The sequence below is a fragment of the Ciconia boyciana genome, chromosome 6 (genome assembly GCF_034638445.1).
Source record: "Ciconia boyciana chromosome 6, ASM3463844v1, whole genome shotgun sequence".
In the NCBI taxonomy this organism is placed as follows: Eukaryota; Metazoa; Chordata; class Aves; order Ciconiiformes; family Ciconiidae; genus Ciconia; species Ciconia boyciana.
In genome coordinates, this window is record NC_132939.1 from 43,121,268 (window position 1) to 43,351,994 (window position 230,727).

The window sequence follows — 230,727 nt, forward strand, 5'->3', positions numbered from 1 at the left end:
TATACTGGAATAACTAATGTTTAGCCAAATCATATACTTGGAACCATGCAAAAGCAAAAATTTTACTCAGTTTTACCTGTATTATCATGCAATTGGGAGAGTTTTTTCTGTAGAGTATGTTTAGCCACTTGCTCGCTTGCTTTTTTGTTCTTTTTATTTTTCCCCCAAAGTTGCCACTTTGTTCTCTCAGGGTTTGGCTGAAGTCAGAGAAAAAAATTCATTGGATTTCTTCATAAAGAACTTCCTTGGACTTTGAATGGCACGCTAGGTTCTCAACTCTAATTTCTGTAAAAAACATATGGCTGAAAAGATAAATGTGAAGAATGCACTTATTTGTGTAAATGATAGCTTGCTAGTGAGTTGTTCAGTCAAATGACATAATATCAATAATCTCTACCTTTTTCTCAGTTGACTATGTAAAAAAGAAGTATAACATATATGTAAGCATCGACTCATTTTAATGCACTGAGTAGATTTTGGGGGGATAGTATCATTCCTTTTCTTTCCAAACGCTGTTTTGAAAATCCTTCATTTCCGTAATGCAAACAAACCATAGATCACTTTTTTAAAGCTTACAGCACCCAGCAAAAACATTTTATTTATCCAATTATGCATTTTATAACTTACCAATATAGCTTTTTTTCACCTTTTGCCCTTTCTCCACCACCTTGCTGAGCCAATGTACTCCTTTGATCATATATCTTTATTTAGACTTTAAACTATGGGAGCAAAGACAATGTGCTGGTTTTATCAATCCACTCCAGCTGTGGGTAACTAACATTTGGTCTATGGTCTTTTACTGGCTGTAAAGTGCTACGCTCAGTTTTTAATAACATACTCACTTATAAATAACATACTTCAGTCAAAAAAAAAGGAAGAGATAAGCAGATGATTTTTCACAACGCATTTCATTTTTCTTTCATTCTAGCTCAGTTGTATTTCAACATGCTTTTAAAAGCAGTTCTGTAATCACAAGGATAGGAAGTTCCTTATTCTGCAGCTGCTGGCCACGTTCAACACTTGTTGCTTTCATGAGTCACAAATAAAGGTAAAGAATCAATCCCTGTGGTCAGTGAGTTTTTGGTATAGTCACATTCTCTGGTAGTTTCTTAATAGTCTTAACCCAGGCATTCCACAGTTGCAAATGCAGGCATAATCTTTGGGTCTGTTGCTATCACAGAGGGCAGTAAGTCACAGCCGGAGCCTGCTTCGCCTATTGCTAAGGTTAAATAACACCCAATACAGCAGGGCCCATCCCTCAACAAAGCCCTCGGGGAGCACTGAGAAGTTTCTTATATCATTAGAGTTATTCTACAGAAAGGCATTCCATCTTCTTCATTTTTTTTTCACAGTTTAATAGGATTTAGACATGCAATTCTCACTGCTTTTAACAGATATTGCATGTTTAATTTCCATGCAACTCCAGAAATTAAGAGATATGGTCCTTTAAAGTTTACTTTAATCATATCCTATTTTTTCCCTCTCAGAAAAGGCTATTAAAGGTATTTAAGCTGATAACCTTATACTAGTGGGGAAGAACTCTGATCTCATCTGCTTTGCAGTGATGACCACATATGATTGGCCTCTAACCTGATTACAAAACGATAAAATGATGTTGTGAAACCACTATTCATTTCCTAATAGTGTCTCTGAAACCAGCCTAAATTCTGAGAGGATTGGTACTGCATTTTCTTCCTTACAGTTGTGGTGCACAGGATACAGAGTATTGACACTACTGTAATTTTATGACAGTAAAATATGCTGAATTTCTCACTGCTAACCAATATTTAGAATGAATGATGACTGACGAATGATGTTGAATGAATGATGGGTGAATTTGCTATCTTTTGCTACATATGCACGTTGTCACTACTGGAGTGATGTATGGCATTTTACAATAGATTTAAATATCCTGCATCAACCTGCTTGAAACCTGGATCTGAATCGATAAGATATTCTTTATGCAGTCAAATTTAAGACTGAGAACTCTCGAACTGCATAATACTAACCTATCATTGACTAAGTTTGCATTCATCTTATTTGAATTACTTATATTGAACACCTCTCTGTCCAGCTGATGAGTAGAACCAGTAATTTCAAGGATGTTACTTTATGATTTTGTTATATGATTATACAGTCCTAACTTTTTTTTTGGTAATACTGAGATTAGACAAACCTGCTTGCCTATTGAAAGAGATCCCATGCAGTGCAGTTTCTGTTGAGGAGCACATGAAGAGAAGTTGGCCCAGTAGCTGATCTGGGTTATTTAGTCAAAGATTACGGTGATGAGCCAATCTGAAACATATAATTCTGCTAAAATACAGACCATGTTGGATTTTCATGGAGTCATTAATTCGACAGATGTGATGACTCACGACTGTGACTAGTATTCTGACTTACTTATCCATTTAATATGAGACTCCTTTGGCCCCTGCCTTATTTTCTTCTGTCCTGCTACTCATCTCTCACAGAGGGCTTTAGGAAGGATAAGGCAAAGAGATTAACTATCTAGGCACTATTCCGATGGTAGATGCCAAATAAGAGCAGAGTTGAAGAAGCCAGTAGCTGGCTCGACGGGGACTCCGGATGTCTCCCCGCTTGACAACACACGGGTGAGTTGTGGTGTGGGCAGGCAAAACAGCCCCACCACGATGCTCCTGCACATGCTTAGACCCTGGCCACCAGTTCAGCCCAGGTAGACAAGGGCTGGGGTAAAGCGGTAGCTTGCCCTGAGTACAAAATAAGCTGCAGTTTTGATTTCATGCTTTTGCAGGACACTGCTTTTCCATAACTGCTTGTGTTAACAGGGTGCTGGCAGAGTGATCCAAGCCTGGTGTACTGAGTCCTTAAGCTGGAGGGGAGCCCACCATACTACGTCATGGCCACGGAATATATTCCTTAGGGGAATGCTGTACTCAAGGGAGATCCTTCGAAAGGAGAGCTCCTGAGGCACAGCCTACATGGTCATTCTCCCTCCCACAGATCCAGGGACAGGCATCTATTAGGTGGACACCACTGTCCCACAATGCCCATATTGGGGCCTCACACCCAAGAGAAAGTGAGATACTGACAGAATTTCTACATTTCTTAAAAGTCAGGCACTCGTAAATGTGTTTGGTTTATATAAAGCATGCATGTAGAGCAGAACTAAAGGAAAAACAACTTAAAAGATGGTAAATCCAGTGTGTGCTTTGGTCTTGCTGGCTTTGGAAGACTTAGGACAGCTGGCAAGTTAGTAGGATTGTTACCGTAGAGTTGCTAAGCATTCATAGCAAGGAAGAAAATGCAAACCTTTTTGTTACCGGCACCGATTTCATGCAACAATTGATAGAATGAAATTGTTAAAGATTCAGTAACTTGTGAACTAAGAACTGAAAATTATTTCAGTTGTAATTTCCAGTCATCCAAGAAGTTCTTAAACAAAAAGCAAAGGCAAGACTTTACACTCCTAAGACCACCTTCACACATGGAAGTTATAGTACCTGAGACCTCATTCAGTACAACCCCACAGCGTGGACACAGATATAATATTGTAAAAATGCTTGTATCCACATAGTTTATTGTTCTATAGGAACACTTTCTAGTGATGCAATTTATCGTTATGCAGCTCTAAATGTACCCATGTTTAAGGCTGAATTGGTATAAACATCTCAGGCTAAAATACTTTCAAAAAGTTTGCACCCTACTTATCATAATTACAGAATGTCATAAAAATTGTATGTAAATCCAGGTTTACAGAGACAGTAACACTTAAAACAGCATACCAACCATCCCTGTTGTCCCCCAGAAATCAGAAAGTTACTTTTAACTGCAAGCTTCCTTTAGGGCAAAACAAAAGGTCACCTAAAGCTCTGCCTAGTCCCGAATGGATGCAACGGGTTAGACCCCTCCTTTAAAAAAAGCTTTCAGTTACCCTCAGTACCACTGACTCATCTGAGGTCCAGTGACAGAAATAGAGCTAATAATGAGAAAAAGGAGAAAGTGTGCAAGACGGTTCTTTTATACCCTATCTCAGTAAGTACCTAAAGTCAGTACCAAGGAGAAAGATTTAAAGGGTCAGATCAGGTTTAAAATTGCCCATGCCTTCCCATCACTGCCCTGAACTACCTCGATTTCTCTTTTCTTATGTCTGTGAGTGGGTGTGTTGTGCCTCTGTGACAAAACTAAAGTTCAGTGAGAGAATTTCCTGCTTCGTAGATAGGTTTTTAACCATGCAAGGCACACGCATGACCTCAATTCTCCATTTCTTGCCTGTTGTGCAACTGAGAGTTTAGCAGCAAAGGGAGTTACAACCTCGGCATTATCTAATACTTGTGCATATTGCATGTGCACATGCTTGGAGAAAAATTTTTAACAGCTGATATAAGTTGAAATAAAACACCTCCCCCCCCCAATAATACTTCATTCACACAGTCTGAAGGAATCTCCTGGACAATTTGTTATAAAAATCAGGAGGAAGAAAGGGAAAAGTATACCAGGAAACACAGCTCGGGTCCTTGCTGATGGTCGGATTCTCAATGAGTTCCACAACAGCCTGTGACTACAGCCCATCTCTGAGGCCAACACATATGAATTCTTCTTAACGTTCACATAAAACCTGGTTACAAAAAGTTGTGACTTTCCAAACGACTTTGCAGAAGCAAATAGAAGCAGTGCTCTTTCGGCTGGCAAAGCTCGGTCCGACTGTGTTAATGAGTAAATGCTGCCAGAGAAGTTTTATTTGCTGCTGTCAATTTGTATCTTAGCGATAGGCCGACGCTGCCACCAGCTCCACGGGCTGGCCTGTCAGTAGGATTTGGACAGAGTTTGGTGCTAACTGTGGGATCTGGAAGAAAAACACTTTTGGGACCTACATGTTTTCTGATGAGTGTGGAGGAGGCCAGAGCCACTTCTACGGCAGCCGGCTTTTATCAGCCGGGGCACCACTGCCGTGCCTGCATGATGGAGGGAGCTTCCATGCAGGGCTCCTGGCTTCCCTGAGGAAGGGCTGGACATCTCGCTGTTTTTGTGCCCCTCCTCGCCGCTTCACGCCTGCCTAAACCATGAGTAGTTCGCTGTTGGTGTGGGGACGGGGACATCCATCCACCAAGGGGCCTTGAGGCCCTCAAGCCACCAGCGCAGCGCACGTCTGGGCGGCAGGCTGCAGGGAGGAGGCCAGGCTGGCAGGGCAGGCCGCTGCCTGAGGCTCTTCGCCCCGTGGGCGCCAGCCTTGTCAGCAACCCGGTCGCGGGCGCTGCAAGCCGGGGCCGCGGCCGCGCCTGGGGCCGAGGCCGCGCCGGGGCCGGGGCCGCGCCTGGAGCCGGGGCCGGGCGCGGGCCGGAGGCAGGCGGCCCGGCCGGGGCGCCCCCTGGCGGCCGCGGGCGGGGCTCCCGGGCGGTGGGCGCCGCGGGGTCTGTGGGCGGCAATGGCGGCTGTACGACGAAGCCCCTCGCAAGCCGCTCATGGGGGGCAGCCTCGTGGCAGGCGGAGTGTCCGTGCCCTCGCCTGGAGATAAGGCGGCTGGTTAAAGCTTAACCCGGGCAGGCCGAGGAGGTGAGCGTCGGCGGGAGGAGGTGTTCTAGGGAAAGCCCTCACAGCTTGTCTGACCTGTCTTCCAGGGGGTGCGCAGGAGGCTGAAAGTCGCCGCTCCCCAGGCCGGCTGCCCGAGGAGGAAGGCTCGGGGTTGCGGCTGCCACAGAAAGGCTGCACAATCCATCACCTCGACCTCCTCCACACCCGCCGGTGTGTGTCTCCCAATGGCAGGTTGGGAGCCTGGGCAGCTGTCGGGGCTGGCACCGGCCCTGGCGCAACCATCGTGCACCAGCGGCCCACCATGAAGTAGGTCACCCCTGCCCGAAGGAGGCCCACATCCCTCTCCACCTTTTAGGCCTTTGCCGAAATAGGGTAGGAAGTGTCTTTTGGCTCCAAGCCACGTGAAAGCTTTGAAGCGCGTGGGTTACGGGCACCGGGTTTGGCCACCCCTTTGGTCGATGGTGAAGAAGCGGCTCTCGGTTTGGCGCCATGAGCTGCGCTGTTCCCCGTACACCAGCCACATCACGTCCAGCACTCGGCATTGGTGTGCAGTGTATTTAAAACCTCTCAGAAATGAAGAGGTCCTTCTGCTGAGAGTCGTAAAATGTAATCAGTTCCAGTGGGGGTTGAACAACAAAATGCTGCTGGGAATAATTTGGACTTTGTTTCTTCAGTTAAACCAGAATTAATCTATATAGCTAGTCTTTCATATTTCCACGGTGTATAGACCTTGTGCATGTGACCATCCTTTTTTGTAAAATTAAGTCTGTCCCTTCTGTCCCTTTATTTTATAAACTATAAATTCATAAGGACTTCGGGAAGGATAAAAGCCCCTGTAAATTGTTACTAATTGTTACGGTTTCACAGTGTTAGAGAATGCAGGAGGGAACTTTCCTGACTCCTCTTTTTTTTAACAGTCTACTCCTAAATCCTCCTCTTAGATGTATCATGAGCTTTGCATGCAGACCAGACCATGAACTAGTTTAACTAGAGTTATTTTGGCATCAGTTTAGCTGCTGTGGTGGGAACTGTCACGTGGACACACTGAGAAACAAGGTGTAAATGTTATATTAGTACACTAACACAGGGTTTTAAAGGTATTTAGTTAAGTAGGCATAAAAAGTGATCTAGATGAGCCAGCGCAAGCTTTGTGCGTAGACTAGTTTTAGCATTATTTGGAATTAAGTTCCTTTTGTCTGGAGTTTGTCTGTGTAGGAACTCTGCCTAATTCTATATCAGATGACTGGTGTAAGTTTATGCTTGTCCTACCAAAGGGAGATTTGTCCTGAAGTATCTGAAATATGTGATATAATATGCTTTCCTCCTACAGTATTAGTAAAGCTAAAAATCCAGCCTTATCAGCTGACTTACACGCTATTTTCTTTATAGTTAAATGTAATTTATTAATTCCTTTTAGATAGCAACAGTCATGTATTTCAAGACATAAGTATTTTCCCCATACGAGTATGTTCCAAAGCCTTTGCAAAAGGTCTGTGAGAGGAAAAGCTCATTAGTGTGATTGAATTTCTAAAGCAGTTAAAGGTAGACTGAGCAGTAAGATGAAAAAGTATCCAGAAGTAGGGATTGTTACCCCCATAAGTTCAATCATACTAAAATTACTCTTTAGTTCATGATGAAACGTGGTTATTTTTTCCTAATAAAAATAATATGGATTAATATGATCTGCAATTTTTTTGAAGGAGTAAGTGAATACACACACACACAAAAAAAACCCCCTTGTGGGCAGGATCTTTAAAGACTCAGTAGTGTTTAGTATGTCAAAACACTTGAGCACCTGTAAGATCAGAACCCAAAGGCCTACAAGCAAGGATGCAGCACCTGGGAGGGTGATTAAGGTAAAGTGAAAAATGCTTACATGGGTCCTATTGTAGTTGCTATTTAAATAATCCTATCTGAACTTAACCATTGTACTAAAAAAATAATCAAGCCTTGCAGGTTACTTGTGCTTATGCAACTTGAAAACAAAATCTATCAGTTGAGCCAGGTCCTTGGCACTACTCCAATAGTTCAAAACAGGTCTAGAGCCAGCTTAACTGCCTTGGCCATAACTATTTTCACTTCTCCAGGAACAGCTCTGCAGGGCATAGACCCACTGAGAGAGCCCACTGAGACAGCCTACACTTCCCTACTTCTGCCCTCTGACTCCCAGAACATAAGGAAGGAAGCAAATGGCGTGGGCAGCATGTACCCGCTCTGCAGTGCTTCTCTGCCTCGGGAATGCTCCCCCTGGGCTAGGAGCAGCTGATTATTTCTTTAAACAACCAAACAAACCCCAAGATAGTTAAACAAAATGTTCACTGTACATTTCCTTTTTTTTCCTTTTTTTTTTTTAATTCTTCATCTTTGGAGATAGGATAGAATCAGCATTGAGAAACTATTGGTTTTTTTAATGTCAACTGATAGGGTTCGGGCATGTTTACTTTTCCTTGGTCGCTAGTGAATCAGCCCAGGTATCATTTTAGAGTTCCTGTTGCTTGTTTTATACATATACGCTCTCAAGCTTCTGTCTGGTGAGGAAGTAATGAGAATTTGTGGAGTAATAAAAAAGAGTCAGCATTTTATAATGTTGAAAACTGTTAATAATCAACATCAAAAGGCTTTAATCTGTTGACAGTCATATACTTGATTTATACAGCTGGCTGCCCTACTGGCTCTTCTTTCAGGCTAACTGGAGGGTGCTCCGAGATACGTGTCTTTGTACAGTGATAACTCTGGAAACATTGAAGCAGCAGCGATCCAAAGCAATGGGTTGAATCTGAAGGCCTGAGCAAGAAGTAGTCCAGGCAGTATGTGTGATTTTCCAAGGTTGATGTGAATGAATTAAGAGCAAAGGCACTGCCTCCAGGAGCCAAAAAAAAAACCAACCCCAAAACAAAATGAAACAAAAAACCAACCCTCTGTCTAGCAGTTGCCTAGAGCAAGGGGACAGAAATTTTGTTTTTGTGTTCCTGTTGCCTAGAGTCATGTAAAACCTTTGCCCTTTTACAACTAGCTACAAATCCTAGCTCTGACTGGGTATTACCCTGTGTGAGAAGGAACAAGAAAGAAAAGAGAGAGAAAGAGCCCTTTGGGGCTTTGAATGTGCCCGAGGGCCAAGCACAGGGTTTGGGAACAAGAAATTGCTTACTGTCTGTTTATTTACAAAGACTTTAGAGGAAGGGCTAGAGCTGGTACTACCCCTTTGTCCTCCTGATAGACATGCTAATTCAAAGACTCCAATAATAACTTCTAAAGCCAGGAAGAAAATGTTATTTTCCCCTTTTATGACAATCAGATGTTTAGTGGGAGGAACACTCAATGTGCATCTACGAGATAGGTGATGCCAGTTATGAGGAAAAGAGGACTTCACACCCTCAAACTAAACTAGCTTAGTTGCCAGTACAGTAAGCAGCCTAAACAGAGCAGAGATAAGTTCATAGTCATTTAAAGTGTAGTAGGTAACACATAAAAAACCTTATCTAGAGACACCATAAACTTGCAGGGCTTGCTTAGCAAAATGAAATGATGGCTAAGGTTCTCCAAATGGAGGCTAGTCTCTTTCCAGGTTTGACGGAGAAGGGAAGAGAACAAGGACACCTGGAAGAGATGCTGATTTCAGCTCGTTTAAAGCTGCTTCACTGGCATAAGTGATTATCATGTCCTGTCCTTTGTTTCTGCATGTGCACGAAACCCTGTTTCAAAGAAGGACTGTCATCAGTACAGTATTTTGGAAGGTCAGGCAGCAACAGCAATGAAAACATGACAGTCAAAAAATTAAAAGGCAACACAGGTACCTGTTTGGAAGTACTCTTTTCATCATTTCAGCACTCACCTTCTAATTTGCTCCATCTCCGTATCGCTTCGCATGAACTTTGTCTCATGAAAAGATAAGAAAAAGATTATGCGTGAAATGATTCAACTGACTCCCTATTCTGACACTCCACAAGGAAAGTGGTATATAAATGTTATTTGTACAATGTGAATTTCACCTTGCTTTTCACCGCCCAATTTAAAAAATATTACATTTATAACATTTCTGTTAATGTTGCCCTTTTCAGCTTGTTGGGTTTTTTTTTATATCTTTGAACATGTTACAGTTTCCTAGAATTTCTAGTTCTAGAATAATTTAGATCATTAGGAAAAATAAATTGCTAGTATTACTTTAAGTGCATCCTTATCAATCAGAAACACAGTTCAGCGTTGGACTGTCATATACAGTTTTACAGCAGTAGTGTACATCAAAAGTTAGCTTGCTCTGATGTTATAAAAAGTTTTCCGGGAGAAAGAAGTCACAGTTTCTTGTGATATTTATAGTATTTAAGAATGCTTTAAGTAACTTGTAATGGCAGATGCCATCGGGTACTCTGTCGTAAGTGGTTTTCTTATTCATAACAAGTAATGCATATTATGGTACGTTTCAAGCTAGGCCCACATTAAACTTTGTAGAAAAAATAAAGACCATGTCTGTATTGCTGTATGAATTCCATTTGGATTTTGTTAATGCCGCATTGTATTTTCATTTGTGTTTTGAATAGAGCTCTTAAGTGGTGTTTTTAGCCATCAGTTTGGTAGTATAACACATGATGGACTTCAATGCATTATGTTTAAAGCTCCAACACAGCTATCGATGGCACATGCTGAATGGTGTTACCATGGGGTAGAAAATGGACTTGTTGCAACAGGACTAACCTTTGAATGTCTTGGGCAAGAGGCCCACGGAGTGAGATTCCTGCTTTTCCAAGTGCTGGCTCCTTTCTCCCTTTCACAGGAGGCTACCTTCTCCCACCTCTACTAAGCAGCCTCTCCCCAGGAGTGCATTCTCTTCCCTCAGGATACATGGTTGTGGATTGCTGTCCCAGCAAACAGGGAGATGGCTACAGCTCATCCTGGCTTGGGTTAGAGGAGCAAGAGGGACTTGGAGGACCACTGGGAACTCCGAAAAGCTGGGATACCAGTTCTGGGGTCTAAACAAGCTCCCACTGCTCCAGAAGGATCCCGGAAGTGGAGCTAACAGTTGGCAGTGCACTGGAAAGACAGAGTTAGGAATTATTGACCTGTAAGTGATAGGATCAATTCACAACACAATAAGTCTTCCTAGAACAGGACCAGGCCACGTTCTACCAAAATTTGCCTGATTTGACCAGATTTAATGTTTTGTTCAAGCTTCTCCAGGCTAGAAAGCCCCACTCCCTTGGAAATGACGGTGACTTCTCACACTACATGTGTGAGGCTCCTAGCACGACTACAAGAGTTTTTACTTTCTTTCAAACAACACATTTCTGTCCTGTATGCCCCAGTCCCCCTTACTGTCTCTGGCCTTACCTTTGCTTCCAGCCCTGATCCCTTCCAACTTCTGCTCGTAATCATCCAGTCATAAACATCCATTTTAACACATATTCTCAGCTGCCAGCTTGCTTTTCTTCTTCTAGGATGGCTGTGGCCATTGATTATTCAAAGTTATACTGTAATTGGCAAGTAACAAGTGATTTCACAGCTGTTTAAAAACTTCCAAGAAAATAAAGTTGGAACTTCAGGGGCATGCAGATAAAAATATTTACAGTCGCTGTTAAATAGGTTAAAAAGTAGGTCATTCTTCTTTTTATTTCTTCTCTTTCCTCTGCCATTTAACATCATGTGTGAGGATTTTCCTTTTGTTAAGTTACACATCTGCCTTAATCAGCACTTCTCTCCCTTCTCGTAAAAAACAAATAAACTGGACTGGGAGCTTCTCACATGCTCTCAGTTGAGGCCTCTAGTCCAAATTCCATCTTAAGCACTGTTAGTATGATCCTCACTGGGAAGATGTAGTTCTGCTGATTTCTGGATTTTTTTCATTGTTTTTTGTTGTAATAGTTTTATGTAGAACTAAGCAGATAAGTCTCTGCGTGGTGTGCCTCGACACGCTACTTGAGTCACTCTGGCTTTGCTGAAGGACTGAACTGACACCCGTCTTGGGTTACTGCTCTATTCGTAGCTGCTGAGTCCTGCCTGCCACTGTCGTTCCACAGCCTCATAACTCAACAACCTGTCCCTTTTCCTGTCAACACCGCATTTCTCTAAAGAATGCTGTTGACCAAACAAATACCTGCAGAGAGGATGAGACTGCCATTGCATGTGTAACTTTTTAAAAAAGTCAGTCATCTGCTGAGGTGGTGAGAATTTGGGGAATTCTGTGCTATAAATACACAGATGTTTATACTACATGTACGGCTTGCTTGTGGACAAAGCCAGCACTCAGGAGACTTCAGCACATAGAGAGAAATATAAATAGGAGGTGTTTAGTTCTGTCCTAGTGAATTATGTACCAGACACAGAGACTGGGGATTCTGAGGATTATTTCTGAAAAGTCGAGTGTTTGAGTCCTACACTGTTCCTAAGTGCCCTAAGTGAAGCAGGGGCTGAAAGAAGAAAAGTCAGATTCCGGTGGCAAAGGAAATTTTTATATTGCTGCTAGCCTACGGTTTTCAGTTAATGCCTTTAATTATTCTTGAATTGTATCATATTAGGCATGGCTTATTCAGGTGTTTCTCAAGGGCAAAGAGTGTTTGTTTCAGCAAAGTGTAAGGGTTACTGAAAGAATGACTCCCAGCAAGTAATAATTCAGTACAGAAATGTAGATTTCACTCAGAGGAAACTATTTTTAAGATGTGTCATCACTGACAGAACAGACTTTGGTTGGTATAAGCTAGTTATTAATGGCTTTCTGATGTTAGGCACGGTATAGGTCTGAATGTGATTAAGTTAGCAGGAATTCTGCCACTCTTTGGTGACAATGACGTTGAGTCCTGAACTGAAAAACAGGAACATCTTAGCAAGAGAGTAGCTATTCTGCATAATTCAACTAAAACATTAGAAGTTTTCAGGGTGAATGGAAAGAGCAGACCTCAGCATGAGTGATTAAAAAGAACTACAGTTGTTAAGATCTAATTATTATGCAAAGATTGAGAAGCTTAAAAAATCCCTAATGTTGCAGTTTACTATTATCAGCCTTTTGAATACCTTATTTTTAGGTGATGGCGTGATTACCATCTAACCATGAAGGCAGCTCGAATTCCTTACAATACTGCTTTAGCTGTTAGTAATACTATCAGCCCTAGCAGAATCCCTAAACCTAGTTTTCAGCATATTAGTACACGAATAATTTGTTTCTCAACTGTTACTTTGAAACATATTGATTTTTCAGCCTACACGTGTTTTTACTTGTTTGTGATCTTATCTTATTCAAATTTCAGAACCACGCAATTCACCGCTAAGATAAAGAATGCAAAATTATCCACCCAGTTTGGCTTCAGACAAACAAATGCAACTCCACGCAAACAAAGGGACTTGTATCCAAGTGTTATTTGCCTGTGTTCTTAATATTTCAATACTCTGTGGAAGAAAGCAAGTTGGGTAACAAGCTGTTTTGACTTCATATCCAGTACACTTTCAGGTTTCTCTAGTCTCCAAAGCCAAGAATCCAGTCTAAAGATGCCACAAAGCTTCAGCATGCTTAAGGCAAGGCAGTGCCGTGCTTTTTTACGATCTTTGTTGCCATACTTTGGAATAAAATAAAAGTTTCGCTGTAGATAAAAAGAAAAGCATGTCTGAGACGTAACCTAAATCTTCTACGCCTGTTCCATATATGATTTATGCTCGGAGGAAGGAACCTTGGGTTGGAGCTGGTTAGATTTGCTTTTTCTGCTGAAACATGCTCTGAGCTTGAAGCATTTTATTGGAAGCACCCTGCTTTGATGAACTTTGAGCAATCAAAGCTGAAGCCAAGCTCCCCAAAACGGGGCACCGCCACACCGGCTGGGTCTCTGGTCTCCAACCCGGTGGCAAATGGTTTGTGGAGACTCGGCATCCAAGTCATCCATCTCAATACCGGCTGACACAACTTCCTCAAAGAGCAATCTGTGACTTTTCCAGGAAAAGCTAAAGCCTCACAAATGTGGATGTTGGCATGCGACTGTTGCTCTTGCTATCATGTAGGAAATAGGGCCAGCTTTGTAGAGAGCAGCTTCTTGACTGCTCTGGGTTATTAAACTGGCAGCTTGAAAGTAAGCCTCCTGCAGCCCCAGAAACCTCCTCCTGAGAGTTAGCAAGCCTGAACTGCAGCCCTGTGAAGGACTGCACTTTCTAGCTAAGTAAAACTCCTTTTGATTCCTTGTCTTTTAGTGCGGTTTCATTTTGGAGCGACTTGTTTGTCCCCATCAGTACCAGGGGGGACAGGACCTGACTTTTCAAATAACTTTTGTTTGTCCCCAGCAGGACTAGACACTTCTTGCCCATGTTATGCAAGGCTGTCCTACCTTACATGTGACAAAACTGTTTGTCAAGATCTACCACCACCCTTCTTTACAGACAGGGCCGCTCTTTCAGTCCTGACTGAATGGAAAGTGTTTGCCAGTTTGTGTGTTTTATTTTAATTTCCTCTGCACAGATCTGGAAACTGCTTGCCTATAAATACCTTATAGGGTGCTTGGGGAACCACTGTTCTCTGCAGGGACTAGCTCATGTTTTCAAATCATATCTTGCCATAGAAACAGACAGGGAACAAAGGATCTGAATTGGATTTCTCTGCATCAACATCTCAGTCATTCATTCAACCAGGTGGCAAACCCTCATTACAAAATAAAGGCTGCAATCCAAAATGAATGCTACAGTAAAAGCAGGACGCCAAAACTAAAGGGTTCACAGTTTAATAGAGATAAGCAATCCCTTCCAAACTAAAATAAGTAGTGCAGTGGTACCTACTGAATATGAAAATAAATTTTCAAGTCTTACTATAAAAAGTTTTCCAGTCAATTCTGAATGCGTTTCAGACTGGTCTATGAATTAAAAAATGTACATTAAAACAGAGACCAGAATGTGTGACTGAATTCTGATTCAGTCTTTGCAACTGAATTCCAGACATCATAGAATGAATTTCAAGATGTTATTCAAAGCAATGGAATACGTATTTTAAAGTGAGCTTAATCTTGCCCAGATTTTGCACAAAATCATTTGGAAATGTGTGCTATTGCAATTTTTTTATTAGACCTTAATCTGTTACAGTATTCAAAAAAGCTATTGGAAATTAAAGGCTATGATCCTGCAAATATCACCATTAACGTTAATAAAACTACCAGCATGTTATTAGGGGCTGCTAAATGCCAAGAATTAATAAATAAAAGTTTGCTTAAAAGTCTTTGCTGAACCGATACAAAACTATGTCAGCATTAACAATAAAATTGTTCAGATTTTTAGGATGCTATTGAAATTATAATGAATTTCTGAATACACAGATCAATCAAAAGAACCAGTCAAAAAAATTAGGGGTTTGGGAAAGACTAGACCTTTCTTTGACAATATACCACACTAAAATGCCTAGAACCCCTGCAATGGATGTAAAAGATCTTCTGTGGTACATCTCTCTGTGCTCTTGATCAGAACAAGAGACAAAGAGCATTCCCAAAAAATTCACCATGTGTTTGACAGCCCTTAGTGAAGACTGAAGAAAGACTTTAGAAATCTGAGTTTGTCCAGGCAGAGCACACAGTTTCTATCAGCTTTAGTAATACTTGTAATAATAAGTCTCGTTGCATTATTTTAAAGATTATTTAAGAAACTTAATCTATAATAGTAGTTTATAGTACTGTCATTCCTGGGTAGGAATTACTAATTGCTTGGTGCTGTTAATAGATGTTAGCTAACTGGAAAGTGTTGGGGTGATCAGAGAGAATGTCTGTAGAGAAATCATTTTCTTATCTCTCGCTTTGCTTAGCCCTTGTCCCTGTTTTGTGCAAAAGAGTAGTGGTAACATTTCGTTCCTTACCCTCATTACTCCACAGAATTATTATTTTGTGTCTGATAATCATTCAGCCCAGTTTGTACCTCGCTCATGACACTGGCCCAATAAAAAGGGTGGTAGGAGCATTCTGCCAGAAGGTGAGGGAAAAGAGCTATAGAAGGACTACCTAAGTGAAAATGTTTGAAAGTCAAAGGGAGGGCACATGTTTGACTTCACAAAAGAAAATGCTGGTTTCTGTTGCAATGTTGGTTACACAATCACATAAGGTTTTATTTTTAAAAGCAAGTAAAAAAATTATAGTGCATCAGCTCCTCAACTGGTGTAAATCAACATCGTTTTATTGACTTTGATGGAGCTATGTCAATTTATACCAGATGAGGATTTGGCCCACTGTATGGAGATATTTTTATTTCTCTTCTCACTCTATCAGTTAAGGAAAGGGTAATAATCAGCAAGCTGGAAACAATTATGTGTGTGTGAGGAGGGGGTAGTTTCATAATAGCTAACTTGATATTATTTCCTGTAAAATGCATCAGGAGAATAGAGCCTGGAGCCTGCTGACCAGTTTGTTTTCTAAAGAAATATTTGTTCAAATCTGTTTATAATGATTTGCCAAGCGATGGGCAGACTCGGCTCAAGCACTTGCCTTCCACTGACACCAGAGGTGGCAGTTCTGGTGCTGACCAGGGCACCGAGTGGCAGCTGGCGAGGAAAGACTTGGGCAAGATTTGGCTTTCCTTTGCATCCGCGTAAATCTGGAGTAACTCTACCAAAATCAGAATAAATATTCTCTATTTACAACAGTGTGCCTAAAAGCAAAATTCGGCAGAGTTTTCAACTAGGCATTTATAAGCTGTTTCTGGCAGCAAATAATAATGGGGGAGGGGAAGATTATTCATTGCAGATGCTTTGTAAGATTAACAGAGGCTTTCTGGTGACAATAAAATCTACTAACATAGTCACTTTTGGAAAATGCTTTTTAAAATGTGATTTGAGGGAGTTTTCTGTCATCCTTTAATTCTTAGAGCATTTCACGGTGGTAAAAAGTGCTAACCAAGACCTCAAGTGAAATGATCTAAATTGTTCTCTACCCTGGCGAGGCAGATGAGTCCTGACCTGTGATACCAAGTGGGCTAAAGCTATTGATGGGAAGCTGAGATTTCTAAGAAATCATTTTGGATAAATGTGTTTCATAAGGTTCAGCTTTAATTATTGTTAAGCAGCCACACATTGACAAGGGAGCTGAAGACAAACTAGTCACAACTAAAATAAATTTAAAGATTTATCAAATTATTTTTAAGTCATAATGCAGATTATTCTAAAGTACCAATGCTAGCACTATTAGCACTGAAGTATTCTAACCAGCTCTTGCAATATAGCTCACTCATCTGTTATCTTTGCTCTCAGAGATGATTTAAACATATTTTTGTAATGTTTTTAACTTACAAATATCATTAAAATTACTTCACACCCTGTTAGAGTGGATGCAGTTATACTAGGTTAACAGTGCTTCTATCACTGTAGCTTGTACCTGTATGGCTACCTCTTTCTGAACTGATCTACAGTTAAATTAATCCCAAAACCAGCATGTAGGCGAACCCTTAAACATTAGCAGACAACTCATAGAAGACTGGAGAATACGCAGTTCAGAAATTACTCTGGAAAGTGCATAAATGCAGTTCTTGCCCCGACTACGGAGAGCCCCATGGAGCTGTGCAGCCCTTCTTCCCCGCACCGGCCCTCTCCAGCCCTCCCTGCTGTCTTTCCCTGAGAAAGGTCACGTAGCCTATCAATCATGCTCTTGTCTTTGATTTGCGGTATATATATATATGTCCACCGCTTCCTGGATCCTTTTGAAGCAAGGAACAACGAGCAACTTTCCAACGAAAGAGTGGGTTTGCTTATTTGGGGATTCTTTTTTTAATACCTCAAATACAACCTCCTTAAAACCAACATAAGATAAGGCACCATTTCAGCTAGGGCAGGTGGCAGCGTTCTGACATTGAATTTAAATCCACTTTCCATAGTGAATATGTAACTTTAGGTATAAGCCACTGTTTTTTTATTCTGGATGTTGTTACAATGCATCTTTCGCCAGTTTTGTTACTCAGCTTTTCAGCTGCTCATGGAAATGCATGGGGTGTTTTTTCCCAGTAAGTTTCAAATGTAGATGCTGTTCTGCACTGAAAAAGACAACGGCAGGGTCATTATCATCTTTTCTAGTGAGAACATAGAATTGAAAAACAAGTGCAGTATTGTAACCAGCACTATATCTTGATTGATTGAATTTCTACAGTTATGTGGATTGTATAAAAGAATTATTCTATTTTTTTATAAACACATGCAGATCCTTTTTACTATTTAATATCTTGCACAAAACATAACTGCTTACAGACAGTATTCCTAGAATCAATACCGCAAAATCAATTCACACTAAGAATAATTTAAAAAGGATGAGAAAACTTTGAGCATGACACATCAGTGAAATGAAGGTAGGCTCTTTTCATTATTTTTCTGCTTCGGTTTTAGATCTTTAAAGAAAAAAAATGATGAAAAGATCATTTTCAACTCTGGTGTGCTCTCTGAAGATGATGTCCCAGCTGATTTTGATGTGGACAGAGATTATGACTGAAGTCAGGAATACACAGAAGATTAAATCCTAAACCGTAACCCTGTTTTCGTAGAAACGTATTAAGGAAACAAAATAGAATGACATACCTAAACCAAAGCATTTCTAAGTAAGGCATCTGTCAGATTTTTCCATGAGGTGTAGGCAGTTTAAGATGTGCTGTGATAGTATTTGAGATATTGTTGCATTTTAGTATTGCTCAGCTTTCAGGGTAAGGGTGGTCCAAAGCCTGAAGATGAATTGCAGCGACAAGCTGAGCCAGGAAAAAGGTTAATATTACAGTAACTACCAGTTCATATGTGTCAGCTAATCTTTAACTTGAGAAAACACTGGACGAGGTCATCATTAAACCAAGTGAAGCTTGAATGTATGAATGAGTTTGAGTTTGGTGTCAAACTACACAGAGGATCAGGTATTACACCAATATCTGATCCTGTACATATTACTGGAGTTAGTGCTTAGCACAGCAGAACTTCAGGCTGTAAGCGCAAGTTCGCATGGGCAGTATCTGTGGGATATGGTGCATCCCTGTTTGGTCTTGATCAGGGACCAAGATAATCCTGTCACCAGACAGAACCGAAGTCTGCTGAGAGATCTCTGAAAGGCACCTCTCGGGGTCCTGCAGGAACCGGCGCTGATCACTTGCAGCTTTATTCACTCACTGTTACCCGGGCACAGGAGGGAAGGGACCCAAGTGCCAGCTGAAACCCACGGCCGGGCAGGACTAGGGTAAAAACTGACAAACTACCACAAGTTCCCTTCCAAGTGCTCTAGCCTGATCTGAGAAGAAATATTAATCACATCTCTACTGTCTAAAATAGAGCTCAGCTATTCTGAGGTACGTATTTAAGGTTCTGGAAGCCTCCTAAGGTTTTTTGTGGGTTGTTTTGGGTTTTTGTTGTGTTGTTTTTTGGTTTGGTTTGGTTTGGTTTTTTTTACTACACATGTAGTTAATTGGTTTACCAGTTGGAAAAAAATCTTTGGAAGCAAGAGGCATCCACCTCTTTTTGATCATCATATTCCCATAGATATTATGAAAACTGGAAAAAATAGGGCTGGAAGGGATCTCTGAAGGTCATCTAATCCATCCTCCATTCTAAGGCAGGTTGAAACAGCAGAGATGAAATTGCTGGAATATCTTCCCTCGCATTATCTGTTTCTAGTGTGCAGCCTGTCTCTGACTCCACTACCAGGTTTTACAAAAAGAATTAGTGTGGGACTTACAGCTCCCCGGGGAAGAAATGAAAACAGGAGTGGAAGTAACAGAATGACTTCTAAAATGCTGTTGCTCAGCTTGGCCTCCAATTGAGTATCAGTTTAGCAGAACTGTTAATTAAAAAGATTTAATTTGATTACTCTGGTTAGTCCTGAAATTTAAGAAGCTAGTGTCAAGGCCCACAGAGCCTGAGACCAGCTACAGTCTAATTACTAGGCTGGAATTTTTTAATTACTACAGATAAGAGTATTGGGGGAAAACTGTCATGATTCAGAATTCAGAAACCACATCCTCCCAATTTTCTAGCCATCCCACTCAGCCTCTGAGAGGGAGTGTTGAGAGTGTAGTAAGTGGAGGCAGATAACCACATCCCCGGTCTGCTGTCATCCTCAGACAGCAGAATTTCCGATGTGCCTTCTGGTTAACAAAGAGAAGTGATGAAAACAAAGAGGATGTAAGTAACCTCACTCGTTAACAGGTGCCTGCACAATAATTACTCGTAGTTGACCTTTTGCCTACAGGCAAAATTTCCATTGGCTTTTTAGCAAATTTCTGCCATGTCTCCACTTAGAAAATTCAAGATCAATCAGCTTAAGGCATGAAGACAACATGAACAATTTAAGATCTCTTAAACCCTACGCAGATCCTCTCGTTCAGGAGCAAAGGCTCTGCAGAGCTCTGATGGATCTCCCCTTCTGAATGTCACCCTTGTCGAAAAAGGTTTAAGATACCGTAGTCATGAGAAGGTACTGTCTCTTTTGCCAGGTAGCAGAGCAGGATTCAGGCATGTGAGGGACATCCTCGTTTACAGCTTGGTGTCTTGGCACAAGCCCACCTTTATTATTGGCTTAGGCCGAAACACTGGGCTGTGAACGGGAAGAGGTGAGGTGTGCTACCCATCCTGTTCTGCTACGGGGGGAAAAGTAGCAAGTTGGTTGTGTTAATGCATTAAACTGCCTGGCTAGATTTGGCAGAGGGTGCCTGTCCAAGTTTTCGGTTCGTTACAAGCAGAGCCTACTACATAGCATCAAACTAAAGCCGCTTGATTTGTAACGGAAACCTCCATCTTGGGACTGAACGCATTTTAAGGGCTCTGACAGATGGGCTCTGTTGGAGTGAACAGCAGCGATCTTTAATGCTTTACCTCCCCCGTGTCTGCTGTAACCCTCTTCCAGTGCTGTCTGGCCCAGCAGCGGGGGAAATGAGAGCAGATGCTGACGAGGGTGGTTTCGCCGCCGAGTCTGGCCTGGGGACCGTGCGAGCTGAGGCAGCAAGCCCCTGCTTTGGCCACCGCTGGTGCGGAGGCAATGACCCCTGGCAGCGAGGTGGAGGAGATGGGAGGTAGGCAACGTGTAGCCGTCGCTGCTAAACCTGACAGAGTCCAACCATGATGTCTCGTGCTCAGATGATTTGCCAAAACCTTATGTAGCCACCTCATGCCGGCAGCTTCTTCACACACATAATAATTTGACCACAGTGAAAGTTTTTGCTTAAAGCAAAGTGTAAGAGAGTGCTGGTGCAGTGCAGGCGGAGAGCAGAATGGATCTGAAAGCCCTTTCACAGCTTTGATCTGAAACTCTTTGGGTTCCAGTAAACCCCTTTTGCCCTGCCAGCAGCAATCCCCATAGGAACATGAACATGGGCCCAGTCTCCTCCCTCTTGCAACACCCACCCCCCTTGCGTCTGGGCATACCTGCCAAGTTTTGTGCATCTCTATGTCTGGCACCTATGCAAATTAAGCAATCTGTATCTAATTTATATGTGGTCATAAATACGGCTTCTGAAAAAACACTGGCTTTAGGGGTGGTTAAAAGTGTTAGGCTGAGCCTAGGCTTCGCAGGGAGAGCTCCTTCAAGTACCAGGGGGTGAGCGCAGGGGAGATGGGAAGAAGCCTTCTCGCCAGCCAGCCTGGAAAGAGCAAGTTTTTGTGGAAAACACAGGTAACAGGTGAAGACCAATGAGCATAGCAGTGGAAGGGCAGAACTTGAAAGAGGGCTGTTCCCCACGGAAGGAGGAATGCTAGCTGCTATCCCGTGCTGCATCCACATTAGGTGCTGCCAGTCCTCCGTTGGCAGAGCCCTCCTCCTGCCAACTGGCTCCTTGGCCCCTCTTCCCTCTAATCCACCTCTTCCTCTGCCTTGGATGCCCAGTGCCTTAAAACTGCCCTGGGAACAGGGAGCACCCGGAGGAGGAAGGGAAGGCTGTCTGCCAGCTGTGCATCACCCCAGCTCCCGGGGACAGATGCCGAAACCACAGGCCACACCAGCCTCCTTGCCTGGACCAGTTTTCCCTAATTCTTTCAGAACAAGTCTTGCTGCTCCCGATTTCTCCTGCTTTTCCTTCTCGCCTTGCCCCTCTCCCACCTCACAGAGAGGCTGGCTGGGAACCAGCATCCAGGTGAACCAGTTTGGGCAGAAAGCGATCCCAGTCTGTTGACCTCTGTACTCCAACTCCCCTTACTGAGGTGTGGGGTAATGGGACAGTCCGTGTGCATTTCTGAAAACACTGTAGGAAAAGTAAAGGAGGGAACGTGATTGGGAGAAGTGGGATGGTTCTGCAAGGCAGGGGAGAGAAAACTGGCTGGGTCATGCAAGAAGCAAAGTGGGAAGCTGTGGGGAGAGGTCCTGACTTAGCAAACCCAGTGGCTCCAGCAGCAGAGGGTTGGGCTTTTCAGGGCTGTGAGCGATGGGAAGGGCTCGGCTATGGTGCAGCACTAAACAGGGCTCATCCCTAGGCTCAGGTCATCACTGGGGCTGTAGGCTTTACCTCTTCTCTCTGGGGCACCAAGCAGTATATTGCTACTGTCCCCACCAGACGACCACTAGGCTGCTCTGGAGATGCTGAGAAGTTGGCACCGTGTTTCTCCTACGCTGTGATCACCATAGTGAGGCGAACCTATTCCCATGGGCTGAAAATACTTGCTTTGGAGCCTAGATAGTTTTGCCAGTTAATCTAGGCTGTGAGCATGGATGTCATCCACACATACAGGATGCTTGGCTGCTCTCCTCCCTGCCAGGGTCCTTCACCACCACTAAGGCCTCCATGGGGAGGGGGGGAATTAGTTTCTGACCAGCTGTGTGTCTTCTCCACTCCCTTCATGCCCTTGCAGCCACTCGCAGGAAGGACAAAGGAATAATCCCAAGTCTGGATACCATAACAGTGTAGTTACAAGACAGTAAAAAAAACATAAATCCATATTACTGAAAGGCCAGTAGCTCTGGGTTGAATGGTCTGCTTCTAAGTCTCAGTAAAATACCTCTTTCTAGCTACTAAATAAAAACTCGTCCCTGTTGTTTGTGAGAGCTAAACCATATGTACAGTTATGATGAAATGCGGGTGCTGCAACTAACTTCTGTTAATTCAGAGCATGAATATCAACTCAAACCAATGAGTGGTAAGAGGAAAAAACAGTAAAACATGTAAGAACATCCTTCTGTTACCAGAGAGTTTCAGGGTGGCATCAACTGTTCTGAATACAAAGTTTGGGCAAAATAGTTGACCAGAAAAAAAAAAACACCAAACAAAACCAAACACAAAGACAAAAGACAAAACCAAGAAGGGCAGACCACAGTGGCTCAGAGAAAAAGGAATGCAGTGCTGGATTGTATGTCATAAATGTACTGTACAAGAGGATCAATTTGAAAGGGATTGGAAAATTTCACGGAAACCATCTTGTTATCTATGTAAGTAAAAACGAATCTAATTGTCTTGCTGTTCTCAGTTGTGCTGTTCCTGTGAGCAAAACCCTCTCAGAACTGAACAACAAAGCAACTCATTTTAAGGTTTCTCTTACCTGCCAGAAAGCCTGAGGAGGGTGGGAAGGAAGAAAATAGTAGCCTTAAGAGGTGCTTTCAGCCTTCTAGACATTAGCTGGTCGAAGAGACCCTGGGGTAACTGCTAACCAGCTCATATTTGGCTATTCTGCAAGTTTAAGTATTACTTATTTATTTTATTAATAAGAGCAAGCAAAATAATACAGATATGGAAGAACTTCAAAGGTAGCTTAAAGCCATTTTTGTACTTTCTCCCTCAGCCCACACCTTTGGCTGTAGCTCAGGATCTGAGTATCTGTGCATAAATAGGTTTAAAGATCCATCTTCAGAAGTCTCGGTGCTCTGAGTTAAAGGTGGAGAGCCAGATATTCAGCTGATAAGAACTGAGGGAAATTCACTGAAGTCTTGCGCACATGGAGTTACACCAGCAGGCATCTGAACCAGCATGCTCCCCTTTACTTTTATCTAACAATTTCCGTGCTCAGCACCCACAGCAGCTCTTGTAAAGGGAAGACGCTTAAATTGTGCAGACTTCGTGCAGCACAGAGACTCTACAACTCACTCGGTTACCTGATGGGAAGGGATGAGTGGCTTGTAGCAACCTCATTTGCGGGTACCAGACTTCTTCTGGCACCTGAGCTAGCAGGTCTCCCGTTCCCACACGTGCCTCCGAGGCACTAGTTCCAGGGCAGCAGCACAGCGTGCCTCACTGCGGAGGAACACCAGCATCCGAGACAAGGCACGGAGCAGAACACAGGCTAAAAACCTCTGCTAGGCATGAGCTGAGGCTCCTCTCCAAAGCTGGCACTCATCAGGAAGCAGTAAGCAAGAGCCCAGGGAGTAGGGGTTAGGAAACAGCCCTGCAGAGAGGCAGGATACAGCAGAGCTGGCAGTGGCCAGGGACGGGTCAAGAGGCAGGATCAAGCCAGTGGGTAAGAAGAGCTGAGAAGGTAAGAGCCAGGACAGTGCGGTGGCAGCAAGAGGTGGCCCAAAAGCAGGAGCTGGGAGGAGAAGACACTGTACTCGGAGCCTGCATGGACAAAACAGTAGCTACATCTGAAAGGTAGCTCCCCAGCTATATCCCACCACTGTGCGTGCACAAGTAAGGCGGCAGAGGTAGCACTAAAAGCTGGTGTAACACCACCACAGCTAAATGTCAGCAGTAGCCTAAAGAGGGAACTTCACTCTGAAAAATGCATAGCTGTGAAATCCATAGACTAAACTGATGTCTGCTTCTATTAGTACCAAAACAGCAGTTTGACCTAAATAGCAATTTCTGTTTGGCGTTGAAAGACAAACAGGAATAAGGTCCAAAATATGAGTCATTAAAAAATAAAAAAAGCCCAACAACATGTACTGTACTCCACAATAAGCCCCTTCCTGAAAGGGGGCCAAAAGCTGTACATATTTTGGAGTCTTCTCTTCCACAGCAAATCTTAGTGCAGCTTCAGAATTTTTGGCTGACACCTTGGTGACACTGAAATAGAGTCAGTCTACAAAGGACAGATTTTAACTAGGCAGTGGAGGTCCTTACTAATTCCAGTAAGTGCATTAGAATTACAGACTCGGAGTATTGCAACACCACATGCTGTACTTACACGTGCGGTAGTTTTGATTATAATGCTTGAATGCTTACTGTGACCCACTCATTGCCTGGCTCTTTTGGATTTTTTTGCCGATGACCTTCTGGGTTATTACCCCGGCAGGAACGGAGCTCTGGCAATGACCTACCAGTCATTGGCCCAGTCTTTCTAACATGCCCAAGTGGGAAAGGATCAGGGAGAATGTCTGAGATGCTCTTGTGCAGACTTCTGAGAGACACCCCTAGTACACATACGTAGCGTAATAGTTCACGATTACTTGAACTTAGTTCAAGTAATCGTTTTCCCTAATTGTCACAGTTCCTAACTGGAATGTACTTACTGTGCAAAATGCTTTCAAAATTACCCAGAAAATGTACCAGTTTATGCACATCCGCAGCTTGCACACCTTACGCAGGACTGAAAGAAAACATGCAGGCATCTCCTCTCTCTAGTACAGAATACTGCTCCTCAGCATCCAGCCCCAGTTAGCGCTTTTGCAACATCATGCTTAGTTTCATTTTAAGACACTAAGCCTCATGTTTTGTTAGCTTTCTGTTTAACTTACTACTAAAATTGTTAAATTTTCTTTTGTTTGTTTCTTTGTTCAAGCAGTTGGAAGCAGGCAGCTCCACCCAAATTCTTCTTTTCATAACACCAGTGCCCTTGCAATGTTTATCTGTGTGGCAGCTTGGTGCCTGTATTCTAGTGACTTAAACGTTTTGCCAGGAAGCTGTCAGTGATGTTCCCCTCCTCCCCCCCGTAAATTGCGTACTATTTATCTTTTTAATGTCATTTTTAAAATGGAGACTATTTCTTTTAACAGCTGTGTGTATATTTTCATGCTCACAATTGTAAGTCCCTGAATATATTGACCACAAAAAGTGCACTCACCGATCCTACAGCAGAACATGTGCGTGCAATTACGTCATTTACACAACCACAATAACGACACAAAATTCAATGCCCCATCTGGAAGATCGGAAATAATATTTCCTTTCTTCTACCTTTGTCCACGTACATAGTAGACTCTTGAGGATAAGCAGAGTCTCATTCCCTGGGTGGATATATATACACACATACACAATACACATGCTCACACAATACTTCAGACAATCGGGGTCTGATCTCTGCTGGGGCTGCTAGCAACTCTGGTAAAATATTCTGCTTCAAATTTTGTCATGAAATCTCCTGCCGACTTTCCCCATCCTTGCTATTTCCAGCCCAGGCTGCCAGTTCTGGCCGGCTGCCCTCCGTGCTCCGGCAAACCTGGGGAAGCGCAGCTGAGCAGAGGCAGGAGGAGAGAGGCAGAGCCTCCCCTCTCCCCCACTTGCCCCATGGGCCTTTGGTGGGGCTTGGGGCAGGTGATGGAAAAGCAAGCCCTCATTTTCACACAGAAAGAGCCAGATCAGGAAAGGACTCTGCTGCACCCTGTGATGACAAATGAAAACTGCTTTCCTCTTCTTTCTGTCCCATCAAGTGGAAGGAGAGGAACCTCCTGAGAAGAACGAATCCAAAGATCCCTGAGAGAGGGTCTACAGGTAAAGAAGTGCCACAGCTGCAGGAAGGGCTGGGATGTCATGCAGCAGAAAAAAAGGGGGAGATGTGCAAAATGCTTAGTAGAAAAGACTTGCAACTAATAGGGAACTTCTGGGCTTGGGTTTTTAAGATCTATTTGTTGGCATTCCTGAAAGAGAGAAGTGGGGAATGACTCCAGCATGTGTTCACATAGGGAACTCCAATGTTACAAGCTACAAGGGACGCTGGAGGTGATCAGCTCCAAGCATACTGCTACCTTGTTCCTGTCGGAAAAGACTCATTCCTAGGGCCACACAAACATTTCATTTTTTTAAATGTGGCAAGCTGCCTTGACTTGCAGGAATTAAAACCAAAACCATATGTATATTTAAGCATGACGTTGCATCTCTCTTCCTACCTCAAAACACTGTGCCACATTAATCTGCTCTCAAATAACGTGTGGAAGTACAGACATTTCCAGAAAGAGCATTTAACATGCATTTGTTGGCCAAGCAGCATTGCCTCCTTCTCCACTTACTTCTACAAATACGTGCCCCTCTACTGCAGAGGGCTTGTGACAGCCCAAGGGCGAATTTTGAGAGGCCGCTTGTCAAAATGCTGGCAACGAGCAGTGGCATTGTGCATGCCAAGCTGCCGCTTTACTGAGGTGGGGGAGCCAGAGCCGGGGTCTGTCACGATGCCTCAGAGATGAGGTGGAGCTGGTTCTGCCCGTTTCTCTGGAGACCCTACCAAGAATTCCTGGAGAGTGCAAAGCAGCCCCTTAAAAATGCTTCCATCATTACTCCAGTCAGCATTGACCCTTAGAAGTTGCTCAGCTGAAGTTACTGGCTGCATCCTCTGTTATTGTCTTCCAGTAACGGAGACAACATGCCGGCTGCAGCCACGGTCAGGTGGAGCTTCTGTGTGCCTCCTGCTGCACCACGGGCCGGTCCTGGCACTGGGAGCACGGAGAGAGAAGATGGCTGAAAGGAGACAAGAGACAGGAGAAACCTAAGAAGGAGAAAGAGAGGAGGACATAGATTGTGAGGAATGAAGGAGATGGATTTGGGTTTTTTCAAGCTTGCCTCACTGTCAAGTCTTCCCAAGCATGGGTCATTAGACCCTTCCAGTACTGCTTACTGGGAAAAAGCACACGTGGGAAGTGACTCACCTTTGAGAGCCAGGCTCCCCACACCAGGCATTTGATGTTTTTTTAAAAACACAATCTTGAGTGAAAATATTTGCAATGTTTTCTGTCTGCAAAGTCAATCTATCATTCTTACCCCTTGACAGTTTTTGCCCTATTACAGTGGATCCAAAAAGTCTTCTTTCATTTACTGAAGTAGTTGTTGATGGACTTAAATTTCAGATAGCTCGTTCTGCAGAAGCCAGAGTACTACAGGGAAAGTTATGCTGGTAGGGAAGAGTGGAGCCGCGTTCCGTGTGTGCCAGAAACTCCTGGTGATTACAAGCACTGCAGATGCGCAGCTCCCTCAGATTAATTTGTTCTAATTCAGGCCTACAAATGTGAAATTTCATGATATACGAGTCGTTCACGACCACAGGGTTTCAGCGTCATAGCTGGGGTTAGGACCTCCATCAGGTCATACACAGAGCCGTCTTTCACGGGAAGATGTAGCACACCGGCCGTGCAGCCCAAGAGCTGTTTGGGGCAGCAAGCAGCTCAGGGGCTGGCAGATTGCAACAGCCACCGTGCCATCTGCAGTAGCTGTCACGGAGCTGCCCTGCATGCAAAACCAAAAAGATGGGTACCAGTGGGGGTTTGTTTCTCCACCCTCCCCTCCTCCCAACACCGGTGGCCATCTGACAGCACGGACAGTGTAAAAACTGAGGGCCCTAGGAAATAATTATTTATGCATTTTCAACCCTGTAGTGTGGTTAATCTAGGCTTCCTTTTCAATGCTGTCTTGTGAAGAAAAGGGCCAGAAAGTTTATCTCAGAGAGGTACTGGTATTTTCTTTGCCTTTCAGGTCTTTTAAATTAGGTAAGTTTACGAAGAACAGCTTGGCTGTTTAGCACTTTTTATATGAGAATCTCAAAGCAATTGATATTCAATTAATTCATAACCTTGCTCTGATTTTGGATTTGTTATTCCCATTTGCACTGTAGACACTGAGGCAGAGAAAAGTTCAATCATCTGCCAAATACCGCACAATACAGCAGTAGCAGAACTGAGAACAAGGACTCGGCATGCTGGATATACCCTTGGCAGCTTTCTCGAGCCAAACAAGCAAAACCTGAGTTGAGGCAATACACACACTCTCGGAAGGATTTCAGCTGACGTTCGAGGCCTTCTGAGCCTAGAGAGGGAGGACTGATTTGCCCACTTTCACACAGGGTTTTGCAAACCTCCTCACACCTTATTTTTGCTACCCTTGTGTGTGGGAATCTGTAACAGGACTAAAAGGGGCCAGATAACAAAAGTTAAAGCTGGAAAAGGGACAAATTCAATTACTACCATCTTTCACACACTAGTTGTTTCTAGCTCTTCAGTAGACAAGTTAAGCAGCTCATAACATCCTTAAGAACGGCCCTGTGAAGCCAAGTTAGGAAGAGATGTCTAAAGGGACAGAGAAGTATTTCTGAGTATCAGTTTAACAAAACCAAACTGAATTACCACCACCTCTTCTCTGTGAACGTGTCGGGGTGCGGGTTTAAATCAAGGAGCTGTTAGGGGCAGGAGACGAAGACAAAAGTTTCAGCAGCTTGAACTCACCTCTTGAGTTTCCCCTGATGTCGAAAAAAGACAGGGGGAGCTTCCCTGTTGCATATGAGCTCCAGATGCGTGCATGCTATTTCCAGAGTCAGAGGATACAGATGTCATTAAATATGCTGGTGATCTGCTCCAGTCTATTGAATTTTTGTATCTGAGATCAACACCCAAAAAAAGTATTTGAAGACTCAGCATGAAGAGGGGAAACAACTACAATAAAAGCTATAGTTCCCGTATTACCAAAACAAGGTGCAGGGCACAGACGATACCCAGTGTCGTAAGCCTGACAATTGATTCGGGAGATCTTGCAGGACCTCTGGAAGAAGTAAGCAACATTCTGACATGGTGTTTTCTCCTCACATGATAGTAGGGTTATGAAGTAGCTTTTTAAGACTCAGTTTTCCTTTTATAGCAGCCTATTTATACATTCCAAAGTCAGTCACAGCTTCCACTGTACTGTACTGATTACTATAGTGCTCATTTCCTTATTCTGAATTGCACATGCATTTCTTTTCTCATCTTTTATTCTCTCCTGGTTAGATCTATTAGCCTTGCATTACCTCCACCCTGTTGCTTAGCCTCTCTGAGGTTCCCTTTCTAGGGGCATTTGTCTCATTGACAACTAAGTGATCAACAGTTCAGTTATTGTACTTTAATAAAATAAACATTTTAAGAAAAGCTTTCCATCTTTGTTCATTTTTAAATGCATGAAGCATAGATTCAACACAGTATTTGGACAGCAGTTCAGTATCACTCAAGTTAAAACATCCTCCTCCGCTCCAAACAGACCATGAAAAATAACACTTCTTAAAACTCACTATCCTTTCTAAAGTACCATTTACTTACTATGTTCATGAGTGCCTAATGGCCACTGCTCCTTTTTGCTTACAGCATATAGTATCAAGTTCACTGACCTGTAAATCATTTGAAGACTGAAATCCAATTTAAAGTTTTCCCATTTGCACTAGACATAAGTTTGGTAGAAAACTTTTAGACAGTAACAATGCTTCTAAATTCGCAACGCACTTACTCTAAAACTCCCGAAGTTAATATTTTTGCACTTGGATTGTTAATATTTGCTAAAAACTGAAATATTCTTCAGCTGACTAAAAGCTTCACATCCTTAAAACGTAAAATCTAAATATAAATGTGGTGGGCGTATGTGGATCTTTTCTCTCTGAGGAGGCTCTGTTACGAATTTCCAGTGTTTTACGCCACCACCAAGCCTCTGCTAAGCCGTGACACCTGTTCAGAATTTTCAGCTCCTTAACCCCTTATTACACTTCCTACCATCCCCAGCAGAAGTGCAGAAAGTGGAATAGAGTTCTGTCATCCTGGACTTGCTGTATTCATTCTCAATGGCTCCTTGGTGTCTTTTGGTATTTTACATTAATAGCCACCTTAAGGACAACTAACTAAATGGAAGGACTTGCTTTTCATAACTGATGCCAGCAGATGCTCTGGTTAGCAAGCAGACCCTGGAAAGAAAACCTACAAATTCCCTAGGAGGCACATTAAAGATAATATTGTTAATAATAAATATTATTACTGATAATAATAAATGGTCTATACCAAAACAAACCAAAACAGCAAACTCTAATGTACTGCAGCTTTTAAGTAACATTATGCTAAATGCATTTTTATCATTCACATTAATAATGAATCGCTATTCTTAGGTTTGATATATTTAGCAAGCATTAGCAGTGCACAATGCTAGTGAACAAAATTTTTTTTTTAAAGTATTTTTTTAAGTATTTTTTTTAATAGTATGTAGCCACTCTTTCTAACATTTCTGCAAAAATTAAACTGTAAGGATATCTCCTAGTTAAAAGTCAATATACTCTGTTGAGACAGAATGCCTCCGTAAGAAAAGCTGTTTCAAAAGACTCTTTTTCATTACAAACCACAGATATGACTCAAATTAATCACAATTAGAATTTTGACCTGATTTATTCACACAAATCAATCCAAATTCATTTTAGATCCAAAATACATGATATTACAGAGATACTAGTAAATTTTTCCAGGTACTAGAGAATCTTGTATAAATGTATTTGTTCAAGCGCTTCTCTGTCAACATCCTTTTCCATATACACATCATAGTTTAGCTGCATCTCTTCGACCCATTGGCTGAGCTGTATATCTGTCTGAAACAATGAAAACAGATCCTTAAATTAACACGATGTTGAGAAACATAGCAGGAGTTTCAAGGTCAGTACAACACTAAGAAGGCAAGACATAATAAGAGAGATTAGTCATTCCAAATTATGGAGCAATGATAAATTCATTTCCAGAAATGCCATTTAACTTAAATAGGAGAGAATAAAGATAACTTTTAAAAATTACCTCAAAAAAATTTAAAAATAGTCTAGATATTTTGCTAGCATGTTACAACTGCTTCTGTATATGCATTTGTATAAGCCTCAAGCATCCTGATCAGAGGGCAACATTCTGACAGAAGTGTTGAGGGAGCAGCTAACTGTACCGTGGAAGAATCACAGGTACTTTATTGTTTTACACCCAGGGAGTATTGTATTAAAACTACAAAGGGCTTCTCAGCTGCTGTGTAACTATTGCCTGCTCCAAGAAAAGGTCAAATGACACCATTGCTGCTCCTGGGGCTGAAGATCTTTTTCACCCAGGCAACAAATGATTCAATTTCTCTAAAGCAGACTACTGTGGCGAGCAAGGCACTTCATAAATAACCTTGTCATGTATGATCAGCATTTTGTTTCCTAACTAAAGCCAGCCCACATAATTTGTCTAGGTATCATACACATAACAACTGTAATCTACCAATGACCTGTGGCAGAATGAGCAGAGGTTGGTCCATCGGAAGTGGTTACTACTCAGGGAACAGCACCAGCAGCACAGGGCGTTCAACACCTTTGAAAGTTGCACTGTCATCGTGTTTGTTTCCAACTGCAATTTAAAGCTATGTCACTGATCCAAGATGCCTGATGGTAATCACTTGGCTAGTTGGGAGACCACATCTCTCCCTAATCTGTACTTCTAACAGCTCATACTGGCATATTATGAGTCATTTTCTATGCTGACGGCAGGTCAGAAGACAGAGTATCCTCAGGGATGGTCCTTCTTTAATACGTCCCCTTCTCCCACTGGCTTAACAAAATAGTTTGTCATGTTTCAAGGCAACATGCAAATATAGAGCTAAATAGAGAAAACATTTCAAGGTTTTGCCTCTAGAAGTTTATAAATACATCTGTACTTCTGAGGTTCTACCCTTACACCTGGAAGAAGTCTGATGGAAGTGGATATCACAAAACTTACATCATAATATGGCTTTGCTAATGTTTTGTGGGGTTTTTTTAACCTCACAGCTAAGGTATTGTTAATAATACACATGATAATACAGTGATTCATGCAGCCTATTGATATAGGCTGAGATTTCCATTTTACAGGTGGGGACAATCAAAGTACAAGAATATGTGTTGGTGGTCAACCCGGAAATAGAATCCAGAGTCCTATATCTTTTAATCTATGCACAAAATTACATATCCTTCCTCACAGCAATACTGGCAAGCAGCTAACCTCAACTACAGAACTGCCATTTTCATAGAAAGTGACAAAGTGTGTTGGCTAAAACTGTCTGAGGGAACTTACCTGGAGCTTTGAGAGTGATTCTTTAAGGCTTGGAACTGTCACTAATAAGGACCCTCTTTTCCTTACGTTACAAGCAATAAATTCCCAAGCTCTGGAATATATTTAAAAGTAGGTCAGCAATTTTTAGGAAAAACCCCCACATTTGATATAAAATGAATCTAACACTTTTACAGTTTAGTGACCAGAGGTAGACTTAGCTTAAAGACTTGCTACACACGCTTATCAGTCACTATCAACATCTAAGCAAATATCTTTGTGCAAACAAAATCAAGTTTTGTATTAAAAACAGAGGGAATATATCGTCTTACAATGTTAGATTTTGTAACTTTTTAACTCTGATACATACATGCATGTCATTTTGTACTGTCAGCACCTTCACTTTGGACTAGGATTAAACATCGACATTTGGTTCCTTTAAACTTTTGGTTTTGAAGAAAATCCAGTCTCTGAGCACACTGTTTTATTAAGCTTAGCAACAAGCTGCTCTTTACATACATACTTTGCAGTCGTGACAAAATACTTATCTTAAGACATTAGCAATTGGAGTATTTAAATATAGCCCCCAGCATTCTTTTTTTCTGATTTTGCAAGTCAGATCATTTCTCACAGCACGGCAATTCAGACTAAAAAGAATTTAATTTCCAGCATTCTTCAAATGTCATTTGTCTTCATGGTACTACTGCAACATTAAACCACTACCCCTGAGTTCTTGAAGAATCAAATGAATCCTCAGTCATGTGCCTGGAAACAAATCTCCTCGCAATTTGAAACACCCACTACCCTTCACCCATCCACTCTGTGCCTCTCTGGTTGACATTACTGCCCGGTATCAAGGGCAGTAGGACAAGCCTTAGCTGAAACTGCTAGCGAATGTCAGACTGTTGGCTGGGATGGTGGAGACACAGGCACCCCTTCTTTTTGACTGCCCATTCTAAAGGCACAGTAACTTTGGCCAGTAAAGTTATTTATGTTTTAAACTGATACTGCTGGATTAGCAAAAGCTCATCTGTGAGCGTCTTGTACCCAAAAGAGAAGAACATTAGCCACGTGTTTGTTTGCTACCACATCCTTATGAAGATGTATTAGAAATATCATTAATAACCATGTTTTGCAGTGCATCTATATTAAAGCTCTGACATCCACAAGTCAGTGACCTGTCTTCTTTCTGAAGATTAAGCTTTATGCTGATATAGTAATTTCAGATCCTTTAGCAGCAAGATACTATTTTAACAGATCAGTGCAAGGATTCAGGGCAAGGTTTGGGTAAACAAAGCAGCAGTGTTTAGTGGGTTTAACAACAAACAACTGCCATAACACCTTAGCAGTTAAGTATAACAATTAAGCGTAGGCAGTTTAAAACAATTTCCTTCTGTAATTTATGTATGTCACTTCAAAAAGCACAACCTTAAGGTTTTCCATAACTCATAAGGTTACACACACATTGCCAAAGAAATAGATTACTTGTTTGGACACATAGCTTACCTGGCCTGTTCCTGTCTGTCAAGAAAATATTCAAAGACATTATTCATTACAACAACATCAGCCTTCTGAAGAAGTGAAGCCTGAGTACAGATGTCTGCGTGAACCACCTGAAGGAGAAAAATTTCACAAGGCATAAATTAATTTAAGAGACAAATACAGCCTTCAAGTAGCCATGAAGCCTGTCAGCCTAATACAGCACCTGCTACCACCATTTTGAACCAGTAACAAAAATGGGTATTTCACTGGCTTCATAGTAGATAAAACTGAAGTAAATAACCAGAATAAGCTTTAAAAATCAGATTTATCTCTTCTAATTAAAATACTCAACTCATTACGTTAAGTGAAATAAACTACATCTGACTTTTGGTCTAGAACACTGTGTGCCATAAAAGAGGAGATGATGCATGCGATGGCTGTTACATTTCATTTACCTATATTTTATCACAAATGCTCATTGATTTCTGGAAAGGAGCTAAGCTAGCTAAAGTTTTTTTGAGGATCTCAAAATGTGAGAAGGCATCTCACAGGCTCAGTGGGTTACTAAAGGATTATAGCTATAAAAGACACTATGGACCCCGGTTTGACAGCTGAATTCTCACGACATATATTGGGACTGGGAATGCTGGAAAGGCAGGATGCTCAGTGGCACTGGAGGACAGCAAGTGCTTTACCTACTAAACAACTGCCTCTCCAGACAGCACAGGAGCTGGTTTGATTTCTTCTACCTTCACCTACCAAAAAGGTTATTAGCACATCATGTCATTTTCAAACAGGTGAGATTATAGTGACAGGAGAATATGGATGCTCATTAACACCCTGACAAGATGTGTTTGATTTCTTCTTAAACATGGAGAAATATATCACATCCTAAATCTGAGGAGAAACATAAATTGGAACATCTTTTGAAGGGATAAGGGAGAAAAAGCCAATCTGAATATTACTTGCATTCCACAAATTTTTTTGAAAGTGCATCCCTATACCTTGAAAATGGACAGAAAATCTGAAAATCTTATTTTCCTTCCTGTCTGACCTACTACTAGGTTGTGCTGGGAATATACTAACCTGATGGATTCAACATTTCACATTTTGTCAAATCCTTGCAATATTGGACAGATGTAAAAAGGAATTCTTAATTCTGACAGGAAAGCTGAATGTTTGTATAGAAGATTAAAAACACTTATCTGTTGAAAAACATTTTGCCCACTTAATATATCAATACTTGTTGGAAGGGTAAATTATGTATTCCTCCTCATAACAAGCACACAAAGCATGCTGTTCTGATTGACAGAGGAAACAGATACTACCACCCCTGCAACATGTAAAGGTTCAAGTGCGGAAGAGATGATGAGTTGCCACAGTTTATGACTCCAGTTCACGCTACCAGAATGCATTATAGCAACTGCAATTATAGCCAAATATTTCAATATCAGTAATAACAGAAACAAAACTCTACCATTCATAAAAAATTAGGCATCACGGCATTTCATCTTTGAGAGATATATTCCATGGGTTCTCTGCAAGTGCTCCGACTCTAACAAACAGTTTTATCTCCTTAAACACATGCCAAGTTGTTCACCACTGCCTGTAGTGAGTGGAAAGGAAGCAACTGTGTTCTTGTACCTTACCCAGAACTAGCAGGTTAGTGTTTGAAGGCCCTATCTCATTGAGAAATAGGGACAGTTTAGTCATCAGAATGACTGGTCAAATTTCTACTTTCACCTCTAGTGTGTGGACATCTGAACTATTTATCCACTAGTTCATGAAAGATAAGAGCTTTTTAGGACAATTAAGATTGGGAATAATTTATCTTAAAACAGTGCACCGTAAACTGTAGCAGTACAGGAGCTGATTAAGAAGAAGTTCAAGCATTCAGGCAGCAGAGAAAGCAGACAGACCAGTCAGGCTCCCATCAGCAGTCCTAAATACAGTAGGTCCTGGTTGTCAACTCATGTCCTCTGCGTAAAGCCACTGCTAACTGCAGATTAAAATGAAAGACCATAAACTGGGGTGGTAGAGATATTATGGATACAGGCTTGACTGCTGCCCTGTTACACAAGCAACAGCCTTCTGCAGTGAGGCAGGACAGACAGCTAGGGGCAAAACATGCCTCAGCTAGATCTGCCAGAACTCATGTATCGGAACCCAGATTTGCCTAGACTGTAAGTGGATTTCGATCACTATGTCTGAGGCTAAGGAGACATTTTACTTTCCTCTCTTATCTTCAAGGGGCAAAAATAACAAAAGCACAGAATTTCTGTACAAAAAACCTGAGCAGCAGTCCTTTAATCCAAACACAAGTGACTGGTGGACTATTCCACCAGTGGACTTCTTGCAGCACAAGAAGTCATGATTAGCACTAAACTTTCTTAATGCCCTACTAATGGCAGTCCTAATATTTTAAGCCTCAATTCAGAAAGATGCTTAAACTACTGGGAAACTTTGAGCATGTGTTGATGTTTCCTTGACTTGAATAACACTTAAACCTTAACTTAAAATTACTCTGCATTTACAGAGTAGGTGACCATGCTGACTAAAGTGACCTAAGTACCCCATTCTCCCCAAACACATCCTCATTCCTATTGGGGAACGTGGGACCACATAAGCATGGGTGGCTGCACCATGAGCCAGACCCAGGTATTGCTCCAGCCAAAACACCACTTTTTTGCTGGGTTCTTTTTGAGCTGGACCAGTTCCCTGACCTGCTTGGCTGTGTGCTGGCACAACAGAGGGGGCAGCAACTGATTTTAAAACAGCCCTGTTGCCCAATGGAATACACACCAAGCCTTTCATGATTACAGGCAATTTCTGAATTGAGGTCTCAGGTTTCCTAAGATCTGTTGAACTGTTTACTTTCCTCCCAGCATCTAAGTGTTTGCTCAAATGGCAAAAGATGCTGAGCAACTTTCTATGTACTTTAACAAACCAAATGTTGACCAAAGAAACACAAGGTTCACTGAGAGATTTAGCCACTAAAGATATCATTCCAGCCTGTCCTTTGGAAACACTCTAATAAAAATTCAGAATATCCTGAAAAAACATCCATTATTTAAGAAGGGTCTCTTAAAAGTTTTTCAAATTTGTGTCATAAATTATTATCAGCAACTGGATTCTGACTATTTTTCAAGCTGGTATATATCTCTAGAGAGGATTCATTTGAGGGTGAAATAAAAATCTAAGATTGCAATGTTCAAAGCAGTGTGATAACAGGAGTCACATGACTAAATTAGCATCTAATGAGACTCAAATAGCTAAATCCTCAGGCACTGCTTTGAAAACGTATTATTTTCTTATCTTTATGCTCTGAAATGAATACTTCAGCAGAATTACAAGCTGTGAAGGAAAACCAAAAAGGCTTATAATAAAGAATATACAAGGCTGAAAAGCATGCATATAGATCTCCAGCTCCACTGAATTAACTTCACAAAGTTCCTAACTGCACTTTCAGTCTCATCACAATAAGGTGTTATGAACACAAAACATATGCAAAAACCAAAGGTTATGGATAAACTGTCAGCAACAGGGATTGAACTGGGCAACCCAATGATACTGCTTACCCTCTGTTAAATATTTTATGTTTATTATTTCTTTCCAGTTTAAAACTGGTTACTTTAATTCCCAAGAAATTACTACACCCAGCAGTTTGTGTGACTCCATTCAAGAGCACATGCATACAACACAGGATTAAAGTCAGTATTCTACCCATCATATTCTACTTACCAACTTTTGCTGGTAACAAAATAACTGGTATTCCCCAGAAAAGGAAAAAAAAAATTTCATTAAAATAGTAGTAGTTATTTCCATAATGGGACTAGAGAAATGGTTCCCATAATGATATCACATTGTTTGAAATTCATTTTGCTTGAATGGTACATATGGAAGGTACATATGCATTGACATTCCAAGAAAGGAAATACCAATAGCCATAAGCCCTTTAGGTGTTCTTAGATGCAAATTTGCAAATCCTACAAACACCTTTCTGCTAACATTAATGAAACACAGACATTTAGTTTTGTTATTCATGACAGAAACTCTTTATACACTCAGTTTCATGGAAGTTAGTGGCAATAACGTCATTGATTTCACTGGGAGAAACAGCTAAGATATATCTGTTTCGCATGAGCCAGTAGGTAGGTCCATTCAGGAAAAAGGCTAACCGATTCAACACATGTTATCATATTTTGATAATTTCCCTCTTCCTCTCTGAGATTTTTTTTTTCCTAATGCAAAGCCTTTGTTTAGGGCCAAAACAAGCAAAGGCAACAACTTCTTCTCAGAATGCTGATTTACCAGCCACTCACATAAACAGGATACCTAGTACACAGTGGTTAAAAATATACACACTAAACCATATATTTAGTTACCTTTATTCTGTCAATGAACTGGTATTTTGTAATCATCATTTCTTGCAACTGGCAAAAGTCTGCATTCATTTCTACTCCATACAGTTGGGAAGCTGAGCTATAAAGATAACCCTACATTAGGAAAAAGAAATGTAGTAACTGTGATGGCTTTAAAACAAGTTCAAAAATTTCAATTAAAATGGAAAAAATAAAACACAGGTTAAGATTAAGAAAGCATTTTAAAACAGCAAGTTGAGAAATGTCTTTCAGTGTACGTGACATTTTTCAGAGTTAAGCCCCTGATTTGTCAATTCCCTCTTATTCCCTCACAAATTTTAATAAGAGATCCAAAATGACACGCCAAAATAATAAAAAGAAAAGGAAAGCTCCAACTTCACTTCAGTTGCAACACAGATGGAAAATGGTCAAAGAAGGAAAAAAACAGTACAAACCAAGTTACAAAAATAGTGTGAAATTTTCCCACATTTTTGTTTCTTGGAAGAATGGAAGAAGAAAATAGCAAGAGAAAAAAAAACAACCATGAGACATACACATAGCCAAAGTGAGTGAAAATGGAGGACAATGTACCAGTAATATAATGGGATATTTTGGTACAGAGTCTTTGTTAGCACCTCTAAGTATTGTATTACTGCCACTTTCAGGTGCTTCATACAGGTACATATGAAAAAAGATAAATTATCCCTTAATAATAAGCCCAAAATAATGGTTAAGTTTTGGACTGAGAGTTTGGAAAGTTGTTGGAGATGTTAGGAAAAAAAAAGTACAAATACTTAGCCTACAGGGCCCTAATGAAGATATTGCTTTAAGTGCCATTGTCTCCACTGAACACCATAATTACACTTTGCCAACAATGGCAAAGGCAAACAAATAATGCTAAAGATACAGATTATCTGAGGTATCTATGTACTACAATCTAAATATTAAAGTTTTCTGAAACTATTCAACTCAGTAGAAAAGCAACCTGTGAAGGTGAAGTCACGCCTCCTCCAATACAAGCCAAGAACATGATTAAAAAGGAGAACTCCTTTTTTAAAATGTTTCCCCTGCTTTATCTTGAGACTATCTTCCACTATAACAATACAAGCATTTAAGTACTTTAAAACAAATTCAGGCTAGCAAAAGTGTTACCATTTAAGGACCCAATGCTGCAAATATTTACGAATGGGAGTAACTTTCCTCATTTGAGTAGTCCCAAAATTAGATTATTCAGATGAGTAAAATTACATGCTCAAGCGTTTCCAAGATTGAGCCCTAAACAGCCATTGACTTTTGTAAGAAAGTTGTAATGTGTGTTTTGCATTGCTGTTGGCCATATGTTGCACCAGCCATGCCAAAAGCAATCAAAATTGCACTCAAGTTTCTCGATGAAGTATTTTATGTGCATTTTAAAACGCAGAGCAGGACAATATGTTTTTGGAGACAAATTCATATCAAAGTCTTCCTTTGTATAATTTAACAGTTTGTCAGTTTCATAAAGGAATTTAACATAAGTGATCTATATATAGACATGGTCAAGACATAGAGGACAAACTTACTTACGAAGGAGAGAAGGAGCAGGAACTAGCAAAAGAGCAGCATGTGTGACAGCAATATGCTATTCTGTTGGACAACAGACTTTTCCTCTCCATAAGCAAGATCATTTGTATTCCCTCTTGTGAGGAACAGAACAAGAACTGAAATTGCTAGTAAACAGCACCTTATACTGTTCAGAGTCAGATCAGAGGTGCCTCTCAGAATGACCCGTCCAAGATGGAGTAACAAGAGTAGGCAGTCAGAGAAGAGGGAAAATGTTTGTCACAGTAATAAAATATGAAGTCCTGTGCTGGAAGTTACCGCAAATAGCACTGCACCAAGCCTGGAGCCAACGTCAACCACTACCTTTCCTGTCAGGTCAGGCAGTACATGTTGATAAAGAAACTTCAGTTCCATGAGGGAAAAGGAATGCGAAATAAACTCTGGGAAATAAGAACAGAACAAAGATGTTGGGTGGGCAGTACTAACTACTGTGTTATTAACCAATGAAATATTAATCTGAAGAGTTATCATCACTGAAAACCTGTATGGCTTCCTGCCTGAACTAGTGTTGGGGACCCTGGAAAACCAGGGTTTGCAGATTGGAGGTAGCCTGGCCAGTAGTCTCTCCTGAGTCTGGGGATTCCTTCCCTTACATGGGGAATTTTGAAATCCTTCATGAAACTGAATTACCTTTTTCTGCACAGTGACATATATTAAAGAATACAAAACAAAGTAACTTGGAATTAAGTGAAAAAGGAAACATGGTACCTAAGGCTCAACACAATTAATGCAAACATTTTTATGGGCAGACATATTAATAGCTTGAATTTCAACTCCCAAGGTTTTAAGGAACGGAATGTTCTCCATATAAACCATTCCCCCTTCAATGCCTGTGTTATACTGGCGACAGCACTGATCTGTACCACACCACACACAAGCTTTAAGGCAGATGGTGCTTTCTACCGCTTTTCAGCATGTGAGAGGAGACCGAGGCTAATGCATGGACTCCTACAGTATTGTCTTCCTCCTGCATCTTCCTCTTCAGTGGTACATAGCCCTGCCTCTTCCCTGCCCAGTTTTTGTGGGCAACTAGTGTCACTCATACACTGCAAATTAATTCAACTTACGTGTGTAGGAGTCTCCTTCCATTGGTTATGGGAAATAATTCTGGCCTATGTACTGCACCAGTCTGGACAAAGTCCTCCATCAGCTGGATGTTGTTGTGTTGTCCAGCTGAGTCACTGCACAAACCAGTTTAGTTAAACTGAATTTGTTTTTCGTGTTCCCAAAAGAGCACTTACCTAAAGATGCAGTCTTGTATGAGCCACACTCTGTGCAGTAGCTCCTACTCATTTTCCCCTCCTCACACAATGAATCAACAAAATCATCATCATAAAGGAATGCATCAACATGAATCATGGGCAGTGGATGCTGGTGTATCTGAGAAGAGGAACAAAACTTAAGAAAGGCAGAACCAAGCCTCTTAATTTCACTTACACTGTTACACAGTTAATTGTCCCACCATCCTACCTTTCCCAAAATCCCTGAGGTCCCAGTTTTTCCCTACTCAAAAGTTACAAATCAAAATTAAACCACAGAAATGCTGCATGTAAACTGGATCATCAAATTCCACTGAAATAACCAGTAAGTGGAAGTCAACAAAGGAAAGCAAGCTGGTTTCAATAGCTGAGTACGAGACCTGCTGTGAATTTTGTCTCCTTAGTGCTTGCTTGGCTGTAGAGGAGGTACAGGGTAAAGGAAGCTTTTTCTCTTCCACTTCAATGAGGAGAATGTAACTTAAATTTAGGAGAAAGGGCAATTTTGCTTCTGAACTTCAACTGTCTGAATATTTTCATCTTCATGCCTTATGCCTCAATCTAGAAACACCCCTGATTAACACGGGTGTCATTTTCAATCAAAAGCATACCAGTTGGGATGCCTGCCTTCTCATCATTTCAAGGGGTATAATCTTCATCCTCCTACTCCTCTCTCCTCCCTCTCCCAGGCTTGCTGCATGTGGCCAATCCACTTTTCCCATTTAAGAGCCACACACCACTTTTCTAGGAAATGCGTTAACTTTCCACCTATACTGACAGCTGAAGGAGAAAAGGTGCTCTCCCCTCCCACAGGACTCACAGCCCACCTCTTTCTGAGCCATCAGAATCTGAAAGGAGCTGGAAAACATTTCTGGGCTGCCCACATTATGGCAACAGCGAAACACTGGCCCTGTACTTCTGTTTTCTTTAAGGGGGCTGTTAGAGTCTATTATGGAGCTAGCATTAAAGAATCACTGTGACAGGTGCCATACCACACAGAATGAAAGCTATGCCAAATAACTTATGATCAAAGTATTAAGAACTATGAAGCAACTTTCTTGGGGTCACACAATCATGCAGCAACAGACCTGAGAACCAAACTGAGATTACCTATACCTCAATTCAGTGCTCATTCTCTATTATGAAATACTACTACTAAAACTGAAATCAGCATAGTCCCCAAATAAATTATGTGGTTCAGCAAAAGGAGACCATAACAATTAGCTTACTTTCTGAATAGCTTGATGTTCCGAATTAAACATTGCCTCGATGGGTAAATGGTTCCGCAAATCTTCAGCAATATTTTTGAGCACAACATCATCGTTACTCACCACAAGCTCATCAAAGTCATCTATAAATCAAGACAAAAAAAAAACCAACCCTGAACAATCACATGTAGATCATGTGGACTAAGTGATGACCAGTACAATACAGTTGCAAGATATAAACAAAACCAGATGAATAGGGTTTTTATTGGAAATGCATTTTTCAGCCTTTGTTAGCTTTTTCAGCCAATGACAGATTTGGATTGTAATAACTTTGCCACTTAAAATAAACGTAGTGCTTTTTTGAAATCTCAAATTATTTTCATATTTATAAACTTATAACTCACATATGATGGTCTGGGCTGCCACCAAAGTGATGCTGTTTCAGCTTAAGATATAAAAACATCAAAGATGTTTTTGAACTATTGGAGAAATTACAAAACTCATAGTTGCCTGAATGCAGGCTTTTTTTTAATACAAGTTTCTTTTTATACATACCATCTTTCTAATAAAGTGGTTACAAAAAAATCAGGGATAATGCACAGTTCAACAGTTCAACTCACAACACATTTTACACAACTTAAACTATCAAAATATTTCAAATGTGAAAGAAAATAGGAATAGAGGTAAAGCAGTACGTTTTTGCAAAGCTACACTGTAAATTATTGCTATTTTTCCAGGATATCCCTGCATTATTTTAACACCTTTTTTTTTTTAAGACATCTAGAAAAAAGATCGAGCAGGAACCTTGGGAAGTCACCAATCCTTTCTTCTTCCAAGGCTGAATCAATAGTAAGTGTCACTACTTCTCCAAACTATTATTTTAAAAAAGATTGTTAATGCTGGAGACTCCACAACCTCCCTTAGCAATCTATTCCAGTGCTTGACTACACTTACTATTAGAAAGGAATACTTTTCTTAATAACCGATTTAGATTTCCTCTGCCACAATTTAAACTCAGTACTCTGTCCCACTCACAATGGAAAAAGAAAAGTTTGTTCCTCTCCTGTATATAGCAACTTTTTACTTCTTTGAAGACTTATCATGTGCCCCATCGGTCTTCTTTTCTAGGAGAAACAAGATCCACTTATCCAGCCCTTTCCTGCATTCTTTCTAGAGTCTGATCATTCTCATCACTCCCCTTTGGATCTTCTGCACTCTCTCATCCTTTATGACCTGCAGCACTGAGAACTAGACACATTTCTAGTTCTAAACACACTAGCTAAAGGTTTATTTGCACTAACCAGACTTTTCACATCTTGCAGCCAACATCCTGCTTACACACCCCAGTTTCATGTTAGCCCTCTTCCCAGAGCATGATGTTCCTAACTGACATTCAGCATGAGATCTGCTGTATGGCTGTACTCTGTTCTTTTTCTGTTACGTTTTCCTCAAAAGGAGGACTGGATGAAATTCCTTTTTGTCTGGACATCTCACTGCTCTGAGGGTACTGAACTGATTCTAAATGAAGGCACATCTCGGGTCAAAACTACATACCTGTAAAAGAAAGAAAAACCACACAACAAGAAGCAACCACAAACCTAATCCTGAAAAATATACCAAACCCATCTATTGATTCTTGTCTGAAAATAGACGTTTGTTCTTTCTTCCCCACCCCTTCTGGTTTGTTTCTTGTTCTATTTAGACTGCCACCATGTTGGGCAGGGAGTGTGATTTTTACATACATGTATATCACTCACCAAAAGAAGATCTGACAGCTTTTAGAGGTGTTTAAAAAAAGTTAAGGTTTGTTAGCATTGCTGTCCCAGGTGAGAACATTAGTATAGACAAGACTGATGGCAAGCAGGTTCAAAATAAATCTATAAAACATGCTACAAGTTTCTCTGTGCTAATATACTTAATCTTCCCTGTGGAACACCGGCAATGCTAGGAACAGTGAGAAATTATAAGGCTAGTATAAGAAACAGAGACCAGCTAAACTTCTAACTATGAAATGCTTCTGAAATGCTTTTTGCTTAAGCACTGCAGTGAGAACAATATGATTAAAGAAACCCTCATTCACTAGTGCAAAACACTCTCTTCTTAGAGTATAAATGTAAATGTTCTTTCAACACATCCTAAGACTGACTCCAACAGATAATACTGAATCCCCCATAGTAAGCAGCAGAAACTGTAAATCATCTGTTTGTCATCATCATTGGTTTATTATTTATTAAATGGGTAGCAGTAACGCTCCGAGGCCCTGATGGGCACAATACCATTGGTAGTTGTTATATGACAGAAAGACAATTTGCTGTTCCAAAGAGCTCACAGTTAAGTTCTCCAGAACCTCAGCTCCTGAAGAGATGCAGACTTTGCACTGAGGACACAGGAGGGATAGAGGCGGCAGCTGCAACAGCAGCAGCACAAACAACACAACAGGTGCAATGCAGCAGCTCCAGCTTGTCAGCATTTTAATTTGAAACCTCTAATGAGCACCCATCTCCTGTTAACCTCACGGTCCATCCAACAACTTGCAGATTTCTTATGAGCATCCCAGAAGCAGTGAGTGATTTTTCTGATCAGCTAGAGAAGATTTCTACGGACGTGACACAGCACAGAAGTAAACCCAGAGATTATGGTAAGGGAAGGTGGACAGATTTAACTCTTGCTTAACTGGGACCGTCAGCACCACGACAGCCCCTCAGAGTGCAAAGGAGCCAGTTTGCTGAGGTGGACAACATCTGAGGAAGCAAGAAGGAGAAAAATCGTGCTACAGACAGAACGAGAGAGTAGAAAGCTGATATTAGCAGCTGTACAGACCAGTGCCTGTGGGCAATAAGCCCCTACATCTGGCACATGCTTTAAAACAATACTATTACTATGCAAGAGAGCTCATCCAGCTGTTATACTGCCTGTTAAGAGTATCAGATTCATATATAGCGTCTAATGAAATGCAGGAAGTGTTCATAGACCACCAGGCCAGCCACATCACACAGCAAATGCAGAACTTCAGCTCCCTTTCTCCCAGAGCTGGTGCGTCAATAGGATCTGCTCCCTCATGGCCTGGGTGACCTTTTCTGGCCAACATTAGCGGTGGACAGCTCTCTAGGCTATTCAGTGTCCCAGCTCTACAGTAGAGAAATGGATACTTTCAGTGGGAGACGGGTAGCACACCCCTCTTCCTCAAAGCCAGAATAGCCCTTCCCCGCCTTGATTTCCATTTGTACAATACTGGTCACAACACTGACCATCTTACGTGGGGCCCTCTGAGCTCTTCTTACAAAACAAAGTATGACACACAAGAGTTCTTGTGGATGCTCTGTATGAAACAGGTCCTAAAGAAAATCTCACAACACATGCAGCTCAAACGAAAAACTGTTGAAACACTGATACTGAAAAATAAATGATTAATGGAAATGCTCCTTCCCAACTATCAGTTAATACTGTAAAGCATAAGCATGCAGGAACAAAAAAAGAGAAGGAGGTTTGAACACACTCCTTCTGAGATGACAAAATGGCAGCTTCAGCAGAAGCTGCGCCTGCAACGCTCTGTGCTTTCATGTATACTCTGTGACTGAACTCAGATGCCGAGTCGCCTCATTCCTGTCAAAGCAAGAAACAGCAACAGCTACCACAATAACTAATTTACTTTTGCAGTATGTAAATATTTATAGATTGCCATCAAGTACAGAACACAGGTGCCAAATATGAAAATACACATCTCTGCCTCTGCCGCTACAGTTTTATCAACTCCACCCTTGTGTTTAACAAATTGTTCGCTCTTGAAAATCTCAGTATCACCTTACAAGGGATCTTCAAAGCAGAAACAAAAATAGAAAACTATTTTTTGATATCATTTTAGTGCCTGTTGTATATATGAAATGGAGAGTGTGAGAGCCTAACCCCTGTGTTCATTGAACAGACAACTAACCAGGAAAGAACCATACAGTTCATGAAATACTGCAAGATGAATCACAATCATTTGTTTATGGAGGAAGTCTGAGTGCATAGTGTTTGTATTTTACTTCAAAAACCGGTTCCACTGGATCTACTCAACATGCATTTATAAAATTTAATTAACACACTGCAAAAAGCCTAATTAACACCCTGGTGCTGCTCAGCCTTTCTATGGCAAATATAACACAAGCTAAGAAAACATCACAAAGCCTCACACAGGATAGAGAGCACTGCTATACCAACATCTAAACATCCTGGCACTGCGAAATACATGATTGACGACAAGCAATGTATGATTTCCAAATGACAACAGAAGATTACATGTCACGTGAGAAGAAGAGGATTTAGCAAAGGCAACCATAACAGCAAGCACCTTATGGTCTTCTAGATATATATTCAGACTCCCAGAACTAAAAAGCAAATATTAACATACATGTTACTTAACACGAGGTTAATTTAATCATTCGGTGTCTTTTAATGATACTGAACAAACAGGTCAAGGAGGAAGTCCCACAGGTCTAAAAACTTATTATCTCCTTTTTTGGCTGAACAATTTGAGAAGCAATCTGTCACCTCAGTATACCAACTTCTTCAGGAACTCTAAATACTATTTTTATCCTTAAGCACACTTAGCTATTGGTAGAAAGTAATCAGGTTTTTCAACAGGAATATAACCAGAGCTTATTTTATTAGTCCTTTAAGTCTTTTACATTCATAAATTGAAAGAAGCTTCAAAGTCAAATTTTAAACAAGGTAAGTCACGTACCTATTTTACAATCACTAGTTTTCCCCACCATTATTAAGTTTCAGTGACTAACAACTCAGAAGTACTTGGTATTCTTGAGACCTCTCTTGCAGCAGTATCGTTTGTCACAACAAAGGAAGTTCATGCCAATTCCCAAAGTTGGTGATTCATCAAATTACAGGTAACATCCCATTTTAGTTTACCAAACAACAGAGTAGTGGAAAAGTTTTTTGGTATGGCATAATTTTAACAAAGAAATACATTCCAGTTAATGTGGCTCTGCAATGCTATCTTGATCTCTTCTGAAAGGATGTTTTACTTGGATAAATAATTTCTACCAATTTGGGTATGAAGCTTTGTACTAAATTGCCTTTTCACACACACACAAAAATTACATACTATACTTGTTACATTGCAGAAACCCATGCTTTCATCCTTTTAAAGAGACTTATTCCACTTAAGTTCTACCTGCAGTGACAATAGTACTGAAAGGAAGCATTAAAGACCATTTCCTGTAAAAGAATCAAGATTTTTCTTATATTATTTCCTATTCTTGTCTTGTGAAAATCATCATCTGATAATTTTACCTAGCAGGTCTGGGAACACAATAATGCCTAGATCATAAAGTACATAATAGAAAGAGCTGGACAAACTTGGTCTGTTCCTAAGAGTATGATGGGAAGAGTTTCTTCTCCATATGCAGAACACCGCACTGAAGCAGCATGTCCACCATGGTCTGATTAAGTTAATTTTGTTGGATACTCCTCCCTCACTGCCTGTTAAAAGCCTGAACTTACAGCACTGACTGCCCTCAACTTTCAAGTCACAAGACTAAATCCAATCTCTTAAAAAGCTGGTTTGCTCCCAGTAAAAGTGAATCCACAAGAAAAAAATTAATTCGTACTTAATTATATGTTGTTTATCCTTAACTCAGAGGATTTGCAGTGGTTTATTATTCAATGATTGCTTTGAGTAATACATCACCGTATGAACAATCAGCAATTCAGACCAGTAAATAACTTTGAAATCTTAGCTTTATATTTAAATATTTCTGATGAAATGCATAGAATGGAAAAAGTTTGTAAGATTGCTTTATTTTACTCTTACATGACTGAAAAAAAAATTTAAAAGATAGTATTAGAACAGTCAGTTTTAGCCCTGCTGAAAAAAATATTTTTTAAATATCTTAGACTCCGCGACAGCACATGAAAGACCATAAAGCGTCTTTTTATCACCTTATCTGTGCTTCACTGACATGAATTGAGAGACAGGCTTTTGTAATCTGCATTAAAGCTCTAAGTGCAGCAAAAGTGTTCAGTAGTTGCCAGTAAGTAGAGTGGTTTGGTGACTTTAATCTCAAACTTGAAATTAGGATTCCTGTGTTTACTTCCTCTGATTCCTGTATCTCTGCTCATGTATACAGATAGCTTGATCAATTCTGCTTTCACCACTTATCTTCTCCAGCACCCATTCTTACCAAATGCAACCTCTACTGCTACTGAAGATTCTTAAGAGTTTGGGCAGTGGAGGAGCGAGAGGGAATATGACCATGCACACATTCATATAGAATCTATACATCAAATGCTGGGACCCAACTGAGGGGGGATCTTCAAGGGGGTTTCCCCAAGTGGTTTGAATTAGCTCTTGGGCTTCACCCAAGTTTTCTTAGCCAGAACTTCTGGAATGTGGTTATTGCAGAAAGATATTAAAGCATTAATCATCCTATTATTAAAAAGTTCAGTTAAGACACCAAAGGTTCCTGTTATTCTTTCCAATTCTTATTATTTCATTTTGTTTGAGATCTAAGACTAACTCAAAAGAAAAGCTGGAATGCAAGTCACCGTGAAATGACGTACATTTCACTGCAGTGTGTGGGAAGAGCTAGCTGATTGCGAAACAGCAAAGCAGTGTTGCTAAGCAGCTGCCTTAAAACAGTAATGTCTTCTCCCATCATACGTAAAGATTTGGAATTTCTAAAATTCGCAATACCAAAAGAAAAAAAAAAGCATGACTGGTTATTTTATTCTGGATCTGTACAAAGAAGAAAATTAATAGCATCTTGCACACATTTACATTCCCGTAATTACCAAGGAAGATTAGTCAGAAATCATTAGAGTGAGAACTTGTTCAACTCCTCTCAGTTCCACACACATAAGAGTCTTTACTTTAGATAACTTGCTTTACTATAAAGTAATTTGGCTCTTCCATGGAAAAGTTTCTCAACAACATTCCACGCATACAGCATGCGAGTCAGAAAACACCAACTAAGTTAAATTAATAAATAAGGCTGTCTTTGCGACAACACTAATCCTAAAGGGCAACCACTATATGCAGGGCTTTACTCTAAGGCTGCATGTACACTTTACTTGAGAGAGAGGCATGAGGGAGGAAAAAAGCCTGACTACAGCTAACACTGGAATCATGCCCAGTTCTCCTCAGCTGGAAGTAAAACTATAAGCTCAACATCTTGACAGAAACAGGCATAGGATGGCAGTAGGAGGTGGGGGGGAAACCCACACACTACAGAAAAACAACTTGTCTGTGAGGATGCCATTTTTGTTTCCATTAATCCTACCCTTGTTTGCTTACAGTTTTTTCATTCAGAATATTATCCCCCGACCCCTACAACTTTTTTTCTTTTGTTCATCAGAGGTTTTTTTCTTTCCTACATTGGTATTGCCAAAGACTAGGTTTTTCTTTCTGTGTGGTACAGAGATCTGGTAACTTTTTAGCATCTCCCATAAAACTGTTTTCTCTCTGCACAGAGAGAACCCCAAATTCCCCATCTGTATTCAGGGTACAGCAGCAGAAACCTCAGTACCAGCTCCTCACTATCCTCTGTCCAACCAGTATTAATTATTACAGCACTATCTAGGTGTTACAATGGGCAGTATAATTACTCAAACGCAACAATTCTGCGGGCAAAAAAACCCACAGTAAAAGTTACTCTCAGTATGCAGCCACAGAAGCAGCTCAGAGAAACAATACAAAGAGAAGTGTCATCAAGTGTTGCATTGGGGACATCACCCAAAATATTTGCAGCTCTGAGGAAACTGCAAAAAGGGTAAAGGAATGTGACCTGCTGGACAAATGCCTCTGCTTACTTACTGTTCGATGCTGCAGGAAAATAAAACCAGTAAGAGAGAGAGGTATCTTTTTTACTCCAGTCCTGTACTCACTCAGGGTGAAGAAAAAGAAAACAGGAGATAAAACCAGAAGGACACAGCCATTCAGAAAAAGCAGAGTAGAAAAACATGAACAGGTTAGTGGCCCAAAGAGGCAATGAAACATACCTTAACTAGATAACAATGAAAAGTTCTTACAGATAGGCACAAAGCTTTCTAATTCCCTGTCCTCTACCAAATACTTACACGTACACATATATGTACATTAGAGGGAGACTGCAGCACCTCAAGATAGCACAAAAATTGGGCAAACATTAATACTTTTACTTAAAACATCACAATCAACAGATTCAGAAATTGTTAACTTCTACAAGCAGTAGCATGAGACCAAATTCTGTAGGCTCTAAATTTCTCCACAAATGTGGCAATCTGGGAAATAAAATTAGCCTAAGTCACACATGTCCCAGATGACACAACTGGGAACAAATATGGTTACCTAGAGCTTTATACTGCATCAGCACTTGGCAAAATACAATCACAAACTGTAAGGAAATGACAATGATGCAGATGCCCAAAGTGCAACCTCATTTCTCAGAAAATAAATCAATAGCATCCTGCCAAGACATTAACAATGATCATTTTTTTCTGAAAAAGAGAGAGAAATTAGTATAAATTATTATCAGAGCACAAGCCTGTAAACAAAGACCATAAAATATCATGGATAGTGACTACAAGAATCCTAAAACAAAAAGGATTCTGAAGATGGCCTGTCAAGGAGACTACAGAGATGAAATTATATTCATTACTTCAGCTGCTTGATCCTGATTGCCCTACATATCCTGTCTACTCTGTCCTCTGATCTGCAGCATATGAGCTAAAAAGCCATTGAATGGCAACTACACAACTAATTGTGTTAGTTTTAAGATGATGTACATAGTGAAGCAGCAGCAATCAGCATTGATGCAAACAATATAAAAATAGAAGGACACAGATTGCTCAGATGTACCAAGCACAAAGTAGTTCGAAATTTGGAACCTGATCTACACTTTAGCTTGTGCCTTAATTATGAAGAGTAAATATGAAGCAAGGATATATATTTCCTTTCACTGAAAGACCTCAGCACAGATCTAGATCATTAAAATTCAGAAAAAATATTTGAGAGATCATAATCTAATAAGGGCTAGGAACCATAGCATACCTGTCTTTCACAGAAACTACCTGTTAGAATTTTTGGAAGCTGTAGCATAAAACCAAAAATTTTAAGTGTTATTCATTGACAAAGGATTTCTGTAAGTCTACATAAACTATGCCATTAGCTAAAAATTCCTATGGTGGAGGTAAAGTACCATCGTAGAATCAAAGTGGACAAAATAGCAAGTATGTGTTTCCTAACTGAAACAGTTTAGCATTTTCAAGTTTCACTAGTAAGTTCCCATGTGCTTTACTGTATTTGTAAAGGAGTCAGTAGGCTGAGAAAGCCATATATGCACACCACACAAACTAATATAGCGCAGAAGGAGCTCTAATGATTTACGTTAAGCAAACAAGCAATATGAATGATTGCATATGAAATTCAATGAGATTTTTAAATTAGAGCATATTGGATGGAAGAAAAACACTTCTAACAAGATTATTTACAGTAACCCAGGCACCGTTTAGCAAGCAGAGCATGCTACTGCATCCAGACAAGGACTCAAAAAGGAAGGGATGAAATATTGCTTATAGCACATTGCTCTACCATTATATCTATATGCACATATGTGTAGACATCTACGTGTATATATATGTGTACATACACACACAGAGAAAATAAAAATGTTTAGTTACAAGTAACACTAACTACACCCATCGCACTTCAGCCTTCAAGTCTTAAGGAGTCCCATCTCTGCTCTAATTGTGAAGGCGGGCTCGCAGGTGCTCTGAAACATCTGGCAATGTCTTTCCTAGGAAAGAGCCCGTTGGGGTGGGACGGCTGCGTGCCCACCGAGGGTAAATGCTGTGTTCCCGGCTGGTTCGTTTCCCAGAATGCAAGCAGAGGGCCCACTCAGCCAGAGAAGGATCTTTCCTGCCTCTCTCCATCCGAGTGGCCATGGGAGCTGCAAACCACAAGGCAACGGTGAGTTTGCAGTTCTAAGTACCTGGGTAGCTGGCCTTTGTGCAACAGTCCCCGTGTGTTTGCTGATGAAGATGTTTCTACCCTAAAGCAGAGGTGCTGGAACAGAAGACCTGAACAGGAAGAACAACCCTAGCACAACAGAGCATGACTTGGGGAAGTAATGTATCGTATGACAATTTTTTCCCACCCAACGCATGATCACAAGGGAGTGGGTTTACTGTCCCAACAGGCAATGACTAATAAACAGGACACACATCTATTGGCTGCTTGAGACTGGATCAAAGGATTCGGGGGGCCTTCAAGACTCATATCTGCAATGGCAAAATGCAAATATACCCACAGACTAAGCAGCATTTAGTCAGTTTATTCAGCATGGCACTATGTGCCTACAGCTTTAGCGCACTGCCTATATTCAGGTTTTCCATGTCATCTTTTTGTTCAGTTGCAAATTAGCAGCCTGTGCACTGACCCGCATTTCCTTTCTTTATCTGTCATGAGATGCTTGATTGCAGCATGTTGATGAAATTATACCGAGGCGCAAACAAGAAAGTAAACAGAAAGCTATGTTAAGATGACATTAAGTGGGGAAAGCAGTGTTTGCAAATTAGCTCAAACCGCTATTTTCAAGTTTCTGAAAGGTTGCTGTGAACATGTGTGAAGTTGAACAAGACAAGACTAACGTCTAAAAATCTCTAGATATGCCAGGAGCGGAGTACCTCCGTATGACCTCTGACGTTTCATGCTGGAGAGTTTAAGAGGTTACCACCCCAGCTGCCTGTCCTGCTTTTCCGCCGGGAGCGCCTGCCTCTGCAGCCAGCCGGCAGAACAACCGCGAGCCTGCACCTCTGCCACGACACTCGCAACCCTAAGCATGCCATCAACTCCATTTCTGACAGACACGACAGCCTGCTGACTACGGCGGCTGAGAAACGCGGGCCGGTGCCAACGGACAGCTTGGGGCACAAGCAACCCCTGCTTACAGACTCGGAGAGGGCGGGCGGCGTCAGACGGGCTGCCTGTGCCGCGGCTTCAGGCCTGCCCTGCCTCCCCGAGCACTGCAGCCCACGCCGGCTGTGCCGCCAGCTCCCGGCGGCGGCCCCGCTCCCGGGCAGCACCCTCGCCCCGGCCAGGCCGCGGCGGGTCGCAGCACGCCAGGCGGCTCCGTACCGGACGGCCTGGGGCGGGGGGCTGCCGGCCGGCACCCGCCTAGGCGGGCCCTGTCAGCCTTGTGCCGCCGGCGGCACCGAACGCCTGCCCGCCGAGCGGAGCGCCCCAGCCCGGGCACGGCTCCCCTCCGCCCGGCGACCGTCAGGCGGGCACGCGCTCGGCTCGCGCGCGGCCCCGCGGGGGGAGCGACGCCGCTCCCTCCCCCCGCGGCTGCCGCACCACCCCCCTCGGCCGCAGGCCGGCCGCCGGCCCGCCACCGGAGGGGACGCCCGCTCGGTGCCAGCAGCGTAACGGAACGGGGCAGGCAGGCCGCAGCGCCGGCAGCGGCTCGCCCCGGCGGGACACGGCTCAGGCCCGCTACGGCCACTGGGCCTCCCGCCGCGATCGGGGCCTGCCCGCGGGGTCCCGCCAGCTGCCGGGTGGCGGCAGCGGCGCCCGGAGCGCAGCGCCCGGGCCGGGCCGGGCCGCGCTTACTGGTGTTGCGCATCCAGTGCAGCAGGCGGGGCAGGTCGGCAGCGCACGTGCCCCGCACGGCGGCCAGCACCGCGCGCCGCGCCGCCTCCAGCTCCATCGCGCCGCGCCGCGGGGGGGCGCCGCCGCCGCCTGACGCGGGCGGGGCCTCGCGCCGCGCCTGCGCGGACCGCCCACCGCCTTCCGCCGCCCGCACGTGCCCCGGGCGCAGGGTGCCAGAGGAAAGCCCCGCCCTCCGCGCGCGCACTGCGCACACCTACCCGCTAGTGCGCATGCGGGAGGGCGCCACCGCCCGGAGGGGGCCTTCACGCATGCCCGGTCTGGCCGTTAAAAGCCCTCCCTCCGAGCATGCTCAGGCTGCCGGGCCTGCTGCTGGCACCGTGCCCGGCCCGGCCCCGCCCCGCCTCCCCGCTCGGCGCAGGAAGGCCCGTGAGGGAAGCCCTCCCCTTTCCCCGCCTGCGGCCGCGCCGCCCGCCCTTAAGCCGGCGCGGCGCAGTTCCTAGCGGTGCCGCGGGGCTCCGCCGGGTGCGGGCAGGCTGTTTCCCGGGGCCACCTTACGGGGCAGCGGGCGCGCGCGCGCCCCGGAAGCGGAAGCGAGCTGCGGCCCGCGGGGTGAGGGCGAGTGGTGACGTTTCCCTGGTCGGCGGGCAGCGGCGACCGGTGGTGTCTGGCGGTTGCCAGCGGCGGCTGCGGAGCGCTGGGCGGCCTCGCCGCGGCGGGCTGGGCTGGGCTCTGCCCGCGGGCCCCGCACCGCGCTCTCGGTGAGTGCTCGGGCTGCCGCCGCGGCTGGCGCGAAGCGGGACCGCGACCGGCGGCAGCTTCTCGGGGTGAGGCGGCGGCCCAACCCCGGCGGTGCTGCGGCGGGGAGGGCGGGCATCCGGACCCTGTCGGCCCCGGAGAACGGACGGCGGGTCTGTCCTCCGGGCGCGGGGCGGAGGCCGGGCCGCGCAGGGGCCTCCGGTCTGCCGCACCGCGGCTGGGCTGCGCCGCCCCGGCCCCGGAGGAGCGGAGCTCTGGGGCTCCTGGGCGATCGGGCTATCCGCGTCACCGGGACGGGACTCGCCCAGCCCCGTGCCTGGCCCGTTGGCTGTGGCCAGCTCTGGATGCACAGGGGGAAAGGCAGGGGCCGGGCACCTAACTAAGGCTGTGCCTTCACCGTTTTTTTCCTTTTCCGCGAAAGAGAGGGCTTCAGGCCGTAAGCAGGATAGCCGGTCCCTGCTGAGGCCCTGGGGGTGCCTTCCTGCCCTTCTGTCAGATAATTTTAGAAGGTGGAAACCAGTAAGTTGGGGTTGAGTGTCGGTGCAGTAGCTCAAGCTATTTCCACCTGTGAATCAGCCTTTTTTTCGGTTGTAGTATTAGACTTTATGCCGATCTTAATCCGTGTATGTATGTATTTTTAATATAACTTTATTATACAGACTTTAAGTATTCCTTTTGCTTATTATCTTCTAAACAGCTGTTAAGTTTTAAAACAGCTGTTTAAAGAGATATTATCTGTTAAAGCTGTTGCCTTCTAAAATTCTGTGCATTGAAGAGTGCTGCTAGTTTAGCTAGACAAATTTTGGTTAGAGATTTATACTAGATGGATAGGCAGTCTGTTTCTTCAGAGTTATTTCACTGCTGTTTTGCTGTGACTTAAACCCCCCCCCACTACTTCTGCTGGCCCTTTATTCCTGAAGTGCTTGCCTTTCAGCAGCAAGTGAAGCTGTCTTGGAACTCTGCAGTAGAAGGATGACCTGGGAGCTCAGTGCGGAGGTGCCCAACCTGCTTCTCCTGAAGGCAGCTTGGACTGTGTAGAGCTCACGGCCTTGCTTAGCATGATGCCTGCTTGATACAGCCTGGCTTGTTTACTGTGGGGCCCTGCCAGATTTAAACCTGTTCAGTGTGTTGGCGGGGTGCTGCGTTAAAGCTGAAAAGCTCTTCCAGAACTACAGATGCTCTGAATGCAGCATATACGCATTCTGCAGTGCAGTCACTGCTAATGCCCTTCTGGCTACCTGCCAACCCAAGTTGGCTACCTGCTAAGACAGCTTATGTGTCTTTTTGTCCGTAGTGTGGCTCACAACTTGGATGGACTGTACGTGAAAATTTACATTAATTTCTGTAGTTGGCATCCCTTAGTAATTCTGATGGCTTATAAATCCTTAATGTGCTAGAGAAAGCAGTTGATATTAAAATGCTTAAACTCATCCCTTTAGCATAGTATTTAGTATTTGCATTATTCTGTTGTAAGACTGTTGGAAGAAGCTTTTGGAGTTCTGTAGGGAAAACATTCATTTATTAGGACATAATTAACTTTCTGTATTTAGAGGTCCATAGAACTCTGGAAGCTAACTTTAAATATTGAGTGTTCACCTGGCTGCTGTATGTTGGTCATCATATCAAATTTCTTATCTCTCGTATCCAAGTGTTCTTGTTAAGCTTTGTCCATGGCTGCACTTTTAGCAGCTCAGAGCTTACTGAGATTCAATGCTCTTTTTAAAGGTGGCTTTTTTGCACTATTGTGACTTTAATGGGAAACGAGCTTGAAAAACATTTTGAATGTCTGTTTTGCTGACACCCTTTGGTAGATCATATTGATGATAATGCTTTTTCAGAACTATTCTGCAAGAATGTGACTCATATGCCCTGTAAGGAAAACTTGGAGTTTTCCCACCTCAGATGTCATGTAGAAGTCCTCTTGCAGCAAAATAAGAAGATGAACATCCATATCTGTTAGTGTACTGATCTGCAAATATGTTACAGGCAGAGTTCCTTAGGAAGCAAAGTCTAATTTTTTTATGAAACATTGAGTTGGCATGGTAATGTATGTCTCTTCGAAATTGCCTGTACATACAATGTACATTAAATCTACAATGTGTAAATGTATTTATTTGCATCATTTGCTACATCTGAGGCCTGTACTTAGACTGAATTTATTTATCCTACATCTTCTGAAACTTCTGGAGACTTTGTTCTGCGTTGTGGCCTCAGTATCAGAGGGGTTGGACTGGTGGTCTGTTTTTTTGATTTTTTTTCTTTTTTAACCTGCCAACTTTGTGACAATATTAACTTTCAATTAGGCAAAGCAGTCAGGAGGTTGGCTGACATGGGTGACTTGTTTTATCTACTTTGGAGTGTATCTTTGTACTTATTTATAAACACATTGTAAGCCTTGCTTTTTGGGGCCTGTACAGCTAGTAAATCTCAGTGTGTGTATAAATGAGCTTCTGTCTTACCTAGATTGGAGCCCTCTTTCTTAAATTAAGTAAGAATATAGCTAATGTATTCATTTTACTAAACGGACCAGCCTTTCTTGTCTGTTTTATTCTCTACCCATTTGAGGGAGGAGAGGGGGAAGTCCATAAAATCTTGAAAACTGTCAGCTACTTTGATTATAGAGGCTCTCATTATTGGGAAGTTTGCTTTCAGTTCTGAAAGGAGGAACTCAAATGTGAGATTCTGAATTCAGCTGTCAGCAAGGGAGTAGTTTCAGTTGGGTACGAGAAAACAACTGTGAAATTGGAAGATAAACAAGAAGAATCTGAAGTGCTCCATTTCAGCAGTAACTATGGTGTTGCAACTTTTTTGCTCTTTAGACAAATTTTGGTTTGCCCTTTTTCAGAGTTTTAGATTGCTGTTTCTGCCATGTGTTCTCCTGAATATCTCACCCCCTTTTATAGGAGGTGGAGTGGTTTAGAATGTTGACTAGACTATGCATACCCTCCAGAAATTAATTTTTTATGGTTTGCTAACTATGAGTTGCGGTATACTTTTTAGGGTTTTATGTAAGATTTGTGCCTGTAGTGAACAAAAATAGTCTGGTTCTCCAATAAAGCTGTTAAACACAATGTGAATTTTGCTTATTAAAATACAAGTATGTTTGTAGGGTTACTGAAGTGGGAAATTGTTTGATTTAGTGTAAGGTAGATAAATAGAACTGTTCAATGATGTTCAATTTTGCTAGCAAAATATTTTGCTTGCGATGATCATACTGTCTTTTCAGGATGCAGAGCTTCTAGGCTGTTCTGCTTGATTTTATTGTCATGTAGCATATTGCCGATAAGATAAAAAGCAGTTAGCATTCTTTCTGGAAGCCTATCTGGACTGTTTTTTCATGGTGAATTCAGTGCACAAATATTCCAGACAGTGAAATGCTTCCTAATTGCAGTGTGGTACCTCTGTCTTTAACTAGGCCATCAGGATAGCCTAAAATTAACTTCAGGCCAATATTTGCTAAAAATAACTCTAAAAAAAGTAAAACTTGTGTGCTTTCTGGTATGCAAAGCAGATTTCTTAACCCAAAAGATACTGGAATAATTAATTTGTGAAGGCATAGCTTCAACTAGTTTTAAATTTTAATTTTTAGTTGTTTTCCAGATTCTTCTGAGTTGTACTTGAAGCCGCCAAAATGGTTCTAGCAGATCTTGGAAGAAAAATAACTTCAGCATTACGCTCACTGAGCAATGCAACGATTATCAATGAAGAGGTATGTAGTATGCATATGTGATGGCACTGACATTTAGAAAGCAAAGTTCTGGGAAGAAGGTCTCAAAGGCTGATGAGAAGCTTGAAATAGATTGATGTTATCCCAAAGCTCTTTTCTTCCTTCAAGTAAAATTTCTAGCTAGAGATTTTAACCTCCTGATAGTACTGCCAGAACTTGGAACCAGATTTAGACACATATAATCACTTCAGGCATAGTGGGTCCCATGGCCAAAGGGTCCTTGAGCTTGGTGGCTGTATTTACAGAGATTAGCGTTCTGAGGAGGTGAACGCTGGAGGAGGCAATACATGCCTAAGTTTGGGTGGAAGGCAGGCTGTGAGACTATGTGGAGTGCTCTGATTTATGTGTGTGTGCACAGCCAGACTATAGAGTTGTATGGTAGGCTGCTAGAAGCTGAAACATAGAAGAACAAATAGCTTTCAATGTAAACTTTGCTGTCTGAGATGTGAGGATTATGTCATGTTTGCTGCCCTTATATTCAAGCCAATACAGTTTGTGGTTCTGGAAGCTGTTTGACTTGGTATAGTCTGTATTTTTTTAATTAAGAATTTGAAAGTATAAATGTTTTCTGTTATATGGACTGAAAAGCAAGATGGAAAACTGATGTGATGGTTTAGAAGTACCTCTGAGTAAATCAATTGCTAGAAACTCTTTTCAAGTATGCAGACAGTTGGCTTAAAGTAACTAAAAGTAGGCTTATTGAGGATTGTAGGGTTGGAACTTGTGCACAGAGGAAAGGTTTTAACAAATCTTCAGCTGGGAGACAACAAATCCTTAACTGAATCAAATATAGCCCAGTTAATTCTTTTTCAGCAGTAGAAACTTTTCTCCTGCAGGAGCTCAAGCTGTGCAAATGAGGCCATTTATGCAGGTGTTACTTTCAAAAAATCTTTTTGTTCAAGACTTTTTGCTTTGAAAATTCTCAGAACTACTAAACTGGGTTCCTGAGGCACCTGTTTGCCTAAAAGGCATACCCCAGAGCAGCAGTCCAGTTTCTGCTGAGAATGCAGATAGCAGTGTGTCCATCTTGCATTTAAGGAATACTTTTATTTACAGAGATTGCGTTGTGTTAAGAGATTGTTTTGTGGCTTTCTGTTACAGCTGTCTCTAAGGAGTATCTGTTGGGAGGTTTAGGAAGTCTTGCTACCATACGAGCTGCTGTTGTCCTTAATGCAATAGGAATTGTTCTGTGTTACTTTGTTGCAGTGTGCATATTACAAATTGAGGACCCTTGTTTTCCAGTATTACTCTTTGAAATTTAAATTGTATTTCCATAGGAACAAATGCATAGACTTTTTTTATGTGGTAGTCAATATAATGATAGGACTGCATGCATTTAATTTGTAAAAGCCTTGGTTATATCATAAATATACTTTCACATTCATATTTTGAACTAATACTGGCCTAGTCAATACTATGCATTATAAAACCATTTTTCCTTTATACTCCAAAGGTTTTAAATGCTATGTTAAAAGAAGTATGTACAGCATTACTGGAAGCTGATGTTAATATTAAACTTGTGAAGCAACTCAGAGAAAATGTCAAGTAAGTGAAATAATCAAAATGCATTTAACTTCTAATGTTTGTAAAAGTTGTAATTTGAGGTTACAGAAGAATAACTAACTTCTTTCTTTATACAGTTTTCTTAGGCACACCCAGTTTACCTTTAACAGGAAAATACACTTTGAACTAAATGTCTAGCCAATTGCATCAAAAGAATCTTTGTGAAGTTTAGTCAGTTATTGCTGTTATAGTCTTGTTTCAAAAAACTGTTGCTGTCGTCAGAGTGGTATGATAAACAAGTTCTTTGTTACTTCCTAGACACCTCATCTTCACATGTTCTGTGCTGGATATAAATAGATCTGTGTATATGACCAGTACTGTTACCTTGGCTATTTTCAGATGTGTAATTCAAGTAGATGCAAGTCTGAAAGATGCAAGTATTTCAGAAACCTGGTTTTGTCCTGCATACAGAAGTAATGTCTCCAATGCATGTGTCTTTTTTAAATACATCCTATCTGAAAACTCAAGGCAAATCAGAGTGCTGTTTCAGTTGCAAAGGCTTCATTTATTACTTGGTTAAAGTGATGCTTTAAGTTATACTAGTGTTTCATGGTTTTCTTAAACTCAGGTCTGCGATTGATCTTGAAGAAATGGCATCTGGCCTTAACAAAAGAAAAATGATTCAGCATGCTGTCTTTAAAGAACTTGTTAAGGTAGGACTTAAATTCTGTATTACATCTCTTTTCTTGTACAGCCTGGGCTGTGGAAGCAGTACAGTAGCAAGCCAAGCTTTATGGTGATTGTGTGGTACCTACAGTTATGTTTTCTGTTGTAAGGCTACTTACTACTACAAACACTAGTATTCTTCTGATTGAAACTGCTTCCTGGGTATCTCTCAGACTAACTTTGACTTAAGCTTCAAGTCCAGCTATTCTTACTCTTTTTAATTGAAATGTAAAGACAAAATAAGGGTAGAGTACTATTAGCTTCTGGACTGTCTTTGGTTGTCCCAGGAACATGCCTTTGCAACCCGAGTGAAGATTTGTTCAGACTACTTATAAGCCTTTGAAAAAGTGTTAAGTAACAACCCAGCAATTCATGGCAACGTTTCTCTTTAATCTGCCTGCTTGGCCAAATCAGCACCTAGGTGTCAGTATTCTGTCCCCTTTCCAGTTAACAGTATAGTCTTTTGTTCTTCTGTAGTCTGTGCCCACCCATATGATGGCTCTCTGGAATGTATGTACCTTCTGCTCATTCAACAAGTGAGGCAGTAACCCTAAAAAGTCTTCTGTACTGTAGGATTCTTACCAGAAAAGGTTCATCTTGAGCAGTGATGGTGGGGTGGAGGTCATGTTTCTGTGTTGGTTGTTATACTTGTGCCATATATACACACCACCCTGACTTTGGTGCTTGGTGTTAGAAAGAAATTAACGCTGTTACTGTTACAGAATTATTGTGCATAACGCTATATACTATAGATACCTTGCATGGGCTGTTGCTGTTCACTGTAAATCAGCAAGCATCTAAGCCAAATTGAGACTAGAATATGCAAAAATTGGCTTGCTCCATTGAATATCAAGCCAGGCACCTAGCATGACTGTGACACTGACTGTTGTGTGCTTCTGAAATTCAGATCTGCAACATATATTGTACTTTGTTCTATAGCTTGTAGATCCTGGAGTCAAAGCATGGACACCTACCAAAGGAAAACAGAATATTATAATGTTTGTTGGTTTGCAAGGAAGTGGTAAAACAACGACCTGTTCAAAGGTAACTTGTGCTGAATCTGTTTGCATGGCTTTTTTTCTTGGGGGGTGGGAGTGGTCATTGGAATCCTTTGGCAGGATTTGCTTGTGGTCTGTGCTGTTTATATTAGTACTAGGAAAGTACTATTAGGAAAGTACTAACTGTTTACAATGTAGAGATATTTTTGTAAAGTGGTTTCTGAGACGGGATGAACGTCCAATTCTTTTGGGGCAATTTATGGCTTGTAGGACTTCCTTTGAGATTTTTTTTTAAACTAAACTATTGATGAGATGATACTGCATATGAATAACAATGATTCTTTCTATTCCTCGCTTTCTGGGTTTATCTGAGATAGGAATGGAACCTATCTCATTCCACTACCTGTTTAGGGGAACCAGTGGAAGTTGGCCCCTGTGTTAGATATCTCAGTTAAGTATGAGTGGGTGCTATGAAACCTGTTCTAGCTCCAAATTAATTGAGGAAATTTGGATTTGTATTTTTAAGGCTAAAAAGGAATGCTCTGAATTGACACTTAACCTATTTATGATGATTGTTGGGAGGAAAAATTATCCTGTGGAAAAAGACTGATGCATCTTTCTTTTTTTTGTCATCTGTTTGAGGTTCACGCATAGGCTATACCAAATGTATCACTGCTCTGATTTCATAAGACTTCCCTAGTGCTTCTATAGGTGAACTATATTTTGGAAGTTTGTCTTTGGTCAGTCAAATGTTCTGTGAATGTACATTGTACCAGTGAAGCTTAGTATTACAAGAAAGTAAGGATTCCATCCATTGCTTAAAAACATGTCCTTGCATTGGAAATATCTTTGTTCCTCTGAAAGTACAGAAACAAAGAGCTGTACAAGTTGTAGTCATTACAGTACTTAATATTGAAGGTGATTATTGCTTTGAGTAGTTTCTAAAAGCTAGTCCTATCTGCAGTATTAACAGTAAGCAGAATTCAGGAGTTAGTAAAATGGGAACTGGAATTATTTGTTGTCATTCCTAGCTCAGGAAACTGAAATCAGAAGCAGTATCAAGCAGCTGTTTTCATCTCGCCATTAATAATTATATGTATAACATACTCTTCTAAATAACGGAGATGCTAACATTTGATACTTGTACAGTGTTACTAAGTGGGCTCAGTTATGGGAAGGCTGGCTTGACTTTTTGTCCTCTGTATGTACTTCAGTGATTTATAAGCTGTTATATGGTGTCATGCTTTCCAGTGGGATTTTGGTGTAACTAGTTGTTTTGGATTTCTTTTCACAGTTAGCATACTTCTATCAGAGGAAAGGTTGGAAGACGTGTTTAATATGTGCAGACACATACAGAGCAGGTAATACAGTCTTTAATGATGTGGTTCTTTATCTCGAATACTTACAGATTTTTTTAGTCCCTTGACTTATACCTGTCTTACAGGTGCTTTTGACCAGTTAAAGCAGAATGCCACAAAAGCAAGAATTCCCTTTTATGGGAGGTAAGCATCTTTCAGAATCAGTTTGGAGAATGATTCAACTCCAACGAACACTTGTCCTTATTGAACATCTTGCATTAAGCCCCATTCAGTGTTGCCTAATTACTTAGATTTTATTATAGTATTTGCTCTGATCAGATGAAAATTGCGCCTCATTCAGTATATTGTCTGCCAGTAGTAGCAGGTAGGGATAGTGTAAGAAGAGATCTGGGGGTTAATTCCCTAGAATGCTCTGTGTATAACAGTTTAGAGGCCTTTACCAGACGCATTCAGACTTTCAGAAGTATCTTTACAGATCAAAGGATATGATATTTGGACCCTTAATTTTTATTGTCAAGTAGGGGCAGCAGTGTACCTAAAATAGCTTTTATAAAAGCCGTAAATAACTTTCCCCTGAGCTTCATTGGAGGTGTACTATCTAGGTGCTCAGTTAAATCTTATTTCAGAGAAGGACTAGTAGAACTTAGTGCAGTCTTCAGCAGGTGAGACAGTCCTTTGTGCTTCAGTTCACTGAATAGTAAGGGCAAATGGCTTAGGAAGGCATATTTTTAATCAATTTTTGCTTGACATGAGAGGAGGTCCCTCTCTAAGTCCAGGTAGATTTACAGTTAACAGGTTTACAGTCAAGTAATGAAAGTTTGAGTTAGTTTCTTTGGGAACAAAGAATTGCATATATAAATATATATATATAGGGATGTTTCTCTTTGTGATCAGTTATACAGAAATGGATCCTGTAATTATTGCCTCAGAAGGTGTTGAGAAATTTAAGAATGAAAACTTTGAAATAATCATTGTTGATACAAGTGGACGTCACAAACAGGAAGACTCTTTGTTTGAAGAGATGTTACAAGTTGCTAATGCCATAGTGAGTAGTTTCAAGAAATACAATAACTTCTGTTATAGTAATTTAAATACAATTCATTTATGTTTATCTCCTAATGTTCTGTGTGGATTTTGCTCCTCTGGAATGTGTCAGTGCTTTAACTCCTAGAATGTATTAGAAATTACAAACAGATATGAATAAACAAGGGCTGGATGGTCAGTGCTTGATAGTTCTGTGTCAGTTTTAATTCTTGTATCTGTAATTCGAGGATGCTTGCACATAACTAGACTACCGTTCCTGCTTTAACTTTTCCTTTTCAGGATCTTTGCATTGAGAAACTATATAAAAGAACCAGTCTGATCTGGTTTTCTGTAGCTACATTTTCTGTGATTGTCACGAATAATTGCCCTGAAACAGAGAAGATGATTGGATAACTTTCAGCAGTTTTGATATGTAAATGAAGCTGGTGTTTCCTGTATGGGTTTAAAAAGTCTGGCTATTTTTTTATTCTGTGGCCTTGCATGACAATATGACACTTCCCACACAACTTCTGCTAATGGCTTACTTGCTTTCAGAGGAATGGATGTCTTAAAGCTCTTAATGTAAAACTGAATGGAAGATGTTGTTAGCCATTAATTGCTTGTAGATACTAATTAGCTTATTGGCTCAGGTACTGGCTAAAATAACTCAAAACATAAGTAGTAACTGTAAACCTATTAAATTTTAATATTCTGTGTTGTAGCTAAGTCTTTCACATAGTAACACAGTATCAGTTTTCAAATGATCATTAGACAATACTGTTCATAAAACAGTTGCCCTTTCATTTTAAACTGCACAGCCTTTACATAATTACTGTTACTGCAGTAAGTTCTGCTACTGAACATGATGCACAAGCACTGTTTAAGAAAGCAGGAAATTATTTTTTGTGTATCTTTCTTTTCTCCTAGCAACCAGATAACATTGTTTATGTGATGGATGCTTCCATTGGCCAAGCTTGTGAAGCTCAAGCTAAAGCTTTCAAAGATAAAGTAGATGTAGCTTCTGTTATTGTTACTAAGCTTGATGGACATGCAAAAGGAGGTGGAGCTCTTAGTGCGTAAGTATTGTGATATAGTAGTGTCCAACATCTGGCCACGCATGGACAACCATGAAATATGTTAGTGTCTCAGAAACCTGTCCTGTGAAAGTGTCAGTGTCACACTGCACAGAATCTGAGATTTAAGTCAGTAACAGTTACGTTCCTACCCTACTTCTGGTGGATAAGATCACCTGTTGATATTTAATGTCAGTCAGAATCGAGTGTTATGATGTACTTCCAATACAGTAGTGCGTATTATCATGTCAGACTACTGTTTTCTGAGACTAGCATCAAGCAATTATATTTATTGTATCTTGCATATCAGGAGTTTTTACCAAAAATATAAATTTGGACTTAATAGATACAGCTTACCTGAAAAGTTCTGCTTCTCATTCAATGCCCAAGATTTTTTTTCCCAAAAGGGGAAAAACTAGCTAGTCAGATCCAATGGCCTTAAAACTGTGATGGAAATCAAACTTATGGATTGCCAGTGTCCAGCAATTTGGTAAAAAAATTAGTCTTCAGTCATACTTTCCTAAATTCCATTCTTCATGGACTTCCTGTGTGCTGTATCTTGACAGACTCTGACTAGAAAATGTTACATTTTATCTTCAGCCTTATATGATGGCATGTCAGACGAATCTCCAGCTGCGTTTCAATTATATAGCTTATATGGAGCTGAAATATATTTGTCAAAACAGTCAGAGTTAACTGACACAAACTTACTAAATCACTGTCTGACTTTGATCGTAAGTGTTAGAGTTCTTCAACTGCCATATGTATTTTGCTGTTATTTATAGCGTAGTGATGGAAAAATAAACTTAAGAGCAAAATGAAAATACCAAAAGCTTGTTGCAGTTGTCATGCGCTTGTATGTGTTAAGTTTGCCATGTTAGTTCTGTACTTTCTGTAGAGTGGAAGCTGAGTTCATCTAAAAGCTAGTGTCAATGATTGATTTGTGAAAAGGTTCTGATTTTTATTATGGCTAAGCTTTTTTTCTGTGTTGAAAATGAGATTGCTGTCTGTTGTAAGAGGTACCTTGAAGAAAAAGTAATCAATGCCTGTCTCATCTGACCTCCCAATATTAGGATAAAATGGAGATGATTTATTTTTCTTTCTTTCCTCTCAAGTTTCTTACTCAGCAATGAAAATAAGCAACTTCTGTTTCTGTTGATTCTTCAAAGCAGAGTTTGTATTTTAAAGTACTACTCAGAAACATCTTGTCAGCTACTCCCAGCTACCTATCCTAGATGCTGGATGTTTTTGCATTAATAGTTTGAGGGAGTAAGAAAGATACTTCAGAGAGGATGCATTGTGTTGATGATGCCTAGCCGATTATGTTAATAGGCGGTACAAAAGATGGGTGGTTTTTGAGAGGCCATTTCATAAAATATATTTTACTGCAGAGTTGCTGCCACAAAGAGTCCTATTATTTTTATTGGAACTGGCGAACACATAGATGACTTTGAACCCTTTAAAACACAGCCTTTCATCAGCAAACTTCTTGGTATGTACTGTGTACAACTGTACTTAAAAGACACTTTGAATTGGATAATAGAAAATCAAAGTGTAATTATTTTTAATGCCAACTTTGGAGCTTTTTTTTCCAGGTATGGGTGATATTGAAGGATTGATAGATAAAGTAAATGAGTTAAAGTTGGATGATAATGAAGCACTCATAGAAAAGCTCAAACATGGTAAGTTATTCCCAAGGCCTGAATACCAGGTGTATTACCATGACCTAATCATGGCAGATTATTTCGGGGATGTAGACTGCTGAGTTAATTTGTGTTATATGTAGAGACAAGTAACTTGTTTCATGTGCATAGTGAAGAATGGTTATTCTTTCTCTAATAAATGTGGCAGGCAAGTAAATTGAGTTACGGTTTTCGAGTGATGAGTCTGACAGACTATAACTGTCTATAACTGCAGAATAATTAGCTTAGCTCTTAAGTGTGTGCCATCTAAAACAGTTTAGCCATGTTAATAGTTGAAGAGGTTTGTTTATCTACTTATCTGTGCGGTATAGTATTTACCTTGTAAATATAATGAATAATAATTGAGAAAGGACAGTAAGACCAAAATGCTAGTGTGATTTTTGCTAATCTTTTTTTTCGTTGTACTTCAGGTCAATTTACGTTAAGAGATATGTATGAACAATTCCAAAACATCATGAAAATGGGACCATTCAGTCAGATCTTGGTTAGTTATCCCCAAAATCACTTTTTGTTGTCAGATTTTCATTTATATTTGACAAGCTTCTGCTGTAAACTTAGAACCCTTCATTGAAACTGGTGCTAAAGTCTGTGCTTTATGTTTTTCAGAAAGGTGAAATGATTTGCCTACTGCAATAATAACTGCTGAACTAAAACTTTTTGTCCATATTTCTTAAAGTTAGCTTTGCCTGTTCTGACACAGTTTTGTTTTCCATTTTTAAAATAAGGGTATGATCCCTGGTTTTGGAACTGACTTCATGAGTAAAGGCAATGAACAGGAATCAATGGCAAGGCTAAAGAAACTGATGACTATAATGGACAGTATGAATGACCAAGGTAAAACAAACTTCACCCTATTTCTTTTCTTTTCTCCTCTGTTGAACAAGCTTATTTACAGAGATCTTTTTGGTAACAATTTGCACATAAGGCAGCATCTACAGTGACAGAAAATGATGAGGAGCATTTATCACTCTTAGAAACAGCAAAGACTACATGTGTCTCAAACTTTCTCACTAAGTCTAAATATTTAAAGAGATACCTTTACAACTGCCTGTTGCTGCTCTATCTTGTGTAGAATAGGTGGGATTTTGAAGCATTCTATTGGAAATAAATGTATTTTTTTCATACTGTAATTAAAAAGTGACATTCATCTTTAATTTGTCATTGCTGTCTGTCTTCCTACCCACCCTCAAATTTACTTGGTGACATAGCCTGGTCTCTGGAATACAAGGTGTGTTGTTCCTAATCCCCACCCATAAGTGTTGCAGGAGAAGTATGCTCTTAGCCATGTGCTAAACACATTAATATGGCTTAAGACCAAGTATGCTGAGAGCATAATTTATTCAGGTGACTTTTTCTATTGTGGTGATTAACATAGGAACATAACAGCTTTTTAGTACTATTCCCCATAATATTATATCTCAATTATTTATGTAAAATTCTGCATTGTCACTTCTAAAACTAGTTTTTTGTTCTCTGGCTCAAAACTAAATTCCCCACAATAATGAGAACAAGTTTGCTACCAGCTGTAACAGATTTTAATGTCAGTAACTGAATGGATTTTTCTTTCCCACACTGTAATTGCAGAACTTGACAGTACAGATGGTGCCAAAGTTTTCAGCAAGCAGCCAGGAAGAATCCAAAGAGTAGCAAGAGGTTCAGGTGTTTCTACCAGAGATGTTCAGGAGCTTTTAACCCAATACACTAAGTTTGCACAGATGGTGAAAAAGATGGGAGGCATCAAAGGGCTTTTCAAAGGTAAAAAAAAAAGTAAAACATTAATTAACTCAGTGGGGAGGTCACTTGATGTGTGAACACAGAGGAAATGTAAAAATGTAGATTAGCTGTTGGGAGAAGAGAAAGTGAGTTGTAGTTCACTCATTTTCATGATGGTTGAAAGCTCTTATGTAACTGGTAAGAGCCACACTGTTCTTCATGACACTAATGTGTAACTTACCAGTGAAAACTATTGTATTTTTGGCTTTAATGTAGAGTTCATTACTACTACTATACTGACACTTTAGTCTGTTACGTAGGGTGCAGGGACTGTTGATCCTTAAATACTTTTAAGTGGCTGATGTAACTTTTGATCATGGATTTGAATCTAGAATTGGGAGGTAAAACTTGGATTTATTTTATTTTTAGCCCCATATATTAATCCACTTTCTTAAGATTGCTTCTTTCTTTTTTTTTAGGTGGTGATATGTCAAAGAATGTAAACCCATCTCAGTTGGCCAAACTGAACCAGCAGATGGCAAAGATGATGGATCCAAGAGTTCTTCATCATATGGGTACGTGTTGGCTTTTTACGGCTTCAAGAGAGGACTACTGGTTACGGTGGAGCATTTGAAATATAGAAGTGAGGAAGGTGATGTGAGAATGTGTGCATTATATATCAGTATTAAGTATTTCTAGGTTTTCTAACAAGAATCAGGAAGTTTAGTCCCTATGTTATGAATGCTTTGCACTTATCAGTGCTTAATCTAGTCTCTTCATTTGGATTCACCTCTCAAAATGAGCAATTGGAGTGGTATCTGATGAAATAGTAAAGTGATGACTTGAAGCATGACTGTGGTAAAGCAAATCTATTCCTAAATTTCCCATCCCTTCTAAGTTTTGCCTCAAATAATTAAATTTGACAAGAGCAGCTTTTAAGTAAAGACTCCCATACTAGAACCTTACAGATTTATAATTGTCATTCCTTCAAGGTTTTTTCTTTTGTCTAGATCTTAATGCACAGGTCACCTTAAAAATCTACTTTAAGCCTGGTGTTTTGCAGACCTTTCTGTAATTACTCAGTTGTCCATTTTTGATAGCCATTTAAACCCGGCTTGACAGTCTTGGGCTTTTGCATTTGTATATTATTGAAATAACATGTGTGCTGTAATGAGGCCTCAGAAGCAAGATAGCTGTGCTTCAGAGTTAACTAACACATCCATGTTCTCCCTTATTTTCTACAGGTGGCATGGCAGGATTGCAGTCAATGATGAGACAATTTCAACAAGGTGCTGCTGGGAATATGAAAGGCATGATGGGATTCAATAATATGTAAAGAAGCCTTAATAAAAATGGACTTGGTTGGCCCTTCGTTGCAACTTCAGTGAAAGAATTTGCTTTCTTCCTTTTTACAGTAATGGGGGGAGTGGTCTTTTGAAATCCTATTCAGGCTTCTCAGTTTCTACATCTAATTTCTGAAAACTATTTTTGCTTAAAGTAGTTCCTCTCCACTAATACCTGATGGCACAAAGAGTAATTCAATTTAATAAAACAAAATCATGATGTAAAATTTTAATATTTAGAGACACTTTTTAATTGTTTACATCAAATGGCAGCCATTATATTTGTAAACAACCCTGATCTTTGGTTATAGTAACATAAAATGTCACAAATATACTGTAAAATAAAATATAAGTGGTTATAAACAAGGGAATGGCCTGTTTCTTCAGTTCTTTCATGACTGTCCTTTATCAGTATGTAATGAGATGAATTCCTTAGTTTGATTTATTTCTAATGACTGTTGTAACTCATGTTTGTTTGGCATAGATACTATAAGAATAATCCAATATCTGAAATGTGCTGTTGCTGCTCAGGTGTTCTCCTTGGAGATTTTTAGAAGGTGGATGTGCTGTGCTCAGGTTTGTACATAACTTTGTTCTCCATAATTTTATCCTTCTTTCCCTATATGTAAAGAATGAAGTGGCTAAAAACATACAAGTATGCGGATACTGAGCTGTCTCATATACTGAAGATCATCTTCATACCAGGCTGCCAATTAAGCAGTTCTTCTGTTGTGGAAATAATTTCTAATACATACTAGATGGAATTCTCTGCTGGTACTGAACTTAAAACAAAACAGACACAGATAGCTGTATCTGACAGAGCATATTGCCCCAAGTCAGCTACAGTCTGATTTTGAGTTCCTATAGCATTTCTTCTTTTAATATTTCAGTTTACTGTGTTGGTCTCAGAAGGGTGGAATCTACAAGCACACTTCAGAAACTAGGTAGACCAGATGAATCTTGAAATCCAACACATCTTGGCAAATATGGTAAGATCTTTCACCCTTATCTTAAGAGGGTATATTACAAATTTATTTTAATATACTGCAGAGTGCTTGGGTTGTAAATGGACACCCATCTCTGTTGCTTAGATAAGATAAAAAATTAAATGCAGTAACTAAAAGAAGGGTGTCCCTCTGTCAGCCAGTTCTTTGAGAAGGTGGCAGCTTACACAGTGGACAGTGAATAGCTTATATAGGTAACTATGCTTTTGTGCTAATAAAACATAAATGTGCTGTAACTTAGTTTATAATGTGGAAGTATCTTCTGTGTGATTAGTGGTATGTGTATTCAATGTATGGAGGATGCTGAAAAATCTTCAGGTACGCCATTTACCTACAGCACTGCATTTTATGCATAGTGTTAGTCTGTAAAAGGATCAGTTAAGCTGGATCTTGGTATTTTAAATGTAACAAAAGAATGAGTCCTTGCATATCACCAGCTTGTGGGGGAGCTGTCACCAGCTACTGAAGTGGTGTGTGTTTACTAAAACTGTTTATTTTTTTTATAGTATTCTCAGTTCTTGAGCAGTACAAACCAATGCAATATACAAAACCATGCAGCAAAGAGTAGCAAATAAATCTTGGTTTGGAATGCAGTCGGTAGGGGAGAGTGGATAGTTAAGTTGAATGCTTTTGATGGAAATCAAAGATGAATAGGCCTATTGAGGATGAACAGTGAAGCAGTGTGCTTCTGGACAGGCTCAGACTGTCAAGTTACCAACAGTTAACTCTTTCTGTTTTCAATTCATTGCATACATTTAGTTTTAGTCTTTAGTTCACCATTTCCAAACTACTACCACTCTTACCAGACAGGAAGAGAGCTGTCACTAGCTGTGTGTTGGCAAGGGCAAGTTCAGAAAGCATTTCCTTTAAAGTATAAGATGTGTCAATTGTTATTTCTAAGGTATACACTGGAATAAACAAATAGCAGTATATTGCTCTTAACATGCCAGGTAGAAAAGACTTTGGAGCCTGCTTGGAATAATTGCCTAAAGATCTCAAGTTTAAAAAAAAAAAGGTTCATGTTGGAGGCACTTAAAAGGGGAGTTCAACTGTATAGGAGTGCCTATAAAATTCTTTCATAGCTTCATAGGAGGAGAACAATTTTGGAGCATGTGGGCAATTTTTTTTGTTTGTGGATCCTGCAGAGCACAATGTGTAGAAGAAAATCCTAAAGTTCTTGCAGGAGAAGAGAAGCTATTGTGTTCTATGTATCTTCTCAATTTGGCATTCTGAATTGGAGACTTAATTGCATCAAGCTAGGAGAGGCCGTGTAAAACACTGCCAGCAAGTGCCGTGAGTAACAACTCTCCCAGCAGCATTTTCTTGCATTAGGCTTCTCATACTCATCGTCCACAGGATCTCGCTCTGTTTTGCAGAAAAGTTTTCTCTGGCATACAAGAAGCCTGAAAAGTTAGAGGCAAATAAACTTCACTGGAAATAGAAACCTGAGGTCTATCTTTCTGTGTATATCTTAAACTTGTCTGAGCAGCAGCAACAGCTTTCAGTTGTCTGCTGGTTTGGTGTCTGGACATATGGCTAAATGAAGTTGTTTGAGACTTGGAGCAGGTAAGGAAGGGTTTAGGTAATTGTAGCGCCCGGGGAAGGCCACTAGAAGGAGCCATGGACAAGAGTAATGTACAAAATAAGCTCAACTCTTTATTTCTGTTTTAGATGTGCACCCTTATTTCAAAATCAGTGACATCCTGCAGTCCCCCTTTTCTTTGGTTACAGGATGTTAATAAGCTTTGACATCCAGCCCACTAATATAGAAATAGGTATCTGTTGCATGTTTACTTTTTCGGAAGATGGTGGGTGGCTCTGTAAAAGTGGGAAGACCTTCACCAGCTGTGGAATAATTGTGTATTGTTGGTGCATGCTTTACCAGTTTGCTGCCTTTTTAAGGAAAATCCTACCCATAGGGGTAGAACAGCAGGTTTGATGGAATTTGTTTACTCCTTCAAGAAAGAGGAGGACCTTGGCAGTTCAAATATAAATATCCTCTTATTGCAGCTAGGGCAAAGAATGCATGTAGTCCATGGCAACTATTCTTAAACCTCTGCTGAGGAGCCTACTTAGAGGAAACAGTTACAATGGTCAATAGATAGCTGTGTGATAGGAGCTGGACAATTAACTATTAGCACGCACAAATAGCTGTGGAAAGACACAGGCATGGGTTAAGTCTTTACCTCTTAGTACTTTCAATACTGATACCTCCTAAATCTATTAACTTGTCTAAATTGCAAATGCTAATTGTTCTGGGAGGTGAAAGATTAACTTCAACATTGCTCTACTGCAATTACAGCAGCTGTACAGTAAAGGAGAGCAAGTTGGCTAGCTGACAATTTAATGCTGCTCTTTAAGAGCTGCTACCCTATTTCAACCAGTCCTTACTAAACAGAATGTAGGCTCTACTAAGGGTAAGAGGTATTTATGTGGCCTTAAATTAGTTTGTTTCTTTGCAGTTTTAAGTAATACCTCATTTTAACATACAAAGCAGATGCTCAGTCCTGTACTCTAATCTTTCATTCTACTCTAATAGTACTCTAATCTTTCATTCATGTGTTTCTGTAACCACACATTCAATAGTACATTCTGTGTGTCAGCCCTTTTCATAAGGGGAACATTTTCTGCCTTGTGCTAGTATAATTGTAAATCTGGTATGTCTGTACTTTACCTGGGACTTTAATTTGTCATGGGATCTGGATAATGCTTTGATAATATGACCAAGACACCATCTATGCTACAGACTGTAATTCTTTGGAAGCTATTCTCAATGATACAGGACTGAAGCATGGCTCTTGCTGTCGTGTGAATAAGTGCATGTTACAACCATTAGCTCCAACCTTTAAAAAAAAAAAAAAATTACTTGCTCCTCAGTCCCATAGAAAGGATGTTTTAAATGCTTCCACCTCCAGCTGTTTTCACTAGTAGCTGGCATTGGCTAATGTGCCTTTTGCCTAGGTCTGCCCTGGTCCCTTGTTCAGGCTGGGCTGTCACCTGCAGTAAGGAGGCCTCAGCACAGACTTGGGGGAAAAGGACTCCCAGCTCTCTGCTGGAGCAGTTGTGCAAACCAATTATCTGACAAACACTTTTCCCTGCCTGCTGGGAATAAACGTTTACTTTCTCACCCAGACACATCCCAGGGGCCAGGGCACCCTTGGTTTGCATTTCTTTCTTGTTCTGTGGTTTGTCCTTTAAAATCCATTTAATTGCCTGAGCCAACGCCAGGTACTGAAAGGCTTAGGAGCCTCCCCCTTCTCGAGAGAGGACTCTCAAATACTGTCATGTAACTTCATGCGCTTCTCAAAATATTCTTCTGTTATTTTGCAGATTTTTTTCAATATTCTAGGAAGACGATGTGTGTATTTCCTCACAACATGCAGAGGTTTTCCCTCTTTGTGGAGGGGGTATGCTTCCTTCTCTGTGGAGGTTATGGCTGTGCCTGGCAGCCCGGCTGCCTCTGGTCTCTTCCTGGTCTCCCTCCGGGCTCCGGTCGCTGCCGGCCGTGGAGAGAAGAGAAATGACCGAGGCCGGTAGCGGCTCGGTCCCGCTCCCGGGGTACCCACCGGGCGCCTCGCCCGGGTGGGTCGCGCTTATGACCGCGGCCAGCCCCAGCGGGGCACCACCCCTCGGGGCGCGGAGGGGGAGCGGGCGGCGGCCCAGCAGGCCGCGGCGGGCTCCAAGCACCGCCCCGGCGGGCGGTGTGACGGGCGGTGCCGCCCGGCTGCTCGCCTCCCTGGGCTGCGGCGGGCCCGCTGCCGCCCTCCCCCGGCGCCTCGGCGGGCGGGAGGATGGAGCAGGGGCTGTCCGCCATCACCCTCTACTGCGCGCCCGCCGCCGGCCCCGCGGCTGCCGCCTGCGCCATGGAGCCTGAGCAGGTGAGCGGGGCCGGGGCCGGCGGAGCGGCCTCTCCCGTGTCCCGGTAGCTCCGTCGCGGGGCGCGGGAGGAGACCGCTTCCGGAGGAGGGCGAGGCCCCTCGGGCCGCGGTGGGGCGGGCGGCGGCGCTGGGGTCCGGCCGGGGCGTGGGTGGCGGCCGCGGCCTGACCCCCCCGCGGGAGTGGGGGAGCCCCCGGCGCGGCCGGTGCTCCGCTGTGGGTGGCGGGGTGCGGGGGGCCTGGCTGCCGGCGGAGGAGGTCGGTCGGTCCGTCTGTCTGTCCTTCCAGCGCTCTGTAATTACCGTCAGCACGGTGGGCACGCGCGTCTCAGGTGTCCCCTGTTCACCGGCAGATAAAACCTCTTACAAACGAGCCTGATAAATATTAAATTGAGGCAGGTTTCCTCTTCCCTCCACGCTGTCAAGTTCGCGAAGGCGTTGGAGATGGTCAGGGACACCAGCTCTTGCTTAGACTGGAACCTGGTGAGCTCTCCTGCCCATACAGATGTCTCTTGCAGTGGCCTCGGCGTCACGCTGAGTGTTTTTATGCACTGCACCTTCACTGCTCATGGTGCCTTTCCAGGGCTTGTATTCCGAGGGTCTATTTTCTTACAGACGTCCTCTGACTCTTATTTTGTTGTCTTCTGTTTCAGAAAGACTCATGCTGTTTAATTTCAATTGAAACACAAGGGTGGAAAGTCAAGCAATATGAAAAAAAAAAACCCAAACCAAACCAAACAAACCCCCCAAAAAACCCTTGCCAAAAAAAGTAACACAAATGAAATCAGTAAGGCAGGCAAGATAGCATGGATATAAATATTTCTCATTAACTATTACCAGCCTTCCAGTAACTAGCACTATCAGGGCAGTAGATCTGTGCAAATCGAATTTTTCGTCTTTCTGAGGGAGAGTGGACATCACAGACTTTGGCATTTTGGGTCATAAGCTCTTGTAAGGATACCTGTGTCTGACATTAAAAGATGCCAAAGTCAATAGTCTGCTCTCCCTATTACTTTTTGCTTTTCTTCTTCCTCTCCTTGATGAAACTTTATGTTATTGCATCACCTAATATTAGTTGTGTGAGCTCTCCTAGCTTACCTGCAGGTGTCCTGGTACACCTCAGCCTTAATTGTAGTGTGTTTATTTTGACATTTTGGTTGTGGACTGAAATTCCGTTGTGCTGGATATTGTACCAACACTGTCAAAACGTGCCCTGCTATCTCTCTGTCTCTGGCCAAAGGGTGAGATAAGAGAGTGGGTGTGAAGAGGGTAAACAAGGAGCAGCAGTTTCAGGTGAGGTTTGCATGGGTGCCACAGAGCCAAGAAAAATTCCAACAGGGCATCTAAAAGAAAAAGAAAGTTGCTCTACAGTGTTGACAGAGTACCTTCAGAGCGTTAGCTGGCATGGCAGAAAGCACAAGGGTGACTGGCCTTCCTGTCTAATAGTTGCTGGAGTAGAAGCCAAAGTAAATACTTTTATGGCATGAGGTTAAGACAAATGCTGAGTCTTTCAGAGACATATAATGTGTTGGAGAGGGACGAACCTGTGGAAAAAAATGAGGTGGCAACCTGACCAAAGCTGTGGAGAAGAACAATCTTTGTAACAACTGTAAAGGAAGATCAAAAGTGTAAAGCCTCAAACAGGAGATACTGTAACGTTTGAGGTATAAAGTGAGTCTGACTGACAATTCTAGAATAGATCTGCATTGCCACAGTTTTGGAAAAATAAATAAAATTTACTGATGCTGGACTTTCTGCTTGCAGCTGGGAGAGTTGGCTTTTATTGGTGTTGTGCATGTAAAAATTAAAAGGACAAATGCTACAGTGATGACTAAACCCGCATCCAGGTTTGTTGACTAAGTAATAACCAAAGGAACAGCTGATACATATTATTTTATTTAATAATTTAGGACTGTGAACCAGATTACTAAGGGAACCAGATTCATCATTCCTTGATGAATCCTTACTGTCTTGAACTACTGCATTTGTCTGAAACTCTGCACCATGACCAGCTACACAGAGCTGCTTACTGTAGGTAGTGTACGTGGAGTGTGGGATGGGTGTGCAGGGAATTAAAGCCTGCTTTTTAAACTTTAAATATTAACTACAATTTTTTTCTAAGTTAAAATATTTGAAGCATTTGAGTTAAACGAGCCAAAATCAGATGAAGAGGCTGTGCCTTCAGAGGAGCTCTAAGGAGAGGCTCGTGTTGCTTGCTGTTATTAATCACAGTAATATTTGTGATGCTGTGTTGCAAGAAATAGTGCTCTTCAGCACTGTGACTAAAGATGAAAAATGGCATCATTGTACGATGCCAATAAAGGAGCGTAAAATGTTCATAAAAGGCTGATTCTGTGGTGCTCTTTGCTCCAAAAAATACGGAACTGACTCACAGTAAGTGGCACCCGCTTTTGTAGCAGCAGCAAGGAGTGCTCCTTGTGCTTAGGTTTCACTGTTTTCAGCATTCATATTTTTGTAGCTTTGGTGTTCTGCTCCTGCTCTGTTCCCAAGGCTGAAACACAGCAGAGAGAGTGCGCTGGGCCCCAGATAGTCAGTTTTGTCATTCTACATGAAAATGTAATTCCACGTCAAAATGTAATGCTGTTTCAGCTGAATTACCCCATTGAAAACTTGTCATTTGATTCTGCTGTGCTCCTCCAGGAAAACGTCTGAGAAGTGCTATGGTAGCTAAAGAAATGCTAGAGGAAGCTGAAATGACTTGCAGTTTTGAGAAGCAGTGGTACAAGGGCTGGGAGAGACGATGAATGTGTGCGCTCCCTCTCCACACTGTAGAGCTCAGCACGTGGTCTTTACCTTCCCTCCCTCCCTCTTCTCTGTGGGCACGAGAAAAATCTGTGCCTGGAATGAAGGAAGCTGTGCTGCTCCCCACGGCCCCCTCCTGCCCCTCTCTGCCATGCCCACTGGCTTTCCCAGCTAACCGAGCCTGTTTGCATTGTAAAGCTAATTTATGTAATCTAGCATAAGAGATGGGAATGGTGATGCTGTGCTTGCAGTGATTATGGGATGTCTTACAACTATGTGATAAAATATGTATTTTTAGAAATAATTTTGGATGGTCTCTGTGGAGACAATTAAGGTTGCACAGATAAGAAGTCGAAAATTGGAACGTGCCCATTTTATGCAACCTGAATTCTGTGTACACGTACACATATCTCATTCCTTATGATATGGTTTTAAGTTACATGAGCTCATGCGTTTTTGAAAACCTCTGTGGTAGATTAAAAACATGTGGCTGGCATTTCCTAACTTCTGTGTCCTTCTCTGCATGACAGAAGTGTTTTCAAAACAGTTTTATGCATGTGATGCAATAATATCTAAAAGCTGTACCAAGGTGAAGGCTCTGTTCTGATAGATGCAATACCAAACCTTACTAAAATTCTCTGGCCACAGGAGTTACTAGCCTAAAGAATTATTGATTGGTCTTTGAACTAGAAGTAAATTTTTTTAATGCTTGTGACCCAAAGGCTGCATTGTAGTATTCAGCAGCTGGAAGAACAAAACCAGACATTGTACTTCTCTTTTTATATGTCCTTAGCCACAAAACTAAGTGTTGTTCTTTTAGCATGGTCCCTTGTACTAATCGTGATTGCTGATGAAAGCCTACAGAGGCAAATTCCTTGATGTGTCTTTTTAAAGCTTGAGCCTGGCTGCTTAGTTACCCTTCATTCAGTTCTCTTTTGTGCCAGAGGTGTCTGTCTAAACTTGCAAAAAGGTGGCTACAGCCTATGAACTACTTGATTAATTTCACTAGATACTCATTCCAAAACCAACGATAGTTTTAAATATTAACACTTATGTGGTCATCAAATTATTTAAAGAAAAGTGTCCTGTTAAGAAACTCATATGTAACACAGTGCTCCTTCGGAATAGATGTTTTTAATACCACCTGGCCATGCTGAAGTGAAGGCATGTACCTTTTTGTTATTTGTAGTGAAGAGATCAGTTTTTACATATCCGCAAACGATAATGTTTCAGTCTTATCTTTTACCTTCAGCCAAGCTCTTGCAAATGTCCATTGTATACGCTGATCAATCCAAATATTTTAAATATCTCATGAAGTTTTTTAAGGGGGAACTTTTCCAGTTCCAGAAGCATGTACTTGAGATAAAGATTTTTTTTTTTTTCTTCTTTACAGCAACTTGCAAATGGAGATAGAGGCTTTGAGAATGTGGAGCTGGGTGTCATAGGAAAGAAGAAGAAAATTCCAAGGAGGGTTATTCATTTTGCAAGTGGAGAAACAATGGAAGAATATAGCACAGATGAAGAGGAAGATGAACAAGAGAAAAAAGACCTGTTGCCACCTGTAGATCCTGTAGGTATTTTACTTGATAAATTGCTACTTCTGGTTTACTGAATAACTACCCACATTTTATAGTTTCATTTTTGTGCCACAAATCTGGTTTAGTATTTAGTATTAAAGATTCCCTTAGTTTGATTTGCTCTAGGGATTGAGAAATCTGTGAGAAGTATTCCTGAGAAGTTTTGTCCTGGAGTCCTCCACTTAAGCAGCCCTATTAATTGGAAATGGGTTTAATTTCTTCACAGTCCTAGTCTGTCCTCTCCAGCATTTCCCTCTCTAATAATATTTGCTTGGTGTCTCCTTGATTTGTACTGTTGCTGAAAAAAATGTGCAGGGAAGGCATTTGTTTCCTTATGTTTGGTGACAGTGGAGAGTTGAACATGTAATTTAGTGTTACCATACCAGCAATTTGATATAATTAAAAGAGTATAGAACGGAAAGAAACAGATGACTTGCAGAAATAAAGGAAAACTGATGTAATTCATGATGTATCAAAAACAGGTTTTAAAGGACCTGCTTAGTCTCTGTATGTAATGTTCATCTGTCTCGTAAGCCGCTAAGATGTTGCTCGACCTGTGAATGGAGTCTCCACTTACTGGTCCAAATTCCAGTGGAATTTCAACCCTTAAAGCTGTCTCCAGTAGTGTGTATTGTAGCTGCTAAAATATGTTTTCCTTTTTGTCAATGATTCTGGATCTATACTTAGAGGTAAAACGAAATATATCATCTGTTTTATTCTGTTGGTGTGTCTGACAAACTATTCTGTAGTGATAGTGTATTTGCAAAGCTTGCAGCCGTGCATGCCAGCACTGATGGCAGCAGCTCCCTGCCCTCTGGCAGTCAGTCCCAGAGAAGATCCGCATCCATCTCTTCATGTCTCCACATCCCCAGTCTCACGTTTCTTTTATGGCACCCCAACGAACTGGCGTCCCAACCACCTCTTTTCTCTACCTTCCTACAACAGTTCTTACCCCTACAAATTGGGTCTGCAGTCCTATTCCCTGCCTGCTGGCGGGGCTCCCTTCCTGGCCCTCTCTAGGCTTGGTTGCCTGTACTGAGCTAGAGGTGGAGACTCTGAAACTGGCTGGGTCCTTCCTGATGTGCTGGAGTGCGGTCAGGCAGCCCGCAGTCGTTGCTTTGTGCAGCAGCTAGTCCTGCCTGGTTGCACGCTGGAGGCAGATGCCGGTGTAGAGCTGCTTGTTCCCATGCTTCAGATAAGAGTCTTTGCACGCACGGAAACTGGTGCCCTGTTTTCTACTTGACGTTGCTGTTGAAATGAGTTCTGCACCGTGGTTTGGGAATCCGTGATTAAGAAATGTTGTGGTTGAAGCTCTCTATTTACTGTACAGTGGTAGGCCCTGTATTTATTTATATGCATATCCATCCTGGGAGAGCTTGGCTTTGTTGAAGGGACTGCAGTGAAGACTTTGACTTTCTGCTCATTCTCTTCTGCAGAAATGGTGAACCATGCAGGGGTTTGCTTTGGGAAGGACTGTCAATCAGTTCTCTTTTCCCCCTCTGTAAAATGAATTTATCTTGAAGAAAAAAAAAGTGGTTTGAGGACTGAGCTGCAATGAGGCTGTGGGAATTCAGCTTGGATTGGGGTTCCTAGTGATTCACAGGTGAAGCTGCTGCATTTCATCTTGGATGGATTGATGATACCGCTATCTCTTTCTTGCTAGGCAGTTCTTGTATACAACAAAAAGTAACATTAGCCTGCGAGCAGGTAGGATATCATCAGTATAAAATACACCTGAAGTTTATAGATAGAAAATAAATGTATTGTACTCACAAAAAATGAGTAGATGTTAAGCTGTCTTCCTGGGTGTTGGGGTTTTTTTTCCTCCCTAAGGATCTACTTGAAGAAATGCAAGAACTGTGAAACTTGCTGAATATTATGGTTATGTTCAGGTATCTTCAGAGACAGATCTGTTCCCCACTGTGCAGGTCATGTCAGATATCCATGGACGTGTAAGAGATTTTTTCCCAACTATAATTAGCAGGGGACCAGATCTGTATAATTTTTCGTGCCATTTCCTCTCAGTAGAAGAGTTCCACTGTGGGGCAATGATGGAAGGCTTGGGAGCCTTGATGTACGTGTTGTGAGGCCAGAGGCATGCACACTGCTGTACAAATGGACACTTAACTAAAGAGCCCTCAAACGTGCCCAACAGCCGGGAGTGCTGTGTGATCGTTCTCCTGCTTTCCTAATATGGATTTTTTTTCGGAATACCAAAAAGTGTATTGTATGGCACAGTTAAGATTGCCTTATTCTCCTTTTATAGTTTATGCAAACCTTAATTTTTATTACACTTTTTAATAAAAGGACCCTCCAAACCAGAGTAGTTTATTGTGGAGCACAATATGCCTTATTATGCATTGCTTTTTACCTTGACAGAATAAACTTGATTAGACCAAGGGTGGCTGTTAAGTGAAGTTTACCTTATCTGCTGCATGCTTTGTGTATCCCAGCTGAGCCAGTCAATTGAAGAAATGTTAGTCCAAGCTGAGCTTTGATGTTTTAGCCAACAGCTGCCTTAAAAATGTTTTTATTGTAAGATTTCTATAAAAGCAATTAAATAGTCAGTTTGCTGAGACCAGCATGTCTAAAACTTGTTATCTCAGTTGGGATACGAAAAAGTATGTTGCAAGTAATAGCTGTTTCTGGTCCAATTTATTTTTAGAAAAAGCACATTTAATATTTTGAATAGAAACTTTGCATCATGAAATTTCAAAGCTCAGCTGGTATTGGCATCCTGGCAGCTTCTGAATGAGTTTAAGGGAAACAAATATTTTGCTGTGTTGTAAAGAAACATCTTCAGTAACTACCTTGGTTTAATTGTGTTTTAGAGCGACACAGACAATGACAATGTCTTTCTTACTAAGCAAAGTAACATGTATATATCCTGGTAATATGATAACCAAAGCGCTCAGTGTGATAGACTGCTGCCACTCATAACAAAAATTCTCAAAAAGAGAACTGAGTCTTAAATTTTGCTTTGAAACAACGATTCTGATACTTCTATAGGTCAGCACTCAGTTCTTTAACATTCTTGGACTGGGGTGACCATTCTGTTGTGTTTTGATTTGGTTTGTGGTTTTTTTTTTAAGAATGAGTTGAATCCAGAACACAGGGTATGCTTAATAAATTTTTCTCTGGATTTTTTAGATAATAGCATTCAGTATTATCTGAGTGTTCTCAGACTAAAATTCGAATGTTTTAATAACATAAATGCTTTAATTTTAACAGAATCTGCTATTCTGTCCTAAAATTTAGATGCTTACACTTTATATGTAAATCTCCTTTTGCTTCTGTCCACTAAAACTTTATTTTATGGTAATTAAATTTCTCTAACCTGTTCTAGAAGATAATCTTTCTGTTTATCCCTGGAGGGCCACTCGCTGTAAAGTCTTTGTTGCATTCACCTATTACATGAGTAGGCAGAAAGTGGAGCGTAAGTCTTTGCAGAGCAACTGTAAGCAATATAACTGTTGGTGATAACCTTAGAATTCATCCTGAGAACATCTCTGCGACCAAGCTCTGGAAGAGATTTAATTTTATTAACCTTTATGCTGGTTTTGGCTGGGATGGAGTTCATTTTCTTTATAGTAGCTAGTATGGGGCTACGTTTTGGGTTTGTGCTGAAAACAGTGTTGATAACACAGGGATGTTTTAGTTGTTGCTAAGTACTGTTTGCACTAGTCAAAGACTTTTCAGCTTCCCATGCTCTGCCAAGTGCAGAAGAAGTTGGGAGGGGACACAGCCAAGATAGTTGATCCAAACTGGCCAAAGGGCTTATTCCATACCATACAATGTCATGCTCAGCATATAAAGCTGGGGAAGAAGAAGGAAGGGGGGACGTTCGGAGTGATGGCGTTTGTCTTCCAAAGCTTCTGCACGGAGTAGGATTAGTTTGTGCTGAGCCATTTACTAACAGTCCTGTTCATGTCACCTGAACGGTTCAGGTTTTCTCCAGTACCTCTTCTCACCTCACATTCACCATTCCTGCTTCGATCTGTGAGGTGCTCTGGGAAACCACCTAAACTTCCCCTGAGGAGGGGGGGGGGGGAAGGATTATTCCTTGGATGTGTTCCCTTGTTCCTGGTTGTTCTTGGTGGTTTACTCTCCAAGCTATCTCCTTTCTCCTGTTGAATTTGAGTGAAATAGCTTCTCTCATAGTTTTATATTGCCTTTTGAGACACTTGAAAGAATGTTCCTTGTTTAAATTGAGGGGACTGGCAAAGCCTTGCTTGGTGGGGGTGAAGAAGTGTCCGGTTGGGCTTTGTCAGAAAGCAGAGGTTTCCATGAAGCTGAACTTAGAAGTGCTCCTAAACATACCAAACTGTTTTTTAATTGTGGTGGGGGAACAGTAGAAATAGACAGAACCTCTGTGGCCGCCAAGCCTCAGATGCTCCCTCGTTTGTGTTACCACAAACATGTTAGAATATTCCGTGTCTGAGTTACTTCTGTCACATGGAAGTTCAGCTTGTCTTTTCACTCTTAAATGTTAAGGGGGCTCTTGTAGCATCTTGCTTACAGCCGCACAGCAGGCCCTTGTTTGTCCTGCGCACTGTGTGAATGCTTTTTAACCTTGTCACCTCATTATGAAGGATTGTACAGAGCCTTGTCAATGCCATTAGTTGCACCTGTGGCAACAAGCTTTTCCAGCACGTTTCTTGACTTCTTCAACTGAACAAACTCCGAAATGATTGTCGCTAGCCTGTCTGCCAACTGAGCGTGTAATCAGCAAGCTGGAGGTGCTTTTGTGCAAGCAGGAGAGCAGCTGGTTTTGCTTACGCTTTTACCTTGGCAGGACATTTTCCATACCCACTGCCAAAAATATATAGCATCTGGCTTTTTTCAGCCTGCCCAACTTGAGTTTCTGGCTTGACAGACGATTTCTTGCTGCACTGATTTGTAGAGGCTATGCTTGGAAGCACTGCAGTCTAGTAGCTTGTATACGTGCATACTGAGGCTATACCAACTAGTCTCTGTAGCTGTATTATTTACAGTAATATTGATTGTCCTGTACAGATATCTATTAAATAAGAGCACAGAAAATGGTTACTATCAAACAGTTTTTAGCAACAAGTTATAAATACATATGTAACTGAGTGGAGCTAATGGGTTTCGTTTAATAAAACCTGACACTTTTAATTGCTACTTTCCACAGGGGAAGTACCTCTACAGAGATCTTCACTGGGGGGAAGTACATAACAAAGAGCTTGCCTCAATACAGTAGACTGTTAACTATAAACATGTTTTAGTTCACTATGAAATTTGAGTTTGCCTTTTCACAAAAGTGAAAGCCTACAGCCGTTAGGTTGGAATCTGCTTTTCCCCTTCTCCTTTTTATTACATGGCTTGTTGTTTGGTTTATTTTTTTTAAAAAAGAGATACAGCCTCTTTCCTTAGTGAAGAGGATAGCCTATGTATGCCCATTAATTTCTAAATTTTCTTTAAGGTCCTGTGTGTAAGTCTCTCAATTTGTCTGGAGGCTGCAGTACTTCCTCTGTGGCGGTGAATACACCATAGTCGTGTAAAGGGCAACTCCCCCTCCTCGTCTTCCCGGCCAGTCCTTCCTAAAGAGTCTGTATCCCTCCACTGCAGCACTCCAGTCATGCCAGCCATCCACTGCATCTCTGGGATCCCAGCGAGATCCCAGCCCTGCAGCTGCACGCAGATCTCTAAGTCCTCGTGTTTACTTCCCACGCTGCATGCCTTAGTGTGCGGGCACTTCGGAGAGACTTTCTCACTTAGATGCAGATGCTTGAGGTGACCCCACTTGAGCCCTGTTTTGTTCATTTTGTGTTCCTCGTTCACATCACCCCAGGCCCTTTACTTGTCAGCCTGTCCATTGCTCCCTCGGAGGGCTGCGGTAACTCTCTCCCTCCCTCATCGTTCCTGGTTTTGTTCTTCAGGTGCAATTCCAAATGATAATTCGTATCTGGTTGTAAATACTTGGAAGCAGCCTCTTGCTCAGGGACCACTTTGAAGGTTTGGTTTGCTTTTAGACAGTCTTTTGCAGTTCTCTCATTATTGTAATGAGAGACGACTCGGTTAACCCGCTTCTCAGCCTGATGGAATTCAGAACATTATGGAAAGGTCTTTCTAGTTATGGGAGTTACCTTGGGATTTAGTTGGATGCTTGTCATTTCCCAAGTCTGGGAGTGGGAAACAAAAACCAGTGAAACAAATGTGCCCAGATGTAAACGTGGTCATATTTATATCTTACGGTGATACCTTGCTTCATGTATGTCTGGTCTAGACTTATTTTAAAGCAAAAATATTGTGGTAGCTGGCAAACAGGAAACATTGCAGATCTTTCTTCTCAATCTGTTTGAGCTTTTGTATGTATTATTATGTGCCATGAACATACAGCTATATGTATTCATACTACTCTTGTTCTTACAGACAACGCTCACATGGGGGCCCTACTTGTGGTTTCACATGCTGCGAGTTGCCACATCAACCTTATCAGGTATTGCTTTATTTAATTCTTGGGTAAGCCAGTAAGGGAACATTGAAAGTTGCTTTGACAGACTGTAAATCGTCTTCGTGAACTACTGGCCATTTTTTCAAAAGTATGAATGAACTCGTGTTTTAATCTGTGGAGGTGTACTCTCTTGCCTTAGGCACTTTTTTTCTTTTTTTACTTTCAATCAGCAACTCTTGAATGGAAGAACGAACAGCAAATACCCTTTTGCTGAACACTTTTTCCCCCTTTTTCTCCATATGGAGATGGGTGGTGTTGGCAAGGGAGTGCATCAGCTTTCTATTGGGTTTCATATGGAACCATTTTATGTGATGTTATCTGAAAAGAATGCTGATTGGAGTAACTAAACTGACAGGTTTTATGAAGAAGACAACTAGAAATTATCCCAAGAACACATCTAGTCTTGTGCTTTACAATGGACTTCTGAGTTTACAAAATAAACAAAAATAAGACTATTGTTAAGCGTCTTAAACTCACTGCATAGAAGTTTATTTGACCTGTGGACTTCATAAAATTTTGTGAAGTTCTAAAAATGCTTGTCCTATTCTCTGTTCTTCCCAAGGTGTAAAGTATCTTTATTGTTTTTTTGACAAATATTGTGGAATTTCTGTCATTGTACACCTAATTTTGAATATTTTTAAAAACTATTGGTATTCTACTCTATAAATTAACTTATCCTTATTTTTAGAAACACTTTTTCTCTAATGTACAGTGTAATTCTATTCCTTGTCATATCTGTTCTTCATACACAAAGGTAGATGCTGCTTTTTTTTTAGAAGTCTTTTATGAATTTGAAATTAGTACTTCCTTCTTCCCACTTCAGTTTTGCCTCTTACATCTGTAATTTGAACTGGTCTTTTGCATAGAGCTCTGGATGCCAGGATATCTATAAAACTAGTTATTGTGAATATTAATTGAACCATTCAATTGCTAACTTCTAACTTGTTTTCCCTGAAGATGACTAACTCGTTTGCATCCTTGGGGCAGATTTGCAATTTGAAGTGCAACATATTTGACTTCTTGCTTGCCTTTGCTGAAGCAGCAGCGCTGTAGCCATCATTGTGGTAAAGAGACTGACTGACACAAACCCATGTGTTCCATACTTCAGACTGTGCGCTACCTGTTCTAGCAAAGTAGTGCTGCATGTAGCCTCTGGCTTGAAAATTGAGACAGCTGAAACCTAAATATTTTATGAATCCATTAGTATGCAACACAGAACATTGTTAAAACTGCTACTGACTTGAAGTATGCATGTATCAATAAATAACTCACTAGTTTGCTGGTACCATTAGACTGAAGTGCCAATACAGTTGGTAGCCATGTGTTTTTGTCTAACCTTAATTTTCAGTTGAAGTTCAGTTAAAGGCTTATCCTTTAACTGATCCCCTAGCAAAACAAACATAGACCCAAAGCTAAAACTAGTATAATTCAAACACTACCACCATCTAGATTTTCATTGATGTCCATGTTCTTCTCCTTTTCTTGATTCTTTATCTTAAAAAGCAATTACTAGTATATTGAGCTAATAATTACATGTAAGTAGATGTAGCAGATTTTTATTTTGTCTTTTGAGTGAAGTAGGACTATGGAAAACCATTCAGGAAAGATGATGATACCTTTTAAAATAAAACTGTGCTTAAGAATTTTCTTCTAGATACTAATCGTATATAAACCTCTCTTTATTTTTTAGTATGTGATTTCCTTGGGGAAAAGATTGCATCTGTTCTGGGGATAAGCACACCAAAATACCAATATGCCATTGATGAGTATTACAGAATGAAGAGAGAGGTATGTGTGTGAGAGAGGGTTCTTGCACTCTTTTTCTCACAACTTGCCTTCCCTGGTATTTTAAAAAAATTGAAATTTGTATTCCAGCATTAAAGTGAAGTTTTAGAACCTCTACTTCAGCTTGCCTGCAGTTTTCATTGGACACATGATTAGTGCTTGGTTATCCATCAGCCTTTTCTCACCAGCTCATCAGTCTTAGAACTGGCTGGGTCCTGACCACAGCTCTATTTGCTTCTCTTGTACGATCCATTTTAAAGTCAACAGCGTGAGAAAGCTGGATGGAGCAGTTACTGGACACTGTAAAGAGGCAGCTGCTAGGAATATGCTTTTCAACTCTAAACCTTGTTCAATGAAGTGTCAAGGGTAAATTGAACATGATGTTACCATTTGTTCTAAACCATAACTGGAAATGACTGATGGGTGGCCAATGCTTTATGCAAAGAAACCTTAATAATCTTTATTTGGAAGAGATGGGAAATGTATTTAAAGCTTTGCTGCTTATTTTTTATTTTTGATAGCTCTTTATTATTAAGAGCTGAAAAAGCTTTAGAGAAGGTAGACCTATCACTATTGCTATGGACTAAAAACTGCTTATCTAGACATGTACATTTTTTTCTGTGTTTATTTAACACAGTTTAATCGTTCACTTTTGGCGATTATTATTTTTTTTCCTAATGGGAATTCTGGAATATACCTCATCTTATGATCAACTAGTGACTGTTTTCTAGTGGAACAAGTGTCCTTGCCTTGTAATAGGAACTGGTATGTTCTTATGGAAAGACTTAAAAGTGAATGTAAGTAAGTGGTAAATAGTAAACAGTAGCTTACAAATCTGGTTATCTATTTTTAGGAGGAAGAGGAGGAACAGGAAAACAAGATGTCAGAACAAGCAGAGAGACAGCATCAGGAACAGCAGAACAAGCCACAAGCTGAAGCTCCTGTCCAGACAGACCAGCCTGAAGCAACAGCATGCACTTCATTCGTGAATGTAAACTTTGAAAATGAGGGAGATTGCCAGTCTGTCGGGGAAAATAAAGAAGAGGTAGTTCCTGTCCTTCCTTAAGTGTAAAGCTCTGTATAATGTAGGAAATAGGAAGTGTCAAGTGTCACAATCTGGCTATAAGAAGCAGGAAAAATAGGATTATACTTGTTCAGTGAAATACAACTTCTAGCATTCGTATTGATCAGGAGAGAGCTAGGCGCTGTCTGTTCAGTCTGTCTGCCTAATAAAGGCTGAGGCATTCTGCCAAATTGGCACTTCAGTTAAAATGAAAATTGCACTACAAACATTTGGTCTAAAATTGAATGTGTGGGCTAATATCCGTGTAAAGCAAGTAAAAATGTCTTTTCTTTGAATTGCTGTGTCTCTAACACCTGTGGATTGCAGATGGAGTGCTGTTTCCTATTTCTATACACCTATTTCTGATTTGCACATTGTTTGCAACTCGGCTCTCTATGACTAGATTAATAGGAATCAATATCCTGTAACTCACAAGTCATTATAATAGTGTCTGATTTCCCCTATTTATTGTCACTATTGTATGCATGTATTTTTTTTCTGTTGTTGTTTAACACAAAAGATGCTAGATTTAATGTTAATTAGATTAAAGGGTCCACTGACTTTATTATAAAAAAAACTTTAAAGGAGGCTGTAAACACCCTTAAGAACTTACTAACAAGTACCAGCACTCTTGGAGGCAAATAGTGCTCAGCTGCTCCATTCAGTGCTGTAGCAAAGTACAGAGCTAACATCAGCATACGATGTTCTCACTCCAAGTCCAAGAATTAAGAGACCCACCTGCTTGAATACTTCACATGCTCTGAATGGTCCTGGGAAATAAACTAAAGTCTTGCTAAATTATACTGAATGCACTGGACACTGTGTATGAAAACTTTTTTGGACATAGATTACCTGAGTCAGTGTACCTGATTAACCTAAACAGACTATTTGTTTAATGTTAAATTACCAGTAAGGGATGTGCCATTGCAGATGTTTTCCCCCCTCTAGCACAGAATACGTAAATAACTAGAAATCACAAAACCAAAATTATGATTCCTCATTTTTCTTAAATAAACAAAACACTTCGTTGCAATACTGCAACAACAGTAATTTTTATTTTTGTCTAAGTGAAATGCACGTAGCTCCAGAGCTTTTAAATAGCCACAAATACCAATTAAGGCTATTTTACTGTGATGACTGTCGTTCTACTTGTAGCTTGTAAAAGGTGAATGGTTTACTTTGCGACAATCAGATGCCAGTGCCCCAGTCACTCTCTGTAGAGAATTATTGTAGATAAAGGAGCAGAGAATGTGCACTAGTTACATGAAACATTACTTCTGTCCTTGAGACTTTAAAAAAAAAATTTAAAAAAAGTCTTCAGTGAAATTTTGTATTGGGTATCATCACATGTCCCTGGCCTTGGTCCCACTACCAACTAACTAAGGAGCATGGTGTAACATCAGAGGCCAGGTAACTTGGCTATTAACTTGCAGAGTTCAGTAGTTCAGAGTTCAGACAACCCTCTGCCTGAACTAGTGTCCTGTAGAGCCCAAATTCCTTCTCCTCTCATCTGCTGTTAGCACTCCAGCACTACAGAAAATCTTCTGAGGAAGATTCAGTATCAGCTCTATTCCATCTGTTTTGATACTCTGTTCTTTGCCTCTTTTTGAATTGTAAGACAGAGGGTGCTGACAGCTGTGTAAAATCATTCCTTAGCCCTGAACATCTGCAAGGGAGAGCTTGGTTCAACACCTGGGGGATACACAGAAAAACAGCTTGTTGGGAGTTCTTACACTGTCAAAGATAGAAAGCCTCACATAGCTGAAGAGTAAAACCTTTACAGCTGAAGGATGCTTTGCTTTTCTGCCAAGGAATTAATGTCAGTTGTGTTGTTTTTTTTCCCCTCTCCCTAATATCTGTTGCATAAGAAATGCTCTCACTGCCTTGGGTTTAAACTTCTTTGTATAAAATACTGTATTACTCACTGTGCCTTAACTTAATCCTTCCTTCAGTTTTTTGCAAACTGTATGAAAGTGGTTACTTTCATAATGGTTTAATTTTTCTGTAAATGCATTATCTGGTTATTTTATATTTAATATAATTTTTGAACTGGAAGTTGGCCATGGCTTTTCCTTTAAAACTGTGTCGTCTTTGAAACTTTATGCCAGCACACACGAGCGTGTGCCTGTTCACTGTTTTCATCTTTACCGAGTCACACATCCTGGTGGAATATTCAGGCACTGAAATCCAAGATAGCATGCTACACCCACTCCTTCCTTACAATCTCATGTAGTACTTGTTAACATATGCAATGTGTTCAGCACTACCTCAAACTAATAGATAATGCAGGATTGCAACCATGTCTGGCCTGGAGCTATTGTAATTTCATCTGAAAGCTGAAACATTTCTACAGCTTTCTTAAAGAGTAAGAGAGTTTTACTGCTTTAATTATTGCTGTATCTCAACTGTACAATTAGGTTACATAAAATACTTGCACAGGAGGTTAAGTTGGTGAAAGCCTTTATACAGGTGTTTGGATTAGTTTTAACTAGACCTAAAGCTAGTGCAGTTTTATTTCTGTTAATGCAACTCTTAAGAAGTAGGTAACTGTTCAGTCAGTTCAACAGTTATTTACTTATCCTTTCTGTTAAGCACTTAAAGCTGGACACACACAGAAGAAAAAAGCCTAAGCTCTTTACCTCTTACTGAAGACTTTTGCATTTACAACAGAATGCGCAACAGTGCTATCATTAGAGGAAGCCACACAGAATGCAGTGGGAGGCTTGGGATGGCTGAGTGGATACAGGCCAGTGCTGAAGATACCAAGAACCACAGTCCTTACTTTCAGGGTAAATTCACATTTAGAATAGGCTATTCAAATAAAAATAGGGCTTGATACACAGGGAAAATGTCCAAAAATATTTATTAAAAAAAGATCATTTTTGCCTCTTAAGTAACACTTGCTTTTTTGGCTTCGGAAATTAGTTCTGCAATTCCTGTACGTACCACATTTTATATTGGGGGGGGGTGTGGGCGGAGGGTGGGTTGGGGAAGGGGAGAGAAGTAAAAGGGAAGAGGCATTGATTCAGATCATGAATGTTTCCAGCTTCCAACAGTTGGTGCATCAGATTCAGATATCTCTATGGATACAGTCTGCTCCTGTTCAAAGTCACGTATCATCAACATCAGCAGCGCTGTCATTATCACTTGCCACAAGGACCTCTCTGTTCTCGTATGTCCAGAACCCATTCAGATCAATTAGAATGCTGGTAACAGTGTCTCCTTGACTGCTATTGATTAAGTCTTGAAGGGATATTTTGTAAGGATCCTTAGGCTTCACCATATCAAAGATTTCATCCTATGAATGCAAAGTTAAAATTAGGGAACGGCCCCCGCACACACATTAGTGAGCAGAATAATGGCTACTTCATACCATACACAGAATGATCTTTGGGTAACTAGTGCCATCCACACCAATTTATAAAAAAGCTGTTAAGTCCTAAACCATTTAAGATACAAAGCACAATAACTGGCTACAGACAGGAGCAGTGTGCTCAGCTCCCACATCTCAAGTAAGAATTTGCTTTTCTGGGGAGGCTTTAGCCTCAAAGTAGCAACATGAAGCTCAGTTCGCTTGTATGAGCTAAGTTTTATAGAAGCTCTTCCACTTTTTTTTTTTTAAGTACCAAAACTGCTAAAGGTAGAGTAGGCAGTAATAAAGAGTCTTATATACAGGTTTTTTAGTCACCAATCCCCCACACCCCAAGGGATGACCCTGAACCATAAAACAGACATAGCGAGTATCTTCAAGTGTAAGGCATAGCAACATATACTTAACAGGTACTTTTGTCTATTAGTAAGAAAACTACTAGAACAGTTGCATACCAGATTTCTTGCAGAGCAACTGCTGAATAGAAAGACATTTTCAAACCTGTAAGTAGGACAAGTCAGATCATCTCTACTACTCTGCAAGTAAATATACAACAACCTAGAAACTACGATATAACGTAAATAAATTACAAAATGCTTATTCAAATATTTCACGTAGGACTCTCTTCAGTAAAACTAACCTTGACATCCTGAAAAGAAACTGGTTCTTGTCCATGGATTTTCATTTGTTCCTGAATAGCCTAGAAACAAAAGAAAAGTTAGGAATACATAGTGCAGTATTATCCTGACACTGTATGAAACTTTTTTAATGCTTCTGCATCTTAAGCTGTATTGCCCTGTAACAAAGCATTCACGGTACAGCTTGCAATCAATTCTCTTCCACAAGTGAGGCAGGGTTGAGTTAAGACATAATCAATGACACTCATCTCTAGGTTCACAGTTCTTAGTCAATATGACAAGAATCCAACTTTCATTATGACCAGTGCTTGAGCACTCTGCAAATGGGATAGGCAGACACTTTAATATTATCACTCAACACTCAAAGCTTAAGACAGTAATACACTCAAACCAGAAGGTTCAGTTTTCTGACAAAGTGTGAAATACAGACTAGGGAAAAAGAGAAGGGAAAAGACCAACGAGCAGACAAAGCAGTCTATACCAGCAGGCTATCAGTACTGGGGGCTAAAGCACAGCTGAGAGGAAAGGCTTGAGATGGGGATTAATTCACCTGGAGAACAGAAGGCTGAGGTGGCAGGGGAAAGCTAATGACTATCTTCAACTACCTAGCAGGTGGTTAGAGACAACACACCCGGACTCCTCTTGGAGACACACAGTGGACAAGGACAAGAGGCAGTGGACAGCGACTGCAGCAAGAGGCATTCCAATTAGACAACGGTGGGGGAAAGGGTGAGGGGAGAAAAGTCTTGTCAGTCAGGGTAGTTAGACACAGGAACACCTTGCCCAAAGAGGCCGTAGAGTCTCCCTCCTTGAGATAGCCAAAACTCACGTAGACAAGGCCCTGAGCAACATGACCTAACCACGAAGCTGGCCCTGCTCTGAGCAGATGGTGGGAGCAGGTGACCTCCAAAGGTCCATTCCACCCTAAATTGTTTGATGGTTCCAAGGCACTAAAAGAAAAGAGGTTGTGGGGTTTTATTGTTGTTTGTTTAAAAAAAAAAGAAAAAAGCCTTTCCTTTTTAGAAAAGGTCTTCCACGTAAGAAGTCTTATTTTTACAAAACAAGATGGTTGTAGTCACTATCAAAGTTCACATTCAACTGGAGATTTCTTACAATATAGAAATAATGTGGATATAAGATTATGCTCTGAGCAGGCCTGAATACTTTACTTAATGAGCTGAATGAAGTATGTCATACTTGTTTGTCATACTTTGAGCACACGGCTAAGTACAATTACATTGTTTGTTTTCACAGTTATAATACAAAGATCCACATAAAGAAAACTGAAGTGCTTGTCCCTCTGTCTGAATAGATATCACTGAAGGGATCTTGTACATGAAAAAGGCATCACACTCATAACTCAGCCTAAACCATCCACAGCAAAAATAATATTTTACTGCATGACATTCCCCTTCCCAAGATACCTCAGGTATCTATTAAAAAAAACAAGACAGAACAACAAAACATCCACCCCCCCCAAACCAAAACCACCACAAGCCAGAAGAAAAACAAAAAACCACTCACACACAAACCACAATTTAGAGGAAGACTTTACAAGCCTCAGGTTAAAATTAACAGCAACTAAAAAAAAAAATTTAAGCTTATTTTAAATCTATTCTGGGAGCAACAGATAAAAATACAAAATATGAAAAATGCAAGAAGCTTTTGGCAATCAGTACACTGAATGAAAAATCCCACAGCTGTACAGGCCCATCACTGCATTTCATTATTTTCATTTCTTCTACTGAATTTTAGGATTACAGTGGAAATTACAACCATGGGCAATAACCAGTTAGAACCATCATAAGATATTAAAATAGGTAATCATTAGGCAATGTTAGGACAATTTCAATTTAAAAAAAAAAAATCAATAGAAAATATTTTTCCTAAACGAAATCAAAACAGTTAATTTCAACCTCAGATAAAATGTTGAAAATACCTTTTGAATTCTTTCCAAGTTTTGGAATTTTTTTTTAATATTTTAAATCTTCTTAGAAGTAGTTACTAGCCTCCCAGTGGGTATTGGTAATTTAAAGTGACTCCCTGCAGATCTGCATGCAGAAGCACACAGGCTATAACACTATAAACACAGAAAATGGCCTACCTGTATAAAGAGACTTACCCTAAAGAAATAATTAAGGGAAAAGACATTCAGGTATCCTTTGTTCTCTATATCAAGCAGTTTGAAAATATATTGCAGAGCTGCAGGCTCCTTTCTGTTTTCTAATGCAAGCACAAAGTCCAGGTAGGTTTTATAGTCCTAAAAGTAGATACAATCATGTTTATTACAGTCTTCTTTCTAAATTGATTTTGCAAGCAGGAACTTTATAATTGGCAGCTATTTCATTGTAGGGGATCAGTCTATTTTCTGAAAAAGACAACATGAAACAGAAAATGGCTGCTACCTCTACCGTGAACAGAAACGTTAGTTTTTAATGGCTGCTGCTGATAGGAAATCCTGCCATTTTAGAGGTAAAATAGGACTCCAAGAATAAATCCAAATTAAATACGCTTTATATTCTTTTAAACAATGTTTAATACATCTTTAGACTGCTGAACATACCCAAGTGGTGAAGAAAAACCATATAAAAAGTTTTTATTACCACAAATTAAATGTCCAGTGGCAGTAAGCCTACTGTTATCAAACAGTGGTCATTATCAAAATTTGTTACGTTATCAAACGTTATCATAACGTGATCACACTGTGATCACCTTGCTGTTAAGAAAATTCATTTTCTAATTTGCTGCATGGTCATTTGTGTGCACGATGATAAACAAAAAGTTACTTTACCTCAAGCTACTCTTTATTTTAAAGATACTGATTATGAGACAGTTCCTATCTCAATAAGCCCAAGCTTTTATATTGTGAACAAAGTGAAAATATGATTACCATTTCACCATCATACGTCAGGCATTCCTGAAAGACACGATCCAAAAATATGTTGGTCAGAGTCCCTGTTCCATAGCGGGACAGTTCTTCTTTGCTCAGCATGCCATTGTGATCTTTATCAAGGTTTAAGTACTGGCCTAGGGAGGAGATAGAGAGGGCAAAACATAATATACCTATGTCAGCAAAGAACTGTTTCAACAGAGAAAGAAAATTTAGCACTTTTTAAACATTTATTTAATGGTCACCATAAAGTTAATGCAGTTAAGTGGGAATATGCTAGATCCACAATAACATACATAGAGCATCATAAATGAGCACAGAACATGGGAGGAGGAAAAGCGGGATTCCCATAATGAGGTGTTAATAGTTATACTCTAAGGTAACAGCTCAAAAGTAAAGGCTGTGTATACAGAGAATAGAGAAGACTAAGCGCACATTATTTTTAAACAGATCTGCTGTAAGCATGAGAAGAGAGCTAAAGGTGATGCAAAAGCATGAATATAGAACAGTCAAAACAGAAGGTAACAGAAGAACCCTGTACTCTGTGCACCAAGCACAAAATGTGGTGAAGAGCAACAGTGGAAAACCAAAACTGTGAAGAAAGTCAGGAAGATATACTGAAAGGATGGCTACAGGAGTTGAAAAGGCAAGTTACCAGGAGGATTTAAAGAGACAAAAGTAGAGAAAAAACAACACTAAGAATGTGACTAAGTCATACAAGGCAGAGAGAAGAGGGGAAAAAAAAAGGGGGGGGGGGGGGGGGGAGCATTCACATATAAAGGAACCTACCATAAACTCTTAATGCAGAAGGAGCAGAAAACCAATTTGTTTCCTGACTTTCTTTAGAAAGTTCTTCATCCCTTAACTAAGTGAAACATAAAGTTAGAATTCCGAAAGAGTAAATTAAAATACAATAGTATATGCTAAGAGATCTTTACCTCCAGTAAGTCATCCAGGAAGCTGCAAGCTAAAATATCCTGTATCTTTATCTTCCCTGCAGCAAGAAAAGGAAAACACCTTTTAACAGTCACCCAGCCAACATATCCACTTGACTGTTCTCATTTAGGTGGTTCTACTTAAGAAAGAAGTATTCCGAGCAGGAAAAAAAAGGTATTTTTAAAAAAACAAACCCAAACAAAACCAACTTCTAACATCACGGAAAGGCTGTAGTTTAAGAGATAAAATAAAAATAGCTTTTAAAACAACTGAATAGAACTAGCCTGATATTGGCAGAAGAGGAGTAATTCTGAAGCCTTAAAAGCCAGAAAACTAGATTAAAAATACATGTAAGTGTTCAATATCAACTGAAAATGTAAAATAAAAAATGCAAAGAAAGAATGCTTAAAACATTTGTTGGAATAACAGAGTCTCTTAAGTGATGTGGTATTTTTACATCTTCAGAAACTACAAGTGTGACACAAAGCTAAGGTGGCAGAATGCACTTCTCCTGTTGTAGCTTTGACTGGTGCACAGACACTGCACAAACAGCTGTGTGAAATAATGGCATTATAACTTCACACACACCCTCTCTACATGTTTGTAATTACCTCTGCCAGAGGCTACTGCCCACACAACTCTGACGTCTTCGAGTGGCACAGCCAGATCTTGAAAACACGTGCAGTTTGTGACTTAAATCAAAGGCATACGAAAAAGAAACTGTTGTCCAAGGGAGCTACATCTGTAATAAGGATTAGCAGCCATAACTGCAAACCTTTCCTAATGAGTTTACATGGTGCACACAAATTTAATCACAGGAGAAGCACATCACAATAAGCATTCTTGAACATTTCCACAGCTCTGTGGATGTTCTGCCAAGCAGTTCTGTTGTTAGTTGCTGTGTTTTCTATTCACTCTCAACACTTATAAAATTAGCACTGCTAATGATGCATTATGATGAAACAATATCTTGTTTGTCAGTTTCTATGAGATACCCATCAGTTGTGGTACTATAGAGTTATCTCAGACATTCATTAGCTGTAGGAGTAGATTATTAGACCCACGTGAAGACTCATGGTCTTCAGTGGAGATTAATCTTCAAATACAAGATTGCTGAACAAAAGCCTACAAAGACAACTACATATTACTTTGAAAACACAAGTAGCTTCGGTGGAAACATTTTAAAAGTGAAAATACTCCCACATATTTAGAATTTTGAAAACATGGGCCTACCTGTTCTGAGAGGATCCAGAAAGAAGAAGAACTTTCTAACTGCTGTGCAAACATAGAAGGAGTAAAAAGATTTTTCTAAACCATCCAGTTGTGGCAAAGTGGGGATGAGTTCCAAAATATAGTTTTCTAAATCCTGCAGAATTAAGAAAGAAAACAAGCTTTAAACACGACTATTGTTGCATGTTTGCTATATTCCGCCCTGGCTTTCAAGTATATTTTGTTAAAAATACAATCCTGCAACAATGCATGAAAGAGCATGAAAACAAGCAAAAAAGCATCTGTCTCTGTGCAAGAAATCCTAGGTCGTATACATACACATGTGATGCCATGACTGAAACAGTCTACAAATAAAGCAGAATGTTAACAAAGTAGATGATATTTACACGTAAATATAAATGCATTCAACTGTACCTTTTTCAAATACCAATGCATAACTCCTAATTGGATTATCCTATTGCTGAATATTCTTTAATAGATCTTTAAATAGAGTGGTAACTAGAACCTTCTTATTTATTTTATAATATTAACTCCTGTTAGAACAGGAGAATAATTCATTAAGGCCCACTCTAGCCATCCTTTTTGTGATTTCTACTATATCCTACTAAACCTAGTAAAGTGCTAATGACATGAAACCTTGATATCTATGATCTCTTCAGAGAATCACCCATATGTTAAAAAGGCTAGAAGCACTCTCACCACCAAATCTCTAGAATACAGAGCTTGCCATTTATCCAAACAAATGTGCCATCCCAAATCTAGATTATGATATAAGCTTTTATGAGATAAAACTGGAAGAACATTGGAGCCTTTCTGCTCTGTCATTTCCATAAAGACAGACATTAAGTTAATCAAGAATTTACTTACTGATTCTCTGAGGTAGCCTTGTCCTGCCACATCATATAAACTGAGACCTATTCTTGTCTGATGAAGCCATACTGTAAAACAGAAAACAGAACTACAATGCAAGAAACCTAGGGGGTTTTTGAGGCCTCACCAAAATTTGAAGTTATTCTAAAGGCCACGAGGCACTGTTGGATGTTAAGTGCCTCTCTCCATTTCCCATTTTTCTGAGATTTAAGCAAACCCATGATATGTACCAGCCCTGCTTAGAAACGCCGTTTCAGTCTCTAAGTTGGTAAGTCACTGGCAATACATGGTATGCTGTGGCCAAGACTGCCTTATAATAACTACACATGAGAAACAGCTGAGCAGACACCACATTTTATCTGGTACATGGAATCATATGGATTAGTTCTCTCTCGCCAACCTAGAGATATGTGCCACAGCGCATTTTCACTGCATTAAAAACAGCTGTACAGTGTCATATACAGATTGCTTGTCAGATTGCTACAGTCCCTTGTGCAGCACAAGACGCTGGAGCTACAGCCAAAGGTCCTGCCCTCACTTCTTGGTTACAACAGGAGAATTAGAATAGTACAAGCATCTCTTTTTGCAATGAGAAGCCACATTAATCAGACAATCTACAGGACAATGTGCTTGAGGCCATTGTTAAAGCACAGTAACAGAGATGGAGTACAGATTAGGCATAAAAACTATTATTCACACACTCCATGTTAAATTTCACTTCCATTTTATGAAGAAACAGTTTAAAAGTTCCTCTTATGAAATACGAGCTGTGCTTCATACCAACATTCATCTCTTCAAGGTAATTGTTTGTCCAGGTGGTCTAAGTATCACTCAGAGATGACAGAGGTTATACGGTGAGGCTGTTTCTTTGTTGGCTGAAGTTTAGAGGTAAGTGCATCGTACCCCTGAAGTGATTCAAGACACTTTTACTAGGCTTGAGTTGTTTGGACAAAGCCAACAGACTCGACCCCCTTTCCTCCTGAAGGGGGAGCATTACTGGAGGCAGATGGTGCTTTGGGAAATGCTTCACCATTATTCAGTTATTAACTTCACCATTCTCTCGTCCCCTCCCAAAAGGGCTGTGTCATTAGGAAAGAGGAAGAAAGGCTGTAATCCATGGACTGTAGGAAATCCTCCAGCTGGAGACAGGAAGGAGAAAGACAGAATGCTACATGTTCGGCACAAGTATGTGAGTGCATCCAGCTATTCCTAAAACTTTAACAAACATATAAAAGAAAAACCTAAGAGCTCATTAATGAGTTCAGCTGGTTAGAAAATACCATCATACACCCAAGGCACAGCAGTTTAAGATGTTTTAAGCTCAGGGTGATATGGCCTCTTCCCTGCTCCAGCATCACTCTGGAGGCTGACTGCTCCGCTGCATGAGCTTCATCAAAACAAGGCGAGATGTGGGACTTCGCTGCCCCAACTTGGAACAGCTCAAGCAGCTGCAGAGCAACTCCCTTCATCATCTGTTACTTTCCTCTCCTTTCAGTGCCACACTGAAGGACATTTAGCAGTAAATACAGATGGAAATCACTAATTCCAATCTAAAGTATTAACTGAAAGTTCCTACATGAATTTCAGTCTTTTCTTCCTTTAATACCTGTCCTGGTCTTTAGCCCTCATACGGAACGCTGTACAACAGGCCATAGGAACTATCTCAGCTACTGCACAGACATGCTACTGGGCTAACTTTATTAGGCAATTCCAATGCTGTAAGCTAGCAAAAACAAGGATTCCTATTCAACTGACCCAAGAGGGACTTGCAAACAAACACTGTGATGGGACCTTATGTTGGCCAGAATCTGAAAATGAAATCTGATTGAGATGGGACATGTCAAAAGGCTTCCTGTCTCTAAATTTGGTGCATTTGGTTTTGGTTGGTTTTTTGGTGGGGGTTTTTTGGGGTGGGGTTTTTTTTGTTTGGTTGGGGTTTTTTTAGGAAAAAAAGTATCACCATAAATACACAAGACTTAAAACTTCTGGGTGAAACAAATGAAATAAAGAGCTCTGGAAGAATCGCTGTTGTGTTCATCTGGGTAGGCTTTTTTGAAATGCATACAATTTTCACAGACGTCTTCACAAGTTTCCTGTCCTGCAGCTTTTGGGTTTGCTGTTTGTTGCAAATGGGCCTATTACTCCTTTCTTGCATACTCTGCACATCTACTCACCAGTTTCCTGCTCAACACATCTCTCATCCCTTGCACCACAAGATTTTAAGTTAAACAAGCTGAGCTGCCCTGGGGAAAGGTGTCATTCTCCCCTCCTGAAGGCTCTACCAGACCTAAGAACACAGTAGCCAGGGGACAAGGCAATGAAACAACCCTCCTTTCTGCTAGCCAGCCTTATCTTCTTAAACAAGATCCAATATAGTTTTTTTAAAAAATAAAACTGCATTTTTCAGCTCAAGTGGTTATTTATAGTAAGGCTGAAAATATGGTAAGGCTATAGTGACAAGCACAAGAACATATTGACATATTTGACAAGCACAGTTAGAAAACATAGATAACACCACTCTGTAGAAGTAAAAACAAAGCAAGCTGTCTGCTGGACAGTCTGATCACAGTGGTTAGGATCACACTTGCCACATAACTTTACTGTTTCGCTCTTCACAGTATTGCCTGAGTAAAGGAAATCAGAATGACAATATATATAACAAACAGATCAAGCATATCTCTGGCTGAGAGGAAAGGTGGATTTCAGAGGTAGGGTGAACACCCACCTCCTAGTAACCGGAAAAAAAAAAAATCCCAAGCTTCCAAGAAAACAGCATTAGCAATCAAGAGCTAGATCTCACTGCTGTTGAAGAGAACATCAAGTAATTAATAAAGCTTAAAATAGCCTTGAAAATAAAACAACTTCTCATTAACACAGAAGAAGCATCAACTAACCTTTTCGCATGACATAATTGAAAAACTGCATGATAGATATCCTCCCATAAGGATCATTATGGAGTAATTTAGCAAAGATCTTAGCTGTGAAGAACTGCCTGTAAAACATAAACACAAAGCTACTTCTATGCATCTGATTACACTGCACTGACAGATCCAGTTACAGTATCCAAAACGTACAGACACTAACAATATAGAATGTGTTCTGTGTATTTAAAGACATTAATTTGCTACACTACACCCATCAAGTGTGATCCTACCAAGTAACAATGGTAAACTCAATAAAAAGCAGCTGCCTTTGCTGCTCATAAGACTCTTCAGTGATGTGGAGTTCTGAGAGCTTTCATTCAATTTAATTTCTCTCTACTACAATGTATTTGGTAGCTTCCAATCTTCTACAATGATATGCACATAAGAGGAACTGCCAGTACTGACAACTAATCTGCTTCTGCCCAAAACTCAATCACAAAGCTATGTGCACAACAGCAGTCTCCAACAGGAGCATAAAGAAGGAATATTCACTATATGCTGTACACAGAACATCTGGTGGAAAATTTTCCATTAGAAGATATTAGGGAAGGCTGGACAATATCACTGGAGACACAATTTCCTCTTCAAATACAAAATGTGCTGTTTACTGGCCCCTAACATCATCAAAATGGTCATGCTGGTAAGAATTTCTTCTTCAAAAGGATGCAGTACCCCTCTTGCAGACATCTCTATCAAAAGTTCCCTCAGAGATGTAGGGCAACACACCTTTGCAAGGATGCAAAGCAAGTAGTTCATCAATAACTACAGGAACATGATTTTATCTCACCATTAAACTGTTTCCATCTATTTTAGCAACTGAAAGCTACAGCAGCACTTAGGTTTAGCCAAAGTAAGCATATACAAGAGAAGAAAGCCTTACTTGCATTTAGGTCCAGCTTTTTCACCGACTTTCAAGAAGTTCTCATAGTTGATCATTGCTTCTTCCCCAATCATTGGTGATGTCTGATGTTTGTCCAGTAGAAACCATAGATTCTTAAAAGGCATTTATATTTGGTTAAGAAGGTATCTCTCTAGATATGTCAATGTGCTTAAGACAGAGCACCTAAGAAATTCAGCAAAAATGTGGTTTTGCTGCAAGATTATCTCAGTTAATCAGTACATATTGCAAGTCAGCCAGAAAAGCAAGTGGTATTTCCACTGTTCTAAACTGGTGTTAAACACACACACTCTCTTCTCTCTCTCTCTCTCACTCACTAGGATTTCTAGGGTCACATTCATTTTGTCTTTGCACTGCAGTAAACTCAACCAGCTTTGGAGTCTCTCTCTGTGATATGTAAACAGAACTTATTTATTCTTCTGGGCCCACTAGGGAAATTGTTGGAATATGCTGGAAAACCAGAAGCCAATGATTTAGTCCTCATATACATCATAACAAGCAAGCTTTACACTGATATTACCAGCCCAAAACTACGCAGCACTTCAGCTTTAGCTAGTATTTCACACCCAGCCAATATGCCCAAATACAAAGCACCTTACCACAAAATTCTGTGGACAGACAGGAGATACTCAAACTCTGCAGAAAGAGGAAGTCTTGTCAGAACCCATTACAAAACATACAGAAAATATTTTCTTACCTGCAGCTCTTCATTATCCAACAGCTCTCTACTTTTTCTTTGCAGAAAGACTGCTCTAGATTCTTCTCTTAATTTCTGAAGCAAGACTTCATCTTCAGCTGGCAGCTAGAAACATTGTGGCACTTTAATTCTCTGTACAGTGGTACCATTCAAAAACTACACATCTAGGAAGTACTCTTAGGTAGTCCTGACTCACACACTCTGATGAAGTTGTTTACTTGACAGAAAATAACAACCTATCTACCAGAATGCTGTATGGTACCTGCTTCTTCTACAGGGATATCACTTGCATACTCTCTCAAACTATTTCAATATTGAAATATTTATTTAAAGCAGGACATCTTTAATGTGAGAGACAAGACCTGCCTCATACCTGATAACCCATCCAGTAAGCACTTTCCCACAGCTGCAAGATAGGAGGGCTCACATAAAAGACATTTACTACTGTGTTTTTACTCAGGAGAGAGCAACACTCTTTTGTGGTAGGCCTGACTCTCAAAACTATAAATGTCTACTAGACTTGTTTTGGCCAACAAAACAGATGGAAGAACACTTAGTATGAAAGTTCTGCCAATGTTTACATGCAAAACTGTACAGCACTACAGAACTTGGATGGTTGCATACGTATTCATCAACTGAAACATAAGTACTTGAGAACTTCATTGGCAGAAACTCATGATCCTGAGGAATATGGGACCATGCAAGGCTACACAGCAGCTGAGTGGTCAAGTTGACAAGTGCCAGCAATATCAAGATGTCAAACTTGTGCTCCCGTATTCCCCCATCCCAGTCTGATTAGTCTCACACATAAATTGCTGGACCAAGCATTTCTGCCGGATGATGCAAGCAACAGACCTATCGGCAAGACCAATGACCCACCATTTTCATGAAGCAGCATCCCATCGTGTCTAAACAGAAACAGGAAGATACGTATTTATAACACTGGTATGTCAAAATTTAGTTAAAACAGGAAGTTTCTCTGAAAGAGAAAGAGGACTTCCTATCTTCAGTAAACAGCCAAGCCTACTGCCTGATTAGCAAACTATTTCATGGCCTTTGATGAGATGCTTAGTAATTATTTGAAACTGCTGAAATCCACAATTGTATAAAACAAAAATTACGCTTAGCAATCCACATCATTCAGATTTCAATCTACTTAAGCTTCTGAAGCTGAAGTGTCCCTTTGAATAAGCACAACTTTCTTTATGACACAGAATAGCCTCTTGTTGAAGTTAATCTGGATACCTCACTTACCCTGTAGTAAAATCGTGGTATGTTCGTATATGACGTATTGACGCTTTTTCTTCCTCCTTTCCATTCCATGTAATACTTTGTGAACAATTCCATTTCTTCATCTTTTAGCTCTTGTTCGCTCTTTTTGGCTGGTTAACACAGAAAATAATTTTTGTGTTGTACTCCACACAGAGTTTTAATGTAACAAGGAGCTTGAAAAAAGGAGTTAATGCTGAGGATTATACAGCTATGCTGCTTAGTAACACAAACACTAGGTGGAAATGAATGGAGCACAGGCCTATTATGTAAATTATGTAACAGATACATCGAATATGTCACATATATATTCTATTTGAGTATCTACCAAGCACCTCTTTCAGTAACAGTAGAGTCTGCGACTGTAACAGACACATGGTTACGACTGACAAAGAAGCAGCAGCACTCTTGTTTTACAGGGGCAGCACTGTTTAAGATACTGCTTACTGCAAGCAGCAGCATAAAATCACCCACCTTCACTCTGTGACATTAGGGATATCATCACACGCCTGCACAAGCTCTCTGTGGGCTCACTTACGAATAAAGAGTTACCAGCCAAAGCTGTCAGAGGAGTAAGCACTACAGACAAACTGGCCTTTACAGCAGCATCGCCCACACGGCTCCTCAGTGCTCCGCAGCCTGCTGTCACCAACCCCTACCATAAGGGTGTTTGTTCCTCCGCAGGACGAGTCCGAGCCCTGCCTGGCCCCCGCGGCAGCCCGCACACGGGGAACTAGAGCAACACCGGACACGCCGCCGCCCTCCCCACCACCCCGCCAGGCCTGACCCCGCACCCCCTCGTCACTGCCGGCACCGGCGGCCGCGCTCACCCACGGGGAAACCTTCCCTGCCCGCCCCCCGCCAGGCCGGCCCCGCCTGGGGCGGCCCCAGCGCTCCGCGGCGGCCGTCACCCCGCGGCGAGGAGTGCCGCCGCCGCCCGCCCCCGGCCCCGGGGCACTCACGGGCGCGACGGGCGGCCAGGCGGTCCCGCAGGCTCCGCTTCCAGTCCATGTCCCCCGCGGCGGCCGCCCCGCGCGCCCGGCGGCACGTGACCGCCGCAGCCGCCGCGCTCCGGCGGGCCGGCTCCGCGCGCATGCGCGGTGCCCCGCCCGACGCGCCGGACCCCCGGAGCGCCGTGCCCGCAACCGATATGGCGGAGCAACCCCATCCGCCCTAACAGGGCGCGCGGGATCACGTGCCGACCAGCCCAGTGAGACGCGATTGGCTCCAAGTCCAGGCGCGGGGCTGGCAGCGCTTCCGGGCCAGCGGGAGGCGAGCGCCCTGGCCGCCCTGTGGTCTGCTCTGCCGTAAGTGCCGTGTGGTCGCCTCTGCCCTGCCGGCGCCTCGCAGCGCCGAGGTGCCCGTGGCTGCCGCGCACCGGGCGAGGTAGGCGCGCTCGGGAGGGGTAAGAGCGCAGCTTGCGCTGGGACCGCGCTTCGTGAGGCTCTGGCGGGGTGAGGGGGGGAGAGAGAGGGAGGCTTTCCCAGTAGGCAGCGCGCGGCTGAGGGCCGGGCCGCGCCGCTGTGCACGCTGGGAGTTGTAGTGTACGGGGCCGCGGCCGGGCCGGGCACGCGGGGTACCGAGTGAGGGGTGTGAGGCCTGCCGCGGCCTCTTCGTGAGCCGCACCAGCTGCTTACCCGGCTGCCGGCTATCCTCCCGATACTTAGGTTTATAAGCTAACGTTTACGTCGGATTTCACGGTAATTACTGCCAGTGGTGTTGCTCTGCCTCTTTGGCAGTGGCGTTACCAAGGGTTTACGATTTACGATTGGGGAAACCAGTTGAACGGAAGTTTGTCACAGGTTGAACGGTATGAGGGAACCAACGTAGGAATCCCGTGCTGGGACTGCCTGAGGGATCAGGATTGGGATTCCTGGCATGAAATTGTCCAGGTGCCTTGAGCTGTGTGTTTGCTAGCATGCAAATGTAAATGACAGGAAAGCATTGAGCAGGTCGTGATGTTGCAGTGTTATTTTTAATTTTTATTTTTAGGAAGCCTTCTGACTCGACTTGGATAAAGGCAGGAAGAAAAAAACCTGTGCTTTTTTGCCTAGCTGCGTCAGAGTTGCCTGTCTGCGTACAACATACTCAGTACTCATCTTTACAGTAACCAAAAAACAGAAACAATAAGCTACAAACCTGCAAAGCACCTTCTCCAGAAAGAAAGATACCCTCATTTTGGATGAATGTTCTCACAGTCTTAAGAGATTGATATTTGTGAAAAAAGATTTTACTATTTTTTGTTTTCATAAGAGGCAGAAAGGACTCATAGAACAAGCATTTTGAAACTGAAGCTTGTACAGCTTGACAGCCCTTGGGCTTTTATAATAAACGTTCCCATGCAAACTGCATTTTCCATTTTATAACTTTGTTAGATACAGTGAGCTAATAGTGAGATAATTTCTTCTTGTAATGGCACTCTTTTCTCAAACTAGTCAACAGAGTTTTCAGGCTTTGCTATGGAAATGTCGTATGTTCTGGCCTGTTTCAAGATGCCAACAACTGTTTGCTGTCTCTTTCAACATCCTCGATAAGGAAAAGGTTAGCTATTTCAGTTTTATGACGTCTTCCAGCACTGCATTACCAGTGGATCACAAAGGAACTGATGTCTTTCCTACCAAGAAAAGGTCTGAAATTGATTATGAAGAAGAAAAAGGATGGAATGAGGAGACTAAAGACGTATCTGAAGGGAAACTCCACTTTTCTTCGTCTGTTGGAGCTCAGAAGAAACAGTTAAGGAGTAAAGTTCTGTCAAGACATAAGTTCAGCAACATACAGCCACCAGAAAAACCTTTGCAGGCTGAGGAATGGAACAGGCTGAGGGAAAGCTTTCAATCACCTGAAATATTTGAAGAAGTGATGTTTAACAATATGGTCAGGTGCAACAGCCCCATCGATGTGGCTAAGTCCTTGCTGACCCATGTGGCGAAGAGTAATGGTGACATTGCATATAATTTGTTGGTCAAATATCTGTCATTGTGTGTCCAACAAGGGCAGACTTCAGAAATTCGTGATGTGTATGATATAATGAAAATCAGATTTAAGACTTTAGAAAGTGGGGCTTACAACCTTGTTATCAGGGGGCTGAGTAATTCAGATCAATGGAGAATGGCCTTGACTCTTTTGGAAGAAGTAAAAAAGATCATGGTTCCCTCACGGACAAACTATGAATCCTGTATCAAAGCAGCCAGCCGTCATCAAGAAATGAACCTTGCACTTGAACTTTACCATGAAATGTTGGCTAAGGATTTGGTCCCAACCTTTGATGTCCAGCAGGCCCTTTTTGACTTCAGCAGGGGTATGAAAGGTGCTGAGTTACAAAAAGAGCTGTTTGGTATCCTCTTATATCTGAGAGAGAACCAAATATACCCTCACAAAACATTTATGCGGAGTATAAAGCTATGGTTTGAAAGGTAAATAATGTTTCAATAGCAAGCTCCAGTTCACGAGGATGGGATTCAGATTATTCCACAGATCAGCTCTGATCTCAAAATCTCATTTTGGTTGTTGTTTCTCCATGAGAGCCACATTGTCATGAAAAGATGCATTTTATTTTTGCTCCCAAATTAGTGTAAAAGTGTAAAATTCTTACTGATTTCACCTTTTCTTGAAAGATTTTACCTGTTAAATATTATTCCTTGGTAGAGAAAGTAGGAAATTGTGATGGGTCATGACTGTCCAAAATATCTGACTTCATCTCTTTCTGGGGTTGGTACGTAAGGAATATTGACAGGTGTGAGGGTTTTTCCTATAATCCCTCAGAGTGCAGAAGTAGTAACTTATTTGAAAATCAGATAGTTTCTCTCTGTAAAGGAAAGAGGGAACAAATTTAGCTTAGGTTAAGTGAAGATTAAATGTTGACTTTGTATAGACTAATAGGAGAGGAATAATCTTAATAGGAGGCTCTTTGTTTTAGCACAGTATTTAGCAGGCCACGCAGTTTGTTTTCATGAGTAGTAATGGTCAGACTCCACAAACTACAGCTAGTTATGCTGTGCATGCACAGTGTGGTTCACCTGAGCCTGCTGCATATTTGTCATGCTGTTGTACGTGAGCCCATCTATGACTTTTTTTTAACTGTTGGCTTTGGTTTATGTAAACTACACAGCCATTTTACAAGTTAGTCTTCCTGGATGGAAAATATGGAATGCACTACCATTATTAGAATGGTTTATACTGCTGTCCCCTAGCTATTTTCTCTCCTGGGAACAGCTTGGGAGCAGACAGAGTAGGCTTCAGTTGAGATGAACTGGTTTAGTGGGTGAAAATCTGTCATGGGGTGCTATTTTCCCAGTGAGTAGAGAAGGACTTATCTGTAGGTGTGCGCTGCGTGCGCAGGAAAGTCGGCATAATAAAAAGTCCTTGGCAAGGAGACTGCAGAGGCAGTCAGTACGTTGAAGAGCTATGTATTGCCTGTATATAGTGGCAAACCAATGCTGCAAGCTGAAGCTAGACAAACTCCTGTTTGTATCTTTAATACTGTGTCTGACTGTTAGAACAATCCATGAAAGATTGTGGTAGACTCATGTTTTAAGATCGATGTTGAGTGTTTCCCTGAAGGAAGTAGTGTTTCAAACATGAAGAAGAAACAAAGTCTGTAATAGAGGGATGGAGCTAGGTGATCAGTTATCCCATCTGGCTGCTTATCTGTGAACCTGTACAAAATGCTCAGTTTTGCCTGTCTGTTCCAATTGCTAGTGCTGAACTTGTTTAGGCTGGTAGTTGAAAATAAATAAGCAGTTTATGTGGAGTTCCCGAAAAGAAACAGAATCTGATAACTTCTAGCACTGTTAGTCTTGCAAAAACGATGCTGATGGGGAGGTAACTTTTGCTGATGAAGGAAACCGATGGTACAGTAAGCACAGAAGTGAGCTCTCTGAGTGTAACTGAATAGATGTTAGTTTTAAAAAATTATTTTTCTGAAGAGCAGACCAGCACTGACTTCCTAGTAGTGAGTAAAACCAGATCCAGTACAGAGATCTGAGTGTGCAACAAAGAATCACAGTAGTTTCTGTTGCCTGTTGTCTTTGTAAGAAAACTAAAGAACTGGTGTGAATCAGCATGAGAAATGGGAAAGGAGGGCAGAAGCAGGACTGTTATTCCAAAGCCCACGGCATGTGTGATTGTGCAGCCTGTGATAAACACAGCAGCAAAGGGAGATGTGTCTGCAGTTGTCATGGGTATTGTCATTGTCATGGGTATTCCCATTCTGTAACCTATTCTGTTTTGGATCTTGTGGGTCAAAAGGAATATTTACACCAGCTTGTAATGGTGTAAAATGATGGCGGCTGTGGTAGTGGTGGCGATGATGATAATGATGTGGAGTCAAAAAGTCTCAATGCAGCATTTGGTATGAGCATATCTTTCTTAATCTCTCAGGATGACATCTGCATAGAAATCTTGATTCCTACTTTCCTATCTGGTTTCTGAGGTGCTTCTGAGGGCAGCAACTTAAAAATTGTCAGTGCAGCCTGGTTATTTGTATGGTTCTTAATATTTGGGGACAACATAAACTGGGGAGGTTGATGGTGTTAGTTCTCTGAATGTTGTTAAATGCTGGTTCTTTATATAATATTTTCAGGCGTTGCTAAATTATATATGAGTCTTTGTATGATTTCTTTGCAGGGTAGATGATTGATTGGTCTTTTATTTCAGAATGTTGACCAAAATAGAATTATTCTTTATCTGTAATTCAGGTATTGTTAAATAAGAGTCTAATGTTTTTATTTATCTTTCCCTGTGTACATATTAGTATACCAGGAGGGAACTGGAGAGGACACCTGACCAGCATTAAAGACAGGTAAATACAACATTTTATTTAAAAGTGGGGTGTTGTCTTTGATTATTCTATCTTGAACTCTTCTTTCATAACTATAAAAAATAGCTTTCCTTATATAAGAAAATATTTTAATCCTTGAGAATATGAACCTTGCTGTGTATATACGATTTCCCAAACTCCAGTTTCCAACTCATTCTTGTGCATTAAGCAAGACCCAACATGCACAGTTGGAAAGGAGTTACACTAAGCAGAACAAGACAGAAAAACACAGAGAAAAATAAGAGCTGCCGTTTTACTGGGTGGCTTATTTGTTTACTGTTTAGGAATTAAAGACTTACTTTTTTGGTTGGCTTTATAATACCATTGTTTAACAGGATATTTAACAGAGCAGCTTTGGTGTGTAGATGGATGTCTTCTTGAAAACTGATACTATTCACACACAGTTAATTTGTACAGATGGAAGGGTTCTGCCTTCCCACCTGATTTTCAGTGAAGACAAAATGATTCTTATGTTAGGTTTTCACAGAGATATCTTGGATACATGTTTCTATTACAGCACAGTTTTCTTAATGTCTGTAAATTCCTATTTTAAATGTTATTCTGTTGGAAACCTAGTCCTGTGTTTTTGTAAAAATTTGTCAACTATAAATGTATTAATTATAAGAATGTCTCCAATGGATTATGGGTTTTTTGGGTGTTTATAAAAAGTTTATAAACTTTTATAGTTTATAAAGTTTATAAAAACTTTTTAAACAGGCCAGAAAAGTTTATTAAAAAAAAGTTTATAAAAAAAAAAAGTTAAAAAAAAAAGTTTATAAAAAAGTTTATTTTTTAAACAGGCCAGAAAAGTTTATAAAAAGACACTGTGTTGCATACTCTGAAGTAAAAGCACATGTAGAGTCTGCTGCTTTTGAAGCCCATGAAAGAACAGCATAACTCACTGTCCTAAGACTAGGGGTTGTTCACTGTAAGATGGATTATTATTATGTATGAGTATGTGTTACTATACTGTATTATGATAATTCACCAAATTCTAGACAACCTTTGTCAGTCTTTAGAGTTTTAAAATTCTAAAGTTGATTGCCTTGGTTAAGAGGTAGCTTGTTATCTTACTGTCTGTAAACTCTGTTACAGACTTTGAGAGCCAAACTAACTCATATCACCTCACATTTTATCATGGATTAACAATCTGTGAACAAAGTGGTGACAAGGTGCTTTATTGTAGTTATTTTGTGATAACTGTATGAACACTTTTTATTTTGAAATAAACAAGTTTGAGGTAGCCTACTTGGATAAGTGTTTGAGTAAAATTAAAATGGTTTCAAGAAAAGAAAAAGAATGTAAGAGTTATATTGTATTTAAATTAAATGGCTTCTGACAGAAAAGATCCTTAAGATTTAAGAAAGCAAAAAAAAAAAAGGTGTGTTGGTTTTGTTGGCTTTTTTGTGGAGGTTTTTTTGGTCCTAATCATGAAGGACAAAGCCCTTAAGGTATCGTTGAAACGCATGTGGTGATTGTTATTAGACTCATCTCTGCAGTCAGCATAACTGATGTCTTAAAATATGAGTCTTAAGTTAAAAAATCCAGAAGAACTATTTTTTCCTAAACTGAGTTTGACAATTTAATAGGCTTATTCATAGGTTATTCTGATTTTGTATAAATACTGTCAGTTTTATCTAAGATGCTCATATCCAGGTTATTTTCTTCTTCCTCTAGCACTGAGCTCCTAGTTTCTTTGAACTGTGATAGTCAGAAGCTTGAACCTCCTGCAAACAAACCTTGAAGTTTGCTGACCATTTTTCTTTGAGAGTTACAAGAACTTCAGATTTCCAAGGTCAGCTATAGAAAGCTGCAGCTCAAGTTTTTTGAGCCTGCATTCAAATCACTGTAGCATGTCTGACTTTATGCTTGATACATAGGTGCCATCATACTCCAAATCAATGTCAAAAAAAGTAGTTCCTCAAAAAAGTAGTTAAATGGTCAGTTAGCTGTAAGGACAGCTATATATCCTACAGAGGTGAAAGCCTTCTGTGTAGGAATTTCTTGGCATGAAATCCTAAAATGATCAATGAGAAGTTACAAAAATTGCAAGGTAATTTTAAAGGTATGGTTGTAGAAAAGCACCAGTTAGACTAAGGGTCCAGTCTTGCAAGATGCTGAGTGTTTCTTGTGCCTGTTTTGCCTCTGCTCACTTTGGGAGTCCATATTGAGAATTCAGAAGAAGAAACTGGCTTCCAGGAGCGTTGGTGGTCGATAGGCGATTGGGGTGGGTTGATTTGTTGGGGTATGGGGAGTTGTTTTTTCCAAGTAATCTGAAAGTGGTAGTTGCAGAAGGATCCAAGTTAACTATGGGACAGGTCCTTGAACTTTAGGCGTAATGATTTTTAAATAGTCTCATAACAGTTCATTAGGCCTTTCTTATCAGTTGCCAAACTGTGAAGTTCCTTAATGCAATTAGGTGTATTTAATGGTAACTTTACATATGAGCAGCCAGTCTCACTGCTTATACTAGTATGTGGACTAAGCCTGCAGCGGCCACAGTGGGTTGAGCAGCTGGAGTGTATTGTTTGTATGCAGCAGTGAATGTCCATTGTTGGGATTCCATGCGTAACTCTTTTTGATTCAGTAACTGCACTGTCAGCATTGCAATTAATGCAGTCTTGGCTTATGGTATGTGCATTATTGTATGCTCTGTTGGGAGAATTTAACATTTCTGATTGCCATGGTTTTAGAAAACAACAATGACTTAGCTTTGGCATCTCTAGGATATCTCTCTGGAGACAGCCGGAGAGAATAACTCATTCAATTTTAACACTTAAAGCTCAAATCCTATGATTCAGTTCTGAGGTTGTGCTTGCGAAAATAAGATATTTGAATGGATTTAGAGAAAAATGGTTACTCCTTCTGTTCAAACTATGCCCAGCTGGGTGAATATAGGTTTCTGAACAAAGCATGATAGAAAGGAAAAATGTGAAATATCAACAACATATCCTGCATATAAGAGAAGCTTAAGTGGGAGGAAGTGGCATTGTTCGTCAGTCAGGAAGAACCAAAGACCCCTTCAGACTAAGCGTCATTTTACTGCCTGCTGGAGAAGCTACTAGATTCTACTTATTTTCTTGGTACCGTGGCTGGAGTGTCCAATCTGGTGATGAAGATGCAAGCTGGATCTCACGTCTAATGTTCTTGGCAGAAGTGCTTGAGAACAGACGTGACTGACTGTGAATTTCCTTGGTGTATGTTAATGTCCTATCTGACTGTTTCTTTTTCCTTTTTCATGTAGTTATTGAAGAGTTAAGCTTGGAAAAATTTCTAGGTTTAACCCACAATCAAAGATGCAAGTCAAGAAGTGTACCCATGAAGTCTATGTATATTTGCAGCTCATTGGTTTGTTTTTAGAAAGTGTATCTGCAAAACTTTCAGATACGTTTTTTAGGAAAAAAGAAAAGGTTAATGTAGTTCACAATTCAAGCACAGAGATGCAGGTTGTTTTATCTCAGTCCTCCACTGTTACCCCACCTTACATGCTGGTTTTGTGGTGGGCCCAGAAGTTCATGGTAATGATACATGACATACATTTTTGACCTGTGTATGGAGTTGTGCATTGTGTTGATTCTGTGTTTAGTTTATAGGGGCTAATGGGAGAGACAACTAGGAAAGAAAAGAATGAACAAATGGGACATGGAAGCGATGACAGTTCCAGTTTGATTTCCTTCATACTACATGTTAGGGCAGAGGTGGTGATTGTGAGACATGAAATAACAGAAAAGGCTAGATATTAAAAAAGATGTTTGTTATTTCTCTCAAGGTATAGTTCTGGGGGATCATACAAAAATCCAGAGGTGGCCACAGAAGTTACACTTGTCTTCGGTTGCATCTTGGAATTATGCGTGTACTGTGCCAGCAGGCTGTAGGAACGAAAACCCGACTCATAGCAATGGACATGATTCTCTTGGTTGTGGTTTGTTTTGATGGCCTTTCCCAGTCCTGGGGAGTTTTTGCAGCACTAGGTTGGTTAGAAAAATAGTTGGGCCTCTTGGCTGGCATGGATCTGTGTGTTCTCTGTAGCGTTGCCTCACTCGTGCTGTTCTGGAAAATTTTTCAGGATCTGCTATGACATACCAGCACTCTTCTTGAGGAAACGAAAGAGTTTGAGGTCTGTTTTTTCACATCCCCTATTGTTCTGTCTGTAATCTTTTCTTTTATGATGGATTTTCAGTCTCTTTGGTCTTTTAGTATTAAAAACATGCATGAACACATCAGTGGAGAATTCTTGTCTGTCTCAGAGACAAAACAACATATGATTTGGGATTTGCAGAACCACAATTGTTACCACAGCTGCTGGCCCTGCAACGGGGAAACTAAGAGTACAGAGAAGTGGACGATGTGGATGACAAAGGAAACTGTCCTGGTGCTGCATGCAATCATACAATCACTGACACAGCTGTGCATGATGGAGTGGTGTTTCTGGCTCTGGGAAACGAACACTAGATGATGCCATTGGTTGACTGTAGCTGCAGAGCTTTTTCCTCTGCAGAAGTGTATGTTCCTAGATCCATGTGATGATATTTAGCCCGTGCTACAGAGCAGGAACGAAAGTTCCTTAGCAATAAAGAAACGAGCAGTGCTTAGTCACCAGGAGATAGCAATGTAAAGCTGCTTTCTGCTTGGGTGCAGTCAGCCTGGTATTAGAAAATCTCTGGTGGAATTGGGCATCGTACAGACACGCAGTGCAAGTGTGACTTAGTATTGCTGAGGGCTTTCAAAGCAAACAGTATTTCTGTTTCCGTCACGTTCTGCTCTCGGTCTGTTCCCTTTGACCACCTTGGAGAGATCTGACCAAACAGTCTTAGCCTAGGAATAAGGGGAAGTCCAGTATCAAAAGACAAGTGGCACAAAGAAGGCAGTCTTGCTTGTTATTTGCTTTTGCAACCATACAGCAGATTTATGTTACCCTTTCTTTCTTTCTTTCTTTTTTTTTTCCTTTTGGGTGGGGGTGTTCCTACACCTGTGACAGGTTTGGTTATTCCAAAACTTGATAAACCGGGCACAGGTAGCTTAGCTTTTTTGTAGGAGCAGTCAGTGGCACAATAGTGGAGCATTTCACTGGTGCATTTTCTTGATGTAACACTTTGGAATGGATTTATAGCTAGACCGAGGCTCTGTGGCCTGCCTGCTAGCTTCAACTAGTATGCCTACAGCTACTTCATATGTTCTGGCCAGGCCAGTGCAAGTGCATCACCTTCCCACATTGAGAGCTGGGCTGTATGTATCCATGGTGACTCTCCTGTGTAGCAGGGAAACTTCCAAATATTAGAGATGTGGAAATTTGTGGTAATGCTGGGAATTGAACTCTGATCTCTCAAGGCCTAAATAAATGCTGGTGAATATTTAAATACTTTTCTTTTTTCCCATGCTCTCATGCAGAGTTTTAGTCCTAAATCCTCAACCATCTCTAGAGTTAAATCTTTGATCCTGATTGCACTAAATCACATAAAAATATTTCTAATGACTTTAGTAGATTTTGGATGCATCCCAGAAAGAGTACAACTAATTTTCTGATGATTGTACTGTGTTGGAGTTCTTGTAAAGAATTGTGCTCATACGCAGACACTCAATAAGTTAGTAAAATTTAAGGTATTTCTTATTTAAAAGCCTTTATCCTTTTATTTTCTTGTTTCACTATTATTACAGTGGACAGTGCCCAGTTTGCAACCATCAGCTGGAGGATAGTGACCTCACCGAAGAGGAGTACAATAACCTCAGCGAAAGAATAATAAGGGACGTGATACACGGAACTGACACTTTTAGAAAGACAAGCCCGCAGGTAGGTCTTGCACACTGTCAGGTTCATTGTCTAGGAGGGTAATATACAATTAATGTTCAAATACTTAAAAAAAAAAAAAAGATTTGTGGTGTTTTCATTGCTTTAAACATTAATAGGCCGTTAGATACTTCAGTATCCTATGTACCTTTTTCAGTTGTGTTTATAAAATGGGTCTAAGTCTTGACCTCTTTCATATTGTCTTTGTTCTTACATTTTCAGTCAGCTGTTAATGGATACTGAAATAATTTAAATTTAAATTTTTTTTACATTAAAAAATTTTAAAGGTATGGAAATCTTTTAATCTTTCAAAGGCTAAACTTTAAATATGGAATAAAACCCAGTAACTAGAACAAAATAAGACATCTAGTATTTTGAGCTTGCAAAAAAGTAGAAGTCCTAGTGTTTCTTCGGTTCAGTATCATATCTGAAGCTTACATTTATGTGCTGAATATTTGATTTTTCAGTTGGGCAGCTGTTTCCCAGAAACAATAAAGAACCAATTATCACTTTGCTCAGTCAGCTTTCACAACCCACCAACCAACCGACCACCCCTCAATTTTAAAGATACGCTTTCATATTTATAATTACAGTATACATCAGGAGCATCAGGCTTTTCAAAGGCCACTGTAGACGTACGCGAGGGCATAGTTTGCAGACGCTACAGCCGCTCTAGTTCCCGCTCCTGTTGTGCGGGGATCAGCGGTAGCCGTGAGCAATGAAGCTGGGCTCCGCTAGGTGGCGCCCACGCCACATCTCGGGGGCTCTTGCTTTACCTGCGTGAGTGTGGATGCCCTGCGTGAGTGTGGATGCCCTGCGGAGGGCGATGCCCTGCGGAGGGCGATGCCCTAGGGACGATGTCGTGTGGATGTCGTTTTGCTGCCCCTGGCACCAGTTCGGGAAGTATGGAGGAGGATACCAGGTTTAATTCTTCAGGCTTTCTGCGGACACAGACCTTGCGCATCTGTAACAGTTATAGAAACTTGAAACAGTTAGTGTTGGGGTGCTTGTAGTTGTCGTGGTTTAACCCCAGTCGGCAACTAAGCACCACGCAGCTGCTTGCTTATCCTCCCCCCTCCTAGGAGGATGGGGGAGAGAATCAGAAAAGCACAAGTAAGAAAACTCATGGGCTGAGATAAGAACAGTTTAATAATTGCAATAAAAGAATAATAATAATAATATTGTAATGAAAAGGGAAATAACGAGAGAGAGAGGGGAACAAAACCCAGGGAAAACAAGAACTAAGTGATGCAACCAATTACCACTCACTGACTGACGTCCAGCCAGTCCCCGAGCAGTGATCACTGCCCCCTGGCCAACTCCCCCGGGTTTATATACTGAGCATGATGTCATATGGTATGGAATAGCCCTTTGGCCAGTTTGGATCAACTATCTTGGCTGTGCCCCCCTCCCAGCTTCTTGTGCACCTGGCAGAGCATGGGAAGCTGAAAAGTCCTTGACCAGTGTAAATATTACTTAGCGACAACTAAAACATCAGTGTGTTATCAACATTATTCTCATACTAAATCCAAAACACAGCACTATACCAGCTACTAGGAAGAAAATTAACTCTATCTCAGCCAAAACCAGGACAGTAGTATATGCAGCCTATTGTTCAGACATCTAATTTTCACACAGGTTTGCTCCTCGGTTCAGGACTTTTAGCTGATCTAGCTGTGAATTGTACAGGGGAGTAAAATTATCCTTAAAAAGGTAGCAATTTTAAGTATTTAATGGGTACTGGTGTTTGATAACATTATAAGATTAACAAAAGGATGTGTTTTATTGCACACCGTATAACTAACTCTATCTGTTCTCTACAAGCCTTTGTGAAAATGATGGTTGAGGTTGGTTTATTAAAGAAAGCAACAACAACAAAACTTTTAATTCCTTAACCAGTTAACTGTCTAGTCTGTGAAGTTTCATTTCTGTTCCCTGTGGTGACTGCTGTCTTGAAAATTTCAAATTTGTCAAGTATGCAGCACTAGATTAGCAGTACCAGTTGAAGGTGGGGAGATTTGGGAAGGGAGTTCTGGGTAACATTGACACCCAAGCTGAGCAGTAGTGGAAATGACATTCCCCCTGTTTGAGAACCTGATTGATCAAATGAATGCGATCTAATGAAACAAAGACTCTCTACGCTATTTTAAGTTTTGATGTCAGTAGATTTTGTTAGTCCATGTGATAGCTGAAATTCTGTCATTTGCCACTCTGGGGCCACCCACTTGCTAGTTCCAAGTTGACCTTGTTCCAGTTCCCTATTAGCAGGTGGTCGCCAGGAGGCTGAATGGAGATGAACTCAGTGTGTTTACTGTTGGCTGTGCAGCTTAAAGTCTGCTCCCTCAGTGAATTTTGAGCATGGATATGGAGGTAGAGGCAAAACAGTGTTGTGATGTGTCAGAGGTTTCCAGAAATAAATTTGGGACTTTTTAGTTGCCTTTGTGCTGTGAAAGCAGACGTGGTGATGAAAATATGCTGCCCATTTTAGGTATGCCAGACTGTGTGACTTCTCCTGCAGCCAGGGTTTTCCAGAGGGGAAGCTAGGTGAAGAGGCTGAAAATAGGATGTAAGCAAGTATATCTGAGAGGGGGGTTTCCATTTTCCAGTCACTCATTTTTTTGTAGTAGCCGCAATTCAAATAGAAAACGTTTTAGCTTTCTATTCCTTCTTTTCTCCTAACTAGTTTTCTTTAGTGCATCTGTGTTTCTTGCAATGAAATGATTGTTCAGGGAAACAGTTTGAGTTGCTTTGAGCTCTAAACATTTTTTTTTTTTCCGAACAGTGTTTCAAATTGAATGTGTAATGCATTTGGAATCTTTTCTTTTTTTCACTGAAGAATAGTCTTTTGTCTTAGTTCTGCAACAGCATCATTGCTTTATTTGATTTTTTTTCTCTCACTTAAGAATAAATGCGATCAGAGTAGAAAACTAGGAGCAAAGATTTGGTTTGTTGAGGATCCCCCAAAAGTAGTCTGTTGTGCTGTGATTAAAAAAAATCTTTTTTGTAATTAGTTTTAGGGAAGAAAATCAAATAACTTAGGTTTGTACATCAGAATGGTACTGAACACTATTTACAAATACGTTGAAAAGATGGCTTGCATGAACTGTAAAACTGATTATCCATGATAAGGAAATACCTGTTACACGTTAAAATAGACATCAATTCAGGTCTTTATGCACAACTACTGAAAGGCCTGTTAGGGTGTCATATGATGATCTAATACAGTGAGCTGCAACCTTGCAGGCTGCCGTACAAATTAAACAATTCTAACAAGACTGTCACCTTTTGTACCAATGTCTGTCTATATGATGTTTTCAGTCGGATGCCTGTTTACTCTGGCTGCATTTAATTGGGAGCTATGCCACTGAGCCTGAGATGATATAATTGGTATACTGAGAGGCAGAATCAACTTTTGCTGTGACAACTTTCATGTCGCAGCTGCTTCCAGGCGTTTCTCTCAAATACACAAATGCAGTAATTTCATTCCCTTTGTGGCTACTTTACATCCCTGATAAGCCTGAAAGGACTGTTGTGCAGGGGAAGGAAGCACACGGGAGATGTGTATGTGCTGTCAGGAAGGCAGGAAGAGATGGGTTTGTGGGCATGTAAAGACCCCACACTAGATCTGTGCTAAGTGTGTAAAGGGGTTTTACATATTCTTCTAGAATATAAGAGACTGGAGGGGGAAGAGGAAGTGACCCATTCATCTCAGTGTTATTTTTGCAACTGAATGAGGTCGTGCTGTTTCCAAGGAGCGTTGAAAATAAAGCTCTATCTCTTACTTTTAGATTGATGCCTTTTCTTTTCTATAAAGCTTTGTTTCTCCTTCCACATGTGCATGTTTCCCATCTCCGTGATTTGCCCCAAAGCCCTGTGTGGTATATGTCAGTCCTGTTCTGAATGGAATAGTTTGTTACTTCCAAAAACCCTGTGTACTCCAAACTCTAAGAAAACTGTGTCTGACACAGTCTGCCCTAACTCCATCTGGCAGAGTCTTCACTCCCAACTTCCAGTGTGATCTTCTCATTCTTCTACCTGCTTTATTGACTCTCAACTTGTGGTCAAAGTCAGCTAAGTTGCCTGCACGTGAGCTGTTTCCAAGGTGACCTACCCTTACCTGCCCTGAGATGTCTGGGTGATTATGGCTGTCCATCTTGCACCTGGATGTCACGGCTTCTTTGCCTGAACTCAGGGAGAAAGAGAAGGCTAGTTAATTCAGTTAGGCCTGCTGTGTCTCCTGAGAAGATCAGGGGCTGAAGAGGAGAAAACCCCTTCCCAGCAAACAGCTGATACTGTGTGCACAGTGTGTGCCAAAGCCCAGGCTACGTGTGCTGTTTACCTCCTTTACCTCTATTCACATATATGTGAATGTGTGCCATTTACCTCCTCCCTGTCACTGCCAGGGAGCAAAGAACTTTCTGAGTGGAGGAAACATGTAAGGAAGGAGAAGGCTGGGTGGAATTTCTCCCGTGGGTTCATGTGCCCCCTTCCCTCACAGATATGTGCCACATTGCAGCAAAGGGATCAGACTCCCAGTTAAGTGTTTGTCCTCTACAGTAGGGGTGCAAAAATTTGGCATGTTGCTGAATGCTGCAAAGCCCCTTGCACTGGGATGGGGGCTGTTTTGGGCAGGAACAGTTCCTGTGGTTTCTTCTCAGGTGGGAATGACTGAAAGTCCTCTTGTCAGTTCTGTGGCAGAGTGGGTCACTTTGCTAGGGTTCAGTTTAAAATGACAACACTTGGATTCAGAGCTAGCTTCTGCAAGAACCGTGCTGGCAGGATGAAAATCCTGCCGGTGCCAGCATGGGTTGAAAGCTTTCTTTTAGTTCTGGAGAGGGATATAGGGGTGGTGAGCTGTAGTTAGGGTTAGGATTAGGGCTAAGCCTAGCCTTCAAGATGGTAGAGATTTCTGAGCTTGCTTCCCCCCCCTTCTTTTTTTCTTTCCCTTCTCCCCCTGCCCCCCTTTTCTCTCTTCTAGGAGGCCCAAGAGTAGGATGAATGCTGAGGTTGGCTTAGATGAGCAAGTTATGACTAATTTTTGCATGGGTATGAGTTACTGGCTTGTAGGTAAGCTGGGGTTTCAGGATGGCAAGGATGGGAGAACCTGTTATTGCTGAATCTAGAAAGTCCTGAAAGTGTGATGTTTGGAGATTAGTGTTTTGGACAGCAGGTGCTGGAGAACTTGAGTTATTGTTGTGATTTTACAAGTTTATTCAGATTGAGAGAGCTAATGCCAGTGGAGGTGAAGGGCTTATTGGTAGCCTTTTGGGTACATGTTGGTGTTGGGCTATGGATAAGACTAGGTAGGTATTTGGGACTTAAAATAATTGAAGCACTCGCTTAATATGACTGTGGTTAGGCCAGAGCATTAAATGAGAGGTGGCATCAGTAAGGACAAATGTGTTATCTAGTCTGCAACAACACTGATCAAAAAACTTGCTTATAGCTGCTGTTTGATTATAGGATGGCCAGTGCTGAACAGTTTAATTCTACAGGTTTTGCAGAATAGCAGATTGATGACTAAATCTATTGTTGGCTTGTGGCTAATTTTTGGTTATGGGAAGGATACGGTCATTAGCTTGTAGATAAGGATAGGGTTAGCATTGCAGTTAGAATTCAATACACTGATATCAAGCCTGAAGACTCCTGGATCATGAAGATGTGGAGTCATAGGTCTAGGGAAACCTACAAAGATGAGACAACATTTGCGGATAGGGTTGAATAGCTTTTTTTTTCTTTTTTTCCCCCAGATCTCTGCTAAATATGGGCCACTGGACTCAGTCAGTATAGGGTTAGTATTCAGTAGGGCAGAATGCTGCATTGCCTTAACAGCCAGGTTTGCTGCTAGATCTTGTAACATCCACAAGGACAGAGGAGAGCTTGTCTGAGTGGGGCTCAGGATTAGCTGTGGGTTTGTTTCAGTTGCAGTGTTTTGGCTAGAACTAGAGTTAGTTTGGGGGTTAGAGAGAACACTAGCCTCAGAGCTTGATCCACTAGTCAATCTTGTAGCACAGAATAAAGACAGGTAATGGTTTATGGCAGGTGTTGAGACAATTGCAGTAGTAGAGTGCTCAGTCTGAGAGCACTGCAGCCCAAGCTGCAGCCTTTATCCTGCTTACTTTCTGTCCTCATGCCTCCATTTAATTCAGGGTGGATGTTACGCTCTTCTTGTGTAGGATCTGCTGGAGGGGAGGGAACTTCTGGGAGGAAGGAGAAGGAGGGGAAGAAGGGAGACCAAATGGGAAATGGGTGGTGAGAGACAAAGGCAGGTGGAATTTTTCTAAAGTTTCTCTTGCACCTTCCCTTACCCCAGAGGCTCCTGATACTGGAAGCAAACAGAAGTACAGAGTCTTGGCAGGAGGATGAAAGACTTAGCTGCTTCCTTAGTAGCAAGAAATAGTTCTAGATGAAAACATTATAAATTCGGCACATATTTCTTTCCTTCAATTACCTCAGCATTAGAGAATCTCTCTTGGGGTGGGTCAGATCTTCTGGGGTGGTCCACAGGCCTCCTTTTCTTAATTCATATAGCAAGGAGTGAGTTGGGATTTTGTTCAGGTCACTTGGTCTCCTTTGCCATCAAATGGTTATGCAGCAAAATTAGACCACCCTGCAACACAAGAATGCACCTTTCTTCCAATCCACTGTCTAAACCTGTTTCATTGTCCTCCACAGCCTTTTTAAACTACTACTTTGTCACCTCTTTATTTGGAAATTCTCCTAACATGATACATTCTTCATATTCCAGTTAGTGCAATCAAGCAAGAAAAATCTGGTTCTAATTTTTTGGTTTTTGTTTTTTTTGAACACCCGTTGCTTGGTTAAAACACAGTTGCTAACCTTGTTTCCACTGTATATCATCTTCAGATCTTGCTAAGCAAAATACAGACGTGGTTTGCTGATGCAGTGATTTTTCTCAGATCTGTATCTTCCTTACATTAGCTGGAACGTATAAGAAGAAATAGAGAGAAATAGAAGAAATTGAAGAATTTCACCAAGGTTTAAGAATGGCATACCTTGATAAAGTATTTCTTTTTTCCTGTTCATTAGCTGATCACAGAGGCAGACAGGACCATAAGCATGAAATCAGAAGAGTAACTTTTAACTAAAGAATTAAACTGATATGAATTATCTGAGTAGCTGATTTTTAAGGAGATTATCAGGAACCTCTTGGACACACAGTCCTTCACTTGCAGCTCATGCATTCCACCAAGTAGGATCTTGAGACATGTTTACATAATGCAGACTGCATACACTACCATCCTTTTTTTAAGTGTTCACTGTCTCTGAATATTGCTAAGTTCTGTGATAATAGTTCTAAAGTAAAATTAGTGTGAGCACATGTTGATTTAAGACACTTTGAAATGTTACCTCTTGAAACTTAAGCATTATTGAATGGCCCTTTACTATTTGGTCCTTTGGTCGGTTACCAAAGGTCCTTCTAAGTTGAGGACCTGGTCTCCAGCTGCAATCAAAGACAGATTCTTCTGATGCTGCAGAGGCCTATGTGGAATTGTCTAATATAGGGCTTTATTATAATTTATGATAATTAGAATAGCTTAACAGGTTTTAATAATTTCATGTTATCTATCCAATGCCTTATCTTTTAGGATTTGATTAGATTTGTTTTCGAACATCAGCAATTTGAGCAGATGTTTTCATTACACTATAACAATAATTTAAGTTGATAGAGTTCCTCCAGAAATCTGTAAAATATAAGTGCACTTTCTTCCTATATTATGCATTGTTTCATCTTTCTGATGCTCAATTTAATTTGGTTTTGTACTTGTCATTGGTTTGGCTTCTTCTGTGCCGTCCCCTTTCCTAAATATCTGTAATATATTTCATATATATGGGAATTAGTACAGAATTTTGAAAGATGCTCCTAGTTTTTTAGCATAACCCTTTGTTTTTTCTTTTCTGCCTTTTTTAAATGCTGTAACTAGTTTAGTGTTTTAGTAGCTTGTAATGAAGTCTTGTGTCAGGTTTTTTGAAAATCTAATTAATGCCAGCTGGTTCTATTTCACCTACATTTTCATTGACACAAGGAAGGAATTTTTAGAGATACTCTTTTGCAAAAGGTGTGCACGTTAAACTCTACCAGATCATATTATTCCAGTGGGTTTGCACAATTTTTAGTGATCGGTTCAACCATATTACAACGTACAGATGCTGAGTGCATAGATGTATAATTATCTGGATTGTTTCTAGAAATATTAAAATAGGGATAGAACATGTGGGGCCATTCAGTCCCCCAGAACAGTTGCTGTTTCTCTTGAGATTGCAAATATTAGTTAGCATAAGCATTTGGTGGCAGTGTGATTTTTAAACTAGCATTAACTAGCCTTACCACACTGCCAGCTGTTCATTCCTGCCCCCTTTGGCCCCTGCAAGTGTGCCAGGAAACAAGTGAGCACAGCCCCGTGGTAAGCAGGGCACAAACCTAGATGACAAAATAATGTTTTGTTTTCTTGTGGGTGTTTTTTCAGCTAGATCAGTTCCTTGTTCAGATTTGCTTCAAACATTTGTACCAGCATAGCAGAGAAAGCAGCATGGAGGTACAGCCAGCTGTCTGACATTGATGTAGCATTTTTCCACATGGATATTATGGACTGTCTGTAGTTAAGTGCTAGTCTGCCTCACTTACTTGGGATGCTGTCTTTTCTATGAACTTCATGATGCATTGCTTTTGTGTTATTCCACTGTCTTTCTGTCATGCCCATTACATTGTATTTAAGCATTCAAGTAAATCTTTTCCTGGTTTAGCATTCTGTTAGGTGGTTTTGCCCTAAGATGAAAAGGTTTCAAAATAGTGTTTTTAATTTTGAAAGCACTGTGAATTCAAAATATTTCTGCCTTTGCAAGGTTTTTTTGTTTGTTTGTTTTAAAAGAAACCTTGGTATGGTCCCTTTCTATACTCTTGTACTTACGATGGCAGCCTTGCAAAGGTGAGGGCATTTTTCCACTGAGGACAGCAGCACAAACTGCTTGTTCCTCCCTCCGTGTTAAGTGTGCTCAGGAAGGACGTTTCAGAAGTGCGCTGCCTGGATTGTTGAGGTCCAAGTTTTGCCTTGGCCTTGTGACTGACCCTCTGCTGTCTGATGTAGGCAGGCAGGAACAAGTCCCATGACAACACTGCCTGCTGTTGACGGAGGGCTACAACAGGCAACACAGAGCACATCTCAGCCAGGTTGTCGGTGTGCCTGCAAGTACCTTCCTGTTTGTGAGGGTATCTCTGAAGGCTACAGCCACAGGAATTTGTGACTCCTGGATTATTTGTTAACTCTAGAAGCATACAACAGAGGGCAAACAAATTGTATACAGTCGAGAGTACATAGTGATACCATACACGATACTGAGAAAAGCCTTCCTGCTTATAAGGGTTTGAAGGGGATTTCCAGCCTTTGAAACTGTGGGGGAAATATTCAAACCCTTCTGGCATAGCAACAAACAGATTTAAGAGTGCTCCAACAAGGCGTCTTAAAAAAAATTGGCTGGATTTCAGTTTGACAGCTGAATTTTATTTCTCACACTCTAATGCTCATTCCTGTGTTTTTCTTCTGATACCAAGAAATATTGCTGAAAACAAAGCAACCCCCATCACTTTGTATTTTATGAAACTGTTAAAAAGTGAATGTTTTCACTAATCTAAAAGCTGCACTTATGCTGTTGAAAAATACCCTGTTTGATAATAAGGGTAGTGTTACATAATACTTAAGTGCAGTATAATATTCTGGTAATTAGAATTTGCTCTTTCCTTGCACTTGAGTATATTGTCTTTTAATACGGAGAGGAGAAGTGCTGCTTTTTCTGTTGTACAAAGCTTAAACTATTGTGAATGCTTCTGGAAACAATATATGTTGAATACTGTAGTTTTGCACTTTTTAATTGGACTTTAGTGTCTCTCCACCATTCCTGATGAGTGAGCATAAACTTTATTGTTTAGAAGAAGTGACAAGCATTCTTTTCTGCAGTGATTTTAATAGTTTTTGGTAGTGTTTTTTCTTTTTCCTTTTTTTTCCCCTTTTTTCCAAATTCTATGTTGGCATGAACATAATAGCCTTTCTTGTATTTAAAAGTCCTCTGTGGATTTGCTCATGTATCTCCTTTGTATATTATATTACTTTTGTTTTTTGGCATTTAGATGAGTAGGCATTTTGGATTGTTGAAGAATTTGAGCAATACCATTATTTTTATTTCTAGTTGCTAACATATTTCCTATTTAGACTTGAGGAGAAGAATGCTCGAGTGATCTAACCTTTCTGTGATCTGAAACTTGTCATACCCTTAGATCTGTTATGGACATTAACATTATTTCAAAATACTCATTTGAATTACTCTCATTGCTCTTATCAAAGGACATGCTTGTTTAGCCATGTTTTCTTTGTTTTGTCTTCAATTGTAATGTTTATTTCTATGTTACCATATTTAACATAGTAAATCTCTAAATACTAATAATGAATTCCTCCCCTCGTTTTTATTGTGCTTTTGAGGCTTCTAGTCTGTGTGTGCATTGGTATTGGAAGAAAAACATACATTTCTGTTTATAAATGTATCTACAGAAGTTGAAATAGTATCAATACTCTTACAGAAAAGTCCTATTTTCAGATTTATTACTACTGCTATTTCAAATATTATTGGCTGTGTAAGCCAGAGTTTTGAAGTCTGAGGTCACGCTTTTAAAAAAAAAAAATGTTTTTGAAATGAATGGTTTGAAATAGCAAAACCAATCTTTTTTCTTTCTTTCTTTTTCAAACAATAATTCCTATACTTCTGTTTTTTAAAACCAGCCTCTATCTCTTGTTTTGCTGCAACACCCCAGGCTGAGAGATAAATCTCATAAAATGTTGTAGTTTCACAATCCAGTCAGTTAGCATAGTCAGGGCGGCCTATGGGAAAAGGTGATCCCAGTAGTCTCACCTGCTACCAGTCTTATTCTTATTCCATGTCCTGGCTGCGTTTTCATGCCAGGACAAACCTCTGTGCTCTGACCTGAACAGAGAGACTGGTGCAGGCTAAAGACTGTTACATTGGCTCAGTTCATCCACTTCAGTCTTTCTCCTTGTGCCAACAAATGTATGTGCATAGGTAGAGGAGGGAGCAAGGCTAGGAATGAATGGCTGAGGGAAGGGAGAAGGTAGAAACACCTCTTTCTGTGGCAGCACCAGTACACAGCAGTATAAAATGATGGTGAAATAGCTCATGAGTCATCCAGCTGGTGAGGAATATCAAAAAAGTGCGAGACACTTGTGCTTTTGCTGAGATATGAATGGACTTGAGCCACTCACACGCTAGTGGTTAAACAAAAAATTATTTTAAATGTCTTTAATTCATCATGTCAAGATAAATTCCATCATGGGTTTATTATGGCTGGCTCCTACTTCCAAATTGATTTAGTCAGTGTGGTGTCCATTTGCAAAGATAAGTTTTCTTAGTAGAAGGTGCAGTGAATCATTTCTAATGGTTGTATAGTTGGCATTCCCCTATTTTCCCAGCTAGGCGATGAATGAAAGGTGGGTTTTTTAAAATTCCCTTTTCTTTTGTACGTGGTGTGAAACAGGGTATCACCGGAGCCTCCCGTGAGCACCTTGCTGCGTCGCGAGTATTCCTGCTGCAGGGTGGTGTGTTCACACAGTGCACGGGCTGCTGGGGGAAGTCTTGCAGTGAGGTAACAGCCTTGCTGTATTGCAACATTTTTCTGTGGCTCCCGAGCATTAAGAGGGTCATGTCAATAAGCAATGCTGAATGTATTTTTAAAGTTTTGTCCCTTCAGTTGCCAACTCTGTTGAAGTGAGTTTCCAAGGCTGGGAGAATGGACTTTTCCTCAGAAACTTTGTGAGATTAACCCGGTCAGAACAAGTTAGAAATCAGTGTAAGGTTTGCTGTGTTTGTTTCGGTGCTCTTACAGAGAAAGAGAGAGGGATGTTTTGCTACTTGTTGGCACGTTGAAGGGGTTCATCAGAAGTGCCCCTTGCCATATTCAGCAGTAAGTTTCCATGTAAACATTCCTGTGGCATATGCAGGGCTATATGTAGATGCATTCTCTGTTTGGAAGGGGAAGCCTGTGTGAGTAGCTCACTTCTTTTTGCCTGAACCAACCTTCACGTCATCGTTGTACTGCATTGATGATTATTGTGTCTGGCTTCTCTTGATCAGCTGTACCCTAGGTGCAGCTGTGCTCTGCTTTATTTACTGCTTATAAAGAAGATCTTCAATTTCTTCTTACAGTTGGCTAGTGAGGGAAATATCTTTAGAGAATTGTGGGTGAATCATCTCTTTATTACTGTGGCTGTAAGTAGGATCTGCATAAAATCCAGACAAATCCTGATCTTTGAAAGATCAGCATCCTTCGAATTGTATACTTTCTCTCTTACAGCGTAAGTCTGTGTATGTTTGAATAACTTTTTGTACTGCATCTGGATGACGTAGCCTGCTACTTATTCCCAGGCTTCGCCCTTTTCCTTCCCTGTGTCCAGAGAGGATGGGAAATATGGTGACTCAAAAACTGTCTCTCAGAGGAGCAGACCTGGATCTTCTCTGTGGTTCCTTATGTATTATTTTTCTGGAAAAGGAAAGGAGCGCTCTTGTGTGTTGCTGGGGAAATATGGATGGCGAGGAGAAAATGAACAGATCCTTGGGGATTTTCAGTCCAAGGCTGAAGTGGAGTCTTCTGTATTTGGTGACATAAATTAAACTTGGCCATTTGTCTTCTGCACTTATTCTGCTGTTAACTCCTCATCTCCCTGTGTGCATAAGAGTCTCCTGTGGCAGCAAACCTCTCCCTACTACATTGCACAGTTTACTGGTAGTGAGGCAAAACAGTTGAGCAGATTTGGGAGTCTGGCAGGAGCATGCTGTCAGGCATGTGTTGAGAACGGAGCAGGAGACATGGCCAGGAGGAGATGGCTGGGAAAGGTAGGCTGGCCAAGGGAATGACACTGAAAAGGCTTGCAGCTTCTCCCCAGCTCCAAAAGTAAACCCCAGAGAGCCAGGATCTGGCTTCTGAGAGGTGCTGAGCCTATCCTGGTGCCTCTCAGCAGGACCCTTCTGGCAGCTCCTGCCCCATCTGCCCTGCTAGGAGAGGAGAGGGAGCCAAGCAAAGAGTGGGTAGAGGGGGGTGCTGACCCACCAAACTCCTCTGCTGCTCCCCCAAGTCGTGCTGTGGTGTTCCCTTGACAAAGCACTCTACTTTGCCCATCAGGGAAAACCCATCCCTTCAGGAACTGCTCTAGGACTATTGTCACTTGAAATAAAATACCGCTTCAAAACAAGCACTTTGTGGAGAATTTTTATATTGAACTGAGCCCCTGAAGACAAGATTACATGTACATTAAAAAAATGTTTACTTGACTGTAACCATGTTACTTCAAATAATGTTGGCATTTGTTGGCATTAGGAAAATAACGCTCTATTGGATTGTTTATTGTGCATTTTCATCTGCTTCCACTTTGTTTTGTCTTTTCCATTTTCCCTCACCTTTGTCTCAGAACTTTCCTATTTTACCTTCATTTGGTCTGCATGCGTTTTCCTTCTTTTTATCTTTCCCACATTTCAGACAGCCATCCAGTATTACAGTGATGTCTCATCTGCTTTTGAACCACGGGGAAGTCCACTGGATGGCATAAGCACAGAAGTCAGGAATCCTTGTTGTTTGGGCTTGCATTTGTTTCTCCTCCCACTCCCTGCACCGCCTTTGCTAGTGACTTCTTTTCTGTGTCTTGGTGTCCCTGTCAGATGGCAATGAGAGTATTTATTCATCTATATAAAATACATTGAGATTGGGGCTGGGGGGCAGGGGGAAACATTTCACAAGTGCGAACAATGTATTTTTGTTTGAGATGATCTTTTTCTTGCCCAGCTTTTTAAACTTTCTCAATAATAACATTTAAGCCATGGAGAAAAGATCACATAAAAGGCAATTGATTCTGGTGGTGCTAGACTGAGCCCTGGGTTGTCTGTGTTCTCATCAGTGTGCTTTTGACTAGTACACCTGTGTTCATTTGGAAATTATACCTGAAATTTTAACATCTGAGTGAGGCATCCTTATCTCATTTAGTTGGTTTGTACTTTTCCTAGTATAATTTGTCATAAGCATTCTGACTAAATTTGAAGTTGGTGATCATTTGTTACTGCCTGACAGCAATGTATTTTCTGGACAAATGAATTCTTTTTTCATTCCTTTCTTCGAGGAAGAATTGTATATGCTGCATAGGTTTTTGTTTGGGTGCTGAGGAGATGTTTTTTCTTTACATATATATTGCTATATGGCTACATGGGAGAAGGCAAGATTAGAAAAGTGCTTCTTGAATTTTGAGCAGAAGGCATGAAATTTGCAATTGTTTTGAGTTCCTATGAAAGTTCATTTATAGCCTTGGACTGTGAAACCTCTATTACCTGATAAATAAGTCTTGCCTATTACTAGAAGGGTCATTTATGGAACCAGGTCACTGCCTACCAGGATGGATTAGGGTCCCTGTGCCTGTTAAAAACAGTCAGAAGCAGGAAGTAGAAATCTAATGCAAGTGTCTGCTAAAAGCACTAAATCTTTCCTCAAAAATAAAGGGAGGAATTCCTGAAGATTTCATTATTACTTTGTATTCTGTTCTCCTCCTACGGGGTCTCAAGCCTAAAGCAATTGTGGTTTTCCTTCTGTTGGAAAAACTGGATGGATGCTGTTGGTTTGCTCAATCACTGCATTTCTGACCTAGTAAGAAAGTTCATTGTTTTGCTAGCTTTAAAGCTGTGTATTTCTCACAAATGGAGAGCTGTGTTTCTAAATGAATGTTTATTTAAATATAGGTCTGTTATCCAAAGGCTGGCATTCAGAGATTTCAGAACTCTTACAGAGAAACTAAATATAATGCTTCTTTCACATTTGGAAACATTAAGAGTTAGTGATAGTGTCACAGTCTACTGGTATGTAAAGTTGCTTTGTCTTGCAGCTGTTGCGTAACTATGACTATAGCATGTATTTTTATAAAAGTGTACAGTTTGCAATACAAGTTTGAAAATCTGGATGACTGTAAAGGTTTGGTTTTCAGTTGTAATATAATTTTAAATTATATAGGAAGTATCCACTGTAGCACTTCTGGCTTTTAAAGTTTGGGTTTTGGGGGTTTTTTTTGGCAGTTGTTTTAGCAAATATGCAAGTAAAAATGTGAAATGTAGCCAACGAAGAAAAAGTGAGAGATTTAGGCTTTGTTTCTTTTTTTCATAAAAACTGAATGAAATCTGTTTCTGTTAAACTCAATATATTCCCCCCCCCCCCCCCATTTGTTTGTTTATTTATTTCAGGAATTTGAAGCCTTTCAAATGTTTGTGGAAAATCGACTTCCATTTGATATTGTTATTGATGGACTCAATGTTTCCCACATAAAACCCAGAAAGATGCAGTGTGAAAATGTAAGTGCTGGTTAAATATTCATTAAGAGTTTTGTGTATGCTTAGGCTGATCGTAAAACAATTAGTGCCTCATTATTACTTATCCTCTTGAGAAACTGATCAAACATTTTTGTAGCACGTGTTACAATGAAGTTCAAAGCGTTATTTAGACTTCACAAACTAAAAATGATCAGTGGGAAGATGGTTCTTCTTACATATTTGACTGTATTAGGTGTAAAAAAATAATACCTAAATTTCCCTGTGTATGCAGTGCTCATAGTTACAGCTAAGTTATTGATAATAACATTATTAGGACATATGTTGTGTGAGTGGGTATGTTTTCATAATAATAGGGATTTTCTGAAACAGAGTGAATCTACCATATAGAAAATTTAGTCTAATACAGTTATGCTGGTAAGAGTTCTTCTTAAGATAATCCCTTAGTTCAAACCACATCCTGTACAAGTTTAAACTTTATTTCACTTCCTATTGCCTTAAGCATTTGAGTCCTGTTCTTACACGGGCAGCTCAAACTGGCTTCAGTTCTTTCCACTTGGTGATTTTTAGAAGAATAATCCTGCTTTTTTACTGATACTTATTTTTCAGAATTCTTGGCACTCCCCTTTAGCATTTCACTGAGAAATGGCTTAAGGGGTTTTTTTGTCAATCAAATATTTACTTTAAATTAGGAATAACGAAGTAGCAACTCACATGTATTCCCAAACCAGAATTTAAATGTTCACACTCTTGAAATTAAAACTAAGTTATAAATGAGCTTGATAATAAAGGAAGTAATTTACTTCTAGTAATTACAAGAAATACGTTTCTGTTCTAAGAACTACTTTAAAACTATTCTTAAGAAGCAGGATATGCTTTCATATACGTAGATAAAAGCAGCTGAGCTAGGGAGGTTAGATAAACTTGCTGAAAGATGTTTGTTTGAGAGCTGCAGTGAAGTTTCATGAGATACTGGCTCACGAAGAGGGTACTTTCCTTACTATGAAAGCAGAAAAGGAAGTTTGCAAGTTGTTTGCATGGGATCAGGGAGAAAGTGTTGATTATCTGAGAAGAATCCCAGGCAGCATGTAGTGGCACAGTGTTTTAAGACTTAGACAGACAGATCTATGCTGCCAAAGAAGGGGAAGAGAAACGAACCTCCTTCCTCAGTGCATGCCTGTCCCAGCGTGGGAGCTCTGAACAGGATCCTGAATGTTCTGTGAAAGCTGGAAGCAATGGAGGAAAGAGTCAGCCTGGTTTTGCAGGATAATTACTGCCAATTTCTGATCAGAAATCTTACTACGAGGTATTAGCATGCTGAGCAGCATAAACTGCCTTTGAGTTCCTCCTTAGCTTCTGCCGTGTTGGAAGGACTTTTGGATCCATGATGCCAGGGAGCTCCAGAAGGACCGTATGGAGGCATCAACTTTCCATTTAGGTTGTTACATATAGATACAGGTCAGATCTCTCTTGAATCCCAGGTATTTACAAATTAGGAGGATTTTTAGGAAGATCTGCCTTTCCTTCCTGCACAACAGAACAGTAACTTGGGCTCACCCTATCTTACCTCCAGAAGAAGATTCTCTTAGCTAAAATTTACTTGTTCTATGAGCTATATTGCTGTTAATTATTATTGCATTTTGTCATGCACAAAAAAATGTTAATCACGGGAGCTCCTGCCAGCTAGTCTTTTGCCGCTCATGTTATCTGTATCCTGTTTTTGAGAGTGTGGAGTCGTCATATGAGATAGGATAGACATGCTCATTACTCCTGCCTTATACCTGTAGATATTCACTGGCTGGATAGTACCTTTTTTGGCATGGGAAGTTGTATACATGCACTCTAAGCAGCAAAATAGCTCCTTCACTGGCCAAAAGAAATAATCTTCTAGACATATGAACTACTAAAGACTCTTTCCTATATTGAGCCTGTCTATTCATTGAGATAGTTTTAAATTAGTTTTTATGATAGATGTCTTTATACATGATTACAGTATTAACTATTGAGTTTACAGTTTTTTTCCAACTGGAAACATTGTTTAAATGTGAGATCATGCTGGATGCTAGCATATCCTGGTTTATTTCTTCTTGACTCTGAACTCCTGTCTTGTAACATGTCAGGAAAGGACTGTGTCTTTGTTCTTCTTTTGGATACTTCTGACAAGAAGCATGTATTCTTGTTTTCTTACTCTTTTTTCAAGACTGCTAAAAACAAAGAAAAAAAAAAAAACCGCAAAGCACAGCAATCCTTTCTTCTGTCTCCAAACTTTTCTTCCAGATGAGGGAAGGGAAGGCCACAGGAATCTCTGCATGTGTTGCTTTTCAGGTTACTGGTGTTGCTGCCAAGTAGTCCCCCATCTGTGAATGCTGACCTCTCTGAACACTGTAGTCTGCCCTTTGAGGGCTGACTTCTGCCACAGAACATCCTCTTTTGGAGGCTGCTATCCTCACACCAGAAGCAGCTGAATGGAAAATGTGGAGTGGCATGTCCGGGGCATTCACAGCCTGCATTATTAAACTCTTCAACCTACATAGGGAAACATAGTGCAGAACTGAGAGGATGGAGAGGAGAAATAAATGCAAGAGAAGTTGGTGGCAGAGGACGAAGGATGGAAAAAAGCTAAGAGTCAAACTGGCTGGCTGGGACAGCATGACTGTCCCATTTTGAAGAAGAGGGGCATGCTGTGACTCGCTAGTGACCTCTTATGTTCGACTTGAGAGATGATAATAAAGAAGCAGTATTTCCAAGGACCTGTGTTAAAAACTGCCCCACCCGTGTTTTACGTGTCAAAAAGCTAAATTATTTTAAGTTTCCAGGTGGGAGTCAGTCTATGCTCTTTTCAAGGGTTCATTACTGCAGCTGTTAGCCCAGTCAGGATATTGTTTTATAAACTTTTCTGTTCCAGTGTATAGCTTAGTATGCAGCGATGGTTGAAAGAGAAAATGAGATTGTTGCTCTCCGTTTATAACACACTGTAAGTGTTACTGTGTGCCCATCGTTAGGTTTTTTGGACCATGTCCCTTAATGTGCTTTAGAGAGAATAGCAAAATAAAGGCCATTGTTAAACACAGGAGAAGGCCTAAGATTTATGTGACAATAATATGGTAATTAATGCATTCTAGTCTTTATTTAAATTCAACAAAAAATACTGTTCCATGAATGGTTTGATTGGTTTGGAATGTAAATTTACATTTTGGAATGGTTTGATTTAGCTTTAAGAACTGTAACTGTTTTGCTGAAGACCAACTCTAGCTAACTCTTAGTCATATGATTAAAATAAGAAAACATTGAAAAAATATTCCTTTCTTTTTTCAAACATCCTAGTGTTTTTAATTCCATTTAGGTATTCCTTAGGCATCTTGGGAAGGGGCTGGGTTGTGTGGACAAGGCACAAGTACCTTAAGGGATGAGAAGAGAGGGAAAAAAAGCAGAAGTTGAAGGAATGATTTTTACTCATTTAATCCCCAAAGTTTTCTGACATTCTGGAAAACTAGATACATGACTTCCAGTAGCCCCAGGCAACTTCAGTTCTCACAGCCAGCACTTACTTAACAGATCATCATGAATATTATTGACTTGGCAGATTTACAGGAATATTCTGTGGCAATTTCTCTAGTATATATGACACTTTTGGTTTGTAATTACAATCCCCTTTTTTTTCCAGGTTGGTTTTATACTAGGTCTGTTTCTTGGTACAAATCACCATGTGGCTGCATCAATTACTGACAAAAAGAAGAGGTAGCACAAGGGTGAGAACAAAGATTTTTGAGGGCTAGGGAATGGTGAGATCATCTGTTCTGAAGGCACTGCACATGCAGTGACTGTAAAACTGCAACACTGGACATTAGCCAGCACCTCTTTTCAACCCTTTGCTTCCTTACTGCAGCATTTTAAATTAGACATTAAAGTTGACTCCTAATTAAAAGATATTATAGAATGGAAATTATTTTTGCTATATAATCCAGACAATAGAAACAAACTCCCATAAAGTCTAAAATAATTCAGTCTTGTCTTTTTCCAGTTTTTTGTGCATGATGCGCCTTGTTTAAGACTGTACCTGATGCGTATTTGCCTTGATGAGTCAGTCACTGTTTGTACTGCAAACATGGTAGTTTATAAACTGAGATATCCTTGCAGTTTAACTTAGCAAAGTTGATTCAGGCTGTATCACGACATTCAGTTAATCCTTTCCTCCAGCTGTATCTAATTACATAAATCCTTAGCTAGCACAATGACATTTGGTACTCTCTGTCCTCTGCTGCCATAACTCCCTGTAGTGCCCCCACCTTTCACCTTGTAAAGGTCAAGAGAGGGAATTTCCACATGCTAATTGTCCGGTTCTCTTATTAAACACAAACTGTTACATAATTCTTAAATTTATTTTTCCTGTTTAGCACTATTTTCTGTAGGAGTATTCCTTGGAAGTGAGGGGGAATCCAAGTGCAAGCAGGATATCTAGGCTCTGGAGCATCTTGCTTTGCTTGTGGGAGAGGAGTGAAGGAACTACAATGAGCTGTGCTCCAGCTACCCCTAGTCTGTAAAGGGCCAGGGTGGGGGGCGAGAGAGGGGTGAGGGAGCACGATCAGCAAGCACTATTTAAAGAGTACTTCACTATTTTTAATTTACATTGAGACTGGTATATTGTAAATGAGGTATGCAGCCAGCTCCTTTTTTAGCTGTTCCCATCTGGTGTTAGATGTAACTGAATATAGATTTCAAATGTGCGTTGGATCAAAGCTAACTCACAGTTCCTTTCTTCAAACAGTTTGGCAGTTGGGGTCAACTCTGCCCTAATTTTACCCTCTCTAATCTCTGTATTAAACTCAGCCATCTAAAAGATTGGTAAAATAGTTCCAGATTGAGTTCCGTAAGGCTGACAGTGCACAAAGGAATAGTTTTTGCTCTTGGCGGATAGTTCAAAGTGGTTGCTCCCAAACTTAATCAGCATTTCTATAAATGGCCTACATAAGTTCATATAATTCCCACGTAAATTACAGTAGGCCTGTACAACAGCTGACAAGACAGATCCTTGCTGTTCCACTCACATCCCATCCCAGTCTGGTGGCAGCAGCTGGCATGCCACCCCTACCACACCTCCCGCTTGCAGCAGCAGTCAGCTTCTGCCAACAAAGCCACCAGACCTGCCCTCCTGCACTTCTCACAAGCTGCCACAAAAAGCCAGGCTGTGACTGCTGTAGTTGGGGGTGCTCTGTGACAGGCAGAGGGGACAGGACATGCCTTGCAGCTATTTCTTGTCTCTTCGAGGGGAAAAGCGGCAGACTTGTTGAGTGGAGGCTGCTCTCTGAATTGGAGAAGAGTTCTTTGACTAAATGAATTGTGTGGTCGCAAGTAGCATAGTAATCATGTGTGAACAGATTATTGCATTTTAGTTTTCCACATGTTAAATATTTTAAAAATAATATTTATCAAGGGGATTCAAAGTTTAAAACTAATATTATAGTTTTATTTAGTTCTAGTGGTTCTGTAGTAGTTATTCCTGGACTCCCTGCCTACTTTAGCAGTATGGAAAAAAGGTTGCAGCCTTGAAAGGAAAGCCGGGAGTGAGAATAAAGTTTCATCGGGACAGGGGAGAAAACCGGGATGTAGGATACTAGTCTACAGGAAAATGGTGAATGATCTTGTTAAATTTTTTAAAAAAGCCCAACTGTGGCCACAGAATTGAAGAAACTTGATGAATTACGCTTTGTAAATTCAGCTCAGAACCATCGTTTTGGTATGTACTTTATTCACATTTTCAAGGCTTGTTTTCCAAGTATAAAGACAAATATCAAGACAAAAATAATAACTCTTCAAATGAAGGTAAAGTTAAAAAAAGAGGAAAAAGAAACCCAAAAACAGGACACCTATGACCCATCATTCTCTTGGGTTAGTAACCCAAATCAATTTTGATGCATGATTTTGTATCTTTGAAATCTCTTCTCTTGTGTCTATAAATCCTCTATGATGAAAAAAGGGGAAAACAAAAGTATTGGAGCTTATAGTGTTTGGGGAAAAGAGTAAAACTTTCTCTCCCAAGTCCTGCTTAGTAAAAATTATCTTGAGGCCATGAAACACACAGAGAAATTAACACCTGTGCATACATATATAGTTGATAAATACACGTACTAGTCTGCTCAGGTTTTCATGTGGTAATTTTTCCCAGTTTTCAAGTCTGTCTTAATTGTGCAGCATGCATATGAGAGAGCAACTGCACAATTAGTGAGACAGTGATACTTGATACAAAATATGAGTTCTACTATATGAGCTGTCCTGCAAAACAAGCAGTTATTAATAAATTTGACCCAAAAAAAGTCATGCATGGAAAAGAATTTTTTCTTCTTTGACTCATTTGGCAGTATCTGTGATTTGTTCAAGTACTTTACTGTCTGTAAATGAAGCAAGAATTAAGTAGATCCATGAGTCATTCTCTGTTCAGAATCAATACATCCAACAGAGGTCTTATTTGTCATACTGTGACAGTTCATCAATTCTTCCTCCCACTAACTCTTGTCTTACCACTCAACAAAGCAGTCAGACATGTGTTTGTTCATTTGCTCCCAGCCTTTTCCATCTCTTTTTTTTTGTTTTTGTTTTTTTTGGTCTTCTAATGGTAGTCCAAGTTTGCATTTCCACGATAACGAAACATTTGCCCTATTGCTCAAGATTGGAGATATTTCTGTCTTTGCAACATGTATTTCATTCTTTAGACCCGTACTTTCCCTTAAGTATTGCACAAATTGTAAAGATGAACATTTTTGGTGTTTTCACTGAAAATCACCTTCAGCCTCTGTGTAATGTGATCTTAGAAGAGAAAGGAGCTCGAGCACTAAGGGGTACCCTTGAAACTTCACCTATTTTTAGTGTAAGAGATGTGTGACTGGAACATTCAGCATTGCATTCATCTCTCATCGGTTAATTTCTGGGGTTCCTTGAATATCTCAGCAGGTGGACTGAGTCAAGTTCTTCTCTGAAGCCACACATAAGAGATTGATATTGATATGCTGAAATCTTCACCCTCCCCTCCTATATTGGGGCCATCCTAAAATAGAATAGATCAAGCTCAAAAATTTTGGTCACCAGATCCAGAAGAGCAAGGCTGTTAAGCTTCTCAGGAGAGGTGAAGGAGATTCATTTGCCTGTGAAACCTAGGGGAAAGGCCTGGCCTGCAAGTCTTCCTTCTCTCCTTGCAGTTCTTCTGGAACCTGGCAGTTTCCATTTGTGGCTAAAAGAGAAATAAAAGGGCATTTAATATATTCAGCTTTGTATACCAGTACACAGTAAGTGAAGGTGTATTGGATGTGTGTGTCAGAGGTTCTAGAAGTACTCCTGCAAGTGGTTGGCATGTATGCTTCCACCAAGGAAACACGTGTTGATTACATACCTTGAGCCACCAAGTTTGGCTCTTCTCATAGGGGTATGCTCCAACATCCTTTGCTGCTTCTGCAGCACTGGGAGGGCAGCGTAGGAGGTAGACAGGACTTCTTAAGAAAGGAAATACAAAGTCAGACTGGCTAGCTGTGAATACAGGGAAAAATTCTCAAAACTTTTCCCAACATTGTGAAATGGGGGGAGGAGGCTGGCAGGATTCCCTGACTAAATGCCTCAATAGTCGACTCTAAGCAACTATTTTTCCTTTCAGATGTTTCCAATCTGATTTTGTGTTTCCCGGTGAGAGGAATAGAGCAGCAGAACCTGAGCAGGTTAAAAAATCTGACTATCCGGCATTTTGACAACTTCTCCCTGTCGTTTTCTCCCAAAGTCAGATACTTCCTGGTGTTGCCTCCCCTTACTATTTGCAACCTCTGTTGCTGGCTATAAAACTGAATAAAAACCATGTGATTAAATTACTGATCTCTATCAGTTTCTGTCTGGTATTTATAATTTCTACCTTTGTATTTCATGATAGCAGCAAATCAAAAGTTAATGTAAGTACAGGAGCACCCAAGCACTCCTTTTTTTATGAGGGGAATTGCATCATATCTTTCGTAACGAGAACTCTTCTAATTACTAGGAATATAAGCTTGAAATTCAGCAGAGCAGAATGAACGTGCCTTGATGATTCATGTCCCAGTGAACTCGGTAACTGTAGCAACAGGTTGTTTGTTGTATGTTGTAGAGAAGCCCTGCTAAAATCTGGGTGATTAAGTCAAATTAAGGTATCTTCTGGACTGGATGAGTTTCAGTCTTGCTGTTTTCACTTCTCCCTTAGAAACCACAAGATGAGTTTTCTTTGGGCAGCCCGACTGATTTACCTAATCATGGAATTGTTACCAGTGTGGCAGTAAGAGGTGTGCTGGGCCTCCACATCGGAAACCCGGTCTTTAGGGAACTGAACTGCTTCTTTAGAAGTGAGTCTTGTATGGAAAGTCTTCATAATAATGAGAGGCTATAGTGCTATTAAGATATGGGAAGCAGGCCAGAAAATGTGAAAGTTGGCTACTATAGGCCAATTCTGTGTAAGAATAAATATTTAATTTGAGCCCGAGAAATGCTTGGTTTTAGTGTTGTCTTAAAAGTAATGTAAATAAAATCCTCAGAACAACGATTGCATTCATTCATGTGCATCTGGATTTATTTATATATTTTGAAAAGCAATCATTTTTTGGTTCACACTTGGCTTTTACATCTGACATGCTATTTTTAGTAGGAAATAAAACATTTAGAAGCTGTGTTATCTGAAGGAGAAAAGGTACAATGAAACAAAAGCCTAAACTGCATTTGGATTTATTTATGAAGTTATGAAAGCCTAAATTTTTGAACAGTAGGTTATTCCCAGGCATTTCAGTATATTGACATGCTGATTAATGATCCAACGATCCATTAAGCTGCATTTGTTCTTTCTCTAGTTGCATTCTACTTGTAGAGCAAGAGTGGAAGAGACATTTATATATAGGTAATTAAATATAGGTAATTAAATATATTTAAATTGAGGTTATAAAATTATTATAACCTGCAGTGAAGTTTAAAACCAAAGTTAAAGTAATTTTATTTTTTTTAATCTTAGACTCATAGAAAGTCAAGTACAATTGTCCATGCTTTTAATCACAAGTACAAATGTCCACAGCTCTTCATAAACTGATTGTTTCCTGTTGTCTGGAACATGGAAGTAGGAACTCCTATTTGAATCTAGGAGACCAGTTTCACCAGAATTAAAATTCCATGCTGGGAACACGATCATGCTGGCAGTATGCTTGCTTAAAACCAATTCACAAGAATTCCTATTTCAAACTGAACTTCTGAAAAATTCTAAGAACTCTTTTTTTTTTTAATTCTTATCCAAAATACTGTTGCCCATTACAGGTGACCTTTTGCATCAAACACTTATTATGAAAACCTCACCTTTTTCCAGTATTGATTTTGTACATCACATGCAGAGGTGACAGGCAAGAAGCTATCCCTATTCTATCTTTTACTTATTTTATTTAAGGGTATATTTGTGCAGTTCCACTAAACAAGGGAGGGGGAAGGAGGCAGGGCAAAAACAAGTCAAAATAAAATAGTCCCCAGGCTAATTCAGACTTATACCTTTATCTGTGGTGTGAATCTAAATTACATCAAATTGGATTAAACTAATATGTTTATGTGTGCTAATATAAAGAGATCTCATTCAAATACCTGTCACTTCTCTGTAGGCTACTACCAGGACCATGCCATAAGTGGAGTCAATTTCTAGAAGTGATAAGAAAATTTTTTATCCTCTTAAAAAGAGGAAAAGCAGCTATTAAAAAGATAAGAGCATTTGTATTGTTTCAGACCAAAGTATCTATCTAACCTGTCTAATCAAGACAGTGATCAGAAGTGGACTAGGAGTGCAAGAACAAGGCAAGTTTGGAGGGATGATTCCAGTTTTTATAGTCTCCCAGATTTTGTTACTGATTTAGGAACTTCTGGATGAAGAAGTTGCATCCTGACTAGCAAGTTTAATTGCCATTGATGGAGTTTTCTTTGATAAATTTATTTAATTACCTCCCCAACTTATTTTTGCCTTTGATTTTCAAACCATCCTGTGGCAGTGAGTCCCACAATTACATAGGATATAATGCATGTGCTTTTGTTTGTTTTAAACCTGCTGTCTGTTAATTTTGTATGATGGCCTCTGCTGCTTGTGCTGAGAAATGGTGAGTAGTCCCCATTTGCACTTTCCAGCTAACTTGCCATTTTACAGACCTTCTCAAATAACTAGCATATATTCTGCTTATAAATTATCTGGAATAAAAGATTGCATACAATTTTGCAAGATAGGTATCGCGCAGATTTTTGTTTCTTTTTCATTTTTAACTATGTTTTCTTGATAGGGTCTTTGTTCTACCTAGGTGTGTATGATGACACCCTGATAGGGCTACTATTGGGCTAAAGAGTAAACCCCTCAAATTGGACTCGGGAGACCAGCATTTTATTGTGTAATGGTTGATCTTCTGTTTGACTGTGAGCAACTCAGTCTGAAGTATCCTGGTCTTGCAGGTTACTTGTAGTTAGTATAACACACTAAAGTTTCCTGTGGATTTTTCACTATTTTTGAAAATACATTCTTATTTGTCATAGAATGAAAATTCCTAATAAGCTTTTTTTCCCTTATTTAAGTGTAAGAGATGGCATGAATATACGATTTTAAATAAAATTGAAAATTAATTGCACCTCAGGAAGGTTTGGGAGTTTGTGTGCCACTGCAGCAATCCAGTGCAGTCTCCCATGGATGATGTGTGGTGTGCCTCTGCTGTGGTTAAATTACAACATAGCAACAGAGATAGCAGGAGCAGGGAACAGTGATTTGGCATCATCTGTCTAACTCCCCACCACCAATGCAATCGAAACATGGTCTGGAATAGTAGAAAATGTGAAATGCCTAGAAGCCTTGCAAGTGTGCCTGTTAATGGTTATAATCAGACCTGATCTATCCATACAAAACATAATTAAGCTATTATCATACATGCTGGGACTTGTAAATGATTTTGTTGCTTGGTATCATGTGAGGAACAGGAGTGATGTAGTAAGAATACCAGTACCAAGAACATAATGAGAAAGCTATGCCTACCTTTGCTGCTGCTGTTCTTCATATTTTCAGGAAAAAAAACAACCCACAGCCTGATTTCTAGCACAGGCAATGCTAATCTACATGGGTTCTTCCTCTGTCATATAGAATGAACTCGGAAATACGGGGATTTCTGGGGCTACTTCTAGGAGAAAAGTCATAGCAATGTGACCCAAGCTGAAATAAACTGCAGAGGAGGTACTGAGTTGCAGGATCTCCTGAAAAGGAGCCTTGTATCTGCTAGGTCACCTCATATGCACATCATGCTAGTGTAGCAGATCAATGGCTTACTGCTGCAGAGGTCGATCTTGTGTATAAGGTCATCCCTATCTCCGCGTGTAAAGCAAGAGAACTTTGCTTAGGACTTGCGGAAACTCTTTAAACACTTTTCCTTATTTACTTCTTAACCTGATATCCCCTGTTCTTACATTATTTTACAACTTTTCAGATCATCTGGCTTGTATTTTTCTAAATGATAGAGAATTAACTGAAAATTTAAAACTGTATGTATGTATTTACTTATTAGTAGCTATAGTGCTAACTGTTATACAACAGAAATCTTCACTCCCCATCCTCCAAGAAAGATGCCTACCTCAAGATCTTAAAAATTAGTCATTGAAAAACATTAGATGAAGAAATAACCTTATAAAGCATCATTTGTGTTAGAGTTCTCCTTTTTATGTGCATCTCCATCAAGTAAACATTCATATTCTCTATTCTATAAATATTATTTCCTAAATATGATCCCAAAAAATTACATTTTAAGTCACTTTGAATGCTTAATCTCTGACATTGTACTTACTGCTCTGTCTCATTGTTAGGAAACCTTCCTCTTCTTAAGAAATTCTCTATTTCAAATCATTTACATATTTCATACTAATCTTTACAAGTATCTACTGGTTTTTCCTTTCCACCCAGAGATACTAGCTTGTGATGCTGTTTCTTCCTGATTTATTATTCACCAGTCAGTTCTTTAATGATCCAAATAGTTCTTTTCACAGTTCTAGCTGGAAACATGCGTTGAAGTGATAATGAGTCAGGTGAGTCAGAAGCTAAAGAGGTTGTCAAAATTATGTAAACATAATATACTCTATTTTCCAACCAGTTTTATGAAGTATTAACTGATACTTCTGTCTAATTTTTCCAAATCATTTCTACCATTTCCAGCTGCTGCATTGTCCTATCCTTGCACAATGTTGCCTGTAGTGACTGCTAAAACTGGACCTGTGCTTCTGTCATTTTGACGATACCAACTTACTTCTTACGTGAATCAGGAAATATTAGTGAAGCTTAAGGCTGTCTTCATCATTGTCCAGCATTCATCCATTTACCTGCTCACTTCTATGATCACCAAAAGGAAACAGTGAGTTGGCAGAAATATTTCTTCTGCCTCTAATATTTTGAATCTTTTTGAGTCTTGAGCTTTTAAGGAGTCATGTTGACATGGCTCCGTGAGCAAGCTGTGTACATTGTGTGCCATAAGCTCTCTAACATAAGTTAAAAGCCAGTTCAGTTCCACTGGTTCTGTGGAGTTGTTCCTGATTTACATGGTATACCAGTGTGGGAAGATCAACCTTGCTGATGCCTTCTCTCCTTGTTTATTTCCTAATTGTGGGATATTTGGGTAAACTAGGTAGTGCTTACGCTATATGCTGGAAAAAAAAAAAATAGAAGTATCATGCAGGTGCTTGTTAGAGCCGTGGTTCATTGGAATTTGAGCTTCTACATTCAATGCAAGTTTGAGGAAAGCTCAGTGGAAGATAGGTATTCTCTGAATACTACCTATACTACTACCTGATGGATTGATTGATAGGAATGTTCTTCCACCATAGCCCTAAGTTGCCACACGTTTGAGTAAATAAAGTAGTAGTAAGAGAGTTGCAAGCATGTAGTCATAGAGCAGAACCAGTCAGTCTTAATGATGTAGATTTACCCTGCTCCTTATTAGGAGTAGTTATCCTGGGCTTGTCTAATGTTTATGTCGCAACGCTGCTTTCAGCATCTGAAGTCATTTACATTATATCCCTGTAAAACATTGCACTGTACTGTTTGAATCCATTTATGTATGATGGCCCTAAGTCTCAAAGGAAGTGGCTTAAATAAAAGAATTGGAGGCTTTTGACATTTTCACTTCTCATTGATATGTATGTATCTTCATACTTTCATGCCTTGCAGAGTGAAAAGCTCTAACTTTCCATTGAATGGGCATCCCCAAATGGGCTTTCAGAAGTACAAATGCTATAGGTTAGGGATTTCTTTTTTCTCATCCCACTCATTTTCATTTCCACAAGCCCATTCATTCTGCCAGACTAGCTAACATAACCAGTAATATGACACAGAGTTTTAACCCTTCGCTATCTGATAAATTTGGTAAACAAAATACTTCTGAAACTATAGCTCCCACTTGCACTTGAGCACTGCTTTTGGTCCTGGGTGCTCTAGGAGTTGTTAGGTGGGTATCTGCATTCTTTCCATGGAAAGGGACAAAGGAGGGAAAGATGCAACAGAATTCCTCAAATGCGTTGGCTGGTATAGTCATATACAGATACCTGGAAACCATAATGCTGAGTCTCCAAACAAAAATTTGCTTAAAAAAGATAGATCCTTTTATGAAATAGGGGGTGGGTGGTTCTTATCTGGCTTCTGTTGTCCGAGCCGTTCTGGTGGTCATATTTTCATATTCTCAAGCTTATTTCTCTTGACTACAGGGGCAAAAAATGACTAAGTAGACAAAGATTTTCATATAACCAGTTGTTCCCAGGAGGTGGAGCTTTTAGACAAATGCCAAATATAATCCATAATTAATTTGTAGGAGCTGATAATATTATCTATTTGTCAAATTGCTGTATCTTATCTCCTGAGTTAAAGAAAAATACTTTAGACAGTGGCCTGCCCAGTGTCCAGCTATTGAGTATTGCAGACTGTTATCAATAAACTTACATTAAAAGCACTGAAGTAAATTAGATCTTGTGGATTGTAGCTATTGTGGGGGGCTTTCAGACCTTCACTGCCTAGGGTCTCCAGGCATAGATATTGCCTGCAGTGTTACTAATAGTAAAATGGCATGAGTCTGCAGTGATGTACATCAAAGATAATGACTGTGTTAAGAAAAATAATGCTGACCCTTAGTTTACATTCACTTGTGATAACACTCTGCATCAGATTTTTGCTGGTTATGCAGGAACAGTATGTTACTTACCAGGGTGTGCAACCTTGATCCAAATGAGACAGTTGAACCTCTGCCTCAGAGGGCTGGCATGCAAGGTGTACTGGTGTATATGAAAGTCCCCAAAGTTTTCTCCAGCCTGGTAAATACCAGTTACGCTCTTACCAGTATTAAACAGATTCCTTCCTTGGTTCCTCCTTGCTGAAAGCCTTGGTGCATGGTCTACCTGGGGCAGGTGGGCCTGACTGACCACACAGCTGCTCCTCCACCTCAGACCTTTGTGCTTTAGTTTGCTTCTGCTGATTTTTGTCCTGTTGAAGAAGAACATTTTATATATTCTCTTTCATCTTAAACAAATTTTTCATCTTTCTGACCTTCAAAGAGAAATCACACTCACTTGAGTCGTGTTTGTTAATGTATTTATTTGTGTTAAGAACTGCAAAATTGTTCTTATTGGAACAATTGTTTTTGAAGGTAACCTCTTTACCTCTGACTAGTAATCTGTAGCAGGCACCTGGAAAATAGTACTAATGAGAAACAGAAGAAAAGCCATGTGAAAATTGTGTTATAAATGTTTGCTGCATGTTGTAGTCCAATTCTTTTTTTTGACTGCAAGCAATCAATTTACTGATGGGTTTCCTTGGTTATCGTATCATTCTACCTGGATGATAAGCCTGTTGACCTGTGAGGATAGAAATATTCTTCGTTTTGAAGTTTTTGTGGAACTATCAAGTTTATTAAAACATAGGATGTTGCTGCAGAAGCATAGGTTTAATGTTCCTTGAACAGCATCATGCCTGTACCTTCTATAACAGTGATCTCCCCAGCTGCTGTGGCACCTTTCCTCAAAGAATAAAAGTACCGTCTGGGACTTTTTGAACCACAGATTGGAGAAGGGGAAAACACTTAACATCAGACTAGGTCAGTGATGCTGTGCAGACATCTGCATAGGACAGTGGTGAGAGCTAAAATATTGGTATCTTTTAAACTGTCAGTTTCAATCTTATAAAGCCGATTTCAGTCCTGCACCAAGTTATTTCCTATCTATGGAAAGGATCAGTCAAGCTTGTGCTTTCATTTTCATAACACCCCATCACCACCGCTGCCACCACCACCCAGAGATCCTGCTCACATTGTGGATTTTCAGTACTTAAATATCACTTCTGAGCCACACTGTGAAAATCTAAGACTGGCACAGCTGCATTTAGTTCACAAATGTTCCTTTCTAATAGCTAGCTTTTTACATTCTTTCTAAAATGAGAAATGATAAGAGAAACTCTCTTATAGCCTTAAGTCATTGTATACAGCTGCTACAATAATCATAGAAATGCAAGAGTACCAATGTAATGGCAAAGACTGTATTTACAGTGAAAGATGGCAGACTCCTGAAGCTGTGACTTCAAATGGGACAATTATTCCATTTACAGTCAGTGGCTCTGATAGGTAAAGTTTCATTTCTGAAGCCTATACAAAAATAAGTAAAACCTCATACCTTTTCATTTTTATGTAACTTGCTTCCTCACGAAAATAAAGACGATATACATAGTACTTGGTGCAATGAAGCAACACGTAGTGATCAGTAAGAAAATACTGCTGAAAAAACAGCAGTGCAGGCAGAAAGAATTCAAGGATGAGAACAAAGGATCATATTGCTATGTGGAAATGCACAGGTAACACTTCATGTCCTTTCAGCTTTTACATATTTATTTTCCTACTCTTGTATAGTCATGGATAGACAGAATCACCTAGCTCATCCTCTTGGTGCGGAGGGTTGATACTGATAACTCTTTTTAATATTTGGCAAATCTCCAGGTTTTGGTACAAAACAGTAAGTGCTCAGGAGAGATCTGGATTAAAAGAAAAAAAAATCTATGTAAGATGCCCCATATATATTGTCAAGATCTTGGTATTTATCCTTTGTTGCAAGAAAGAAGATGAGTAAGAGGAGAGATAAAAGTATACAATGGTATCAGCTATGTAGAAAAAATATCTCAGAGAAGATCAGAAAAAGAGAAATATCTTTGCCCTTTTACATGACTCAAGAAAGGAGGACATTTAGAAAATGGAAATTCATGAAAGGAAACATTTTACTGCCAGTCCATAATTAAAATACAAAACTTACAGCTGCTAGGACTGGGCTATAGTTAATTGTGAATTGAACATTTCCCAGTTGCTGCCTTATCAAAATGCTACTTTGGATTTCAGATTCACCCTTTCTCTTCCATCTTTATGCCTACTTCATAATTGCTGAGCCAACATCAAAGGGTCTGCTTGCATGTTTAAACCAACATTACATTTTTTGTAAAGTGATTGGGAAAGAAAATGGTATTGTAGCTGGTTAACAAAACTTTTGGATTGAGCAACTTGACTGGCACTGCAGTGACTTACAAAATTCAACTTCCAAAAATGCCGTTATGCAACTGAAGAATGTTTGTTTGTCTATGTATTTCTTGAATTGTTGTAAGAGTCAGAAGAAAATGCCTGTTTTTCTCTTTTGCAATTTATACTATAGAATAATTTTTCTTTCTTTTGTTCATGGTTGACCTTTATTCATCTAAGATGATGATGATGAAAATACTACCATTCAAAAGGAGTGACATTCAAAAAGTGTGACCAAGAACGGTCACACTAAAAGGTTTGTGAGGTGTAAGGTCTGACAAAGTGTCTGAGATCTTTTAAAAGTGACAATCCATTCTGAAAAGCCAGACTCCAAGAAGCTAGTGTCTTCTTCATCTGATGATCCCACTCCTGCCTCCCCATCCTTCATGTCATACACAATTTAAATTCTGTGTAGTAAGTTGTGTATATATTTCTTCGGTCCTTGCATGCATCCCACCTTGATTCAGTTAATTCACCTAGGAAATACTTCTTCACTATCCATCAAATCACTACTTGTCGTGCCTTTTGGGAATAAGACAGAGCAGGATATGGCTGTAATTAGATTATATATTAGAAGATATCCATTTCAAAACCTTTTTTTCTTACATGCCTCTCTGCTGGGAAGGATAGGGACCTATCCCTGTCTTCATGTTGCATAGGAGAAATTCGTAACAGTCTTTCCAAACCTAACGTTAATTTACACAGGTTTGGTTTGTATTGCACTGTTCTCTGAGCTGGTCAGTAGAATAAAAAGCAGGGGTGGTTCTTCAAGCTTGTTTGAAATTGGAATTTTTACCTATAGTTTATAATATAGCAGAATATAATGTCAGAGCCTAATTACACACATATTACTTCTACATTCAGAACTGTTTCAGAGATTATTTTGAGCAGGTTCCACCTTCAGTTGAAATCAAGTAGAGTTGTAATTAAAGATATCTCTGTTACTGGCATAATAGCCAGGGTACCATGAATATAGGAAAATAGAAATCATGCTATTGCTTCGGTACCTGAGCTGAATCTGTTTACGGTTACTCTGCTTTACTCTCCCCACTACCCAGCATTCAAGAGGGTTCATTAGCTTGAACGCAGTCCATGGAGTATCATTGCAGTCAATTTTGACATGGAAGTAATATGTCTACATTCATCCAGTGCTGCACTTCGGTCAAATCCTCCGGTCAGTGAGAACACTGGACTGTGCAGGGGCACCAGGTGTCTTAGTTCACAGTCAGTTTGGACCTGGCTACAAAAGCATCCTCAGGATGCCTCTGAATACAAACTTACTCTGCAAACAGCAGAGCTATATTTAGGCATCACCTCACCTGAGCAAACTGAGGCTACCGTACCATCCTCAATTGGATGAGGCAAACTGAGGCTACTGTACCATCCTCAATATTAAATGAACTTGGGTATCTTTGCTTCTATGGTTTGGTTTTCCTGCTCAATCCATAATCTGCCTTTGATTTATAGCGTTGACAGTGAAGTCAAGAGCAAAAGCTGGCATCTAAAAACGAACTGCAAATTTTAATGAACTGTGATAGGGAGTTAAGACATATTTCTAGTGAATGCATCAAGAGAGGATAAGTCAATTCTAGGTGTGGAGTCAATGTAGACAGGTTAAAACATGTTAAATATTGTGTGATTGCTGTCATTGATGTCTGAAATGCTGCCACTTCATGGTTTTGCATGATGATGTGCATGTTGCATCAATCTAAATAGTACTACTGTAACACAGGATACAAATATTCCCAACAATATTGTTTCTGCAGTATTGCAGAGATCCCCAATGTCGTAAGGGATAATTCCCAAAAATTAGCTGTTGGCTGTCTCAAGAGCATAAAGTAAACCAGGCTGATTAAGCTTAGTGACTGTTACTTACTCATCCATTACTGCTTTCCCTTCTAAGTAGTTATCCCCTTGCTAATCAGGGGCAGATAATCTGCAGGGGATCAAGAAATGTGTACGCTGCCCCTGCATTTGAGTAAAGAGGACTTCGCGACATCTTACACTGTGTCATCATCTTACATCTTACACTGTGTCATCAGTAATAATGTAGAGAATATAAGAAGCAGCTTCCATTGTGTTTGGTGCTGTGATAACGGTATTGAATCTTCTTTGGTGAAATTACCAGGCTCAGTGAGAAAGTCCGGCCTTTCTTGCGAGCAGCACCCTTGCCTTCCCTGGATAACTGGCCATGCCGTGGGAGAAACTCCCGCTTCCCATTGTGTCTCTCTCTCCTGTGCGTGGTACTAAAGTACACGGGGTTTTTGAGCTTCTTTGTCTACAATATGTAAAAAGGGAACTAAAAATGATGAAACTGTAAGTCAAATAAATGTGATGGTGGGAATTGATTCCTTGCTAACCTTTGGAGAGAATGCTCATGCTCAGCCCCACCTGACAGTGTACTTATGGCAGCTCTGTACCTGTGGTCAGTGTTGGGGTTTCCTCTGCAGTTTCACAGCTACAGTGTTGGGTGGGAGGCCGCACTAACAGGTGAAAATAACAATAATAGAGCAGTTTGTTGCTGTTACTAGCAGATACCTGATTGTAGGTGTGTTTTGGTTTTAAATGGCAGTTCGTGAAACCAAATGTTTAGTAAATGGCAAACATGATTTATTAACAACAATTTAAACTTTTTTTGGGTGATTACTTCTTCATGCTATATCTGTGTACAGGTGAGCCACATTTTGCTGAGTCACTGAATGGGGTGCCTCCCAGCAGCAGTGTTTAAGGGTTTTCCATCTGACAAGTGGGAAAACACCAGTAGTGTCCAAAGAGAAGGGTTGTCCTGCAGCAAGGTAACCTTTGAAACTGGGACTCGTGGCACAGTGTGATCTAGTGATCAGAACAGGTGACTGGCAGTGAAGCCTTAATAAATCTGTATCCTGCTCTGCTCATAGTTCCTTGTATGAGGTAATTGTTCTGTCTTCCTTGTGCTCCATTATGCACTTGTGTAAAATGGAGATGTAATTATGCATTTACTTCATAAGGCCATTGTGAAATTTAAAGAATGAGGATTAATCTTGCAGTGTGACAAGGATTCCCTGCTCTCCCAGCTTAACTCCTTTGTTTGATCCCCATTAAATTGTGCAGAATTGTGAATGTGGGTCACTGCAAAACTATTTCCAGGAATTTGTATAGAAAAGTTCACTTCTGATGGGAAACTGTTAATATTTATTCTTACCTGAAAAGTGGTTCTTTTAAGATATAACTTGCTGATTTTTAAAATGTAAAACTAACAGTTACAGCATTTTCGGTTGCTTTATTTCATATTTGCAAAGCTCAGGCTTTTTACATGATATGAGGAGTTCAACATCAGCATGATTCTGTGGAGTATGCATTCTCTGTCCTACTGCTCTGCCTCCCCACCTCTTTTTGCTCCGTCTTCTCTGATCCAGAAGTTCCTGCCCTGGTATGTGAGGCAGTTGTGATTGTGCCGTGATCTGGTTGACAACATGGCCCAACAAATAGATTATATCAGCACAACAGAAAAAAAACGAAAGGTGCATTGTGATATGAGGGCAGGAGCTTGGTGGTGGAGGGGAAATTCCATAAAATGGCATTGCTGCAGAAACAAAAAAGAACTCATTTACGTGTGGGGAAGTAGCTCATATCTCTGGGACTGTCCCAAGGAAAGATAAATGTATACACTCAGCCAAAGTTTTGTACAAGTGTGCTAGTTTTTCACTGATTCATAGATTACGGTGCAGAAATCAGAACATGCACACTGGATACATACATCCACTTAATTATGGATTATTTTTAATAATTTAAAAAATCATATAAAAACTATTAGCAGTGTACTTAGAAGAACCACACTGCGAGATACTTGATACATTTGTGAACAGCTGGTCTTGACTCTTCCCTTGATCTGTGTGTAGTTTCATACTTCTTTGTGGCTGCACCCTGGCTTCATCAGAGTTGTTTGCTATAGTGCTGTGAACACAAAGTTGTTTGCATTGTAAGTAAAATGTTAAGGTTTAGGAGAAGCTTGAGAAAGATCTAATTAATCAAAGACTGGGACAGCACAGGAATAATTTAAATGTAACTGATAAATGATGAAAGAGATTGCAAACAGAACGTATTCATCAGGTGCTAATGAGCATGAGTTTCTTGGAGAAGGATCTAGTGATCTTCACAAATAGTTGATTAAAATGACTGTGTAGTTCAGAAAGAAACATGGATCCTGATGTGCCCTGCCAGAGGAAAAGAAAGTAAGATTCAATGCAATGCTAGTTATCTATATAATCCAGTAGTACTTCTAGAGCCTTGTTGTGTGGCCAGTGATTTGTGTGGAACAGCAGCAATTCACAATTTCTTGCTACTCTGCCGCAGACACATCTTGCCATATGAATTGAAGCAGCCAGTCTAACCATGCTTATTTTCCATTCTGTACAAAATGGCATCTTATAATTCCTGTTTTCAGAGAAAATGTGTTGTTATATGCTCTGCTGTCCAAATTTGAAAGATACTAATATTCATAAAAGGTCATTCTTTCACTAATTTTGTAATCCTCATTCTCAAGCAAATGAATAGCATAGGGAATGCGTGTGTGTTGTATATTTTTTAATGTTTTATACAGATTGCCTTTTGAACAGATTATCCAACTGAGCATCTGACATTTGCTGCCTAAACAATGTGGGAACATTCAAAGGGTGCATCTGCATAGAGCTTATCGCATATAGCATATCTGCATTGTGTAATGGCAGATAACAGTAATTTTTAGGTAGCTTTTGGAAATACTAGATTAATAAAATATTCATGTCTTTTTAAGTGAGAGATCACTACTGCTGTTTTTTTGTTAACAGTATTATGTTCAGTTTCCTCTATGACTGAAACAAGTGTTACTGTGTGTCTCACATCTTCCTTTCTTGAGAAGCAGCCAGGCGTGGGAGTAGACACACTTAGGAAACCCCCCACATAAGTTCTGTGACTCCCTGTAGACCACCCCTGTTAATCGCCCAAGCCTAAAATGAGATAAAATGCTCTTTAGTAAAGTTGCATCAGGCAAGGGAGTGTGCAGAACAAAATTATTTTTATCTTGTGAAAGCAAAAATAATGTCTATCTTCTATGTTTTAGTTGTATAAGTAAAGGTTAATCTTTGTGGTAAGTAGAGGAGAGAGAGTGTGCTGTTACACAAGCAGGAGTTTCTAAATTTTTTCATGGCGTTTCCCATTAATTTTATTATGATTTAAGCCTGTATTGAGTTTTTCCATTGCCAAAACTGTAGCTGATTTATACCAACCCCTCAATTTTTTCCCAGAAGCACTTCATACTAGAGAACCTCATATGCTAATAATATGTAGGAGAAGAAAGTCCATATGACTAACAGGTACAAAGTGACACTGGTTATAACCTTCAGAAAGACAGACTTAACGGAGCTGGATCCAAACCAGTTAAGTTTTTTATAAACTTGGGAATAGCCCCAATTGACCAATCTGTATCTGGAAGTCCAGCTGCCTTTGTGTTGAATCATAAGTGTAATTAAAAGGTGTTTCCTTTTTTTATTGGGGGTGAACTCCAGCAGTTCAAATACTGGCAATTCTTTGCAGTACCACTAGTGCAGCTCTGTTCCTGAGACTCTTTTTGACTCATAGTCTGCTTTTAGGAGTTGTTTCTTCTCTTGTCCCATCAGGACGCTCTTGCTGTCAAGTTTTTTATTTTAGACTTTGTGGAATCAGTTTCTGGAGTGTTCTTTGAAAAATTTTTGAACTTTTTTCTTCCACGTGACTTTCTGCTAACCTTCCCTTAATGGAGCAAATAATTAGACAAGAAGAGAAAGTATTTTCATTTGGAATTTGTAAGGGGTTGCTTAAATTACTCATGATTGATATTTCTTTACCGTTGACTTCTCTACATGAAAATGTATATGAATGTAGTAGGTATGTTCCCAGCTTTCACTAAGGTTAATGAACACAGCTTAACAAACTTAATTCTCCTTTGGTATTTGTATCCAACTATTTGCAGGACTGGGCCAATGCATGAGAACCAGAAAATAAAAGTGACTATAAGCAAGTAAAATTGATGAGCCAGTTTTTGCTGCCCAGATGAGACATTCCAAAAAGAAATGTCAACATTGAAAAGCTGAACTTCAGTTTTTCCATCTTTAATAACCTCATAATTTAATAATCAAATAAATTATGTGACAGACAAGAAGATATGTTATTACTTAAAGTTACTTTGAAAGCCTTCCAGTAACATAAAAATGGTGGCTTTTGTTTGTATCTTTCAATTCTGTGTTCCAGTAAGAGTTCTGAAACGTATCTCCAAAGATTCGGGGCATGCAATGGGGAGAATGCCATTTTTATTTTTACCTGCTGTTTTATAGGCAGAAATTACTGCATTTGGCCTTTTCCTGCTCCCATTATGTCCTGTTTGTTTTAACCAGGGCAAAGTAGATTGTATGCATGCAGACAAATAGCAGGTGTCCAGCATGATCTCCTGGAAGCAGGAAGCCAGTTCTGAAAGGTACTGTTAGGCTCTTGTGCTTTGCATTAGCACCGAGACCCTGTGTCTCCATGAAAACAGAGCCTTCAGTCCCTCAGTCAATGCTGGTAACAGCAGCTTATAGGTCAACAGTTAAAATTAACATAGAAAATCTTCTGGCCTCCTCTCTCAGATCCAGATTCATGGCATACTGAATTTGATCCACCTGCAGGTCGTTTGCTGAGAGGGGCAGTCCCACACTTCCTGTCCTCACCACCTCCAGCGATGCGTTGCCATCAGTCATCGCCTTTGACTCAGGTCTATCAGTTGTGTGGCTGCAAGCTCAACCCTGCCAAAAAAAAGTCTTTTGTTGGATCAGTGAGCTCGTGGGTAGTTGTGACATTGTTAGATCTGATGCAACAGAAGTAGTGGGAATGTGCAGCTCGAGAGAGGATAGAGTGGGACCACCCCTTTCCACTGCTGCTTGCAGGTAGATCCAAGTAAATGCATTGTAAAATTGTACCCAAGAGTTAGAAGAACAATTCTTTCTAGCCCCGGAAACAAAAGATAATGATACCAAATTATAAGGATCACAAATAGGAGGGAAAGGAGGGGAAAGAGCAAGAGAAGGAGAAGGGCAATTGGAGGTATTGCAGGACAGGAGGTAACGGGGAAGAGGGAATAGCTAGAAAAGCAGGAAGAGAGATTAGAGAAAAATCAGGAGATTGTATACTGACAAATAGTGGCAGCAAATGCAGGTAAAAATTAGGAAACACCTTTCCCTGGAGGTTGAGCATACTGCCCTTGACCTTCAAACATGACACTTCAGTCTCAAGAAACAGTTCTTCTCTTTTTCTGGGCAAAATTGAAATGCCATTGCTTTGTGAGCATTCCACAGTAATAAAAACTGGATGCTGAAAGCCAGAACCTTTGCCCTCCATGAGCTCTGTCTGGGTGCAGTGGGGAGGGAAAGCCACAGGCACAAGTGCCTGTCCTGAGAAGCACTTATTGCTGAACAGGCACAGCCCTAAGAGGCTGGTGAAAAGTCCCTCTGAAGAGAAGCTGGCATAGCAGTGGATTTGCCACCTCAGGATGTTGGTTCATAAGTGGGAGGCTAGTCTGGATGTGGCTTGCATAAACCCTTAATCCTGAGGTCACAGATTTCCTTTTACTGCTGCTTGCTTCTTCCCCACAGAGCAGCCCAGATTACAGGTAGTTCTCTAATTTCGACAATAGGTGGGGCTGGAAAAGCAGTATGGTTTAGAGCTCCGTCCTCCTCTAATATCAACAAAGGCTTCAGTGCTGAATCATTTCCAAAAGTAGGTATTACTGAAATCACAATGTGATTCAGTTCCCTCAGCTGACTCTGAATTTCTGAAATCTCCATACAACTCTTCCTGAGTTCATTCACGTCATTCAAGCTGCAGGAACTGGGAAAGGTTTATAATAGCAATGTATTGTCTGTGTGTTTGAGAGCAGCTTCCTACAATGAATTGGTTTTTTGGGATTTTTTTCTTTGTCATTAGGGAGTTAAATTAGTTACCTACTTAATTTGTATTGCATTTAAGAACTGTGGGAAGTGGGGGTATGCTAGAAGTCCCACTAGCTGAGACACAGATGTGAAAGTGTTTTCTGACAGTCTGTTTTTACAGCTAGGAAAATCTTTGGTTTTGCTTTGTTTTCTGCAGCTATTTGATGCTGTCAACTGCCTGGCAAAAGACAATGCCCGGTTACTTGTGCTGGGACGCAAACACATGCTGATTAACTCTTCAAATTGGAAAAGAGAGATTATGAAGGAGATGCAGAATAAGGCAGACTTCTTCTTTGCTGAAAATATGTAAGTTTAAGAAAATGGCTAAATGTAAGGGAGATCAACACCTGATTTATGTGCATTTTAAATCAGTATAAACATCTGTGGTTTTTAGTACCATTACTAGTATCTCCAGCTCTGTATGCGTGAAAGAGAAACATATCCCTTGCTATACTTGCTTCAAAAAACAATCCATATTAAAAGTTGCATTATGAAGAATTTCATCACTTAGAATCATGTTGACATCCGTATGGTTTATTAGGATTTATAACTGTTAAAAACTGCTGCCAAGACCACAGTGGCCTGAACTTACAGAATACCTGATAGCATCAGCATACAGTTGTGGTCTGCTGTGTTAGCCCTGCATGGGGGGAGATGAAGTTTATGCCTGGCCAGCGTTGCTTGGTAGCCCAGGAGTGTGGAGTGTCTGGAGCGCTGACTTCCTTGCTGCTCCCGGAGGAGAATATTTCTGTGAGTGGAAATAGACCCTCTGCCTCTCTAATTTAAGAAGTGCGACCCCCTCGCTCTTGCCCAGTCAAGCCTGTCCTTGTCTCTAAACTAGGTACTTGCCTCCGCCTCAGTGTCCCCTCTCCTTGTGCTGCTTTCCTCATATAATGAGTCTCAGTTTTCTTTTGGTTCCAGCTCCACTTAGTCACCATCTGAGTTGGGCACTGTTGATCCTTCACCTGTCTCTGCCGTTTCTTCTGTGATCCCAGTTCCCAGAACTTCTGACCAAGTTCCTTGTCTCAACAGCCAGTCCAAGTCTCTTCTCTCTGCCTCCTTGTTTCAGATGTTCTCCATCCCCTCTCCAGTTCCGGCTCTTTTTCTCTTTGCTGTTAAATCACATTGCTTTCTTTCCTGCTATCTGAGCACCAGCAAAGGGAACTCTGTTACCCCAGGTTGGAAATCCTTGCTAATCTTGTGTCTTGTCACTTATTACTACAGTAATTCACAGCAATCAAAAAGTGGTTTCAAGCAAAGTTCTGCTCAGCTTCTCTAGGTATAGGGTATCTCATGCCCACTATAAATGTATTTTTAGAGATTTTCCCCTAAAAGTGTTTCAGTTTAATAGCAACTAATGTTGAATATATTTTCCAAATAATCGTAGTATGTTTTGGAAGTATATTTACCCATGTAAAGACAAAGATTCACAGATCTGTACTGTTGCCTACATTACACTTTATTATCAGTTGTGATGATTGTTTGTATTCCAACAAAGTTTTGGGGCTACCCTTATGAGTTTTAGCAGTTCTGTTCCACATAGCACTGTTAAGTCATGTGGCAAAAGATTATATTGTTTTATTATCAGATTGTGATAGGAGGAAAGAATGCTCTGTGTAGCATGCAATTAATTTTTATTGCACTCTAACTTTTCGTGCCCTGTGGTAAGCAGAAGTTCTTTATTTTACCAGGGAACTAGAGTAGTGATGGGAATTTTCAGTGTTGCTGATGAATAAATCTCAGATCAGCATTTGATCCATTTCCTGCTTGGGATGACGTGTGTCTTTGCCTTGTGAATGACGTCTGTCTTTTCCATTTGTTTTGTTAAGCTCTGAAGATGATGCGTTCTTGTTATATGCCACTCTTCGATCAGGCAAGCATTGCAAGTTTGTTACTAGAGACTTCCTCCGGGATCACAAGGCTTGTCTTTCCGACAGTCTGACGCGTCATCTGTTCCGTAAGTGGCAGCGTGGACACCAAATAGTGTTTTCCCCTTCTGCAGAAGGAAAGCATATAAATTTTTTGGTAAGTTTTCTGCTGCAATCAGAAAGCACACAGAGCATATTCATTAAAGATACACAATTTCAAACTCTGGAAGCCAAAAGTTTCTTGCTGGAGTCTTAAGAAATGAATTTGTACCATTGGGCTCAAAACTCCCATGCTAACTGAAAATTCACTGTATTCACAAAGCATGCCACAAACATGAAAACTGTCAAAAAGACAATAAATGCTGCCTAAATGTTTAAAATGTAAATGTAAGTGCATGTTTGTGTATACAAATCATTCCAGTGCTGTAAAACATAAGTGCCAATATTTTTTCATTTATTTTAAACTTTGAAATACCTTATTCTCCTCTGTAGCACTATTATAAAATATCATGCTTCTACTTTTACAATAGAATTTCTTTCATCTTTAATTTAAAGAAGCAGGAAAATACAGGTATTTCAGTATTCACTGTAATACTAGCTTAATGTATGTATAAAGCTTCACGAAGGAAAGCCCAGAACAGTGACGTTTATAATCTAGCATAGGCTAGAATATTACTGTTATTTGTCTAGGAGACATGTATCCTTGTGAGTCATGAACAGTACCTTAACTGGAGTGCAGCTGTTTTAAGATTTTTCTAAGGAAAAATTAATCATGTGACATTTCATATCATGCAGTTTTTTGTTATCTGGTCTGTGTGCATTGTTATTGCCTACTTAAAGGAATACTGCACCTATGCAGATTCATTTTATTGCTGCTCTGGTTAAAATTGTAAAATAATACTCGTCATTACAAACAGACCATAGAGATAGAAGACCATAGGCTTACAAGAACGACAGCCTTTCATTCAGTGTTGCCATATATACATTTCTTTTTATGGAAGCAAATACTTAATGTAGGGTTACCTGAGTAACACAGCTTTAGCTACACCTTGTTTCTTTCTTTTGTACGAAAGGGCTAGTAATTTTCACATCTTAATTCCCATACAAGTGATTTGGATGATTGATATTCCCAGTCATAACTGTCTTCTAGGTTATTCTGGAAGCTGTCATGGGAAAGTAGACTTCCAGGACTATACATACAGAGTGATAGTATGTTCTGAGAACCATAATTGCCAACCAGTAATGTTTCTTTTGTATTTGTGTTATGTATGTTGAGTTAGTATACCTGTAACATAATAGACCAGAAAAATAGTTTATTATATTTTGTTCAACTAGATGCTCTTGAAAGTGTTAGTGATAAACCCTTCTCATACATCCTCCTCAGCACAGAGCAAGTCAGTTTTGTGAAGAGGTACACTGGAAGAACAGACACAAGATGTCATTAATATCATTAAATCCTATCAGTTCAAGCCTATAAACTCCACATCCTGAGTTAATTCCCATAAGATTTCATTTAACTGAACAGAAAAACGATCATTTTGGTATTTCTAGAAATTGAATGGATTATGTTCAAATCACTATTATCTGGTGGAGATTGAAGACGGAATTTTAACCATTTATAATGACTCCTAGTAAAAGATGTTTTAGTTTTTCCTCCAGTACTAAAATTTGGAATTTGTTTGGTGTAAGGAAATAGATGAGAGTTGTTATAGACATGAATCTATGGAGATTTCTAAGGTAAGTGTTGGAAGTTACAACTCCCTATAACTGGTATTTTAGTAATATATTGTGTAAAGTCTAAAAAAATGTTTTTATCTGTCTTTATCCAACAGCCTGCTTTCCGTTATGACTGTGTGGTACAGACTACAGGTGATACATGGCATATCCCCTATAAAGACATTTTTGAGGAAAAATATTCGTATCGAGTACCAAGAAAATGGCTCTGCATTCAGCAGAAATGATGAAGAATGTAATTGCACAAGCTGAAGCTGCATTTTTTTTTTTTTTTTAAGTCACTGTTGCTGACTAGGAGAACTCAACAGTACAATTACGGGATTAATGTGTGAGGCCTACAACTAAAGAAAATTCAGTAACTGCATTTTGTCAAAATCATTCCTGCAGTAAATCTGTTAACATAAATGGTGGTCCAGCAGGGATGAATTAGGTCCATTATTTCCATCTTTACAGGCAATTTCTCTAGCCTCTCAATGTGATTTGAATTAAAACTTGTTTTTCTCTCTTGGAATTTCAGGTTGTATTTTTTTAATCTTTTTTTTTGCTCAAGCTTTTAATCTACACTGAAATTCATAAACTCTGTACTTCAAAGAAATTAAGCAGAACTGCCAAAGTACCTTCAAAATGGGCACGGCTGACCTTGCAACAGTGTTGCACAATTTTTATAGCCAGTAAATGGAGCTAACAGGGCCAAACGGTATGTTTACTGTTTGCCAGACACACATAGCCTTAATAATTCCTCAGACTAACTAGAATTCATTTGATCACATAGAATGCAAAAGATTTATTGTAGCAACATATATTAAGATTTTGATTGGAAGAATTAGGAAAAAAACAGTGGGATATTGTGTGGCTCTTTCACACTCCTAAATTTACTGCTTCTGAGAGGATTTCATGTCACTGGAATAGTTTGCTTATGGAAATGCATGAATTTTCTAAACCAAAATTGATCATAACTAGAAATTCTTACAGGCAGTAATAGGACAAAACTGAATTTTGCACAGATAGTTTTATAAAACCTATCCCAAGTTATAAATAAAGCAAGAAAAATAGTGTATATTGCAGGAAAAGTGTTCTGAGTTACTGTTTATAAGGGCTTATATGGTAAACGTGTTCATTTATTGCACTTATCACTTTAATGCAAACTTTTCTCCCCAAAAAAACATGGAAATTCCACATTAATCTCAGATGAAAGATCATGTTTTTGTCACATTTGTCTTGCACACTGAAAAATCCTATGAAACTGAGCTGAATCATACAGATCTTTTTGTATAGTATTTGCAGTTCTGAGCTTTTGCAGTGTCCCATGACAAGCTCTGTTGGGACTCTTAGCGTTCAAGCATGTTCCCTGGTATTTTTTTTCACATCAGAGAGCTATCCTGACACTTTTTCTACTCCTAGTTTGTAAACCGGCAGGTGTGATTTGCATGCAGTCATGTCCTTCAGGTACTGTGCAGAAAGTGTAGAGGAGCTGGATACCTCTTAAGGTAACCTAGAACCTTGGTTTTAAATTCATCGTGTTGTTGGTAGCATTCATCACAGACCCATTTTCTGACAGAACATGCCAGCTCCTATACGTCACCTGCTTTCTGGAGTCTGCCAGGGAAAGCAGAGAGATTGGATCTTCTCTCACTCCTCAAACCAATTTACTTGTAATTTGTCAGAAGATTGTTTTTACAATTCTGTAAATCAGAGAACTGCCACATCTCCTTGCAAATGCAAATACCGCTTTAAAGTAAGTGTCTTCTGTACAGGACTGCTTAGTAAGCAACCACTGCTCTGTATGAGGGTTATTTACCCCCTGTATGAAGTTCCACAACAGCATAAGATGATGTGAATCAGTGCTGTTACAGTCTCAATTTGGTGCTATCTCTGGTGGACATGCAGTCCTAAGCAATTCAGAGCTGAGTCAGCTGAATGCAAGCGCTTTAAAAAATCTGTTTTAGCTAGGTCAAAATTGGCGTCGTACGGAACTAGCACCATTGCGCAAGTACGGGTACCTGTGTGGGAGAGGGGCTGAAATGTCAGGCTGCAGAAGGTGGGCCCCTGCAGCTCTGCCTTAGGTCAGCTTTAGCTGACCAGAAACTGCACCTTCAGGTTATCCATTTCATTGCCAGACATGTTCATCCATTGAAGTTTGTATGTTACCTCACCCTGGTCATTAACAGACATGCATAATATCTACATCTAACTGGAATAAATGCATCCTATACTTCCTTTTGACCGAGAACAGACGTGGCCCTAATCGATCACTTAGGTTTCATCTCAAAAACTGTTCTTACAGAGATACCATAATACCTTCTAAATAATAACACTTCCTAAATACACATTCTTAGTGTATTTAGGGGAAGATGGAACAGAATCTGGAATTTACAACAGGAAGATGTCCCAACATTAGTGTGAGAATTGTGACTTTTTTTTTCCTTATGTTTGCTGCTAATACACTTTACTGTAGTTCCTTATAGGGAATTAATGGCCTCCTCTCTCTGGAACCAAAGAGGAAACATTAGTGATCAGCCTACAGACGTTTTCAGTTGCATACCACCTGTTCATGTAGATGTACAGTCTCCAGAGGCTCAGTTCTGTCTGAGGTTAATTATTTGCATTTTATTTAAGATATTTGTGAAATAACATTCCTTTTGTGTTGCTGTAAGTCTTCAAATTTCAGATTACTGAAACAGGGAATTTAGAGATAACAATGAATATGAGGATTTGCTTCTGAGTATGTAAAAGGAATTCTAGGGGGTTTCATTGGCAATAAACCCGAGAGCCAAACCAAAGCTTACTGACATCTACCAGCAGATCTACTTGACATCTGCTACTGCTTATACAGTGGTATAGTAAAAACCCAAGGATTTTTAATGTCTGTGTGGTAGTAGTTAATTAGATCAATGGGTCCACGCTGAATGCCAGAAAGGCAAGTCCTCCAAACATTGCAGCAACTGGTACCCCCAAAACCATGGCAAATGACACTGACTGCCCTTTGCTAGCACACTGAGTGAGGAGAACAGGAATCAGAAGGAACTAACGCTTAGCTTAGCCTGCCACGTGCCATGGAGACGGAGACGCATTGGCAAGATAGACTTGAGGAAGACAGAACTGATTCAGCCTGCACTGTAGCTATTTTGTGAATAGCTTCATCTCCAAGCTCACCCACTTATTGTTTACTATGTTAAAAACATGTCAGTGAGAACAGTCTTCCTCAGGATCCTGCAACACAGACTTTGACTCTCATAGGGTTGATCAGATGTGATGAACACTAAACCAAAAATACGTGATTGCTCTTCTGAAACAAAACTGTGTTTTGTAAACTGACAAAATTGCTACATAGATGGAGAAAACTTCTGGAAAGTATATCCTGAAAGTAGCATGACTTCCACACTGTTGTGTGCATGGTATTGAGCAACTATTATTCTTTCCTTGGTCTAAGTCAAATATTGAATCTTTGATTCCAAACACTTAAATATTTTCTCGGTTACTTTTTGGCAATCTGGATGAATGCTTGATAATTACTTCCATTTTCCCATCCCCTTTTTCTCAAGGGAAAAAAAATCTGACATTAAACTCCAGTGTTATAGAATGTAAGAGCTTTGTACATGGAAGGACTGTGAGGGTAGGAGTCCTCAGCCTGGAGAAACAGAGGTCTTAAGAGACACAGAGGTCGTAAGAATCATGAGTGTTGTGGAGGAGATGCATAGGGATCGATTGCTCGCTGTCTCTTCCAGTACAAAAGCGGCATCAAACAGTGCCGGCAGATAGAAGGTTCAGATAAAAGGTGAGGTTTCAGATGAAACCACACAACGCGTCGTTATGCTGAGAAACTCTTTGCCACAGCATGTCATGGATGCAAGAAGTTCACGTGAGTTCAAGGGGAGACCAGCAAGGGTTATTAAATAACCAGACACTATCTCTGCCTTGGGAAGTCCCTCCAGACAGTTGGAGACTGGGAGAGGATTCAGGGAGTGCATCATTAAAAGCTCTCTGTAGTCTTAATGCTTTTCCTTGGGCACCCACTTTTGGCCACAGTCAGAGACGGGACATGAGGCTAGACAGACTCTGTGTCTGACCCAGCAGAGACATTCTTACATTTTCCTGTTCTCTGCATTCCAGTGCTTGCATCACAGCTTTAAACATTTCATGTCTGCCCACAAAGTGCTTCCCTAATGAAGGGGACAAACTCTGGTCTCGTAATACATAGTGAGACATTTTATTCTCCCATAGTATTAATAAGCAAGGAAACGTATACTGAAAAATTCAAGAAAGCAGACTTCTAATGTATGGCATACACAAAATGCACCTGCAATCTGTTATTTCAACAAACAGTAAGCTCATCTAATAATAATTTTGAAAATAGAGGTGTGGATACCAAAACACAGCTTTTCCAACTCTTTTAATGATCAGCTTTAAAAAAAACCCTTCCCACAAAGAGCAGGGGAAATCCAAGATGCTGAAAGGCAAAAAGAGCTTACATTCATGAGTCTGAATTTGGGGAATTTCCCTTTGTACTGGACACTGATAAAAAGTTAGTCGTTTAAACATCACACTATAATGCAGCTGCGGCAGCAATTACTCATCATGAGTATCTTAAACATCTTTTTTGAGATCAGTATATTTCTTTGCTTTAAAATTATACTCATTGAAGAGAGCACATGGAAACACTTTGTTTAGAAAACGAAGAGGGGTTTTGTTTTCCTGGCTGTCTGTACAGCTCATGCTGCTTTTCTCCAGTCTTCCGATATTTCCGTGCGTATCCTCGAACACACGTCGAACGTGTTTGAGGTTTTCCACGAACGCGAAACCCTTTCACCGGCCCGGCAGCCCGCAGCTTCCCCGCTTCGCCCCCCGCCGCGGGCCCGCCTGCCTCGCCCTCGGCTGCCGCCCGCCTGTCCGCCACGCAGCCGAAGGGGGCGGGCTGCCAGCCCCACTGGCTCAACGCGTTATAGCTGCCGTGCTGCAAAGGACTGCATTTTGCTCACGACGTAGGTGACGTGTCGCGACATGACAGCTCGCAGCTGCGCACCGGCCGCGGCGCCGCCGGTACCGCCGCCGGTACCGCCTGGTCCGCGCGCCGCGGCCAGCCGCCCTAGTGCGCATGCTCGGCAGAGGCGCGGCGGAGGCGGGCGGGAGGCGCAGGGGGAGAAGTGCCGCGGTACTCGGGCATGCGCAGTGGGGGAGGTAGAGCGTGACGGTGCGCGAGCTGTGTATTTCGGCGCCTGCGCGGGGCGCGTAACCCGGAAGTGCTCCGGCGGGTGCCCTGTCTGCGGTAGCGGTGGGGCCCTGCACGCTGTGAGCCCCTCGGCCGCGCCGTCCCGCTCCGCGCCCGCCATGTCCCGAGGCTCCAGCGCCGGCTTCGACCGCCACATCACCATCTTCTCGCCCGAGGGCCGCCTCTACCAAGTCGGTGGGTGTCCGGCCCCGGGGATGCCGCCGCTGAATTGCCCCGTCACGGGCCCGGCCTGCCCGCGCCGCCGCCGCTTCCTGCCGAGCGGGGCTGTAACCGGCTCGGAAAAGCTCCGCCGGGCCTGGCTGCCTTTAGGGAGGGGGGAAACGTGGCGCCTCCGGTGGCCGGGGAGTCTCGGTTCCCGCCGTGCCTGGTCCCGCGGTGTGCGGGGAGAAGCCTGGAGCAGCTGCGGTCCCGGTCCTGCCGGCGTCGGGGCCTGGGAAAGGGATTCTCGCATGAGATAAGGAAAGCTTAGAGCAGGGTAGGCCCCCTCGAGTGTCCCCTGCCACGGGGAGGCACCTCCTGTGATTTCACGGTGTTTAATTTCAGATGCTTGAAGACCAGACTAACAGTTATCCAGAAGCTGTTTCTTTCAGTTTATCTTGCCAAACTTATGAGCATTGTTCTTTGGAAACCGAGAACTACAATAGCTGTTTGAAATGGGACTTGAACTGCCTCAAACACTGTATGCCAGAGTGACAAAGTCATGTTTTGGAGGTAACCCATGCTCTCTCGTTACACCTGAATGCCATATGTTCTGTACATCATGGCCTGTGAGATAGCAGCAACCATCCTTTATTTCCAGGCTTAGAGCCATAGAATAGTTTGGGTTGGAAGGGACCTTTACAGGTCAGCTAGTCCAACTCCCCTGCAACGAGCAGGGACGTCTTCAACTAGGTCAGGCTGCTCAGAGCCCTGTCCAGCCTGACCTTGAATGTTTCCAGGGATGGGGCATCTGCCACTTCTCTGGGTAACCTGTTCTGGTGTTTCACCACCCTCATCGTAAAAAATGTCTTCCTTATATATAGTCTGAATCTACCGTCTTTTAGTTTAAAACCGTTACGCCTTGTCCTATCGCTACAGGCCCTACTAAACCATTCTGCAATTAAGCTGCAGCCTAGCTTCATCTTCTGTAAGCCACTGAATCTTTTATTCTTATTTTTACAGTGCACCAGATTCTGCAGAAGAGCCTTGTGGTGCTCCTTCTGCAGAATACTCTATAACAGCATAGTCAGCTCGCAGTCTGGCCAGACAGTTCATTGAGAGTGCTCCTGAAGGATCCTCACAACAGGGCCAGGTGAACTGTTTTGGCAGCATCATCCTGATGCCATCTTTCACTGGAGCTTAGTGGCTTTTCCCCAGCTGCAGTGGCTTCACTGCACGTGCATTGCACGGCGTGGCCATACATCCATCTGTTCTCCAGGAAAGGAGGTTGCTGGGACCAGACTGCATGAATTGTCCGTGGCAGCCAGTAGTTTCTTTTGTGTCTGCCCTGGAGTTTTTCTCAGGAAGAAGGCTATGTGGAATAGGCTTCATGAGCAGGCAGCCCAGTCTCGAGCAGTCCTTCCTCCAAGGAGCAACTAGGAAAGTGCCTGTGTGTAGGTGTCTATACACAGGTAGAAAGTTACCTGTACTAGATTCCTACATACAGGTGCTGTCCTATACCTGGAGCGTGTATAGGGCTTGTATGCAACTTGCGTAGTAAGCCTTATGCATATGGATGGTAGGGGCAGCACTTCCTCACAAAGGGTGTCAGTGGCTCTGTGATAGACAAGTCATGGGCTCTGACCTTCCATTGCCATTAAAACAGGCTGATTGATCTGCATCACCTTTCTGGCTGTTTCTGTGTTGCAGTACTACTTGCTGGGAACAGTTTCTGCATCCTGTAGCAAAGAGGAAACTGAGCCTGGGTTTTCTACCTCCTGGGTATATTCAGCAATTAGGTTAATGTGTGAGAAATGTGCAGTACCTCCATATCTTTTACCCATGTCTTAGAAGCAAGTATCTGCATGTGTATTTGAGAGCCTCTGCACAGAGCCTGAAGCTGTCTTAAAGATATTTTGAGTACCTATATGCTACGGGAAGAAAAATACGTAGGTGTGCATAGTTAACTTCAAGCCAGTATGAGCTCACTCTACCCGCAGCCAGGCTGATAACTCGGGCATGGTGCCACGCTAGTATCTCTGTTGGCCAGCATCTAGCCACAGCATGGGCAGAAAGCTCGTGTTTGCTTGTGGTCAAATATCTGAATTTAGCTTCTTTCTGTCTTTCATTCTTTTTGAATCCTGTACATCCTTGTCCATGTGCTGGATGCAGATTAACTAGGTGCTGTCAAGGATGGGCATGGACATGTGTTGCTTTAAGGCTGCCTTAAGACTTGAGGTTTTTCTGGAAGGTTTTCTGGAAGCACTGAACAGAGATTTCCAGCGTAGTGATATTGGACTGAAATGCCTGTGCTTTGCCTTAGATCTGTCTTCTGCTTCCAAAGTTCAAAAAGCTTTTGTGCCTTTGAAGTAATCTCGTTTTAGAAAAGTAACAGTTATTTCATATATATTTCTTGTTGCTGTGGTTGAAATTCTTCCGAGTATCAGTGTTGTCTTGCCACCTATTAGTTCCAGTCTTCAAAAGTGATGTTTCGTCTAAGTGGAATTTTGGGAGGTGAAGAAAATGATTATGTTCAAATTTCTGATTGTTCCGACATATTTGGGGAACAGCAAGGGACTGCTGTTTTCAGAAAGAATGTGTGCCCAGTACTACTGAAATACTTGCATAGCACAAAACAGGCTTAAACACCACTAGCAATATATGTACTTGGATTTCTTATAGCGTAAGAGCCCCTACACTTTTTGGCTTGTCCCTTTGAAAACTGAGTATTGCAGATGGTCACAGGAAGGGCGAGAAGAGACTGCAGTTCAGCAAGCCTTGTTGTCAGTATTTGTGAGCAAAAACAGTTTGCGAAGGCACCTATTCCTCTTCCCACCCAAGTGTCACAGAACGGTTGAAGTTGGAAGGAGCCTCTGGGGGTCGTCTGGTCCAACCCCCTGCTCAAGCAGGGCCACCTAGAGCCGGTTGCCCAGCACCACGTCCAGACAGGCGTTGAATATTCCCCAAGGATGGAGACTCCACAACCTCTCTGGGCAACCTGTGCCAGTGCTCGGTCACCCTCACAGTAAGAAAGTGTTTCCTGATGTTTGGATGGACCCCCTTGTGTTTCGGTTTGTGCCCATTGCCTCTGGTCCTGTTACTGGGCACCACTGACAAGAGCCTAGCTCTGTCCATCTTCTTTACACCCTCCCTTCAGATATTTGTACACATAAACAAACAAGTGTTGCAGAGCCCTGGCCTGGGGCTTCAAGCATGACCAGTTTGTGGACAGTGCTAGTTCATGTCTCACTGGGTTCTGTGCTTTGCTGCAGGCTAGCACTGATCATCCCAGGGAAGGTAAGTGAAGAAGTGAGTGAAGTTGTGCATCTAGCAGAGAGAAAAGAGGGAACATTCTTTATGGGATGTTTGGGTAACCAGCAAATGCTCTGATGCCTGAGAGTAATAAATACAGTGCCACAAATACATGGCAATCAGCCCTTCCACAACAGCAGATTGAACATTGAGATCCTGGTATTGCAAGATGCGTGTTTTCATTTTCAGATTATTCCTCTCCTGTTGTGCAGTTTCTTCCATAGATTTGAATGCAGCTTTTAAAACAGCTGAGTTTCTTGCTTCCGTTATTTTAGAAGATAGTTTTAGCAATTTGCTGTGCTGTTGGTTAGGCATGTTCTAAACTCCAGTCTTAATCACAAAGCTAACAAAAAAATCTACATTTAGCTAGTGTCTGAAACTTCCTTCTCCCAACCAGATATTAGAAAGTTCTGAATGTTTATCATATATTGTCAGATAAACGATTTTTAAAGTTGTTTCTCTTGAGGATTTTGAAACTATTAATCAAGGGAAATTTATTTCATGGATCACATCAAGTAAATCTTAATCCGTTACGTTTATCTGAACAATGCTGTTTAGTTGGCAAGTGCATAGGTTTCATTTTAAAAAGTTAATAAAAGCATTGTGGTGTTTGAACGTCAAGTCAGAAAATGTGATAGTAAGGTTAAAACCCATCTTCTGTGCCTGGTTCATCATTTCAGTTTTCATCTGTATCAGTTAAAATCTACAGAAGAAAATTACATCCTTGCAGTGATAGTAGTGCTTGAAATACTAAACTTCCGCATGTTAAAAAAATCTTATTTAAGGATTTACAGTTACTGTAGGTTTAGGTTGGACCGTTTTGGTCAAGAGCAGAACAGCCTTCTTGTTTTAAAACAAATTATGTTGCTGTTAAGCATTCTAACTGAACAAAAAGGCAAATTATTAGAAATATTTGAAGGGAAGCAGTGATAGTGGTTTTGTGAAGAGAGTCAGTGACTTAATTCCCATCAGAAAGTTCTTGTGTGCATTGTACTAACGACCTTAAAGACACAAAGTATTGCACAAATATTAAAGTATTAAAAAGGCCAGAACTTGATGAGATTTCTGTGTTGGGGGAGGTGTGTCCGAGTTATTTGTACTAATATCTCTAACATTGTTTCTTATTAACTTTTGTGTATTTTTCTAGAATATGCTTTTAAGGCCATAAACCAAGGCGGACTGACGTCTGTAGCTGTTCGTGGGAAAGATTCTGCAGTAATTGTAACACAGAAGAAAGTACCTGTAAGTAGTCTGTTTTTGAGGGGGAGGCTGGAAGGGGATGAGAAAAAAGGTGGGGGTGAGACTCTGCAACACTGATATTATATTTATTAGCATTGACACATATTGCTGTTTGAATTGAATATCTTATTATTGTTCTGCTTACTACAAGTTCTAGCTCCATTTAGTGCTCAATTGTACATTTCCTCACTGGTTTTCTCTGTGGTTGTTGAAGGGATAAAGCTAAAATATGAAGTTGGTCCTGCTGTACTTTAGCATGCATACACTGCTCTGGCTTGTGAGGGCTGAGTGGTCCATAATCAGTTTAGTGATTTCTTTAATTCCTACTCAGAAAATGTTATACCAATAGCATGCAGAACAGATTTTCATGAGTGTTTCAGCACAGTGGTGATGTATTGTTGACAAAGGGGGAAAATTCTTGCGTTTGAAGGGCAGCATGCAATAAGAGTGCAAGTTTTTGTATGTGTGTTCTCAAAGTTTTGTCAGCAGGAAAAGGAATTTGATGTTGGTCATGCTCTAGCTGTCATCCTTTTCCAAATATTGCGGTTTTTTATCTTCCCTATTCTCCTCTTTCTTCCTTTACATGCCTATAGCAGTAAACGGTGGAGAGCCTGAAAGACAATTTTTAGCTATTAGTTGATTCTTTCGGGCTCTTCTGTAGATACCAGAGCATCCGGAGTCTATCTTTTTTTTTTTGTACTTGAAGGACAGTGTTTTCTATTAGATTATTTCTATTTCCTCTTTAGGACAAGTTACTGGATTCCAACACAGTGACTCATTTATTCAGAATTACTGAAAATATTGGCTGTGTGATGACAGGAATGACAGGTATTTAATTCACCATCTTTTTAAGTATCTGAAGTGTGTCAGATTTTTTTGTGTAGTTCACCAACTTCACATCCCATAGAACAAATAAGTGCTCTAGGAGATTTATTCCACTCAGTCTGGTTTTGGAGAACTTGTCTAGTTCTGATGTGTATATTTAAAGACAACTTAGAGTTGGGCCTGGAATTTGCATTCTCAAGCAATGCTAGGAATAAATGTGGTACATGTTCAGTGAAATTAATATTAGTTCTTTCTCTCTAGCTGACAGCAGATCCCAGGTGCAGAGAGCCCGCTATGAGGCTGCTAACTGGAAGTACAAGTATGGCTATGACATCCCTGTGGATATGCTGTGTAAAAGGATTGCAGATATTTCTCAGGTCTATACACAAAATGCTGAAATGAGGCCTCTTGGTTGCTGTAAGTATAGTATATTAAATTAATCTTTTCTGTTTCTTGTTGAAGCTTGCAACTTCAAGTATAAGAAATTCTTACCCATTTTCAAATTGTGCAAGATATGGATGTAGCTGAAGGAATAAGAGGGATGAACAGCCAAATGAGAGCGCAGTTGGAAGTCTTGAATTGGAGCCATGATTTTACCATTGACTCAGCATTTGAATTGGAGTAAATGATTTAGCCTCTTTAAAACATGTGATACTATTTCACCTTAGTTTGTGGGGCCTAGTCTGTTTGCACTGCACAGTGATGTCTGTGAATGGGAGATGCTCTTTTATCGGTGTCTGGGTAAATATCACTGTTAAAACAGGCATATGGAGAGTGCAATTATGCTTGTGCAGATTTTGTGGCTTTTTTATCTAAGTAGTGTGTATAGGACAAAAATCTGCATAATTTTTGCTCTTAACCATGATATATATAATGTAGTGAAGTGCTTAAAAATATTTCACTTGCAAACGTTTCAACACCAGTCTTATTTTATAACAGCAAATGCAGCTTAAGTAAAAAAAAAAAAAAAAAGCATGTAAAGTTGTCTTTTGTAGATATTCCTGGTCATCTGTGTGTTCTGAGGTTGGTTCTGACTTGTTTTTTCTCTTACATTTGGCTGTGAGCAAATTATAACTCTGCTGTTAGGCTGTCCGGGAACTGAGATAAAAGACTTAATGTTTCCTCAATTACTTTTTCATTAAACATTCTGTCTGGGTTTCTTTTTGCTTGGGTTTTTTTTTTTTCTTTTAAGGACAGTAGTTTCAGAATTGATGAATCACTTCTCGTAATCGTAGTAGGCACTAGCACTTCTCACTAAAGAGGTAACGTTCAGGGTTGCGCCACAGTTTCCATGATGGGGCAATTTTCCTATGCTTGTATGCTTGTAATGTTCAGGAATGATTGTTTCTTTCTTCCCTTGGCATTTCCCATGCCTTGATACTACTGGAAAGTGATTTTTTTTTTTTAAAAAAATACATGAGTGAAAATGTGTTTTTCTTAAGTTTCCTTAACCTTTTTTTGAACAGATGATGGGAATTTTTTTTTCTGTTGTAGTAATAGCTGCTCAGAAGCTTATCAGCTATAACTACTAGTTAAAAGTTATGCAAGTGTAAAGAGAAAATAATTTAAAACCTCAACCTTGTTCTGTTTTTTTTTTTTTAAAGTATTGCTTTCGAGTTATTTTTAATATGCATATTGAGACTATACAACTGTAAATCTAGAAGTGTGGGTGAACACAGATGCATTTCAGTGATGTGACCAGTTTGTGTTACTTGAAACCTGTCCAACTTGAAAGCATTTAGTCAAACGGTCTTCAAAGACTCAGTTTTATGTTCTGATATTTCCACGTTTAATTTCAGATATTTTTTTTCCCTTTAAAGAAAAGAGGAAAAGGGATGTAGTGCAGCGTTTCTCAGGATTACAGTCGGGAAATCTAAAGTTGATCAACATATTTGTAAAGTTGCTTTCTGGTAAAAGGCATATGTTAATAGAACTATTGTTTACACTTTTAAAGTGTCGTACAATACACAGGAAGTGAACTGTGGCTGGGTTAACTTTGTATCGGGATTGAACTTGGGTATTTCCTGACTTTGTGGTTCTCTACACACTGAGAGAAATGTTTCTATGTTTAATGAGTAGCCTTCTTTGGGAATGATAGAAATCTAGTTTGCACTAAACTGAGTTGCACACCTGGTAATGAGATGCTGGTAAGAAATGGCAAATTAGAGATAAAGAAGAAATCACAGCTCTGGGTATTGGACTGGTTCCCAAAAATGTATTGCTGTGCATGCACATGTTTCAAGGGAGAGGAGTATCTATTCTATTCTTCAGTTGAATTAAATTGTTAAAATTGGGGAAAGAAATAAATTAACAAATTTTCTCTTCAAGGTATGATTTTGATTGGTATCGATGAAGAACACGGCCCTCAGGTATACAAGTGTGATCCGGCAGGTTACTATTGTGGATTCAAGGCCACAGCTGCAGGAGTTAAACAGACAGAGTCAACCAGTTTTCTTGAAAAGAAAGTAAAGAAGAAATTTGATTGGACATACGAACAAACAGTAGAGGTAGGCCAGCAGAGGGAAATAACGGTTTGTTAACGTATTTTTAATGAATATGGTGTATGTAGGCTTGTGATATAGAGGAATGCAGTTAAGACATTTCCTGTTTTCTTACAGTTCTGTATTGCTGCCAGAGCAAGTATAGCTATTCCAACCAGAAAATGGTTTTACTTGGCAAGTGTTTAAATAGTCATCTAATCTGCTTTTTTCTGCTTTACATTAGCTGAAGCAGAATCTATAACTGTAGCACTCCCACTGTAGCTGGTGGTTGGTTGCTACAGTGCTTGATTCTGGGGATACCAGTACAATTTTCTTCTAGTGGCACTTAAAACAATCTTCATGTTAGAAAGCATGTCAAACAGGACGGGGTAGTGCTTGTCTGTCAGTTCAGTAAATATAACACCACTTGTTATGCCTACTGTGAAAACTGTTGTTCAAGGCCCGTTATAAAAATGTATCCCATTTATAAAATGGGTCAATGAACTTATTTTGTAATCATCCTTACTCTTTCACTTACACTGACTGTAGAGATCTGTCTAAACAGTCCTCTTCCATGGCCCACCTGTTTCTCTTGCCAGGCCGCCTTCTCTCATAATGTTGTGCTTCCTGCACCACAAGATCAGCAGTTGAAATGAGGAATAACCACCTAAGCAATTGACCCCCCTGTAAGATTAAACAGAGAATTGTAACATGTGAATGCTATGCAGATTCAGACCTTCAGCTAAATTACTTCTGAAGTCTGCATTTCTGAAGTACTGTGAAAGTACCATTTAAACGGAAAGTTCTTCAGCATAAATTCATAAGTTTTATATGTGTATCTTAATAAGTACTGATTTCCTTAATATATGATTCCTTTAAAGAGAAGATCCTGAGAGGGTTGAATAATCATAGCATACTGAAATTGAATGTACTTGGAATTCCCTCAGAGACCCTTTTTTTAATCCTGGCTAAATAATTTTCACATTAAATGTATTTTTCTAACACTGCTCGATTATACTGTGCCTGTCTCTTAGTTGAGCAGTTGGAGGTAGATGAAACAGTCTTTTCATATTCTTGTTTTTAATTCATAAAACTTCCATGGTATGGTGCAAATACTTAATTGGCCATTAATCTGCCAGTCCAATCCTGGATGCGCTTCTATACCTTTTTGTTGTCTTTGTTAAAATGCTGAAATTGTGAATGTAGATCAGGCACTGTTACTCTGAAAGTCATCAGTGACAGGGAGAAGCAAGTCTTTCAAGCAAAAGCAAGAATCACGTTTTTGTAATGTTCTTCACACACATGCTGCCTTTTTTTTAAAAGCTTGTGGTGCGTTAGAGGTAATGCTCCATGGATAAGTTTTGGATTTTTTTGTTGGGTTTGGTTTGGTTTTTTTAACAACTTGGCAGTCTTCTGATAAGACATCTATATAGTCCTTGGTTTTCTACACTTCCTAACACATTACTGATCAGAATTAAATGCCAGCATGTCAGAATAACTGATTTGATAAGCATCTGGCTACACAGCTGTTTTATGGAACTTCTTTTTGTGCTCAATCATCATTTTAGGAATACATCTTTAGCATTATGATGGCCCTACTGCACGGTTAAGTATGAGTGAGGTTGCAAAGAACATCTTTTGAAACAGGTGATGATTACGATGGAAAAAAAAAAGTTAAGCCATGATGAAATGCAGCTTTTAAAAACAGCCAACGTACTTTTAATTACCAGAAGAAAGGCCAAAATGGAAGCTACGCAAGCGACGTGTGCTTTGAATAATCTTGGACTGTAATGATGGTGTCTGTCTTGTTTGCCACTAATGAAGCACGTTCTGTCCTTGGGACCTGGGGTTTTAATCTTTGCATGATAAAAGGTCTTGGTTTTGTTGTGGGTTTTTTTTTCTGCTACAAAAATGACATGTCCCTTTGGTTTTTGTAGATTTGGCTTTTTAGGGAGAGGACCAGAGAGGGACTGTATTCTGTGACAAGGGAAACTATTTGAAACTTTTCAGCTGAGGTTTTGAGATGGAAGGAAATAACTTAAAACTAGAAGGAAGGATAGTTGTTAATGCTATGTCTATTAAAAAAAAAAAAAGCCTTAGTGCTTTCTGTTTAATGATAGGGTTTTTTGTCATCTTTCAGACAGCAATAACATGCCTGTCTACTGTACTATCCATTGATTTCAAACCTTCAGAAATAGAAGTTGGTGTAGTTACAGTGGAAAATCCTAAATTCAGGTAAGTGATCAGTATTGATAAAACTTGGTGTGTTTCTCTGGTTGTGTGCAATTAGTTTTAACTTCTTGTGTAATGGTAAATAGAGAAAAAGATAAATGTCAGAAGCTGAAGTTTTGGAGGTTTGTTGTTTTATTTTTTACTTGTAACTCTTCAAAATGTGTAGGGGTAAAAGACACTGTTTTAAAAAAACCAATATCTTAACACAGTTTTAAAATGTTTGACATGGTTAAGGGATCCAGTAGAGAAAAGTGTTGTCTTTTGTTTCTTGAAAGGGTTTTGCTTTATGTGATTATTAAAATGTCATTACATCTGGTCTAGGTGATTTTTCATGCTTAAAAGAATAAAAATTTTTATTTGTGCTAGTATCTGGAGCCCACTTCCAAATCATAGTCATAACAACTAACACAGTAAAGTCTGTTTTATATTAGGGAAAATTTTGCAAGTCCCTTAATTTTTTTAATCCTTTTTGAAATGGAATCTTTAAATGACTCTTGCTCATCTTGTAATTGTAGCAGTTTTTAACATCTCCAGTATATAGTTAATAGAGTATGAATTTGTATGATTCAAAATATTCTATTTAAATTTGACAAGATGAAAGGATCCTGGATTTAAAAATCACTGCAGTGATTTGGAACTGGCTGAACTTTTACTTTCCGAGTACGCTGCATTCCCACCTAGCATGAAAGGAAGACACCTGCAATTTCCTCCCTCCCCCGTTATTGCCTGAATCTGAGTGCGGTGCACTGTGTTCGGCAATGTTACTTGGTCAATCTGTCGAGACACCACCTGGAAATCTTCCTGTTGAGGGCCATACCTCACATCAGCTACAGTGTCCTTGACAGCCTTCTGATGACATAATGTGTAGCTGCAGAAGTATGCATGAAATGTGGGAGAGTAAGTTTTGGGGTGCTTTTGTTAATGCAAAAAGACCCTTTAGATATATCTTACCTAAAATTTAGTTAAGGCTGGCTTGCTGCAGAGGAGTTCGGTTATTTCTGCTGTAGTCTTTCATTACTTTTTTTAAATTAAAAAAAAAAGAGAGGAACAGCTAGGTGGGAAAGAAAAGTTCTCTGCCGCTTTAGTCTAGCTACTTTGTTGGTGGGGACTGGAGAGAGGCTTCAAAACTTTGGGTCCTACAAGTGCAGTCTTTTGAGTGCTTCCTAATGTGTTTAAAGTTGACATGGTGATGTTGGGTGTTTTTGCATTTGGTGGTGTGTATTTAGGACAACAGAATAGCATGGCATTTTTGAGAAAGCATGCAGGAGCTGCATTACCCCTTTGCTACTGCTGCTCAAGAGTCAAGTGCTAGCTTTCTGCCAAACTTCATTTACCAGTCTTATGTCCCTTTCAGAAAGGATGGATAACAAGCAGAGGGAGAGGGCTATGAAAACCTGTGTCACCCTTGGAGTAATCATACAAATTACCATACCCATTCTTCTCACCAGGTCCCAGCTTGCAAATGTATTACTCATGAGGAATTACCTGTTCTTTTTCTACCATTTGTTACCTCTTTGCTCTCTAGTGCCTTTGATTCTTCCTTTATTTTTCAAAAAGAATTGGAATGTCGGCCTGTGGCCCTGGCAGCGGGGCTTTAAAAGCCTGAAAGATATATTGTATAAAACTTACTTGTGTAGATATTAGAGCTTGTTGTAATATTGGAGCTTAAGGGGAAGAATCATTTAAGCTATTTAAGATTTCTTTTTGTTCTTTCAGGATCCTTACAGAAGCAGAGATTGATGTGCACCTTGTAGCTCTGGCAGAGAGAGACTGATTAGCATTCTCCTTCCCATTGTCTGTGGTTCTGGCCAGGATATTTGGTGAAAAGAAAACACTTACTAATGACTTTAGATTATGGGTGGAAAACAATGTTCACTATATGATGTATTTTACTCTGTACAAATAAAACAGAGGTTTTTGAAATACTTGGTGTCTCCTTTTAATGTAATTTTTTTAACTTTCAGTTCTATGAAATTCTTATCAAAAGGCTTGATGACTTTGAATTTTCTGTGATGATTGCTTGCCTTTTAGTTGTATTTTAAGAGAAATTTTATACTCTGCGCTGTATTTTTCATCTGAGCTATTTGGCTCCTAGTGTAAAGTTTTCTGTCAGATTATGTGGTTTGTGTGTCTTGAGATAATTCTTACATTTACATGTGTTCTCTTCTTGCCCTGATGTTGAAAGGCTTGTAACATGACTGGTTTAACTGTGGGGGGAAATTAAGAAGGTCTTAGTATTTTCTCAGGTTTCTATGAGGTTATAGAACAAAAGTTGAAGGAAAAAACTTGAGCTGCAATTCCCAGTGCATTCCTTTAGACTGATTTATTTGGGGTGCAGGTAGTGAATTTAATGGACATCTGCTATAATTAAACAGCTCTGAAGCTAACATTTATTTAGGGGAACTCTTCATACAGTGTACTTTGGGATTTTGGCTGTTTGTCACCTACCTGGTTTTGAGGCTTTAGGCAGTGCCAGAAACAATGTTGGGGCTGGGTGGGGCCAATAGACAAAGTCCATCAACCAGAATGTCTCTGGGAAGCAATTCCCTTGCTCCTTCAGAGGTTCTGGGTTTGGAGAAAAGAGAAGACTGCAAAAACTTGAGTCAAAGTGAAAAAAAATGCGTTTTTGTTTTGCTGCAATTGAAGAGGTTTCAGCCTCAGCAGCAAAAAGGGAGATGATGTTGTGAGGGAGGAGACACTGAGAAGAAAGGGAACATTACCAGGCATTTTTAGCTGTTGGGTAGGCATGAGAGTCTTCTTGGAAGAATGCCAAGCTAATACGACTTAGCTCCTTACCTTCATTCCTCTGCCATGCTATTCCTATATTGGCTTTAATTACTCCAAAATTCTCTTTGATTTTTTTTTTTGAGACCTTTGGGGAAGGCCTCATAAGTCATCAGAAACTGGGATTGCTTAATTTTTTTCTTTTTGCTTTACAGTTAAAGCCCCTTGAATGTATATTTTTCAAGTTTGTTGTAGTAAAGGAGATGCAATTCTGTGTTTGGTGGTTTTAATAAAAGATAATGCTAACCTTATGTGATAACTGACTTGAGGAGATTCAAATGTACTGTGAATTGTTAACTTTACAAAGCTTCCTGAATTTCCATTAGCACCTCCAAATTTCAGCTTCCCTCATGTCAGACAGTGTAGTATAAATGATAAGATGAAGCCACCCTTGCTTCTGGTTTTAGGTTGGTTATCTGAGAATTCTGTGTAGTTTTGTGCAACAATTGGGACGACAAATACTAATGGCACATTTGGAAGGGTCTGTGTCATTCCAAGTGACAGCTGAGTTTCTGAAACTTCCTAGGACCTTTCTTCCTAATACTCCAATTGTATAACAACCTGGAGTTCGAGTAGACTTAAGTCATCATTTACTCTGCCATAAAATATAATTCACTGATGCTTTATTCTTGATCAGCTTTAATTATGTAATAACATTTCACTAATGACTTCTGGAACAAAATAAAAGGAAGATGACAATCGGGGAGCCATATGACTAGAGCACACTTGCATAGTATTTAGTATTAAAACTCCCTGCAACACCTTTAATTCTAAATTTTGGAGCTTGTATGTGATTTTATAACTCAGGTGGTGGTTCTGAGAGCAATGGGTGTTTGTTCATGCCTTACGCTTTTGCAATGCAGAACATCCCATCTTGTGTTCAGAGGTGATGAAATAAGCTGTCTACAATATATTAACTGGAAATGTTGCATCTTTTTTTTTAATAAGCAAAGTTAAAATTGCAGCAAATGAAATGCCATTTTTGCTAGTATTTTGTCCTGTAGTGAAAGTTTATGGTTCTCTTTTCATACTAATGATGGGGATTTTTCTTTTTCAGTCAAAGCTTTTTGTTGTTTAAGATAAGGCAGCTACGCAGATGGGGATACCTGACCTAATGGGAAAACCCCATGTATTACACATACACGTGATCACGTTCCTCCCACCCTGGAGCAGATAGCACCTGCAACCAAACTGTATCAGCCATGGCTGGTGTTGAACTATATCTGGTATCACCTGCTGTTCAAACCTGGCAGTTGCAGAGAAACTAGAGTATGCCTGACATGATCCTACCACTTCTGGTTTGGGTAGAGCTTATCAAGAGTGGTACCCGATTTGGGCTCGCTCCATATATTTGTGGTTTGTTGTGCCAGTGCTGAAAACTGGTAGATGCAGTTACAGTGTGAATGCACAAGTAGTTAAGCAGGAATAGGATCAAGTTGTATTCACATACTAGACCCAGATCAGTGTTAGCTGTACTAAACTCGGACTGGCTCTACACAGCCTTGTAAGTGTGTCCACGTTACATTCCCAGTACTATTTATTTGTGGTGCAGAGTGTAACGATGCAAATGCCAAGTACGTGCAGTCAGCCTAGGTAAATCAGTATTTATTGGACTCTGTGAAAAGCATCTGGATTTCTTATGAGCAACGCCCCCCGCCCCCCAGGGGGGCCCCAGAAGCAGTATCGGCATGTATTACAGACAGAAATAGCTTAACAGGGAATCTTAGCATAAATAGTCTCTGGGTCATCAGGAGCTGTCTGTGTATTCATCCTGGCAACAAGAGATGTTAAGGCAGGCAGTAATGAACCTCTCTAGGATTTCAGATACTACTTAAGTGCAACATGTGGTACTGAATCAACTTGTAATGCACAATGTTAGACCGTACCTTTTCACTCTAAAGCCTTCGGTGATGACAGTCTAAGCACAGAGAGGTGGATGGGGAGTTCAAGTGGAGCAAGTACGTGTAGCTAGATTACAGCAGTTTTAATGACATGGAATAATACACTGCATTCTTCTCTGTCTTCTCTGTCCTGTTTCTCATTAAGCCAATGTCCACATGTACCAAATAAATATTTTGGTTCAGTGCACATTGTTGGAAGTAAGATGAAAGAACTAGATATGTAGCTTGCTGGCATCTGAAAAAAAAAAATTAACTTTGCCATTATTTTTTTTCCCCTCACACAAGCAAAGCCTGCTATTTTGAGTTCTGCAAAACAGGAGCCTTGTTGGCTCACAAGATCAAGTTTTGTGAAGTGTATCCATGACAGCGTTCATGTTTTCTTCTAAAAAAATCCTGCACTACCAGGGTAATAGCGGTAGGGGCATTGCTTTTCATTTTGTAATCAGTGATTTTTTTTTTTTTTTCAGATGGGAAGTTCTTAAATTGTCATAGCTTGTTCCAGCCAGTTCTTGCTAGTAACAGTTTGTTCTATCCTCTTGTTTTGCTGTAACCTAAACTATTTGGAAACCATGTAAGACATCCTGTAGTTCAGGATCCGTTGGAACAGTGAACTTAAACCTCTCATGCCCAAACTAAAACAAGGATCATCACATGCTTATGGAAAGCTGCTTAAAGTAGTGTCTGGATATTGTTTGTTTATCATGATTCTCACATTTAAAAAAAAAACTAAACACTTCCTCCTGTCCTCTGTACTATGTCTGTACAGATAAACTTGCATTTCTTAAACAACTGTCAAAAACCTCAGTTAATAGTATTTGCTGCTGCTCACCAAGCTTTTCTTCGCATAGTAATCTTTTCTCTAGTAGCAGGCTTACCTATGTCACCATCATCTATGAAAATTCTGTGCTACACTCTCAAATATGGGAACTGTAATGTACTTGACTGTAAACCTGGTGAATAAATAGACCCAGCATATCACTAAGTCAAAATCCAGCTAACTGTGTTTGGCACAATTGAGTCATCTACGAAGAAGTGTGTGCTTCCATTTTTTGGGTTAGTATTTTTCTCCCAGTCCTTTTTAGAACCTGTCAGCTGTAGCTGAGCTTCCCAGCGCTGCAGATGCACTACACGGCCTTGCTGTGCAACTCATTGTGGCTTAGCTGACAGAATATACGTTGAACCACAAGCCTCTGGAGTAAACCTTCCTAGCTAAGGCTTTAGTGGCTAGGTACCCAGTGCAGATTAGGACATACAAGCCAAGCTGTGATTTTTTTTTTTTTTTTTTTGCCAGCAAATTATATCTCTTTGTTTTTTCTCCCAGAAAAGTGCCTCTTGTGACACCCATTGTCATAGAGAGTTGTGAACATAAGGTATTTAATCCTTTACAGGATTCCTTGGACTAGAAAGCAACCCTCTGTCATGTTAGGGAGTCAAACTTGGTAGCTGTGGATGGAGAAACATGGCATGAATGTGCATGGACTGGGATTGCGTGGCCAGGAATGGGAATTCCTTTGGGTGACACCTGCTGTTGCTGTGATGTCTGCAGGTATGCTCGCCCTCCTCCCTGTTTTGATCCCAGCTATGTCTGCCCTCTCCCTTCGGCCAGCACCGATGCTCATTTACATTGGTAATGAGCCGTTCTGTTTGCTAAACTGATGGCAAACGTTGTTTGGTTTGGTTCAGTTCTCTGTTGGATTAGTGACCTGAATCGGCTCACTGTAGGATCAAATTGGCTGTAGTGCTGGTGTAAAGGAGGGAAGAGGGAAATGGGATTGCACTGCCTCTGGTTTAAGCTGCTGTGGAAACCACAGCCTGCATCACCAAAGGGACAGGAGTAGGCTGTGTCTCATTATCCCCTTGACTACTCTTTGACTTAAACCTATATGATGACACCTGGTCCACCAAAGGGGTATTTGCCTCTGTCAGCAGGTGACACAAGCCTTCATTTGAGCAGCATCAAGACTACCCCTTGACTAGGCAGGGTCTAGTCTGAAGAAGGTTTCTTTGGAGATGGTGCTGTTACAGCAGCTCCTCCCCAGTTCCTCTGCTCCTATACCCGTTGTGTAGCCCAGCCATTTCCAGGGCTACTGGGGGAACCTGATTTGGAAATGAGTCTAAGTTTTAAAAAACTAAAATTAAATTAGAAAATCCATCCAGAGAAGTAGCATGAGCTCAGTTTGGACAATAGTCGTACCAGCACAGGGGGCAGTGCAGGACAGGATCCATAAGCAGGGTCTGGTTAAACTAGTGGTGCATCTGGTAGGAGTGGCAGTCAAAATCCTCCCTTGTAAGCAAGTATTCTTCCTCAGGGAGACGGGGGATATCAGTTCTCTGAATCTGTCGAAGCTTCCTTTCTGGAGTCTAACTGGAGGCTGGCATGGCCAGCCAGGCAGGGGGTCTGTCCGGCAGTGCAGCTCTAGGGCATTTAGGAAGGTAGAACTTCCAACAAGGTGTCAAGAAAACCTACAGCAAGTTGGCTGCCAAAGGGCACAGCTGCCTTGCATTGGGTTTTAGCCCAAGTAGAATGGGCAGCGTTTCTTTTGTTCCCTTTTCCATCTGCATCCCTTAAACCACTTGTAGCTGTGCATACCTTTAGGGTGTTGTGAATAAATTTATTTGCATTGAATGTTAGCCTAGTTTCAGTTAACAGTATTTGGAAATGCCTGGCTGACAGAAAAAAACATTTCTTACCTAAGGATGTGGTGAACCTTGAAAATAGGCTACCAGGTTAGCTTAGTTACTCGCTACCCCTGAAGGTAACAGGATGTGCCTGTACGAAGGCTGGAGGGTTGCTGTTGAGCAGAAGGGATGGGCGAGAAAGGAGGATTTTCAGTGATGACCAGGAAGGCTGCCTGACTTGCCATGAGGTCGTGGCGAGCTGCCTGAACCCTCCGTCTCCAGTGGATTTCTCAGCCCGTAGCTCCTGGTTGCTCTGCCTGGTGGGTGTCTGCATGCATGAGATGCTTGTTGAATGCTTGTTAGAAGATTAGATGATGATATTCCCTGTTCTTATCTCCAGGAGAAGTTTCCATTACCAACCTCTCTTACCTAGTAACAAATCAAGTAAATACAGTATAGAATAGTGTAAGATTAGCTTTGTAAGTGCAAAAATAGTTATATCCCTTGGGTGACAACAGTACTCACCAGGAAGTAATTTTTTTTTAACTTTTTTTCCTACTTTGAGTACTTTGCACTGACACCTACATCTTTCTCACTCCAACGCAGGAAACAGACATGAGCTCTTGTGTAGGTAGTTCAGTGGGGGACATCTGCCTCAAGTGCAGTAATGGTCCATAAATTCAAAGGCAAGAGTTACAGAGATGGACTGCAAAATAAGTCTAGCGGGGGGGGGAACCCAAATGTTGTGAATGTCCTGGCATCCAGGTGAGGGTTTTGATGGTCTGAAAAAGTTGTCCAGAAAAGGAAGATAACAAAAAGAATTAGTGATAAGTAGCATTAGAAGTGGTCTGTATTACAGGAATGAAGTAGCAAAGGTCCTTCCCCTTTGATTTTAAGAGGGGGATTTAGTTATTAATAGAGAAAAATAAGATAAAATGGATTTTTCTGCTCTCTGATGCTAGACCTATCGACAAACAAAAGCACGTGCAATGCATTCAGCAGGAGGACGATTGAGAAACTGCTTCTGTTGATGAAGCACATATTTGCAAAATGAGGTTACAGCCTTTATTTCAGACGCCGATAATAATGACTATGTGATGCTTTCCCACTTTGGTAGCAAATCAAAACACATACCATCACAATACATGAACACTTGTGCTTCGTAACAAGAACCAACGTGTGTGGATGGGTACGTGCTGTAATCCCACTCTGCCAGGAGTGTGGAGCTTTCAAAAGGGCTGGCAAGGCCAAGGTGTGCTGTAAGAGCAAAGTGGGCAAAGGGGCTTGTTTCAGCTTCCAGGCTCAGGTTCTTGATGTTCAGCTCTTGGTGTGAACAGGCCAGGGCATGGGTCCACAGCGGCTTTACCAGGTCCAAGTCGGAAACGGCTGCCTTCAGTCACTGTGCGGTGCCATGCCATCTCTTGTGCCAGCAATGGCATCCTTGTGATTGCAAGCTGACCCAGTTCAGGGAGTCCATCTGGGCCAGTACTTGTCCCTTCTTCACTGCAGGATTAACTTTTGCCTGGCTCAGCTCACCATACAGCTGCATGAGCTCCAGTGTTTGTAAAAGGGAGAGGATAAGATCTTGTGGAAACAGGGAGGGTAGGACCCAGTTTAGCACAGGCTGATGTTTTATCATCCTGTCAGAGTGCAAAAAGCATGCCCCTCGATTTGGTTGTGCCACATACTGCGGGTTGCCATGGTTATCTTGTGTTGGTATTTTAAACCATTTTGAGATGGATAGTTACCTAGGAGAATAAACAATTGCTCTTTGCCAACTGCACGCACATCGCTAGCGCGTGGCACTCTCCAGCAGTAAAAGTACAATCCTCCAGACGGTACTTCAGCCCGCTCTGCAGGTACCTAGTCATTCACAGCCATACAACGCGTGTGAAACTCTTTATGCATGTGCTTCTTTCACTTTTGCGTAAAGCGGGTGGTTGAAAGGGCTGGATTTAAGAGCTGCGGTTGCTGGCTGGAATCGTTCCTGCTGGTGAAAGGCTCGTGCTCCCTCCCTCTGCTCTTGACAAATATCGTAGAGCTGCTCAGACAGGTTAGCTGTGCTGGCTAGTACGTTGTTGCCTGCTCTCCCGTAATGTTCTGCCTCTGATTTGCCTTTGGAAGGTCTGTTGAAAATAAATAAAATAAAGCAAAAATCTTGAAGTACTTCTATGCTGAAAGATATGCATTTAACACAACTTGAGTATGTGCAATAACTGTGAACAAAACCCGGGCACTTGGTTTTGCACATCCGTTGATTTTTAGAGCTGGGAAAGAAAACAGCATTGTCCTCAGTAAGCAGGGTCATGTGAGGATAGCCGAGCTAGAAAGGAAGCCAGCCCAAGCACCGCCGTGCTCTCGCGAGCCTTGTGCCACGGGCTGTGGGAGAGGATTCAGAACGGTGATTAAATATAGTTGCAGCAGAACCTGCTTGGCTTGTTTCTGCTGGATCTGTGCTTTAAAATTTTGATTAAAAATATCCTCGCATGGTGCAGTCTCGCCAACGATAGCAACAGGGCGGACGCGTCTCCGCCGGGCTTTGAGCGCTGCCTGCTAACCCTGCCGCAGGCGGTTCTGCAGGGCACGGTGGTTAGCTGCCGTACAGCTACGGCGTTACACCGCAGGTGCCTTCAGAGGAGCCCTCTGCCACTGCTAACAGTGAGAAATACTACCACCCTTCTCCTCTCCTTCCTCTTAATCATAAGTTATGATTACTCCAATCATTTTTAACATGATTAGGGAGCGGTCTCATGCAAACCGACCAACTTCCATAAACTGCTCTCGTTTTCAGGTCTCTTTAAAATTTCTTATGCCCAGATCACACGCATACTTTTTGATTTGAGAGAAGGGATCAGTGCTCTTTTTTGGAGACAAAAATGACGAGAAGTTCTGCAGGAAGTAAGTTCTAAAATACCAGGATAAGGATAGTCTGAAATTTGTCAAATAGGTGCTTGTCCTAGTCCTGTCCCGTCCAACTTCCATACCCTTAGCAGTTAATTACTGCTCTACTAAACTGTAAATAGCAGAAAAATTTCAAGGCAATTTTCCCCACCCCCAGCTGCTCCGAGGCCCACCCTGAAAGAAGCAGCGAAAACCTGTGCTTGTTTTTGTTGGTACCACACCTACAGCACAGGGCTCCACCCTGGAGGGAATTCCCACGCTCGGTAATTGCACCGCAGCCGTACGGCCAAACATTCAACAATCCCAGGACCGAACTTGATTGCAGATCCTGTAAATAAAGTAGAAATCTTCATGAATGTGCATGGCCTCTTCAGAGTCCTTTCCCCCTCTGAAGTTTTTCTCTGCTAGTGAATCTGCTTTGAATCTCCTGCAGCTAAGCCGAACGGTATCTGCTCAGTGCAGAGAAGTATCATGGGCTTTGCAGCTGGGGAAGTGTGGTTTTTCTGTTTTTACTTTTTTTTTCTTTTTTTTTTTTTGTACAAACAGTGAATAATGGGTTTTCGTCTGCTAGGACTAGAGCAGTCTGGTCTATGCTTTTATCTCTTGTGGTCAGATGGGCAGTGACATCTTTCCACCTAAGAGTTGTAGGTCAAACCTAATTGTGTTTGAAATACTACAATGCAGATAATGGCTTCACAGCAAAATTCCCTACTGAGTTAGTTCCTCCATCTGAGTGCTTAAATTTGGGGGTTGGCCTCTTCAACAAGCCTTGTAAAAGCGCCTGCTAGGACCAAATTAAAAGACAAATGAGAGTCAGAGGGTGTGAGTGGCGAAGTGTTGCAGGCTGTGTGGGGATGGTGCAGCTTATCTGTGCCCCGGCACGTACGCACCCCACCCCGTGCTCCCCTCCGTCCCATGGAGCCTGACACGCTCCCGCCATCCCGCAGGGACGTGGGATGGGACGGGAGGGCACTCAACGACCCCAGCTGCCCTGCGGTGCAGTGGGACGGGAGATGCTGGGAAGGACTGGTGGGTGTGATGCTCGCTGCCGGGGAGCAGCTGCAGGCTGGCAGGGTGCGGATGCGGATGGAGCTCGTGGGTCAGTGCCACCTTCCCCGGGGTCAAGCGTCAGTCCTAGCCCTGCCAGCAGCGTTTTGTAGTGTCAGCAGGTCCATGAGTAAACGAGGCAGGAGGTCGTTGGTGCGTTTTGTGTCCATCTCGCAGCTTACCATGTCCTGCCTGGTGTGCGTGGGCCTGCCAGGTGATTGCCGTGGGCTGCCTGGGGTGGGGAAACCGCCACCGCTTCAACTGGGATCTGAGTTACTGGCTCAGCAAGAAGAAGTAAAGGTACCAAAAACCCCTCCTGGTTTCCCTTGTTCCCAGACTTCTCCTCCATTCAAAAGTACCATATATAAAGACAGTGTCGCAGTCTGGGAAACCCCTGCCTTGCACAGTTTCCTTCCTCTTTTCTTCTTCCTAAAATGCAGGGGCTTTGTCATTACACAACCACACAGTGTCCTCTGAGCGAGGAAAGGAGAGAGCACGCCAGCATCCCAGCCGGGCGAGCGCTGGGTGCTGCTCCGTTCACGACAGCCTCTGCAGACTCACCTCCCCAGCAGACCCTTCTGAGAGGAGGAGGAGGGAGGGATCCTCCTTTTATTCTCAACCATTTTATCTGGGGAATAGACAGTGCCCCCAGGCACAGGCAGCTTTTAAAAACCACACACTTTCTACCTTTTTTTGGCCAAAATGTTCCTGATTTTAAGCAGATAAGGAGCAAGGGAAAACAGACTCGGCGTGCAAACGGAGAAGAGGTGCTGTACAACCAGCACTAACAGAGTTTTTAACTTTACTAGAAATATATTTTTCACAAAGAGGAAAATCCCTTAAGCCTGGTTAGCCAGCAACAGGGTCTGGAGAGTTGGGGGCTATGAACACAGCGGACCGGACCGCAAGCCTTGATTCTCCTTTCCCTGCTATCAGCAGGACAGGGACCAGGCATTACCATGGACTGCGTGAAGCAGTTCACCCCAGTGAAGTGCATTTGCTCCGCTTCTGGAGGTCAGGGATTATTTACTGGCTGCTGAAGGGAAGCTGGTTTAGCCACAGTGCCGATTACCTTCCTCTAGAAATCCCCCTGAGGAGAAGCTGAGTAAGCTGAACCAGTGGATGCTGAGGCCAGGGCAATGCTTTCCTCCTAAAGCAGCTGTAGCTGCATACGACCAAGCAGAAGGAAAAAAAAAAAGAAAAAAAGACAAAAAACTAAACAAAAAAACATGGAAAAAAGGAAGGGAGGGAAAATGTGCCCAGGGAGATGTTCTGGCACCATGTAGGTCTCTTGCTGTGTTCAGCTGCAAGGCAAAGGTGGCTGAAAAAATGGGAGGAATGTGCCTTTTTTTCACAGAAGGACTGCGGCGCGTCCATCCCGCAGTTCCTGTGGGCTTGGTTTTCATCTGTTTTTCCTTACTAACCAATCTGACTTTTAGATGTGTGTGTTTTCCGCCCCGGTCCTGCAGGCTTGCTGGAAACAGCCTCAAGCGTTTCCTCCTTCGGGCAAATGATCAGCAGGAATGGGGGAGACCCCCAGTGACACTTGGATGAGGGGAAGGCGTCTCAACTTGTGGACCAAAACTTCTGCTTCTGCAGTGTTTTGGAGCAGCAGCGTGCTACAGGGGGGTTAAATGGGAACATGTAAATGGGACTAGGATGAGGAATACATTGGGGAATACAACCCACTGTCACAGACCTTCTGATCAGCATGTGGCCCTCTGAGTCTTTGCACTCGGTGGAAATCAGGCCCTGACAGTGTTTTCCACTTGAATCACTATGAAAGCGGGTGAGAAGAATCCTAGGGAAATGGGTATTAACCAGAAAATTGCATAAGGCACCTTATGTGCCTTATTGTGCTATGCTGGATTTTCCCCGCACCTGCCGGGGACACCTCGGTGCGGTAAGCCATGGAGCATCCCCGCCATGGCCAGGCGGCTTGGTCCTGGCTCGGACCCGAGAGCGGCGGAGGACGCTGCCTGCCTGCGTTAGGGAAGTGAGAAATGCTTTAATAAGTCCTGTCAGGTGGGCGCCGTGTTTGCTTTGGTCTGGGTGATTCCCCAGAAAACCACAGTCCAGGCCAAACGGGTGGCTTGGCACTGGCACGGCTCCACCGCCGCAGCCTTCCATGGGAGCCACGATAGCAGCCTCTCCCCCTGCTTCTGCAGCAGCCAGGCACCCCTAAGGAAAAAAAAGAGCGTGAGGGCAGAAAGATGATCCTGCTGGCTGCTCCCAAGCCCACCAGAAAGCCTTGCCGTCTCCCCAGCATGTCCCGTCAGGGACTCTCCCTGGGGGCCATGGAAAAGCGTCTTCCTTCCAAACCTGAGAACAAGAGTTTGTCTTTGCAAGTTACCACAGGAAACACTCTGCTTTCTGAGCAAAAACACTAAAAAAACGCATCTGTGTGGCACATCCGTTTGCACTGAAATCCACTACATGCAGCTAGAAATTGCATCAGCTTGATCCAGGGGTAATTTTGCTTTGAGGCTAGTGATTTCAGGCAACGTCTTCATCTGTATCTCTCTGCCCTGATCTGCTTCAGCTGCCTGACAATTGCCTTCCCCCATCGCTCAGAGTTTCTGCGAGTTCCTGTGTTTCTGCCCCCAACCCTGGCCCTTACTGAGAAGTTTTCCTGGGCTCTCACAGATGTGAGTAATGTCCTATAGTTACCATCCCAACCGGGGTTTGTCTGGCTGCCCCAAGGCAATTTCACACTGGCCTCCACTTTTTGCTCCTCCAAAGGCACATCCGCTCCCACTTCAGTGTTTGGATCTTTCCTTCTGCAGTTCTCTTCTGCAGTGCCCGTGCTCATTGCAGCACGTCATCGGTTACGGTGGCTTCAAGGCAAATCCAACTTGTAGCTCTCTGCCTTCTAAGGAAATGGAAGAAAGAAGGGCACTGACAGCCCAGCTACAACATAAAGCATCCATGAAGCAGAGAAGATAGATCAGCTCAAACATGTGCCTTGCTGGCTTAGCTAATTAGGGTGGAAGCGGCAAAACCCTCCTTGATGAGCAGCAGCAGGTCATGAGAGCTGAGTCACCAAGACACCTATCTGTCAGCAGGTGATTTGGGAAGTGTCAGCCATCTCTCAGAGGACCCGCACATGTGATGGCACGTGCTGCTCACATCACAGATGTTCAAAGAGATCAGGTTTAACTGGGCATGTTACTGAGGTGATGGAGGGTGGCTGTCACACCGCAATTAACACAAGAAGCAAAGGGAGTCCTGCATATAGCTCAGTACAGATACTTTTACTTTCAGCACTGGTTTTGTTTATACAGCCTGGGTGTAGGCAGGAACCCCACCAAAACAAGTTTGCAAAAGGAACACTTCATTTGTGGAAGGAGCTTGGAATTTCCCAAGGTAAGAGTTTAACTGATTGCATTTCCATGGAGCAGCTGGCATCCTTTCCAGCGCCCCACCTCAGCCTCCTTGCAGGCTGAGAAGAGCTCCGGCTCCTCTGGCTGACAGCCAGTCCTGGAGCTCAGGGCCCGTCTACTTGGTGCCAGACCTGTTTTTAAGGCAAGCCTTTGTACGTGAGCAGAGGCAACACCTGCGTACCGGGACAGCCGTGCCGCTTGTCTCCTCTCCTCCCCAATGCACGGTGGCCTGGGGGGCTGCGGGGGCCAGAGACTGATGCTGCCAGTCACCATGGTGAAACACTGAGAGCTAGCGGATTTGTCTCCCAGTTTTCTCTATTTTCTCAATTTCAGTACAGCAGACACTTGGTCAGGCAAGTTGCCTGGTGGTTTCCCATGGCAGCCCCATCTCCCAGTGTGTCTGATATCCATTTCCCTGGTGTTCTCCTAGCCTTGGCTCCTACCTCCGACCTGCTCTGTGCTCCCAGGCATTTGCAGGCAGTCCTATCGGCTTCTCCTGCTCGTTCCCATGATAAGCCTTCAGGGCCCTCTCTGTCTTTTTATACAGAAAGTGCACAAACTTCACCTCTCCATTCCCCCGGGCTCAGTGGAAGCCTCTTTGCCTGCTGCTAGGAGGGGATGCTGCTGCTGCTGCCCACCCTGGTAATTTGCTGGCTTTCTAGGAGGGGTTTCCTGTGTGCATTTGGCCACAAGGGTTTTTCTTCCTCTGGACCCAGCTCTGGAAGAGGTTTTCAGTCTCCCTGCTCTCACCTACCCCTCCCTCTGGAGGTTACTCCCCCTCAGATGGCTGGTGGAGTGCATTTCCCTGTGTTTGCTTCGGGCAAAATTATAGAGGTTAATTTAAACTCATCTAACCCACCCTGGCTGCTTCTGTCTGAACTGAACTAGGAGAAAGCTCATGCAATCCTGTCTGCCAGCCGCAATGCGGGTACTGCAGTGGCCGGGCAGACCAGGATCATCGGCTCTTCCACCAGCACAGCTGGGGCTGAAGCAAGCCCTGTCCTGGTGTTGTGCTTCTCCACGAGGGACCGAAACCAGCAAACCAGCCCTGTGCTAAATGGAGCCACTAGTCAGCTGGAAATACTGAGCACAGGGTCTGCCTGAAGATCTGCCTCTCTTAACCCAGGCTGTCGACTCAGCTGGGGCTGGCTCTTTCCTAGGGTCTGCTGTGAACACCGCTGCTCTTTCACAGCCTTTCTCTTTTCCTCCTGAAATACGCCAAAGGCAGCAGTCTCCCAGGTGAAGGTAATAAACTTCCAGCTAGGGCACCCATCCAAGAAATGGGTTTCTTTCCCCTCTGTCTGAGGACAGCTGGGCACGTGTCCATGTAAGATGAGCCCCAGCCCACGGGCAGGAGAAAGAGCGAGAAGAGGGGACACGCTGTCTCCTCTCCTTCCCTTATGCCAGGGATTCAGGGTGGTGGCATAGGGTCAGGAGCAGGGTGTGCGAGATGGGGCCAACTGTGGGATTAGGTTGCTTGGCCAGGAGGGAGGGAAGATGTAGCAGTCCTTCCTCCCAGGAAGGTGCATGCGATGTCCATTGCAGGGTCCTCAGGTGAGGCACCCACCCATGCGGACCCCCAGCCGCTCGGGGACTTCCAAGGCAAGCAGAGAAGTCACTAGTGAGTTGTACACACTGCAGGAGGTAGGGAGCTGCTGACCACAGGCTTTCCAGATGGCAGGTTTGGATACAGGCTTTCACAGCCTACCAGCATCCTGATTTAGGGTCTTAAATCTCTTCTGGGATCCATGCCCAAGTGCTGACTTCCGCTATGCTACTGGAGAACAAGTAGTTTTTCCTGAAGCTGGGACATAATAGCTGCTGTATTTCTGTGCCACTTCAGAACGACACTTCTGTAGGTGCTGCAGCATCAGCTCCAGCTGGGATTGGATTATACTGCTCTTAATTCTCCTTGCTTCTGGGTCTTTAAGATAGTCACCGACATGGGCAGAAGCATCTCCCCGCATCAGTCTGCACTACTAGTTGCCCAGGAGCCCAAGTGATGGTGAGGTTATACCCTGGCATTTCCAGCATTAGTCATGGCTGAAGACAACACACCGGACTAGAAAGACCTCTGGGTTGGGGATTGCGGTGGCCTTACTAAGTGTCAAACTCAGCCTGTTGCTCAACAAGCTGTTTTCTTCATGTAACTCAGTGTCCCTGACACAGCTTGAAATAGCCTGGCTAGCAAATAAACTGCAGCATGGCGAGCAACATGAGCAGCTCCCCTAGTGGCTCTGCATGTGCCCAAGGCTGATCATCCCTGGCATAAATTATGGGTTTGCTCTACTCTGAGGACAAGGCCTCTGTTTTGCACTAGAAGTATAAGAAAACATGAGCTCAGATTGCCCCAAGCACAGCTTTGATTCTCACGTTGCACAAGTGCTCAGCAAGCACGTGCAGCTACTGCAGTGCCTGCCAGAGAGACGTGCTGGGGCCGATGGAGAAGAGCAACCTTGGCAGCTGTCAGGACGTCCTGGATGCTCAGGATGTTGTTGCAAAATCGCCTGCCGGGGGCTTCCCTGCTCGTGTAACTTCTGGCACCACCTTCCTGCAGGGTTGTCTCTGGTGGCCAACAGAGGTTGCCAAAAAGCTTTTCGTGCAGCAAAGCTTCTAGGAATGGATTTGTTTATCCCCTTCAAGCTGCTAAATCTAATCAAACAAAACACAAGGGTTCAGTGAGCTGATAAACCTACTCTGCACAGGAGCTTGTGTGACCAGGGTGCTGACTGTCAGAAGCCAGGACTGGCCATGGCTGGCAGCTCCAGGGTGGTAGCGGGCTGGGGGGAAGAGGGAGAGCATTGGGATCCAAACAGCAAAAGCAAACCGTGGAAGCTGTGTCTCCTTGTAGGTAGCTTTGCAGCCTGGGTGGGTGCCTGTCTCTGAGCACTGGCATTACTACGTGGCTGGAACGTGTCCTTACAGGCATCCTGCCAGGAGCTGTAACTAGGTTGATGGCCCGTGGTTTAGGGAGGTGACTTTATTCGGGCGATAGAAAGGTTTGGGGGTGGGGAGATTCCCAGCTTTACATGTCATTTGAGTTTAGATGGCTGCAAACTCTTGGCAACAAAAAAAGCAAGCTGTACCAAAATTAATAACAAGCTACTCAATGTGCAGCCCTGGATGCTGAATTAATGGCAAATTTCTGTCCAAACCAGGGCTCAGACCAGCCAGGAATGCTAACAGCCTGCTGGCATGTGTGTGTGGGCACGTGGAAAGGGCCAACGGGGCAGTGCACAGCTCCATCCTTGGCGAGCGATCTGCAGGGGAAGATTCCGCTGACCTTTTCCCTGGAGGAGATGGGCCAAGCACAGACCATTCACCCCGTATCTGCAGCCTCCCTGGACATGCTCACTTTTCACCCTTGGAAATTTTGTCTGTGCTGAACCTGAGGACTTTGGCTGGCTGACATCGAGCAACCTCGGCAGAAGAGCAGCTGTGACCAGTCACCCGAGTGTTTGGAAATCCTGGACTCTCGATTGCACAAGTGCAGCTGAAGTGCCCTGGCTGTACTGCGTAGATCGTCCCCTCGTGTGCCAGAGATCCCGCACGTGCAACCTGCCGAGCTCACCACATGCACGCAGCGTCTCTCAGCACAAATGCCTTTATTTCAGGCCAGGAAACCCCAAACAGAAATAGGGCAACCCCTGCCTACCCAAGCAGCTTTCTGGGATGTCTCTCTAGCAATGCACTGGTTTTTTTTTGCAGCAAACCATTACCCAGCCTGCTTGCAACAAGTTGCATGCTTTTCCTCACCACAGAGCCCAAGCCTACTGCTTGGCCCTGGCCCTTTCAGGCAGCTTGCAGAGGCAGGCACCACAGCGTGCCCAGCTGCCAGCTGCAGAAGCAAGGGCTGCAGCTCCCGGTTGCTTTGGCAGGGAGCCATGGCTGACGTGCTGGGCTGCCTGCCCCAGAAGATCGTAGGAGCAGGCTGGGAGCTGTGGAGGGAGCGTTAGTGCGGAGTTCAGCTCCCGGCTCTTTAGCTGAGTGTTACCTAAGTCCTGCTTAAAGCATGTCTAGATAAAAAAAATGCTGGATTCTTCTAGCAAGATATCTATTCTTCTCCTGAGGGGTTGCGGAGTTGTGGCTATGCGTCTTCCAGTGGAAGAGAGAGGGGGCAAAATATTCCAGCTGTTTGCCCCCATCCTCCCTCCTTCTGCGCAGGGAGGGTTTCTGCTGCCCAGTATTACAGTGCCTCAGAGCAAGCCTCGCTCAGTTATCCCGCTATGGGAAAGGGACTGTCTGCAGAGCCCCGTGCTAGCCCAGAGCGCGCTCCTCTCTGCATGCCTCGGATCAGGGGATGAAAGGAGAGGACACAGAGGCCACAGAGAGCTCTTTTCACAGCACAGCTCTGCCATGACCTCCCATCCTGATTCACCTCCTTCTCCCTGCCGTGCTGGCCAGCCTGAGGCTGGAGGTGCACCTCTGGCCTTGGCATTGCCCTTTGCTTGCGCAGGTGGCTCCTTGCTCCGTGTCCTGGGCCCCAGACGTGCTCAGTGGACTCCAGCAAGCAGGCAGGCTTGTAAAAGGGAGGCGATGCAATGCCTATCATTGCCACACTTACGCCTTTCCAAGGAGCTGGTCTTTTATCTCCCACATCCCGCTGCCCTTACACATCTGTACACACAGAAAGTCCTGTGGACTGAGAGAGACCCCAGCAAGTAAGAGGAACTGGCTTGTTTGGAAAATATCCTGCAATTCACTCTTCCAGCCGGTCCTGAAAAACAGCTCTGCGTGGCTCTGTACTTGCTGAGATGTGGTAAACAAATCTCCAAGGAGTAGCTTGAAAGAGAGACGGGCTTTTTCGGTAGGTAACAGCTAAGTGCAGGGAAGGAGCACGCAGCAGGGAGCCAAGATGGGAAGGGAACGGGAAGATCCATCACTGCTTTATGCGTTTTAATCTCAGATCAGCAGTCCCCTTCTCTATGTCCCTTAAAAGAAAGAAAAGGCAAAGATGATTCATGTCCCATTCTCCGGCTCAGCCTTGAAGCAGCGTTAGTGTGACTAAGGTCCTCGCTGCATCATTTCTTTCTCCATCTGATGCTGAGAAGGTGGTAGCAGGGCAGGCTGTGATTAAGTGGAATTTCTCAATGTTGAAAGATGTTTGAAAATGGTCCTGGTGATTAATAAAATGACTTGAGGGTCTATAGGAAAATCTGATCCTATAAATTTTTTTCTAAAGAGTGTGAACCTTTTGAAAGTCCCGTGTGTGAAAGCTTAGAGAATGGCATTTACATAGAGTGCCTCTGCCAGCAGGGCTGAGCAGAGGTGAAACCTGCAGGCACAGCAGAGCCCAGCCCAGCAAAAAATCCTCCTAAATTTCCATGTAGCTCTGGTTACTGGCGTCCACAGCCTTTTCCCTTACCTTATTGCACATTGCTGATGGAAGTCTGCTAATGTAGTAGAGCCTAAAGCACCCGAGGGAGGCTCAGTGCACAGGGGACAGCCCAAATCTTGGCTGTCCCAGCAGACATCAAAGTGGGTAGTTTGCAGCTGGCAGCATCAGCTCCTTTAATACTGTAGGTGCTGGTTTTACCAGTTCATATTCCTTGTGGCTCTGCAGAGGAGGGTAGCACATACTCTCCAGGCAGCTCCGCAAACACCTACTTAAAAGCAGTCCCTGCCCCGGGGAGCTCACAGCCCAAAGCCGGGACAGAAGCTGCAGGCCACAAGCCCGGTGCGGGCTGTGACTCCGTGTCCTCCGGCAGCACTTTGCGTCTGCTGGTTTGCGGTGCCCTAAGGTGTGCGTGCAGCCTGCCCGGGCAGGAGCAGCAGGGCGGCGCTGCGGGGGGGCTTTGCCCCGGTCACACACGCGGTGAGCAGCAGAGACGGAGCCAGCCCCTGCCGCCCGTTGTTACCAGAAGGTACTTTTAAGGAAAGGTGATGCTTTACTTTCTCGTTGTCCTAGGTATTTTTAAGGAGCAGACTGAGCCCTCCTATGCTGCAGCGTAAACCACCAACTATCTGTACCTCAGTTTTCCCCACTGGGGACTTACAGCATTGGTACTACAAGTATTTTGAGAGGCTAATACCACATTCGGTCAGGCTCACTGGTGTTATTGCAATTCCTAATTTAAATTGCTGGCTGTTTGCTAGCAAAAACATTTCCTTCCCTCTCCCTCATTCCTTTGGTATTGATCAGCCTGTTCTGTCCTGGCTTCTCACAGAGAGGTTTTCTCCTGGGACGTCTGCAGCCCCAGTTGGCAGATGCTGGAAGCACACAGCTCTCACAGAGGCCCCTCCTGGGGACTCCCAAAACCAGCCAGCAGTGTATCTGACGTTGCACATGAGATCTGTGAGGTGCTCTGCAGGGACAGAGGGCCCAGCACGTCACCAGTTAGCAAAAGGCAGATGCCCTGGGCTTACGCAGGAGCAAGTTCATTACGTGTAAGATTACAGCTGGGCAAGAAATAATTTAGCTGTCAGCAGTAAGAGGGAGAAAGACACCGATGTAGCTGCCGCACTACATCTGAGAAGAGTCATCCTATCTGCAGCTAGATGCAGCTCATGCCACATGCACGCAGTTCAAATAGTTTCCTCTTTATTCTATGTTTCTCGTAATGCCAAAGGCAGCCATGCGTGTCGAGCTCTCACTTTTAAGAGCAGATCTTCAGACATATTTCGATCATGTCTGAGTAGGAGCCAAAAAACCCCCCAGATGATGGGATAGAGGGACTTACTTCCCAGCCAGGAGAGCCGTCAGTCATTGCAGCAAGATCCATGTCAATCACAGGTCACAACCACGCAGCTTCCTTATCCCTGTGCTCAGGGACCGCAGAGCTGAGCAGGTTCCCTGCTGAGGCCTTGATGTCTTGCAGATATTTGCATTTACCATCATTGCCTCTTTTTCTCACCACTGCTTCATAAAAAAAGGTTAAATGAAATCCCATGCAAAGCAGCTCAGTCACTCAGAGCCAGCTTGCACTTTCCTTTCTGAAGAGCTCCTGGAGGCTCAGTTCAGAGGTCGTGAGCTCCTGCTCGCTTCAGCGGAGGTTGAAAGCGCATGGTGCCTCTCTGCTTTCACCCTTCAAAGGGTGATATTTGCAGTGCTTGCTCTACTTTTGAAGTTTGCTTTCTTCTGATTGTCATGACTGTTTACATCCACTGTTGGCGAGTTATGCCCTGAACTCTGGATTTCCACGTGCCGGTGGCAGACCCATGAGGTTAAGCGGGACCATGCTCTGCATGCTTGACTGATCTCACACATCTCGTCTTTGACTTCCTCCTGTGGTTTGCTGAAGCAGGTCCCCGACAGCTAACGGGCTAGGGCTTGGGGGCCAGGCGCTGGAGTGCTGCCGGGACGGGGACACCTCCTGCTCCAACCGCGGGCTCTGCCATCGGGAGCACTTGTGCCCAATGGCCAGCCCCGGACGGGGACCGAGCCGCCACCAGGAGCAAACAGCAACCGCTTTGCGTGTGTCACAGCACTGCTCTTCGGGCTAAGCGATGACGAAATGTGATTAAAAAGCCTGCCTATCATTAGGGCATGCTTGCCTTTTAGTTAATCCTTAAAAGCCCCCTTTGCGATGGGGCCCAGCAGTGCTGCATCCTTCTTCACCTCTGCGCTGGGCCAGGGTCATATCCAGCCTGGGGCAAAAGCTCTCGGTCTCCCTGCGGTGCTGGTGGGCAGACGTGGGGGAAGGGACACCGAGGGACAGGATCACTTGTGCTGTCCCGGCACCCTGTGCAGCAGCAGCATCTTCGCCGACGCAGCATTTGCCTGCGCCGGTGGGAGGCTTGCCACCGCCTAAAGGGAGGCTGCTCCCAAATTATTTCTTTGCTGTCCTCAGAGATAGGACTCAGATGCTCTGGGGATTGGAGATGAAGATGGTATTTCATGTGCCATTAAGCAAAACGATTAATAAGGCTACATGGAGCTGTCTTTATCCTGTGCTTACAAGGAATATGCAATTTCTGTTGACAGCATTCAAGAGCCCAGCTGTAAACTCAGTAAAGCAGAATGGCTGCAGAGATAACATTTTTCTTATGGTGATGTTGAGAAGCCGTGTGCGGTGGCATTCATGACGAATGTGCTTGCAACGCAAGGGACTTGCCTCCAGGAAGAGGACACACCGAGCTGCATTTGCTTTATTGCTGAATGAAAGCATCTGCGTGGGAAATACCTAGCACTCCCTGGGTCATGTGCGTTGGCTTAATGCCTTGGGTTGAATCAGTCTCTGGAGATGGTCTAAGTCATGGGCAAAGCGTCTGGCAGCAGGACACTGGTTGGTGTCAGAATCAGCGTCAGTTTACCTGCCAGAAGCCGTACGCTTGCCACGGATTGATTAGCAGCCCCAAAACTTTCAGCACAAGAGTGCCCTCAGGATCAATTTTGAAAATATCACCTCCCATGAACTGAGCTTTCTTCTTGGTACATTTAGAGCAGCCAAAAGATGGAGTCAATGGGTAGAGGGAATAGGATGTATGCGTGTGAGAGGGGTGGATGCTGTGATGGCAAGAGGCAGCCAAGCAGACCTGATGGAAAGCTGCTAGCTGTAAGTCTAACTGAAGACTTGCCCCTATGCAAGCACAAGGAGTTTAATAGGTATTATATAGATGACAACTGGATGCAAATTTAGGGGCTGGCTTTTCAGAGACGACACGGTAAGCCCCAGAATGGATGTATGCCCGGTTCACATGACTCAGGAGAAGAGTGGGAGAGGAAATTCTGCTATGTCGCAACCGCAAAAGCTTAGGAGAAAAAATTTTTCAGGTGAGTGAGAGAACAAACACCTGAAGTTTCCAATGAGTAAGAAAAAATGAAATAAATTCTTGTTTTCTGAGTCTACAGAAGTAATCTGTTTCAGCTGGGAGGTTCTCAATATGATTTTAATCATATGATTTTTTTAAACAATACATTGCTCCTAACTGAAACAAAGCAGAGCAAAACATTTCCTTTGCAAAATGGAAAAAATTGGCTATTTTGAATGATTCCACTTGTTCTTAAATTCGAAGCAGAAAATTTGGAGATATTGGCACTCATTCCCAGGATGCTGCGGTGCGGCTGGGCTCGCACCTTCTGCACACACAAGCCTTTGTGAGAAATGTCTGTCGTCCTGCCTGTGGCATGGAGCTGCCATGTGCTCTACTGAGATGCTCTTCTCTAATTTTGTGCAGTGCATGGATGCAGCTCGGTCCTTTTGTCTTCTGCCCCTCAGCACGGCTGTTTTTAGGAAGAGGTTTCCCAGAGCACCATGCCTACGGAGGCTTGGTCTTGCCACCGTGTGCCTGGAACTGCTTATGGAAGGAAGCCAACTGCCAAGTAACCTGCACGGCTTCCCTTTCCTGCTTTGCCCGGACTTCTCTGAAAAAGGAAAGGAGGAGTTATCGGTTCCTTACTCCATAAGTCCCTCAGATACAGGGGCGGCTCACAGAGGGGAGAGGGTGATCAGATCCCCTTGGGAGTCAGCTGCGTGGAGAAGGGAAGCTGGCTTTGCGTGCCATCACCCAAGGCAGAAGGCAGTCCTGGCCAGAGGTCCTGGCCCTTCCTGGGCCTGCTCACCTCCCTTCCCTGTGGCAGACCCAGAGGGGAGGATGCAGTGGGGAAAGCTTAAGCATCTCTGCGTGAAAAGCGCTGCTGCTGGGCTGTGAAGGGGACGAGACCACCTCGGCAGTGGACACGGGGACCTGCTGGACCCGTGTCTGCTGCCAGTGGTGTCTGACCTAGCTTTCGCATCTCGGCGGCACTGCTGCTGTGTTCCCCTCTGCCTTCTTGCCATTTCACAGTTGTTGAACATGCCCTCGTGCTGTTTGATCGCCTGTTTAAACCCGGCCGACCACAGGCAAAGCCTGTCAGCCTCCCACACTGCTGCCAGCTAACCCAGTTTCCACCTAATTACTTCAGTTTCCACAGGTTTGAGCTCTGTCCTGAGAGCGACGTCAAGGCAGGAGACATGGGAGTTTGCGAGCTTTCCCTCACTGCCCCGCAGCTCGGCACCACGTGTTTCAGCCTGCTGCTGCTTGGGGGTCAGGGCTGCAAGGACAGGAGCATGGAGAGGTCTGGGGCGGATGGACAGACAGACGATGTGGGATATTTTACTACAGCTCAGGAAATTTCATAAGCTGTTCGAGAGGAGGTGGAGGTCAAGTGTGCTTGGGGGCAAGTGGGTGGTGTGAATCCCCCTCCTCGGGAGGGTTTTCCCCAAGCAACCCTCGGCACAGCCCGGGGTGAGGAGCCTCCGTGCAGCTTGGGGGAGGGCTTGTTTGTTTGTTTGCTGGGGCAAAACGCCTCAGAGAAGCTGCTGCTAGGAGTCAGATCTGAGTTTTTAGATGAAATCCAGAAACATCAGCCTTGACGCACGCCAGAATGGAAACCCATGCACTTAGAAAAAAATAAAAGAAGAGGGTGGTTTTGTTCTGTGTGTTGCACAGGCTGGGCAGCCATCCTCGCCGACTCTCAGCCCTTCTCAGCCCAGCACGCATGCCGAGCTTTGACTGAGGCATGGTGTGTCCTTTTCCCACGCAGAGAGGAAAAACACCGTGCCGGTCCTCCCACGCTGCATGAGCGAACACCACGGGCTCTCCTTCCACACCCACCAGTGCTCCGCCGGGGGGGGCTGCGTCTCGCTCGACCCCCGGGCACTCCGCGGTGCAAGCAAGGAGCGTTGCTGAAGCGGAGCAGCAGCACTGGCAGAGATCTTCTGTAGGGCCTTGGGAAACTCCCTCCTCCAAGCCACTGAAATCCAGGGGTAATAATTAACTGAGTTAAGTGTTGCACCGTAATTGTAGCCATGTGCCCTTCACGGGGTGCGTGCGTGTTAAAAATATTTGCATTTTAAGGCTCTTTCTTGCAGCACTTTGCACACATGTGCTTGTATTTTACTTTCAGCTGGAGGGATGAAGAGCTTCCCTTGAAAGATGTGCAGGCAAATGAATCTGAATTAGCTAAAACTGGGAATGGGAAAAGGATTTAAATTAAAGGGGTGCAGATGTGTTCCTTCAGAGCAGGGAAGGCCCCGGGGTGGCGGTGGGCAGGCAGGAGGCTGCGTTCCTGCTGCTGAAGAGGCGATGGAGCCCAGTGCCACGGCTCGTGGCTGCTGTAAAGGGGTAAAACTCCAGGAAGGAGTGAACAGGGAAAACCCTCACTCTCTTCCAGCAGGGACTGGAAAGTCCTGTTTGGAAAAATTGGACAAGGAGGCGGTCCTGGGAAAATCAGAGCAAGGGGAGGGAGGGCAGTCAAACCTCCAGGGTGTCGGGGGGAGTTTCCATTTCAACCCCTCTGAACTTCGGCTTCTTACATTATGGCCTGATAAATGTGTTGGCATTTAAAGGGAGCCTTTTGGTCCTGATGTTAATGCTTCAGAGAGCTGTCTGAAGGGACGGCGAGAGGTGCCAAAGCTGTGACAGGCGCTTGCTGGAGACGGGAACAGGCTGTGCAGCAGCCGTCCCGGTGGCATTTGCCGTCCCAGCTGGCAGGAGGGGATGGGACTGTCCTGCTCCCTCGCCCCACGGGATCCCACGCAGCTCTCACTCTCCAGCCAAGCGCCGGCGCTGGGAGCACAGCAATGCTGGAAAAGCCCTTCCTCCACCCCCTTGAAGTGAGAGCGGGCTTTCCTCCAAGGAGAGGGTCCTCCCAGCCATCCCTGCACTCTGTTCTGCAATTCTTTCTTCTAGGAACAACCAGATGCTTCATTATTTCCACAGCTCAGCTTCTGCAGAAAAATGATCTGTGCTGGGCACCTGCCCAGCCCAGAGTCCATCATCATTGAAGATTTTCCATTAGAACAAGTCACAAATGATACTTGTCCTCCACCTCGGGTGTCACAGAGTATTTCCTGAAGATTCATTGCTGGCTCCACCTTTTCCTTTCCTCACCCAACCGTCTTGCTCATCTACATCCAAACTGAAGCTGTGGGGCAAAGCCAGCAGCAGTGGGGCTGCCACTTTTGGGGACAGATTAAGGGTCCTGGTGGCCTCACTGCCTTCTGGTGCATTGAGTCCTGCTGGGGCGGGCGGGTAGATGTGTCCACCAGCTGGACGTGGGGTGCATGGCTGGTAAACACTGTCTGTTGGCCCTGGTCTGGCCCTGTAGTTATAGTGCATAAAATGCCAAGTAGTCAACAGGGACCCCCTTCCTAATGTCAAAGGGCTGAAGGATGAGGAGGAGGAGAGCAAGCGTTAAGGCCCCCCCAGGGCTAGGACTCTGGCCCCCCATGATGTCCAAGCCCATCAGCAGGCAGGCCGGCAGGCAGCTCCTGGGGCTGCAGCTGCCGGGGCTGCCCGTCCCACCGCTCTCTGCGGAGGGAGCTGAGACTCCCACACCTATGTGTCAAACAGCCCAAGCTGTGCAAGAGGAGCGCGCTGCACCGTAACCCAAGAGCAGCAGAGCGAGCAGGCAGGGGGGCGGTGAAAGTTTTTTTGCTCGTGACTGCAAAGATCAGGCTGGCGCTGGAGCCGGTGGGAGGACACAGCCTTCCCACACATGTCCCTAGGTGCAAGGTTGCCTTTTGCCCTTGCTTTTACACTTTCTAAAGCTGCAGTGGGTGCAAGAGAAGGATTCCCAGTTTACTGTGGGACAACAAGGACCTGGGCTCTGCTCTCCATCATTGCCATCCCATTGCATTTTGTCTGTCACCCCCGTAAGGTTCTTGAGCAGTCCAGGGCCGATGCTGAGTGAGCTGAAAGGCAGGAGAGCAGGGACTGAAGGTGGCCCCTGGGTTGTGGCTGGGGCCTGCAGGGAGCGGGATTGCGAGGAGGAAGAGGAGGGTGTGGGAGGAAATACGGAGTTCGTCTCTTTGTGCGCAATATAAGGAAGTATGGGGATATCCCTGTGGGATTAGCAAAGGGATTTACAAGAATGGGTAGCGGGGAAAGGCTGGAAACAAAAATGCAGCCTCATGCTGTGCAATGTCAGGATGGGCGAATGAGTTCATGGTGAGCTGGTGTTGCAGGAGGAGGGGGGGGCTGCGGAAATGTGCTCACCCTGGAAGGGAGAAAAGAGCAGGCAGCGGCGGGTACAGGTGCCAAGGGCAGTGAGAGCAGAGGACACAGGCGTGGCAGAAGCTGAGGAAAGGAAGGAGGCTAATGGAGAGAGGGTCAGAGTCAGGAAACTAAAACTGAACTTCACAGGACCTTGATCTGCAGCAGCATGGCTGCTCTTGAAGCCTGCTGAGCCACCCAGGGCAGGTGGCAAAGGTGCTGGGAGAGAATTTTGAACCCTGGGCCAGCACAGGGAAGCACTGGCAGGAGCTGAGGCGAGGAGGTGGATGAGCAAGAACAAGCTGGCACACTCTGCTAGTAGCAGCCGTGGTGGGTGAATAAGGAAAAAGTGATGCTGGCAGAATAAATGCATAAGGAGTTCTTGCTCCGAGTCCTACAAATGGGACTGTGCAATGTATCTGCCAGAGTGCCAAGAAGGTAGCATGAAGGCAGATTATCACCAAAACCACGCTCAGGAGGTCTTTCTAAAGGCATAGGTGTGGAAAAGCCAGAGACAGGGTGGACACACAGCAGTTAAGGGCACATGTTCGAAACTGAAGGTGCGGGGGCTGACCTACAGTGGACAATCTCGTTATATCATCAGTGAACAGGCAAAGTTCTGCACTGAATAGCCCCACATTAGCAATGCACAAATACACAACATGCTCCAACCTATTTTGCTAACAAACAAACACCCATTCTCACGTTAATCTCCATCCTACTTGCTTTACCTGCGGTTCCCCCGCATACTGTACTTGGTTACTTTTGCATGACTGGCAGAGGCAAACAGTAGCACAACCAGCATGCGGTACCTGGGCAATGGTTTGTTTAGCTGAAAAACTTCCTTGTACAGTAAAGCATTTGCTTCATTTATTAAGTCATTATAGAATTCTTGCAGGATTATAGCAGCACCTTCCTAAGATACTGTTTGTCTAAATGTTGAAATGGGCAGCAGAGAATGTACTGCTGCCTCCGAAACTAGCCAACCTGCTACTACTGATAACTGCACTTTCCTCCCTCCCTCTGACCTTTGAATAAGAAGTATTTGCATTCAGATGGTATCTATTTAAATAGTTGCATACCAGGTCCAGCCGTACCAGAGCACTTCCAGAACACTGATATCTATAGCTAGTGAATGCCTCCACAGGGCCTTGACAGCATTTCCAGCTTCTGTTTTGCAAGGGAGAAACTGAAGCATAGCTAGTGAGAGGAGCATTGCCTTTTCTATTTCCAGCTGTGGCAATGTCGTGTTTAGTCAAGAAAGGCTGAAAGTCACTCTGGATTCTTTGCTGGTGAAAACCCTGTAGCAGCAGGTGGATAATCCCCTCCATCCCCATCCCCGACTCAGATTTAGAGGTTGTTCAGGGTGCAGTGAGTCCCCAGGAAGAAGAGTTTGGCAGATTCTCACCCAGCCCCACACCTGGAAAACTTTGCAGGTTTGCAACGCAGGCATGGCCCTGTCTGCCAGAAGGAAGTTTCAGTGCATACACCTGGGCTATGCTCATGCAATGAGAGTGGAAGGGAAATAAAAATGACTCAGGATGACAATTTTATATAATCCTTTCCACAACGGCCTTTGGCTCCCATGCAAATTAGGAAGCACCCAGCCAGCTGTGGTGCTCTTCCTCATACCAGAGAGCCCTCCTTAGAGCAGATTGTGTGTCAGGAACCCCTCGGGAAGAGCAGGGCAGAAAAGGGAATGGGTGTCCCTGTGCAACCTGGAGCTATGGCCTTCTCCGGCTGCCTGAGCCAGGCTGGGTGCCAGCAGCACAGAAGTCCCCTGGCCAACGCTCTTGGCCGAGCTCGGTCCTGCGTCAGCAGCTCTGCTGCACCCCGTCCCCATCCCCGTCCCCATCCAGGGGGTTACGGCACAGAAGGAGCGGGGCACGGTCGCCCTTCACGCAACCCTTCCTTTACGTGGTCGCACAACGGGCTAAAATCTGTGGCTAAAATTAGTCCCGCACCGCGACACGCTGCCAACACGTAATCAGGTGCAGGTGAGGATTTGGGCAAAGTGACTCTGCCTGCCTGAATGCTGGAGAAAAACACGCAGGAATAACTGCAGCGGTTTAAAGCCACATCCTCCACCGCCGTGAATTGGACAGAGCGAGCTGTAGCTCCCGCAGCAGGGAGGGGGGAAGGCCCTGCGCCTGAATGTCAGGGGTGGAAGGCAGCAGCACATGTTCCCAGGCGTGTGCTCCCTCTTCCCGTGGAAATCCCCTTTGGAAAATCCGAAGGTGTCCGAGTTCAAACTGGAGCGGGCTGGGTGATAAATGAGAGGGCGGGCGGGCGCAGGGCTGTGCTGCAAACCTCCAGCCTCCCCCGGCAAGTCCCAGCAAGACCTGCCGCGTATGGGAGCTGGAACGAAAGGTGCCACGAGGGCGGGCGGGTGGGTGCTGCCACAGATGGCCTCAAAACCCCTCTCTCGTGGCCGGGTGGCCCGGTGTGTGGGTGACAGAGGGGGAATCCCAGCCCCCCAACCCGCCTGCCGCAAGGGGTGCAGGAAACAACACCTACGTCTGCTTCCAAAATTAGCTGCAGCAGAAGGGCTGTGAGCTGCTTAGATGCCTTACTGCTGCCGAGGTGAACCACCTAAAACCCCTGAGCCTGTGACCCCATCGGTCTAGTAGGTGTTAAATGTTTCTTAAAAAGCAAACCAGGTGGATTCCCATGTATCTCAGGACAATGAGGTGGGCAATGAACCATTTCACAGACCAGGTACAGTAATCTGACTTTTTTTAATAAATACATATCTCACATGTACCAAAATAATTATAAACAAAAATGTACACTATTTACACAATATACAATTGCTAAAAAGTGTAGCAATTATGACACACATGGTGTGAAACACCACTTCCAATGCCCACAGTTAACGTTATTGCTACCTTTCTCCTAACAGCCAGGAGGTCACCAGTCCCTTGGTCTGGCTCCTCCGCCTGGGACACCCCACCGCAAGCAGCTCAGGTCGCTCCGTAAGGCCAGGGACCGCCACCAGCCCAACACAAATTAACACACAGTCTCTGAGAAGATGGGGTGTTGGTATGAGCCTGCCTTGCCATGCGAGGACACGCATTCCTCATGGTGCTTAATGCCACAAGATAGCTCTCTGTAACTAGCAGGTCGGATGTGTAGTCTTTTACCTTCGTAGGGTTGAGAAGATTGGCTATGTGGCTCTTTATCAGGTAGTGTGAACGATCACTGATCTCTACCGATGTTACACATCCCGCTCCTGTATTTAAGCACAGGCCAGAACCCGGAACCGTCCTGTTACAATTACATGCTCCTTGCTGGGCAGTGTAGTATCTCCTTCCTGGCTTTTCCCTCCATGTTGCGACTTTCTTTTTAAATGAAGAAAGCCAGTCCTTTTTCTATACATAGGTACACAATCACTTCTTTTCACAGAAAGCTCTGCTTTAAAATGCCAGCTGTCGTCCTCCAATAAGGCAGTCATCATATATAAGCTGGAAGAAAAAACAAAGGGCTGTTAATGCAAAACTCTTACTGGGAGTATCGTATCCACTCTGGGATAACTGCCAAATTCTGCATGCCCCAACTTCAGCGGCGTATAGAATTTCTACACCAAAATGGTTACGTTTGCCATTTAACAGCACTGAGAACGTTAGAAAAACAAATGCTGGGGAGGAGAAAACCACCCATTGACTTGAATTTTATTTCATGAGGTTCTGTAGGTGTCAGCAACAGAATGACGTTCAGCGACTCAGGTTGCGTGAAGTTAACCTCCGTTCCCTCGTGTATTTTTTACATTTTATTCTTAAATTTATTCTATTTATATGCTTGCCCCAACTGCCATCTTGCTAATTGCTGACAGCGTAACCTTACTTTATGGGCTATTTATACCTATATAACTGTATAGGTAAGAGGTCACTGGAGCATGTCATCAGAGCGGCACCAACAAAAAAACCTACAAAGGGCAGGATTTTCCCTTTTTCTTGAAAAGGTGCAAATAGCTACTTACTTCGTCCTCCGTGAATTCAGGCTCTGATTCACTGCTCTCCTCGTCTTCACTTTCTGGCAACATCTGCAGGTCGGCTGTGGTCAGCTGCTTCAGCTGGTCCTGTATGCTGGAGTTGTCTCTTCCCCACGTGAGCTGATAGGGGGAATAGCCCTGGTAGGTCACTTTGTTCACGTCCGCGCCGTGTCTCACCAGAAGCGACACCAGGTCTGAATTCTGCAGGTCGACAGCCAAATGTAGTGCTGTTCTGCCATTGCATGGCTCCTGCGCGAAAATAACACAAGGTTTGGCATGTTAGGAGAGCCAGAGCCAGTGCCAGACCTGTTGGTTCTTATGACTACGCAGCCCTGCTCAGTGAAATTCATGGTATACATTACATACCTGAGCATTTACATCTGCTCCCAAGGACAGCAAGTATTCGACAATAGCCAGGTATCCTTGAATAGATGCCAAATGGAGACATGTATGTCCTGCAAAACACAAATGAAGGTAAAATTTGAGCAAGTCTAACCTAATGCCCTATCATTCAGTTAAAGTCAAGATGACAGGACAGGATGACATCCAAGTTTGCGATTCATCCATGGCAAAAGGGTGTTTTCCAGAAGAGCTTTCCAGCTTCCAGTTAAGTATGAATAACAGGGTTGGATTTTGGAAAGATTTCTTAGAGGCTTTATTCCAATGTTTGACCGCACCTTATTTTAACCAAAAAAAATAAAAAGGAGCACTGCAAAAGTACTCACTAAAAATGCAAAATTCAAAGCTGTGAGAGCCAATAATCAACAGTGAGGAGGCCTACAAGACAGTGACATTTTAACATCAGACACTGCTGTGTGCTTTGGGCTCCTCGACTCTCAAATGGGCATAACGATCCTTCTCCACCTCTCCAGAGATCTTTGAGCTCTACGGGACAACAACTCTACCCTCGGTACAGCACACCAACATCGACGTGCAGCAGCGTGCCCGTACCGTTGTAGTTGGTCGCCTGCAGGACAGCGAGGAGGTGGTGCGGCTGGCAGTACTGCGTGAGGACGCTGACGCTCCGGAGGGAGCCCTGCTGGCAGGCAATGTGCAGGGGGGTGTTTCCTCGGAAGTCCCTGATTTCCAGGTCGCATCCGGCCTTCAGAAGATGCTCGGCAATTTCAGACTGATTGGTGATCACTGCCAGGTGAAGAGGAGTCTGCAGGCAAGAGAAAATGCAGACCTGTTAAGTTACATCGCAAACTTGGCAGCAACGTCTGGACAAACAGACCGCCCAGCTGCTTGGCCATCTGTGCCCCCAGTTAAAAACACACCCCAGAAACTCAGTTCTTTATGCTTCCCGACATATGGTGTAGCTGCCCTTTAGACTGCAAGTGATGAACTTAGGGCTCTCCGGATACCGAACAGTCAATCCATATGAAGGGTATCATTAACATCCCACCAAAGAGGGATGCAATCCATTGCATCATATTTTAAAAACGCGGGTGTTAAATGCCACTCTCAGGGGAGAGGAAGCGTTGTACTAACACTGGCTGGAGCCAGCTGGGGACTCTCCTGAATGTAGGCTTTGATTTAATAGCCATCAATTAAAAAAAAAATTAAAAAGGACTTATCTGGGGGGAATTCCCCAGAGGGCTTTTGTGGGGGTGGCAGGGACTGATCCGGATTTGGGGCTGCGGAGGTGAAAGTACCTGGCTGAGGTTGTTCTGGAAGTTCAGGAAAGCACGGTCCCCGGCGGTCTGCCGGATCACCTCCAGGCTCAGGGCTTTCTCCTCGTGAATTATCGCCAAGTGGAGAAAACTGCAGGAAGAAAAAAAACACACCACCACAAAAAGTTAAACGACCCACGTTAAAAGCTCCCCAAATCCCACGTTAAAAACCCCCGAATCCCCCAGGGGGGCGAGGCGGACCCGGGGCAGGGTCATGCGCGGGTGTCGCAAGCCGGGGCTTTCGGCGGCCGGGGCTTTCCGCGGGCGCGGGAGCCGCCTCTCCCTGGCGCCCCTCCAGGGACTTTCCGCCCTCCCCTCCCCGCCGCGGCGCGGCCCAGCCCGGCGCCTCCCCGCCGGCAGCACATCCTGTCCCGTCCTCGCCGTGCCGCGTTCCCCCGCGGGTCCGCGCCCCGTCCCCCCGCTCCCCGTTCCTCGACCCCCACTTACGTGTCCCCGTCCTCCGTCAGCTGCTGCGCCCAGGCGGGCGGTTCGCGGGGCTGCAGGCGTATGTCCTCCAGCTCCTTCACCAGCTGCCGGTACTCCTCTTCCTTCATGGAGTCCAAGCCGCTGTCGTGGCGATCGTCGAGCGGGAACCCGCCTTGACGCTCTTTCTTCGCTTGCTCGTAGCCCTCCATAACCAGCGGCTCGACGGCGCGGCGGGCGCTGATCATGGCGACAGAGCTCCGGCTTGCTGCGAGTGAGCGGCGGCGGCGGCGGCACTTGGCATATACACCCCGGCGAGGGGATTTCTGCGGGGGAGGAGCCGCCGAGGACGGGAATTTCCAGCCAGTCAAAGCCCGACCGACGGGTCCGGTCCTGCTCGGCGCCGCGGGCGGTGGCAGGGAGGGCGGATCGGCTCGGGCCGGCCCCTTCCCTCCCCTCCGCCGCCCCTCCGGGGCGGCGGAGGGGAGGGAAGGGGCCGGCCCGAGCGGGGACTTGGCGTTTTTCCACGTCAAGGGGGAAGTACTCGCCTCCCCGGCGTCCCCGTCGGTACTTCCCTGCCGCACCCCGGGCGGCTGCCCCTTACCGGCTTTCCCGGGGGGGGCTTTCCCTGCCTTGCCCGGTCGTGGGGCTCCCGGTGCTGCGGGGGACCGCTGCGGGGTCCCCATGGCGTGCGGCGGGGGGCTTTGCTCCGTCTGGGGGCCCCTTGCTGAGGGGAGCACCTGCACATGCTGGGCACTGCCGGGCTCGGTCGTGCACTGCATCCCCTCCCGGTTTTCCACCGGCTTGCTGTTTGGCAAGAGGAGCTGTGGGATGTGTCAGGCCAGAAGGCCGGTCTGTAAGCATGCAAAGCGGTGGTCATCCCACTCGGAGAAGCTCCACCACCCATGAGGTTGCAGTGTCAGCACGACAGCTCGCCTCCACAGCCCTCCTCTGCACGATGGCACGTCCCTGACCCTTTGAGGGTCATCTGGGGAGGGTGAGAGGGTCTCCCCTTAGGAGTCGTTAACCAGCGCTCGTTTGAAGAGCAGGAACGGGCTAGCCAGCCCAGGGTAGCGAGCTCATGCTAAAAGTGCAGGGAACCAAACACCACCCAGAGCGATGCTGAGGCTGCAGCTGCATCAGCACGCTGCACGTCTGCCCTGCTGTTGCTCGGAGGGGGGAGTATCGCTTTGGGGAGCAATTCAGGTAGTATTGCACATGACTGGTGTCACACTGTCACGATGGCAAGTGTGCAGGTGCTGCCTCAGCGTTTAGAGGATTTCGCATCTCTGCTGTGGGAGTTTTCACTCTGTTTCAGCGCAGTGGGATCAGGAATGAACAGGAGAATTCTGCACCACTCCTGTACCTCCAGTTCTGGTCCAGGACTAAACAGGCCTCTTTCAAAAGGTACATATCCGTAACGGAACAAACCTTTTTAAGAAGAAATTACATCTTCTGCCATTATTCTTACTTTTTCTGGCCATTCCTAATGATTCTTCTCTGCTCCTTTTTACTGCTGTCGTGCTGCCTGCGGGTAATGAAAACTGGATAAATGCAGGCTCCCACATGGATAAAAGGCATTGTCTGCAGGGCTGACAGCGCTGAATTTTTCCCTGGTGAATTTTTGCTTCTACTTCTCAGATGTGGGGGATTCCCATGAAGAATTTTTCTTGTCTTGCAACTATTGCTGGCCTTGCTGAGTAACAGTGTCTGTGCTTTTTTCCTTTTGCCATTTTCCCATGGGATGGCATCCCTTTGATCAAGAACTTATGAGAAAATCCAAAGATGAAAGGGGGAGCCAGAGGAGAGGGCGAACGCCTGACTTTCTGTGAGCAGATGTTCCTGATTTTCAGCCCAGCTGTGCCATTCCTGGACTTTTTTTCGTTGTTCATCACTTGGCCTGGGACAACCCAGTGGTGCTTTTGGGCAGGTTTAGAAAAAAGCCGTACAACTCTTTCTTTTATAGGTTAAGGGTTATGAAAATTTTGTGAGCTTCTTGAAACAGTTTCCCCTTTTTCATGTAAATTGGCAGGGGAAATTTAATTAACAAATGAATCTCCTCCTACCTGCTTCCCTGCAAAAAAGGGAGGATGGGAATTGGAAAGCAAGCTCCTGCTCTGACTAGCAGGGGAATCAAGCCCGGCCAGGACCACGCTGCTTCCAGTTGGGGTTTTGCTAGAACCACGCAGAAATTAAACTTTAAAACTTCCCGTCCTCGCTGCGATGGCTGGAAAGCGAGTTCAGCAAAGCGAGTTCTTTGCCTCCTCCTATAAGTGACCTCCATCTGCTCTCACAGGCAAACACGGGGCTATTTTTAGCCAGCATTTGCCAGCAGAAACCTCTTTTCAGAGGCACGCGAGATGCTTTTAGTTTGTGTGTGTTTTAACTCGGCGGTACTGCAGCCAGTTGTAGGTGGCGGAAAGGAGATGGAAAATGTTTTCTGGATGGAAAGTTGTGCCGAGGCCAGCCCACTTCCTGCCCCAGGGAGATGCTGCCGCCCCACAGCCGCTCCGCAGCGTGGCCCCGGGTGTCGTGGGGGGGCCCAGACATGGGCCAGCACCCCTGCGTGTTAGGCAGCCTAATGCACAGATCAAGAAGGGATTCAGCCCTAAACGCTGATCCGCATGTAAAGTAGCAGCCAGCCGCAGATGCAGGGGCAAGCAGAACCCACGTTAACACTAGAACAAATAAGGCTGCTGTCTTCTCTGTAACTCCTCACAGCTACCAAGGTTGTTGTACAATATTTGCATAAAGGGACGGCATGTAGAAGATAGTATAAAGCAAAGGTTTTGAAGTGGTGGTGAAGGTCATTGATGCTGCTTTTGTGCTACTGAGGTACTGTCCTTTTTTTTTTGAAAATTAACACATTCTAGCAGTTCTTCTATAGAATTTTCTACATGGTCCACAAGAGAAAAAGAATAGAAAGAAACAAACTCAGCTTTTGGATATACAGTTTTTGGATATAGGGTGGAGCCTTTCACAACTCTGATTTCCTACGTGGCCTCTCACCCAGGTGTTGCAGTTCTGGGAGGCTCAAACAGGTCGCAGGGATGGAACAGCCGTACCTATCCAGGGACAGGGGTTAGCCCTGCTGAAACAGGAGCAAAACTTTATGAATGCTGCAGTCATCTGTGCCAAACTGAACCCTCTTTGTCTTCTTACATATTCTGGTTTAACACCTCTGCTATGTGTGCATTAATTTCACAGGAGTGTTTTTTATGCTTATCAGCTTGAGAGGAGATTAACGTTCTCTGCATTTTTTTATTTGGGATTACATAGCAGTCTCTGCTGCCTGGTCCAGTCCCTTCAAGACCAAGGGACTACCTAAAAGTCACTTGAACAATGTAAAAGGCTGTAACCACAAGAGCTGGTTTTGCGCCTGATACCTAAGGGCTAGATTTTGCAAAAGCATCCTCCACTCTGGGTGCCCCGAGCACTCAATTGGCAGGGCTGTGGGGCTGCAGGGATGAGATGTTTGTTTTTATTCTACCTTGCAGAAAGCAGCTGGCAGGGCTCCGAGAAGCAGCCTTGCGTGCCTGAATACTGAAAAGGGGCAGTAGGGTTTTAATCAGTTTTTAAAGTACATGAAAGATTCTCGTGCTGCTTCCTCCAGCAAACACATTAAACTGTAATTTCCTGATTGCCACACTAATCATGAGAACTGTCTAGTGCTGTCGCTGTGGTGCTGTTGATTTACCAGAGTTGGTCCCTCAACTTCATCCTTTTGTGATTGCTGCTGCAGATACCTATTAACTGTTTCCTTCCATTTAATCTCGAGGACTATGCATGGCTCCCAGTAAACGTACCAGGAAAGGTAGTTCATAACGTCCAGCAGGATCTTGGCCCAGGCTGTTAAAACCAAAAGCAAAGCAATTGGTGAAGTAAACCTGCTGTCTGCATGTGGACGTACACGTGCAGGCACCCCTTTGGAACAGGACTCCAGTTTATTGCTCCAAAAGTCTACAGACTTTGCTAGTGCGATGGAAGCCAGGGAACACTTAACGTTGTCATTCTGATAACATTTTGCAATTAAAATCTGCATATCTCAGGCTCCCACTTACAGCTGCTGTAGAGATAAGAACTAGGCAGCTCCAAACAATTAGTCTAGTAGGGAAAACATATTTCCCTCCTGCTTTCCAATAATAATACGACTTACTAATTTGAAAGCTTTAAAAAAAATGGCCAAATGAGAAGAAGGAACGTTAAGCAAAGTCCATTTTTGTCAGCCAGGATGAGGGCTGATGGTGTTACACGTGCCACGTGGCCTGTATCCCTGCCTCCTCAGACTTTTTCATCGGAGGCTATTATGAGACAGTCGGATACTCCAAAAAGCAGTGTGGTGGATGCAGTAGGAAGCACTTCTCCACCTTATTTGAGCTGATATAATATCCAATGAAACAGTGCGGGGGGTAATTTTTGGCATGTAAAGCCAAGGTCCAAATTAGGGCATTTAAAATCCTACCCATGTCCCACAGATACAGAAATGGAGTTAACTAGGGTGTCCTGGCCAGAGTCTAATGGACCTAGATTGCTGGCTGGCTACACTAGTCTCTGTTTTTATTTTTAGACTGCAGTTTATTTTTGGCATCTCTTAAACTGATGTATTGCGTCCCCGGGAAGATCTGCTTTTCTCTGCATGAACTGTGGGCTGTTTATATATCAATTGGTTGCATTTCTGGGGATCCTTAGCGATGAGATGTACTATATCAATTTAAACTGCTTTTATTGTTATGCCTTAAGGGTAAATATAGGTCAAGTCATTTGAAATCGGCTACCACTTGGAAGACAAGTTTTCTCTGGTGTCATTCCCATTTCTCACATGGAAGTTTTGTTAAAGCATGTTGCTTGCAAAGCTTTAAGCTGATGCTCGCTGCCTGATGCAGCAAAGCTTGCTGCCACATGTGTTTACATAGGAAAGAAGAGACTTGAGCTAGGGGAAGAGAAGAGAAGCAGAGGCAGGTTTCTTGAGCTGCTTGTACAACTTTCCCTTCAGCAATATGAATATATTTTGCTCCCCATCAGTACAGCCCCTTCTGTGGTTGCAGACAGAGTGGAAGCACCTTACGGGGAAAATATGAACTGGGAGCACGCTAATAATTAAAAAGGGACTTTCCCCCTGCAGGCAGCTGTGACATTTAGTAATGTTACAGTCTCTAGTTCTTCCCAGCAAGTAGGAATCTTGCAAAGGTGGAGAGAGTGGCACGGTGGGACTGTGCAGAAAACTGACCCGCTGAGAATTCGGGAGGGAGAGCTCTGCCTGGCAAGGGGTGAGCGTGGGCAGCCAGCAGGGCCGTGCCAAGGAGGGAGCTGCTTTCCTTTCTCTTTGGATTACGGATCCAGAAGGTCAAAACTGGATCTGGATACAAATTTCCCTGTGGTACTAGATGATATTTTGAGCAAACTAAAGACCTGAACTGAGTGACCCTGGGCTGTCCGAGCCCGAGGCTGCGCACGGGCAGCGAGAGCTGTCTGCCTCAGCACATAGTTTGCTCTGAGCCTCCTTGTGCTCCGTGCAACCCTTGTGCCTAAAGCTGGTGGGTGCAAATCCTCCTGGATAAACATAAAAAGCCAGTATGCTGCTTCTCTGTGAGCAGCAGGAGCCCGCCACAGCAGACAGGCACACGACAAGCCTTAATTAGAAGGTGAACTGCATGTGGGCCCAGGGATTTCCCTTGGGACGGATGTGGCAAACACAGGGTGCTGTAGCTGTGTGTCTGAGCTAGCAGGGGAGCTGCCAGGGGAGGAAGCAGGAAATACTAGACAATACTAAGAGCATAACCCTGAGAGAAAAAAAAAAAACCAACACAACAGAAGATGAACTTTGGGCTGGGTGCTTCCTGAAAAAGCCCTGGGACTGCCAGCCGAGGGACTGTCTCGAGGTCAGTTCCTCCTGTGCACACCCTGTTTGAAGCAGGGCAGGCTCTCTGCTCCTTCTCCTGGTGAAAGCCCTTTGGAACCCCGAAGCCCAGCAGACCACATGGCTCTGGGAGGGGTAACCTGCATCTGCCACCCACAAATTGCCTGAGGCTGGCAATGGGTGTCAGCAGCAGCTGCTGCTGAGATAGTGCTAAGTGGGGCTTGGCTTTAAGTATCTCTGTGTAAAGGGCCCATCAGGGTGCTTTGGGGCTCTGCTCAGGAAGGTCCTAAGGTTTTAACCTCATTTTTTTCCTGGAGCGGTTGTGGGCTGAGCTCAGAGCTGGAGCATTGGCTGTGCCAGCAGGGAGCATGTGCAGCATTGCCAAGGGCTGGATGTGCTTCTGGTGCCACATCCTGGTCCAGCCCATCCTTCCTCTACTTATACAAATGGCTGTGATGAGAGCAGGGCTGCAGCGCCTGCTGTAGCTCAGTTATTCTCTGCAGGAGAGCAAGCTGGGAGAAGAGCTCCAAGGGACAGCAAAGAGCTAGGCTGCATTTACAGGGGTGTTAGGTGAGCTCTGATTTACAGACCGAGAGAGGCTAAAGGCAGGCTCAGGGGGGTTAAATGCAGGTTCTTCCAAACTCCAAACATCCCATGCTCTGCGTGCTCTGGGTGTTGCCTGCACTCCCAGGACACAGGTTCTCCAGACCGGGTTATAATAAAATCTTCATTTCCTCGCACAGTTCTCGTTCCCTCATATTCCCATTTATTTTCACGCAGCCAACTGCTCACTCCGAGCACGACCTCTCCCGGGGCAGGTGATGGCAGGCAGTGAGTTCAGGGCCACCACCACTTGTGTGAGCCAGGGGACGAGCAGTGCCGCCCTGCGGGGCTGCTTCACCGCTGCCGCCCGGCCGGCGGTCGGAGGGTGGCCGTTCCTGCTGGTCCTGCGGTATGCGAGCTGCACATAGGAAAGGGGAACTGGAAGCAACAGTGCATCTTTCAGATGGTGCCGGGGCCAGTGATTCATTACTGGAGCTGCGCTGGGGAAAAGAGGGAGCAGATGGAGACGGCACTCAGATTTTCCAGCCTAGACGAGTTTAAATTTATCTCTCTCCAAGGCTGCATCCGTTCCTGGGGTGATTTCCCATTTAGCGTATGCCTTTTAGGGCTCTGATTTCTTCAGATTTCGTGGGCGTTATTTACTAACTTATGTCTGTGGTGTTTCCCAGACAGAAATATCTCTCCGGGATAAGCTCCTGCCTTTCTTGGACAGATGGTTTGTGCACAGGCAGTAAATTCAGTTCTGCTGTGAACTCCCTGTCCTGTCCGTGAGCCGTGGTGACGTCTGGCAGGCCTGCACATGGCATAGCCCTGGTGACACACAGTTCCAGCCTTCCCTAGATGTCCAGGAACCCTGGACAAATGGGGAAAAGGCAATCCTCGAGTTCTTCCCAGACCAAATTTCTGAGCAGGGAAAAATATAACTTGCTTGGGAAAACCCTGACCTCTGGCAACATGCACTTAGGGCTGGGGGTTTGGTTTTATGCTTGAGATAGGAAGATTCATGGAGGCTCTGAAACACGTTTGTGGGAAAGCCAGGGAGGGAAGTGAGATGGGAGGGGGTGATTTTCCCCAGAGCACTGCAGAGAAGCCATATCAGTCCCTCTTTGAAACAAGTGTTTGACAGTCACACAAGTTAATTCTTCTTTTGCCTGCATCCACAGACACAAGTCCTTTTCTTGGCTGCATCCCCTGCCTCCCAAAGCTCAGCATCCCACTAAGGCCACCACAGCTACCTCCTGTATCCTCACCAGCTGGCAGTTCTTTGCCCCTGCAGGCCTGGGAGGTAGAAGACTCACAGTCAAAGTATCCTCATCTCCCAGGAGCCTACAGGAACCTGACTCCTTGCAGGACTCAACTGGCTGTACCATTGCCCTCTGTGTGTACAGTAACACCCCGTCCATCATGTTATATTCCTATCTGCCTTTCTAAGGAGATTCCTCACTCGCCCACATTGTCTGCTGTTCCTGTTGTGGTGGCATCACTCGGTACGTCCGTCTGTCCCACTGGGACTTCTGTGCTCTGAGCTCTGCCCAGAACAGCCTCCTGGCACTGCTCCGCAAAGCCATGTGCCTGTGCAGTCCCACAATTCTCTAAGACAACTGGGATGAATGAAGAGCAAAAGGGCATCTGTGAATTGTGTGCATGAGGTGCCCTCTCCCAACCTTCTCAGCAAGCAGTGTCAAGTCGCTGTCACCTCAAGGTCACCCAGGCTGCGTGACCACGGAGAAGCCTGAGCCCTCCTGCGTGGGGCTGAGCAGCAGCTCCCTGCTCTGTGGACTGGGGGTGCAGTCCCCCCTGCTGCCCTTTGGGTTGGGAACTACCTGCAGGTCTCTGTGACTCCTTCCATATGTTTGGCTTAGCTGATCTCAAACGACAACATATAGTAGAATGAAAACCAAGCCAAATCACTGAGTTTCAGGCACAGTATGACTGTGAGACCTAGTCACACTCATGTATCCCTTAGTACCTTCCCTCAGCTGCCTCATCTAGAGGTCTCTGATAAACTCTGCTTTGATGCTACCAGTCCCGGGGAGCACAACAGTGGTCCAGGGAGACCTCGCACCTGGAGGAAGCTGTTGGTTGCAGGGAAGCAGGCATGGGTACACTCTTGCTGCTGGACCAATGGTCTGCTCCTTTGGGCTTTTCCAGACAGCTACAGGTGGGAAAATTTTAACATCAGCTCTGGCTTTTACACTGGCGTGGTGCTATGCAGCCAGAGCTTTCTTAGCTGTGTCCCCCCAGATGCGGGCAGGGGTTATGGGTGGGGGTATTGAGCCCCTTTCCCCTTGTGCTTGCCTGCAGGGAGATGCTGAGAGCTCAACCCCCACACGAGCCCTCCCACTTAGGCAGGCACTGCTATGTGTCTGGCTTTGCCCCAAGCCCAGCCTGGGTTTGGGGCAGCGGGGCTGAGCCCCTCTGTGGAGGAGGGGGTGGGAGGGCAGCATAAGTAGGGTCTTTCCTCCTGCGGGCAAGGGTGGGGTGTGCTTAAGAGGGTGGAGGAGGAAATAGCTTACGTGGGCTGTTGCACTGCTGCCCTCACAGGTGGCACCCACTCAAGCAGAGTTTGGAAAAACCCCACTTCAGCTTAGTTTAGCTCAGTTTTATTTAACCCTGATGGGGTGAGCTGCTGTGAGAATTCATCCCACATATGATCAAGCATGTATTGGCAGAGGCAGGAACACTTCCCAAATGGTTCCTTTCCTAAGGACCATCCAGAGGGACCCAAATGCATTGTCTTACAGCAATGATGGAGCCTCTGGGAAGTGGATTGGGCAGCTAAAAGCCTGTCCTCGGGAGCCCAGCTGCACACTAGTTTCAGCTGCATCATCAAAGTGAGTCATTCAATAAAAACAATTAGCTGAAGAAATATCACTAAACAGTAATAATTATCCAAATGTCCTAGCATTGACCATTTAGATGACTAAATCCACACAATCAATTGTGTTAGTGAATGCTAATTCGAATCTAATAACCTTCTGGTTTATTTGATTATGTATAAAGGATTCACCTGCAGTGTTGTGACAGGATGGGGCTGCGGAGCAGCTGGGTGCTGGGGCACCTGCCTGCCCTGTGGCCTCCACGCATGTGTTGTCCCTGGGCTGCCAACAGCACAGGCAGTGTCCACCAGTCAGGCTGGGGAGAAGAAGAGTGGTGAGATGATGTCTAGGGGCCCTTCGACTGTGCAGGCAGCAGCTTTCACGGGCTTTGGAGGGACTTGTGCCCACACAGAAATGTGGTGTGGCCTCTCAGGAGAAGCTACGTTCTCCTTTCTGCCTCCTTGCCTGAAGGGTCTCACAGGGGTCTGAATCTCCTAAACTGGATGATTGGGCAAAATCACACAGACACCAGAGATCCATATCATCTGCTTGAGAATAAGGGGTATGGAGGGAACTCATGCTTAAAAATTATGACTACAGTTTCAGCCAAGAGCAAATCACACTCTGTACCCATGTTGGAAATGGACCCTCTGGCGCAGGCTTTTACTCTCTCCTCGTGTCCTTGCGGTACCTTGGGCTCTGCATGCACACAGGTCTTCTCTGAAGTGCTTCATGCTATGGATGGACTGTGATACACGGTCCATTTTGTTGTGTATGGGTGTTATTTTGTTGTCTCTGGACATTGGCATCATGCTTGCCACCACACTACCTGGATATCTAGAAATGATGGATGTTACAGATCCAGTGGGATCCAGCTTGGTTCTGGAATTGCCCTCAGTTTTCCCGCAAAGGTGCAGGGAACTCCTCCATCCCTGCTGCCAACAGACCTGCTCTTCTTAGCTAATATCTGTAGGTGCTCTGAAGGGATGAATTCAGGAAAGCTTGATCGGTATTTTAAGAAAGGAATCAGCAAAGGTACCGAGAAGGCAGCTTGCCCTAAAAACTGATGTCTGCCGTGGTATTTTCACATCTCTGTACAAATAGTTATGTTTAGCTCTCCTCGTGCTCTGCAAACGCAGGAAGGAGTGAGCACATCTGGCGTAGGGACCAGTGACGCACTTTTGCAACACGGGGTGCCAGGGATGGTGAAAACCCGGCACCTCTGAGGTCAGCAGCCGTCGGGCTGTGCTCATGCCTCTCATGCCGATGCCCCATCCATTGAACCACATTGTTCCCCTTGGGTGAAAAACAGCGCACGCAAATTTCTGCCACTGCCTGCTATCTGTTCTCACTATGACATTGCAGGGTTTTTCTAAATGAGGCTAATACGCAGTGAACCACCACGATGTGCCGCAGCAGGACCAGCTTGGTCCCGCTTGCACTCAGCATCTGCAGCAGGTCCGGCAGGAGCTGCCGCCGGGAGCTGGGAGCATTTTGCCATCAGTGGAGAGAGCCTGGCCATGCTGTTGGTAGCACACGGGGGCAGCAGGAGCAGCCCTTGTACTGCAAGGACAGGGCTTCTCTGCCTGTCTGCTAGTATTAGCATTCATTTGCTCTCTGAGGCAGGCTGGTTGTATTTTTTTTTAGGTCATTCTGTGTAACATAATCATATTGGAGTAGAATTCTTCTACCTAATCAAATGAAACTTCATGCAGTTAGTTTGTCATTAGCATTTACTAACGAATGTGATTGTGAGGATTTAGTTTCTCACATGGTTAATAGGAAGGCATTTAGATAATTACAGCTGTCTAGTGTCTTTCCACTGCTAATCGCTTTTACTGCCTGGTTCATTTCCAGACCAGCAAGTGAAACTCTGGCACACAGTTGTGCAAGGAAACCGCTCCTGTGGTTACGCATTGCTATATCCCTGATATGATGCTTTGTAGGTGTGAAGTCAGTTCCCAGCTCTATCCTAAGTTTCATATGAACTTCAGAAAATCACAGCCTTGCTGTGATCCAGCTTTCCCACTTGGCTACACCACGCCACAACACGTAGTCCAGCACCCTCTCTCTGACACTGGCCAACTGAAGACACCTAGGGAAGAAAAAATATAAGCAGATAAATATGTAATGGTCCTGCTCCTGGACTGTGCATCCAGCGTTCAGAGCTTTAAGAGCTTCCCGTGCACCTGTGTTTAGCAGCCACTTGTGGATTCAGCTGCGGTGAATTTATCTAATCCCTTGGTGGGCTTGTCCACATCTTTGGTCTCCGCAACATCCTGCAACAAGGAGATTTAATTATACATGCGCTGAAAGGAAAACTCCACCAAAACTTCTTTGTGTTTGTTTTAAAACTACTAGGTGGTATTTTAATTGAGAAAAAGGAATACTGCTGTTACGTGAAACAGGGAATGAGATTTGTCCTTTACCTTTTTAGGCCACCTGTGATGTGACTGAGCCGTCACCACCCTCTGCTGTCTCCTTTCCAAGCTTCAGCTAGTTCTGCTTCTAACCTGGTTAGTTTTTTCTCATATGGGAGCCTTTCCATACCTAGTCACCTTTTACAGAACCTTTTTTTTCTGGCTATCTCTTTGATACAGGGTGCAAACTGTATTTAAGAAGGATTTATAGAAAGGTAAAATGATATTTTCTGCTCTTTTCTCTATTTATTCCTATTGATTCTCATAATTCTTTCTGCTGTTTTGCCCGCCATGGAGCCCTGATCTCAAGTATCCACCATGGCTCTGACATTCGTTTCCTAGTAAAAGCAGCTCATTTAAAGCCCATGACATGTATAAATAGATTTTTTCCCCTCAGGTGCTGTATAGTGCATTTGTTGATGTGGAATTTAATGCAAAATCCGACTTCTTATTGCTTTGCCACATCACATCACGAAATATTTCTGCACTTCTTCTTAGCTGTAGTTTAATCTTTTCTGAATAATTCTGTGTCAGCTGCAGCCTTGGCTACTTTGCTCTTCACTCCCGTTGCTAGATAATTTATGGATATGGTAAAGAACTGGGCATTGTTTTCTTTAAAGACAAAATTTGGGGGAGGAAACGTCTATTATACAAGCTAAGTGTAGTATGTTATAATGATGACAATAATGATAATTCTCATAAACTTTTGTGTCATTGCTCTGTCCTTTAACAGCTATCTTGTTAGTAGCAAACACTTCAGTAGCTGTTTGGAACAGTACTGTCTTTTTAGGAGCTAAATGGGTCAAGGGTTTCCTGCCAGCAGGGGAGATTTCCGTGGTGGTAAGACGAAGGGAACCAGGAGGAAGCTCTTTCTGGCTAAGAATTACATTAAAATTAAGAGCTGTGCCCAGTGGTCTGAGAGCGAGGAGTACCCGTGTACCCTCAGAAACTTCACCGTCCCTCCCAGCAGTTGCTCCTCAGTCTGTCAGGACTTGAATTTTAATAATCATAGTATTGGTTTTATTTTATTGGGGTTTTTTTATCATTCCTCCCCCCTCGCCCTTTCCCGTTTCTCCTATCGCACGTTTGGTGCGGCACCCCCCGCTCCGTCCCGCTCCCCCCGCGGTGCCGGTGCGGGGAAGGGGGAGGGCGGGGAAGGGCCCGGGCCCCCCGCAGCCCCGCCGGGAGGAGCCCGGCGTCCCGGCCGTGCCGAGGGTGGAGCTGTGTTTCCCCCTAGTGGTACGGGAATGGCTGGGTTGCTCTCAGAGCTCGCAAAATTCATCTTCCCTTCCGTGACCAGTCCACGGAGATGGCAGCAGGTCTCCAGGCGATATTAGCTATAATCTATAACCCTGTTTCCTTCATTAGACTCCCAAGGCATGTCTTCACGAAGTACACTTGCTCTCTCCTTGTACACGTGAAGTCGTCGTTCGTTGTTGCGTTCTGGTCTGATAACAGCACGGTTTGGCACAGCCCAAGTCTGCCGGCATTTGGCACAGCATTCGTGGCACAGCTGAAAAGCCTGGCTCCAGGAATCCATATTTGGATGAGTTAGGATGCTGAAGCATCGAGGTTGTTCCCGGTCACCTGTTGCATCTTTGGGGAAGTCCATGCCAGGCCGTGTGACTCTCTCTCACTGATTTGCTGTTATCTAGTATTACAAGCAACGGGCAGAAACTGAGGACAATTGGTGAAAATAAGCATACTTTAAATCTCCAGGGAACAAGGCATTAAACGTATCAGAACTGAGGTAAAATAGCTTGTATGGACAGAAACTCTTCACAGATAACAACCAAAGATGTTCTCTAGCCACTACATAAACCTTCTAGTAAGCTCCTTCTCCACAGCTACTTGCAGGGCCTTCAAGCTTTCTAGAGGTGTTCTGGGTCAGGGGATTTTCACACCCTTTGAAAAAATATCCCACATCTCAAGGCAGTTGGAAGTGGGTAGCTAAATCCTCCAGCTCCTCTTAGATCTGAAGTAAATGCCGTCTATGAGTGTATTGCAGAGATCCTTAATGGCAAGATCTCAGTGCAGTATGGAGCACACTGGCTTGACCCCAAAGGTGGGGGAGCCCTGCCTGCAGGGTGTCCTGCCCAAGGACGGGGTGCCCTTATGCCCCACCTTCCCGAGCAATTTGGAGTTACTCTGGGCAAGTGTCATTACATGCCTGCTGCTCGCTGCCTATTGACTGTGAGTGCTAGGAAGCCCGATGCAGGTGTTTGTAACCTGTCCTGTGCTACGTTAACCCAATCAAAGACTTGGGAGGAGCAAGGTGCAGGACCTGCAGACCCCAGCCTCTAGGTCTGGTTGCATTAGATGGTTGCCCTGTGTCACCGTCACTGTGTTTCAGAGTAAACTTCTCTCCCCTTGCTCAGTCTGACTGCACAGTCTCTTCTGAGAAAAGCAAGACTGTGGGCAGGGCAGAGGATGAGGGGATGCCACCTGTTGCTGGTCCGCATTTGACCATCTTGAGACCCTCATGCTGGCAGTGTCACTTAGATTTGCCAGTACTGCCCTTGTCCTCGCTTCCTCCATGTACTTTCCTGCTAACCTGCCATCTCCCTCTCTCTCAGTCCCTTCAGCAGCAGCTGCTAGAAGCCATTGAATGGCTGCACTCTTCTCATCAGTGTCTTGGTGCAGCTCCAGCTCCCTAAACCACAAGCTGCACTGACTGCTGAATTGCAAAACCTCTTTTTGATGTTCATGCGTATGTGCCATCATGAAAATGGCATTTTTGCAAGGATTGACAAAAGCTGTCCCTAGTAAAGCTCCCTCAGCATAGAGCATCCTTCTTGACATCTGGTTTTCCTCTTCCCCTTCAGAAAGGCCTCAGACTGGGGGAGAGTATGTGGCATACTTCACTGATTCGAGCAGATGAATATGTGAAAAGCTTATGTGGGTCTCCTGATGAGAAAAGGAAACATTGTTTTGTTCCTTGACATCTGGTAGGGGAAGCAGGTGATTTTCTGATTATTTCTCTTAAAATTAAAAAGCTATTACGGGTACTTTAAAATGTTATTAGTGTGTTTAAGTAGTAATGTTAATAGTTAAATAATATTGATTAATGCATGTTCATTAATGTTATATCTGTTATATCTTTTAAATATTATTGTTATTATATTAAGCCTTGTAGGAACAGCTTTAAAGGTTCTTAATTAGCTTTTACTTAGGCAGAGCACCAGCACTGGGAACGGCAGAGCACCAGCACTGGGAACAGCAGAGCAATGACTGGCAGACGTGCATCTAGCTCTAGGAGGGATGCAATTGCGGGACTCGGGCAGAACTCGGACGCTTCAGTTCAAAGCTGTGACGATGAGAACTGCCTCTCAGTGGCTGTCTGACCCCAGCCTGAGATCGGTGAATGCCACACTTTCATATGGCAAAGGACTTCAACTGCTGAGAGTCCCATGCTTCAGCCCCCGTGTAGACCCAAGGTTCTCCAGGATCCTCAACCCATTACCCTGCAGAGCCTTGCTGGAGTGGGCTTGGTACATCGGGGGCAGCTGGTGCTTTCTTTGGAAACAACCTCTGCTCTCTTTTCTTCACCAGGTCAGTGGTTAATGCACTGGGGACCTGGGTTGCATCCCTTCTTCCCACTGTGTCCTGGGGGAGTGCCCAGGCCAGTGGGTCTCCCATGCCTTGCCTTTGGCTTGGTGCCGCTTCCTGTAGACTCTTCAAAAATTCTTTTGTTGCAGAAAAAAGAGCAACTGGGAAAACATTTACGCAGAAGAGGTGGTGTCAGCTCTGGTCCCTGCTCATGGCTACCCTGTGGCTATTTCATGGGAAACACAAACTCTTGCTGGAGCACGGCCCGAAGCCCTGGACACCCCTCTCCCCAGGTGAGCACTCCCATTCCTTCTCTGTCGCTTGCAATCTCCTGAGGATGCTGAATGTTTTCAAGAGGTCAAAAGTGAATGGATGGAAAAGGCAATCTATTAAATCTATTAAATATAAAGATACCGCTCAGGAATTGCCTGAGCCAAAGATTGCTGGCTGTTGAGAGGATATTCAGAGGAACTACCACTTTATGCTTTCCTGTTCCTATACTTTTCCCCAAGCACCTGCTTTTGGCCACTGTAGGAGACAAAATGCTAGGCTAGATGGGCTTTCAGCAAGCAAACAGTATTTTTAGGACAGATAACGCTACACAGGCCTTTCTCTGATGCCTCCTTGGTAGCGTGTCACAAAACCCCAAGTTTTTTGTGAATGAGCCTTTGGCAGTGATTCTAGCTGTATCGGAAAGCAAAAAATTAACCAGATAATAAAGTAACAAAAATGAGAATAACAGCATTAAGGTTGCAAAGTTAAGCGCTTAGAGGGAAGAAAATGTCAAAATAAGGGGCTTGTAATGATCTTAGGATTGTAACTTGTTGAAGATTCCCAATCTGATGCCCTCCTGTGTGTACTAGGAGATAGACTTGCTTTACACAGTAATACTCTATTTTTCCATAGGGTCCCTCCCTTGTTCATATCACAGAGTGGGGGTGACTAGAGTCGAATGAGGAGCACAGGGTGAAGGAGAGGGTAGCCTGAAGAGTCCTACCTCCTCCTCCTCCTCCTGCCTGCAGACACAGATGGGCAAGGCCGGAGCTCGTGGGCAGGGAAGGGAGCTGCTGGTGAACACCGAGGACGGCTGCCAAGCGTCGTCAGACTCTGTCCCTGAGAGCATGCTGGTGCAATGCTGGATGTCTTGAGTGAAACCACAGTTTTTGACAGAGGGCATAGACGGCTCCTCGTTTCTGGGTGCTAACTGAGGGCACCTGCTGCTTAGTTGTAGGAATGTTTGTCCCCAGCACACCTCAGGTCAGCTAAAGCTGTGTGTGGCCAACAGCTCCACTTGTTATCTAGTGAAATTTCTACTTCAGGACCCAATTCTAAATTTCTTTTTCACAGGAAACAGGATTGACTCACAGTATATAAAGTATATATTTTGAAGGTTGTATCTTTGTTTATAGCAGTGTCCATGCAGTCATTTATAGTTAGAGTACTTTAATATAAAAATAACATGAGAGGAAGTGTTTTGATGGTGACAGTACTGACAGCCAGAATGTTGTCTAGTACTTTACATGTAAATACATGTAAAGGGCTTCCTTCCAAAATTGGATGTTTTGGTATAATCATTCTTTTGCTGTGATCAGATGTGCTTATACACGTAGCTTGTCATGTTGCCAGCCTGATAAATCTGAGCAGACAGCAACTGATACAAAGACAGTCTGTTCTCGGACTGACAAGCACTATCTGCGGTGTCTAACGCTGCAAAGTGAAGCAACGATGGGTAGCTCCTCTGCCCAGGAGCTCCCCAGCCTGCTGGGCAGATGTCCTGGCAGCCACTGGCACCTGAAAGGGGATTCTGCTCCCTTAACCCCCAGTTTTTCACAAGCCAACAAAGGTTCTTTGTTCCTGTCATCTCTTGTAATATTTTCAATTCCTTGTTCAAGTCTGGTAACACTTCCACTTACCTTAATAGTTGCCTTCCCACCTCAAATATAACATTTTGTTGTTATCTTTCAAGGTCACCTTTGTCAGCTTTCCCCATCTCCCTCTCTTCTGCTTGGGGATGCTTCCCTCGCTGGTGGCAGTTGTGGTCTTTGGGGTGAGGTTAAGGTTCAGGAGTGGGTTACTAACACCTAATGTCACTCATGCCCGTACAGGCTTCTTGATCTGCAGTAAAACTAAGGGGCATTTCTGTTGGGACACCCATGATGTGGAAGAAAACACGGAGATTAAAGGTGGGTTCATCACGCCTAGGCTGAGTTGCCTAGGCGTGATGGTGGTCCATACTGTGCTGCAGAGAGACCAAAAAGGCTGTCCAGAAGGTCTGGTTTAGGCTATGGTGAGATGCCCCTGAAGGTGTCTGTCTCTCCACTGAGCGTTGGAAGGCATTTAACCAACTGATTTAGATTACACACCTATTTTTTAAGCGGCTAACATTTAGTGACTTGAGAAGGGATATCTTGACCTTGTGTTCGTAGAGTCGGTTATTGTCACATGAAAGGTGACAAACAAAAAACCCAGAAACCCAGTTTCATAACCTATTAAAGGATGACTGAGAGCTAAGGAAAAGAATGTATTTTTCTAATATGTTGCCATAGTTGTGCCTTGCCTGAAAAAAAAAGGTGAAAAAACACACCTGCAACTCAACCCGAAAATTGCCTCCCAAAGTAAATGAAGATATTGCTTCCCTCTGTGATGAAGTTAAAATGCAATTAAGGTTATGTTGCTTTGGAAGAGTTCATTGATGATGTGGTGGGTAGAGGGAGGCAAGACTGCAGAGATGAAATGTGCTGGAAATTTAGCATGAGGTGTTATGCACTCCTAGCAACCTTTCGCGTGTCCTGGCAGTTTGTCATGAGAGTGTCTATTGAAGGAGGTGATGCTTTGACTGTGATACACAGCGTGAAAACATGCCATAAACAGGAAGGCTGGTGTGATAGGGAATTTTCTAGAGTACTAGGTCTAAACTTAACGTAAGCAGATTATTAGGTGGGGGGGAAGTGTGTGTAAATAACTATTGGCATGGTTTATCTGTGTGGAAGCATGAGAGAACTTCCCCTTGAAGTGAGAAAATTCTAAAATAAAAACTTCTAAAAGATTATCTGCTCAGATTTTGTTAATTCCCAACGTCTACAGGCTGAAAGAGTGAGGTTTTTTACTCTTCATTTTTATTGTCTGTTCTTATAATTAAAATCACTGGAAACTGTCATTTAACAGCAAATTTAAAATAAAAAGAACAAAACTTACACAAAGTCCCCAAACAAAACAAAAAACCCTATAGGTGTTGACACATCCTATCATCAGGTTTAGAAGGTAAGTAGAAGAAAAACGATTGTTATCAGGTGTGAATTAACATATAGTGAGTTTGCTCACAACTGAAGAAGGTGACAGATATAACACATGCATTAATAAAACTCCAAATGAAAGGTATGGCCGTCATTAGGGATGGTACTTGGAGAAATGCTATTGATTCCAGAAATTGAATTTAATTTGATGGCTTTTACTGTAATTAACGCAATGGTTTGTACCAGCATAGATCTCTTAACATTATTATCTAAGGTGACAAATTATGAAATTAAATGTTCATTTAAGATGTAATTCAAATTTTCTAAAGGTTTTCTTGAGTCAATGGGTCTCAGTTAATTTCCTTAGAGCTAACAAACAGACATGATTTTTTTTTATCCTGTCAGTTTTCTGCCAATGAAGGTACTCCTGATTTACATCAATACTGCAATGAAGGCAACATATACAAAGGAAACATTCACAGGTTCTGATGAGTTCTTGACAGCCCCTATCGCATATACTTTGCAAGCTTGAAAGGTATTTTCTTTGTAGCATTAGATTTTAATGGTACTGAATGTAACGTGCACATATAATAACAATAATTCACTCTTCTTGTGTTTGCCCATTTACCTTGTCATATATCTGCTAGATGCAGGGTCTGGTTCTCTTCTCTTTTACACCTGTTTTACCCGAGGGCTGTTTATTTTGATGGAGTTACTTCTGATTCAGACCTGTGTATATGAATCTGTTATCTGAGAGAGGTAAATTAATGCTTTTAATCAAGACCACTCTTCTGCCTGCCCATCGACATCAAAGCCTAGACATGCTATTAGTTATTGAGAAAGGAAGCACAGTGTGAGTAAGCAGCCCTCAGCTATCTCTGGCTCCCCATTACCAGAATTTTAGCACCATTACCTCAAAACTATGAATACTTTTATCCTCACAGTCACTTGGAAAGGCTATATATCCTCATTTTACAGACCAGAGCCACAAAAGGATGCAGAATTTAGGCAGAAATGAGGTGCCTAATTCTAAATCTAATCCTCAAGACCACTTTGCGCAGCTGCTACCCAAAGTCTCCCTACTTTGAAGATGCCTCTGTTTTGGACATTAAAGTCCCACATACCTGAAGATTTCTTTCTGGCCATACCTTGAAGGACCTCGATCTTGTCAGGGCATAGCAGCTGCATGTCTAAGCTTTCCCCTGTCAGAGCCTGTAGCCTCAGCAGGATTGTCCCTGTTTCCTCTGGAGGGTGAATCTGCCACCACATGCTCTGAGTGTGCTGAAATCCTCAAGCCGGATTTCACACTTAACACCAGTGGAATCACTTTCTTTTTTTTTTTTTTTCTTTCTTTCCTTTTTGGCAGCTACAAAGAGCTCTTGCAGTCAAATCACTGATCTTATATCCGGTAGTTGAATGAATAGATCAGTCATGTGGGATGTAGGTGAGATAGCAGCAGACCCTCTGTTTGGGAGGATTTAGATCTGTCTGTGCATGCTTCCAGTGAACTGCCCAAGCCAAGGCTAGAAAGTAGGAGTTCCCAATTTACTAAGATCCACTAATCTCACTGAGGTCTGGTGAAGAAGATGCAGTGCACCATCTCCGTCTCTGCATGCCATCATCTCAAGCAGAACCAGGCCACTGTGCTGAACTTGTTTCCTCAGCAATGGGTAGGAAATACGGGATTTCGTGCTTGCCTCCTTGTGGTCTGGGCAAAATATTCCTGTAGGCAGCCCTGCTATAAGGTACTATGTAGAACAACTGTTGGATGAAGAAGTATGAGCCATTCTTGGAACAGGGACTGGAACAGAAGGCTAGATTTTCCTCTGGTTGTCTTAGCCACCAAGCAACAGAGTGGATGTCCCTCTTCCCCTCTTCTCCATGAGTGTTTAAATAATTCAAGAACAGTGACCTCATTTCTACAGAAGGAGTGGAGAGTGCCCCAATATAGCTAACTCTGCCATCAGATGGTGAGGAACATTCTCTTAGAAAGGGGAAGGGCGGACTCTCCTTGGACAGATAAAAGCATTGAGTCTGGTTTCCTGTGTCTTGGGTGAGTGTGCTGAGCTGTTGTATGAGGGTGTAAAACATAGCGTAATACATTACAGAAATACATAAGCCCTTCTTTGGTTTTCCAAACACACAGCTAACATGCCTACCTTAAGAAGACGGTGCAGGTCTCCGAACCCCAAGTGAGCAGAGACACTTATGTACAATGCTAAGCCAGAGTGCCCAAGTCCTAAGGAAGGTTGGAAATTAAGATGTAGCAGCCTTAACACTGCCCATTGGCCACCTTACGCGTTTCCCTGCTCCCCGTGATGGCAGCTGTGAACCTAGCCGCGCGTTGTCCTCGGCTCCCCAGGAGATGCTGGGCGCTCAGGCGAGGGCTGTGCTACCTGCTAGGGGAAACTGGCACCTGCGGGCTAGGCGCTGCAGCAACGCCGCACAGGGGTGGCGAGATCCTTTCCTGGGCGCAGTGAGATTAACAGGCAGATTTAAATGGCGCTTAGGCACTTCAGGACAGAGATGAGAGATGTAGTGGGGTGGCGGGCCCGCCTGCCGGGGCCTGGCCCGTTCTCCAGCCCCCTGATGAACGGAGGGGAAGTAACAAGAGCGGTGGGACCCGCGCCGCCGGGCTTGTCGGGGGGGCGAGAGGAACCCGGCGGAAGCGCGGCGGGCCGGGCCGGGGCGCGGCGGGGCCGGAGGGCGGCGGGGCCGGGGCCGGGGCCGGTGCTGGGACCGGCGGGGCCGGAGGGCGGCGGGGCCGGGGCCGGGGCCGGTGCTGGGACCGGCGGGGCCGGGGCCGGGGCCGGGGCCGGGGCCGGGGCCGGGGCCGGGGCCGGGGGCGGGGGCGGGGGCAGCGGCAGGCCGGTCCGCGGGCGGCGGAGCTGTCCCCCGCCTTGGTGCTGAAGCGGCGCGTAGTGACAGCGGCGCGCTGGCGGCTGGCGGCGGCCCGGCCCCCGCCCCAATCCCTGCCGCTCTCCAGCAGCGACCAGTAAGTACTCGGGTCGTGAGGAGCAAGGGCCAATTAATTTCTTAAAATACACGGTCCCACGTGTAGGCTGCAGTCCCTTTTTATTTGTCGGCTGATTATAGCTGTAATTGCTTTGCTATTTATCCGTGGAGCAGCTTCCCCCATATTGAGGATAACGGCATCAGGAGGCCTCGTGAAGAACACTAATTACTTAAACCCAGAACTTTAAATTTAAGGTCTTAAAGGCAAACGGAGGAATTAATTAAAAAAGGAGATTCGAGCCCGGGTAGATGGCTAAATGCTCTGAGACAATATACGTGCTAGGCTGCTGACCTGAACAATATTCCTTACCAATGGCAACGGCAGAGAAGAAAATGGGGGAACAAATTGATAAGCAGTTCAGCTCTAGAATTATTTTAAGGAGACCATCAGAAAAGTGCACGTTTATCAAAACAAACATTGTGCTCCAACACTGTTGTAATTTGAATTGATGAAAAATTAGTAATAGTTGCTCCCAAAAGGGAAAGAATTCTTTAAGCTTAAAAACTCAAAGCTAAACTCTAGTTTTACTTCTGCACATGTAATTTGTCAGAGGAGAGAAGTAATGAATAAAATGATAATTAATAATAATAATAAAGATAATAACAAGTTTCTATTGATGCCTATAAATAGATCTTCGTTAATCACATAATGACTAATAGAAACATTCAGAAAGTAGTTAAGAGAGATTTTTTAAAAACCAAATGGCTAAGAAATATAATCCTACTGTAACTCAGTAATTGTTAAAGGAAGGACCCATTATCTTAATTATGTTTCTGGAGCAAACATTATTTCAATGTGATAAAAGATGACATGACACTAAAGGTAAAGCTACAGCAGATGTTACATGAGTAACAAGCCAATATGCCCACATTCTGGTAATTTCTCCCCCTCTAGACATGTTCTCATTAATCTGTGATTAATAGGATTTGAGTATAGTAAATGATGTTGATCTATTGTCTGTCTTTGTCCCACACCAGAGAGAGAGCAATTTGTCAGCTCAGCTTTTGTGTGACTATTTAATAGCAAAGAGGGGGAGAGAAAAGACGCTAATCTTCTAATTGGCATCTATAGAGAAAGGTCTAAGAAC

The 230,727-nt window shown here is 42.6% G+C and overlaps 6 protein-coding genes across 20 annotated transcripts; 3 read left to right on the top strand and 3 right to left on the bottom strand.

Annotated features, from left to right (window-relative positions):
- Window positions 1-30,666: 30,666 nt before the first annotated feature.
- On the bottom strand, window positions 30,667-53,987 carry LOC140653752 (uncharacterized). The gene is made up of 8 exons (XM_072866207.1): window positions 53,827-53,987; window positions 42,264-42,385; window positions 41,020-41,158; window positions 40,037-40,158; window positions 38,204-38,314; window positions 33,843-33,949; window positions 32,361-32,451; window positions 30,667-30,883 (listed from the first exon to the last, which is right to left on the bottom strand). Exons 1-8 carry the CDS (start codon window positions 53,921-53,923, stop codon window positions 30,767-30,769), a joined length of 906 nt encoding a protein of 301 aa, XP_072722308.1. The 5' UTR covers window positions 53,924-53,987; the 3' UTR covers window positions 30,667-30,766.
- Window positions 53,988-54,258: 271 nt separating this feature from the next.
- On the top strand, window positions 54,259-90,294 carry LOC140653750 (signal recognition particle subunit SRP54). 4 transcript variants are annotated; one of them, XM_072866206.1, is made up of 17 exons: window positions 54,259-54,584; window positions 58,183-58,291; window positions 59,763-59,854; window positions 60,441-60,525; window positions 61,478-61,582; window positions 62,831-62,897; window positions 62,981-63,038; window positions 63,750-63,900; window positions 64,806-64,954; window positions 66,343-66,443; window positions 66,547-66,633; window positions 67,065-67,138; window positions 67,380-67,488; window positions 68,239-68,409; window positions 68,847-68,942; window positions 87,098-87,195; window positions 88,046-90,292. In XM_072866206.1, exons 2-17 carry the CDS (start codon window positions 58,214-58,216, stop codon window positions 88,256-88,258), a joined length of 1,734 nt encoding a protein of 577 aa, XP_072722307.1. In that variant the 5' UTR covers window positions 54,259-54,584; window positions 58,183-58,213; the 3' UTR covers window positions 88,259-90,292. The 4 variants fall into 4 exon arrangements, with proteins under 4 accessions (XP_072722307.1, XP_072722305.1, XP_072722303.1 ...); XM_072866204.1 differs by lacking the exons at window positions 87,098-87,195; window positions 88,046-90,292 and adding an exon at window positions 69,612-70,073 and having other exon boundaries at window positions 54,277-54,584; window positions 58,172-58,291; XM_072866202.1 differs by lacking the exons at window positions 87,098-87,195; window positions 88,046-90,292 and adding an exon at window positions 69,612-70,073 and having other exon boundaries at window positions 54,277-54,584.
- Window positions 90,295-91,212: 918 nt separating this feature from the next.
- PPP2R3C (protein phosphatase 2 regulatory subunit B''gamma) lies at window positions 91,213-105,426 on the bottom strand. Of its 5 annotated transcripts, none has more exons than XM_072864307.1 (14): window positions 104,940-105,426; window positions 103,963-104,090; window positions 102,709-102,813; window positions 101,994-102,106; window positions 101,084-101,181; window positions 98,187-98,257; window positions 97,323-97,455; window positions 96,092-96,147; window positions 95,943-96,018; window positions 95,154-95,290; window positions 94,386-94,523; window positions 93,093-93,213; window positions 92,266-92,325; window positions 91,415-91,553 (listed from the first exon to the last, which is right to left on the bottom strand). In XM_072864307.1, the coding sequence occupies exons 1-14, from the start codon at window positions 105,070-105,072 to the stop codon at window positions 91,549-91,551; spliced, it is 1,374 nt and encodes a 457-aa protein (XP_072720408.1). In that variant the 5' UTR covers window positions 105,073-105,426; the 3' UTR covers window positions 91,415-91,548. The 5 variants fall into 5 exon arrangements, with proteins under 5 accessions (XP_072720406.1, XP_072720409.1, XP_072720408.1 ...); XM_072864306.1 differs by having other exon boundaries at window positions 93,042-93,213; XM_072864305.1 differs by lacking the exon at window positions 93,093-93,213 and having other exon boundaries at window positions 91,213-91,553.
- Window positions 105,150-160,093, top strand: PRORP (protein only RNase P catalytic subunit). 6 transcript variants are annotated; one of them, XM_072864301.1, is made up of 8 exons: window positions 105,150-105,284; window positions 105,970-107,390; window positions 109,730-109,777; window positions 115,451-115,583; window positions 130,875-130,982; window positions 155,645-155,793; window positions 157,317-157,512; window positions 159,188-160,093. In XM_072864301.1, the coding sequence occupies exons 2-8, from the start codon at window positions 106,390-106,392 to the stop codon at window positions 159,314-159,316; spliced, it is 1,764 nt and encodes a 587-aa protein (XP_072720402.1). In that variant the 5' UTR covers window positions 105,150-105,284; window positions 105,970-106,389; the 3' UTR covers window positions 159,317-160,093. The 6 variants fall into 6 exon arrangements, with proteins under 6 accessions (XP_072720402.1, XP_072720400.1, XP_072720399.1 ...); XM_072864299.1 differs by having other exon boundaries at window positions 105,222-105,382; XM_072864298.1 differs by having other exon boundaries at window positions 105,225-105,363.
- A 3,952-nt stretch (window positions 160,094-164,045) lies between these two features.
- PSMA6 (proteasome 20S subunit alpha 6) lies at window positions 164,046-176,467 on the top strand. Of its 3 annotated transcripts, none has more exons than XM_072864910.1 (7): window positions 164,046-164,068; window positions 168,914-169,008; window positions 169,752-169,833; window positions 170,092-170,247; window positions 172,159-172,337; window positions 174,451-174,545; window positions 176,259-176,467. In XM_072864910.1, exons 3-7 carry the CDS (start codon window positions 169,818-169,820, stop codon window positions 176,314-176,316), a joined length of 504 nt encoding a protein of 167 aa, XP_072721011.1. In that variant the 5' UTR covers window positions 164,046-164,068; window positions 168,914-169,008; window positions 169,752-169,817; the 3' UTR covers window positions 176,317-176,467. The 3 variants fall into 3 exon arrangements, with proteins under 3 accessions (XP_072721011.1, XP_072721012.1, XP_072721013.1); XM_072864911.1 differs by lacking the exon at window positions 164,046-164,068 and adding an exon at window positions 164,302-164,490; XM_072864912.1 differs by lacking the exon at window positions 164,046-164,068 and adding an exon at window positions 167,333-167,479.
- Window positions 176,468-204,814: 28,347 nt separating this feature from the next.
- On the bottom strand, window positions 204,815-208,571 carry NFKBIA (NFKB inhibitor alpha). Its single transcript, XM_072865665.1, has 6 exons — window positions 208,207-208,571; window positions 207,742-207,850; window positions 207,038-207,248; window positions 206,453-206,541; window positions 206,075-206,335; window positions 204,815-205,559 (listed from the first exon to the last, which is right to left on the bottom strand). The coding sequence occupies exons 1-6, from the start codon at window positions 208,428-208,430 to the stop codon at window positions 205,512-205,514; spliced, it is 942 nt and encodes a 313-aa protein (XP_072721766.1). The 5' UTR covers window positions 208,431-208,571; the 3' UTR covers window positions 204,815-205,511.
- Between the last annotated feature and the right edge of the window lie 22,156 nt (window positions 208,572-230,727).

What these genes read in the sequence shown, in the direction of transcription:
- PSMA6 (XM_072864911.1), top strand. Translation starts at nt 164,415, where the DNA reads ATGTCCCGAGGCTCCAGCGCCGGCTTCGACCGCCACATCACCATCTTC. An exon ending in GGGCCGCCTCTACCAAGTCG is followed by an intron (nt 164,491 to 168,913) that starts GTGGGTGTCCGG and finishes GTATTTTTCTAG; the next exon opens with AATATGCTTTTAAGGCCATA. An exon ending in AATGAGGCCTCTTGGTTGCT is followed by an intron (nt 170,248 to 172,158) that starts GTAAGTATAGTA and finishes TTTCTCTTCAAG; the next exon opens with GTATGATTTTGATTGGTATC.
- LOC140653752 (XM_072866207.1), bottom strand. Translation starts at nt 53,923, where the DNA reads ATGGAGCTGGAGGCGGCGCGGCGCGCGGTGCTGGCCGCCGTGCGGGGC. An exon ending in GCACTGGATGCGCAACACCA is followed by an intron (nt 42,386 to 53,826) that starts GTAAGCGCGGCC and finishes CTTGATTTATAG; the next exon opens with ATGACTTTGATGAGCTTGTG. An exon ending in GACAGACAGGAACAGGCCAG is followed by an intron (nt 32,452 to 33,842) that starts GTAAGCTATGTG and finishes AATATATTCCAG; the next exon opens with AGCTTGGGAATTTATTGCTT.
- LOC140653750 (XM_072866206.1), top strand. Translation starts at nt 58,214, where the DNA reads ATGGTTCTAGCAGATCTTGGAAGAAAAATAACTTCAGCATTACGCTCA. An exon ending in TTTCATCAGCAAACTTCTTG is followed by an intron (nt 66,444 to 66,546) that starts GTATGTACTGTG and finishes TTTTTTTTCCAG; the next exon opens with GTATGGGTGATATTGAAGGA. An exon ending in GACCATTCAGTCAGATCTTG is followed by an intron (nt 67,139 to 67,379) that starts GTTAGTTATCCC and finishes TTTTAAAATAAG; the next exon opens with GGTATGATCCCTGGTTTTGG.
- PPP2R3C (XM_072864305.1), bottom strand. Translation starts at nt 105,072, where the DNA reads ATGCGCGCGGAGCCGGCCCGCCGGAGCGCGGCGGCTGCGGCGGTCACG. An exon ending in TGGATAATGAAGAGCTGCAG is followed by an intron (nt 102,107 to 102,708) that starts GTAAGAAAATAT and finishes ATGCCTTTTAAG; the next exon opens with AATCTATGGTTTCTACTGGA. An exon ending in AAGGCTACCTCAGAGAATCA is followed by an intron (nt 97,456 to 98,186) that starts GTAAGTAAATTC and finishes TTAATTCTGCAG; the next exon opens with GATTTAGAAAACTATATTTT.
- PRORP (XM_072864301.1), top strand. Translation starts at nt 106,390, where the DNA reads ATGGCACTCTTTTCTCAAACTAGTCAACAGAGTTTTCAGGCTTTGCTA. An exon ending in ATAAAGCTATGGTTTGAAAG is followed by an intron (nt 107,391 to 109,729) that starts GTAAATAATGTT and finishes TGTACATATTAG; the next exon opens with TATACCAGGAGGGAACTGGA. An exon ending in TTCTTCTTTGCTGAAAATAT is followed by an intron (nt 155,794 to 157,316) that starts GTAAGTTTAAGA and finishes TGTTTTGTTAAG; the next exon opens with CTCTGAAGATGATGCGTTCT.
- NFKBIA (XM_072865665.1), bottom strand. Translation starts at nt 208,430, where the DNA reads ATGATCAGCGCCCGCCGCGCCGTCGAGCCGCTGGTTATGGAGGGCTAC. An exon ending in TCCAGAACAACCTCAGCCAG is followed by an intron (nt 207,249 to 207,741) that starts GTACTTTCACCT and finishes TCTTGCCTGCAG; the next exon opens with ACTCCTCTTCACCTGGCAGT. An exon ending in GAGCAGATGTAAATGCTCAG is followed by an intron (nt 206,336 to 206,452) that starts GTATGTAATGTA and finishes ATTTTCGCGCAG; the next exon opens with GAGCCATGCAATGGCAGAAC.